This window comes from Astyanax mexicanus, chromosome 21 (assembly GCF_023375975.1).
Source record: "Astyanax mexicanus isolate ESR-SI-001 chromosome 21, AstMex3_surface, whole genome shotgun sequence".
NCBI lineage: Eukaryota > Metazoa > Chordata > Actinopteri > Characiformes > Acestrorhamphidae > Astyanax > Astyanax mexicanus.
The window spans coordinates 26,737,694-27,024,154 of record NC_064428.1 but is presented as its reverse complement, the minus strand read 5'-3'; the positions used below and the strand labels follow the sequence as shown (position 1 = coordinate 27,024,154).

Genomic DNA, 286,461 nt, shown 5'->3' with positions numbered 1-286,461 from the left:
CTTTCTCACGAGTTACAGCAGCTGAATAGAGCTCCCTGTGTGTGTCTGAGAGAGAAGGGGAGGAGTTAAAGAACGGCTGCATGAATGCAGAAGTCTTGTGTCTTCTGGTTTTGACATTATCAACCCGGTGGTTGAGATGACCGTCCAGTGACTCCACTTGTGCCAAAACCTCAGTACATCTGCTAAATCTGTTTCTATCTATAACTGACACTTGTCAGTACTTAACGTAGCTGTTCTTTACATTGTTTTTACATGTAGGATGAATCCACCAATAGAAATGCTCCACAATTTCATATAATACACTTTATTTTTACATTGACACCTATTTAAAAGTTGAGAGGTTTCTCGTTCTCTTGTACAGTTGTGCTTTTGTAGATACAAGTTTTTTTTTGCTGGACATTAATCCTGCACACTCATTGGTTTTTGAAGCTTACATCCTATCTGGTCCCATTAAAGATTTATTAGTGATAGATTGGGCAACCGTGCAGGCCAAAGAATTTTGCAGTATGTTTGAGACATTTTTGGGAAACCCATGCTGTCTGTGGGCGAGGATTATCCTGCTGAAAAATGCCAGTTGGAGGCAATGCCATAAGATGCAAGACTTGGCTACAGGATGACCTCCACATATCGCTGACAATCAGGAAGACCAACTGTCACACTAACAGCTGGGGCTCAAGTGTGTTGCTCAACAGTAATAGCAGGTTTCACTGTTAAACCCACTTCTAAAGTCCATGCTTCTTTGTTGATAACACCACTGCAAACTAAGGTGAGCATTGCTGGCTGATGGACAGCCTAGATGGCAGAAAGTTTTTCGGAATGTCAATCCTGCTTCTTTCAGTCCAGTGATGCATCATGTCTCAATGGCTGTTACTGGGCACATTGTCTTTAGCCCTATCTGGGCGGGATTAGTTTCTCAGGGGAACGTCTGTAAAAAACATTCCACACTTCTACTCAGTGATAAAACACTTGCATTTAGACTGTAATTAAAAAAACAGGAGGACCAGTGAGTGTTTTTGGCTTTCTCGGTCACATGACATTGCGTTCAGTAGCTCCTCCATTTCCACTCGCTGCTGTGTTTACGTAAATCTCCCAAACTGTAATTACGGTGTGTAGCAGTGGACAAATAGCTATTTTAATAAATGTGAGTTGATAAAACTCATAAAAAGTAGGGTAATTTAGCCTGTAATTTTCTCATAGGACATCTAGAATAAACACATACATGGTCGTTCCGGACGGGAATAAAATCACAGAGGACCCTCCATAAAAAAGAAAACTAACCCAGGAACCCCTAAGAAACTAATCTCGTCCAGATAGGGGTTTTGTGTGCCGTAGTGGCATATCCAGCTGTCAACAGTCTCTCACCAAGAGGTACACTATCCAAAAGTAGGCTTAGAGAGATTTTTATATGACCGTGAAGGAGGAAATTTGCTGCAATGCGAGGTGCATTTATTTTTTTGTCAATGAATGTATATCTGTAAACAGTAGTTTATACAGTTTTCTTTTGTACCCACTTCGGAATACCCATGCCTCTTAAACGTTCATAAAAAATATCAGGACTCTTCCCAGTGCACCAATGTATTGTAGTGCATGCAATCAAGTGTGTGAAATGCATGTGTGTTTATGGTATTTGTAGCTTTGTCTGGGGGTTTTTAGTGTGACTCAAGAGGAGGTGCACTCCCTCCCAGACACACACACACACACACACACACACACACCCACGCTATTTATAGTCAGCCACATCATTGTGCCATTAAATCTTCATTAAAGGCAGGGCTTTCAGCCACGGTCTGCAGACATGCTTAATGTGGCTGATTTGTGTGTTCAAGTCAGTTTAAGGGTGAGTGGAGGCAAAGAGTGTTTTAAACTCCCATTAAAGACCCCCACCCAGATACAGTTCTGTTACCACAGTTTATCAAACAATGCTCCACTGTAAGTTTCAGTACTTTTTACTACCGTATTTTTCGCACTATTAGGCTCGCCAGATTACAAGGTACATTATCAATAAAAGTCTGTTTTCTGGTCTATTTTCATACACAAAGCACAATTTATTATAAGCTGCAACACTAGTAAGGAACAGGGGCATCGCTAGTTTATTTTTCTAGCTCAGCTGGTTGGCGAGACCTTTAAAGCTAAGCTAAAAACTGCTAAATGCTGCCTGACAGTGCTACACTGAGGAAAATTGAGTGTTCCAGTCAGCTAGCACCGCAGTTAGCGGCTAATGCTAATGCTTCTCCAGCCTTGTTGCTGGAGAAATACTTAACTGAAACTCCTTTATAATATCACAATAACAACACTTACAAATGGCTAGGGCAGCTCTAGCTCTTATTTGGAGATGAGAATTAAATGTAAGTATTCTAATGGATTTAACTGAGTGTTAGGTGTGTCCACGTTACACCGCATTAATTACATTTCACAATGATTTGGTTTTCTGAGGCTTCTGAGGCATAATGATAAGAGTTTTCTCACCCTCACTACTGTCTACATACTTTTGTACATGTTGGGAAACAGTTGCATTTTAATATGTCAATCATGTTATTGGAAAATAATAAGCATAATTATGTATATTCAGTATTCTACTTTAAGTTGCAGCTTTCAGTTTCATCTTCCTGCCTTCTTTTCCTCTTCCATTTTCTCTAGCATTTTTCTTTCCTCTGTGCCCTTTTTTGTTAGCTGCCGTCGGCCTGAGTGCCCCTCCTTTCTCCTCCACCCGTCTCCTCACATCCACTCATCCTCTTATTCCCCTTACTGCTTTCTGCTCTGTGTCCTCTCTGGCTGCTAAACGGCGACAGCTGCATTGCGATAAGGTGCTGCTGATAGAAAGTGGAGCATTAAACTGACAAGAATTGCTCAAGGAGCCACAGGAAGGTTCACACTGGAGGAGCCCTCTTGTGTATAATCAGGGAAATGCAACAGTTAAGAGTTTAGATTTGGTCTAGTGTGTTTAGGTTAAAAATGTGTTGGAGAGAGTTTAAATATTACTTTGAGAAAATTTGAAAGTTTCAAAACCTTAGCGTCCATCAAATAGTAGACTATTTTTTTACTTTTATATATTAAAAATGTGCCAACACTGGATATCCTTCATTTAGCGTCTCTTATCAGGTCTGGTATCAGTTTACTGGTTTTCAGCTAAAGACAATACAGGCTGTGCAGGGCTAGAATAACATTTGTTCATTTGTTTATCAAAAGACTGGCCTTTCTTTGTTTTTATTTCTTTGTGTAAAACTTATCTAGCTTGTGGCGCAATGCTAAGGTAACTGTATGACTAAAATAGCATTGCTTAGGTAAATTTACAACTAATAGCAAGGCTGAGTAGAATATCCCTACGGAGATAAATTTATGATTAGAATGGCACTGCTGAGGTAAATGTATGACTCGAATGGCACTACTGAGGTAAATGTATGACTAGAATGGCACTACTGAGGTATATAATAATGATTAGAATAGCACTAGTGTGGTAAATTTTTGATTAGAATAGCACTACTGGGGTAAATTCATGATTAAACTAGCAATGCTAAGGTAACTGTATGACTAAAATAGCACTGCTGAGGTAAATTTACAACTAATAGCAATGCTGAGTAGAATATCCCTACGGAGGTATATTTATGATTAGAATGGCACTGCTGAGGTAAATGTATGACTAGAATGGCACTACTGAGGTAAATGTATGACTAGAATAGCACTACTGAGGTAAATGTATGACTAGAATGGAACTACTGAGGTAAATGTATGACTAGAATGGCACTACTGAGGTAAATGTATGACTAGAATGGCACTACTGAGGTTAATGTATGACTAGAATGGCACTACTGAGGTATATTCATGATTAGAATAACACTAATAAGGTAAATGTATGATTTAAAATAGCACTAATGAGGTATATTCATGATTAGAATAACACTAATAAGGTAAATGTATGATTTAAAATAGCACTAATGAGGTAAATGTATGACTAGAATGTCACTACTGAGGTAAATCCATGATTAAACTAGCATTGCTGAGGTAATTTTTTTAATAGAATAGCACTACTGGGGTACATTCATGATTAAACTAGCACTGCTGAGGTAGATGCATTGTGCTTTATTGGTTTGTCTGCTGGGATGTAAACAATTTTAAGTGTTTAATAGCAAAGTCTTGCTTGCATGTGCTGCCTGCCTTCAAAGACAGCAGTTCTCTGATGCCTTAGACATTTTACAGTGCTGCAGTGGAAACACTTTCCTGTGTGCTTTATAAGGCAGCTGTACATCATCTGGGGTTCTGCCAGATGTTGATCCCCATGTGTATGTGCCGTCTGGACTTACGACAGATCCGGCATAAAACAGTCAGCAGGTCAACTACGTCAGCAGTGCTCTTTGAGAGGCGTGCTACTGCTCCTTGTGACATTCTGTTATTTATAAAAATAGTCAAGTATGATGAAAGTATGGAGAACCTGCTAGTATGGAGATGTCAACAGTACTGTGTCTCGAGTGTAATTGTTACTTACTTGTTCGCTACATTATCCTTCCTAACTTCAGCAAACTTTGCACACCAAGAGCTAAATTCCAGAACACTTGGTGCAATCTAAAATTAACAAAGTGACCAGAGATTCAGATAGCTAGGACTAAACTGGTCGGCTGGTGAAGACTCTGGACAGCATCAGAGCTGTATTCGCACTGTAATCAGCTCCAGCCTGGAAGGGCAGTGCTTCAAAGTATCAGAGTATCAGGAATTTGAGATCAGCTTATTTCTGAAGTTGAACAATAAGTAAAGTACCAAGAATTGGCTGCTGCATTTAGGAGGCATGAAAAACAACTTGCTAAACTAATATACAGCTCTGTAAACAAATAAAAAAGAGACCACTTCAGTTTCTGAATCAGTTTCTCTGATTTTGCTATTTATAGGTATTTGTTTGAGAAAAATGAACTTTGTTGTTTTATTCTATAAACTACAGATAACATTTCTCCCAAATTCCAAATAACAATATCGTCATTTAGAGCATTTATGTGCAGAAAATGAGAAATGGCTGAAATAACAAAAAAGATGCAGAGCTTTCAGACCTTAAATAATGCAAAGAAAACAAGTTCATATTCATAAAGTTTTAAGAGTTCAGAAATCAATATTTGGTGGAATAACCCTGTTTTTTAATCTCAGTTTTCATGCATCTTGGCATGTTCTCCTCCACCAGTCTTACACACTGCTTTTGGATAACTGTATGCCACTCCTGGTGCAAAAATTCAAGCAGTTTAACTTGGTTTTAATGTCTTGTGATCATCCACATGATTAAGAGTTTCTTCGATTTTACCAAATTCTTCATCCTCAAATGAGTAGTTGGAAAATTGTTTTACCCAGAAACTAATTGCTAATCAGAAGGAATATAAAAGTTACCAAGAACAATAATGGAATAGAATTTATATTATTATGGTCAATTCATGGTCATATTTGTTGAGCTACGTTTACAGAAGTAGTGTGTATTGCATGTGTAAGGCAACATGCCATGTCTCTGCATGGAGTTGTAGAGTTTCTATAATTTATGTTCTGTGATATCCAAGCTCATTCATCTTGAATATTTTAGATGTTTCTGCAGATTTTGCAGGTTTTATGTGAACAAGCATTGTCCTGTTTCAATAGCGCACCTGTGCAGGTGGTCAGAAAAGGTAGAGCCACTAGTTTCAGGACTTCTTTTACATGATGTTGGGCAATTAAAGTGCCTAAAGGCTAAAAATTAATCCCTACACCATGATACCAGGCCTTCCGGACATGTGACGTGTGACAACTGTTAAACTTGTTTTTGTCATCTCCACCAAGATGGCGAAAAGCGGCATTTATTACAGATGGCGACCCATTGCGAATTTGAGTCACTCCATGGCTGGTTCGTTAGACCTTCCAAAAGTTCCAGAGTGCTCCTTTTCTGGTGTATTCCCAAGAAGCTTTTTGTAGCACCTTTTGTGTTTAAGAGTGTAGACAAGTACTATTAACTGATTTCCATTCTTTTGGAGACCTTAAACCACCTTCTTGCCAAAAGAGTGACGATCTACAATAAGCTTCTGCCTTTCAATGAAACCAGCAAACAGGATAACGAGCCGATAATCCTGGATTAGCGCCTTTTAATCTGACACGCTTGCACTGTTGTGTTGTGTTTATCTCAGACTCCACTATCTGTAACTGTAGCTCGGCGGAGCTCGCTGCCTCAGACCCGTGCAACAGCAGCAGTCTTGCGACACATGGCGCGTGTGTGTGTTGCTGACTCTCTGTGTTCAGGAAGTCGAGAGGGTGGAGCTGTGGTAACCTTCTTCTATCTTTTGGGCTTTGTCTTGCTCCCCAATCAAAACACACTGTAGTTTATCACCTTTTGGACTTTTGGCAATACCGCAATACTTTCACTTCTGTGCTTTTTTTTTTATTTCTTTCCGTGAGCTGGGCGAACGTTTTGTGATTTTGGAATTCGAGGACTATATTGGCACAAGAAAGACATTTTTGACAGAGCAGGGTTTTGAGGGAGGGTGGACGACACCATCATGGCCACAGAGGAGGGCATCGGAGACACCCCTACAGAGAGATGCCCCACGGACATCTTGGGCCAACCAGAACCAGGCAACACTACACCTGGGGTAGGCTTATATAACGCTGGTTATGAATTAGCAATAACAATGTAAAAAAATACAGTGCATATGATTAGTATGATGATTAGTTTATAAGCTTGAATTAATTGTAAATGATATTTTGTGAAGTTTGCACTCACTTGTAGGTTAAAATATATATTTCAGGCTACTTGTAATTGCAGAAAGTTAGAAAATAAAAAAAAAATATGGTTTGCACTGGGAGTGTCAGTGTACATTGTTCTGAGGGCAGAGGTACATAAACATCAGTTCTAGTGTAATAGTCAATAATAAATAGTATTTATGTAGCCTAAATACTATTGCATTGTTCTGAGGGCAGTAATTAATATACTTTTACTACAGTTTTCAATTGTTAAAATCTAAAAAAAGAACTGCTTTTCTGTCCTAGACATGTTAGTGTGTAAGAATATTTAATCACAAGAAACCCCAAAACATGTTGGATAGAGATGAATTCTCACTTTGTCAGTCTGGATTAAGGGCTCAGACAGATATAAGGCCATTTAATTGCTTCATCTCCTTCAGGTTTGTTGTTACCTTGATCTCTTCTCCTACTTAGTCTCTCTCTCTGTTCACTTTCACCAGCATTGTGGTGTGATCATCCTTTCCTCTCTCTCTCTCTCTCTTGTTCTGTCTCTTTCTCTATCTTTTCTTTTTTTTCTGTCCCTGTCACTACTTTGTCTTGCACCAGTAAAAACATCACACATGATACTGATACTATTTGAGGCCTGTGTTGCAGTGATAATAGTTACTCACTGTATGGGCTTAGAAACGCTCTTGAGAGGGGTTATTGGTGTTAAAAGTCTTATATCGCTTTTCTCCATTAGATGCATAAGTCTTACATGTTCAACAAGTATATGAACTCCAGGCTGACCAATCCAAACCTGGCCTGCAGCCGTGTACAACACTGGTTGTTTCCCAAACTGCTGTTAGCCGGTGGAGGTGGACCTCTAATGGTGTAGCAGTTATTGTTGTTGTTACACATTTACACAAACATTCTTTGTGGACAATGACCAAGTGATTTTGTTTGGTAGTGTATGTGTGTGTGTGTGTGTGTGTGTGTTGCATAATATCCAGAAGAGCAATGTGTGTCTGTGTGTGTGTTTTGCTATAGACTGCTCATAGGCATGTGCTTTGCTGACAGGAAATGGGGCAGAGTTTATCTTTCCCTATTTGACAGCCTCTCTTTCTCTCTCGCTCACTCACTTGCGCTCTCTCATTTACTCTCTTACATGCTCTCTCTATCAGAAGTGTATGTTGGGTTGGTCAGTCCGAGCAGTTTCACTGCCCATGAAGTTAGGAACTAAAAAAAAAATCCTAGATAGTGTCCATAACAGTATAAAATAGGGGCAAGTTTTAGCTAAATTAAACTTTTAATAAAATAACTAAACAGACAACTGTTGTTGATTTTGGATTTGGATTATTATCCTGCTGTAGATTCCATCCTGGATCCAGAAATTGCTATCATATACAGTGAATGGTTAAGAACACTGCACTGGCTTGCTATGTATGTATTCGTAACATGTGTTCATTCTCGTGCGCTGAATACTCTCAGTAATAACCAGACACCAACCTCACTATTAACTATTACCATTCATTGCGCTGTCTGCTGTGCTCTGCTGTGCGTGATGATGCCTTGTGCAACATATTAAGAGTACACAGTAACAACGTGGATCGAGAAACGTCCCATTTATGTGATACCCACTATCAAGTCCTGCTCAGCCTCACTCACAAGATAGCACCTCACAACGTATACAGGTGTAATGCGTTCCAAAGCTGCCCCCTCAGGTAGCCCCAGTGATCAATTTACATACTGCCATCTCATGACTTTTGGCATGTCAGTGTGTATTAGCATACACATTTACAATTAATGTAAGTATATTTTAAGGTTATACATTAAATAACTACTATTCTAACTGCATTTTGAAGTAGTGCTTGCATAAAAGTGACTGAGCCCTTAAACAGCTCATTCTGAAAGGGACTAAAACTGGCAAGTATAGAGCTGGTGAGATCTCTTTATGTCAGAGTGTTTTTGCGCAAAGAAATTCATGAACATATTTCGTATAGAACATAGACCTTTTCTAATTTGGGTGAATAGATGTATGTCCCCATTAATACATCACTCTGTGTATCCAGTTTTGTAGTTAAAAAATCGATTCATGGAATAAAATAGTGCTGGGTGTTTATGGCCAAAAAAAATCGTAGATTTCATCACAAAAAATCACATTGTCGATTATAATAGATTTTGTCCCCTATTAAAAATTTAACTACAGATGACAAAGAAATGGTTAAAAACTAGTTGTACCTGTAAAAAAAATAAATAAAAAAAATTCAAAACATTGTTTTCAAACACATGCGTTCATATCACGTGCTGACCTTGTGCACACGGAGAAACTCGCACACTGACGGACACTGGATTATACTTCAGAAAGCGGGTTTGTGACTGAAAATTGAGAAATATTGCCCTAAACAAGACACAAAATAAACCTTAAAGGAGAGATTATTATTGTTTTTCACATTTAATGTCATTCTCACTTGAAAGTGCCGGCACTGCAAATTTTTGAAACTGTAGAATTTATTTCTAGCTAAATATAAGCTGTATCCCACTATTTTGGGTGTGAGTTCAGTCTTCAGACTGAGCGGAATGTTTAGAAAATATGCGCGTGTTCTTCTGTGGGAGGTGCCGGTAACCAAGGTAAGACGGATAAACACTTGAGAAATGACTAGCGTTTTTGGATATTCTAGATTAAAAAGATAAAATGTCTGTGTGTAAAATCACGATTACTTAATTTTAAAAATCGCATTATAACTGCAATTTGAATTAACCAAATTAATATATATTAAAATTTTGTTTAAATAGTGTTTCTCTGGTAGATTTGCCAAGGAAAATAAAAATACTGTGAATTTTTCTTTTGTATTAAGCAGCACAGAGGTTATAAGAATATATAATTAACATTGTACAAGAATACACATATTGCTTTATGCATTTCAGTTTTATGTTTTTTTTTATATTAGCATTACATTGACAAAATTAAATTATATTAGTGATTTAATCAACAAAAAAAATAATGAATTATGATTAATTATAATCATGATTATTTTTTTGTGCAACTAGTACCTTGTATTATTGTGAGGGGACAGTAATAATAGTGTAATGTGGTCACTGGTTAGCATCCCAACCCATCTCAGTATTAGAACAGTAAGTAAAAAATGTGTGTGGTAATGGAGCAGCTGTATCTCACGATCTGTCTTGCTTCTTCTCTTTCATCATGAGTCAGGCCTGCCCTCTTATCCTCCCTTACTGTAAGTGAGTCATGTATTTTGGTCAGGCTACAGCTGCTGTAATGGCATATGGTCTTGTCACACTTTGGCACACTTTTGTTTTTGAGGTGTGCATTTTGTTTGCAGAGATGTGCACATCCTGTAAACTAATGGACGAGTAGTCGTGAAGCCTGGCAACACACTTTGCACGCATGCATACACACCTCTACCTCAAACACTTAGCATATAGTTACTGTTGGATGCTTGTACATCTATCGTTTCAGTGTGGAGGGATTGTGTTTGTGTATGTGTATGTGTGGACTGCCATCATCATGCATTGAGCTTGTTTTACAACAAGTGATGCACCTTTTTGTTATTCGAATCTCCACATCTATCAGAATAATATCAGTGTTGATAGTTATGAGCATCCTGCTAAAACAAAACAGAGAATCTGTAGTACCCCATAGTATTTAGTGCTAGCTGTGTATTTTAAGTGTTAAAATAGCTTAATCATGATGTACAACCTTCAAATGCTCATCTGTATGCACTCTGTAAAAAACATAGTGTATCCAACAAGACAAAAGAAGTTGATATAACTTCATCAACGTGTAGATCAGTGTTTAACCTCACTCTTAAGATAATACAGTGTGGGTGCTTCCAAGCTGTTCCATTTGGTAACACTCCATGATTAGTTTGGATACTGAGCTTGTGCTGCTGTTTAATTTCAGCATTAATTGTTGGCCTTTGAGTGCATTTATTGCTGCTTAAATTAAGGTTGCCTTAAATTGAACCCAGAGGGATTTGACTTGGCTCGGCGCCACCTTAAATTGAGGCCGAACTGAGCTCACAAACTCCCCAATCCAGCTTTGTGTTCTCTCCCCTGGGGGCTTAATACTTAGCTAATAATAGCATTGACTGTTGGTTCGTTAGTTTGTCTCTCGCGCTCACACTGTCTCACACACTCTCTGTGTGCTCAGACACACACAATGTTTAATGTAGTGCTGTGTGTGTGTAAGTCTTCAGACGTTACAACTATTTGCCCATTAGTTAACAGGATGTTACACACCATAGCCAATAGAAACAGGATTTGCAAGTCTTGACTGTGGCCTAAGTGAAAAGCAAACAATATTGTGGTTTATGGTAAAACCTTGCACTTTATGATTTGGCAACATGGCCTAAATTCAAAATTATTTTTCTGTGGTATTTTAGGCATATCTTGCAAATGCATGCACAGCTCTCTCTGTGTGGTTTAGGTCATTGTGTTGTTGCATAACCCAGCATCTCTTCAGCTTAAGGCCATGAACCGCTGCCCTTTAAAATCTTTCGTTAAAAGTTTGGTTCCCTTGATACCAATCCAGTGAATGTGAATGGGTCGCACCCAAAAGGAATCAACCAACAGGAAAAAAACTTTGTAGTTTGTCATGCCAGACTGTCATGGACTCTGGTTGTGGCAGCGGTTCATTTTCTTGCCAGGTTCACAATACACAACTTTTTTTGAGTCGTCAGTCGTTGTGTTCTTTACACTTCGTGACTGGTTGTGCTGTAATCGAGAGTCCTTCAGTTGTTGAGACTTTTACACTGCATGACTGATCAGCAACACAGGGTCACAAATTACACAATTTTTGGAAATCGCTGAATCACCTAGCTGCTCGCCAGAAATACGTTTTGTCACGAGAACTCAGCAAAACTATATATACAGTACAGGCCATAAGTTTGGACATACCATCTCTTTTTCAGTGTGTTTTCTTTATTTTCATGGCTATTAACATTGTAGGTTCTCACTAAAGGCATCAAAACTATGATTGAGAACATGTGGAGTTATGTACTTAACAAAAAGTACTACTAGTTTCTTCAAAATAGCTACCCTATGTTATTAATTTTATCCTTATCAATGTGGCAATCTTCACTTTCCCAAAGGCTATGACCTCTTCTCTCCTCACAGGCAGCTCTGTAAACCACAGACTGTGAGCGATAGTAAGCTTTGTCATGTTGAATTGAGGACACAAGAGCTAAGCATGGAGTTCCACACCCAGTGCTTTCAGCAGTGTTCTCATGGTCCTGGTGCCTGCAGCCAAAACGGCTGTGGAAAATTAGTCATGGATGGGTTGACTTATTGTCTCTTCTCTTAGAATTTTTAATTATTCTAGATGTTAGCATTATCTTTTATTTCTAATATTTTGCCCTGAGCTGATTAAAACAAGCAGAGATGGGCTTATTGTACAGCTTTGTTGTCATTTTACTTGTATAGCACAACCAAATAGTTTTCTTTGCATAAACTAGCTTGCATAAATATTGAAGGTCTTGCTTAAGGGCCCAGTATTGTGGCAGCTTAGCAAGAGTGGGTATTGAACCTACAACCCTGTGATCAGTAAGCCAGAGATTTAATTTGTCAAGTGCTTAAATTGATTCATTTAGAAACGTCTCCTCTTCTGGTGGTTGTTGTGCCAAATCTTGACTCCCCTCCAGGATCTGACTCCCCTTGAGTGGTGTTCTGTTGTTTGTTGTGAAGGAAAACTATGTCTAAATAATTATTCATAAGCAGAAACAACAGGAATTGCAAGTGCAATCTGTTGAGCCTGTACTGCTGCACAGCATGCTTGCACGCAAAGGGGGACCGGACTCTTGCACAACATTTATGCTGGCCGATAAGTTATTTTTATTCCACACTAGTAAGTCACATTCACAGTATAATTTAAGTCACTTTAAGTCAGAAGCAGCAGGTTATAAGCTGGATGTTTGTTGCAGTTGTATGTGAGCTATGCTATACTAAAGGGTCAGAGTGGTCAGTTTCCTATAGGCAGTTTATTATACATAATACCTCATTAACCCCAGTATCTATGATCTGTATCTGTTATGATGAATGGTATTGAAGTCAGGCCAGTTTTGTTTATTCTTCTACACACACAATACAATGAGATAGAACAGCATTGCAGGATACACACTTTGTGTGTGTGTGTGTGTGTGTGTGTGTGTTTTGAAGCTGCATTCAAGGAATCTGTACTGAAAGCAGTTGCAGGAAGAGCCCCTTCTGCACTTGTGTTCACATCCTGTAATACGAGCTGATGAAGTCAGTGTCTCTCTTTCTCCCTGACTAAAACTCACTCTCTCTCTACCTCCCTCTAACTTATTTACCTTTTCTCTCTCTCTCTAACTAAAACTCTCTCTCTATTTCTCTATCGCTTTTTCTATCTATCTAACTCAAATGATCTCTTTCTAACTTCAACTATCTTTTTAACTGTTTAACTCAATCTCTCTTTCTAACTATCTCTCTTAAACTCACTCTCTTTCTTTGTCAATAATACTTTATTACTCTTTGTCTCATTAGTCAGCTTTTTTATTCTTCCCAAATTTCAAATATTTTCCCTTTTACTCTCTCATTCAAACTCTCATTCTCTTTCCTAGTTTTTCTCTGTCATTTGCTCTCTCGCTCAGTGTTGCACTTTTGCTGTCTGTGGCTCTCTTGTCCGTTTATGAGGTTCCACTCCCATCCTCCATCTCTCTCCTACTAAACTGTGTGTTTGATCAGTGCTTATGGAGGAAAGGGAGTGAACGTGAACATTCACATTTGTGCGTGCAAGGTTGTGAAAACAGTGTATGCGAGAAACTCGATGCCGTGTCAGAGTCTACAGTATCTTCTTGTGCACTTAGCCTGTATATGTCTGAACACAAAAGTAAATGTGAGACATAATTCCATATGTATTTGTTTATGAATACAGTAAATTTCTTTACACTAGTAACATATTTTTGTACATTGACACAATATAATTCTGTGCATTAATACAGAATAAGTCATCACCACAGTTTTTGCCAAAATGACAAACCTGTGTTTAAATCCTGAGTCATCTGAATCATGTCTGTTCAGTGCTTCACTTTTTGTCAGTGCTAAACAGAATCACCACCAAAACACCAAACCGCTGGTGTCGACCAGTTGAGCCGAACTTGACAGGAAACAGGAAGTGACCGTGCTGAGGCTCAGCCGGATATCCTGCCCAGTGAGGGCGACCCCGACCATGGTTTTCCCTTCCTTTCTGTCTCTCTCTCTGTCTCTGTCTGTCTGTCTCTGTCTCTTTCTCTTTCTTTCTCCCTCTCTCTTTCGTGCTGCCTCTCTTTCTCTCTATGCCTCGGATCTGGTGGTTAGTGGTTAGTGAGTAGGGCTGGAGTACACAGCATGTGCTGGTCGGGGGAATGGGACCATTGGGATCGCTGGGATTACCTGGACACGCAGGTGGAGTGCCTTCGTTCACGTCGCTTTCTGTGAACATATTACATTTAGCCGTGTGTTCAACCTTCAATTTTTACCTCAGATATAATCCAGGGTGTATTTTAGAGTGCATGATTTTAATGTTAATTATCAAATACGATTTTCTAATGTTTTAATGGTGTATTGTGGCTCTTGTTTACTGCACAACTACATAGAACCCATTGCCATTACATCTGTACTTTATTTTACTACTGATTTCTTTCTGAATACTGTATATTTTATAGTGTACGGCTGTAATGTAAAGTATTTAATATAAATTTTCAATCTTAGACTTATAGACAAATAAGACATGATGGTGTATTATGGCTCTTGTTACTACATAGAACTACATAGAACCCATTAGCATTATGTTTGTACTATATTTGACATCTAAATGCTTTTTTACGACTTATTTACTACAAAACTAACTTTATAGCACCCATTAGCATTATGTTTGTACCACAGCACCTCATATATTATCTTAAATGTGTTTTATTGTGTAGAGTTACAGCGTCATAGTAGGAAGTGAAGTATTTAATCTAACTATTTAGTGTTAGGATTTTACCTCAGCTGATCCTGGATGATTTAATATGACTCCTTTGTACTTCACAACTACATAGAATCCATTAGCATGTCATTTGTAGAATATTTCACCTCAGATATTATCCTAAATGTGTTTTATTGTGTACAGTTATAATTTTACAATAAGTAGTAATTTATTTAGTCCAACTATCTAATGAATCTTACTTTCTATGAATTTTACTTTCCAAAGCTTTGTTTACAATCTAAATGCGCTACTTCATCATAACATTTGTGCTATTTTACCTCAGATATAATCCTAAATGTGATTTAGAGTGTATGATTTTAACAGAAGACTTTTATGACTGTTCTTTACTACACAACTACATAGAACCCATTAGCATTACGTTTGTACCATATTTTACCTCAGATACATTCCTGAATGTGTTTTCTTGTGTAGAATTACACCATTATAGTAAGTAGTAAAGTATTTCATCTAACTTTAATCTGTTGTCATTTTACTTCAGCTGTTCCTAAATGGTTTAATATGACTCTTGTGTACTACACAACTACATAGAACCCATTAGTGTGTCATTTGTAGAAAATTTTACCTCAGATATTATCTGGAGTATCTGTTATCCTGTGTGACGCTAAGTATTTAATACAAGTTCCTAAAGCTAGAATTTTACTTCAAATTATCTTGAATTGTTAATAATAGCTCATGTTTACTATGCAATAATTCATGGTGATTTGTATAACTGTAAAAATACAATAATTTGTATTTTTGCACAAATTTCTGACAAGCAGCAGCCTCCTAAGGCAGTAAATGTGTCATGTAGGTTTGGAATTGACTGTGCCTTTAAAACTCAGCTTTCGGTCTTATCAGAAATCAAGCGGTCATGCTTTTTTTTAACATAGGGATTTAACCTTCTCAGTTCTTCGAAGACGCTCTTTAAGACTTGTTGATTAGGTGCTTTTTAAAGCCTCTTGTTTGTGTGTTTACTTCTGTCTGTAGTTAAGATGATGTAGCTTCCTAGCCTTTAGCTGTTAATATTGCTGAGCTTTAACCCTTTGTTTCCCTTGTTGTAGTTTATCATTTATCAAGTCAAGTTATGTTTTGGTTTTAAGGAAGAGCCTCAGACATGACCAATTCTGTCCACCGTCCTCTTTAGGGCTTTTTTGTGAGATAATTATTTTCAGTTTGATCGTGTTAAACTGGTGTGTAAGGTTCATAGTCTTGTGAAGCTGCCTTACATGCATTTTAAATGACTCTCAGGTACTAGCAGAATTTTTTTCTACCGGTTTCACAGCTAGCTGAGTAAAGCTTGTTTTTTAAGACTTTCATTATGAGTCAGTTCCATTTCAAGCTATTTAAAAGGTGCCATGTTTAGGTGTTAAGAGAAACATTTGACCTGTGAATTGAATTGTGTGAATAGTAAATTATTAGGAAATGAACTGGCTGGATGGCCCTGTGAGAAAAAGGAAATAATTTCTGTCCTTGATAAAGCCAATGATCTTCAGTTTCTTTCGGTTCGTTTCGCTTGCAGTTTTTCTTTCATTTCAGTATTTTCACAATATTTTCTCTACTTTATTGATGTGTCAAAGAATAATGCATTTTCATTGCTGTAGCTTGTGTCAAAGCAGGTTGACCCATTTAGCTAATACAGCTAATACAGCTTATACAGTTTATGCTACCAATGTTTTTTTTTTTGTCCAATAATTATAAATAGCTTAATGATTGCCTTCAGATTACCTCTAGAATCTTCTGTAGATTAGCTTCAACTCAGTATACAGGAATAGACTTTTTTTATATATATTTCTATATATATTTTTTATCACTTATAATGTATGTTACTTTAGTCTATATTTGAGCTTTACACACACAGTTGTTTGAAAGCTTAGAATCAGTATAATTATTTATTAATCTACTTACTTTGTATATTTTACATTTTATAAAATAAATAAACATATCCATAAACAAAGCTGAAAATGTTTCTAAATATAAAAATACAAATAAAATATAAGGGTTTCACCAAAATAAAACATTTTGACTGAAAGCTTAATACCTAATATGGTATAAAACATGTTTTTCAATAGGTTTTAACAATGGATGATATTGTTCTGCACCTTTTTATTTTTAATTGTTTGCTATTTTTGGCCAAACAATTTCAGACAAAATATTTGGTGCATTCATAAAAAATACTGTTAACAGAAAATCACAGTTTATAATTTAGCATTTATTAAATTCTTGTTGCCCCCCCCCCCATGCTTGAAACAATGCTTAAAACCTCTTAGTTCAAAATATTTTGACTGCATGATTGGCTAATATTACTCATTTGACTGATAATAAACAGTGATGTAAATGTGCTGTTTGGTTTTTGTGTTTTTTATATATATTTTATTTCTAATGCTAAGTCTATTTTTTTTGGTTTAGATGCTTTAGTACTAGTTTATATTTCTGATTGTATATTGGTATTATTAGCGTATGTGTTGTGTTTGTCTGTGATAACTTATAAATAAAGTATATTAAAAAAAACCCTAATAAAAGTCAGCCAAAAATTTTTTTTGAAGTTGGAAGTTGGCCTTAAAAAACATTTTAATATACTGTATGAAACAAGTGATTCCAAACTTGTGAACAAAAGTGTTCAGATCTTCATATCTCATTGCTCAAATCTTATCGAATCACTGTCTTTGCACACATTGTCATCACAGAAAGCTTTAATAACCTCTCCTTCTCCACTTTTGTCCACAGAGTGACCCCGGCGGGTTGTCTGTTCTAGAGCAGCTGGGTCTGGACCACAGCTCAGACTTCTCGGACTCAAGTGTTCAGCAGCGGCTGGACGAGCAGCGCGAGCGAATCCGCCGCGAGATCCGCAAGGAGCTGAAGATTAAGGAGGGAGCTGAAAACCTGCGACGTGCCACCACAGACAAACGCAATGCCCAGCAAGTGGATAACCAGCTGCGCAGCTCGAACCGACGCCTCGATTCACTCCATGCCCAGCTACAGGAACTCGACGCCCACATTGTTGTCAAAGGAACAGATGATGCGCGTGGTGAGTCAGTCAGCACATAAATAACTAACAACAAATAGCATATTATTATAATTATTAATATCATTGTGAAGTATTTAGAGTGGGGAAATTTTGCAGTCTCCAAAGCTATCTAGCTTCTTTCACTTTCAGTGACTGCTCTGTATGTTTCAGCTTATCCAGAAAAGCATGTCCTGTAGCGGTGGCTCAAATGTAGATTACATTTTTTCTTCCCAATTTACATGGCCAATTACCCAACCCACTCATTAGGACTCCCTCTATCACTATAAATGCCCCAACACATCAGGAGGGTGAAGACTAACACATGCTTCCTCCGATACATGTGAAGTCAGCCACCGCCTCTTTTCCAGCTGCTGCTGATGCATCAGCTCACAGACACCATGTGCTGTGGATATCACTCTAGGAGTGATGTTGGGAGAGAGCGCCATCTACCCACCCGGAGGGAGCAGGGCCAATTTTGCTTCCTCTGAGCGCCGGCAGCTTGATGCCAAAGCTGCATGAGCGGGGGTTGAAACCTGCGATCTCCTGCTCATAGTGGCAGCGCTTTAGACCACTGGACCACTCGGCACCCCCAAATGTGAATTACATTTTTTTCTTGTTACTTAAAAATGACATAAAATAGATGATTAACAAAAAAAACTAAATGTTAAGCAGTCAATTATTACTTGAATTTTATATCTGTGAGTAATTAGATTGAATTAGATTGAGACTTCAACTTTTTTTATTAAAATGTTCTGAAAGTATAAGACGAGCTCTTGCTCCCTTTTGAGTCACATGAAGAGCAATCATGCCTTTACAAAGTAGCACTAATGCAGTATCGTCCTCTGAAAGATCAACACACTTGGAGGAGAACACTAACTACCAGTTCTTTCCATTAACTAACAGTTGCTTGTGTTTGCCTAGAGAGGCACGGCTATCCAGCTCACTTAATCAAAACATAACCAGTTATGTTTTTGAGATGAAAGAAGGCTGTGGCAACTCCTGAAGACAGGGCCAGCAGCACTTAGACAGTTGCACCACGCAAAAGCTGTAGTGTTAATTTTTTTTATAGTAGGTACATGCATCAAATAATTTATTTATCCGCATTTTAAAAGGGTATATGATGTTTTCAGTGGTTTCCTAGTGAATATGTAGCATAAACTGTACTTGTGCCCAGCAGACTACACTCTGGGTACATGAAATACATTTTGTGTAACAGTGGTTTTGTTTGTGGGCTTTGATGTTGGTTTGTTTGTGTTTTCATGATGAATTTTTTTGTAATGTGGGTGACTTGTTACATTTAGCTACGTCTGATTTGCTTTATGTGTTTGTAGGTTATGTTTTATTTATTATAGAGGACTGTGGGTGTTTTCTGTGGTGAGACGAGCTAAATATAGCAGCATCAGATTCAGACTAAACATCCATTTGGGAGGATCATGTGGTCTCAGCAGTTATGTATCAGTGTTGATTTGCTCACAGCTGGATACCCATCTGGTACACATGAATATTTCAATGGGAGGAGAACGCCTATGTTTGTTGGGTCAGATTTTAATAATGGATGACTGAAATTGTACTCAGTTCTGTGTTTCCATGTTCCCATACTGTAGTGAGTGTTATGCAACTAACCCAGAACGGGCATTTTCTGATTTCCTGAGTCATGATTTGGTCATTCATAAATGTAATCCAAGATACTGACTTCAGATCAGCTTTTTAAGCCAAAGTTAAATCGAATACATTTGTTTTAACCCCTTGCATGTAAGCCTACACTTTGTCGCTTTCAAAATTACATTATTGCCATTTATTAGTGTCAATTCCATAGGTCCCAAAATAGAATCCTATGGGACTTTACGAGATATACTTAAACTAATAGCTACCAAAATACTCCACAATTGATTTTTCATTAGCAATAATAACTGAATAATAAACCTCAGGTTTCATGGGTTAAACTGCCTTGAATAATCTCAAACAGACTTATGTGCTATTTGCTATTTATATGCTAGATAAATATAGTCTAAATTTTTCATTAGCCTAGATGTCAATGCTATTGTATTAGCTAGCATAAGAAAATTGTGCGTTTTTTTTGTATTGTTTTGTTTATCAGTCTGTTGCTTTAAAGTAGGAGGTCCTAACTTTGACCTTTGCCCCTCAGATGATGCTCCACAGTCTCCGGGTGCGGAGAGCCGAGTGTCGGCTCATCAGGACCGCATCGCTGCTCTGGAGAGACAGCTCAACATCGAGCTTAAAGTCAAGCAGGGAGCTGAAAACATGATCCCTATCTACGCTAATGGCTCTACAAAGGTAACATGAAACATTGTCCATCTATAAGTATATATAACGCTTATTATCCAAAACAAAATAACCACCTGCCTACTAAGCTGCTGGTTCTACATGTGCCTCCAAAACTACTCCCACCTGTTTTGAGGTATAAACACCTCTCATAAACACCTTTCAGCTATAGAAACCCTCTATGGCATGGTGTTGCCCTCAGACAACAAACAATTTTAAGTTGTTTTACTGTTAGTTTTTTTCTTTCTTTTAATATGACCACACCATATTTTACAGAATATAAGGCGCACCGGATTATAAGGGGCATTAAGCTACACTAGTAAGGATGCTTCCTCGAAGTGAGCAAGGGTGTTGCCATGGTTCCCGTATAATGGGGAAACTAGGGAACCAAAACATTGTTATAAGTAAATAAAAAATGTATTTTAAAGTTTAACAAGCGCTGGATGTTAATACATACCAGAGGTCTCGATCTAGTGCAGACCAAAAAAACAGTGGGCACAAGCAAGGAACAGAGGATATGTCAGTCATTTTTGACTGAAGCCAATCACACAAACACTTTTTTTCACTATGTCAAAAGTCACCAAAAAAAGGAAATACTTTAGTAAAGATACATAAAAACCTATTAAGGTAAAGTAATGAATTATAGAAATAAAACAGCACAGTAGTTTGTGTACACTTTGAACAGTACAGGGAGCATTTACATAAAAAGTGCAGTTTTTCATTGTTTTCACACTTGTTTTCACAAAAAATGAAAGTCTCCTATTTTTTGATATTTAAAATTTGGTCATGAATTGAATGGAATTGTGAGCAGAGAGCAACGTTACACCCCTAGTAGAGACTGTTACTCCAACAAATGCAGGATAAATTAAAAAAATATTTTAAAACTTGATATTGAATGAGCAGATGTCCAAATGCTTTGTAATTTTTTTTTTCTAAATGGCCTCTTGTGTTTGTGTGTGTGTTTGTGACACAGGACAAAAAGATGTTACAGACAGCCCAGCAGATGCTTCAGGACAGCAAAACCAAGATCGACATCATCCGCATGCAGATCCGGAAAGCAGTGCAGGCCTACGAGCACAACGAGGACATGCAGGGCGAGGGTGTGTGTTGAGTTTTTTTTTTTTTTTTCCCTGTTCTCTTTGTGTGTGTGTGTGTCCCTGTATCACGTTGCATTATTGCTATGAAGTTACACCCGTTGGTAGATGATGATAGTAAACACATTGATTGCTTGCTAAATCGCCGCGCTGGGGGGGGGGTGGGGTGGACGGCTGTAAGTGTATAAGTAGTGTTTCAGTTTGAGCCACACCGCATTACTGCTCTAAGAGTACACTCACTCTATTGATCAGAGTGTGCTAAGCACATCAATATCGAGCTGGACTGTTTATGCGGGCATGCATGCTTGTTGACCTAATGTGACTGGGAAGTGCACTACAAGCACAAACGCACTAAAACACACTCACACTTCCTTGTGACATTGCCATAAACCAAAGAAATAGCTCAACCATATGTAGCTAATGTAGCCAGTAGCCAGTAGCGATCTTTTCAATTATGCCTTATGACATCTTATTCTCTATATATTTTCTCTATATATTCTTGTATTTTATTTTACACAACATTTTTTAGAGATTGTGTGATACAGTCGAAAATTACGATATATATACACTGCTCAAAAAAATAAAGGGAACACTCAAATAACACAATATAACTCCAAAGTAAATCAAACTTCTGTGAAATTAAACTGTCCACTTAGGAAGCAACACTGATTGACAATCAATTTCACCTGCTGTTGTGCAAATGGAATAGACAACAGGTGGAAATTATTGGCAATTAGCAAGACACACTCAATAAAGGAGTGGTTCTGCAGGTGGGGACCACAGACCACGTCTCAGAACCTATGCTGTCTGGCTGATGTTTTGGTCAGTTTTGAATGTTGGTGGTTCTTTCACACTCGTGGTAGCATGAGACGGACTCTACAACCCACACAAGTGGCTCAGGTAGTGCAGCTCATCCAGGATGGCACATCAATGCAAGCTGTGGCAAGAAGGTTTGCTGTGTCTGTCAGCGTAGTGTCTAGAGGCTGGAGGCGCTACCAGGAGACAGGCCAGTACACCAGGAGACGTGGAGGAGGCCGAAGGAGGGCAACAACCGAGCAGCAGGACCGCTACCTCCGCCTTTGTGCAAGAAGGAACAGGAGGAGCACTGCCAGAGCCCTGCAAAATGACCTCCAGCAGGCCACAAATGTGCATGTGTCTGCACAAACGGTTAGAAACCGACTCCATGAGGATGGTATGAGGGCCCGACGTCCACAGATGGGGGTTGTGCTCACAGCCCAACACCGTGCAGGACGCTTGGCATTTGCCAGAGAACACCAGGATTGGCAAATTCGCCACTGGCACCTTGTGCTCTTCACAGATGAAAGCAGGTTCACACTGAGCACATGACAGACGTGACAGAGTCTGGAGACGCCGTGGAGAGCGGTCTGCTGCCTGCAACATCCTTCAGCATGACCGGTTTGGCAGTGGGTCAGTAATGGTGTGGGGTGGCATTTCTTTGGAGGGCCGCACAGCCCTCCATGTGCTCACCAGAGGTAGCCTGACTGCCTTTGGTACCGAGATGAGATCCTCAGACCCCTTGTGAGACCATATGCTGGTGCGGTTGGCCCTGGGTTCCTCCTAATGCAGGACAATGCTAGACCTCATGTGGCTGGAGTGTGTCAGCAGTTCCTGCAAGATGAAGGCATTGAAGCTATTTACTGGCCCGCCCGTTCCCCAGACCTGAATCCGATTGAGCACATCTGGGACATCATGTCTCGCTCCATACACCAACGTCACGTTGCACCACAGACTGTCCAGGAGTTGGCGGATGCTTTAGTCCAGGTCTGGGAGGAGATCCCTCAGGAGACCATCCGCCACCTCATCAGGAGCATGCCCAGGCGTTGTAGGGAGGTCATACAGGCACGTGGAGGCCACACACAATACTGAGCCTCATTTTGACTTGTTTTAAGGACATTACATTAAAGTTGGATCAGCCTGTAGTGTGTTTTTTCACTTTAATTTTGTGTGTGGCTCCAAAGCAAGGCCTCCATTGGTTAATAAATTTTATTTCCATTGATGATTTTTGTGTGATTTTGTTGTCAGCACATTCAACTTTGTACAGAACAAAGTATTCAATGAGAATATTTCATTCATTCAGATCTAGGATGTGTTATTTGAGTGTTCCCTTTATTTTTTTGAGCAGTGTATATATATATAGCATTCAAAAATGAGTTTCTTTGATTTTACCAAATTGAAAACCTCTGGAATATAATCAAGAGGAAGATGGATGATCACAAGCCATCAAACCAAACTGAACTGCTTGAATTGTTGCTCCAGGAGTGACATAAAGTTATCCAAAAGCAGTGAGTAAGACTGGTGGAGGAGAACATGCCAATATGCATTAAAACTGTGGTTAAAAACAGGGTTATTTCACCAAAAATAGATTTTTTGAACTCTTAAATCTTTATGAATATGAACTTGTTTTATTTGCATTATTTGAGGTCTGAAAGCTCTTTATCTTTTTTGGGTATTTCAGCCATTTCTCAGTTTCTGCAGATAAATGCTCTAAATGACAATATTATTACTTGAAATTTTGGAGATATTTTGTCCGTAGTTTATAGAATAAAACAACAGTGTTCATTTTACTCAAACATATACATATAAATAGCAAAATCAGAGGAACTGATTCAGAAACTGAAGTGGTCTCTTTATTTTATTCAGAGCTGTATATAATCATGTTGTTCTCGCTTGATCTAAGAATATTAAGAAATGTAGTTGATATAAATAAGTTATTACAGCTAAAGAAATGTCTTTTGAAAAGCATGTGGAAATCACTTAAACTTCCTGAACAGCACAGCACCAGTCCAGATCCACTGCTGTTCATACACTGCAGAAATCAAATTGAAGCAAAGGCCCCAATATTCCAAAGTGTCAGTCATGCTCCTCGTTCCTTAAAATAAATGAAGCCGCTGAAATAACAGCAAGAGTAAAAAAAAATCAAAGCTAAATGTGCTTTTGAAGAATCAAAAGTATAAATTAATTTAAAATAATTCAGCATGTTCCTGTATAGCTTTAATGTCTTCAATTTTTATATTTACAATGTAAAATAAAATTCAAAAAAAGAAAGAAAACCCATTGAATGAGAAGAGGTGTGTCCAAACCTTTTTTAGTTTTATTGTAAATAGCTAAGCTAGTATATAGTATCCTCATCTCCAAAAGGCACATTTCCACTTCCTCTATGAAAAACTGTTAAATCTAAAGTTTCAGATTACAGACTTTATCCCCAGCACAGCAGCACACCACGTGATGCTACTCCCAGACAGCGTTAGTGTGGGTTATTAGGCAATAGGGGTTGAGTGTGTGGAGTGTGTGTATATGGAGCAGTATTAAAAGCCTGTTGGTGTCTGTAAGCCTGTTAATGTTCTTTACTCCATTACATCACTGACACAGAACAGACACGCCAACGCTGCCTGTTGCCACCTTATACACACACACACACACACACACACACACACATTATAATACACACACCAAAGCACACACATGGTATGATGCCTTATTAGGATATGAAAGCATGTCTTTTCACACAGTCTCATCAATTCATCCTTCCCTTTCCCTTCCGGCTTTGATCTTTTCTTTCCATCCCTATCATTTGTATATATTTAATATTTTATTTGGCATTATTTATATATCTGTTTCTCATATACCCACTTTCCCCTTCACACTCTGTACCTCCAATTTGTCTGTCTCTGTTTATGTCTGTATCTCTCTCTGTCTCCATCACGCTCTATCTCTCTGCATATTTATCTGTATCGCTTTGTGTATTTTTGGGTCTTATATTACATCGTTTTTTTTTTTTGTCTGTCTGTCAATCTCTCTGTATTATCCCAACTGTCTGTCTATCCATATGTACCTCTGTCTGTCACTCTGTCTCTGTCGCTTGTTCTCTGTATGTGTCCCTGTCTCTCAGTCTGATCACTTTGTCTTTTTCTCTTCCTGTCTCTCTTTATGTCACTCTGTCTCTCTCTGCCTGTTTCTCTCTGCCTGTCTCTCACTATGTCACTCTGTCTCTGTCTCTCTCTCTTCGTGTCTCTCTCTTCCTGTCTCTAAGTATGTCACTCTGTCTCTCTCTCTCTCTATTTCTCTGGCTGTCTCACAGTATGTCACTCTGTATCTCCCTCTTTCTGGCTCTCTCTCGGTATGTCATGCTGTCTCTCTCTTCCTGTCTCACAGTATGTCACTCTGCCTCTCTTTTTCTCTCTCTCTCTGCCTGTCTCACAGTATGTCACTCTGTATCTCTCGCTCTCTGCCTGTCTCTCGGTATGTCACACTGTCTCTCTCTGCCTGTCTCTCTCTTCCTGTCTCACAGTATGTCACTCTGTCTCTCTCTCTCTCTGCCTGTCTCACAGTATGTCACTCTGTCTCTCTCTCTCTACCTGTCTCACAGTATGTCACTCTGTCTCTCTCTCTGCCTGTCTCTTGGTATGTCACGCTGTCTCTTTCTGCCTGTCTCTCTTTCTGTCTCACAGTATATCACTCTGTCTTTCTCTCTCTCGGCCTGTCTCTCAGTTTGTCACGCTGTTTTTCTCTGCTTGTCTCTCTGTGTCTGTCCCTCGCGGTGTCTCTTCTCTGTCCCTTCTCTGTGTCTCTGTCTCTCTCTGCCTGTCATTCTGTTTGTCATGCTGTCTCTCTCTCTTTCTCTTTCTCTCTCCCTCTCTCTTTCTCTCTGTATGTTGTTCTGTCTCTGTATCTCTCTGTCTGTCTCTCTGTTTGTCCCTCTCTGTGTCTGTTCCATGTTCCTCTGTCTCTCTGTCTACCTGTCTGTGTTACTGTTTGTACCTTTCTCTCTCTCTCTCTCTCTCTCTCTCTCTCTCTCTCTCTCTCTCTCATGCTCAGTCTCAGCTGTGGTGTAGTGAGGTTAGTAAGCTGCAGTGTTTACAGTAAATGTTGTCTGAAGTCTGTTTCTCAGCAGGATTTCTGGATGAAGGTATTCTAAACACAGTCTAATACAGCTCTGAGTACCTGCAGTGCTCTCTGTGTTTACATACCACAGTGTTACAGGATTCTTCTGATTCCTCCACACTCCCTGATGGTTGAGACTGGGATTAAACAGATGATGTTTAATCAGTTTAAACACACAGTGGTGAAATATTTTGAATGAGGGCGTTATCAAAGACATTTTGATACACATTTCAAAAACCCAAAGAGAAAGCAATGGGTGGACTTGTTTCTTTAGCTGCTTTTGGTTGAACATGCTATTTTTACTGGAGTCTGATTGTCTATAAAAGATTATAAATTTATGCTATTTATATTATAGTATTCGGCTGTTTGTTGTGATGGGTTTGTGAGAGCCCTTTTCCATGCTTATGATGTGTGCTGTTTTTGTGTGTGTGCAGGTAAGCCTGACCCGTGTGGAATGGAGCTGAGGATTGAGGAGCTGAGGCATCATTACCGTGTGGAGCACGCTGTGGCAGAAGGGGCTAAGAATGTACTCAGGCTGCTCGGGGCCACCAAAGTGCAGGACAAGAAGGCCATGTCTGAGGTAACATACAAACTGCCTTTCACACCTAAATATTAGAGCTTGCTGGGTAATTTCCTTTTGTTTATACCACACATTTTTTGTATAAATTCGAAGAATGATAACTATCAGTATCAGCAGATTTTCAGCCAAAATATGCGATCAGCTGATCCTGCATCCTATTCTAGTATACATCAGTGTTATCAGTGAATTTTCTTGTCCTAAAAGCTCAGTTTAGTCATTAGCCAGTGAGTAGAAGGTTTCCTTGATTACCGTTGCCATTTTTGAAGCTCCCCAGTTGACTGACATGATGATCCACCACTTTTTCATTTATGACTTTTCCACACTAGCGGCACATTGACCCTCCTCTGTGCTATGCAATAGGAATATTTCCATTTATATTTTAACCAGAAAGTGAACTAATCATAAACTGTTTGCAACCAAATTGTCACTGCTAAAAACCCTCCTGAAAGGGCTTTATTCCTGTCCTGTGTGCTATTTTTATCCTCCCCTAAACATTGCTAGTCTGGAGCCCTACACCAGTGTTTGGGTTTCAAATTATGCACTGAGCATTATCATTGTTAAACCATGTCAAGTAAAATATACTTCTCAATTATAGAATAAATTGAATTGTATTTTTGTTTATTTACAGATATATTTACTGTTAACGTTGTTGGCATCTACACTTTAATGTTTTTTTACAGAGGTCTTCAGTCCTATAAAGATTTTGTTTTGTTCACAATTTCACTAATTACAGTGTCTCATACATTATTGATTGTTGATATTTATTGTTTTAAGCAGCAGTAGATTAAAATGTAAATATTGCTGTTTCTTTTATTTACCGCCCTGCAGGCTCAGTGTCGTCTGAGTGAATCCTCTCAGAGGTTGGATCTGTTGAGGGATTCTTTAGACCAGCGTCTGGCTGAGCTTCCTGAAGATCACCCCAAAGCCTGTCTGATTAAGGAGGAACTGGTTCTGGCCTCTTCGCCTGCTTTTAGCTCGAGACATGGTGCCCCGTATGTACACAACCAGTACAGCACCCTCTCCAAACCATCACCTCTCACTGGTAACTAGCTGTTTCAGACTTATACTCTGTGCACTCACTTATAACAGAATCTAAGCTTGTTCTCATTTAAGGTATGGTGTAGAAACTTGTTACTTATTGAAGTAAATTAATCGGTGTGTGTTAAATTGATGTATGAGTGTTGTATGGTGTGATGAGCATGTTTTGTGTTATTTATTTATTTATATTTCTGTACACATTTCAGGAACGCTGCAGGTGACGTTGCTAGGCTGTGTGGGAGTGTTGGAGGTGGTTCCAGGTCGTTGCCGGGGCAGCCCGGTCGTGTTGCCGTGCTACAGTCCAGGCGAGGGTCGCTCGTTCATGCGCAGCGGGAAGGGTCTTTACGGGCGCAGTGGCAGCGTGAGCGGAAAGAGCACCCTCAAAACAGATGAACTGTCCAGTGAGTTACGCCCCACTGTGTGTGTGTGTGTGTGTGTGTGTGTGGCAATACAGTGGCTTGCAAAAGTATTCATACTCCTTCTCAAATATCTATGCTAGTCTTTTTTAACTGTAGAAACTTCAGGAAAGATAAATGAAATTTGATGTGTTTTAGGGTAAATTTAAATAGTAAGTCCAGGTTTTTCTCTATGTGCACACAGCGGAGGTGAGTGCTGTGCTGAAGCTGGATAACTCTGTGGTGGGTCAGACAGCATGGAGAACTGTAGGAGAACAAGCCTGGGACCAGACCTTCACTATAGAACTGGAGAGGGTGAGTCTCAATCAATTCTACACACTGCTAATCAATTGAATTTGGACCTTTCAGAATTTGGACCTTTCCATTTCTTGACTTGCTATTTTTTGTTTTATGTACCATATTTTTCGCACTATGAGGTCCTCTTAAAATCCTTTAATTTTCCCAAAAAATGTCAGTGTGCCTTATAACCTGGTGCGCCTTACAAGTCAGGTTGTAAAGCCACTCTGCTAAAGTACAGCTTTCAGTTTAGTTCTCCAGCTTAGAGCCTGGAGCAGTATTAGCATTAGTTGCTAAGTGCTAGATCTTTCACCATTTAGAGGTACATTTTAATTGGCCTGTAGCTTTCTGCTAACCTTGGCTAGCACTGCTGGAGCAGCATTAGCCACTAACCGCGCTAAGTGCTAACTCTTTCGCCGTTCAGAGACTTTAGCCTGCTACCTAATATCGCCCTGGCTTACTGGAACACTCAGGGTTTCTTAGTGTAGCGCTGTCGGATGGCATTAATTAGTACTAACTGTGTTTAGCCGCTAATGCTAATGCTGCTGCATCCAGCCTTAGTGGATATCTGGAAATTAAAGCTTACTGTAAATAAACAGAAGCGCTTTACTCACCCAAATAAAGAGTTTTTAGGAAAGAATTCTATGTAGATTAACATCCAGCACTCGTTTGACTGTTTTTGTAAGAATTTCAGTTTATTTACTTAGCTTAGCTTTACTTAGCTTAGTTAACCCCCCTCCACCACCACCCAGCAGCAAGACCTGCTGAATAAGAAGGAAAACATGGCAACACCCCTGTTCCTTACTAGTGTCGCATAATGCACCTTATAATCCAGTGCACCTTATGTATGAAAAAGATGTTCATTGATAGTGAGCCTTATAGTGCGAAAAATACGGTATGTAGTGAATTTAAACCTGATACTAATTGAGTGGGCCTGCTGCCGCTGCTTGAAAAAAAAATCTTCAAGTTGGAGAAAAAAAAACGCAGTATGACTAAAAATAAACTACTTATTGTTCTGTATAAATGAATTAGCTTTTTCACTTATTCTTATTCTTATTTTTTACATCCGAATAATTGTGGTTGGCAAACCTTCAATTCAGCCCTATTTCTGATTACTTATTACAGGACTGGAAACTAGTTTAAAGCTCCGTATTTGATGACCTATGAGAGATAATCTCTGAACATCTGTATTTATGCTACTACCTCTATAATTTTTCTTTTTTTGAATGGCCTCTCTTTTTAATGGTTCTCTTTGCATGTGTACACTGAGCTTGCTTTTGTGTGTTTGTGTGTGTAGAGCAGAGAGATGGAGATTGCAGTGTACTGGAGGGATTACCGCTCTCTGTGTGCGCTGAAGTTTCTGAAACTGGAGGACTTCCTGGACAACCAGAAGCACAGAGTTCAGTTGGAGCTTGAACCCCAGGGCCTCCTGCTCGCTGAGGTACACATACACACACACTCACATCTTCTGTCGAGCTTATGTTTGTTGGAGAGTGCATTAAATTGTGTGTTTGTGTGAATCTGTTTGTTTCAGGTGACGTTCTTTAACCCCGTCATTGAGAGGGTTCCACGCCTTAAGAGACAGAAGAAAGTCTTCTCTAAACAGCAGGGTAACGCCACAGTGTTTTACACATCTGCAGCCCAGCTGCGCTCATGTCTGAGTGACTGAAAGCAGTCATGTGCCATTAAACGCCCACTCCTGTCTGCAAAGCACTGACTGAACCCCATTTAATCTGGATTTGTTTTATCTGGGAGGTTTAAGGGTAAACAGGTGGAGGAATAAGCTTTTTAAAGTTGCTGAAGTTGAAAATGTTTTGGTTAAGACAGACTTCAAAATCTAGAGATGATTAACACTGTCCCCTGCTGGAAAGTGTTCAGGATGCATCATATTTTTAGGTAAAGAATTGTAATCATTTTTAAAAATGAGAGACATCTGTAAAAAAAATCGCATTGATAAACAAAAACTCCAACCAAATTTCCAACAATGCAAAATATTAACTTTAAAAGAAAGATCTGCACATTGGAGCTTTTTCCATTTGATTAAATTCACTTTAATTTTATTTAGCATATTTGCCATATGGATTATAAGGAGCACTATTAATAAATGTCTATTTTCATACATAAGGCGCACTGGATTATGAGGCGTAAGCAAAAATGTAATTCTTAAAAAAGAGTCAAATGAGGTTTGCATATTAATCTACACAGATTTATCTTCGGTCGTAGCTTGTTTTAACACAGTAAACATTCAGACTACAGTCTGATATACTTACCTCTAAACAGCAAAAGAGCTAGCACTGTGGTTAGCAGCTAATGCTAATACTAATACTGCTCCAGCCTTAGTGCTGGAGAAACTTCACTGAAACTCTTGTATAAAGCTGTACTTCAGTGGAGTGGCTTTACTGCTCCTTAATACCTGACTGGTAAAATTCATACATAAGGTGCACTGTCATTTTTTGTGAAAATAAAATTACTTTAAGTGGCACTTTTTACAACAAATGTCACAAAGCTGCTTTCCAGAGATACAGGTCCAAGACTACAGAGTGAGAACCACAGCTATAGTGGCAGCAGTGGAAAGGAAAAGCTCCCTCATACTAATAGAAAAAACACTTGATAGAACCAAGACTTAGTAAGAGGAACTCATCCTTCTCTGGTCGACCCAAAAACAATAGTACAGAGAGATATTGTGGAGTTATACCAAACATTATACCACACAAGTTACGAGTGTGAGAACGCGATTGGCACAAAAAGACAAGACAAGAGTTACAAAGAAGCCATGAAATAATAATGAGTTTGAGATTAGATTTAAAACGTGACAGATTACATTACATTACAACGATACACAAATTAGTATGAATGTTTAAATAAAGATGCATATCTAAATTTGAAAAAATCTACTAAAGACAAAAACACAATCACACATTTTTTTATACATTTTAAAATGTAATTTCAAATATCCCCAGACAAGTAGTATAGAAGATTCACATTTATATTCCTAATACTTTGTATTTTGTGTGCGCGTGTGTGTACAGGTAAAGCATTCCTGCGCGCACGTCAGATGAATGTGGATATCGGCACGTGGGTGCGGCTCTTAAGAAATGCTATTCCAACCGTCAACAACACCGGAACCTACAGCCCCAGTTCAGCTCACACAATACAGTCTGGGTAAGATACACTTGCACAAATCCAGTGGGAGGGGTCATATATATCTCATAAGTCTCATATGTCTCATATCTCATAAGAGAACATATTGCTGTAATATGTTGACCTTAATTTTTCCTCTTAACCTCTTTGTATATGAATGAATGGGTGGATGGTTTATATATTTTGCGTTTTTTTTTTTTTTTCAGGGAGATCTCTGTGGAGAAGCTTAGCCTGGACTGTGACTCTCCCTTGAGAGTGGACCTCAGGAGAGACGTGACAGATGCACACACTCCGGTGAGAGAATCTATATCTATATAAGAGCATACATATGTAGAATATATATAATGTGCGTGTGTTAACTTGGAGGACGGCTTGGGAACATCTACACATGTATAGATTTTAGGTAAACATTGGTTTTTGTCTCGTGACTTTTGGCATGTCAGTGTAGTTAGCCATAGTGTTTTTTTTTTGTTTTTTTATTGTACAAAAGAATATAACAAAAGGCATATAACAAGTAAGTAAGAAGTAAGTTTGATGGACTAATTGAAAACAGAAGCTACACATGATCTATCTATAGGGTCTGTAGTGTGCTAAAAATAGTAATAAATTATTTGAAAAACATCCTGTATGATCAACTGTTAAGCATGAGGGTGGATGGATTATGCTTTAGGCTTGTTTTGTAGTTAGTGGCATGACTAATGACAAAATTAGTCTTTAATGTGGTGATTTTTTTTTTTTTTGCTTCTTACCATTTCCGTTCTCTTCCTTCCTTCTTTCTCGTTTTTCTTTACTTGGTTTCAGGAACGACAGACCAGCGTTGAGCCTTGCTCTCCCCAGGACTCATCCATACCTCAACGAAACAACAGAACACAGTCACTCAGCAGGTACAAGCAATTACATACACACTCACATTCACACTCACAGTAAATTACTTCTGCGTGTTGCTCTTTATGTTAACTTGTACATTTGTGTGTGTGTGTGTGTGTGTGTTTGTGTATGTCTGTGGATGTACAGTAAACAGAAGAAGACACTCTTGGGGCTGCAGGACTTTAGGTTGATCGCTGTGCTCGGCAGGGGCCATTTTGGAAAGGCAAGCTTTGTCACTGTTTTTTATTGTATTTTATCATTGACTGTTTGTGCACACTTGGAATGTGTGTGTCTGATCATTAACGAATAAAAGCCAGTGTATGCTGTTGTTTTTAAACTACGCTGTAGCTTATGCAGCACAATGCGCCGTAGCCTGAAGCGCATTTTCCCAGAAATGTAGCTTCTAAAAGCTAAAAGTATTGTGACAACGCTGACCAGAACGACTGTGATAGGTCATTGTATTCCTTTCTATACATTTCTGCTGGTGGTATAAACCACAGAACAAATATAAATGCTGAAAATAATGTAGGCTTCTTTCGCAGGCAGGGCTTTGTCTTACATTGTTCTGTCCTTTCTACAGGTGTTGCTGGCAGAGTATAAGAAGTCAGGATCTATGTACGCTATCAAAGCTCTGAAGAAAGGAGATATTGTGGCCAGAGATGAAGTGGAGAGGTCAGTCTGCACACTTTACCTGCATCACTGCACTCACTCTAGTGAATAGGGCCTGAAGCTGCTCCACCTCAGCTGTCCAGGGAGCCATTAGGAGGTGCCTCGCTTAAAGGCCTTTTCAGGGGCGCTTCTGATGAGAGCCAGTTTCATCATAACGTTTTTGATTGTCTTTGTCACTGCATTTGAGTTCTTTAAATGTTTCGGAGTGACTGACCTTTATTTTCTTACAGTATTTTTTCTCTTTATTTAGTTGAGTAGTTCTTGCCATAATAAAGATGAGAACATTACTCAAATAGCACTATTCACTGTATGCTCTCAAACACATTAAGAGGACAAGAAATTCAATTAATTGACTCTTGACAAGATCAGCACAGCTGTGAACTGAAAGCTGAACATTCCATTGGATGACTTTTGTTAAAATCTACAATGCAGATAATTTACCAATAATAAAAAAAAACACTGAATTTAAGATGTGTCTAAACTTTTTACTGGTACAGTGTATGAAATTAGACATGTGGCTCATTGATGTGACTAATTGTTCTAATTTGTCTCTCAGTTTGATGTGTGAAAAGCGGATCTTTGAGACTGTGAACACTTCCCAGCACCCGTTCCTGGTGAATCTGTTTGCGTGTTTCCAGACGCCAGAGCATGTGTGTTTTGTGATGGAGTACACGGCGGGCGGCGACCTCATGATGCACATCCACGCAGACGTCTTCACCGAGCCACGGGCTGTGTATGTAGATTTATGTAGACGCTTTTGGTTTTGGACCAGTATTTTATCTCCTGTGCTTTCCTAATATGTCTAACATGAATATTTTTTTCAATTTTATAAACCAATAATTTCTACTGTGGTTAGAGATTGTAAATGCAATAAACTATACATCAAAAGACAACTTTAGATGTTTAGATTCAATATAATATCAAATAATTTAAAATGCTACATAAGATAATTAAACATTTTTCAGTGTATCTTAAGACTTTTTAATCTTTTTAAAGATCTGTTAAATAATCAATTACTTTATGATTATATGAAACCTGGAAATGCTGTTAAGATCATTTAATACAGTCATTTTTCTGACTTGAAATATGGTTGATGTACCACAGTTCAGTAATGGTGTTTAACTTAATAATAACAACAGTGTGTGTGTGTGTGTTTAGAGAGACAGGGACAGATAATATATTTATTTATTGTTTTTGTGCTGGTTTGCAGGTTCTATGCTGCCTGTGTGGTGCTGGGCCTTCAGTTTTTGCATGACCATAAGATTGTATATCGGTAAGAGATCTCCCAAACATGTTTTATACTCCTAGTGTTGCACTTCTGTTATTACATGTAAGTTCTATTTATATTTATGGCATTTAGCAGATACTTTTTTTAGAGACTTTTTTTCCAAAGATATTTTGATTAGACTCCAAATGTCAGGGTCTATTAAGCAATGACACTCCCAAAAATGAACCACACTCAATCAGGGTGTAAGTAAATATTAACACATTGCAATTTTGTTTTGCAATAATATGGTTTTCAATACTGTATCTATTCTCAAAACCACATAACTGATTATTAATTAATAGTTTGTGACAAGTGTGTTTAAACACAAAGTAATCTATTTTAAGCATTTATTTATTTTATTGTTGATGATTATGGCTTACAGCTAATGAAAACCCAAAAATCGGTGTCTCAGAAAATTAGAATATTATATAAGACCAATTGGCAGTGTGGGCAGTGTGCCAAGTCCTGCTGGAAAATGAAATCTGCATCTCCATAAAAGTTCTTTAATTTGTCCAGAAAACAAAAAGTAGCAGTGTTTTATTTACTGTGTGATACCCTGTTTCTGATTACCTCCCGTCCCCTATGTAGTACACTTTTTTTCTATCTGTTTTTTTCTGCACACTTTTTACAAGATTGAAGAAAACTCACTACAAGCTTAGTTTGAATAATTTAACAGGAGAAACAGAGTAGTTTTGCAATGTTATGTAATTTATTTGTGTTGCATTCGGTTCTTGTGCAATAGCAATAATTCACAATATATACTTCACTAGCTGTGATATATACCGTACATGGCTGCACAACCAAACTGTTGAAACTGTTATTTCTCAGGGACCTGAAATTGGACAATCTGCTACTTGATACAGATGGATATGTGAAAATAGCTGACTTTGGATTGTGTAAAGAAGGTGAGATTTTGAGTTTTCTTGCGATCTTTAAAATCATGAATTTTATAATGGTCATCAAACAAGCTTACTTTTTATTTTTCTCACCCTCTTATCGTAGGTATGGGCTTTGGGGACAGGACAAGTACATTTTGTGGCACTCCAGAGTTTCTGGCTCCAGAGGTTCTCACAGACACGTCCTACACAAGAGCAGTCGACTGGTGGGGACTTGGAGTCCTGATCTACGAGATGCTGGTTGGAGAGGTGTGGTAGTTTAATGATATGGTATTGATTCATAAAAACCCAGTATCTGTCATTAATTAGCCTATTTGTCACTCTAAATATGTAAACCTGTTAGCATCTTTCCCAGCCTAGCCACTGACCTTGCTTAACATTGGTACCATATTATTATCCTTGCTATCACAGTGTTTCTCAGCATCACAGCAAGGCTTCAGGTCTTTTCCAGGCATGGAGTTGTAATATGACACATAAAAGGGCGTTTTACACCTGTAGTTGGTTTCTATGGTCCGGATCAGTTGATTAGAGTTCGTTTACTTGGAGTGTTTTCTCCCTCTGTTTGGTTTAGTTTCACACAGGGACAAACCTAAATGCACCAAAATTCTCACCAATAAACCACGGGAGCACATTGTCTCCTCTGATATGTCAGAGCTGTCTGGTGCGGGAGCATAAAAATTTATATTGTGAGAAGATTCTGTGTTCCAGTGCGTACATCTGTGCAGTGTGAAGCTGCTTTAACACAAAACGCTGATGTGCAGGGCAGATGTATTAAACAGTGCAGTGAACGCTGCACAGGCTGTTCTTGTAAACAGCATATAGCAGCAGAGATGGCATTTGTTCATAGCAGTATATTATCTGGCTAATATATCAGATTAAACTGTGCCTTATCAGCAGTTTAGCTTAATGAATTAGACGTATATTTCAGCCCCACTTTGAAGATATAATATATTTATTATTTGTTGTAATCTTCATCAGAATGTCTCTGTATGTCTTGTTTTCCTTCTGTAAGGAAAATACTGTTCTGTCCATACTTGGCTAGTTTCTCAAAGCTGTTGTTTACTGCTGCTGGCGGTTGCAGATGTGGCTGTTAATACTCACTGTTTAGGTTATTTTGAGGAAACTTGATAATGCAGGCTCGAAAGCAGGCCTGTACAATGTCTGGCCTGTTATAAACAGTAGTTTATATGTTTATAACTAAATCCCTTTTTTCTTTCTCTTTTCCTTTCCTCCTCTGTCTCTTTTCCCCCTAGTCTCCATTCCCAGGGGATGATGAAGAGGAGGTATTTGATAGTATAGTCAACGATGAAGTCCGTTACCCACGATTCCTGTCATCTGAAGCCATTGCCATTATGAGAAGGGTGAGTTTTAGAGCTTTAGTTTTGGGTCTACAGGACTGTTCTGTTCTAAACTGCGCTACTTTTAACAAAAGGTTTGTGAATGTGTGTGAAGGTTAAACCAGTATTTATTATGGAAGCACCATAAAATAGTATTTTCACTATATTGAAGAGAACATCTCATACACAGCTCTGGAAAAAATAGTGACCACTTCGGTTTATGAATAATTTTTTTTGATTTTGCTATTTTAAGGTACTGTATATGTTTGAGTAAAATGAACATTGTTGTTTTATTCTAACTACGGACAACATTTCTCCTAAATTCCAAATAAAAATATTGTCATTTAGAGCATTTATTTGCAGAAAATGAGAAATGGATGAAATAACTAAAATGATGCAGAGCTTTCAGACCTCATATAATGCAAAGAAACAAGTTCATATTTATATTTTTTTTAGAGTTCAGAAATCAGTATTTGGTTTAATGCATTATGGCATGTTCTCCTCCACCAGTCTAACACACTGCTTTTGAATAACTTTATGCCACTCCTGGTGCAAACATTCAAGCATTTCACCTTGGTTTGATGGCTTGTGATCATCCAACTTCCTTTTTAATAAATTCCAAAGGTTTTCAATTAGGTAAAATCAAGGAAAACATCATTAAGTGGTGTCTTATTTTTTCCAGAACTGTATAAATAAAATATTGGTTGTTTTAGAAGGATTGAACAGTTCTTTAAACACTTGTGTGTTGTTTCACAGCTCTTACGGAGGAACCCAGAGAGGCGACTGGGCTCAGGAGAGAAGGATGCAGAAGAGGTTAAGAAGCAGTCTTTCTTCAGGGTAAGGAAAATAAGTTTCCACCTCAGTGTTTCCTCTAGGAAGGTTTTTAAATCAAATTAAATGTAATTAAATTAAGTGTTCAGCATTACTTATCGGGATTGGTAGTTTACGGTCTCTTTAATTGACAATCAATTGGCTGTTTTTCAGCTGAAAGATAAATGCTGTGCAGGGCTAGGATAGTAATGTTAGCTGAGCTTTAACGCTTTAATGCATGTTTTAACAAAGCAGCTTTATAAAGATCAAAAATAAAAAAAAAGTGTGCCTTTGCTTAAGCTTAAAGCTTAAGCTTTAAATTTGTTGAGTGGTCGGCGGTCTAAAGCGCTGACACTATGATCGGGAGATAACTGGTTTAAATCCCAGTAATGAAGCTTGCCATCAGCTGCTGGAGCCCTGAGGAAGCATAATTGGCCTTGCTCTCTCTGGGTGGGTAGATTGTTTACTCTCATCACTTCGAGGGTGATGTTGATCAGCACAAGGCGTCTGTGAGCTGGTGTATCAGAACCGAGTCGCTGCGCTGTCCTCCGAGCGCACTGGGATGCTGCTCGGTAATGCTGCATCAGCAGCAGTTTGAAAAGAGGTGGTGGCTGACTTCAGATGTTTCAGAGGAGGCATGTGCTAGTCTTCAGTCTCAATTAAGAAGAAGAAAAAAGGTTTAAATGTTTATATATGTAGTCTAAGTAACAATGCATATAATGCACAAGTTTTTACATTAAAGGCTTCATAATAATATTGCCAACTTCGAGATCTTAATAAAGCAGTTCTTAATTTGTGGAAAAAGCTCAAGACATGCCTCCTTGTTTCCTGTACTGTCTGACTTGGACTCTGCCACCTAGTACACATTTTTCACTTCATGGTTTCATTATGTTTGCAGACATTTGAGTGAATGTCTGCATATGCATGTCCAAACACATTTGCAGATATGTAGGGACAGCAGTAGAACGGAGCTTTCAATAGGCATAAAATACCAAATTCTCCAGATACCACTACCTTTCAAACCTGAACCATTCACCTCTAAGCAAGTTGTGCAATCTCAATTTTTGCTTTGGAATTGTAAGAGTTTTTGATATAACGCGTCATCGCCATCTTTTACTTTCTTTCAGAATATGGATTGGGAGGCTCTTCTCCTTCGCAAACTCCCTCCCCCCTTCGTTCCTTCCATCGGAGGAAAAGAAGACGTCAGCAACTTTGACGAAGAATTCACGGCGGAAGCTCCTGCCCTCACACCGCCAAGGGAGCCTCGCACGCTCTCGCGCAAAGACCAGGACAGCTTCCGTGACTTCGAATACGTCTCCGACCTCTGTTGAAATTCTCAGAAGGAAGTTGTCAGAGATATCAAAGGTTGTACAGTCCAGGAGTCGTCCAGGGATGTTTATTATCTCTTTGACTGCGATCACGGCGGATCTGCACCATTACCACTACACTGTGACAGTAAAAGTTCGGCCATTGTGGATGGCTTGGTTTTTTTTTTTATGGATGCCAGAATGAAGATTGAAGAGACTACTATAGCTCAGTAAATGTGTGGAGTTTTTGTTTTTACTCTGGGATGGAGAACGGATTACGCTAATGAAGAGAAAATATTTAGAGATGGAGATTATGTGGACTACTCATCAAGAGAGGGGATGTAAAAGGCTGTCTGGCATATTCTCAATATAACGATAATGACACATAGAAATGTGAATTTCAGCTGAGAAAAAAAAAGAAAAACTTCAATGTAGTCTTTCTTATACTGCCTCTTTCTGTCTCTCACTTCTGCCTTTCACGTCAAACAAGTTCATCAGTAGAAGAACGGGACAGCAAGCAGCTGCCATTCTGACCTGGCCCAGTGACACTCGTTTACACACTGTGATTTTGGATTTTGAAAATGCCTTAACTTTATACTCTGTCCCTTTTGAGAATTTTACGTAGAATCTTTTAAGTATGTTAGTCAAAGGAACTGAAAAAAGAAGCCTTGAATGGACAATGATGATGAAGTGATGTGATGATGAATGAATATATATATATATATATATATACATACAGTACGGAGAATCATGAGGTCAAGATTAATACAAGCTAATGCTACGTACACTGCTTATACTGAAAGGTTTCATGTTTGAGAACAACAACAAGAACAACCTGAATATGGAATTGTGCCCACATTTAGGATTAAATGGGTTAAAGAATGACCATTAAAGGTGCTGTATATTATTCTGAAGAACAATTCTTGGTGTTTGAACCAAACTGTTGGTGTGCAAAACAAACAAACAAACTCCTCCCTTCAGGATGTTCAGAAATCTTGCAATCTTTTAAATACCTCACCAACGTTTACACATGCCGATGCCTTTCCCAGTCCTCGGCGCACACTTAAATGGCCCCTAATAATGTCGTGTGGCCCATTTCCCATTTACAAAGTAAGGCACCAAAATGTCAGAATCTTTTCCAACACATAAACAGACCAGGGAGTTAGGGAACTGTGAGGAAACATTCGCTGAATTATTTAAAATGTGTATTGGTGTATTAAAAATCGTATACAGTGCCTTTAATGGTGAGATTCAGTTTAGTACATTGACAGAGCATCTCTGAATATTGTTCTGGATAAGTTTTAAGCAAGTACTAGACACTGATTCAACACTTTTTTAAAGGCAGAGCCCTTCAGTGTTTTTCAACTTCAGCTTAATCTGCTGCATTGTTGACATTAACAGTCATTTTGATGCCTTTCCAGTAACCCTAAAGATCAGCTACAGCACATCTCTTTATGTGTTCGTCAGTAAAATTAGTAAAACGTCTAAAAGATTTTATTCTCTTAATATTATTCTAGCTAGTCAAAATGTGAATTATAGAGTTTTCCCTTCTAAAGTCTCCATTGCTCCACCAGCTGCTTGTATTTAGTAAAACTGAGCCGGATCGTCTTTTAGAGGCTGTACATTTGACATAAAGACGCGTGACATGGCCAGAAGAACTCCAGCGAAAAGCGACCAGACACCCAGTTTTTAGAATGAATATATATTAGGCTTAGGGGGGATGGTTGTTCCAGCGCACTGGTACCATTTAATACAATATTTTACCCCTTCTCCACTCAGAAATGCTTCAGCTTTCAGTTGAGAAACAAAATAATACGGACTGCCACTTTAAGTATTCTGTTACAAGGACACAAAGTCTCATTGATGTGGAGCACCACAATCAGTCTTGCTAAACATGCGTGAGTGAATAAGTTACAAGCCATTAGAGGCATCTACAAAAATGTTGCATCTCCAATATGTCAACTTTACCAGTTCCTAACTGTTCAAAGCTTTTTTTAAGGTAATTTTGTATACATTCATAGTTACGTTTGGAAAACTATATATATTATATCAATATGCAGATACAAGCTTTAGAAAGGCATTTAGATTATTGTTGATGGTGACTATCAAAGTGGTGGATAAAGAATGAATTGAAAACAAACTACTGAAGGATTTATTTTAAGAGTTGGACCTAATTAACTTTAAAAACTACAAGGCTGTGTAATTTCTGACAGAAACTAGGAAAGGAGTATAAATGTTTCAGTTTGTTTTGGTGGAAATTAGTCCCAATATTGTTTTCCTGTTTTAGCATTTTAAGCCCATTTTATTTAATTCTCTACTTTGAAACACTGGATTTTGCAATTTGTCATGAAGGGATTAATTCTGCAAAATAATGAAAAATCATACTTCAATACCACAAAAAATGAATACACTGATAAACATGTAGCACAAACTTTAATATGAACTTTGGCCTCCAAAATCAATGTCTGTTTATTACCCATCTTCGAATCAGAGACGACAACACTGCTTTTATGTGGACAGTAAAACTGTTGTCCGATTTTCCTGTGGTTTGCAGGTCAGTGTTGATGAATTGGTATGACTGTGTCCAGTATACTATTATATTACAATTCATCAGAACTCTGTGTTGAGCTGTATTTATAAAGACTTGTTGATAAGACTGCTGTGTTTGTGTGTGTTATTTTCTTATGTGTGTGAATTTTGGCACCTCTGTCATTTTGGATTTACGTTCCTGAGTAATCTTTTTCCTGGGTAAAGTTTTATATAAAATAATGAAATATCAGTATTGTTAAATGATTGTAAAAAGGCTTACATATCAAAAACAATATGTGGCTTGTATTTAAGGTAGGTAATAAAATATATAGGATAAATGAAGCTCTATACATTTTAAGAGGTTTAAATACTTATACAAATTTGAGCAATATTTGATGTCCAAATTTTAGTCTGTAAAATTGTTTCCATGAACTGACTGGAATCAAATTATTTATTAAAGAAAAATGTCCAACACCAAATGTAAAAGGACTCGTGGATAAAGAAATCACCAAAAAAAAAAACAGAAAATGGGTGGAAAAATAAATAAATAAATCTCCCAAGGAAATTCTCTTGGAAATGGTTAGGATAAGAAAAGGAGAGTTCCTGACAACTAGTGACAAAATTAAACAGAAAACAAATAAAATGAAGAGAAAAATAAATATTGCATGAAAATGGGTGGAAAACAAATATTTTTTGCAACAAAACAAATAAATAGGTGCAAACAAAAAAAGGGTTGGGGAGAAGAAATGAAAAAGAAATAAAAAAGGGTGGAGAAGAAGAATATCTTTGAAAAGTTACTTTATTTCAGTAATTCACTTCAAAATGTAAAACTCATATCATATAGATGTATTACACAGAGAGTGATCTATTTTAAGTGTTTATTTCTTTTATTGTTGATGGTTATGGCTTATAGCTAATAAAAAACCCAAAAGTCAGTATTTTAGAAAATTAGAATATTATATAAGACCAATTGGTACTTTGGCAGTGTGTCCTGCTGGAAAATGAAATCAACATCTCCCTAAGTTGTCAGCATCTGGCACTGCAGAATTTGACCTAGGATCTGGGTATACAGTCGTACACACATTCACATCAGTGCAATTTAGAGTATCCGATTTAGCGTAGGAGGAAACTGGAGTGCCCGGAGGAAACCTACGCGCACACATGGAGAATATGGAAACTACACCCAGATTGTGACTTGACCCCAGAACCCCAGCTCTGGAAGCTGAACGTGCAAACCACTAAGCCACCATGCTGCCCCATAGAAGCTGTATAATAACATAACATATTGTGAAAATATTGTTTTGTGATTATATTGTTCTGTTATAATATCGTATTTTGATATTGTACCGTACCATTATATTGTATCAAGATTATATTACATTGTGATATCGTGTTGTTGTAACATTGTATTGTGATAATATTTTATTTTGATAATATTGTATCGTGATAATGTTGTATTCTTAAGATATCATATTAAGATAATATTGTATAGTAATAATATTGTGTCGTGATAAAATTGTTTAATGCTATTAATATTGTATTGTGATAATAATATTGTATCGTGATATATTGTGATAATATCTAATTGTGATATGAATATCTAATTGTGATATTAATATTGTATCGTGATATATTGTGATAATATCGTATTGTGATATTAATATTGTATCGTGATAACAATATCGTTTCGTGATAAGATTGTATAGGGATAAAATCGTATCGTGATAATAATATCTTATTGTGATAATAATATCGTATCGTGATAATATCGTATCGTGTGGTTCCCTGCTACTGAATCGTTGCACCCTTTACAGCAGTGTGTGTGTTGGTGTGAGTCGGTGTGTGTTGCTGTCCTCCAGCACCGTCGCCAGGGGGGAGTGTATGTGTGTGTGTGCGAGTTTTAGAGCCGGGGCCGCTCGATGGTGCTGCTGAATTTTTCCAAGATGTCGTCGCTGGAACAGAGACTCTCCCGAATCGAGGAGAAACTGAAGCAGGAGAATAAAGAAGCGAGGAGGCGGATCGACCTCAGCATCGACATGAGCCCACAGCGCTCCCGACCCAGGCCGAGTAAGTGTCCGGAGGAGACTGCGGAGCCGCCGTGGTGGAGAGAGAGGCGGAATCGGGGGGAGCAGCGTTAGCTTAACCAGGCTACATAAACAAACACGGAGCTCTGATCAGACTGACAGCTGGTTAAAGACCTGGCAGAGCGCGGGCGCTGAGTAGAGCCTACTGGGTACACATATATAAACCTGTAGGTGAAGAATAATAGCGGAGAATGTCTAATTCGTGGTCATTTCGCTAGCTAACCGAGCTAACTAGCTAAATAACCGTTAGCCAGCCAGCTAAGTGACTGACTGACTGACTGACTGACTGGCTAAATTGATTAGCAGGCCCGCGTCCCAAGCCTCACAATATGACTCCAGCTAGTATCGTTAGGTTAGCTAGCGTTAGCTGGCTAACTGAGGACTTTAGGATAACGTAATATCTGTATAATATTATCAACTCTGAAAATTAATTTTCTGTAAATTCATTTTGAATCATCTGTGTGGCAGCGAATCCGTTTTTCGCTTCAGTTTTCTGACCCTTCTCAAGATAGCCACTAGCTAGCTAACCCCAGCTAACGAGACGCCTGACATAAACCTGGTAACGTTAGCTACCATGCTAATGCTAAAAACGTAACCTAGTAACTAACTAGCGAGAGAGTGCAGTTACTGTAAAAATAGAAGAGTATAAGAGTGCCCAAAAGCTTCTGACTAAATATTGGGGTCAAAAACATTTGGTTTAATGTTGGAGTCCAAAAAACATTCGAATACAAACAACGTTTGGCTGATAGATAGATAGATAGATACATACATACATACATACTTTATTTATCCCAAAGGAAATTTAGGTGATAGATGATATGAAATGATAGAGCTGTGTTCTCAATATTTTGGTTGAATGTTAGAGCCTAAAAGCATTGGCTAAGTGACAAAATGCACATATGTGTAGTTAGTATAGCTGTGTGAACAAGGTATTAGTTAGTTGGGGTCAAAAAACATTTAGCTAAATGTTGGAGTCCCAAGAACATCTGGTTAAATGGTGAAACATATATGCATATGGTATATAGAATTGTGTCTAGAAGCTTTTGGCTCAATTTTGTATAACAAAAACATTTGGTTAAATGTTGGAGTCCAAAAACATATGACTAAATAGTGGAATACAAAACAAAACGTTTGACTGGTAACATTAGAGCCGTGTTCACAATATTTTGGTTGAATGTTGAAGGGTGAAACGCATATGTTTGTTTAATAGAATTGTGTCCAGCAGCTTCTGGCTAAATATTGGGGTCTAAAATCATTTGGGTAAATGGTGAAACACATACTTTTGACTAAATGTTTTAGATCATTAACATTTAGCTGAATTTTGTTAAATGGTGAAACATACATGGGTTTATTTGATAGAATTGTGAGGCAAATTTTTGGTTAAATGTTCAGTAAGTAGAAATGTATCCATAAGCTTTTAGCTATTTATTGCGGCCCAAATGGTTTGTGCAAATGGTGAAATGCAGATATGTTTGATTTGTATAGCTGTGTCAACAAGTTATTGGCTAAATGTTTGGGTGCAAAAACATTTAACTAAATGTTGGGGTCAAAGAACATTTGGTTAAATGAAACCAATATGTTTTGTTAATATAATTATGTCCAGAAGCTTTTGGCTAAATGTTGGAGTTTAAAAACATTTGGTTAAATGTTGGAGTCCAGAAACGTTTGACTAAATAACGAAATACAAAAATGTTTGGCTGGTAGAGATGTGATCACAATATTTTGGTTGAATGTTAAAGCCCAAACGCATTGGCTAAATGGTAAACTGTAGATATGTTTAGTTAGTATTGCTGTGTCGACAAGGTATTGTCTAAATGTTGGGGTGCAAAAACATTTGGCTAAATGTTGGAGTCCACTTCTGATGAATGTATTTAGCTAGCTACCGCAAGTAGCTGTACCTATTGCTGACACAGATGTGCAAATGCACACACGCCACAGTGTGTTTAGTTTGTGTGGAGAACTATTGCCAATGGAATAAGATTCTCTGCAGCAGATAAACATGAACCTATTGGCACCATGCCCAATACCAGGCATTGACAAGAGGGGTGTTAAGCCTCACAGCATTAAACTGTGTGGCAGTGGAAGAACTGTGTTCTCTGGAATAATAATTCTTTATCTAATACTTTTAGCATGAGTTGGGAATGAGGAACAGTGGTAATCATCAAACATGATCAACCCATTAGCCCATTAATGCTTGTGTCACTGATTGCTATCAAAACCTTACAGCAGATCTCCTCCTCCACCTCCAAAATCTAGAAAGAACACTTTCTTCCATGAACAGTAGAGACAGGTCAGTTACTGCAGCAGTAAGTAGTCTTCTAAAAGGCTTTCACACTAATTGCCGGAGCATTGATGTGAGAATTTGATTATGTTTAGCCATCAGAGCAATAGTGAGGTAAGGTGCTGATGTTATATGATCAGTTGCGGATTATTTGATTTATTCTGACAAATCTCAAAGGTGTTGGGTGAATTATAGAGGATCTACAAGCTGTTACGTGCCTGTGTCAGCAATTTGCAAACCTTGACAGTAGCTAAATTCAATAATGTGATACATTTGGGCATAAAGTTTATCTTGGTCTTGGGTAGGTTGTGTAATTATAGATAATATTTGATGTGTCTTCTTAAATGTAATCTGTTCTCTCTCTAAACGCTTTAGTCTGGTGTGTAACCTTCCGTGTGTTTGATATCAGCATTTGTTTACATATTTCTGAACATGGGCATTTGCACAAAGCTGTGCAGAACATTTAGGTCCCTAGGCGCATTATTTAAAAGAAATTTTTTAACAATAACATTTTTGCTGTAAACAAAACAGCTACAGATCACAAAAAAACAGATGCAGGTACTCAAAAATAAATACAGTGAAAATAGCAACTTCTCATAAAAAAAAAAAAATTTGGTCTATATTTTCCTAAGCAAAAAAAAAAAAAAAATCCACACTGGATTGTACTTTCATTTGCTTATGGTTTGTACTTTTAGAGCATAAACTGTCAGCTTCATCACAAATTTACAGATTGGTTTGATAGACATATTAATGAGCGAAATAAGAGATGACTTTTTGTCAGTTTTTTAAATATGCTGTATATAAGCTGAGATTGATTGGGATGCTGGGTGTTTATGGTAAAATGTCTGTTTCCTTTTTAATTCTATATATCCATTCATATTTGCCATGCTAATCCTGTTTTGCCTGTTTTCTGTGATTTAGAATTTGGTTGATGATGTGTTTTTCTTGGCATTCTTTTTGGCTTTTAAAACTCAGGCCCTAAAAAACACCTTTTCAGATGCTGAACTGCGTGTATGAACAAGCTCAGGGTCATGCTAGGTGAGGAGAGAGCTGGAGCAGTTGATCATGTTCTTTCCACAGCTTTGTGGATTTCCCCATATTTTGCTTCCCATTAGACATTTTACTAGAGAGTAACAGTGCACATATTCAGATGCAGCGGCTAGAGTAATGAATTTGAGTCTGATGTTTTTCTATGTTTGTCCAGTGTTAATTTTGAAAGATGGTAAATTTACAAATTTTCAATATTATGCTTCACAGTTCTTAAATTCTTAGATAGTTAACACTGACCAATCAAATTAAGTTAAAAAATGTGCCAGAAACAAATAAGCAATTCACTGTGTGTGTACCAACTTGGCTTGAATGTGTTTTGGAAATTTGTCTAAATAACTTGAACTTCTTAGTAGGAGCTTAAAGCTGGGCAATTTGTGGGCACAAATGGCACCTGGTAAACCCAGTCCAGCACCCTTTTTTTTACCAATTTAAACAGGTGATACATAGTCAGTTTTAGTTAAGTTGAAAAGGGTTTTTGCTAGGAGTATATTGATCTGATACTCAGTATCTGATATAGTCTAATACGGTGCATTTCTTTTAGGCTTTTTTAATTGCATGTGAAGTATAAAAAATAAAAAAAATTAAACAGTCTGGAAATAGGCAGTTGTTTTATTGATTTTTTTTATATAAGTTGTATTGAGTTTGTGACTGTCTGCTCTGTGTGCAGGCTGCTCTTCCCCGATTGGCTAGAAGCAGCACAGTGGCTGTTCTCCTTATTACGTAAATGTTTTGCCTATAGAACCCAAGTGTTAAGCATGTGTTCTAAGTCTACGTGCCAGTATTCTAGACTTTATAGATAGGTAGAATATTTGTGAAAAATATTTTGGGCATGATGTTATTTAGATCAGAGGTTCTCTACCTTTTTGAGCCAGTTGCCTTAGACTGCTGACATTTCATTTTCTTTAAGGATCCTTTCTTTAAAAGGTTTATTTTTGTACCTTTCTAATAATTATTAGTCATATAATGTTTAGAATCTGAATCTGATCTGATCTGAATCTGAATATTTTTTTTTAACCTTATAGTTTTTAATTTAAAGTGCTATTACCACTACAGACTAGTGCCTCACGCTGAAGATGGGCCAGTGGGCAGCTAGAGGTCACTTTGTGGCCAGCAGGTTGAGAAACCCTGCTTTAGTTTGTTATATAAAGCATTAAGAATGCATTTAGATTATTGCTAGGTGATATGACAATTAATGTATATCACAGTATTTTTAAGATTCTGACGGTTCATAGTATTTTTTATTATTTTCTTTTTTTTATTTTTATTTTTTTTGCATGACTGGTCTTTTATATAGTTTTGTGACTTACTCTAGTGTCAGGATTACATATAATATAAAACACAGTTCTCATTTTTCTCCAGGCAGAATGGAGCATTTGATTTCACGTAGCTAAGCTACCGCCACTTCAGTGTGTTATTTTGTTATGCTAACTGGCTAGCTTTAGCTAGCGAGCTGTATCTGCTTCTTTGGAGGTGCTGTTTTACACAGCGCTCTGCAGCACCTCTAGCAGTATGGCGGTATGTGAAAAATGCATACCGGTTTTAATTTCCCCTCGAGTATACCGGATGAGCTGGTATATATAAAACTGAAAATGATTAATCTGATTAATATCAGTATTGTCAGATACTCAAGCTTTCAGTGTAGGCATCGGTTTCAGGCATCATAAAGTGGATGTGTGTCGCCCTTAACTGTTACTGTAGGGTAGTTTTGGAAAGATTATCTCAATATTTTTTGTGAGCAGAGAAAAAGCTGGTCAGTCTTTGTGTTTGTCCCAAAAACACTAGAAGAAACATTGCTGGATATATGTGGTGCAGGTGTGTATGTGTGGGAGTTGACATCTCCTTGTGTGTGTGTGCGTGTGTGTGAGACAATATGTGTGTGTTCCTTCAGTAATGAGCGTGTGTGTTTTTCTCTCCTGTATCTAGTCATCGTGATCCAGCTCAGTCCTGCTCCAGCCCCCTCCCAGCGTGCAGGTACCATTCACTAAATCACCCACTGCCACTGCATCTTCTCCTCTCTCTCTTTCTCACTCTCTTTCTTTCACCTTCTAATTCTGTCTCTCACTTTCTCTCATTTCTCTCATTTTACACATTCCTACATTGTTTTTCTTTCATATCCCAAGCCTCATACCTCATTCTCACACAGTTCCAATCATAGTCCTCTTCTCCTCATACCTCACACCTTGACTTCATCTTTTACTTTCAACCTCATTCTATTACTTCTTACCTTTCCCACAGTACCTCCTCATACCTCATTCTCACCCATTCCCAATTACAGGCTTCTTTCATACCTCACGTTCACCTCACTGGTAGTAAAGACATTGCTGTCCTCCAGCATCATCTTTATTTTTTTTACATATATATATATATATATATATATATATATATATATATATATATATATTTCATATTTTTTCTACTCATCTCTCTCTTTTGCAACTTCTTTCCTTTACTCCATTCTTCTCCCCAAAACCATCTCTTCTTTGGCAATAGCCAAAAATTTTCAGTGGCAGTGCTGTGTGTGTGTGTACGAGTATGACTCTGTGTGTGTGTGTGTGTGTGCAGGTTGGAGAATGTATTTATTAACCCATTCTGATGCGTGGGTGACTTCTGCATGACACAGCTGTAACTGCACGGCTCAGTTGTAAATGCATACATTCACAGACATGTACATTTGGGGTGTTATGATACTATATTATTCTTTAGAGATGATGCATGATAAAACAAATAAATCTGTCAATTCTGTATTGCTTCTCAAAAAACATGAAAATTATTAGATTAGTTTAGATGCAATAATTGGTGGCAGACATTGCTCAGTAGTGGTCAGGGTTTAAAGACAACACACGATCAACCAATGTTGTGCTCATTTTTTAGATCCCACAGTCCTGATTGGATGATAACTTTTTTTTTTCTCAGACGTATATTTTCTCAGACTTATACAGACTAATATATTTCTACATTGTATCAAAATGCTAATTTTTTGTTGCTTACATTCTCACAATATATCACTACATAAAGCTCTAGAAAAAATTAAGAGACTGAATCAGTTTCTCTGATTTTGCTATTTATAGGTATATGTTTGAGTAAAATGAACTTTGTAGTTTTATTCTATAAACTACAGACATTTCTCCCAAATTCAAAATAAAAAATAGTCATTTACTGCATTTATTTGCAAAACATAAGAAATGACTGAAATAACAAAAAATATACAGTGCTTCCAGGCCTCAAATAATGCAAAGAAAACAAGTTCATATTTATAAAGTTTTAAGAGTTCAGAAATCAATATTTGGTGGAATAACCCTGGATTTTAATCACAGTTTTCCTGCATTATGGCATCATGTTCTCCTCCACCAATGATTCCAGTGAAGCCAATGATAAAATGGCTGTGCCACTTGGGGGCCCTCTAAGAAGCCCCTTTTGGTGTTATGATTTATTTATCTTCTAAAAACTAAAATACATATGTAGTACACTTACACAAGCTAACAAACACACACACACAAGCATTTGACAGGGCATTTGAAGCGGTCGGTTTTTGCTGGGTTTGATATAGTCTAGCCTATATTTTTTCTTCTCTGGATTGTTCTGTCTGTTCGTTTTCTGACTTTTGGAATGGCTGGCAGTTTTCAGTGTTCAATGTAAAGTGAATGAGAAAGAGAGAGAGAGAGAAAGTGTGTGTGTGCACGTCCAGCAGGTGTCTCCGCGTTGTGTGTGTGTATGTGGCTCAGTTGCCTGACTGCACTGACTAACCCACACTAACTGATTTTCTTCCACACACAGGTTTTTCAGTCGAGGAACTCCAAACACAGCAATTTCTTATTTTCTTATTTTCTCTTGCACACATTTGTGAGGTTGGCTGTGCAATGCAAGGCCTCCTTTTGGCTTAAATCTAGCAGAAATTACCAAAAGTACACTTGAAATACTAGAAATAAGTGCCATAAAATTGCAAGAAGAAGTGTGCAGGCTTAGTTGCCAGTTTGAGTATGCCTTACAGAAAATGTACAAAAATCCTATTCAGCCTAAGAGACTATCAGAGGGATATCACTAGGTGCCTTTCCTTCTTTGTGTCCAAGAGTTCAAATGAGCATAATTTACCTCAATTTTTTAAGTGTTCTTTCATCACTTAGCACATATTCGCCTGCTAGCTATTATTTAAAGGAGAAATCCAGTGTGAAATGAAATTGAGGTATAGTAAAACATGATAATAAATATAAATTATCAAATAGCCCACTTTTAGCCAATTCTCCCAACAGGCTTACAATGCTAGTGAATAGAAATTGCTATTATTACTCCATTAGCAAGCTTAAAGTAGATCCCCACTTCTTTCTTTTAAAAGTGCTCAGGTAATTTATTGAAAAAGCACATTTCATACACACAATATCTTGAAATCGTTTTCTTTGTGCAGAATCACAGTAAGTTAATTGGCGAACACAAACGAATAGGGAGGATAGAGGAAGAGATTGCAAAATGAATTCTTTGGAAATGCATGAATTCCAGCTGTTGCCCCATAACCCCTACAATGTCTTGTTAAAGGCTAAATAGGATTTTTATCAACGTTCTGTAAAGCCTGTTCTGACTGCCAGCAGTAGCTACAAATAAACACTGGTTACTCTTTTGTGGGTAAAAAATGAAAATGTAAAATAAATACACAGAACTTTCTTTTTTTTTTTTTTTTTGGAAAATTGTTTGCAAGTCTCAATAGAAGCCCTCCACTACTATGTGAGTTTCCTGTGTTCAAATGCATGGTGGGAAATGGCTAACCCTAACTCCAGTGGCTGGTGTTGCACCTCTTCTTTGTGTTCCTTGTGTGCTTTTGCACCTTTGCATGAACAAAATACAGTACAGATCTAGTGTTGATGGGTCTAATACATAATACATGCATACATACATACATATAACAGAATATGAAATACGTCAATTTTAAGGTGTTGATTTTGAAAAATACAAGCTGCAACTACCCTGTCCATAGTTAGTCCTATAGTTACAAAAAGTTATATCAGTTAATAGACCTGTTTCAGACATTGCGAGATGACATGACTCCAAACTATCACTGATCATCAGTAAATTTTGCATTTCATTTGGAAATTAAGGGATCAGAGTCTGGAGGAAGAGTGGAGAGACACACAGTCCAAACTGCTTGAGGTCTAGTGTGAAGTTTCTACAATCAGTGATGGTTTGGAGAGACATGTCATCTGCTGCTGTTGATCCACTGTGTTCTATATCAAGTCTAAAGTCAGTGCTGTGTTTTCCTATAAAATCTTACAGCACTTCATGCTTCACTCTGCTGACAACTGTTATGGAGATGCAGATTTCATTTTCCAGCAGCACTCTGCCCACACTGCCAAAAGTCTCATTTGGTCTTATATAATATTCAAATTTTCTGAGAGACTGATTTTTAGGTTTTTATTAGCTTTAAGCCATAATCATCATAATAAACACTTAAAATATATGAGTTTCACATTTTAAACTGAATTACTAAAATAAGTTTTCAATAATATTAAATTTTTTTGAGATGCACTAAGAACAAGAATTTTATAATAGTAACAGGCCTATAACTTAGTTAAAGGAGCAGTTCCATAGTTTTACAGTTATCCCAAAACAGAAGCTCAGATCTTCAGACGCACAAATGTCTGTCAGTCAGTTTAGGTTTGGGACAAAGAAGAAAATTAGATTAGAAAGTTAGAAAATTTTATTTTATTTGCTCCGAATGTGGAAGCTCCACAACTGACCATTCTCCTAGTGGTGTTTCAGAGAAAAAGGTGCTGTTGATTTTGTGTTTGATTGTCTGTCTGTTTCTGTGTCCACCCCCCCCCCCCCCCCCCCCCCCCTCCTCCCTCTCAGCTTTACAGTTACCGCTGGCCAACGATGGCGGGAGCCGTTCCTCTTCCTCAGAGAGCTCACCCCAGCATCACTCATATCCCAGCAGACCCCGACATATGCTCACGTTGCCCACACCACCATATGGCCTGCCGAAAAGCTTGGAAAAGTATGTTGCACACTCGTACATATAGACTCAAAGCTTTTTAATTTTTATTTTTTTCACACACTAATGATTAATTAAATATTAATTGAGCAAAGTAATATTATTGATTAATGTAATGGATAGTAGAAGGTGTAATAGACCAGGGACAACTCTAACATCTGGATAAATCAAACATCTGTACAGGTAGCCCCCCCATGTGTTTGCATGCGCTGATTTGTATTTGTATTCTTTTCATTTTCACAGTGCTGAAATAGACCAGAAGCTACAGGAAATCATGAAACAGACAGGTTACCTGAAGATTGACGGACAGGTGAGATCCACCAGTCAAAAAAAAAAAAAAAGAATAAAAATCATTCTTTGAATTCTGTTTGAGGAAAATGATTATAACGTTTTGTCTTTCTGTGGAATAAGTGAAGGAATAAGTAAAGTGAACAAGTAGGACTGTGTATTGGCAAGAACTTGGCTATACAATATATATATTACAATACTAGGGATGTGATTTAATACATTGCGATATATTGTGATTCTGTAAGTAAGGTGATATTGAGACTATTAAACCCCTTAACAGGATTTTTGTCAATTATTTTGCCTGACATTACACCACTAAATCTTGAGGATTTCTATTCAAGCATTTACATACAAAGCTTTCATGTTTGATAAGGAACATTACTGAAAAGCATAACTGTAATTGTAATAGAAAATAAAAAATATATATTTTAGTAAGTCTGCTAATGTCAAAATATGATGAATAAAATCATAAAATTGGCTATTTCCTAAACTTCATTTTAAAATCAATATTTTCCTGAATACAAATCAAACAGTACATGTCCTCCAAACCTTTACTTTTATTATGTTTGTCTAGTTTTTAACGTCAATTTTTATTAAGTGGAGTAAAGACTAAACAGGCAGCTTCTCTAATTTTGAAGCTCTCAAATGTTCAGAATGTGAATAAGTTATTTTTCTGCAGACAAAAGGGTTTTGTATCACCTACACCTGTAGGTGTACATGGGTCAAAGCATATTAAGGGGTTAAATTAAATTTTAGAACAAAATAAGTCAAGACTATTACTGCTGTAATTCTAAAAACTGAATAAAAGAAAATTATTTTTTATGCAATTATTACAGAGGGATCTTATCAACAGAGTATGGCTCTGCTATCTAGTTGTCATAATTCAAATACTAAATGAACCACTGAATGATGATGTGCGTGTGTGTGTGTTGTAGCGTTACCCTGCGGAGGTGACAGACTTAATCAGTGAAGGGGAGATTGGCAGTGGCACCTGTGGGCAGGTGTTTAAAGTGCGCTTTAAGAAGACTGGTCATGTCATCGCTGTCAAGGTGAGAGTACACACTGTGAATCTGGATCAGATCAGTATTCAGATTATATATTTGTTTATCTATTTGTTATTGCGGGGATTAATCTGTGTCCATCCTGTACATATGGGAAGATTGAAATAGGGAATTTGATCAGATCTTTAGAGCAGTGAAAAAGACGTTTGTGTGTTTGTGTTTGTGTGTGTGTTTCTGATTGAATTTCTTAATTACTAATTCAATGTGCCTTCTAATAAACGCCAGCACATAATTACTGTCTTCTAATTACACCACTACACCCTGCTAGCAAAGAGTGTGCTTGTAAACAACAAAGTAGTGTTTTTTTACTGAATGTTTTTAATTGTACTGTGTGTTTGTGTTTGTTTGTGTGTTTGTTTGTTTGTGTGTGTGTGTGTGTGTGTGTGTGTGTGTGTTTGTGTGTGTGTGTTTGTGTGTGTGTGTTTGTGTGTGTGTGTGTGTTTGTGTGTGTGTGTTTGTGTGTGTGTGTTTGTGTGTGTGTGTTTGTGTGTGTGTGTGTTTGTTTGTGTGTGTGTTTGTTTGTGTGTGTGTGTGTTTTTGTGTGTGTGTTTTTGTGTGTGTGTTTGTGTGTGTGTGTGTGTGTGTGTGTGTGTGTGTGTGTGTGTGTGTGTACAGCAAATGCGGAGGACGGGTAATAAGGACGAGAATAAGAGGATCCTGATGGATCTGGATGTGGTGTTGAAAAGCCACGACTGCCCATACATCATCCAGTGCTACGGAGCTATAGTCACCAATGTTAGTCCCACTTACTTTATTCTATTCTACTTGTTTCTTTTTGTATATTATTGCCGTCATGCCACAAAAAAGTAAAAAAAAAACAACTTTATTTTCTGTTTAATCTATTATCTCTTTTTTCACATGATTTGAATTTGAGAGTGCTTTACATTGTGTCCACATTTCATGATGACCTATAAAAGTCCTCTGAAATTACTAACAATTAAATCTTTTTACATTCACTTTGAAGATTTTTGTGAAACACCACCTTCTTACTGATCATTTTAAAAATAAATTTTTTGTGCTACAAATCTTGTTGTGTTTTGCTTTACAGACGGATGTGTTCATCGCCATGGAGCTGATGGGAACATGTGCAGAGAAGCTGAAGAAGCGGATCCAGGGGCCCATACCAGAGTGCATCCTGGGGAAAATGACTGTGGCGGTATGCCTTCACTTTTTTCTTATGGAAATTCAGCTGTTGCATACTTTTTATGCTTTATACTTTTGTGATTTTTATTAAAGATAGAATTTGCTATAAGAATTCTCTAATAAGCTGAACCTGGTCTGTATTTTTTAGCTACTACATTGAAATACGGAGCTTGTGCGTTGATGAATTTGCACATTAAATATAGTGTTGTACTTTACTGTATGTGCTTCAATCAAAACTAATGACAGATTCACACTACACGCTTTTAGCCCAGTTTTTTTGGTGATCGCCAAGGAAAATTGGGGTGGCAGATGCCCTGAAAAATTTTGGCATGCTAAATATCTGATTCAGTCAGCGAATGTGAGTCAAGAGCAGTAACTACCTACAGTCAGTGGGATCCGAGAGAAAGAAAGAACCTTGGGTGCAAAACGCATTTTCTGTGTGACCCCCTGTTTCCCCCTTTGTTTCCCTCTGTTATATTGGGGAATTACTGTTAAGAGTCCTCTGTTAATTAGGGTGAATGGAGCTAAAAAAAAAAAAAAGTAATTAATTAAAAGTAATTAACTATTTGTTGTGAGTATTCCTTTAATTTTAGAATGTAGAGTAATGTATTTTTCTAAAAAAGCAAAAAAGTGTGCCTGTATATTTCAGTTTTTCAATGTGCTTGCATTCCTCCTACTGTGAGCTGATTGTTTGGTAATCTGATGCTGGGGTTAAAGCTAGAGCATGTTTAGAAGGTGTATAACTAAAGTTTAAAACTTTATATGTCATATATTTTGAAACATTTGATGTTTTTCTGTGTTGAGACATTAGTAAAAATTATAAATTTTATAAATTGTTTCATATGTTCCATACGTTTAGTGTTAACTTTAAGTGGGTATTCTCCTGTCCAGTTATTCTATAGCATGGCATCTCGTGTGTGCATTTACCAATAGGTTCAAATGAAAGTCGAAGAATGATTATAATATTAATAATCCTCATGCTTACAGATCGTGAAAGCTCTGCTGTATCTGAAAGAGAAGCATGGAGTGATCCACCGAGATGTGAAGCCCTCCAACATTTTGCTGGACGCTAAAGGCCAGATTAAGCTCTGTGATTTCGGCATCAGCGGCCGCCTAGTCGACTCCAAGGCCAAGACTCGCAGTGCTGGCTGTGCTGCTTACATGGCGGTGAGAGTTAACACACCCATCTCACTCTCACTCACACTAACACTTACTCATATGCACACACACACCCCTTTAGGGAAGTTTGGACTTGACAGATGCTGTTATGTGGGCATGTGTTTATCACACACATGGTACAGTAAGACATTCTGTAATTTACTTAAATGCATAATCTTTATTCTGCTGTGTTTCTGTTTTCAGCCTGAGAGAATAGACCCTCCAGACCCCAGTAAGCCAGACTATGACATCAGGGCCGACGTCTGGAGTCTCGGCATTTCTCTGGTGGGTCTTCCGCTTGCCTTGTAATGTTTGGCATTTTACCACAATGTGAAACATTTATTCCTATATGTGTGTGTGTGTGTATATTTTTATTTATATATAAATATATAATATGATATGTGTATATATTTGAATTATCAGTGTAAACATATAGTAGTAAAAGAGTGTAAAATATTATCTTAAAGTTAAAAAAGAGAGGTTTAGTGCACCCTTGGTTGTCCCCTTATCTAACACAGATATAGTTGAGGCTGTTATAAATTTATGCATATTATTTGTAAATCTGAGTAATCATAATAAAATAATTGATTTTTTTGTGTGTTAAAAGTATATTAGAGCTAAATACTCATGAGAAAAAAAAACCCCACTGGATGGCATCTTATCAGTATAGCTATGTCAGCAGTGTCTAAGAAACCACCTTGTTGTTCAGTTCAGATGACCGTGAAAGGCTCCTCTCTGGCAGCTCCAACAGATTAAAGATGAGCACAACAAGTTCTTATCTCAGGTCACCTTGTTCCTCTCCAGGAATTATCAGAAATATCTTCATACGCTAAATTATTTTTTAGGTGTCTTAAAGCCTCTGAGAAGGTGAGAAATTAGTTAAAATGAAGAGATTTATATTTGGGGAAATGGTCCAGCATTTTTGAGACTTTACACTATGTTCAAAAGAAAAGGAAGCAGACAGCTTCAGTGCCACACTCAGGGCTATGTTTTTCTCAAAGGAGACATTAAGACCCAAGTCCTGGCGATTTTTGAGGGAAAAAAAGGATTTTAAGTGCGTCTTATAGTGCAAAAAAACAGTAATAGTATTTCATGATCAATTTACACTCCTTACAACTTTTTCACATTAGTGTTAGTGTGGGGATTGTCTTCAATTCCCCCCTTTCAATAAAAAGCTAAGTCCAACTCTGCTTTATGAATCTAGAGCTTTCAGTATAAGTTCATATATTTTTCAATCATTTTTGTGCTTTTTTTTTTTATTTTTGTTTTTTTATAGGTATTATGGGTTTTATATTATTAATGCATTTATTTCTGTGTTTCTTGTAGGTGGAGCTGGCCACGGGACAGTTTCCTTATAAGAACTGTAAGACAGACTTTGAGGTTTTGACCAAAGTGCTGCAGGAAGACCCTCCTCTTCTGCCTCTCAGCATGGGTTTCTCTTTGGACTTTCAGTCTTTCGTTAAAGACTGGTATATATACATACACATACACTCACACACTCATTGAATACATAAGCTTCTTTTTTATTATTATTCATCATTATTATTATTTTGTTTTTTTTACATTCCTTCTCAAACTACATTTGCATGCCTAGAAAATTGTAACGTTTATCAGACTGGTTATCAAATGTATGTACACTTTAGGGCTGCAACTGATAATTATTTTAGTAGTGGACTAATCTGTCACACTTTAGATGGTGTTTTTTTTAGGAAATCCTAGACTACTCAGATATGTCTCAGATAAGTAAAATACTATCAAAATTAGTATAAATTTTAGCATTGAATTCCAAATACAAATTAAGGTGTTGGCAACTTTTTACAATCAAGGTAGCAGATTGTAACAGTCTTTAAAAGCTGTTTTTTTATTGTTTGCAAAAAACAATAAAAAAACAGATAAGAGAATATAAGGTGACTTATATTGTTTCTTTTTCTTTGCAGTCTCACAAAGGATCACAGAAAAAGGCCAAAATACCACAAGCTGCTTGTAAGTGTCTTTTTCAGTCTTGTATGTCCTGGCTGGACAAACCTCTTGTCCCCAGACCCCCTCTGAACTTGTGTCTGTTTCACAGGAACACAGTTTCATCCGGCGTTACGAGGTGCTGGAGGTGGACGTGGCGGGCTGGTTCCAGACCGTGATGGAGCGCACAGAGTCTCCACGCAGCAGCCAGTGCTATAGCCAACACCAGCTCCACTCACTGTTCAGCAGGTAGCCAGACAGAGAGAGAGAAAGAGAGAGAGAGAGAGAGAGAGAGAGACAGAGAAAGGGAGATGGAAACATGGAGCGATGGATGGAGAGGGAGATCTGTGTGTGTGTGAGGGAGCAGGTGGGGAGAGATAAAGGTGCTAGTTGAAAGTTTAAAGAGAAAAAGACTGAAAGGAAGGGTTGAAGCAAGTGATTTATGGACTAATGGTGATGAATGAGTTAAACGTATGGTGTAAGAGAGAGGTAAAGTTGAGAGCCTGACTGACTGACTGACTGACTGACTGACTGACAGACAGACAGACATAAATGGGCAAGTGTGATAATGGGTATATTTACAACATGCATATGCATATATACATATATTCTTTTTCTTTATCATCCACTGGTCTTATCAGGACGTTAGTTAGTGTTAGCGGTCGCTAGTTTGTGCACATTCATTTTTTGAAGCCACAGCGACAATGGTGTACTACCAATATAAGCTACATAATCTCTAGTCCACTGTATAATTGTAATGTAAAGCCACAGCTATGAGCGTTCACATACTTCAGGCAGTCATACATCACGTTCAAACAGTGTAAGCCATAAGTTGTGTGTGGGGATGTGTGTGTGTGTGTGAGAGAGAGAGTGTATGTGAGAGTTAGTGTGTTGCAGTGTGTAGCCGTCTGTATATATCGGTATACAGATAGTTGCACAGTAGAGTAGTGTGTGTTCATATCGATAGCATGTCAATTAGCACTATTTGTCCTTCGCATCAGATCCTCCATAGCCCCTTACTCAGGGACTGAACAGAGTAGTCGAACAACACTGAGCCAAGTGTGTGTGCATGTGTGTATGTGTAGTACAGGTCTTCTTAGACCTACATTTTAGTATTTGTCAAGTCCAACAACAGTACAAAGAATAGACATCAGAAAAGGATTTTGTTATTTATTATTTTTTTTATGTTTTTTCTTCATGCTAACACACTTTTTTTTTATAGTGCTTACTCTCTTTTTTAGAATTTGAATTGGTTGAAAGATTTCATGTGATTTTTTTTATATATATACTTTCAACCCATTATTTTAGATGCAGCATTGCCAAACATTGAGTGATGTTGGCTGTTGATAAGATAAAATACAAAAAAATTAGCATAGCTTGTAGACTTTATCACCTTTAACATTAACACCACCGCATTTTCCTACACTTTCTAACTAATTATACACTTTAAACTATAAGTACAGACTGATATCCTGTTTGTATCTGTTTCTCTGCATACTTTATTATTTTATCCTCCTATAATCATGCTATTTAATATTCAGTAGTATTTGGGTGGTGGGTCATTTATTGCAACGCAGTGAATAACACGGGCATACATGGTGGTGGTTGTGTGTTAGTTAGTAAGTGTGTGTTCCAATTCTCCAGCAGGGACACTGAGGTGTTTAAAAACTCCAGTAGCACTGCTACTGGACTGTGTCTGATCTACTTATACCAGCACAGCACACACTAAAGCCCAATCCGGGCGGGATTAGTTTTTCTCAGGGGGTTCTGGGGTAATTTTCTATTTTATGCGGGGGTCGTCTGTGATTTTATTCCCGTTCGGAACGACCATGTATGTGTTTTTCTCAGATGTCCTCTGAGAAAGTTACAGGCTAAATTACCTACGTTTTTTCGATGAACTCCATGGTTGTCCGGTAATTTTAGTCCCATCCAGCCTCGCAGAGTTTCATCACGTTTAATAAAATAGATATTTTGAGATCTAGGTAAACACAACACCGAGTGGAAATGGTGGAGCTACTGAATGCGATGTCGTGACTAAGAGAGCCAAAAAACTCACTGTTTCTCCTGTTTTTTCAATTGCAGTCTGGATGCAGGAGTTTTATCATTTGAGTAGAAGTGGGAAATATTTTTCACAGACACCCCCTGACTCACCACCCAAATAATCCTGCTCTGTTGTGGTCTATCTTGTGGGGTCCTGACCATTTGAAGAATGGGTGAAAAATGGGATTATAATAAAGTATTCAGAGAAACTGATACAGGTCTACTCTGTACTCTGGAATAGAACTACAAAGTGCTACAACGTGGTAAAATGAACAGACAGTGTAGGAGGAATAAAGGGGCACTGTTATTGTTTTGGGTAGGCAGTGTTTATAGATGTATAGATGACTCTTTGTAAACACCACAGGAGAGCAATAGGTAAGTGAGTGAGGGAATAGACTTGATAAAGAGAGTCCATGATATTATTAATCAATATTATTTATTGGAAAGAAAAACATCAGATTTAACAATGACCACCTTCTTGGTTGGAGGAAGTAACAGTAAGCGGATTTCTATCACTTTACGCAGAATAAAATCTGAAAAGAAAGGAAGGCATAACAATGAGGAAGAGAACAAACTGATGTGGTACGTTGTTGCTTTAAAACTTCCCGACTCCAGAACCTACAAAACCAATTTGCCATATATTTTATTAATTCATTCGACTTTTCTAGTTCATTCTCACTTCATTCTCCTTCTGCCTGATTTTGTTTTCACACATTACGAGAGTCTTCTTGTGTTCCAGCAAACCAAAGCAATTTTGAGTTTCACTGCTTTATTTGACACAACAGCAAGCGGGTCTGACTGCAGTTATCTCATCAGGCTTTTGTCAGCACTTCACTTCACTTCAAACACACACACACACGTGCTGTTCTTCGCAGATATATACACGTTTGTTTTTCAGAACCAAAGTTGTAGACCTTGAGACTTCACTGCTCCTCAGAGCCAAATCACTGCTAAGCTGAATGAAGAAATGCTGTGATAGTAAAAATGGAGACAGGAAGGAGGAAAAGAATGTAGAGAAAGGAGAAATGGTTCAGGTAGAAAAATAAAACGGGACATGGTACGTTGACGGGAAAGGTCAGGATAGTAGAAAAGCACTGGGAGAGTGAGCGATGAAGGATGCAAAGGAAGTTGGTAGAGGGAATTTAAAAATGGGATGGATGGATGGATAGATGGTGTTGACATTGGAATAGGGCTGTCATGGTCCACTATATAGCAGTAATCGAGCAGTGCAAACAAATATTGTTTTGCCGATTAGGCGCGATTAATCAAGTTCTGGCAATTATTTAGATGCTTAGTCGAACAATGCCAATTAGCCGATTAGTTGAGTAATACTGAATTAATTAAGTACTTGAGCAATAATACCCTCAAGGTTCGTGCTATAAAGTGTAATATTTGCACTGCTGTGCTGTGGTTGTGGTGGTCGAACCTCGAGTCCATTATTTAAAAAGAGTTAAAAAGGACAAGAAAATATGATCAGTTTGGTTATAAAATCTCAGCGAGTTAAAATAGTTCCGTTGCTGCTCTGTTTGTAGCTGCACTGTTTGGCTTGTAAGCGCTGCATGGTTGCTAGGTTACCTGTATGTGAGCTTCGGTTACAGTGCTTTTTGTGACTAGTTTTTGGCCAGGCAGTGTATTGTGATTATTAATTTGGCACTGTTAATTTTGTTAGTTGGGTAATGCTGATCATTTTAATGATTAATTAGGCTACATTTTTACACTTATATTAATGACTAATTGAGTCATATAAATAATGAATATTTGGTGGTAGGTCATGTTATACTGATTATTTTAATTATTAATAATTTAATACAGATAAACTACAGAACTAAAATTGCTCACCAGGTTTTTTTTATTAAATAATGCTATTTAGTTTTTTATACTATTGATTAGTACAAATGATCTTGATGATTAATCAGGTAATCACTTTTGTAACAATGACTAAAAACAGACTCAACAGTAAGATTTCATGTAGGACCTTTTAGGGAAATACTTGTTGAGAAAAAAAAAACTTTACTCAGAAATAAGTAGGTAATTAATTGTGTGTTGTCAAATGTAATGGAGTAATCATGACAGCCCTATCTGGGGTGGGGGGAAAAAGGAATGATAAAGATGAAGTCACATGAGTCACAAAAGGGTAAATTAATGTATGATTAGAAGGGCTGAGTAAGGTTTTTAGTGGAGGCTTTTTGGATTGTTTTAATGCGTTTTTATGCAGGTTAGGACTTTTTTCACCAAGGGGAATTGATCTGCACTGCGCTGTGGCAGGGCGAGCTAGCTGGGCATTGCATTGCAAGGTTTTTAATGGTATCATACCAATGTGCTTTTTTTATTGCTAGGGACAAATTAGATTGCGTTTATTTTTTACTTTCATATTGATAATTATCAAATCTTTTTTTAATTAATTATTATATTTATTTATTATTACTGCTGCTACGTTTGCTTTAGATGCTGCTGTCAATTATTTTGTTCCCCAAAGGACAATGTTTTTTTTTTTTTTTTGTCTTTTTTGTTATTTTACTTTTTTCCAGAAACCAAAAAAACGTGAAAAGCTGCAATGTCTCTACATTAACCAAATACATTTAAGGACAAACACAAAGTTCTGTAAGCAATGAAAGGATCAGGAAAGGAGAGTATGTGTTATTTATATACATATATGTATTTAATGGGCATATGCATAGGTTTATGGTAGAGCAGTCATCACAGCGCTAACCCATTCATGACATCTCACAACTAGCTAAACGCAACAGGCAGAAGAAGTCACAGTCACAGAATAGACACATAGTGGTCATATATATATATATATATATTATGAGCTATATTTTACAACTCACTGCTAGCAGTAGGTTAATAGCTGTAGCTGGTTCTGTCCTGACATTTTTGTATTACGTAATTTTACATAGTTTTTGTGATTTTTTCTCTATTTTATTACAGAATTATAAGCAATCATTAATGTACTTTGTTAGGAGGCATTGTATTTTCTAAATTGTAGAAAAATGTACCATCTGTAATTATATTGTCACAGTAAGATCAAACCTTCATCTTCCTGCAAAGCTTTCTCATTTTAGATGCTCAAAAGTAATTGGACAAATGATCCCAAAATCTATTTCATGGGTTCCATGGGCTATTCACTCATTAACCCATCATCAGTTGAGCAGGTCTGGGGCTGATTCCAGGTGTGGCATTACCATTTTGCAAGCTGTTGCTGTGAACCCATAAGGTTCACCACAGGGTTTAAATCATTAATAGAGAAGACAGATTAGACTTTACTAAAATGGTTCTAAAACAGCATTCTTTGGACAGGTGAAATTAGGATCAATTTGTACCGCGATTTACTTTCTACTTAGATTCAACCAAATGCAGCAAGGTTGGTTGCTCAGGGCTTAACAGTGCAGATGGACATTGACTCAAAACATACTGCGAAAGCAACCCAGGAATTAAAAAAAAAAAAAATCACCAGATCTGAACCTGATTGAGCAGCATTTCACTCGTTTAAGACAAAACTAAAGGCAGAAAAACCCACAAACCAGCAACAACTGAAGACAGCTGGAGCAAAGGCCTAACAAAGCATCGTAATGGAGGAAACCCAGAGTTTTGGGATGTCAGTGGCTTCCAGACTTCAGCCAGTCATTGCCTGCAAAAGGATTCTCAGTTGCATATTAAACTTTTTATTTTAAAACATATTATTAATGGTAAACTTCATTTGTCCGTTTCACTTGAGCCCCTGAAATGACGAGGCTTTGTGGAAAAATGTCTGCTGTTACTAAACATTTCAGAGCTTATTAGTGTTTAACCCCTTGGGCTTATTGCCACTCCTGCTACAAAAATTCAAGCAGTTCAGTTTGGTTTGATGGTTGTGATCATTCATTCTCCTCTGGATTATATTCTAGAGGTTTTCAATTTGGTAAAATTAAAGAAACTCATCCTTTTTAAGTGGTCTCTTATTTTTTTATATATATATTAAGGTTTTGTTTGGACACTGCAGATATATTTGCAGTAAAAGCACTAAATATTGCACCTGGGTTAATCCATAAACCTTGGGACTAACTCACCAGCCATGTGACATGTGATATGATGGTACATATTATTACATAAATGATAAACTGATGTAAAATCTACACACTTGCCCAGAATCTGTAGCTGTGTCAGTTTGTCTGTCAGTCACTTGCTCTTCCTGTCTGTAGACCCATGACCATGAATTTACCCACCAAAGGTGTCAATAATAATGAAACTAAATCATCACTTGCTGTGGATGAAGGCTGATCATGCTGAACATTTTTATGTTGACAGACGTTGATGCCTATTTTCGGCTAGCGAGGTGAAGGGGTGGGGGTGGTTTGGGGTGTTGGGGCTGCTTACTATAGTTTCTATGCTTGTTTCTAAGCTGTCTCTCACACACATATATACACACATTAATATATAGACACACAAAAGTAGGGATTTCAGATCCTTCTAAGCCCTCTGAAACCAAAATGAATGAGAACATTAATCAAAGCTTTCAATGCTATTATTTCTAGGGGTCTCTTAAAAATTTTACCATTTGTCGTGCTGAAGCACACACAAACATTAATACATACATACATGTACACAAAGACACACACACACAGCTTGTAAAATTGAGTGGGAATGATCTTTGTTTTTGACTGTAAAGACACTTTTTTTGTGTATGTATTTATTTTATGATTTTTCAGTTGTATTTAATTCTATTTCCTTTACTTGCTTTACTTCAGTTTAGAAGTTGATGTCAGAGTTCAAAACGTGTGTGTTTGAGAGAGAGAGAGAAGGTTCTATCCTTACACTATTTATGTACCTTTTTTTAACACCAGTAGCAGTACATGACCTCAAACATGGAACATAAAGTACACACAAGAGTAAATACTAGGGATGCACAGAATATTTGGCAACCTTGATTATTCGTCAACTGAAAGAATTCTGGAACTGAAACCAAAAAAACAATGGGAAAAAAACATTCATTGTTTCATTGTTCAGCAAAAGTGAAAAGACTGAATAATTTATAACGAACAAAAACTATTTGGAAGACGCAATCAAATTGCAAACAGTTGGAACAAAAAAATATTAAATTGTTCAGTAAATAAATGTTAATAATTTTTGTATGCAAGACAAAAATTACCCTAAAAACAGTTTGATATTCTGCAAAATGTTGCATTTATTCGGTTTGGGTTTTGGTCAAAAATTTACATTTCTGTACATCCCTAGTAAAGATGGTGTTTGCTGCTGCTGCTTCAATAGACGGAGCATTAGATCTTACGTATGGAACTACATAGGTGTGTGGATGTGTGTGTTTGTGGCAGTGGTGTTACTTTACTTTCTTTTATTCTTTGGGTTTTTTTTTCTTTGGTGCTCAGGCATGTACTCCTCTATTGCAGTATGATGGAAGTTTTTGATTTTTGTTGAATTTGCCCATCTGTAATTAAACCAAATATTCACTATGCAGTCAGTCAGTCACTCAAATTAAGTCAGCTTGCTTTACCACCCCTAAAGTCTCCTGTATATAAACATAACATACCACACATCATCATACAGCGCAACTACAGATAGATCCACACAAGATCAGTCTGTAGATCAAACTTCTCACCTTCATTTTTTATCTGTTTATTTTCTCCTGAAAAGCGAGTGAATGAATTTAATGTGTATATATATATATATTATTTTCTTTTGCCTTCAGCTAGTGGAAAGAAAATTCATAATTTGATAGAAAGAAAAGTGTTTTATTCTTTTCTGTTTTGTTTTTTTGTGTTTGAATGAGCTGGCAAATATTTAAGGATTGTATTGGGTGGGCACGGTTGGGGTGGGATGGGGTGAGTGGGTGGGTAACAGAGTTATACTGGGCTCATACTGGGGGGTTAGTTTGTCCAGTGCTGTAAGTATATCAATTGCATGTTATGATCTCGGATGTAACTGCCATTGATTTTAGACTTGTTGTCGGGAGGGAAACTAGGGCGAGGGGCAGGGCCTAAAACTTTATCTTTATTTATGATATATATATATTCTGTACCTTTTTCTTTTTGAAAAATGTTTGTTTTGAGAAAAAGACACACTTTTGCCTTTTTACATCTCCTTACCTTGTTTTAATCTCTTTTTTTTTGGGGGGGGGGGCGATATTATATTTTTACTTTTATTATTGTTGCTTGATTTCAAGCTGTTTGTATAGGTTCGAGATCTGTCATGTCTTTTGTTGGTAACGTGTCATGCTAGCAGTTTTAAGTGCGGATGGAGTAAAAAAAAAAAAATGAACGTCTTTTATAAGTTTAGGAAACCAAATTATCCCCCCCCCCCTCCTCAGTTTGTCCATTGCAACTTTTTTGTTTTCGTGTCCTTTATGTATCTTTTTGCTCTTTTATTATATTATTACTATTATCTTCAGGGTTAATATCACACCAAATTGTTAAGAGAGAGAGGAGGGGCATAGATTTGTAAAGATTTAAGTCTTTCTTCAGGAACATCTTGTCAAAGGTGTGTCTCTTTTTCTTTTCATTTCACCCTGTAACGTTGATGTTTGTTCTTTATTTTTTTTAAAGAGTCTGTTGACCATGATTTATTTCATCCCGGGTTTAGCTCCTATCATCCGTGTGTAGCTGGCTAGGTTTCACTTTCTTGAGCCGTTATAATGCTGTATAGAGCTAAATGGTTAGAATGTGTCTTTTATTATGTGCAAATGTCATCCTTCATAGCTGCTCTTGCACTGGACTTTTTTTTGTATGATGTGATGAAAACAAGTCCGTTTAAAGCCACCGATTTCCCAGCATTGCCTGGATTGGAATAAGCAGCTCTGTTTTAAATGGGCTAGTCTGCTTTCATGTGTACAATGATCATTTTTGTCTATTTACCTGTAAAAAGAAATTGGTGTCAGTGGTTAGCTTGGAGGCTGTTGGTTTGCTGTTGTTGGCACCTCTGTGACTCCAATCCCAATACTGTAAAATATCACTGAGCGACTTTCACTTTCGTGCCAACAGCAACTGTAATCAGAGCGCTTCATTTTTCTAGTTGAACACTAGAATTGTCTGTCTATTGGGATTAGTTTCATTTGAAGTAATACAAGAAAATAAAGCAAAGTTTAAGTGTCATCATCCAAGCTTTTTTTTTTCTTTACAGCTTGGATTATTTATTTATTTTTTGCCATCTTAAATTACTCAAGAACAAAAAAAACTAAAATCCCAAACTCTTGTTTTATGCAAGACACAACCATAACAGCTTTATTGTAGCTTGTGTGTTTCTTTCCATTATTTAATTTCTACCCCTTTTAGTCTCTTTCAGTTTCCTCAATATTTCAAATGAAATAAATGCCATTATATTGTGAATACCTCAGGATTTTTTTGAGAAAAAGAAAAAAACGTTTAAAAACTTAAAACAAATAAATAAAAAAAAATCTTCCAACCAATGTGTGTGTGTATGTGTGTTCTTTTTATTAAGTTAACAGTGCTGGATGTTTTTACAGTTAATCTTGCAAGAAGAGGTGTGTTTGGCCTCCTGCGCTGAATGTGGATGTTACATATTACCAGTACACACTTGACATCGAGGAGTTTCTCACAAAACTAAAGAATTGGAATAACCGCATTCATCTGGATCCCATTATCAGATCTCACTCAAACTCATCAGACTGGAGTTCAGAGATGGAGAGGACTAAAGAACTTCCCAGCTTCTTCTTTAAGTTGACATTAACTGTTTTAATAAAGGGGCTGCATCTGACCGTGGCATGTTGTCTATTCAGCAAGTTGCCTTTCCAGGTGCCAAATTATGGCTCCCTAAAGAATCAGCCATAAAGATCTGACCAATCGGAGGAGACGTTGTGGGTCAGGTAAAATTGACTGTTCCAGGCTAAATTTGAACATAGAAAATTGGGTATAAAACTTCATTGTTTCATTTATTTTTGTGAAGAAATTGATGTTTTTCCAGTCTTTTGTTTTTCATTTCTGCCTATTGCTAACAGAATTGAAAAAAAGATGAGGGATGATTCATTTTTTTCTTGAAATTATAACTGAGGTGCAGAAAAAAAATAGAAAATTGGAAAACTGGATAAAAACCTATTTTGTAATACACCAGTCAAATAATAAAGAATTAAAATTTTCTATTTTCAAATGTAGCCTTAAATTGTCAGACAATTGAATTGTTAAATGTTACACTGAGCATTGTGCTTGCGTGTTTTTTTGGGGCGCATTTTGGTGCGTTTAGGTTTTTGTCTAAAAACAAAACAAACCGAGAGTGAAAACGCACCAAGTAAATGAACATAAAGTGATTCGCAATATAGAAACCAACTACAGGTTCGAGAACGCCCTTACCTGTTTTGTTTTTTTAGATCAGACTAAAAATGGTGAAAAGAAGTGTAACAGTATGTAGCTCACTTGCTTACAAAAATGTATTATATGTTTAAAAAAACAATGTGGTTGAAATTCTTGAAAATGCTTGAAATCATAATTTTTTACCCAATTCTCAGACCATTCAACCTTTTCTGACTGTTAAACCTAAACTGCGAATTCAATATTCATTTAATTTTAATAACCTAGTCTAGAGCTAGTCTGGCACTGATTTACAGAATCAGTGTTCACTGTTCCATCGCTAACGTGTCAAAACAATGTTGATTGATGTCAGAATTGATTTATTTGTGCACATTGACTGTAAATTGATTCAACATTATGGTTTAGTATGAAAAGTTTGTGTAAATGTTTTAAATAGGTCCTATACCCCATAGTGTGGTCAAAGGGACATTTAAAGAGACGTCCCTAGTCTCCCAGAAGTTGCAGGAGTCTAAAATAAGATAAAATCTCCTGTAATCTAGAACAAGGTTGGGGTCCAGGTCCAGGGGAACCCCCTGAAATACATTTTTGCAATTTAGGAAGTTTGTTTAAATAACTATTATTTGTCGGAAGCCCCTTTCACCTACAAGCTTGAACATGAGTGTATGAGAGCTCAGCCCAACCAATCAATTTTTCTATTATCAACCTGAAAATATGCGTGCAACCAAAAATAACGTTTATTTAATGTTCTTTGCTATCAGGGATTGGTTACCTGGATGTGTACATTATTAAACGGCAACGCATAGGACTGGAGGACAGTCCATTTATTAAAGGCTGTGTTGGAAGTATAACACCATTAGGTGGCGTTATTTACTAAATAAAGTGGAAGCAAGTCTTGTGCTGAAAGCTGAGGAAAGGGTCAGACTTAAAGCTGTTTTTGTTAAATACTTTTAAAGTTGCCAAAAGACTTTTCACACGTCCATGTTCGTTAATGAACATAAGTAGTAGAATTCAGCGATTTCTGTTTGTTTTGTAAACAATGGCTGAGACTAATGCCCGTTTTTTCACAGTGAAAAACGAGTGGTGGCTTCTGTTCAATAGCCATTTTGTTATCCATAAAACATTAAACCAATGATCAGACAATATGCCACTCACATTTTAAAAAGGTGGGAGAACCCTGAACCAAAATGTGAAGCATCCCCCTTCACAATAAAACAATCTAATGAGGCAGAGACTGATAGACACGTATAAAAATAAAATAAATAAATAAAAAGAATAAATCCCTGTACTCTGAAGTGCTTGTTTAACCAATCCCAGATTTAATACTAAAATCTACAAAACCCATGGCCTAGTAACACCGCACACCACACACAAACATGCAATAGTGAAGAGGACGAACTTAGACCTATTTTAGTAGGGTGTATTTTACCAAGCACAATAGATTGAAAACAAAAACACACACACACACCACAGTTGAATATTACTAGAACCACAAAAAAGCTAAATCTAAAAAAAAAAAATCTAACTTAAGTCACAGTAATTTATAAAACCAAAGAATAGAAACAAAACAACTGCCAGGAAAACAAAGTGACAGTAGCAAAAAGGGAAACTACATAGAAAAGAAAATAAACAGCAAAGAAAAGAAAGAAAATAGTACAGAAAACAGTGGCCAACATCTTCAACCTTTAGCCATGTGCAGGTCCTGCCAAAACACACATCATTATTCAAATGTTTTAATTTATTCACATTTATTAAATTAATAAAATACCCTTGATGCCTGGACACATTCTCCTAGCACACGGGGAATGTTTAATAAGGAACATTACTGAAAAGCATAATTATAATAGAAAGTACAGAAAAATAGTCAAGTAAATCTGCAACATTCAAAATATAATGAATACAATCATAGAATTGGCTCTTTTCTGAATTTCATTTTAAATTTCATGGCCTCCAAATCTTTAGTTTTTAGGTTTTCTAGTTTTTACGCCTATTTTCAAACATGCAGAATTTGGGTTGATTCCTGGTACTGATCTGAAATTATTATTTGAAGTAGAGAGAAAACAGGTAGAGTAAGTGTAAAAAAAACTTATTTTACTGCAAAGAATAAGGGGGTTTTGTATCACCTACACCTGTAGCCTGTACGGGTTAAGGCATGAAAAAAAATGTAAACAGTGTTTTTTAATAAGCTTCTTCTGCACTTTTTAATTAATGCCTTGTTTTAAATGTCAGGGCTCTCCGGATTCTAGCAAGGAGGTGTAACTGAACATGTACCTATTTTTTCTTTTTATGTTTGTGTTTATTACATTTATTGAGTCACTTCACTTTTACCCATGTGTATAATTTTTTTTACTTGTAATGTAATGTAATGGTGATTTTGCATTTTGTTTTGGCACACATTCTGCATGTTAGTAAAGCAAAACAATACATTTTGTGGATTGCATTTACATTTTCCCAAGGTAGTGAGTGTTTGCTTTTCAATTTGGCACTAATTCCTCTCTATATAAATCTTGTGCAGGTGTCTCAATGCTTTGACCCATACAGTGTATAATTAATCAATCTATCTTGACTTGCTGTGCAAACTAGCCAATCAACCTGAATTAGACTTGCCCACTGACTTTGATGGATAATTTCAACATAATTAAATATTTGATATATAAAAATGTATAAAATGGAGTTAATGATTTTTAATATTATTACTATTAATCTTACTGAATGATTAGTTGTTTTTATTCGGTTCGTTATGCATGGCAATCATCGCATGATTGTTATAATTATATTATATACTATTGTAATGCGCTACACTGTCAGAATGTAACGTATAAAGCCCTACATGGGCTCGCTCCTGAGTATCTGCAATACGTCATCTATTATGAGTCCCCAAGATTACTTAGATCTCAGGGTACTGGTTTCTTAGCAGTTCCTTAAATTCAGAGGAGCTCTGCAGGAGGAAGAGCTCTCTATTATAAGGCGCCCCAACTCTGGAATAATCTCCCTGAATATTTTCGGGACAATATCAATCTTTCAGTCTAGAGTCTAGACCATAGACTGTGTATAGCTGAACAGAGCATCGTCTCTCAAAAGTGCAGCCACCACAGGTCGGGCGCCCCCTACTGTTCGGTTTCAGAAAGCTGTGTAACCCCACCCATCCCCATAGGTTTCATTGGCAAAACAGACAACTTTCAATCACGTTTTTTTCATACTGTAATTCTACCTCCATTATTTAAATGCAACAGCTAGTGTAACCTCTGCTTATATTGTTAAATTGTTAAATAAAGGGGTGGTGTTTCAGTAGTAGTGGTGCAGTGGACTACTACTGCTTCCAGGACCATCTGCACAGTTCCTGGCGTTTTTTAATGGCAGCCATTCGCCGCTCCTCGCGCTTTGCCTCGGCCGCCTTCTTGCTCCTTGCGCTTGTTTTCTCTGCGCTGTTTTTCCGCAATCTCTTTTTTGTGGCGATCTCCTGCCTCATGCAGCTAGCCTCCCTCAATACTTCCTGTGCAGCTTCAGTCGTTCCTTCGAGGTCCTCAGCTTTCTCTCCTGATCTTCCTTGATTGCCTTCCAGTGCTCCTCACGCTTTGCTTTCTCTGCGCTCTTAATCTCCACACCCTTTTGTGTGGTGACCTGCCGCTTGCAATCAGCTTCCCTCAATATTTTCTGTTGCAGCTTCAGTCGTTCCTTCGAGGTCCTCAGCTTTTTCTCCAGATCTTCCTTGATTGACTTCCAGTGCTCCTCGAGCTTTGCCTTTTCTGCTCTCTTAATCTCCACCATATTTTGTGTGGTGTTCTCCCACTGCATGCATTTAGTCTTCATGGAATATTTCTGTTTCAGCTCCCGTTCCTTCTGTTTGGTGCTCAGCTGCCTTTCGTGCTTTTCCTCAATCACCTTCCAGTGCTCCTTGCGCTTTGCTTTCTCTGAGCTTTTAATCTCCCTGACCTTTGTTGTGACCATCTCCCGCTCTTTCTGTAGTTTCTCCTTGGCATAATCCCTTTGTGACTGGAATTGTTCCTGCAAGATCATCCGCTTTTCCAAAAACACTCTCTGGGTGGCCTCTCGCTCATTTTGTATGTCTGCCAGGACGGTTTCCAGCAACTCCATGGTTTTGTCTCTTTTAGAAAAAGCCTTTTGTTCAATTTCATGGTGGATTTTCTCTTTCACCATGAGGGCCATCCATTTTTCCGCCTCTATGTTGATAATGGCCATTTCTTTACTGAACCATTCCATCAGAGCAGTCTGCTCCTTCTCCAGCATGAGGTCTGTGGCCTGCAAATCCCTTTCAATGTCTAATCGAGCATCCCATCCCGCCTTCCAGACCATGTCTTTGATTATCTTGCATCTTCTTTCCATCTTTTCTTTGTCAGCCTTGAAAGACACCTGAGCCTGCTGCTTGAAGGCCTGCAACTCCTGATCGATCTCGCTGCCTGTCATCTCCCCATTCCGAAGCTTTAAGAGCATATCCTCTTGCAGTTCATAAAATTGTCTTGTGGTTTCCATTTTCCTCCTGTTCAACCACTGGTGGAGTTCATTCAAGGATACCTCAGCTTTTTTTTGCCTCGAAATTAAGGGTACAGTATATTCCACCTTCACCCTGCACCTATGTTTCGCAAAATCTAAATCAAGTTTTTTCCTCTCTGTCTCATAAACTAATATTAAATGCTCTTTGGCCTTTATTAATTCATCAACCTCAACCTGAGCAGCCCGGTAATTCTTACGGAACATGGACTCTACATGTCCCTTTCTCTTTCTATTCTTTGCACAAACTGCCTCATTTGCTCTCACTGCTTCCACAACCTTTAAGTCGCTGGCCAGCTGATTCTTGATCATCTGTCTCTCAGCTGCCAATATCTGAGCCTTTAATTTTCGTTGCATTTTAAAGTAATCTCTCCCTTTGAGCCCTTCTTTTTCCATGCCTCTGCTTGTATGCTGAATCTCACCTGAAACACACCAAGCCTGCAAGGAACGCATGTCTGAAACCTTCTGTTCTGGTATTTCAGAGAGCCTTGCTTCACCAGTATATATACCCTCGGTTGATGACGTCATGACTCCTCGAACGCGCTGCATGCTGCTGCGGCCGATGACGTCATTACGCAACAGCCCGAAACGCGCGGCGTACAAAGAGGCCGCCTTTGTCCCAGTGTTGCCAACTTAGCGACTGTGTCGCTATATTTAGCGACCTTACGGTGGCCGAGAAAGCCCAACGCTGTGCAAATTGAAAAGCAAAAAGCAGAAAATACATCCATCAAAATCACTGCAAATCGAGAAACGCGCTTCAAATACAACCACAACACAACGGAATTTTCCCGGGGGACCTTAAAAGATGCTGTACCATCTAAACTACGTCTTCAGTAGCGTCTCGGACTTCACTGTGTGTACAGAGGACTATAAATGGCAAACAAGCTTCTGAAAAGTAAGTTATGTTTATTACCTGTGATTACCACGGTTGTGTGCATATTATTAAAAGTGTTGCTTCACAAAACGCCGGTGTTCTGTTGTCCTACCTATCGATGCATGCTTCTCTAAGGTACTGCGCATGCGCTGACCAACACAATTTAATTATGTCTCGTTTTTTATTATTTATAATTATCTGTTTTAGGGGGGTTTATGTGCATTAAACAACCTGAACGCACTGTCATTGCACAAAAGTGTAAATGAAAACTAAAAACTACAATTATGTTCATAAATAAATACAAACGCAGTTTGTAATTAGCTATATTTGCCATAACTTTGCCGAGATACAATGATTTATGCAATCCAAATCTAATAACGTACATCTACTGGAATTTCACTGGGTACATGCCCTAAAATAGTGCTTCTTTTGTATTTTTACAGTTAAATATACATTAGGGCAGCACGGTTCGACAAGGTAGGACAATTCGACAGAACACCAGTATAAACTCTTTTTCATTCCTAATAAAACATTCATAGACTACACTTCACTTTAATCCTTAGTACGTGCCCCAAGATTAACCCACACTGTGGGAGTAGAATAGGAGGCATTTCTCTCTTTTGTGTGTAAAACAGTTGCGTCTATCTCTGTGGCTGTGTTAATATACATTTTAGAGTTTAATGACTGATATCCCTGCTGAAAAATCCAGTTTAAGACCAATTCTTGCTGGTGGTCTAAACTGGATGGTCAGGGTGGTTGAAAGCTGATCGTCCAGCCCAAAACATACACTGCTAACCAGCTGTTGACCAGCATAGTATATTTAATATATTTATTTTGATTGTACTTTGCCATGCTGATCTTGCTGGTTGACCAGCAATATATCTACTACAGCTATGATTTCTAAACATTAAATTTATTAATAATTTAGTAAAGAAAATTTTGTATGATTTCCCACTTTTCTAAGAACACCGTGCAGTATGCTTACTGACATATTACATCAAACTTATACACGGCCTTATGTAACTGAACTGTACCAGGAATAATGTTTTACATAAGGTGGGATACTGAAATTTGAATGACTGGTACAATTATATCATTATTATTTATTTATTCATTTATTTATTTTACCTTTATTCACACTAACATAAAACTCCAAAAATTAATACCTTTTGAACAATTGCAAATTATAGAAGGCAAGGTTGGCTAATAGGTGTTCTGTAATTAAATGTATTTTCCTATATCTTTTTCTAGGTCATGTCTTGTCCATTTTGTGGAAATGCTTTGGAGGATATTGGGACATTCTGTCTGTCCTGTGGTGGGAATATTCCATTTTTAAGAAATGTTCAAAATGGTAAGTTTTCTTTGTAACATATGTTTTAATATAATTTCCACATTTTATTGATTGATGTAGTCCAAATTGCTAGCAACCATACGTTTTATCCCCTCACCCAAAATACCTCAGGTGTGGTCAGTGAATATTAGTCTCATTTCTAAACAACAGTACTAATTTCCCATGTAACGGGTATATCAATTTGTGACATATTTCTGTACAAATGTGAAAAGAAAGCTTTCCAACCAGCCCTTATAAATCTGCATAAATCTACACACCTCAGAAATTCAGTCTTATTCTCGCAATCTAATTAACAGGTAAATAGCAATAATTTACACTCTGGAATATTTAAACCAAACGAAAAAATATTAAAACAAATGACAAAATCATTTTATTAAAAAAATACAAGGAAAGTTGAAGTCCCCAGGAATTGTGTCACTTGTGTTATCATATAGCAAAGTCTATCAAATTCAGCGCAATCTAATTTCAACATTTATTTTTTTGTTATCTGAACATTTCTCATGCTCTCATGACATCATACAAATGGTGATCTACTTTATTCTATATACAATATATTATACAGTGAAAAATATAATACAACTAGATTAGAAAATGTATAAAATGTAAAACATTTCATTAAATGTCACTGGTAATAATCTCATTTGTGTTACCTTTTTTGGTTCTTCAGTATTAAAATAAATGCAAGGTCAAATTATGCTGGTCAAATTCTAATGAACTGTTTAATGTAATTAGCAATTACCTCATTCTGATCTTTCAGAACCTGTATCTGAAGACCACCTAGAGGATGAGCTAATTCATAAGTATTTCAAAGTATGACATCATTCTGGAATTGCTGAGAACCTACCACAATATCTTTTTGAGTCAGAACACTTTGAAAAGAAGACTGAAGAGTCTACAACTAAGTAGAAGAAACAACTACACTCCCATTGCGATTGTGCGTGCAGTTATTTCAGAGGAACTAAGGGGCCCAGGTCAGCTTCTAGGCTATAGATCAATGCACCAACTGATGTGGAATTCTTCTTTAAAAGGAGAACTCCGGTGTAAAATGGACTTTTTTGATGCAGTAAAACATGATTAAAAAAAAGTTCTTACCTTTGATGAACAGCACAACTCCGTTCTTCCACAGCGTTCAGAGATCCAGAAATTATAAGTTTGTCCAAACAACCTTCAGACTGGGTGACATTGGGGCATAATTTACCTCAATAAATCACCTTTTCCACCGTTACGCAGCTCAAGGTAGCTATACACTTCCTTGCTAGAATCCGGAGAGCCCTGACATTGTGTGCCTGTATGGGCGGGGCTATGTTTATTTGGGCCAGCAGGGCATTTTGTGGGTGTGTTTTGGGGGTATTAGGGGGACCTACCATCACTGTGCCGTTTAGCCAGTTTAGCCACCTGTGGGTTTATTGGCTGCATTTATCAGCTCGGGTTTCACTCTCCAAGCTCTTGTAAGAGCTGTAAGCAAGCGGTACCCTGTTCAATAAAAGAGCTTTTGCTGAGATCATGCTGCCTGTGGCTTTATCTCCCTGCAGGTCATTACAATATAACAAAATTAGGTTTTTGATTGGCGGGCAACTGAACCATTCACCGTGCAGCAACTAAAAAGCGATAGCAACAGAGTTAAAATGTGTGAGCACAAATAAACTATTGTACAAATATATATGTATGGCTGCATTATATTGTGTGTTGAATGTGGGTGGGTCCAACCAAATAATTCTGAAATGTGAAGGGGACATGCACTTACCCACAGTCACAATGCCCCACCTCACATACTGATTCACATGTTAATAAACTGTGTATCGAGACGTATGACTGGTTACATATGGAGCACACTGGTGTATAGCGGATTATTCGTATACATCTAAAAGGTGCTGGAAAAAGCTTGAAAATTTACCTTGGAAGTGCCTGAAAAGTGCTGGAATTTGACCATGGTAAAAAGCTGTGGACCCTGAGTATAAAACATCATCACAGTTTGGGTATTAATACATTAAGAGGTGAAATAAAATATTTCAGCACTTTTTATTATTTAGTAATTGTTACCTTTACAGTACAGAAATCATCCATTACAGTATAAGTTGCTTCTGATTTAGTACCGCAAAAACATATACATTTAAATCAACATTATTTTCTCCTGTAATCAGTGCAAAAGATGCTAAAGCAACCTCAATGAAAACTTGTACAGTCTGTTGTCCTTGGTTGTATTCCATTGCGTAGACCTTTCTGGTCTTGCTTCCCAGTGGTTAAAAATGTGTTAAAAAAGTAATTGGTAAAATAAATAAATAGAAACCATATTGGCAACCTCTAAAGAATATAAGAAACACAATCGGCAACAATAATGAGATCTGAAAGCAAAGATGCTGTACAGTTCATCTCTTGCCTTTTACAGACTGAGCCAGAAGGTGCACAAATTCTCACTTGCAGTAAGGTCCCAGTGGAGGAGATGGAAGGCCATAAAGCTAAGGTAATTTAATACTGGAACAAGACAAGAGGATCAAGTTACTTCAGCATGGAGGGTCGATGGACATCGGGGGTATGTATGTATTATCCTTCTGTATGGCCATTTTTTACTGTGTGACATCCCTCTTGAACTTGCAAGCAGCACAACAGCTGAAGGCAACACACACACACACACACACACACACACACACACACACACACACACACACACACACACACACACACACATTCAAAGACATTTCTCATTCTGTTAAAAGAAACCTCATTCAGAAGTGCTAATCAGGCAAACGATGTATGAAGGCTTACAGATAGAACTCTATTATTATTTGCTTAATAGCTTTCCGCAATGTTTTAAATATTTTCTTCATTTTTTACATTTTCAAATTCTTACTTCTCCGTACTCCTCTTCTTCTTTAAAATAATTACACTAAGTAACTGTTGGGGAGATTTACACAAAACAAAACAAAAAACAAAACAAAAAAAAAACTGAATTTCTGCATAAAGGTACATCTCGGACCCTGGGTCTCTCCAACAAGAAGGCAGTGAAATGAGTGATACAAAGAACATGTGCTGCCTCTAAATAGAGGGCTTCCAGCTTTTTCAGCAGGATGATGCTCAACCACAAACAGCAAGGGTTTCCCAGGAATGTCTCCACAAGACTGCAACAATTCCTTGGCCTGCCTGGTCAGACTTATTGCCAATTAATGATGCCAGCTTCAGCTGTCTACGAGTGTAGAGCAGGATCTACAGGCCCAGCTGCAACATCTCTGATTACATGTGTTTCAGGATGCCATACAGAACCTGTATACCTCCATGTCCAACCGTACACAGGTACACATCTTGTCTTATCTTGTATCCAGTAAAGAGGCGACCCAACCTGGTAGTAAAGCCAAGCCTCCTTTCAACTGTACACTTTTCCTTTCATTATAATATTGCAATCACTTACATATATTACCGTTACATTCAACGTAAGTATAAATAGCTATTCTGCTCTAACAGCTCCTTCTTGGTTCATTATTAATTTAATTTATTATGTCAATGAGTGTATTTCGCAGAAGACAAAGCGTAGTGCCTTTTACATAACTTGAGACATGAAACATGAAGCAATAAGAACCCCACCCATGATGTTAATATATCTACAAATGGCATCTGTGCAGAAATCTAAACATCAGCTTAGTGTATCTTAGTGCATCTTTAACATTTTAAGATAAATCCGAACCCTACATACTGACTCCTTACAGCTAGGGCTGCTCCTTAATGCTTGCTTTTACACTTTCCACTTCACTCATTCATTCTTTCCCTAGTCCTCACAGTAGATTCATTACACACTACATCAATATATACCTTTCCTGTTATATATTATTTTTCCATCATCTTTCTACATTTTGTTGATAATTCTTACAGTGGTTGAACTTCTGTTATTGATCCTGAACAGATCAAACTCCATGATTTGGAACATCTACAAATCAGATCAGAACCGACAGCAAGCTCTTTCTTATTAGCTTTGAATGGAGTGGGTACTGTATAGTGTGGTGTTTGGTACTAGTGTTCTTATACCGAATTGATCAAACCAGAGTGTATTCTGGGTTTAAGTGGCATGGTGGTTCATTTTTTGCTTCAGTCACTATTTGATGTGTTGTCCCTGTGCCCATATGGGTTGCCTCCAGGTACTTAAGTTTCCTAAAATATGTTAAATGCCCCTCAGTGTTAGAGAGTCAATGAATGAGAGTGTGTGGTATCCTGTAATGGGGTTTTCATTTCTTGCACCCATTGATTCTGGGTGGGCTATGAATCCACAATGGCCCTGACCAGATAGAAGCACATAAGCAAATAATTAATTGGGCACAATAAATTCCCCTCTAGTTGGGAATGTGTGACTGAATAGTAGTGTCTGCTGTCCGTTGAAGAATTGGCAAGGGGTATTTATGCCCTGCAGCCAGTATCTCCAGACTCCAGATCCGGGAAAAAAGAAAAAAAGCTTTGAGGATTCCTTGCCTGTGATCTCATAAAAATCCATATATTTTATTTGAACTATCTATTTTAAATGTGTAAATGGGGTTGTTTGCTACCTTGCCCTGGATTATCCAGGGGTATTCCTGTTTTGAACCAATGTTTCCAGGTAGGCAATAAATCCACCAAGACCCTAACCAGGAAAAAGGGAAAAACTAGGTTTGGGTTTTTGCTTGACTTGGGGACCTACCACATTCCTGACTTGGAAAAAGCTGATAATTGTAAGAAAGATGGACGATTCTGTGATGTGTTGTCTATACTAGTGCATTTTTCGCACAACAGTAGTTTCTTTTACTTGTAGCAGTATCTTTGTATAATATGTCTTTTAATGGGTGAACTAATATTTTCAGGTTATTGAATACATTCCCCATGCCATTCAAAGCTAAAGATGACCTGAAAAAGGACCTGTAAAAGCAACTATTCTATAAATGTGAAGCCTTTCGTCATTAAATACAACGTTCCTGTATTACAGTACACCTCAGAAAGTGTTCACACTACTTAATAGTACTACTCTACATGAATGTAGAAGATTCTGTTGATTCTGTTGCAAGAATTCTCTCACTTAAGAGAGTGCCTCCATTACTAGAAGAAGCTGCACGCTCCCACACACACACATGCATGCACGCACACACACACACATTAACGGACACTTACGGTCCCAACAGTGGTCATGGTGGGTTGCCATACCAAGTGAAACAAGGACATTGCACAGTTTGTGCTGTACTGGCCATCACTGGAAAAACTGGGCATCATTGGCCCTGTGGAATTTCTCTGCAGTCCACTAGAGAAAAAAAAGAAGAAAGCCCCTAAATCCAAATAGAGACACTTCTGAGCATATGGTCATAAATCCCTCAAAAAAAACTTGACCCTCATAGTTGTGAAGCACTCAAGTGGGATTTGTTTCTGAGAGACATTTTGTTCCCCCCCAAAAAATAAGGGTCAAGCTTGCATGTGTCTTGGCATCACAATTTTCTTGGGTTGGTTTTAGTGGCGTTGCTGTATGTTGTGTAGCACAGTTATCTTTGGTTGACCTCTCTTTCTCTTTCTCTCTCTCTTCCTCTTTCTCACTCGCTCTGTCTTTTTCTCTCCATGTTCCTCCATTTCTCCACTTCTGCTCCTCTGCTCCAGAACCGAACATTAGGGCGCTACTTCCCTTTTGCGTGCCTTTTGACGTCTGGATGCACCGCTGGACGCATCACTTTCTGTCAGCAGTCAGACAGCTCGGAGCACGTGTTCGAGTCGCTGGGGTTCTTCCTTCTCTGACGGAGCGATTTGTCCTCATCCTATACACACGAAAAAAAAAGTATTTATGTTGATCACTGTTAAAATGTTTAAACGTTTTGTAATATTGTATTTTTGTTTTGTTTTGTATGTTTGTATTATAAAAGCCTTTGCCCTAAGAAAACCGTTTTTTTTTTCTATCAGATCAGATTTTTCTCAGATTCTTTTCAGTTTTTTACATTATAAATCTGTTTGAACTTTCATTCAGTGATTTTGTCCTGGTTCTCCACATTGTGCAAATCATAGAACCATTTAAAACCAATCTAGATAAAATTTCACAGGGTTAAATGTTGTAAATGAGTAGGAGAGGGTGTCTAAAGCAGTTAAAGGAGCAGTAAGCAAGGATTTGCCCAACCAATAGATATAGTGATTATTTTTTTATGGACCAAACAGAACTTTGCAACCAACAGAACCAGCTAATATTATATAAAACAGGATTTGGTGGTAATCATCTAACTAGCATAAGGCAGGTGTGTGTGTGCGTGGTTATATTTTTTAAGTTCTTACCGCCTGAAAGACGCCGTTAGCCCCCCACTCCCCAGGTGAGTGGTCTTCAGGGTCGTAAGCTTCATCCTCTTCTTCCTCACCTTCTTCCTCCCTCACCGTGTCCATCCCGTCCTCCTCATACTCTGTCAGACCATCTGACTCCTCTGCTACATAAATATACACATTATAACACATACTTAAAATGCCACTCAGGAGGTGTCAAGTAATTGAGTACAAATACCTTGTTACCTTAAATAAACAGACCTTTTGGTTATCTACATTTTCCTTGAGTAATTATATTTCAGACGACTTTTTACTTCTACTTCTTACATTTTAAAAATAGCCTTGTTACATGTTTTTTGATTTCTTTTGATTTGCTGGTTTTCGTTCCGGCTTATCCAGAAAAATCTATTCATCCGGATAGAGTGAATTTGATTGTGGTTAAATGAGAAGTATAAACATATACCATTCCGACACCCTATTGGTTTATGCGGAATCCATCGCACCTGCACGTCAAATCACACACCAGCAAGAACATAGCAGATGTATGTGGCCTTGTATAAAGAAGGGGCACTGGAATAAAGAATGCATAAGAAACTGCATTCTTTATTGTAAATCTCAGCTTGGTTGTAAGGATTTCTGAATTGAAACTTAATTTGCTGAGTGTAAATATCTCAGGAAGTGTTTGGTATTGCACACATGCTCACAATCATTTACACTTTACAGTTGCATGAGCAAAACACAGCAACAGCTAGAATCTGATAGAAAATAAAAAAGTATACATAACTCTATATGCCTGCCATTAAAAGTTTTGTTTATACTGTGAGAAAAGAAATACGTTTGTTTGAAACTTTGTAGACATCATTGCACATATAGTCTTGCACCCTTTACATTATTGTTAAGCAGTAAATCTACTAAAGGTAGGCGGTGGTGGAGATAGTGGTAATGTACTTTTGTGTAAGATATGTAACTGTCATCACTTCACGTGTCAATGATCACCGATATTCAGTTGCATCACGCTATTGTCTAGGTCTAGCTAATATTCAATCAGTAGTAAGTTACTTACCGTCAGCCCCCACATAGCTCTGCACCGGCTCAATCCTGGACACGATCTCAGCCAGGTCAGTGAAATCTGCTCCCGGACAAGTGCAGCTCTGTCACACGAACACAAACAAAAAGGTTATAAAGTCTGTTACCTTATGTAAATAAAGCTCTGGAAAAAAATAAGAGACCACTTCAGTTTCTGAATCGGTTTCTCTGATTTTGCTATTTATGGGTTAATGTTTGAGTAAAATGAACATTGTTGTTTTATTCTAAAAACTACAGACAACATTTCTCCCAAATTTCAAACAAAAATATTCTCATTTAGAGAGATTTATTTGCAGAAAATGAGAATCAGATGATATCAGTGATATCAGAAATCAATATTTGGTGGAATAACTCTGGTTTTTAATCACAGTTTTCATGCATCTTGGCATCATGTTCTCCTCCACCAGTCTTACACACTGCTTTTGGATACCTTAATGTCTTTACTCCTGGTGCAAAAATTCAAGCAGGTCAGTTTGGTTTGATGGCTTGTGAACATCCATCTTCCTCTTGATTATATTCCAGAGTTTTTCAATTTGGTAAAGTAAACAAAAAAAAAACTTAACATTTTTTAAGTGGTCTATTTTTTTTCCCCAGAGCTGTTTATTCATTAAGATCTCCTTCTCAAGTACTGATTCATATCAGCATTTTTAAAATATCAAGCATAACTGAAGAAAAAAAAACATTAAGACATTAAGAGATATAAATTCAGATATCTGATGTCAGTACTCACATCAGTTTTCTTGCTGTCAGTGTAGTCAGCTGAGCGGTGATCCTTCAGCATGTTCTGAATTATATCACCACGGGCCCAGCTAGTGAACAACAGTTTCCCGTGCTGGTAACCCACGTCCTGCACATACAAAACATGACAGTTGTCATCTTGACACTACCCTACCCATTTGTTTGATTTCAGCACAGTTATGTATTATTTGTAATATTAATGTGGGGCTCAAAGAATTGTACTCACATAGATCTCATCGAACTTGCCAAAGTCCATAGTCTTAAAGCGATCAATAGGTGGACGAATGTACTCGCAGTAGGCGCTCTTCTTCACCACTTCCAGCTGCCTTACACAGGACACATAGGCCAGGCGGGACTGGATCTCAGCCATGTCCGGAACCTAACAGAGAAATTATTACTCAGCACCATAAACTAATAATTCGAAAACAATCATGTGGTAGCTGAGGATGACTTCCAATATTCCAATATTCATATTCACGTTGAGAGTTTTCCTGAGGGCTGGATCAGGTTTGCTAGACTGTGGTTACAGCTACACTTTGAACACTTTGCAGATCACAGCAATTAGGTGTTTAAATGTTTTTGTTAGATAATTACTTTCTAACAGTGTGATTTGAGCCATATTAAAAATACCTGTGCACCCTTTAGCCAGGCTGTTGTATTTAGATCTGCTGGAGTGACTGGCTACAGTCTGATAATGTTCACATTCTCTGTATGCCATACATCCAAACAGAACTTATTTTCCATGTCTGCACCTACAGTATTTTTTGAACAAATAACAGCCAAGCTGTCTGGCCTGTCTACATTCCTTGGACTAGTTGGCACCCTCCATTACCAACTATGTTACTTGGGCTCTAATTGCTGTTATCATAAGTAATTATAAGAATCATAAGAATTACTATTAATCATCTTTAGTAATTTCAATAATTTAAAAGTAATTTTGAGGAGGATAAGCCCCCCATGTGAATGCTTGTTTTTGGATTTTTATTTTTTAGGCAAATTTTCTCTAAAGCTGATTAGCAACAATATCTGTTATTAAAGAGCTACACGAATACATTTGAATGAACGTTTTTATATATACACAGCCTGCAGATGTTGTAACTGACTGTAACGGACTAATAACTTGTCCCCCAGGACCCTAGAACTTTACCAGCCTCTGGAGTGGTGGTGGACTGTTCAACCATTTAGAAACAACCACATCAATATGACCTTCAATGAAGAGTCGTCAGAGGAAAACCTTCCCTGGCTTCCTGCTTTTTTCATGTTGTAAGATTAGTGTGTGGGCCTTCTGTAGCTGTTTAAAACAACCCTAATATTAGAGGAAACACTGCAATATTGCTTAAAATAATTCATTTAATATCATGAAATAAATCATATACCATATTTTAGAGACTATAAGGCACATCGTATTATAAGGTAGCAGTTAATTCCATCAAACATCCATCAAACAAGTGCTGGATGTTAATCTTCACAGATTTCTCTTCTGAAAATATAATTTAGGCGAGTAAAGCACTTCTGTTTATTACAGTAAGCTTAGATTTCCAATATTTTAGCGTGTTTATTAGCAGTGCTTAGGCCTAGTAAATGCTGCCAGAGAGCGCTACACTAAGGAACCCTGAGTGCTCCAATAACCCTGGGTGCTATCAGCTAGCAGTTTGTGCCACGTAGCTTAATTTAACACGGTAAACACTCAAACTACAGTCCCATATACTCACCTCTGAACAGTGAAAAATGCTAATACTGCTCCAGCCTCAGTGCTGGAGAAACTAAACTGAAACTCCTGTAAAACGCTGTACTTCAGTGGAGTGGCGCACTGACTTATAAGGCGTACTTGACGATTTCTGGGAAAATTGAAGAATTTTAAATGAGCCATATATTGCGAAAAAATACGGTATGTCATAATGTCACTTATTTCAAAGCCATTTTCAGAAAAATAATTTAGGCTGCCAATGTTTGATGCATTCATACTGTAATGTCTGCTAACTGGAAAACAGTTATTGTGGGATGTTTTTACTACTATATCCTAATGATAACACTTCCTATATTTTCAGCTTGGCTGAAAGCCACTTATTAAATCCAATTCTACATTACATATGGTGTTGACAACAACAATCTGTTCCACCATTTCTCCTTTCCTATAACCGAACCTTTACTTTCTCTGCCCACGGATTAATCCGCTTCCACAGCAACCACCAGCCGGACAGGCTATCACCGTAATTACACAGATCAGTCTCATCCTGGCTTCCCACATCAATGGCGATGACCGTTTTGGCACCTATGTTCCGGGCAATGTCCGCTGAGGGGCAACATGATAATTGCAAGAGAAGACATAGCACACAAACACACACACATACAAACACACACATCCAGGGAGGAACAGGAAAAAGCAAACTTTTTCGTTATTATTTCATCATAGAATTGCAGTTTTTCACTTTTTTTTCAAGCCACTAACTACCACCAGGAAGCTGCAAACAGTTGAGGTAAGCTTAAGCTCTAATTTAGCAGAATTACTTTACGTCTACTTTTACACCAATTTACCAGGCTGTCACTGTTGATTATAACAGTTGAGTAATCTACAGATTATTTAGGTTATTAAATAATTGAGTAATCTTTCAGATAAATACAACCCCAATTCCAGAAAACAGTTGGGACGATGTGTAAAGTGTACATAACTGTAAATAAAATATAGTAAGAATTTCTAAGCCCATGCATTGATTTTGAGTACAGAATCAGTACAGCATGTTTTTAAAGCAGTGCTGCAAAGATCACCAGCATCTAATACTAAGTGTCAGACTTGCCCCTTGTGCACAGGGAGTTATCCAGATTCTATGAGTATTTTGATAATATTATGTTCTTCAGATGGTGGGATATCTAGAGTCTTTCCATTTTTAGTTTGAGGAACATTTTCTGAAATTGTTTTACAAGCTCTGTCCATTTTTACGTCTGGCAGATTTTAAAAGTCTAAAATGTTCTTTTTATACCCAGTCATGTAAGTTAGTTGCAACTTATTTTTTATTCATGCCACTTACTTTTCCAGATTTTTTTCTTTTAGAAATGTTAATGTTTTTCTTTTTCTTTCAGCATTTGATATGTGTTCTATGATCGATTATGAATAAAACGTGGGTAATTTAACATTTGAAAATCATCGCAGCTTGGGTTTATTTCTATTTATCATTTACTTTCTTTTGAATCTTCTGAATTGGGGTTGATAAAAACAAATCATGCAAAACACATTGTAAAGAAAAAAAATATTTTCACAGATTCCCAAGAACCCTTTTAGTTAAAAAATGCATTAAAACAAATTTATCTATGAAAGCAGGCAAATTGTTTTCTCATCATTGCTGATTTATTATGAAACTAAATTAATGTTATTGATGTTTAATCAAGTAACTGTGATAGCCCCAAAATTACTATACAACTCCAGGTGCACAGCTTACTGGTGGGTTTGTTTCTAGAGAGCCAACAGACTGGGAGAAGTCATATTTTTCACATTTGCATTCTCTATCAAATTCATGGTACATTCAGGCTCAGTCATAGTCTTTTCCCTAATTCAGTTTGATTAGAGTTTAATTCACATACTTTAAAAACATTTATCTGAGTAATACATTTTGCTAGTAAAAACACCACGTTACTTTACTCCAGATTGCCCCAGCATCCATTATAGAGATAAGATCACCAGGTTATATCAGTTATATTTTCATTTTTATGAAAGTCAAATTTAATGCTTTTTAAGACCTTTTAAAAACCTTAATAAATATAATTTAAGGCCCAAAAATGTAGTCATAACTTCTTAATTAGAAAAAAATTATTATATTGAAAATAAAACTTAATGTTTCCCATTTATCAATTTTCTTTATCAATAATGTTAGCATGTAGCTAACTGCTCACTGCTTATGTAAGCTAGCTCTCCGATAACCCTAGTTTCTCCCCGGTAATGTAGCTAACCTGCCGCTAACGTTAGTATGTTAGCTACCTCGCCGCTAATGTTAACTCCGCTAACTTTAGTTCTCTCCTGTTAACATTAGCTAACTCTCCGCTAATGTTAGCTAGCTCTACGCCAACCTTAGTTCTCTACCCAATAACATTAGCTAGCTCAATGCTAATGTTAGCTAGCTCTATGCTAACCTTAGTCCTCTCCTCAATAACATTAGCTAGCTCAACGCTAATGTTAGCTAGCTCTATGCTAACCTTAGTTCTCTCCCCAATAACATTAGCTAGCTCGAGGCTAATGTTAACTTTAATAACCTTAGTTCTCTCCCTAATAACATTAGCTAACTCTCCACTAATGTTAGCCAGCTCTACGCTAACCTAAGTTCTCTCCCCAATAACTCGCCGCTAATGTTATGTTAGAATGTGCTTTTCCACAAGCATTAAACACACCATTTAAAAATTTAATACCTACAGCAAATTTACAGTAAATGTAAGACAATTTCAGACCTTAATTATCAAGATTTAAGACATTTTTAGACTTTTTAACCCTGATTTATGTTACAATCTCAACATCAGCTATCTGCCTTCTATATTTCTCTCTCTTCATTTCAAATTAAAAGCCCTCTGAAGTTTAGTAATTGAGATTTTACAATGTCTCAACATTATTGAACACTGATTTATCAAGCCAGCTGTTAACATGTTGATAACTATTAATAATACTTGACTCTCATTAGGGGAGCTTTGGAGATGTTTAAATTAACACAGTGATGCAAAATCCCTTCTTTTGTATGAATGTTTTTGTATTTATTTCAATATCAGTGTTTTACTGAGCAAATGTACACTTACTGCACAGATTTTTTTTTCATTCAAATTTATATATAGGATATGGATACTGTATGATTGAATAATAAGTAAATATGCTTTTCCCAGTCAATGACTCTTTCATGCACAACATACGTTTGACTTTCTCTGTGGCTGCTGAGACTTTGAGAACATCTGAATGTTACAATAATTTGCTAAGTTTAATTTTAAATAAAGAACCTTCTGGTTTGTTTGCACACTGCCATAATGTAAGATTCATAATTCAGCACTTATCAAGTATTGTAACATGCAGAGTTCTGTCTTAACATGCTTAAAGACCAAAATGTTCCTTAATTAGCAAAGAAATACATTATCACTGTCACACAAAAAACTTGTATCTCCAATTCTCAACTTTCCTGGAGAAGGAAAAAAGTCAATGTATTTTTTTATATTTACAAAAGTCATTTGCATTGGTGCACTGATTATCAAGTCTGGACACAATGTGAATAGCCATAATCAAATCAGGCCAAAAAGTTTAAAATAAAAAACAGAGTTAAGATAAAAAGGAGATAAAAAGTTTTTGTGTTCCAGTAAGAATACAGTCCAGTCTGTCATATAACATTGTACTGTCTGGTTATATTATCTTACATTTTGCAACAAAAAAAATATTTTTAAGTGGCATTAAAGCTTTGCCTGTTTAGAAATTGTGTGGAGATTACCAAATAGAATTAGATTACCAGAGAATGAGTTTAAAGATAATCTCAACTAATCTTATTCCAACATCACTCTAATCACCACATAATGAAATGGATTATCCTTTTTGCTACATCCAATAAATTATATGACAAACTGGATACAATATAAAATGTGAAATAATAAATTAAATAAATAAACTGAAACATTTCCACAAACAGAAGGGAAAAACCCTACTTACCCACAGTCAGGTAATGGCACAGTTTCCCCAAATTACTGAAGCACAAAGATCTACTCTGTCTGACATTTACTTCTGAGTCTCAGTTATTGTTAGAGAAAAACATGGTGTTGTTTTATATTAAATATTTTTAATATAAAAATTGTGTCGCAATAATTCGAAAACTTTGGATGATATCACATTCGTGTTTACAAATTAAATAGATATTCCCTTTTGATTCAAATTGTAGGAAAAATGTATAATTCTTTGTTGTTTTGTGGAATAGAAAACACCCTTTACACTGTTGTCGTAATTTTGTAATTTGTTGCAAGTTCAATAAGACTATACACAATGTAATTCAAATTAGTTAACTAATCTGCATAGCTTTGTGACTAATAATTATATAATTACACATAAAGAGCAACATCAATGACCTGCTGACCTCCCTCCTCTGCTTAGAGCAGAGTTATATTAGTGTGAGGTTTGGGAGTCTCAAATGGACACAGGCCGAGTGGAAAAAAAAAGAAATTACCTAAATAACCTAAGAAATATGACCTACACTATTTATTGTACAGTGAAACAGAATGATAAGAATATATATAATAGCATTTTTTTCAAAATTAATTCGGTGTTACTCTTTAGATTACATTATTATTGTATTATAAACTAAATGTCCTGCAAAACAACAATAACTCCAGAGTTTGCATGATCTTCATGCTAAACAGTATTTTGCGGAAACTGTGCACAGTCCTTTTTACAACCCACAACTCAACAGTTCAGTTGACCACCCCATTTCTTTCCTCTGGCTCCGCCCACCCCCAGAGGCTGTCTGTGTCTGAGGCCTCCTGGTAAGGGGGGCTCTACTTGCCTGGTAGGTTGTTGATGTATCCGCCGTCCATGAGCAGGTTGCCATCTTTGGGGTCGCAGAGGGGCGGCAGGTACCCGGATAGGGTCATGCTCGCCCGCACATAGCGCCACAGAGAGCCTGCCACACGGGGGAGGGAGGGAGGAATACCACCTCTTAATAACGGCTACAGAGTTGCTATGAAAACGTCTGGGCAAAGTGCCAGCAACGCGGGTTAGTGGCACACGGGCCAGCGAGGAGGAAAACGCGATGATGGTCACCCCGTGGATGGCGTGTGGAAGGCTGGAGTGTGTCTGACCATTGATGAATGTGTGTGTATGCATGTGTGTGTGTGTGTGTGTGTGTGAGAGACAAAGAGAAGATGCCAGAGGTAAAGTTAACTCTATGTTGTGAGAAAGACTCAAAAGCACTGGCTTTGTTAAACACTCTCATATGGAACTCACAAATGTGTTGGTTATGTATGTTTATATATTCCTTATAGATCCTTCTTTCAATTTAGATATATTAGAGCTTGACTGATATACTATTTAGCCAATAAAAAGGTCTATGGTACTTTTTGTTTCTTGTGTGCAGTCTTAAAACTGCCAGGGAGAGCTGGTCTATAAAAAGAGAAAAAACCTGACCCAACAGAGACGTCAGGACTCCTGCTCAGACCAACCCAGCACCTCCATTTCCTGTTCTTTTTGTTACATTTTATCATTTATCTTTGGGCAAAGCAGAGGGAAAGTGTAATTTTTTTACTACCGTATTTTCTGCACTATGAGGCACAATGAATTATATGGCACACTATCAATGAACGTCTATTTTCTGGTCTATTTTCATACATAAGGCCCACTGGATTATAAGGGGCATTATGCGAACACTAGTAAGGAACAGAGCTGTCGCCAGGTATTGCTGGGTGGCGAAACCTGTAAAGCTAAGATAAGTAAACAAAACTATATATATTTTAAAGTCAAACAAGCGCTGGATGTTAATCTACACAGATTTCTTTCCTGAAAACTGTTTATTTGGGTGAGTAAAGTGCTTCTGTTTATGTATAGTAAGCTTAGATTTCCAGATTTCCACTATGGCTGGGTGCAGCAGCATTAAAATGAGGAGCTGACCGCTAGTGCTAGTGCCGACGAGAGCAGCGCTGCACTGAGGAACCCTAAGTGTTCCAGTAAGCCACGGTGCTATTAACTAGCGGCTCCGGCTGCATAACCTGAGATTCAAACTGCTTCAGTGTTTTAGTCTTTCATAAATTACATTACAAACTGAGGAAAAACTTTAAGAAGACAATATATGCAGATCTCTTGGCTTCTAAGCTCCTTAAAATGATCAGTGGTAATACAGACAAAAATATATCAGTCAGGACCTAAATGACATGGTCAAATTGAATGATTCTGCTAGATCTGAACAGAACATAGCCACAGAGGAACAGTACAGCCATATTTGCTATTTCTGACAGAAGATAATCTATAATACAACAATGATCTTCTAACATCTCCAGAGGTTTAAAGAGGTTTAAAGAGCCAGAGCTTTTGAAGACAACCTCAGTGAACATGTCGGGTTCAGCCAGCCAGTCCAAGCCTGCAGTACCAAGTGCAACCAGCAGGGGGCAGGAGAGGTGTGGCAGGAACATGGTTTGGAAGGAGAGAGGGGGCATCACAGAGAAAGAGAATAACAGTGACAGGTGTGATCAGTGCATGATCATGAGTGAATACAGGGCAAATTAAATGCCACATGTCTGAAATGCATCTGTTAGATAGCCATATTCAATTGAGGAGACATTAGATTAACTCTATGATTAACATAATATCTTGGTTTCTGCTGTAATTTGAAAGGATCCAGAATGCAATGTCAAAAAGCACACGAAGATATAAGCGTAAAACAAAAGAAAGGCTACATTCAAACAAGCAAACAACAAACAAACGTAGTTACAAGGAACAGGAGACTTGAGCTGTCCATGCAAAGAAGGACAAGAAGGGCGACGACAAGACAAGGACTCATAATTGTCAGTGGAAGATCAAAAATGCAGTCTTTACCAAATATGGAAAAGGTGAACAAATCAACAAAGAATTACACAGCCAGGTTTAAACGACTGCACAAAGCTGTAGGTTGAAACTGACATGTGAGACCACTTTGAAAACATCTGACCTGGTGCACTGACCACTGACCATGTGGAAAATGCAGTGGAAAAAGAAGAGACATGAGTGGTATGGCTTGAGGTGTGATCTCCTACTGTGACAAAGTCAAAATTAACTTTTAAAAGCCACACTGACTTATTTAAACTGTTAAACATGATTGGATCATTAAAACCACATGTCTGATATTGTGTATGTTCCTCTCATGCCATCAAACAGTTCTGAACCATTAAGGCATGGGTTTCAAAAGCCCCAGCCAGTGGCAGTAACTTCCTCATCTACAGTAGCTCTTTAGTGGGAACACCCCAATTGGGTGTCCATGACCCTAATTATGGATATGTAAACTGACTAGGGATGAACAATGATAAAAATGATAGTGCTACTTTTAAATCAATTACTTTAAGCTTATTTTTATTTATTTTCATTAGTTTTAAAGTTATATTGATATACTTGGGTGTGTATACCGGGCATTGGCATTAGCATTGGCAGATATATACAGGTAAAGTAGGATATCGGCATTGGCCCAGAATTCATGAACTGCAAAGTGTTACCTTAGGGGACGATTTAAGGGGAATATCCACAGTTCTCAAAGTTGTGAGGTGTTACCTTGTAAGTGAGACTAAGCACTGGTAACATGCTGAATTATCTAGATTTAAGTGAACTCACTTCAAAATGGGAGTATAAGATTCCTCGATGTACAGTGTTACATATACAACATAACAGGCATTACCAACCACAGTGGACAAAGCAGTGGTGGTAAGGATTGTGTCCATATGTGGCATCTGGCTAGAATTGTCCATACAGATAGACAAGTGACTCTGGCAGGATTCACATCCACATATCCCACAGGCCAGCATAGCCTTCTTTAACTTTCATAAAACATGTTCTTGAAGTGAGGCCTCTATGGATCGATCGATGGATCAATGAGCCTTGGGTGTCCATGACTCTTGACACCAGTTGTCTTTCATTGAGCCATTTTTGGTACTAGTAATCAGTGCATACCAGGAACTCGCCACATGACCTGCCTAAGGTTTTGGAGCTGCTCTGACCCAGCTGTCACAACATGGCTCCTGTCAATGTGGCTCAGCTCTTCAGGAACTGATGACATTTATGGCTGATTGGTGTATCAATCCACAACAATATATGCTAGCTCTTCTCAAAGTCTCTGCAGCTACAGGCTAGTTGTAAATACGTATACATACGTATACATGCAAAGATATACAAATCTGTACACTAAGCAATGTAATAGGGCCATGCGGTTCCATATTATACACACAAGGAAAGCATACTGTAGCTAACATTCAGAAACAGGCACTAGAATCTAGAGAGAGAACAGACAAGAAAATAACTAAATTTAAAATTTGTGCTTAAAGAATAGTTCGACCAAAAGTGTTAATCTTCACAAACAATAAATGAAACCAAGCAGCTGCTACATAAATGCTACACTAATTGATAGCTGTTGGCCTTCATTCATCAGTAGCCGTTAACATATTTGGTCCAACACTTCAAAGCCATATAAGAACAGCACTGTCACTCCCTTCTACTCCGTCTCACATTGGACACTTCATTCCTTCCTTCCAACCCATGGGATTCCAATGTCCGACTGGTCAGTAATATGTTAATATAAAAACATTAACAGGGATTTGAAAGAATGGGGAGGTTGTGGGTTGTCTTTTGGTTTCTTTGGGCTTCTCACTTTGAAGAAGCTAGTCATAGGGGTGGGGTTTGGAGGGGGGGTTTCTGACCTGGGACATTGTTTACATAGCAACCATCCACGAGGAGGTGGCCATCCTTGGGGTCGCAGAGAGGAGGTAAATAAGGGGTGTAGGAGGCACTGGCTCTAACATAGCGCCACACACAGCCTGGCAAAAATGAAGATGGAGAGGGAATCAAAAACGGACAGGACAAAGGAGAGAGAGAGAGAGAGAGAGAGAGAGAGAGACAGAGAGAGAGAAAAAGAGCGAGAGACAGAAAAATATAGATAGGGATGGGTACACTGCACAGAAAGGAAGTGAGAAAATAAGTCTAGAAGAAACAGATTGTGTAGAGAAAAAAGGATGAAAAAACAAGAGGCAAATGACTGAGAATGGAAGAAAAAAGAGAAGAAAGAGGAGAAGAATCTCTACAGAACCCCAAAAGGAGGAGAAATTTTACATGACACTTCACTTACAGAATAAAAGAATAAAACAATATATAAAATAATACTATTAAAGCTTTCTGTCACAAATTTACTAATGATTACTAATGAAATCTAACTACATTGTGATTTCTTTCAATAATAGTTAGAAATTTCTTGGACTATAACTGAATTAAAAACAACTGAAAACTATTATAATAATAATCTGAATTATGTTTTTGCTGTACATGTGGAGAGATAGCCGTTAGCACACAGCAATGGTTAGAGATGACAATGCCAGGCTCAAGAGCAGTACAGCAAAGAAAAGGGGGAAGAAGAAAAAAGACAAAGGTTGAGAGACAGAGAGAGAGAAAGAAAAAGACAGAGAGCAAATCTGCAGGCCATTTAAACAAAGTGATCAAAATATAAAACAGAAATATGAGTAATATTAAAAATGCTGCAGTCTAGAAACATACATCTTGTTAAAATAGTGAATAATAAGGTAATGTTTTCTAAGCTATATCAGCCCTACCTGCTCTACCTGAAAACATTATTTTAGTTTGATATTATCTGGCTTATTTAAAATGAAATTCCACCATTTTTATTAATGTCAGCATAATTAGATGGTTAAGTCTTTAAGGAACATCATAACCACCTGGAAATCATCCGTGGTCTCAATCAAATTTCTGTAATTAATGTTGGACCTTATTACCCTCATTGAGAGTGTGATGCCAATTATCTTTGTTCAGCTATCTTCATCTGTCGGACCTTAATCCATTCATTGAGAGGGTGATGCCAATTATATCCAATGTGTGGCACTGTCGTACATTTTAAGTTAAAGTAAGAACAAAAATGATCACATTTTACATTCATTACACATTCTAAACATTATACTTTTGTTGAATGAGGCAACAAACTGTAACTCTGTGGTAAATTCTGACAAGTATGCTTGGCTTCTCAGTTTAATTGGACACTAATATTAGTTTACCGTAAACCCTCCACAAATTACATATTTTTCTGTTTTTTATTTATTACAGTAAACAGGATTTGGTACCACTTTAAAATAAGGCTACCTTTATAAAGGGTTTATAAATGGTTTACTATTAGTTTATTAATGGTTACTAATTAGGTTGTAAATGCCTTAAAAATCATTAATTATCAGTTATAACACATACATAGAAAGGGCAACAATGACCTGTTGTTTGCCAAATAGTGAACCCACAGCCATCTATACTGTTGCCCTTTCTACATATGTGTTATAACTGGTTTTTAATGATTTTTTAAGGTATTTACAACCTAATTAGTAGATATTAATAAACTAATTGTAAACCATTTATAAATCCTTTATAAAGGTAGTCTTATTTTAAAGTGGTAACCAGGATTTTACTATCTTGTTGTCTATTTTTAAAAACAAGTTGTATTGTATTTTTATTCTATTAAACGTCTTGGACTTGACTTCACTTGGCATCGGTCTTGACAGGTCTTGTGGAGATTTGGACTCGAGACTGAGTTCAATGCGTCTGTCTGAGGTAACATTTATTAGAAACCAAAACTAAACCTTCAATAATCGCTGTTATTAACAGCACAGTGTTCTGCTTAGGGGCTACAGCCTCAATTGTAATTGTAGCAAAGCCACTAATTCTTTGTCACATTTTGTCACTTAGTGCACTTCATACAGTAGCGTTTACAGACCCGTCCCAAATCACTCCCTACACTCTAAACTGCCCCTCAAAATGTACTTTCTGGTAATGTCAACAACATGCAGTACTATAGAGCAAGAAACCTACAGGCCATTTTTATAATAAATTAAAGTTAATGTAAAATATAAATTGCTTTTTTTTTATATTCTTTTTATTTTTATAAGATTATCTGGTCTTTGTCTTGGTTTTGGCAACTCGACTACTAAAAGCATTGGTCCTGACTCGGACTTGACTACTAAAAGTTTTGGTCTTGATTTGGACTCCACTTGTAAAACATTTGGTCGTGACTCGGACTCAACATACTGAAAGTCCTGGTCTTGATTGGATTAGACTACTAAAAGTCTTGTTCTTGGATCAGACTCGACTACTAACACATTAAATCACTGACTCGGACTTAACAACAAAAATTCTTGGTCTTGGCTCGACTTAACTACTTAAGGTCTTGGTCTTGTTTCGGACTTGAATACTTAAAAGTCTTAGTCTTGACTTGGACACGAATACTAAATGTCTTTGTCTTGATTCGGACTCAAGTACTAAAAGACTTGGCCTTCTAAAAGTTTGGGCTCCAATTTTCATTTATTTCAATACATTTTCAGCAAAAAGCTTAATTATCTAGTCCACACCATGCTTCATCATTGCACCCTGAAATCTGAACATGTACAGATTTTGTCACACTAAATTATTCAAAATTACTTTGTTCACATCTCAAATCTTGCATTATTTATGCATTGATAAATTGGTGGAATGACCTTTTAATATACCAAGACTAGGCTTATCTGGTTTGGGTCTTTGGGTTCTGATTAGGAAAGAATGTTACAATAACTATAGTACAACAGCTGTACTATGAACATCCTGTGAAAACATATGAGAGCAACTTGACCGTGCGAAATCTTGCTGTGGAGACTGTTCATTCATGATTCAAAGTACAGCAACCTGTGATATCATCTCCTTGGTCATGGGTCAACATTAGAGCAGTGTGAGCAAAGCAAAGCAGACTACAAGAAACTACGAGAGCGGGAGCAAGGGGCGGGGGGGTTGTTAAAATGGGACATTTAACTAGAAAAGCACAGAGTAATAATCTTCTGGGTCCTACTATGGGGATAGGGGCATATTCTGGTACACATCTCTACCAGCTAAACAAATTAGAAGTTCTAGAGAAGCTCTAATGCCACCTCTAAGTGTAGTGAAAATGATGGCTATCTAACAGATAACAGTTTAAATCTACATGTTCTGAAAATCTAGCCTTGAACATACAGTGTATGATGCATAGAAATGAATAACAAAACAGAAAATGGGTCATATGGATGAATAAGATGAATGAAAAAGTGAGTGGACATAAATATGAATGAGAACTTAGCACACTGAAGCACACTGAGACAGAATGAAATGAAGGAAGTGATACTTGAGGAAAACAAGAATGAAAAAAGGAGGGAAGGAAGAAGAGAAAAGACTGGAGGACGTTGAGAAGCTGCAGACGTTCAGATAATTAGTCATGCCAAGTGCAGTCCCACAAGCCAATCAGATGAACCAGGGTGAATGATTGACCATGTCCAATCCCAAAATCCAGTTTTTGATTGAGTAAAACAGTGAAATACTATTGAAATGATTTAAAAATTAAGAGAGCAGAATCAATCAATTAAAATTTGAACTTAAAAATTTGGGAATGTGGCAGTGGTCAATCATTGAAGAGCTATTCAGCAGTTAGTGACTACAATCAATACAACCAAGCAGTATAGTTAAGCCTGTCACAGTAATTACTTTATACACTTATAATACAACATATGGATATGAATATGACCATTTATAATACATTATATGGATATTACCTCAATCATTTTTCTGACCTCGATATTGCCCATTATGTTTTTGAAATTAGAAACGGGCAACTTGTAGTTCTATAAATACAGACTCTAGTTCTGTATCTGTTTCCATATCTGCATACTTCTATAATAATATAAGCACTGCAGTGTGTAATAATGACGTGGTGGTAGTGTGCTTTTAGTGTGTGTTGTGCTGGTGGAATGAGTGATTCAGACACAGCGCATCAGAGCTGCTGGTTTTCTTAAACACCTCAGTTTCCCTGCTGTCAATGTTAATGTGACTGTAGTGCTGAGAACGAATGACCTACAACCCAAACAATAGCTTCTCTGGGGGGCTTTAACTATTGAAGAACAGGGTGAAAGAAAGATAAAAAATATAGATATATTATTATCATAGAACTACAAAGTGCTTCTATATAATCAGTAAGGCAATGAGGTCATAATATTCTGACTGAATTGTTTATTTGTATTATATTAGTAATATATTAGTATATTAAAACAGTACTGTTTATCACAATTATGCTTGGAACAATATAAAGTGTATACTAAATAGTTACTGTGACAGGCCTAAATGTAGTATTGACTTTTTCTGTTAAGATGGACGGTTAGACAAGCAAGATGGAATGACCATTCTTCAGATTTCACAGTGTAAGAGCGTAACCCATTCAGCACACTAAATCCAACCCCTTAACTACAAGTAATACATTGCTGATACAAAACATGCAGCATTAACCTGTTCCCTTAAATATATTAAATGTTTTAATTTAAAGGAGAAATCCAGTGTGAAATGGACTTGAGGGTCAATGAAACATGATAGTAAGTACAAACTTCTGTTTCGAATAGCCCACCTCCATTCACCCCCAGCATTCCCAAATACAGCACTTTTAGCTGATGCTACGGTGGGCGAGAAAGCCCAGCGCAGTGCAAATTGAAAAGCGCTGCAAAAGCACAAAACACATCCATCAAAATTACAACACAGGCGCAGCAAATAGAAAAACGCGCTGCAAATACAACCACAACCCAACGGAAGTGAGTCACAACACAACGGAATTTTCCCGGGGGACCTTAAAAGATGCTGTATTAGCTGTATACAAAGAACAATAAGTGGCAAACAAGCTTCTGAAAAGTAAGTTATGTTTATTACCTGTGATTGCCACGGTTGTGTGCATATTATTAAAAGTTCTGCTTCACAAAACGCCTTGTTTGCCACTTATTGTCCTTTGTACACATAGTGAAGTCCGAGACGTTACTGAAGACGCAGCTTAGCTGGTACAGCATCTTTTAAGGTCCCCCGGGAAAATTCCGTTGTGTTGTGACTCACTTCCGTTGTGTTGTGGTTGTATTTGCAGCGCGTTTTTCTATTTGCTGCGCCTGTGTTGTAATTTTGATGGATGTGTTTTGTGCTTTTGCAGCGCTTTTCAATTTGCACTGCGTTGGGCTTTCTAGGCCACCGTATGATGCTCCCAATAGGCTTACAATGCAAGTGATAGGGGCATAGTGTACCTTAAAATGAGGCATTGAGAACTTTGAGAGTGCACATATTAAAACACTGTTTATACACACACTACCTTTAGGCCCTGCCATCTTAAAATTAACTCACAATAAGTTGACTGACGAGCATGAACGAGTAAAAATAGGAAATGAATTCCATGGAAATGCATGGGCAAATCTATACCCCTATCACTAGCACTGTAAGCCTGTAGGGAGCATTAGCTAAAGGCGCTGTATTCAGAACGCTGGGGGTGAACGGAGATGGACTATTCGAAACAAAGGTTTGTACTTGTTATCATGTTTTACTACACCCCAAGTCCATTTCACACCAAAGTTCTCCTTTAACATGCAGTGATAACCATACCATAACATCATAAATGTATTAATATAAAAAAAAAACTCATTAGCTAATATCTATCAATTTTAAATAATATCACAGTCATAATTAGAAAATAATTACATACAGTTAATTAGTTTAATCAATAAACAGACTTCATTGACAAATTAATTGCATTAATAGGATATTTTAACATAAATTTGCAGTCATCAAAAATGCAACAAAGGAAGCTGAGGAATCTAAAATTGTGTGTGTGTATTTAAATTGGTTTCAATTATCCAAGCTTACGTTTGTACTTTATTGTTGTAATACTCAGTATGTTCTAACATAGAGCCTTTGTGGTTTTTTTAAGTCTCTTTGCATATTAATAAATTAATGCTTTTAAACTAATCCATAATCAACGTAAAGTAAAGCAAAGTGGGCTAAATTAAGCTGACTTACCATCTTTGTGCACCCGCATTGCAGATGCTGTGATGTCAGTGGTCACATTGAAATAAGGCAACCATAAATCCTACAAAATCAAACAATATCACATTTTAACATCAGAAACATTGAAAACCAGAAAGATATTAATTAGAAACTTTTCACTCATACACATCTGTTTAATCTCACCTCTGCTTGCTTATCCTCAAATACATTGGAAATGCTGGTGTTGAAGGCGGAGCCAGAGAACATAGAGGTAATGGGATAAGTTAGATCCAGGACTGTTTTGAACACGGAATTCATTGCCTGAGGAAGCAGGAAAATATGAATTTATACTAAAACAAAAACATCATACAAGTCTTAGTGCTTTTAGTTTATCAAGACTAATCTTTATTGAGCCTTATACTGTCATGAGAAAAAATCTAGGCACAACTGGTCAAGTAAATCAAAGTTTTAATTTGCAAAGTTTTTAAATTTAAATGTTAAATTTATCTCTATTTCTCCCAATTTAGCTAGGCCAATTGTCCCACCTGCTCAGCTTCTACCCAGCTGAATAAACCACAATTACAGGTGATGCCCGCACCGTGACTCCCTCAGCTCACAGATGCATTGTGCTGATCAACATCACACTAGGAGTGATGTGGGGAGAAAGAGCGCCATCTACACATCCAGAGAGAGCAATGCCAGTTGTGCTCTCTCAGGGCTCAGGCAGCTAATGGCAAGCTGCATGACCAGGATTTAAACCCGTATACTGAAACTGTATTTATGCTTTACAATGACCACACCTGGATAAGAAATTCCTTAAATTATTTGTGGAAACCATTTGCCTTAAGATTTTTAAGTAATGTTTACTTTTTGTTGAGAACTTTTTAGATTAAAAACGTTAAGATTTACATTTTTTGTCATCAATTGTTTTGCATTATAATTCGACTTTATGTATGAATGTTATGGTCAGTAGAATAACACAGTATTCATATACATTTCATTTAAGTAAAACACAGATATGAAACACTCAGAGTAAATAAGATGGAGGAAGAAACTGCTATAGAGTGAACAATATAGCATATAGCCTTTTGCCCAAAAAAGGGGAAAATGGACTCGACAACTACCTTCGACCACTCTCTCGCTCGCTGCTTCACCCGAACTGCACTTCTCTCCTCTGCATAGAGTGCACCAATGAAAGAGCCGATAGATGTTCCTCCTACCAAGTCGATGGGAATTCCTGCCTCCTCCATGGCTTTGATCACACCAACATGTGAGCAGCCCCTACATGAACAGGAATGGTTAGCAATGACGTACCATGATATACCAATGTGCTCAAATGCTCAAAATATTTAAAGAAGATCTATCTTGTGTGCTTTTGACTAATATTTTAGTATAAGTAAAACAAAGTCATAATATTCACAATTATCACAAACACATAATTTGAACACATTTACAAAAAATACATTTTTGACCATTATTTACAATGGTTTTATGGTAAATACAGTCAAAACATGTCCCAGGATATAATTTTTTGCATTGTCCCAAGTTAGAAATGTTTTTTTTTATCCCGCTTTTCAGCTATGCCGATTATCCCACCCACTCAGCTGCACAACTCTCATCACTACCAATGCCCCAATACCAGGAGGGTAAAGACAAGCATATGCCTCCTCTGATGCATGTGAAGTCAGCCACTGCCTCTTTTCAAACTGCTGCTGGTGTAGCATTTTACCATCAGAGGTAAAAAAAAGCAGCTACTCAGCTTCGTATATCAAAGCTAACAGCTGTGCTGACTGACATTACTGTAGAAGTGATGTGGGGAGAGAGCACCATCTACCCACTCTGAGAGAGCAAGGCCAATTGTGCTCTCTCAGACTCCGGCTGCTGATGGCACTCTGCATATCTGGTATTTAAACAACTTGGAGCCAGGTTAGCATTATTAGCAATGCCAGTTGGTAACAAAGCACTATGCAATATGTTGCACTCAAACAGAAAATTGCTTTTAAACACCATAGAAACATGTCTACAGATGTGGGTTTGTGAGGCTCTCCTGATTTTTTGAGTAGGAAAATCCACCCCATGAGTTAATTTTCCTTCTCAGAACTCGGTAATTCCGACATCCGGGTTCAAACAGAATACAGTTCTAGCCTGCAAACTTAGATAACTTAGTTAAGTGAAACGGGTTCAGACTGATATCCATCTTCAGTCAAACATCACTCACCTGGCTCCTCCCCCTCCTAGCACCAGGGCAATGGTGTTTCCTGTTAGGACTCGAGCCAAACGGGAGAAATCACTATGTCTGTCTGCAGTCTTCTCAAACACCTTCTCGTAGACCTCCCTCTGAAATACACACAAACTGCTTGTAAGTATTGAATATTTGCAAATTTCATTACAATTTCAGTGTAATTTGGCATCAACTTCACAACAGTATAGATTTATTCTTAAAACCATCACATTTGAGAGTACAGAAAACATTAGAACATTAGAAGAGGAATTACACTACTTTAAAACACAAAAAAAATAGTTTGACTTCATACATTTCTAATGGGTAATTTCTTTATTTATCCACATATAAAACAAAAAGGTTTGGACAAGGGCACTACCAGTCTGGTAGGGCTGCGGCGAGAGAAGACTCTGCGGGGGCATCTGAGGTGGAGGTGACCGGAGCACCAGCTACGCATATTCAACCACTCCACAGTTCTCGAGGGTCCTGGTCCATCTTCACGGTGCAGCAGAACCAGCTGCTTCAGTGCCCGCACTGCTGTGTTCTCCAACATCTGTTCCAACTGTGAACGAGCGCAACATTACAGCCATTATCTGCCCTTTGCTTACGCCCACTGGTTCTTTGGCCTGCACTAGATTGCGACCTCTTGTGTTCAAACAATGCAACTGCATAATTTGTCAAAAACAGAACATGAAATTGTATGTTCAAACAATAGCTGCTCTGTGGGGCCCTAACCATTGAAGAACAGGGTGAAAGAAGGATCAAAAAATATATTATTATTATTATAGAACTACAAAGTGCTTTTATATAATCACTAAGGCAATGAGGTCATAATATTCTGACTGGATTGTTTATTCTCATTATATTAGTGATGTAAATTACACTAATGATCTTAAAACAGTACTGTTTATCACAGTTATGTCAGGAACAATATATAGTATATACTAAATAGTTACTGTGACAGGCCTAAATGTAGTATTGACTTTTTCAATACCCAGTTTCTTTGGCTAGCACTAGATTGTGACCTCTTGTGTTTAAACATTGCAACTGCATAATATGTCAAAAACAGAACATGAAATTGTATGTTCAATTTTTTTAATCACGATGCATCGTGCAACAATGCTTCATTACATTCCTAATAGCCACATATGGCAGCATTCTGCACTATACTGTCTGTGTATTTTGCCGACTACATACACACAAACATACCTGGCCAAGAGTGGGCTCCTGGTCACCGAGGCCAACGATCAGAATGCAGTCTGCCTGCCTAATGCAGCGCTGCGTCCAAGGGGTCATACTGTTGTCGGTCTGGTACAGAACTATTCGATTGATGTCCTCCTGCTGGGCCAGCCAGCCAGATAACCTGTACTCATGGATGCTGAGAAACACAGACACACGGTTACAGCAAAACAGATGAATGATTTAAGTCTGTCATCAAAGACCTCTTTTACCCAACTGATCATTTAATTCCTAATCCTATCATCATCATTCTTACCTGTCTAAGGCTGAAGCTCCAAGTCTCTCTCTGATAATGTCACTTGTTAAAAGCAGGGTAGGACCTAAAATCAGACAGAAATTTATTACATATTAAACTACACAACAGCTGTTTATTGTTGATTTTGTATAGATTCTTAACCAATATAGAACATATACTACATGACTGGGCCTGATACACTACTGAGACCACTTCAGTTTCTTTGATTTTGCTATTTATAGGCATATGTTTGAGTAAAATAAACATTGTTGTTTTATTCTATAAACTACGGACAATATTTCTCCCAAATTCAAAATAAACATATTGTCATTTACAGCATTTATTTGCAGAAAATGAGAAATGGCTGAAATAACTAAAAAGCTGCAGAGCTTTCAGACCTTAAATAATACAAAGAAAACAAGTTTATATTCTTTACTCTTCCTCTTGATTATATTCCAGAGGTTTTCAATTTGGTAAAATCAAAGAAACTTGTAATTTTAAGTGGTCTCTTAATTTTTTCCAGAGCTGTGTATTACTACTATACGTTTAATTTGAAAGTTTTAACATTAATATTTTAGGTATTTAAATTAGGTCTTACCTATGGCGCTGAGGGCGTGGCTAAGCTCCAGGTTAAAGGCATTGATTGGCACTTCATCACAAACAGGAAGCACAGCAACAGTAGAGAGATTACTGGCGGGGTTGGTTACATCAGTGCTGGACGCCACGGTAGGCAAACCCAGAGCTGAGCCTGAAGAACAAGCATTTAGAAACAAGATGTTTGTGATGATTAAGATTTGTTAAGCATTACTTTTGTGTACTATATATAATATAAAAATCACAGGTTAAAGCTTCTCTTTTCACATCGTGACTTACTTGAGAAAGGTCCACGGGTCTGCTGAAGATTTCCTAGAATCTTCTGGCCCAACAAATGTATCAATCGAGTAACAACCTACACACACACACACACACACACACACACATACATACAAATGAATAAACATACATCAATCCACAGCTAAATCAGATTATATTAGTAATTCTTAATTTAACCTCTAATCTCTGTGTGAATGTGACCAAGATACCTGAGGATAGCGTCTCTTAATGTTGTTTAGTGTTCCCTCTGGGAGCTTCACCAGTTCCGTGTCTCGGACTGCGTGCACTGTAGTTGCCCGGGGTTGCCTGGTCAGTGCTTCCACCTGAATGACAGATGTGAAATATATTTAATTAAATTAACAGAAATAAACAGAATACATTTAAGCCTTTTAAATCAATATAGTTTTTTATTTATCCTAGAAATCCTGGAAGATGATGAATAATGGGTCTAAACTGAATATAAAATGTTTCGTCAACAGAACTCACCACACCAATCAGATCTCCACGTCCATACTCCCCAACAAGCTCCTTTTTCCCATTGGCCTTCCGAATGACCGAACGCAAACGGCCGTTGAGTACAATGTAGGTACAATCTGACTGATCGTCCTGCCTAAAAAAAAAGCAAGTAAATTCAAAATTACTTAAAACTAAAGTATGAAAGTGTACTGACACCATTTCTGACCAACAAATTCAGCAGCTTTAAAGGGCAAGCACTGCTGATGCAAATCTTGTATAATCTGCAATAATACTGAAAAATGGGACACTTATTCTGAATCAGCAGGAACATGAGCCTATAGTCACCAAAGGCTCATTGGGTAAAAAAGCTCCCTAGCAGAGGCATCAAATAATGAAGTACAAATACTTTGTTAACTTACTCAAGTAGAAATGTTGGTTATCTTATGTAGAATTTTTCATGTATCTCCTTTCTAATCCATACATTTTTAAGTCCCTACTAAGCTTATTTAATATATCTGCATTGCATTAAATGCATTCATTTATGCAACTGAATTTATTATTCATATATGCAACTGAAACATGGAGCCTAGTGCATCCCAAATGTATCAACATTAACATTTTAATATAACATTAAAGTTATTACAGCCTTTAGAAAAATGTGTTTTTGGGAGGGGGGGGGGGTAGTAGTTAAGAATCTATACATTAAAGCTTTTGTCTTTAATGTATTTTTCCCCCTTACATTACTTTTACTTTTATACTTTAGATAGTTTTTACTTTTTACTGAGTAAAAAGGTTGAGTGGATACTTCAACTTCTACAGAAGTATTTTTAAACTCCAAGTAATAAAAAATAAATACTTTTGACACTATTGTAAACCTCTCAGTAAACCTATCAGTGTGAAGCTTCATCCGATACCATTTAAGATAAGTCGAGTGACATCTTTGATCAAGAAGGAAGTCTTCCATGTGGAGACATTACAATTTTACTTGAAATCAAGGGCTTTAATACTTTTAAAAGGTATTTGTATGTATAGTTTATACAGTATGGGCAGTGACTGCAGCAATAGTCTTTACAACAGACTTTACCATTACTGGTAGTCTTCATTAATATTTATTCAAGGTAGTACCACCTGCTACTTGAAGTATATTCAGTGGTATCCAGCAGAAACACCATTACTGAAGTACCTATACAAAGCTCGTCCAGCCTCCACAGCCATCCAGTCTATAGCAAAGTCCATCTGCCTTACGAATGGCGACATGCGGATGGCCACGGTGTGAGCTGCACTTAGGACCACACTGGGCTGCTCCCGCATGATCCTACAGATAAAGCAGATGAGTGCAACAATTCCATTAATAATTTCTGGCCAAATGCAAAAACAAACTTGCTGTATTTGTGGAAACGTTCACTAACACAACTTCTGCTATAAGCTGGACTCACTCATAGAAGTCAGACTTGGAGATTTTGAGAAAGGTGCAGTCTCGAACAGCTCGGATAGTGAAAATGAGGGGCTCGCCCGTCAGCACTGCCAGCTGACCAACCATCTCACCCGGCTGTGTCACAAACAGGCACACGTCCTCCTGTTTATCGATCATACGCTGATACACATGCAGGCAGCCTGAGAGCACGAAATGCAGACTCACGTCCTGACAGAAGGAGAAGAAAAGTTCATGTATAAAATGGATTTATTTCCTGGACTCATCAGGACAACAAAGTATTTACAGCCACTCAACATCTGAGTGGAAGGTTTGGATGAAAAGCGGTGAGAAATCATTCATCAAATTGTTGTTGTTGTTAGTAGTAGTGGTGGTAGTAGTAGTAGTATACAAATACAAAAATATTATATTGTTTTTTTATTGGTGATGATGTAAAAAGGATTAAAAAGAGAAAAAATCTTGTTTTTTTTTTTTGTTTTTTTTTTAAGATGTATAGAGAGACTTGAGGGAGAGGAGTACCTGGTCTCCTTGTCTGGCAAGAACAGCTCCAGCCTTGGCATGATGAAGGGTCACTCGCCCATTCAGCAGCGCAGGGTCCTGGTAAATGATATAAATGAATTAATAAAGAAGTACTGTGCAAACTTTTAAAACTTTAAAAAGTTAAAACTTTTTTTTTGTTTTAATGTAATTGAAAAAACACTTGCCTACTCACTAAATACGAAAAAGGCTAAAATCAAGAGAACTGGCTCTACTGTCCAGGGAAGACTTTCATCTATATTTTGGATAATTGCTAATAATGGCTAACAGCTAACTGCCAATTCTAACTGTTTTCTTAGCTGTATTATTAGCTAAAGTTTGATAACAGATGGATGGCTGGTTAGACTAGTAGATTCGATTCACTCGAGTCTTTAGTTCTTAAACACAGAACACTGGACTGTAGCTATCGGCTCAGCACTAGCTAAGAGCAGAAATCAGCAGTAGGCATGGCACATAGTAGGCCTGATGCTAATTGTTTTTCAAGCTAAATAAATAACAGATTTTTGATATTAGAATCATGTGAAAGCAAGTAATAGGTGTTAATTTGACAACCCTACTCAAAAGCCATTGCAATAAATATTGTATTATTTATGAGAACTAGTATAGGCAGTGTGTTGTTACTACTTATACTATGTGAATTTGTACAAAAGTACACAACATCACACACACACCACACACACACACACACAAACATAGCGTGTACCTCAATTCTCATGAGTTTGAGGATTTCTTTCTGTGCTTCCTCAAAGAGGGTGGCGTTTGGTCGTCCTGGCAACGGACCGTAAATGTTTTCTTGGCCTGACTCCTCTTCTGGGTACAGATAAACACCTGATGGCACGTCATCCACTGTCACTTTCCTCTCCCTTTGGTCCTGAGACTGAAAGAAATGCACATAGGTAGTATTAAGCTTTACAATACTTCCTCGCAGAAAGCTTGCATCTCCAAAATGTCTGACAGCCCTTTACAGAAGTAGGAAAAAATATCTAAACTCAGTCATTTTGGAGCATTTCTATTGGCCTTAGTGTTATTGTCAAAAGGTGAAAATGAAGAAATTATGAAATATAAATGCATGTTTGTGTGTGTAAATGTAAGGATATGTATCTGTGTGTGTGTGTGTGTGTGTGTGTGTGTCTAACCCGTGTAAATATGGGCGGTGTTGGTGTTCCATCCTCTGCAGACACAGAAATGCGACCCCTCTCATATGCCATGTCGAAATCTGAACGCAAGCCCTTTTGCATGCCTGCAAAAAACACACAGGCACACACACACACAGACACATACACACATTTGCAAACCAAAGTCTTACATCAGCCCTGCAGTTTGAGATCAAATACATCATACAAACATTTAAATCAATTTACCATTTATTTACTAAAGTCATCCTGATACTGTATAAAGAACAACTACAACATTTTAAAAATATAAAACGGAGATTTGCGTGACGGCAAAGGATTTTTATTTTCATGCACTTTGCACTATTAAAAAAATGTTTTAAAAGATCACTTTGTGCAATTATCAGGGGAAAAACAGAGAAATGTGGACAATGTAGCAATAGATAAGATACACAGAGGAAAAATAAACAGAGAATATGTGTATACCTAAAAGCGAGAGAGAAAGAGCGCGCGCGCGCGCGAGAGAGAGAGAGAGAGAGAGAGAGAGAGAGAGAGAGAGAGAGAGAGAGAAAGAGAGAGAAAGAGCGAGAGAGACTGATCTTTGAATAGAACGTTAAACTGAGGTCAACTCTTATCTGTTTATTGATTTGCTTTGCATGTTCAGATGTGATTCAGTGACCACAGCAGCCAAGAACTTTCTCATTATCTGTTTTCAGAATATGAAGCCTGGAAAGGTGCAGGTCTACCACAAACTACTGCTACAGCTGCACTGCAGTCTACAAATAGAGTGTGTTTCTGTATTTCAATTATTTCTGCTCACTGCTTCATTTTAAACAATACATAAGCTATTGTACGTATAATAATAATTAGTTGTGTCAATCGATAAAAAAATGTAATCGGATTAATCATAACAAAATTCTATTCTAAAATTACTAATCAAGCTTAAGGGAATTCAATAAACAGTAAGTGACACCATAATATTGCAAAATTAACATTTTCCCCAGGCTCTGTATACTTCGTCATGTGATTAACTGCACAAGTTAATAGTGACAACACTAAAAGTAATACTCTATCAGCCAGCAAGTGTCACAGCTTATAAATGTTTTTGTACCAACTAATTTTTTTCAGTTTTTGTTTAGGGAATTGGATGCCACAAAGTAAATACATGCATTAATAACAAGGGGTGCCCACAAACATTTTGACATCCAGTGTTACTTACCAGCGATGTCCACAGGCATTGAGATGGCCCTGCTGAGGGTGGGAATGGTGCTGCCACCTTCTTTCCCATGATCTCCTGTAGCACAAAACCAGGTAACTTAACGATTTATTCAAATTTACACTTATGGAAGAAAAGCTTTCAAATAAATCTGGAGAAATATCAGTCAGAATACATGAATACATAGATAACTACTGCTATAGGGAAGTAGGTCATCTAGATGCAAAAGACCACACGCTGTCTATATTTTACCCTGTTTTAGTGTGTAGCCCACTCTGTCCTTACAACTAACTTAAAGTTACCCGAACTTTGCCCTGAACAGAACATATTTTGAGAATTACAAACCCCTCTATTGCTCTCTGTGCAGAAGCTTAATATGCTTTTATAAAAGGACTGAACACTGGTGAGTGTTCTGTTAAAAGGTACAGGTAAAAGTTTAATAATGCTACTACTCAAAAAAGACGACACAATGACTGTGATAAGTCTATAGTCTATAAAACCGCTATTTAATAAAGTGTATAATTAGTGCCTTCAGAACTATTTATAGCCAGATATCAAAGTAATCATGTAAGATTTCAGGAATTAGCAGTTAATTATCCAGCACCATTATACATCACTATATAATATGTGTTTTGCTGCACATATTATATAGTGATGTATAATGGTGCTGTTGAATAATCTTAAATATAGCAGACTTTTTATGTGTTTTTTATATTAAATACAGACAGTAAGGACAAAAGTATAGACATAATTCGTACTTTAAAAAAGTGCCTTTTTTATTTAAAGACACTCTCTCCCCTGCTTGCACCTCTCAGTTTCTCCACTCTGCATGTGTTCTTGAGTCTTACCGCTGGATTCTCGAACAGCAGCTTCTCGTTGGTCCTCGGGAACAGTGAGGCTACTGAATCGCTTGCTGTGTCTTACAGGGCTGGTGCGGGTGGTGTGAGGAGAAAGAGGGGGCAGTCGGAGTGGTTGCATCTCCTGGACAAGGGACAAAAACATCAAGTTATACTTTACAGTGGGTGCAAATTGATATATAGGTTTATATTTTATACCAAATGTTGTAAACAGGAGATTAAACAGCCAACATCAGAACCACATTCTGAAAAATATATATGAAAAGGTTTAGGGTTTTTACAAAGTATAAAGCTACTTGTGCAATTATTATTATTTCTTGTGATTATTATCATTATTGTTTCTGTCTCTTGAACTATTTCTAAAACTTGTCCTAATCTTTATCTTTCTCTTTCTCTCCCCTCTCTGTCCTGAGATGCCTTTCTCGGTATGTCCATTAGTGGTTCCAGTTCCTGTGCTCTTGTAACAGGTATGTACCGAGATGCATGGCCTTCCTGCCTAGGCGTGTTAATTTGTGGTTCCAGTGTTCCGGAATCAGGCCTGTCTCACTACTCAGCAGAGTTTTACACAACCATTCTAATCCCCCTTTTATTTCCTTTCTTTCTGCTATCTATCTCTTTTGCATGTATTGACATGCCCTGTTCCTGATGTTCCCCTCTGCTGACAGCATTTTTTGGAGATTTCAATTTCCAGCAGGACTTGGCACACTGCCCACACTGCCAAAAGTACCAATTGGTCTCATATTATATTTTAATTTTCTGAGACACTGATTTTTGGGCTTTTGTTGGCTGTGAGCCATAATCATGAACAATAAAATCTTAAAATGTGTAATACATCTATATAACATATGAGTTTAACATTTTAAACTGAATTGCTGAAATAAGGTTACTTGATATTGATATACCAATTTTGTGAGATGCAACTGTATATATCCTGATAGGTTCCTTTAAGGGTCTTTGTGTGTTTGTGTCTGTGTCTTTGTGTTTCTTACATGACTAAAAAGCTCGTTAGTGAGTCCTAGGTAGTTGTGGAGGGCCAGAACTGTCACCCTCTGCAGTCTCACCATGATAATCTACAGATATTAAAGAATGCAAGAAAAAATGTTAACATTATACACATATAAATGAAATGCCCAACATTTAAAAATGAAACAAATCTACATTACACTCTCACTTCTTACCTGCACCACACGCACTAAGCTCTCTGGGTATTTCTCAAAGATGGATAGAAAAGCCTCAACAGGCAGGCGGAGGACTGTGGACACCTCTGCAGCTCTGGCAGACACTGTCCTGTATGGCCTCTGATGACCCTGAATGCCACACACAAAGCCATTCATAATTGTTTTACATTCTACATGATTTCATAGTCATAGTTTTAAAATTTCAATATGAAGTTTTAGGTTTTTAATGGTCAAACTGTATTTTCAGTGAACTATGGAGTATGGACTATAGACATCAAATACTCTTGTGCCCTCTTGCGACAGAGATGTAAAACAGGCCAATTCTAAAACACCACAACTGTTATGTAACAATTTTGACAGAATATGGGGTTGTTGATACTAGAGAGCAGCATATCACCACAACAGCCTGCTATTTATAAGGAAAAAAAAAGGAAACGCATCACTCGACAATGTAAAAGCCAGTGTGAGCAAATGGGGATTCATGCTAGACTAAAAGCTAATGCTAGTCAGCTTTCAGAATTGAAAGCACTGACAAGTACTGGAAAGTACTGGAATAATTTGTGGCTTAACTTAAGATACATCTGCATGCAAGTGTAAATAAAATACAAAACATTGAAGGAGGGGTGGAATTAAAGACATAAAAGGTGATGACTCAGCTAAGGGCCATTTTAAACCTAGAAGCAGACATGGAGCTTAGTTTGCTGCATGTGATGTGCACAATATCAGCAAATGAGGTCATCAGTCCAATAAGGAATGGCCAGACAGGAAGTGGGTGTAACTCACCGTGATGACATCAAGAATACTCAACAGACTATGAACGGAATCCCCTGGGTAAACTTCTTTCACCACGCCGTCCTTGCCATCCTGCAAAGATAGAGAGTCCGTGATTTCTCAATACTGAGATTAGAAATAATGCAATCAAAAGAGTGAAAATCCTAATCTGGCACTGCAGGAGGTTAAAAAGTTCACACATATAAATCACTCAAGATAACAAAGCACAGCTTTATCAATGAGCAGTTATAAACCATTCATAGCTGTGGCTACAGGTTCAGATGCACCGTTAATCATTAACGCACACACTCACCAGTGCAGTAAGGCACAGCTCCAGCTTGCCATCCTGAACAACATAAATGCTGCTGTCAGGCTGTCCAGGTCTAAAGACGTACTCTCCCTGCTGGAACTGCAGGAACACCATGTGTTTACACAGCTCCAGGAATAAAGGCTTCTCAAAGTGACCCAAAACACTACACACACACACACAGAGACACACACACACACAATAGAAAAAGGAATTTGCATTTGCACTGTTAAACAATGGAGAACAAAGCTCATCTGTTTTGACAACATTTGCTCTGAAAAGCACTATATATAATAAAATTGAATTTAATGTTTCTAGAGAGTTTTAATGATGGGTATCACATCTAATGACTTTTGCCCCCAGTTGATGGATCGCATATAAACCAATAGGGTGTCGGAATGGAATATGTTTATACTTTTTATCCAACCACAATCAGATTCACTCATCAGGATGGAGAGATTTTATCTGGATAGGGGTTTTTTTTTGAACGATGAGAAGCCAGAATGAAAACAAGCTGAAATTAAACAGGAGTAACTGGGCTATTTTTAAAATGTAAGGAGAAGAAAGTTCAGATAATTGTGTAAAAATTTAAGGAGGGGACGTAAAAAGTCAGCATAACAATATTTACTCCTTAATTTTTTTTACTTAAGTAAGGTAATAAAGTATTTGTACTTCATTATTTAATGCCTCTGGAAAGAGACTTCAACATAGAGAGGCTAGATTGATTTGAACTGACTGAAAGGCTACAGTGGCTACAAGCTAGACGCAGATGAGCTCCAGCAGCAGGCAGCCTCGTAAGGTTTCACATAGTGTTCTTAATTAAGAGTTTAGTGAGTGTAATCACACTGAGTATGCAGGAAGGTTTCTGCTGCATCAGTATGTGATTATCTCCCAAGAAATCCAGATACCCAAAAGTAGCAGTATATATAGCAGTATATATAGCAGTAATTATTGTACTCATTCAAAAGTTTTATTACTTATGGATGAGATTTATTACTTTAGTCCCTGTTTTAGTAGACTGCCCTCCCTGCAAAAGGAGATCATATCAATGTTCAAAGAGAAAAACAACTATAAACACAATGACCAATTACTGATGACTGAGAGAACAAAATGTTCAGCTGTAACTAAAACAACTTACCGCACATTTTTCAGCATGTAGAGCACCTCCGAGGGCAGGTGTGAATTGGCCACGTCGAATTCAGTGAGGTCGGCCTCCAGTACTGAGGGAGGAGGTTCCTTCATCTGAAGAGTGGGTACCTCTTTCTTAAAGCGTAAGATCCTGGAAGAAAATATATATATATTTTGTTTTTTGTTTTGTTTTTTTTACTCTTAATGAACAAAAAAATCCCAGCAGATACTGCCCTAATTACCACATTTCATTAATGTTTATGTCCGATATTTTATGCTTTTTCTATATTTTTAATGTATGTATTGCTTGAACAGCAACAATATCAACAATGGCTTGATAATTCTGATAACTGTTATAATTGTAGACATTTTAGACACATATTTTCTAACTACATACTTTTTGGCAATGTTCAGCATCTTCTGCTTCTTCTTTAGTCTTGGACGTGAGGATGAGGAGGAAGAGGTTCCAACTAAAGATGATGTGGACTGAGACACCTTCCTCATTATCTTCCTGCCATAAAATAAAACTTTGTCTCTTTTGCGGAAGCGATATTTAGGGGCTTCTTGAGCTGCGAGGTCTGTGAATTCAAAAGCAGAAAAGTTCAAATATTAGCGGATAACATCCCAGAATTTATACTAGTTAATGCTACATTTTTTACAAGGTTTTAGATACTGACTCCGGAGCTGGATCCTCCGCAGGACAAAGAAAATGAGGATGGCGATGAGGATGATGACGATACCAGCGCCGAGCACTATTCCCACCATCTAAGAGAGAGACAGATACAGACAAAAACATTAGATGTAGATTCCTGAGATTATATGTAGGTTCTTCTTCATTAGCTAATTTATTAGAATGTATCTTAAATGTACCATTCACAGAAAGCGAAAGGAGTTTTACTGTGGTGTTTCTTGGAATTATTATTTTTTGGTGAATTCAGGTGCTCAGAGTGGTCCAGCGGACTAAAGCTCTGCCATTATGATTGAAAATCACTGGTTTTTAATCCCGGTCATGCAGCTGGCCATCACCTGCTGGAGTCTGAGAGATCATAATTGGCCTAGCTCTCTCTGGGTGGCTAGATGGCACTTTCTCCTCACATCCCTCTCAAGGTGCGCTTTCCTCCAAGCACACTTGGAGTCGGTGTCAGTGTCAGAAGTGTCATAACAGTAGGGACAAGTGATATTGCATATCCTTTAACATCAATGGGATAAATCATATTTTACTTTTGTATTTTACACCTCAATAAAACATTGAGAAGACACTTTGGGGTAAAATTCAAACACCAAATACAAAATAATAATAATAATAATGTGCCTGAGCTAAGTTGCAATATTCCATTAATCAAAACCTCTGAAATTATAATGTGCTAGAAATTATGTGTGTGCCTTATGTATGAATTGTACAAGTCAGGTTGTAAGGAGCAGTAAAGCCACTCAGCTTTGCAGCGTTTTACAGGAGTTTCAGTTAAGTTCTCCAATAGTATTAACATTAGCCACACTAAGCTAGCTCTTTCGCTGTTAAGAGGTGAGTTATTTCGGCCTGAAGCCTGCTGCTAGCACTGCTAGAGCAGCATAAGTATTATCTGCTAACCACGCTAGCTCTTTCACCGGTCAGAGGTAAGTATTATCAGCCTGTAGCCTGCTGCTAACCCAGGCAAGCACTGCTGGAGCAGCATTATCATTACCCACTAACAGTAATAAGCGCTAGCTCTTTCGCCATTTAAAAGCGAGTATATCGGACTGTAGCCTGCTGCTAACCCGGGCTAGCACTGCTGGACCAGCATTGGCATTAGCCACTAACCATGCTATGCGCTTGCTCGAACAAGCTATGTGTACTTATCGAACAAGCTGTGTGTACTTAAATTCCACCAAAAACAAATCAACATGTTTAGAGTTATTTATGAATGAGAACTGAAAAGGCATACTGCAATACTACAGTAACCTACAGTGGATTTTATTAGCCTGACACATCTCTGCCAATCAGTAGAGCTTGGGTTAACACCTTATGCAATTAAATATAGATGACTCAAATGTGCTCTACTAAACATTTAAGCAGAAGTTACAGGGTTAACAGTAAACAAATAGCAAATAAATAGTAAATAAGAACTTGTGACCTTGCACATAATGACTGTAAGCAGATTGTGTTAGTGGTGAAGAATAGGGGACAGTGCACAGAGCAGTAATTAGTGAAAAGTTGTATTGCACTGCACTGCACATAGTAAATAGCACACCTGTCTAAAAAAAGGGTGGAGCTAGGTCAGTGCCCACTATAACTTGTACCAATCAAGAAACTGCACAGTCTGTACATTCTTGTCTCTTGAAGTAACTGTAACTGTGCATGGTGTATTTTCTTACCATGCTGGTCTGAAGCTGGTCCTCCACAAAGGTTTTTAACTGTCCAAATCGCTCCTGCTAAAATAAAGAAACAAAACGAGAAAGAGAACGAGACAACAGAGTTTAACAGAGCCAACCATCACAGCCTACACCCAGAATACTGCTTCATCATCATGCTTACTGTATATTACACAGGGAAAATCTGTTCACGTTCATTATACAACCTCAATCCCTCTTTCAGATATTCCCACACTCTCATTCTTCTCAAGCTCCCACTCTCTCATTCCCTTCCTTACTTTCCTCTGTTAAATACCAAATAAATATGAAACACGCTAAAACAAGCCCAACATGAACAATTCAGCTATAGTCCAGTTTAGCCGTGAAATAATGAAAGTAATAAAAGCACAAAGCACATACACTAAACACAGCATCTATCAGCACAATGTGAATACAAAGGGGAACTGAGTGGAGAAAGAAAGACAGAGCAAGCTCTCATTACCTGAATTTCAAAACCAACTTCTGTAAATAACAATGGGAAAAATAAATGACTAGGCTGGATTTTTTAGAACAAAGAAAAGAAAGATAATGATCATGTGCCCTCATAATAAGCACTCTCTGTAGATTCTTTTGGGAAACTGGGCCCTGAGTAATTTTAGCTTTAAATATGTATGTCTATGTAACCTAATGAAATGTTCAGTTCTAAAAAGTTACATTAAAATTTGGTTGCCAATTTTGATTCTTTAAACACATATGCTTTTAAATATAAAATAGCACAGATGTATTACTTACTAACTACTAAAAACACGCATAATTTTCTCTTCACAATGATTACTGAAAAAAAAGTTTTACCAGCAATATAATAAGAACAGTTCCTGTTTTTTTTTATCTTTTTAAATAGAAAGGTTTTTGGGTACACTGTAGAATGTTTTTCCCCAATATATTTTACAATGAATTTGAATCTATTTTCTTTCGAAAACTGTATTCAAATACCAAGAAATAAAATGTGTCACGTGATCTCACTAGATTCACTATATTATATTATTAATCCTAGATTCCTCTAGAATCCAAGATCGGTTTCTCTGTGATCACGATATATATAATATGAAGCATTATACTGTAAGAGGAAGTGTTCTCAAATCAGTAAAGCATTCTCAAATCAGACATAAATCCACATGTATTATTTAGATCACGTTACCTCCCCCAGCCAATCAGCTCTGAGTATCCTCCACTCATGAGTGAAAGATAAATAAAGCAATCAACTGCTTCATCACAGTGCTGATAAAAGAAAAGGATTGACTGGGGGAAGGATAATTGGAGAACATCTGTTAGTATTGACGAATGATCATTTGGTAAAGACAAAGCTGACAGCTGGTCACAAATAGGACAGGATGAGGATGGGTATGGGGGTGGGGTTGCAGGAGAAAGGATGTAAAAAGACTTGTGGGTGCATTACTCATTTAAAAACTTAAGTCTACCGAACAAATCTGTAAATGTGTTAATCTGAGGCCTAGTTTAACATAAACCATCAAATCCAGCTTTCATGTTCAGTTTTTTGGCCAACTGCACACCATATTTAGTCTCCAAGCACATGTATCCTAGAGTTCCTAAAGTGGATATTAAACCTTATCTGCATTTGCTTAAGCAGAATTATTTGAAATTAAAATAAAATCAATTTGTTTTATAGCAGTAACTGTGTAACTGTAATTATTAGAGATGAGCCTGATCCGATTCATTATCAGGTCCAATATTGACATAGTTAACGTATCAGATATCGGCCAAACAAGTTGGCTGGAAGTATGTTGTATTGTACGATTTAGTCAGTTTAATCAGCATCTGCTTACATTTTACATGAAGGGAAGTTATGCTTAGAAAGTTACTCCAGCCTGTAAATATAATAATAGTGAGAATAGTAAAAAAAAATAATAATAATAATAATGTGGATAATCTATCACTGGTGTCTATCACTAGTGTATCTGAACAAGAGTTTAAAAGATTGTGCCTCTGCTGGTGCATTTTGTCCAAAACAAAACACAATAAATTCTGTCTATCATAAGATTATCTTTGAATACTGTCATATAATATTTTGATATATTGCTCAGCTCTATCAGTGCGTGATAACATACACCAAGGGCGGTGGCTTTTATACTACTCATATCAATTAAGAAAAATATTGTGATATAAATTATGGCCATATCGCCCAGCACTGGACGAGACAATATAATATACTTTACATTTATTATCACTACGTTGTCGTGGAAAATATAATACACACAGAAAGGTGCTTTTCTTTTCTATTTGTCTGTTTTAATCAATCTAGCTATTTGGTAATGTAATGTGATCTGGCAGATGTTCATTTCAGGCATCGGTTGGCACACAATAGTAGTTTGCTTTCTCCCAAAAACGCTGTATTATGATCCAAGAGAAATGCAAAGCCATGCAGGAACAGAGGGGGTTTATTAATGAGGATATTTAAATATAGTCAATGACAAAGGGGGATCGAATTACAGGAGTTAATAGAACAAGGGCCAATGGCTTTGTGACATGAGTGTGTATTGCGATATAAAGTGAAGTATGCTTAATATGGTACTGAGATGGTGCAAGATGTGAGATTATGATGATTACGATGGTGTTGAGAGCAGCAGAACATCTATCTAATAATTTCTTGATCTGCCATTGCCTGATCTCACTTTGTATTTGATATCCTTTGTGTGATGATCATGCTTTATATAAAAGGGTATATTTGCATATAATATCTCTTTTGCATAGGACATCAGTACTACAAATGCTAATATTGTAATAATTACAGCATAATAAATTATACATTGTTCAATACTGATATTTATTTATGTGTGTGTTTGTGTTAGGGGGTCAGGTTAGAAGGTCAGTGGTGGTGAGGGGGGGTAAGGGGGCATGCTTACCTCTGGTGTTTCAGGGGACTCTGGTCCCGAAGTGCTCTGTCCCATTCTAACAGCGGCACCTGACACGGCTGGTCCATTAACAAATAGTGCTGCAACACATAGCAAGGCAGTGGGCATCATGCAACATGCAAGGGCACACGGGTCAGCAGCACACACTCAAGCGATTATTAAGTGGTTATTGATGCCAACAACGTCTTAATATCATACATTATTAAATAAAGCAACTTCTCTATACACTGTGTGAGCATAACTCACAATAAGCAGAACATTAGAAATGATTTTTGGCTAACTTTAAAGTCTATTGATAGCAAAACTTTTTTTTGCGGTCAGCAAGAGCTGGACAGATCATTTAATTCTTGCAAGAGGACAGGACATCAATTTGACTACTTCATGGCAATCCTGACTTCACTCACAACCTTAGAACCTCAATAAAGTCAGTGTAGAAATCTCCAGTGCTGAATATTTTCAGTATGTGTGACCCAAACGTGCATGTTTGTAGAATGTGTAAAACTAATGTGTCTTGTAAAGTAAGAACATAAATAAAAGCCTTTTTTAACATCTCTAATTGGATAACCCTCTCAAGGGTACATCACTTAGAGCTTTATCCAGTACTTCTTTGATCAAGGATATTACAACTCCCCATTAAGCCAAATGGTATGGTCAAATACAGAGTGCATTAAAAACAGACACAACGCCACACTGACACACCCTCCCCCACTGAAAATAAATATCATTATCTCTAAAATCTGTAGCTGCACGCACATGTGCACAAGCACACACCCACGCATGATTTTGATCCCTGTTATGCCTTCTTGATCTGGGTAATGCAGTACACTGATAATTTAGCCTTTATCCCCACATCTTTTTTATTTTCTTCATCATGCTGTTCCTGAAACTCATTTATTTCCCTTCTTTTTTACTCTGTGATTAACAGTGCTTCCCATCAAGCACATATTGGCGTGGGGGTCTGATTACAATCCAGTGGATTACAGTAATAACTGTAGACTAGCAGGGCATTAGACTACATGCAGCACTATATAGGACATTATATAGATTATATACAGAGTTAAAGGACTACAACAAAATAAAACATGATATGAATAAAGACCTGCAACAGATCACCAACCACTGAACAAGGATTTTGTTTTTTAACATTTTAAAAAATCAGAACTACCCATCACTTCACTGGACTCCCAGACAGCATGGCTCTTTTTGGGTGGGTATGCCCTACCCTAGTTGTACCCCAATGGCCCTAAAATAATATCAGAGTATTTTTGAGATAAAATTTATTGCCGATATTATTGCATATGATACGATATGACACACCTATAATACCATGTATTTAATGAATGCTTTGAATATCATGTGGGTTGCTATGCACAACTCTTATCTAGGTGTGTGTGAATGTATGGACAGAGGGAGAGAGACATTTCATAGACATTTCTTAATCAGGGCTGTGATATCATTGTCTTAATTGGCTCCCAGAATGTTAAGCCCGGTTTAGAACTGTCTGCAACACATAAACTTTAAAAGGCCTACTACTGTTAAGCAATAATTTCACTACAAATTTGGCTCAGCTACAAATACAGATCCAAACTTTTCTGTTTTACAAGTTAATATTTGACACACATATTAAAAAAGGGTCAATTTGAGAAAAAAAAGATAAACCTTGTTTGTAACTCCACAGTTAAATCATGTCTGTTAGAACCCTGTCTCCTGTCTAAATGATCCCTTGAACTCATTCATTTGTTTTAAAAAAAGCCAAAGAAAGGGGGTTGGCTTGGAAAGCTCTGACACAAGAGACTTTGCTTGGCCACTAACGGACACCTCCCAGTAGCCATTGTCTGCTTCTAACAATAAGCTCAGTGTGTAACTTTAGCGTCAGACTGTGGGAAACTGTAAATGCACCCCATCCATCACCCTCCACACCAAAACACAGACACAGACGCACTAATGATGTACCAATCTATAAGCAGACCTCCAGTAGCAGAATCCTGCTAAGATTTTGTAAGCTCTATTAGGATCAGTTGAGTATGGGTACATAACAGGAGAATAGAGAATATCTGTAAAGTATTGAAGATAATCATTGTGAAAAACTATACATCCAAATGTGTGAAAAATGCAGTACAATACAGAACTTCAATAGACAGAACATTGATTAAAAAATTTAAAGCGCTTGAATTCATTATTATAAATATCATTATTTTTTGTGTTTGGGATGGGGGCCCATTTGAATTGTAGCCTATAACCGTAATCCGCCACTGCTAGCTACAGCTTTGGAAAAAAAACATTATAAGTTTCTTTGATTTTACCAAATTGAAAACCTCTGGAATATAATCAAGAGGAAGATGAATGACCACAAGCCATCAAACCAAGCTGAACTGCATGAATTTTTGCACCAGAAGTGGCATAAATTTATCCAAAAGCAATGTGTAAGACTGGTGGAGGAGAACATGCCAAGATGCATGAAAACTGTGATTACAAATCAGGGTTATTCCACCAAATATTGATTTTTGAACTCTTAAAACTTCATAATAAGTGAAAGTGTTTTCTTTGCATTATTTGACCTCTGAAAGCTCTGCATCTTTAGTTATTTCAGATATTTCTCATTTTCTGCAAATAAATGCTCTAAATGACATTATTTTAAATTGGAATTTGGGAGAAATGTTGTCTGTAGTTTATAGAATACAACAGCAATGTTAATTTTACTCAATCATACACCTATAAATAGCAAAGTCGGTGAAACCGATTCAGAAACTGAAGTGGTCTCTTATTTTTTTCCAGAGCTGTATATCCAGACACTTTAGAAGCCTAGCAGGAAAATAGTGCTGAATGCTGGGTAAAAAGATCCCATGACAGTCGAATAAATAAGCTTTTCTCACACTTCTAGGACACAGCCGAGCAGGACAAGTTCCCCATCATCATACCTCACCAGGGTTTCAGCACTGCTAACCCACAATTAGCCCCACATCCTGCCCTGCTGATGCTGCGCTAGTGGCGCAAGAGTGCTGTCCTACTGGACCGAGCTAGCTAGCCTGTTAGCTACAGCTAAGCTAGCTTACTCCATAGAGGAGGGGTTTAGCTAACGACAAGTGCTGTAAACACCAGAACATCAAACAGTCGTTTTACTACGGAAACAGTGCAGTTTTCAAGACGCTGGTTAAAAACAGGAGGAAACATCAGCAGCACTGGGACTCTATTGGGCTCGTGTTATTAGCTGTAGTTAGCTATCGGTTAATTACAGCTCTAGTTAACGACTCTCAGCCTGAACTCCCACAGTTTCAGGTTTATGAAAAACCCTAGCTGGAAAGGTTCACAGAGAAAACAGAGCATTAGAAGCCGCTGTTCATTTGTAAGTCTATAGTCTCTGTAGGTGGAGTAAACACGGCGCTGTCTGTCCTCTGTATAAAGTGACCGTTGGTCCGCAGTGACGCTGCCGCCGCCGCTGCTGCTGCTGCTGCGCTGTCAGCTCGGCGGATGGGGCACATATTAGCTAAACTCTGCCGCTCTAAAACACTGTCCCCCCGCTTAAACCTCCCAAAACACACCGCAAACACACTACAGACGTGGAACAGTGTAAACGCGGCGCGGTCCGGTAACCCACGGTTCAGAATAAAGGCGCCCCGAGTTGTTTACCTGTATCTCGCCGCTCGCCTCCTCTTCTGTCAAACTGCACCCACACCGGAAACGTCCACACGCGATCTCCCGCCCAACTGCGAGAAACGGCCAATCAGCGACGGGAGCTCAAGACAGACGTAGCCAATCAGCGCCGACCGCCGGCATTAATCAAACCAATCACTGTCATTGACTCAGACCTAAGCACCGCCTCTCTCACTGTTGCAAACCTATGCAGTTTAAAAGCCGACCTTGTACCTTATCTGATTCTGTATTCTGTATGTTTGAAATAAACGTTTCTCACTTTATACACTTAGTATTAAGATAAAAAAAAACAGATCAATAAATATATAGATTTAAAAAAATAGAGTTATACATTTTGTGAAATCTATTTGATCTGAAAACTATATAATTTTTTTTTTACTAATAAATATAAAAAAGTTTCGAGTTTGCCTTTGGTATCTCCAAGTGTTCTAATGGCATCGAAAAGTATTCTTTTGGACATCTTCAAGTGTCATTTTGGGCATCTCCAAGTGTCCTTTTAGGTATCTGCAAGTGTCCTTTTGGGCATCTCCAAGTGTCCGTTTGGGCATCTACAAGTGTCCACTTAAGCATCTCCAAGTGTCCTTTTGGGTATCTACGGTGTCCCTTTGAACATCTTCAAGTGTCATTTTGGGCATCTCCAAGTGTCCTTTTAGGTATCTGCAAGTGTCCTTTTGGGCATCTCCAAGTGTCCGTTTGGGCATCTACAAGTGTCCACTTAAGCATCTCCAAGTGTCCTTTTGGGTATCTACGGTGTCCCTTTAAACACCTCCAAGTGTCCTTTTTGGGTATATCCAAATGTCCTTTTGGGCATCTCCAAGCGTCCTTTTGGGCATCTCCAAGTGTCATTTTGGGCATCTCCAAGTGTCATTTTGGGCATCTCCAAGTGTCCGTTTGTGCATCTCCAAGTGTCCTTTTGGGCATCTCCAAGTGTCCTTTTGGGTATCTCCAAGTGTCCTTTTGGGTATCTACAGTGTCCCTTTGAGCATTTCCAGGTGTCCTTTTGGGTATCTCCAAATGTCATTTTGGGCATCTCCAAGTGTAGTTTTGGGCGTCTCCAAGTGTCCTTTTGAACATCTATAAAGTGTCTTTTGGGTATCTCTAAGTGTCCCTTTGGACACCTCAAGGTGTCCTTTTGGGCATCTCCAAGTGTAATTTTGGGCGTCTCCAAGTGTCCTTTTGGGCATCTCCAAGTGTAATTTTGGGCATCTCCAAGTGTAATTTTGGGCGCCTGCAAGTGTCCTTTTGGGCATCTCCAAGTGTCCTTTTGGCATCTCCAAGTGTCCTTTTGGGCATCTCCAAGTGTCCTTTTGGCATCTCCAAGTGTCCTTTTGGGCATCTCCAAGTGTCCTTTTGGCATCTCCAAGTGTCCTTTTGGGCATCTCCAAGTGTCCTTTTGGGCATCTCCAAGTGTAATTTTGGGCATCTCCAAGTGTCCTTTTGGGCATCTCCAAGTGTCTTTTTGGGTATCTCCAAGTTTCCTTTTGGGTATCTCCAAGTGTACCTTTGGCATTTCCAAGTGTCCTTTTGGGCATCTCCAAGTGTCCTAATGGGCATCTCCAAGTGTCCTTTTGGCATCTCCAAGTGTCCTTTTGGGCATCTCCAAGTGTAATTTTGGGCATCTCCAAGTGTAATTTTGGGCGCCTCCAAGTGTCCTTTTGGGCATCTCCAAGTGTCCTTTTGGCATCTCCAAGTGTCCTTTTGGCATCTCCAGGTGTCCTTTTGGGCATCTCCAAGTGTCCTTTTGGGCATCTCCAAGTGTCCTTTTGGCATCTCCAAGTGTCCTTTTGGGCATCTCTAAGTGTCTTTTTGGGCATCTCCAAGTGTCCTTTTGGGCATCTCCAAGTGTTCTTTTGGGCATCTCCAAGTGTCCTATTGGGCATCTCCAAGTGTCCTTTTGGGCATCTCCAAGTGTCTTTTTGGGTATCTCCAAATGTCCTTTTGGGCATCTCCAACTGTCTTTTTGGGTCTCTCCAAGTGTCCTTTTGGGTATCTCCAAGTGTCCCGTTGGCATTTCCAAGTGTCCTATTGGGTATCTCCAAATGTCCCTTTGGCATCTCCAAGTATCCTTTTGGGCATCTCCAAGTGTCCTTTTGGGCATCTCCAAGTGTCCTTTTGTATATCTCCAAGTGTCCTTTTGTATATCTCCAAGTGTCCTTTTGGGCATCTTCAAGTGTCCAATTGTATATCTCCAAGTGTCCCTTTGGCATCTTCAAGTGTCTTTTGGGGTATCTCCAAGTGTCCTTTTGGGCATGTCTAAATTTCCTTTTGGGCATCTCCATGTGTCCTATTGGCATCTCCAAATGTCCTATTGGGCATCTCCAAGTGTCCTTTTGGGCATCTCCAAGTGTCCTTTTGGGCATCTCCAAGTGTCCTTTTGGGCATCTCTAAGTGTCTTTTTGGGTATCACCAAGTGTCCTTTTGGGTATCTCCAAGTGTCCCTTTGGCATCTCCAAGTGTCCTTTTGGCATCTCCAGGTGTCCTTTCGGGCATCTCCAAGTGTCCTTTTGGCATCTCCAAGTGTCCTTTTGGACATCTCCAAGTATCCTTTTTGGGCATCTCCAAGTGTCCAATTGTATATTTCCAAGTGTCCCTTTGGCATCTTCAAGTGTTTTTTGGGGTATCACCAAGTGTCCTTTTGGACATCTCTAAATTTCCTTTTGGGCATCTCCAAGTGTCCTATTGGCATCTCCAAATGTCCTATTGGGCACCTGCAAATGTAGGATATTTGGAAAGCCTGATTCAAAATATCAGAAGACAGTTTGGAGTTATTAGGGGTGATTATAAATCGTATTTTTTTTTCATTGCTCACTTATTATTACTTTTATTATTATCATTTACGCATTTGTAATACTCAGACAAATAATGGCAAAGGGTTTCTGGTTGTTTAATTCACCAAAGAAGAAAAGAATTACCATAAAAAATAATAAATAAAAAATGTTTCCACGCATGGGCACTGGCGTTGAGAAGCACATCTCGATGGGTTGCACAATTCGACAGAGCACCGCCCGCTGCACCGTCGCAGGTGCTCTGCTGAACCACATTTGTCAGGTCTCATATTAATAAGACTCATTCATAATGGTGATGTATATATATTTTATTAAATAAATATATAGTAATAGCAAATATGTGTACTTTTAAAGTAACACTGTCTGTTACAATTAATAATTAATATATAGCAATTATTGTGTAAATTGTACTTGCATTTCATTGTTATTTTTTAAACAGTAGGCTATTGTTGTCGGTTCATGTTGTAGTGATGATTACAATATAAATAGCCTAAATAATACATTAGTAACGTATTTTGGCATAATATTTTAAAGATTGAGAATTTTGCACGATTCCTGCTGGGGAAGTCTGGCCGAACACGTCTGGAGACACCTTAAGACCACGGTGGTTCAACCGACATAGTTCAGACTTATGTTGTACCAACAAAGTACGATGGTTTCGGGAAACAATCGTACTTCAGATGTTAGTTAGTTTAACGATGCATCGTACCACGTTAGTTCAATGCTAGGCTCCGTCGTTGTACGGGAAACGCACCCCCGCCGGTTGAGTGAACAGTTGGCTGTATAGGAGAAACGAAAAAATCTTAATGCATCATGTGAAGTTAGTGAAGTTAAGATGTTGCGTTTCTGCTTATTTATAAGTTTTGTTTAGTAAACACAAAAACAATGACTTGCTCAACAGGAATATTGTAGTCCTTCTAACACGAAAAAAAAATGTACGTTGGCTAATTATTCTGCATTGTTTTGTATTTTATGAATAAACACCATATTTACAGAAAAAGACGATGCTCAAACCACGAGTAGACATTCAGAATCATTAACTATTTAAACAGTCAATCTAACAGCATACAGCACTGACAAACAAACAAAAAATAATAATAAAATAAAAAACATTTTTGGTCATTTTAAGTAGCACAAGAGAAAAACAAGCAGCGAACAAACATTAAAATAATCAATCATTCAATCAATCAATCAACCTATATTTTAACTCGGGAATACATTGAGAGTGACCCTCATTTACAATGCAGCCGAGCATTTACAGTATCAAAGGGATTGAAAACATTAGATAAGAAATAAAAATAGGAAATATTGTAATAATAAAAAAGATTCATTTAATATAGATGAATAAAAATGTACATATAAAAAATATGAAAATCTAAATAAAATGACAATAAAAAATTAACACGTAAAAAGTAAAGAATTTATCAATTTAAAATAGAATAATAGTCAAAGTAAATGACAAAATAATATGATAATACATAAATGTAAGTAAAACGAGGGATAAGAAATGATAAAATGTATGATAATTAACTAAATCATAAGAAACAAAATAAAAAAAATAATGAACAAAAATAAATAAATAAAAAATAAGACCATAAAAAATTAAATAATGAGAGAAACATTCACAGGCTTTAGGATAATGATTAGAAACTAAAGTTTTAAAATGGTTCAGTGATCCCAGCAAGCCGAGATTCAGCGTTTCCTGTAAAGAATTCCAGCTTGCTGCTGTGCCAGTAAACTCTTAGAAGCTCCAAGGGTCCATCCATTGTTCAGAATTTGGCATCTGGCACCTCATAAGCATTTTGTACACTTTTCGGCAACTGGTGCATAAGTATGCATTTCATGCTTTTACGCATCTTGTGCGTAAATACGCATCTCGTGCGCTTTTACGCATTCGGTGCGTAATTACGCATCATGTGCGCTTTTATGCATCTTGTGCATAGTTAAGCATTGTGCGTGGTTATGCATTTACTGCGCTTTTACGCATCTTGACTTGTAGCGTTTGGCTTTTATCGTGTGCTTAATTAATGCACTGTGCACAATACAAGGGGAAAAATGAATTACACTCAAAAGAGTTATTTTTTAATATTTATGTACTGTAATGTACACACTTCACAACCCACGTGGCTACTGGTGTGAACAGCCCTAGATTACCTATTCAATCATCCTTTTTATTCATATTTATCGCATGTAAAATAAAGAAAACATAACGAAAAAAAAATAGTAAACGTAAATTATAAAGTAAAATGATAAGAGTAATAAGAAATGGTAAAAAGAATGATAATGAACTATGATCATAAGAATCAAAATAAAAAATAACTAAATTAATAAAAAAATTAAGAACAATGAAACAATAAAATACTAAGAGAAACTTTAAAACAGCCACAGGCTTTCTGATAATGATTAGAAACTGAGCTTTAGAGTTTCCTGTTCCCTAAAGACCAACCAACTCTATCATATAGTACAAATATAAGTAAAAATAATAATAAAACAAAAAAAAGTAAGGTTTAATTTAAAAGAAATCAAAATAAGAAGAAGTTAATATAAAAATGAAAGCGGCATGCACAGCTCTAATAAACCATACTTTAAATCAGGAGGCCAAACAGCGTCTCGCTTTATGATTAGCGAGTCTCTGGCGGCCTCAGGAGGCGCATCTAGGTACTAAGAAGAAGCATACTATTAAAGGTCGTTATGCCTGTGGAAACACGGTCGAACGAACACATTCAGGTACTTTAATGTGCACAAAGACAATGAATGCAATGAAACGTTGAGCACATAATTATATACATATTTAACGAACATTTATTTAAAAAATGTTTTGCAAATGTGCAACATTAACAGTGTTAACATATAGCAGCACTATCAGCTACAGAACTTTACACACATTATGTAACTATACAAAAATGCATTTGTATGTTTCTTCCTCAGTTCTGTGTTTTTGTGTTTAGTGAGAAAAAGCTGGCCTGTTTTTGGGCTTGGGCAAGTGCATTAAAGTCAGGCTGCATATCTGATGTGGAAATGCGGAGGACAGCACACAAGTGATCAAATCTGTTTATGAACAACTAAATATAGATTCTTTTCTAAGTTTAGTATCCCATTACTCCAAAATTGTACAGTAATTTTTTTTTGTGTGTAATTATGCATCTTTTAGGCCTTTACGCATCTTGTGCGCTTTTACGCATCTCATAGGTACACTTAAACTAAACGTTTAAAATGGTTCAGTGATCCGCGCGAGCTGCGCTAGAAGCTCCAAGGGTCCATCCATTGTTCAGAGTAATGTAATTTATCAACAAGGGAAATGTAGTCAAGTGTTTGTTTTTTCTTGTCGTTTATGTATGGACTTTGACATCTGGCATCTCATAAGCATTTTGTGCACTTTTAGGCATCTCTTGCATAAGTATGCATTTCATGCACTTTTACGCAGCTCGTGCGTAATCACGCAGCTCGTGCGTAATTACGCATCATGTGCGCTTTTACGCATATTGTGCGTAATTACGCATCACGTGCGTAAATACGCATCACGTGCACTTACGCATCTTGTGAGCAATTACACATTTCCTGCGCTTTTACGCATCATGGCTTTTAGCATCTTGTGCGTAATTTATGCACTGTACAGTACAAGGGCGAAACATTAATTACACTTAAACATAAGATAACTCTTTTCATGTTTATATACTGTAACATACACACTTCATAACCCACAGCACTACTGGTGTGAAAAGCCCTACATGACCTAATCACCCCTAAAACACAGAGATGCATCAGTTTAACTGTGTTGAATACAACAATTCTAATGATCATAGATCACATTCACATTCACACACACACACCTACTGTTAAGTCTACATTTAGGGGGCTCTTCTAACAAAAATCAACAATATAAATATGAACCAGTGCTCTTTGGACTGCAGTGACAGCATCTTCGTCCACTGGACCAACCAGAGCCACTTAAACACAGATTTTAACTACTGCTGTTGGTATTTCAATTTTAGTTAAAACCATGAGAATGCACTTATATAAGGTCAACATAGTAATTAAGGATACTTTTGGGTGCATTAGAAAAAAACTACAGGAACAAAGCACAGCTGGTATGACAATATGTACTGCTATTATGTGGGGTATACCTGGACATGTGCCAGTCGATTTAGGATCTAGTGGACAAAACAATGGACGAATCAACAGATGGATGAATAAATTTCTCACAGACATTATTATAATAAAAACCATCATAATCAGTTTTGGAGATCTTCTGATCCAGTTGTCCTCAATCATAATACACTGCCTGGCCAAAAAAAAAAAGTCACACTATTCATTTCGTTAAACCGCCTTTAGCCTTGATTGCAACACGTATACACTGTGCCATTGTTTCTTTAAGCTTCTGCAATGTTACAAGATTTATTTCAATACAGTGTTGCATTAATCTTTTAACCAAGATCTTGCAGCATTGGTGATGGTAGAGTCTGACTGCTGCACAAAGCCTTCTCCATCCTGCACATCCCAAAGATAAGGTTAAGATCTGGACTCTGCGGTGAACAATCCATGTGTGAAAATGATGATCTCATGCTCCCTGAATCACTCTTTCACAATTCCAGTACCATGAATCCTGACATTGTCATCTTGAAATATGGCCGTGTCATCAGGGAAGAAAAAAATCCATTGATGGAATAACCTGGTCTATATTCAGTATATTCAGGTAGTCAGCTGACCTCATTCTTTCAGCATATACTGTTGCTGAATCTAGACCTGACCAACTGCAGAAACCCCAGACCATTTCCTTGGTTAAATCCAGGTGGAAACTTTTTTTGCTACTTTTCCTGCTTCCAACACATTAAGAACATACTGCTCCCTCATTGTCCAACATGTGATCCCACCCAGTGACAAGTGCCACTGTAACTAGTATAGTTTCTAGGAAAAATGCTATTCACTTCACCTTTAAGTGGTTTTAATGGCATAGCCTATTGGCGTATGCAACTCCACTGTTAGCAACTGGCTACATCAGCATAAAGTAAGAGAAACCAGATAAAAAAGTTAGAAGAGTCCAAAGAAATAAAGCCATGATATAGTGGTTACAGAATGTACATGTTTATTAAAGGACATTACAGGTCAGCGATAGGCTTGTGTGGCCAGTACGGGTATTTAACCTTATCCAGCTTGGTTTCTGGGAATGTGGCGTGCAGGTCCTCGATAGTCATCTGATCGAATGGGATCATGTTATTGAACTTCTCCAGCTTAAATACAAAAGAGAACAAGTATTTGTGGTCATTACAGGACAATATAACATGCACCAAACAAGTACTGCTTGCAGATTAAGTCCATATTCCAGAACATTGTAAAAATGACTAGGACCTAGATTATCAGAAAAGCACAGTAGCCACCTTAAAATCCAATATTAAATGTTAAATAAATGTTTCCAGTGTAGACATTTAATTTCCTAGACATATATGTTGTCAATATGCACAACTATACTGTTATCCATGTTAATGTAATCATCATCATGGTCAATTTCTGCACCATGTAGGTAAGTAGTCCTTCAGTTTTCAAAAAAGACGACTGCGTTTCAACTCCAGATTGTTCAATCTGATGTATGCAGATTTTTGATCAGGTGCAAGGTTCTCATATAAACTTCATTAAATTCCAATTTTTCCTCATTAAGATGGGGAATGTGGAGCATTCACCATTAAAACTTAACCCACACCAGAATCAATATTTCTTTATTGATTCTGGCGTTACAAAAGTAAGAAAAACAATAAACAGCCTTCATCATACCTCTTTCTCGTAACTTGCAACGCGGGCCTTGGATGCCTCAATGTAGGCAAGAGCACTTTTGTTCTAAACAAAAGGACAAGCAGGAGAAAAAGAAACATAAGGATGGGGTGCATGTGTGCACACAGTTCATATGCAATTTTGCATATGCAAATAATTTTAACATCTAAAAAACAATACTAATCCTGTACAACAAGCTTAAAGAAATATGAAAGTATACTTTACTTACTGCCTCTGCTTCCTGTGCATTGATGGCACTGGTCCGAGTGTCGACTGGCTCGGGAACCTTCAGAGCACTGAACTGCAACATAAACAAAGACATAGGTAAATGTATTATCATTTGTATGGAAAAAAATATTGTAATCAGCTGAGTTACTGGGTTTTAATGGAGCAAATAAACACTAGTTTATTCCACACTCAACAGTTAGAAAAGAGGAAATGTTGAAGCAGTTGTGTGTTTGTGTGCATGACCACATGAGTAAGAGAGAGAACATTAATAAATATCACCATTATTAAAAGGTAATCTACCTTCTGAACTTAACAGTAAGCATGGCTGCATCATCACTAAATGAAACTAACATGTCACCAGGCTTAGTCAATTTTGTAATTTGTGTTACAAAAAATGTACGGGTTAAAGTTTTTTAATTAACTGCAGACATTAACACTTTAATATTGACAGCAATACTTTGTGTGCATTGATCTTCATATTTATGGCAAGCACTGGTATCTAGAGCAGCTTTAAATCATGTTATACAGTATTAAGACATTAGGAGTCTTGCCCAAGGACTCCTAACGAGTGTAGCATCGTGTGTATGGGTAGCATCGTCAGGCCAGAAAAAAATTAAACACTAGTCTGCCACTATGCTCATGATGCTTGCTGTTAGGACATGACGTTATAAGTTATAGTTCTGCTTTTTGTCAGGATTGTAGGAGCCAAAACATTAAGACTACGATTTGCATATTTTGTGTGTATATAAATAGTTAATTAACTAGATAAGAAATGTATATATGTGTATATTGCAGTTACGCAGTAATAAGTTATCATAAGTGCTTTTGTACTGTTTATAAGACCCAAATTGTTTACATTTACACCATTTGTTAATATGCAGAAAATAGGTGTACTGTAGCTTTAAGAGAGACGGCTCTGGGACTTTTTCTTATCGTGTTTGCGTTTTAAAGTTTTAGTTTTGTTTGTTTTCATCACTTGTACAGCCTGGAATAAACAGCAGTTGTTTTTTGTTCATTTTACACGGAGTCCTGTGGAAGTTTTTTGGTAAGACGCAGACAGGAGTAAAGAAGTTGCTTCAGCCACTAAATGCATAATAGATACTATTTTAAAGAGAGGTATTTTTTTCTCGACTGGTGCTCTTTTTTTACATTAAACACACTTAAAGCAGAGTGATACTTAAAAAGAATCAGTCAGACTGCCAAGATAAGGCAAGATAATGAATCTAGGCAAACCTTCCAAGCTCAAAACTTACTGGAACCATTAGTGCATTTTACTCAGCAGTAAATCTCACCTTCTTCTCAAACTCATCCACCATGCCTGCTTTGGCCACCACACTCCTGTAGTAGGCCCAATCAATGGGAGCAGGAGTTTCAGGCAGAGAAGCTAACCTGCAAAAATAACAGTAACTGTAAAAAAATGTATGGTATTCCTTGGTATAATGGTGATCCCAAGTGTGAGTTAAAGGATGGATTATAAATGTACATATTTCTGCACTGATGCATGATCAACATTTATCATACTTGGCAGAGATTCCATCACTCCTTGTCTTCAGGGAGTTGAACATGCCCTTCTGGTTTGGTGGGACACGTTCAGCGAATGCTAGCCAATCAATGGCCTTCAGGGCAGCACGACGACCAGCCATTCTGCAAAGCAAAAGTAAAACAAAAACATCTAGTGTGTTAGTAAGTCTGGCACCACATTTATTCCACGGTTCTTCAAAAGCAGCTTTATGTTAGAATATTTTTTGCAAAATGCTAATCTTCTAATCTTCTACTCAATATATTTACATTTATGCTTAACTGTATTGCTACTGTAATGCTATTTCCACCGGGATCAATAAAGTATAATCTGTCTGTCTGTCAATCGATCTATCTGAGCTGGTCAATATAGTCAACGTCTCTGTTAATTAAACACAATTCTAATATAGATACAAACAATGCCCTGTATGCATACAGTGAATGTCTATACCTGCAAACGTCTGAGAAAACTTTGTAGTTAATATCAGTAAGAGATGCAGTGAACAGTGCATTGAAATTAGTAGGGATGAACAATGATATTGAAATAATACCAGTAAAGACCAATAACTGCTTTATTTATATATATTTTTTAAATCATCTGCAGATGTCTAGACATTTCAAACCGATGCTTGCTGACATTTATTGTATGCTGGAAAAGGACCAATCTATGGTCCGGCTACTACAATTGGCCGACACTGGCTGGGCTACATCACCCTTTGGAGTGAGAAAGGCCAATTGTGCTCTCTCAGGGGTCCAGCAGATGATGGCAAGCTGCATGACCAGGATTCAAACCAGGAATTTCCTGATCACAGTGGCAGAGTTAGCCCGCTGGACCACTCAAAGCCCCTGACATTCAACACTTTTCTTTATTTAATTTATTTTCTACACTGTAATTAATAATACATTTATAATAAAGAAGTGAAAGCTACTGGTGGACATATATGAAATTAAATAGTAAACGAAAAAATATATTTTCCATAATTCCCTGACCTAAACCTGATCAACTAAGACAGTGATTTGGGATGAGCAGGAGCTATACAGTGTGAAGGAAAAGCAGTAACTATTGAATCTCTGAGAAAACAACTCCAGGTAACTTTACCTCATGAAAACAATGAGAAAATACAAAGTGTGTGCAGATCTCTCCTCAAAGCTTATTGTGGTACTTTTAAGAATCTAAAGTTTACAAAACAATTGTGTGTTCCTATATCGTTGTAATGTGCTTACATTATAAATACCATAAAATGAAGAAAACACATTGAAAGAGAAGAGGTTTGTCCAAACTTTTGATTGGTGCTGTATATATGTAATATATAAACATGTGGATTGATACAGAATTATTGTCTAAATCTTAGTAATCAATAAATCAACTCATTCCTAATTTAGTTGTGCCTAAATAAGCAATTAATAAACAGTTCAGCCTAGCCACTTAAATATCTGGATTAAACTACAGGTTTCAGTGAAATAAAATAATCTACAATGTTGGTAGCTAAGCTAGTTTAAAGTTTTACTAAATGTGTTTAACTGGGAAACAATACAGCCCCCTTAATGTAGCTAGAGGGTTTGCCCTGCTATAGGCTTATAAACATAACCACAACCGCTTATTACACGGCATTTAAACAATTAAAACTCTTGAGGGTGGTGTCCCTTACGTAAAGATGTATTTTTAATGTAATAACAGTCAATATAATACAGAATATCGCAGGTCACACTGGACTTCTGTTAAGGCAAGGTCAGAGAACGCTCATGAACCAGCTAAGCTAACTAACAAGCGACCATTAGCGCAGCTTCTAAACACAAAACTTAGCAAATAACACTATTAAATTATGCTTTCCTCATATGTGTATTGAGGTATTTACATTCACATCTGTTTTAATAACCTTTTACTTCTCCTATTTAAAAGCAATATCTGCCATAAACTTACCTCCTCTCCTGTACGAGGTTAGCTAGCTAAAGCTGTCAGCGTGAGGACGGAACCGCCAATGTCTGATTAAGGGCACGACTTTTTCCAAAATAAAAGCCCTCACAGTCCGAGTCAGCAGTTTGGACACACCTCTTCTCATTCAATGTTTGTGTTTTCTCCCTTTTTATGATTTTTCACATAATAAATATAATATTAAATTCAATATTAAATCTATACAGACACACTTGTAGAATTATTTTGTAAACAAAAATATGTTTTTTTACTTTATATTTTTCTAAGTAGCACATTTATCTTTGAGGACAGATCTGCACACTCATGGTATTTTAATCTCAGTGTCTTCATGAGGTAGAGTCACCTGGAATAGTTTTCTCAGCGTCTTGAGAGAGTTCCTACTTTTCCTTCACGCTGTGAAGCTCCAGCCCATCCAAAATGTAATAATTGAACGTATTTTTAATTCGTATTTTATTTCATACTGAATTCTAGCTAAAATGGCAAGTCCCCCAGAGAATCTGTAGAATGAAGAATATCCACTTAGAAATCTTTTTTCCAATGTTTTTAGACCACCCGAGCGAGTCCAAAATGAATGGGGTTATATAGCGCAACTGAGAAAAATAAACATTTTATTATAAATTATAAATGTTTAAGAATTGTTATACAAATGAATTACTAATTTTCTTAACACAAAACAATATAATTATTTTGAATACACACGTTTTAAAAACTTACTTCAAACTCCAGTTTGCTCATCAAACAGTCAGTCAGCGCAAAGTAGCATTAATGCTAGCGCCTTCACCACATAAAACCTGTTTGATGTGATAAAACGGATGGATATGTGTACGTTTTCTTGACGATTTTTGCAAAGTAATTTATTCTTCTTTGCGAAATTAAATTATTTTTTTGGCCAAGCAGTAGGTTCCTATTTTTAATTTGTGGTTTTAGCCGTTTAGCTTCATTAACTCCTATTCATTTGGGAATCTCTCGCGGGCTCCCTCTATCACTTAACAGTGGATGGGTTCACCATGAACTGGTGTTCTATCAAATTTTGCTACCCTCGTGTATTTTTAAACGAAAAAAAAAATGCGTTCGGTAAAATATTTTGAAAGCCTGACTCAATATATCAGAACAGAACAGAATTACCATTAAAAAAAAGAAAATAAATGTGGCTCCACGCATGCGCACTGGTGTGGAGAAGCACTTTTCGATGGGTAGCGCAACCCGACAGAACACCGGATCTGATCTCACCACAACGCATGTGCTGACACCGGATACAAAAAAAAACCTTAGGACTCTTAGCGTAGCATGGGAACTTAGGACAGAATGAGGTGAAGTTATTGCTTTTTAAACGCTGAATATTTCAAACAAACAGAGAAAAGGATTAAATATAGGACTACAATGGCTCTGAGGACTTTTTCGAGAGAGTCAATGAGGAGGCTAACGTTGCTTCCATCTAACTTGCCTTTTCTGCTGATTCCCAGGCTTAGCTCTACTTTAAAAACATATCTTGAGGATTTCTGCAAACCAGGGGTCATTCTCAAGTCTCCCTCTACTGACATTTTCCAAAACCTGGCTCTGGAGGACTGGATACACCAGCATATTGATGTACAGACTCGAAGAGTGCTGCTTCTGTGGAGAAATGATTCAGCTGTGGTTATTGGTAGGCACCAAAACCCTTGGCAGGAGTGCAACCTGCCCATGATGAGAAAACTTGGGATACCACTGGCTCGACGTAGAAGTGGTGGTGGGACTGTTTATCATGATTTGGGCAACATAAACCTGACTTTCTTTACATCCAAGAAGAACTATGACCGCCGCAGGAACTTAGGGGTTGTTACTGGTGCTCTGAAGGACTTGAGGCCAGATCTGGATGTCGTTGCCACAGATAGATTCGACATTGTCCTAAATGGTGATTATAAAATCTCAGGAACTGCTGCAAAGTTGGGCAGGACAGCTGCATACCATCACTGCACTCTATTGTGCTCCTCCAACAGGCCCCTGCTTTCCTTGGTGCTCCAGAGCAACTGCAAAGGCATCAAAAGCAATGCCACCCCTAGTGTACCATCCCCTGTCAAAAACCTCATGGATGAAGATCCGTCTTTGGAGGCCACTGACATCATGGAAGCCATTGCCTCTCGCTACAATGCAGAATTTGGCTTTGATGGCCCCATCATAACCGTGGATCCCAGTGTGGAGGACCTGATGCCTGGCATTCATGACATGGCAGCTGAACTAAAGACCTGGGAGTGGGTTTACGGCAGGACACCCAAGTTCAGCATCTGCACATCTTTCACAGTCGAAGGTGCAAATGTTGCACTGGATATGGACATCAAGAATGGTGTGGTAGAAAAGTGTGCCATGGACGTACCCCAACAATGGCTGCTCCCAGAGGTTGGGCAGCAGCTTTGCTCAGCACTCACCAGTGTCCGGTTCTGTCCAAGTGAGGCTGCGGCAGTTGTGGCCGCCCTCATGAGGACGAGCTCGCAAGATCCTGACCTTGCAAGAAAGACTCGCCGTCTGTATGAAAGTGTTGTGGCAGTAATATGAATAAAGCTTTTATATCTGTTCATCTTTTGTGATGTTGGTTTAATTGATGTTGATTGTATTGTCAAAATACTGTTAAGGTCTATAGTGAGTGTAAATCTGTGGCTAAGAAGCACATTGTAATTATTTAATTATTATTATGTAATTATTTGTAAAATACATGTCCAATTATTAATACTGAATTCATGTTTTCACTTACTTTTTCTAGCCTGCACTGTGGATTTTTTCTGATTGTGGTCAATAAAAGACATGCACAGTACAGCTTAGTTAGAGAATAGAACCTGAGAATAGGTAGCAAGTATGGTGGGACAATATGGTGAAACTGTCATACCACTATATAATACCCAACACACACTATTGATTTCATTTGTCCCCAAATGTTGCTAAATGAGAGTTGACAAATCTGAGCTTTGATCTCAGAACTGTGTTTGTTGTCAACATGACATTGCAATTGCAAAAAGCATTGTAATTAATGTTTTTTTTTTTGGAGCAAAATCACACACACACACACACACACACATTGCATTGCTTTATTAGGTATTGCTGCTTATTTGTAAACTACTATATTTGTGAAAGCATCACAAGAAAGATCTAGGTCTTCTGTTGAGTATCATTTTGAACTTGAAGACAAACAGGTAGTGCCTGATTGTGAACTAGATGTCACTGTGTTGAATGATGATTGGAACATCTCACAAAATAAAATATTTTTCCAAATAATTTGATTTGATCTCCCAAAAGCCCACTTTAAACATCACTAGTGATTTTTTCCATGGGAAATGCTATCCCCATTATAGAATTGTGAGCCTGTTGGGAGCATCGACTAAAAGTTCTGTAATTCAGAATGCTGGGTGTGAATGGAGGTAGGCTATTTGACAAACGTTTTACTCGTTATCATGTTTCGGTACACCCCAGTCCATTTCACATTCAGATTTTTACTTTAAGCCTTGTCTTTGAGTTTTTTGTTTTTTTTTTTTACCTGGAAAACCAAAAGTGCCCTAAAGTGTCAGTTTATAGAGGTTTATAGAGGTTTACAGCTTTATAGAGGCTTCTCAGACAGGAATTATTGTCCCTAATTGTAGCCTATATTTTTCTTCGCAGACTGGCTACAAAGGAATCCCCATTCATAAAGCTGTGTAGCCCAAGACTAGGTCTAATTAACCCCTGCCTCGAAAACTATAAGCATATGGATGTGGTAGACTGGAGGGAACAGCAAACCTGTCGTTGTGGGGTGTTGCGCAATTGGTTGCGTCCCTACAACCCATACGGATGGGGTGTATCTCTGCACGATTTAGTGAATAATCTTTACATTACACCAATCACAGGCTGTTGTCTTGTTGTGATACATCAAGATAACTAAAAATAAAAGTTTTCTCTCAGTTCTTGATTTATTAAAGCTTTTTAAAAAACGTATTAATCGCATTTTTATATAATCAATGTGGTCAATGCACATGGTTTAACGATCTGCGAAAGCGTCTTTTCAAGGCGCGCATGCGCAGTGATGCCACAGCGGACCATATGCGCTAAGCAGTGACTTACAGCACACGGCAACGAGGGGAGATACTGCTACAGCACACACATACACACCATGGGAAAGAAACAGAAAAATAAAGGAGACGATGGGTACAGTAACGTTTATCATCATTTAGCTGAGGTTAAATCACCGCGTTGACGAAGTTACAGCCTTTTATCTGCTAACATAAGCTTGTGTACGAGATTTGCATCTAGCTAGCTAAGTTAGCTTAGCATCCCAGGCTAGGCCTGCCAGCCCTTTTCAGTTATCTAGCCTAAGCTAAGCTAATATAGCTAACAGCCTGCTTTTACTGGGATCCTCAAATCGTTTTCATCCATTTTTTGGATTCTGTTTCCACACGAAGCCAGAGGTTTCCTCCATTTCTTTGTTAAGTTGCTGAGAATTGTGCAAATTTGTGTTTTGTAAGAAAAGCCCCGTTTTTAACAAAATAAACGATTCGCTTGTGTTAGTTAGCTCTAGCCAGCCTCTAAATGTAAGCCTTATCAGTGAGGATCCAGCCTGCTGCTTCCTTTAGTCAGCTAGTTTTAGTGGTTCGCTAGCTAGTTAACTAACTAATTGGGGGCTTTAATCTATTTTCATGTTAAAATACAACTTAAATAACATTGCAGGCGAGAGAATTCGTCAGCCAAAGCTGTCGACAGCTGTCATTTCACCTTTCTCTAATAGGAGTCGTGAGCTCTGAGCCATTGAAACCCCCCGCATTGTCTCTCCTGTGAGGCTGCTCTTGTATGGGGCACTGCTGGCCTTTGTCCACTGTAGTGCCTTTTAACATCTCTGGGGTCAGCGAGGTTAAAAAGTCCTAGTTTTGTATTTGCAGTCTTTATGGGCTTTAATGTAGCGTGGAGGATTTAATAAACAAAAATCTGGGATTATCTATTAAATATGATGGTGGCTGCCTGAAGGAAAACACCTGAATCTCTTGTTCAGTTGATTAGTTTAAGTTTAAAGCTCCCTTAAAAGTGTTGATTCAGTTTTTTTCTGCTTTTATGAGCTTTGATTTAGTGTGGAGGAATTATGTTGGGTTTTCTGTTAAACATGGTGATTGTTGGCCTGTGTCTCTAATTTAGTGGAATAGTTTGGGTTCAAAAGTCCCCTATCCCAAAACTGCAGTTCTTTTTTAACATCTCAGTGGTCTGGGAGGTAAACACACAAAAATTTTGTATTAATTCTGTTTTCTGGCCTTTATGGGTTTTGATGTAGTGTGGAGGAGTTGTAAAACAGAATCTGGGATTATCTTTTAAACATGATGATTGACTTGTAGGAAACCACCTTAATCTTTTATTCAGTTGAATAGTTCATGTTTACTGCTGTAGTGCCTTTGGACAATTTTAAGGTTAATAAGGTAACACAAACTTTGGTTCAGAAAAATAGTCTTACTTCTCTTTTTCTGACATATATCTGTTAAACATGGTGGTGGTTGCCCAGTAAATATTTTTCATTTAAAATGAAGGGGTTAAATGTCTCCCTTTTAAGGGCCTTTTAACATCTTTGGGTTCATTAAGTTTCTCTGCTGTGGATCCTTATGGCTGAAAATAGTAGTCTCACTTGTTAATTTCCAGATTTAGAAGGTCTGCTTAATTAGGGAAATCAGAAAACTGTGCTGAAAATAAAACTAGGCTTTTCTGTTAAACATGGTGAAGGTTGCACAGAAAGAATTTTACTTCAGGATCTCTCCTTCAGTTGAACAGTTTAGGGTTAAAATTGTTCAGTGCATTCAAGGGCTGCATAATTTTGGGGGAAAAAGGACATTGTGGTATTTTGTTGTTTTGCAATATATAACTCAAAATTAAAATGTACTGATATTTTCATCAGAAGTCCATGATGCTACATTATTTGCCTTGCACATGTGACAATTGCCCACACAATATGTGCATTGCACTGGTTTACCATGTGTTGACCACCTGAACGTTGGTTCAGGAAGATGCCATGTTTAGGTATGCACTCTAAAGATTGAACTTGGCTGACATATGTTTCTGTTGGCAAGTCTTTAATGTTAACTCATATATAATTCTTGACTTTGGTAAACACTATAGCGAAACAGTGATAGTGCTGGAAGTGAAGGGTTACTATAATGATGGCACTTGGCATTTAGATTTAAAAGACTGATCCTAGATCACCACCGTTGTTGTCTGGCGCTGAGCAGATAAAGTGAGTGCATGGCTGTTTGGTGTGGGCAGGAGGGAGCTGGATAAGTTGATTAAGTGTCTGAGGAGCTGCACGGTTCACTGTGCACTGTTTGTGGAGGAGGTGGTGGTGAACTGAAGTGTTGATGCACTGTGGCTATCAAAAGTCATTTATGCTTTTGCATTAGTCAACATTTAGAGAAATCGTCTCGGCCATGAAACATGCCTATACAGTGTTCATATCTGTACATATACGACATTGGGAAAAAATGAAGAGACTGCTTCAGTTTCTCTGATTTTCTATGTATAGGTATATGTTTGAGAAAACTGAACATTGTTTTATTCTATAACTACGTGAACCACATTTTTCCAATGTTCCAAATAAAAATACTGCAATTTAGAGCATTTATTTTCAGAAAATTAGAAATGGCTATAATAACAAAAAAGATGCAGAGCTTTCAGACTTCAAATTATGCATATAAAAAAAGTTCATATTCATAAAGTTTTAATTGTTCAGAAATCAGTATTGGGTGGAATAACCTTGCTTTTTAATCACAGTTTCCATGCATCTTGACATGTTCTCCTCCTCTCATCTTGAAATGTTATGCCGCTCCTGGTGCAAAAATTCAAGCAGTTCAGCTTGGTTTGATGGCTTGTGACCATCCATCTTCCTCTTAATTATATTCCAGAAGTTTTCAATTTGGTAAAATCAAAGAAACTCATCATTTTTAAGTGGTCTCTATTTTTTTCCAGAGCTGCATATTGCAAAAAGACTGTATATTACAATGTCAGATTTTTCCGTTATCGTGCAGCCCTTTGTGCAACCCTACTCTTTATTGCATGATCCATAAAGCCACATGTTCAAACCCTGCTAGGACAGTGTCTGAGGTCAGTTATGAATTTCTATGCGTGTCCTTTAGCTGGTCAGTGTGAGTTTCATCACCCAGTCTCTGTGTTTGCTGAGGGCAGTCCTGTCCTGTCTTGTGATGTGCATTATTCGAAGTGGTGCTTTCCACTGCTGATGCAACAGTTTGCAAGGAGTTCCCTAAGCTACTGTATATAAGGACCAGGCGGTTCTTTTCCTTATGACTCTGAGTGTTCCTGCAGGTAAGGGCCTGTGGACCATCGCTGTTAGTAGCTGTACATTTAGAACCAGCTCAAACTCTGATGTTTGCTTACAGTAATTTTATTTTGTAATATAATGTTTTTTGTGCATGAGGAAATAATTGTTGTGGTTGCTGAGATTGGTGGAGAATGGTAGTAGAGTGAGTGGCAGTGCCACTTTTGTTCTTTGATAAGTTTACTAGGTTTAGAGCTGGGCAGTGTATCAATATTTTATTGTATCCTGATAAGTTTGTTGAAGATATGTTTTTTTAGAGAGCACTCACCCAACCGACCTATTTCATTACAGAAAAAGTCTTTAAATATTGTGAGATTATTTGCATTGTGTCAACATACAAGGGCTGTATTGTTAATATCAATATCAGAATTCTATTATAATGCTGGAACTATCATATTATTCAGCCCTAAATAATTGGATAGACTTCCAGGTGTTGGGATGGCAGATGTTGTGTTTTTCCATGCAAGCATTCACATGGCGTTGTTTGATTGTATACTTGATTATGAAGTCAGTGCTAAAGTATTTTTATTTGCATTGTTCAATATGTTCAAATTCCACAAATTGTGAAACTGTGTATGTGTGTATTGGGTAATTAATTTAATTATTAATTAAAATATGATAAGTGTTCTGCAGAGGATCTGTACATCATTTTTTTTATTTAACTAAACCAGGGTGTCCAAACTTTTGCACTTGTCTGTTCTCAGTGGTCATATTTCTTAAACATGTATATTTTCATGATAAAAATTAGATAGATAAATAATGGTAAAATAACTATGGAAAAGCATTTTAAGAATAAATATGATTTTGACGTATTGTTTAAAAAAAAAAAGATAGAACTTTTTTAGGCCTGGGTACAGTATTCAGATGTTCTAGCTCAGCCAGTATCAGTCACATTTTTGCAGATTATGAAAACACTCTTCACAATTTGGTACGATCTTTGTTTTTTAATATCATGTTTTGTTTTTACCTGTTTTATTTGTTTAGTGCCAAAGACGACGGCATCGACATTGATGCCCTTGCAGCTGAGATTGAGGGAGCTGGCGCCTCCAAGGAACAGGGCAAAGGAAAGGGCAAAAAGAAGAAAGGAGGGAAGAAAGAGGACTATGAGTGAGTCTTTTACAGTTGCTTGTTCTCTTTTTGTTTGCATTCAGGATTATACTTACTGATTTTGCTTTTGGTGAAAAGTTGATGTGGTGTGCAGTTGACTGATAAGTGTACTGTTTTGCAGTGAGGATGACATCCTGAAAGAACTGGAGGAATTATCACTTGAAAACCAAGGTGGAAAAGGAAAAGAGCCACCTAAGGTGAGCCACAGTGACATGATGTACCCATTACATGCAGTTAAAAATCTAAAATGTCTGATATGCAAAAGTAGTCAGCCCCCTTTAACTCTGAAATCCCTAAATAAAATCCAGTGCAATCAGTTACCTTCAGAAAGCACTTAATTATTTAATATAGTCCAGCTGTGTTTAATTCCCATGCCCACTGTGAAACATGGTGGTGGCATCATCGTACCATGGGGATGCTTTTCTTTAGCAGGGACAGGGAAGCTGGTTACAGTTGAAAGAGTTGAAATACAGGGCAATCCTAAAAGAAACCTTTTCAAGGTGGCAAAAGCCCTTCCAGCATGACAATGACCCTAAACACAGCCAGAGCTACAATGGAATGGTTTAGGTCAGAGAATATTCATGAGTTAGAAATGCCCAATCAAAGTTCTGACCTAAGTCTCATTGGGCTTCTGTGGCTGATCTTAAGCCAGTTTGCAAAGAAGAATGGGTAAAAAACTCAGTCTGTAGATGACCACAGCTGGTAGAGACAAACCCCCAAAAGACTTGCAGCTGTAATTGCAGTGAAAGTATTAATATAGTGGGGCTGAGTACTTTTTCAGATTTTTATTTGATTTAAATATTTTAAATCATGTATCCTTTTAATTCCACTTCACAACTGTGGTACTTTTTGTTGGTATATCTCTAAGAATCTCAATAAAATCCATTTAGGTTTGTGGTTGTAAGGTGACGAGATGTGACAAAGTACAAGGGGCATGAATACTTAAGACAATAGGCCACAATTGATTAAATCTGTTTGTGATGGCTTTTAAATAGATGAAGTTAAGTCCATATGTCTTTTCCCAGCTCTAACCACAATGGGGCAGTGTAGGTTTAAACTTTTACTTCAGTAAATGCTTAATGAATGCTCTCCTAGCTCAGTTAATCAATGGAAATATATAAAAATAACCTGATTAATTTCTATTCTTATTTAAATGCTTTTTAATAACTCATCTTCCATCTTCTGTTCATAGAAATCCGATTCTATAGAGGAACCGGAACCCCAGCCTGCGCTGACAAAAGCCGAGAAAAAGAAGGCCAAAAAGGGCAAGCGCGTTAGCCCAGAGGATGAGGATGGTGAAGAAGATCAGACTAAGGGTGACATGGAAAATGAAAGCCAGGCAAAGGGCAAGAAGGCGGTGGCGGCTCCCGCTGCTGCTCCTGCTGCTTCCGACTCTGAGGACGAAGGCTCGCAATCAAGACAGAAAGCCAAGGCTGGAAAGACAGGAGGCAAAAAGGGAGCGTCCGACTCTGAGGACGACAATGAAGGTAAAGGTGCGAAAAAGGGAGGCAGAGGCGCAGCCGAAGAAAGCGATCAGTCAGACGACGACTCCCAAGCCACCCGCAAGCAGAAGAAGAAAGGAAAAGCAAAGGCGAAGGTCGAAAGTGACAACGAGGAAGAGGGAGAAGATGAAGGCACCTTCAAGATAAAGACGGCAGCGCAGAAGAAAGCAGAGAAGAAGGAGAGGGACCGGAAGAAGAAGGAGGAGGAGAGGGCAAAGTTGAGAGCCAAGAAGGAGAAAGAGGAGGAGTTGGCCAAGAAGGATGTGGCTAAGAAAGAGGTGACCAAGGGTCCTGCAGCTCCGCCCACGGAAACCAAACAGGTGGAGGCAGCTGCGCCTGAAGAACCAGAGGGAGCTGAAGATGGTATGTAATAAACTTTGTTCTGGTTCTGGATCCATAATTGTGTTCTAAAGCCTGGTTCTGTAATGTTCCAGTTTTGTCTTTGCATGTACACACAGATTAAACTGAGGAGGGTTCTGCTCTTTAGCTGAGGGGGTATAGGGTAGGTGTAGGCCTGTCACAGTAACTATGTTATGGAGTTCTCATATAAAAATATACATTTTTGTCCAATTCTCCCATTAACAGGACTCATCCATAGGGCTGCAACCAATGACTATTTAAGTAGTCGACTAATTTACCAAATATTTGTTTGATTAGTCACAATTATATTTTGTCTCACCCTCCATTTGTGTTTCCTACTGTTGAGGACAGTTTAGGCCCCAAAGACCAATTTTGCAGCATATTTGGATAGTTTGACGTACGTATAGTAAACAAAAAATTACCAAGTGTATTACTGAAAACATTCACACAGGCTGAATGTTATTGTCAGAAGATTCTAGGATATAATTACTCTTTAATATATGTTACTATATATATTATAGATTTATATATATATATATATATATATATATATATATATATTTACTCTTTTTTTTTTTTCCTCAACATCAACAATTTTTTTAATAGTTGCCATTATTACACCAACTAATCGTTGCAGCCCTACTCATCCAATATGCTGACTTTACTTTAAAAAGAGTGGTTTAGTTGTAAATATGATTTATTTACTAAGGGTATTTAAATATATATATATATATATATATATATATGTTTAATCTAGATTAAAAGCTATTTTTTCTTTAAACCTGCGTAATTGCATTATTATGCTATTATATTATCAGTATATTAGTGCTGATATGTTCATTGCAATTATTATTTCTGGGGCAGAATATCATCTGTTGTCATTAAATCTAGGCAGGGGCACTTCAGGATCAGTAAATTTGTATGAAAAGTATGTACTTTTGCATACAACTTTTTTTTGTGCCATGTTTCACTTTTAGGGCTGGGAATCACAGGGCATCTCAGGATTTGACATCACAATACATTGTTGTTATTATTATTATTATTATTATTATTAGTCTCAAGACTTATTACTTGAATGTGCTATTAAATATTTTGGATTTTTTATGAAAGATGATCATTTTTACCTGAAATGCATTTTGCTTTTTGTAGATGATGATGGGGACAAGAAGAAGAAAGACAAGAAGAAGAAAAAGGGAGAGAAGGAAGAGAAAGAAAAGAAGAAGGGCCCTAGCAAAGCCACTGTGAAGGCCATGCAGGAGGCTCTGGCCCGGATGAAGGAGGAGGAAGAGCGGGCCAAAAGAGAGGAAGAGGAGAGGGAGAGGCGCCTGGCAGAGCTGGAAGCACAGAGACTAGAGCAGGTCAGTTAAGTTCTAACCCCACATTATCTCACTTTTAAACAGATATGATGAGATATGATGAGGATTATGGACACCATTCCATCTAATTTTCAAAAATGATGATTATGGCATTTGTACTGCCAATACTGCATTACGGTGGCAGAAAAACAGCAGAACAAGTGGGGGAGGTCCATAAAATAATGCCAGAAATAAAAAAGAGAAAATGACCTTCGTTTTCAGAGAATATCTCTATTTTATAATGACTATTATAGTTTATTGCAATTGTTTCTGGGACTATATATCAATTACACTAAGATTATCATGACTGGCCTTGACACGTGGCAGTACATTTATTTTATTTTTTTTAGTGAAGATGCCAATTTGCTTTCTTTCCTCAAGGAACGTTTGGAAGCAGAGCGGAAGGAGAAGAAGAAGCAAAAGGACAAGGAAAGGAAGGAGAGGATGAAGAAGGAGGGCAAGCTGCTCACCAAGGCACAGAAAGAGTCTCGAGCCAGAGCGGAGGCCACACTGCGTGCACTGCAGGCCCAGGGTGAGAAAAAGAGAGCAAGGCAAAAGCAGCAGTGTCCAGCCCTGTCCTGCTGGACACTACAGCTGGATATTGTAGGTCTTATAATGTAGATTGTTTTCTGCACTCTGAGACACGACTCAGTGGATAACACCCCTGCCTGCTTTTGAGTTACCACATTCACATGTGGGAGACTGGGGTTCAATTCCCAGTCTGGGTGACTGTGCTGTGATACACCAATAAGAGTCCTTGGGCAAGACTTCTAACACTACATTGGCCCAACTCTGTAATAGGAACAAACATGTTAGTCACTCTGAATAAGAGCATCAAATAATAATAAGATCCAAAAGCCATAAACATAATGTAAATGTCTCAATACATTTATCAATATAGTGTGTCAATTCTGATTGTGTATATAATGCCTCTGTTTAGGTGTTGAAGTGCCATCCAAAGACTCAATGCCAAAGAAAAGGCCTATTTACTCCGACAAGAGGAAAAAGAAGCCAGCAGCACAAACTCCTGAAGGTATGTGTAAACTTCTAGACTGCTGTGAAACAATTATAATATGCTGTGGATGCTTCCTGTTATGGAATACAGACTTTAATTTGTTGTTTTCACATTTACCCCCTTAATCAGAAACCTCAGAAGTGACATCGCCCACATCAGAGGTGGCTGAGCCAATCATGACGAAGATGGAAGTGGATGCTCCCAAAGATGAGCCAGGTAAAATTATATACAAGCATTATCACAGAAATCCACAGTACAAAGTAGAATTTATTTGTGTAAACAAACAAATGCTAATGCTAAGCTACAGCTCTGGTGTTGGGCCTGTCACTACTGCTGAAAAAAAATCCTGCTGGAAACACTGTAGTAAACAATATGCACAAATTGGTAATAATAAACTACTAGTGTGCACAGACTGTGCTTCCCTTACTGGTTCACAAGCAAGTAGTCTATGTTGTGCATTATTAGATATTTTAATATACAACTCAATTTGGTTTTACCAAATTGAAAACCTCTGGAATAAAATTGAGAGAAAACTGGTTGATCACAAGTCGTCAAACCAAACTGAACTGCTTTAATTTTTGCACCAGGAGTAAAGGCATAAAGTTATCTAAAATCAGTGTGTAAGACTGGTGGAGGAGAACATGCCAAAATGCATTAAAACTGTGATTAAAAACCAGGGTTATTCCACTTCTGAGCTTGAAAGCTCTGCATCGTTTTTGCTATTTCAGCCATTTCTCATTTTCTGCAAATAAATGCTCTAAATGACAATATTTTTATCTGGAATTTGGGAGAAATGTTGTTAGAATAAAACAACAATGTCATCAACAATGTCATCATTTTACTTAAACATATACCTAAAAATAGCAAAATCAGAGAAACTTATTCAGAAACTGCTTTTGTTTCTAAGTTATTTTTATTTTTATGGTATTAAAACCTTTTGTTTTTACAGCGGCTGAACCGAGTGCTGAGGCTGCAGATTTGGATGACTGGGAGGCCATGGCTAGTGATGAGGAGAGGGGTAAGACTATGCCTAGATTAATAAACACTGACACATACAAATGAGTCTCATATGGAACTCTGTTCTGTTATTTTTGTTTAATTGTACGTTTCTTTCTGTCGGCTATAGAGCTAAAGAAGGTCCATATCGAAGTAAAGGAGACAAAGGCCTCTCAGCCAGCCCACAAATCCTCCGCTCCTGCCAAGCAGGAGAACGGCAGCGAAGACGAGGAGGAGGACGAGGAGGATGAAGAAGATGAGGATGAAGAAGATGAGGAAGAGGGTGAGGAGGAGAGTGAAGAGGAGGAGGAGGAGGAGAAGGAGACCCAAACAGCAAAGACGAAAAGTAAAAAGGAGGTGAGCTCGGAGTCCAGCAGCGAGAGCGACTCAGACGACGAACGCACCAAAGAGGAGAGGCTCTACGACAAGGCCAAGAGACGGATAGAGGTACGTGCTTGTGCACACATCCATACAGTTAATGTAATGTGAATGCTATGTTTGTTTATGACAAATTCTCATTCTCTGCACTTGAAATGCATTACCGTGTGCATTTAATTAAATCAGCAGTCCTTGAAAGCAGTGGTATTCCTAAATGGGAATGAGAAAGTGGGGAAATTATGGATGTCCCCTTTTCAAAGAATCGGAAAGGGGTGGAAGTGATCCAGGTCACTTCTATAAGTGGTGTACTATTCGTGCAGCGTGTGTGGGTGTGAGCTGTGCTTGGGAGCTGGTGCTGGTAGGCAAAAAAAAGCAGAAGTTTGGCTCTCCAAACCATCACTGAGCATCAGTAAATTTTGCTTTTTATTTGTAAATCATGAGACCAGAGCCTGGAAGAAGAGTGGAGAGGAACACAGTCCAAGCTGCTTGAGGTCTAGTTTGAAGTTTTCACAATCAGTGATGGTTTGGAGAGACATGTCATCTGCTGGTGTTGGTCCACTGTGTTCTATCAAGTCCAAAGTCAGTGCAGTTTTGTTTTCCTACAAAATCTTATAGCACTTCATGCTTCCCTCTGCTGACAACTTTTATGGAGATGCAGATTTCATTTTCCAGCAGGAGTTGGCACACTGCCCACACTACCAAAAGTGTGTTGTTCAATTTGTCTATTTATGTCTTTTTTTTTTTGCAGAAACGCAGACAGGAGAACCTGAAGAACATCAACTTGGACAAGTTGAGAGCTCCTGTGGTGTGTGTGCTGGGGCATGTAGACACAGGAAAGACCAAGATCCTGGATAAGGTGTGTGTTTTTGTGTGTTTGTGTGTGGTGTATACTGCATATAATAACTCCAGTCATTTGGTAATTGGTCAGTTTGGTAATTGCTTGTTTTTTCGTCTGCAGCTCCGACACACACATGTACAAGATGGTGAGGCAGGTGGGATCACTCAGCAGATTGGTGCTACCAATGTTCCACTGGACACCATTGTTGAGCAGACTAAGATGGTGAAAAACGTGAGTATCTTATTAAGTATTTAAACCACTAAGATAGACTCTAAAATAGAATTTATAGTTTTATCATAGTAGAGTAGAGAATTATCGTAGTAGACAGGAACATGTCTGTTGAGATATATTTATACCTTCTACCTAAGTTCTCCAAATGCTGTTTGATTTACTAAAACAAATGATTTGCGCTACACTAAAGTAAGTGATGTTTTGATTCAGTTTGACAGAGAAACTATAAAGATTCCGGGAATGCTGATCATTGACACACCAGGACACGAGTCCTTCGGGTAAGCTCCAACCAACCTGCTGTGGAACGTATACCTACTGACTGTTGACATTACATAAATTTAATATTTATCTTATTTTATCTGTGTGGTACGTTCAATCTGTTAAAAAGTTTTATCCTCCAAATCTGCCCACTGCCATTCTCCAGTCCCATTTCCACGCTCAGGGTTGCCAGGTAAAGACAGCAACACGCAAACAGTGTACTGCAGCCATGTAAATAGGCGGACTAGCTATTTTTCTCTGCTGAACACTAATCACTGAGCTTCAGTGAGGTTGCTAAGGTTGCATAGCTGGGTAATTTGCCACAAATTCTGGTGTAGTATAGACCGGCATTTTGGACATTTAAAACTTTTATGTATATATTCACTGATTAGCACTGATGTTGCTTGACACTTTGTGTCAAATCTGGCAACCTGAGTGAGCCTTGCATCTGGAGAGGAGCGGATAGGACAGAAAACTCCTGTAGCTGCTAATTTATTACGGATTGTTCCTTTAATAATACTCTGTTATTTACAACTTTTTCTTATTTTATCCTGACTTTTTTTTTTTTTTACAGGAATCTGAGGAACAGAGGAAGCTCCCTGTGTGACATTGCGATTCTGGTGGTGGACATCATGCACGGCCTGGAGCCTCAGACTATTGAATCCATCAATCTGCTAAAAGAGAAGAAGTGCCCCTTCATTGTAGCCCTAAACAAGGTACGTCTACCTCTCTTCCACTGTGGTCTGACCGGGGTGGAGAGTATGGCAAAAAGGAGAGCATCACAAATCCTGATTATGATATTTTTGTAATAGTATGTCTCTTGCCTGGCTCTTTTTCCTTTTATTCATCTTCCCATCTCTTTTCCTCTCTTGCTCTCAGATTGACCGTCTCTATGACTGGAAGAAAGGGCCCGAGACAGATGTGGTGGCCACTTTGAAGAAGCAGAAGAAGAACACTAAGGATGAGTTTGATGAGCGAGCCAAAGCTATCATTGTAGAGTTTGCTCAGCAGGTCTGTTCACACTCTTGTAGCCTGATACCCAGATTTTGGCAAAAATAATAGTGTATAAAAGTAAAGTAATGGGCCTGATAGTAAAATTGATTGATTAATCGAATAGAACTTGATCTGTTATTTGTTTGTAGAAACAACCATGATTCCATAGTTGCTCACATTTTATACTGGATGCCTGCAACCATAAATTGTCAGTTTAATATTGTACTCCACTACAATAGGTGTGGGAATCTGTAGGCAGTTCTGGAATGAAATTATAAAACAATTATCGATGCATCTTGATGCACCTTTTTATTCTATAGAGGATTTCTTCTTCCTCATTGCATGATTACTTGCTACTTTTAAAATAAAGTAAGTATCTGTAAAGATCCATAAGCAGTCCTGCAAATAATAAAAAAAAGCATTTCAATACTTCAATTAATCAAAATTTTAATACAAATAATAATTTTTAACTGGTTACCCAATTTTACACATTCCCATTCGCAGAATGGGTACATGTTGCAGGTCTGAATCGATTTTGCTATTTGTTAGTCGATTCAGAATCCTTCACGTCTGAATCGAGAATCTAGATGCATCTTAAAGCCCTTTCCGGATGAAATTAATTTCTCAGGGGGTCCTGGGGTAATTTTCTCTTTTACTGGGGTCCTGTGCGATTTTATTTCCGTCTGGAATGACCATGTATGTGTTTTTCTCAGACGTCCTCTGAACAAATTACAGGCTAAATTACCTACTGTTTGTCTCTGGTAATTTTAATCCCGTCCGGATTCACATCTCTGAATTTCGTCTTCTTGCATTTAATACAATAGCTATTTGTCCGCTGCCACACACCATAATTACACTTTAAGCGTGTTTCCACGGAGATCCACGTAAACACAGCGAGTGGAAATGGAGGAGCTACTGAACGCCAAAAAAACTCACTGGTCCTCTTGTTTTTTCAATTACAGTCCGGATGCAAGAGTTTCATCACTGAGTAGAAGTGTGAAATATTTTTCTCAGATGTCCCTCTAAAAAACTAATCCCATCCCGAAAAGGCTTAAGAATCCAAAATTTTCCCCATCCCTACACTACAATCATTTCAAGCGATTGCCTTATTAGTAAAATTATTTGATAAATCGAATTAAAATTGGGTAGTCCTATACCACGTCACACTTGAATAGCAGCAGCCATATTATTTTCAGAATGACTTATCCTTTTTTTTTTCCCCGCAGGGTTTGAACGCTGCTCTTTTCTATGAAAATAAGGACCAACGAACCTTCGTATCTTTGGTGCCCACTTCTGCCCATTCAGGTGATGGCATGGGTAACCTAATTGCTCTTCTGGTTGATCTTACCCAGACCATGCTGGCCCGTAGGCTAGCCCACTGTGACGAGCTCCGCGCACAAGTCATGGAGGTGAGGTCAAAGTCATGCTAGGGTTTATGTAAGCTTATTCAATTGTGGCTAATTTAAAGCACCACTCGGTTTGTCATGTTATGATTTTGTTATAGTGGTTAATTCAGTACCAAATTCAATCATTAATAATCTTCTTTCTTCACATTCTTTTTAGGTGAAGGCTCTGCCTGGTATGGGCACTACGATAGATGTGATCTTGATTAATGGTCGTCTGCGTGAAGGTGAGACCATCATAGTTCCAGGCGTGGAGGGACCCATAGTCACCCAGATCAGAGGACTGCTGCTACCCCCTCCGCTTAAAGAGCTCCGAGTCAAGGTCTGTACAGATGTTTCTGTTCGAGTCCTTTACTGTACATGCTGAACATTGATTTAGTCCCAAGTGCACTTTAAGAAGAAAATAATTGAGTACAAGCCTTGAGTTTGTGGATTTTATTGCTGTTTGTGCAGAGTATGAAACACTATTTAAACAAATACAGATGAAGTGGTTGCAAAGTCACAGGTGTATTTTCCTCATTTTTAAATAGTGTGCGCCCAGGCTGTTAGAGCTGCTTCTGCCATGTTTTAAAGAAACTGATTAATTAAATTGTAGATCTGTAAATACATGAAAAAATATCTGTACAGGTCTGTTAATAGATGAAAAAAAGATATATTAGTCATGTTAGACCATGTTGATGTTTAATGGTCCACAAATAGGCATGTTCTTCTTGAAAATTACACTTTCTGACAGTAGGGGGAGCCGAAAAACAAAATATATCAGTTGTTGTATAATGCAGTTTAAACATTTTATGTTCTATTGGGAGTTCAGTTTATGATATACATGTTATGACTAAAGGGTGACATTTAAATACATGTTCTAAATACTTTTTTTTGCAGAATCAGTACGAGAAGCATAAGGAGGTGTGTACCTCTCAGGGAGTGAAGATTCTTGGAAAGGATCTGGAGAAGACATTAGCAGGCCTGCCGCTACTGGTGGCCCACAAAGAGGATGAAGTCCCTGTACTGAGGGTGAGCCTGTCCTCTTAACTTTGGACCCAGTACCAGTTCTAATTGTGCTTTTATCTCCCTTTCCTTGATTAATTGGCTATGGCCTTTCATCCACACACTTGTCTCTTTTACCTTTTTTCAGGGTTTCTTTTTCTGACCTACTTTCGATAAATCACTTCTTTTCTCTCTTGTTTTCACACTTTTGCGGTCTCTTCTTTCTCTCTCTTTTTCCTCTCTTTTTTTCCCCTCACTTTCTCTTCACTGTTCATTGTAAGTTCAGAACATTTTTAGGTGGTCTGGGGTTGCTAGCATGTCCCACTTCACACTGTTCCATACAATAATCGTACCGTAATCAAGTTTTCTTGTGTGTGTGTGTTGGTATGTGTGTAGGACGAACTGGTCAGGGAGCTTAAACAGACGCTGAATGCGATTAAACTGGAGGAGAAGGGTGTGTATGTGCAGGCCTCAACCCTGGGTTCCCTGGAAGCTCTGCTAGAGTTCTTGCGCACATCCAAAGTGCCTGTAAGTATCTGCACAAACACCCACTCAATACCTCATATACAACTCTGCTGAATTTAAGCCTGTGTTTATTGCTCATTCTGAAGAAGCAAAAAAAGTAGTAATATGAGTCTTGTGTTTCTTTAATGGGTTGGAACTAGGGTTGTCACGATACCAAAATTTTGACTTCGATACCGATACCAACTGTAGTATCACGATTCTCGATACCAAAACGATACTTGGAAGAAAAAAAAAACAATAAAAATATCTGAACATAAAATGTTTATTTTTGACTGAACTGGATTGAACACTGAACAATAGGTGCAAACGTTTTTATTCTAAAATTAAACATTTGAACAAAAAACAAGTTTCGTTATTATAACCTTAACTATAACATAATTATCTACTTCCACTTCCTAAAAACTAAAACTAAAACCAGAGGTAATGGTAGCCTGACTATGTGAACCTGACGGGCGGGCAGAAGTTAAGTTCTGAATAAGGAAAATAAAGAGACAGAAGAACATTACAATGTTATGTTCATTTTAACACTCACTGCTCCGTTTTATTAATCAACCGTTTACCGTTTTTAACAAGCAGTCGCTAGTAAATCTTAGTAAAGCTACAGACAGAGTGTATCTTGACTAACTCCACTAACCTGTCGACTTCTCAGCTCTTTGTAGAGATCAGGGTGCTTGTCTGCTATTATGTTAAATAACACTGTAACATAGAAGCATAGAACTATTATTTAATTAAAATGATTTTTAAGAACAGCTATACACAGTGCTGCAGGTCAAACGCGGAGGCGTTCACGTGCGAGAGAGAGAGAGAGAGAGAGACACAGAGAGAGAGACACAGCGAGAGTGAGAGAGAGAGAGATTTGCGTGTTCTGATGTGAGTTACTCACAGGTAAAGGTTCTCTTTTATCGCCTCGTGCTCATATTCTAGTCCCACACAAGTCTGCAGCTCCCTCAGTGTTTTCTGTCGTATTTTGCGGCTGGCGCGAGCGCTTACAACTAACACCGCGGACCGTGAGGTGCCGCCGCGCTTGTGCCGAATCCGCTACTGAATCCGACTCCCGATTCGCGGACAGAATCGGCACAACACCCCCCCCCCCCCCCCCCCCCCCCCCGCTGTACAACTGCGGGAGTGAAAACAGCGCTAATAAATAAAGTAGTTTAGTTTCACTTTCAGTTTTCGTTATTTTCGTTATTTTATTTAAAAATAAAAATATAAATAAAAAACAGATGCCTACATCTCAGACTATTTTCCCACACTTCACTCCTCGCGCCCGTTTTGTCCACAAGTCGCGGACGAGAGACATCTGTTATTTTAGCCGTCGCCATTCTACACTCGCTGCTGCTCTGCTGGCTTGCGCGTGAATCGATTCATTTGTTCAGAACACTAAGTTTATCTGAATCCTGCCACACCGACTGCTGCGGTGTGAATCAGTTTTCTTATGAACTGAATCAAATCGCGCCTACTAATTTGACTCATTTGAAGCTAGTGACTGGGCTATATACAGTATCGAAAGCATCGAACGCTAAAGAACCGAATCGTTTGTGATGACGTAGTATCGAAAAAGAATCGAACCTTCGGTACACCGTGCAACTCTAGTTGGAACTAGACCGGTTAGTAATTAAGTAATTTATTGATTTATCGTACAATATTTTGACATCAACTCGATCATTTTTGCTGATCTTGATAGTGTCTTTTAGGGTTGTCAGGTCTGCCTTTTAAAACGGGGGTTCTATTTTATGTGTTGTATTTATTTAGAATATTTAAAAATGTTAAATTCTCCAGATATTCTAAATAATTAAATGTTCATTGTAAAGTTAAGTAAACTTTTCCTAAAATGTGATTTAAACATTCGCAATATATGATCTCGCTTACAGTATCGAAAAATATTGTGATTAATACAAAATCAGCTCTGTATCATGATGTATTGTCTAATATTTGCCCTTTAATCAATTACATCAATTAAATGGTCTTAAAATTAAAAGAGACACAATTATTTATGGGACAAAATATTGTTCAAACTAAATTAGTTGTTGTGACTGGGCTAGTTGAAATAAAAAGGAAAATTTGTATCTCCTAATTTGCTGTATGTTCTCTTTTCTTTTAGTATTCTGGCATTAATATCGGCCCTGTCCATAAGAAAGACGTCATGAAGGCATCTACCATGCTGGAGCACGACCAACAGTATGTACTGGTTTACATCCCAGCTAATGCTCTCTCACCATCACTACGTACTTGCTTTCAACTGTGTCTAACCCTCTCCGTCCCTCCCTCCCTTTCTCTCTCTCTCTCTCTCTCTCTCTCTCTCTGCAGGTATGCTGTGATTCTTGCGTTTGATGTCAAAATTGAGAGAGAGTCTCAGGAGATGGCTGACAGTCTGGGCGTTCGGATCTTCAGTGCTGAGATCATTTATCATCTGTTCGATGCCTTCACCAAATACAGAGAGGACTACAAGAAGCAGAAACAGGACGAGTTCAAGTATGAAAACTGTTAATTTATTTTTCAATTTCTGCAAAAATCTAGGCAAAAATAACTTTAGAAGTTCCGCAATACTTTCCTACATAAAATGTAGAAAACTTTGGTCCATTTTTAAATATGATTCATACAGCTCTGGGGAAAAAAAGAGACCACTTCAGTTTCTGAATCACTACAGACAACATTTCTCCCAAATTCCAAATAAAAATATTGTCATTTAGAGCATTTATTTACAGAAAATGGCTGAAATAACAAAAAAGATGCATAGATGCAAGTTCATATTTATAAAGTTTTAGGAGTTCAGAAATCAATATTTGGTGGAATAACCCTGGTTTTAAATCACAGTTTTCATGCATCTTGGCATGTTCTACTCCACCAGTCTTACACACTGCTTTTGGATAACTTTATGCCACTCCTGGTGCAAAAATCTAAGCAGTTCAGCTTGGTTTGTTAGCTTGTGATCATCCATCTTCCACTTGAATATGTTCCAGAGGTTTTCAATTTGGTGAGCAACCACATTTTTTGAAAGTGAGACTAATGTGCCATCATCTCTTTATCTCTCTTTTAGGCACATAGCAGTGTTTCCCTGTAAGCTGCGTATCCTGCCTCAGTTCATCTTTAATTCCAGAGACCCCATTGTTATGGGCGTGACTGTAGAGGCTGGAGTACTGAAGACTGGCACCCCACTGTGTGTGCCCAGCAAAGGGGTAAGAATTTACTATTTTATATAATAACGGGCTTTATCTTGGATCACTTGACCTGTATTCTGGTTGAACAGTGTTGCAGGCTAGCAGTCCTGGTGTTGGACAGATAGATGTCTTGATAATCTATAAGCCTACTCTATAAGACTATTGGGCCACACCCACACAGCTATGATGTAGATTCTTAAAGGAGAACTCCGGTGTGAAATGTACTTGGGGTTTAATGGAACATGATAATGAGTACAAACTTTTGTCAGATAGCCCGCCTCCATTCACCCCAAGCTTTCTAAAGTGCAGAACTTGTAGCCATGCCTCCCTCCAGGCTTTCAGTGCTATGCTAGCGATAGGGGCATAGCTTTTCCCATGCAAAAAAAAAACACTTTTTTTTTTTTTTTTTTTTACACCATTAACAAGCTCAAAGAAGCTCAACACTTCATCAGTAGATTTATAAAGGGGCCCTGATATTTAAAAGGAAGCACTGATAACTTTAAAAGGGACACAGGTCTTTTATTAAAAACACTAATTATACACACAGTACTTTAAGGTAGTTCTCCAGGAGCCACCATCTTGAAATTATGACGTGTCAAGTCATGACAATTCAACTAATAAGCACAAGTGAATAGATAGGATAGAGAGGAACAGACTGCAAAAATAATTCAGTGGAAATGCGAACTCTATTTCACACCAGATTTCTCCTTTAATAGAAGTATGTACATATATTGACACATTTTGATGCTCTTGTATTTGTAACTTCCTTTTCTCTCTTAGTTTGTAGACATTGGCATTGTGACCAGTATCGAGGTCAACCATAAACCTGTGGACACAGCTAAGAAGGGCCAGGAGATCTGCATTAAGATCGAGCCTATTCCTGGAGAGTCGCCCAAGATGTATGGCCGACACTTTGAGGCGGTTGATATCATAGTTAGCAAGGTAAGGAAATTGAAAATTAGAACTTGAAATAAACTGTATAAACACTAGAGTTTGAAACATTTCTGTTAAGATTTAACTGCATTCAGTTACAAGAGCAATGAGGATAGATATTGGATAAAACCAAGCCCACCTCTTCCCCAACTGAGTCCTTTATCTGTTCCCAAAGACAATTCTAGCTAGACAGTGCCAGATCATAACCACCGTCTAATGTGGGTGGTAATGCTGTCTTCTATGGCATCCAGTGTTTAGCCTCACTCACAAGATAACACCTCACAATTTATACAGGTGTTGGACTTGCCAAATAATCTCCTAAAGTAACACTAAAATAAAGTGAATTTGACTTTTATTTTACGTATTGTGGATTGAATACAATTTGATTAACAGTAGACAAAAGGTCCCCTGGAGGACCTGTTGCATCAAGAGACCTTTTTCAATATCTGAATGCAGCAGAAGAGATTAAGATGCTGTTTGTTGTTCAACTCATCTCCCTGGTTCTTTTCACAGATAACTCGTGCATCAATCGACGCCCTGAAGAACTGGTTCCGAGATGAAATGCAGAAGTCGGACTGGCAGCTGATCATGGAGCTGAAGAAGACTTTTGAAATCATCTGAGAGCGCACAGTGACTTCTTAACTGACCTACGAGCGGAGACGACCACACACACACACACACAAAACCAACCATACTATGCGCACTCCTGAGTTCATCTGTGGTCAAGGAGTCCTCTAAGTGTTGCTACTAGTTTCTTACAAATGATACGAACGTTTCTTTTTCCACAAACCTGCGGGAGGAAACGTGTGGAGGTGTGCAAGGTCAAGCACACGCCCTTCTCCCTTTCCCCTCCATCTCCCTGGGAGTGGTGGAGAGCACAAAAAAAGAGAAAAAAAGCATAAAAAAGTGAAAAAGATGAAAGTGTTTTTCTGTGAGAAACTGAACTATTACCACTGTTTTAACAGTGACCTGTTAGACAAAAAAAAGGTTAGAGAAACATTTACACACTATTCCAAACGTGCCTGTTCTTTCTGATCAATCAGTTTCCCTCAATTTACAGCTGCTGCTTCGAACGGACATCCCTGCAAACTCCAGGCTGGAGCTGTGCTGTGTTGGAGCAGTTCATCCACAAGTGCTAATGTGGCTAATAGTAAATAATAAAGTTCATAAGCACCAGTAATTAAGGTTTGAGTGATGCTAGAGGTGGCTCGTTTTGACTGTAATTATTAGCAACATTAGCACCAAGAAAGACATAATTCATACACACATGGTGATCTGGCTAACTAATGTGTAAATGAAAAATCAAGGAGAACCCTTAAGAGCATGGTTTTGTTTGAATAATGCTAACTGGCTTCTGTTGGCAGTAATTTTTAGCAGCATTAGCATTAAGTGAAAGAGAATGTGTCCAACCATTTAAATCCTGCCAACTCTAAATTAAGAATAAAGGGAACCCCTTAGCATGGTCTTGTTTGAGTCATGCTAACAGGATTCTATTGACAGTAAATAATAGCAGCATTAACTTTAAGTGAGAAGTAATTTCTCCAAACATGCTAATCTGGCTAACTAAACATGAAAGTTAAGGGGAACCTTGTAGCATGGTGTTGTTTGAGTAATGCTAACTGGTTTTGTTGGCTATAATTTTAGCAACATTAGCATCAATCAATAAATAATTGATACAGACAATTGAATTTGACTAAGTTCTGTATTAATGAAAAGTAAGGAGAACCCTCAGAATGATCTGGCTTGTGTAATGCTAACTGGCTCCTGTTGGCTGTAATTTAAGCCACGTTAGCATTTAATGAGAAGACCATGTTTTTCCAAACATGCTAATCTGGCTAATTGTAAATGAAAGTTAAGGAGAACCCTTTAGCATTGTCTTGTTTGAGTAATGCTAACTGGCTTCTGTTGGCTTTAATTTGAGCAATGTTAGCATCGAGTGAGGAACAGTTTATTTGTACATTTTAATCTGGCTTTAATTAAGTATTTGGGAACCTTTTTTGAACAACGCTAAGCAGCTCCTCTTAACTACATTTATTAATAATCTAAGCAACAGTTTGTGTAGTTTGTCTAAAATGCTGTGTTAATGTAAACCACGAAAGTCTAACTGTCTGGTTTCTTTTTCATTATGATTATTAGCAACATTAGCATGCTCGGATGAAGTATTCCTTTGAAATGTATTGCCAGGCTATTTTCCAGGCTTTGTTCTAGCCTGGTCAGTGTGTGAAACGCACTGGGCAGGGGGGGCTACGCCAAAACTATGGGATGTAGCAGAGAGAAAACACAACAGAAAGTGTGAGGTTTAGCTTGTTGAGTTTAGCTGGGCTCTAAAAAAAATGTCTGAAAAATAAACTTAACCATGTCAGTGTTTCTTTTTTTTTTCCCCTCATTGATATTTTCCTCCTTGGCCCTGGAATGCAGGTCTTTTATCCTCCTTTTTGAAGTACATCTATGTAAGTCGGTATCATGAGTCCTTTGCCACAGCTCTCTTGAATCTGCCTTGTGCCTGTTGTTGTCTTTGCCTAGTGAGAGAAATTGTGCGCAAGCTGGGTTAAAGGCATCCCTTGACTTAAATGGAGATTTCAAATCAGAATCAATAAAGAGATGGCATATTTATAGACATGTTTGTATTTGGAAATTGTATTTGGTATTTGTTCATAATTCATAACATTGCATAAGCTTTGGATAGGATATTGTTACTTGCTTGCTGCATGTACTTTACCTAGCCCAATTGTTCCAGAAACAACATAGTTTAAGTTGCTCTACCATTAAAAATAGGGGTACAGTGTGCTTTGATGTTTTGGGGAACCTAGCCTATATAAGACTTTGAAAACATGCAGTGATTTTTGTAAACTTTCCAATGATTGAGAGTTAGAATAATACCAGAGTAATTGAACTTTTGTAATATGTACAAATATCAAAGACTGGAAATGTTTGATATATTTTTTTCAATTGTACTATCCATGAATTTAAGTGTATTTATTTATTTTTCCCCCACATATTTTTTTTTAGATCTAGCTTGTAATTCACTCTTACATTTAGCAAGCTTAAGATTCCACACAAGTGGGCACTGTTATTGCTCCAATAGCTTTTGCTGCTTCGTAAGAGTGGTGCTTTGCAACAGTGACACTGTGTTGTACACTTCTTATTAAAGCATCCACCATGATTTATCTCAGTGTGAAATAAAACTGCCTGTCACTGTGCTAGTTTAAATTATGTGTAGGGCTTGTTCCACTAATTAGTCATTACACAGAAATTATATTCCTCATCTGTGTTGTAAAAGGCCTTAAAAATAGGAAGGACACTTGTCCGTAATCTATGTTTGGAGTAATTTTGAGGTCACAAGTGGGGCATTGTTCTAGGGCCTCAGTTTCCCCACATGTTTTGCACACAAACAGTATGAGGAAAACAACATGAAAATTGCAAAAAATGTTATGTACTTGTAAATTGTACACTGATTGGTTAATTAAATAATTCTTCCCCATGTAATATTTTAATCAAATTTATATAGTTATATACATTATACAGTATGTTGTTAATTGTACTACATAAGCTTGTTGAAGTATTAGGGAACAAATTGCACTGCTTGCTGTGTCTGCTGTAACTATGCATATCCAGCAGGAGGTGTAATAAAAATTTCACATAGGAAAGATCATGAACAGTTAAATAAGTGTTTCTGCACATAATTTGCACTGGTTTATGATTACCAAACTTCACACAGACACAAGTCATAGGATAGCAGTCTGCAAATTTATCATAAAGTGTTACCTCATATGATGGCTTGGGAAAGCCCACACATGTATAACTTGTGAGGTTTTATCTTGTGAGTGAGACTACCCAGCTGGCACACAACCAATTTTCAATGTTGAAATGTGGTTGAAATATGACTAAAGTAATGTATGTTGTTTCAATGTTGAATCAACATTTAATGTTCAATGGTTGTGCTAACGTTGAAATTTTAGCGTTGAATCAACATTATGTCCTCAACCTTCTGCCTTTTGAATCAGCATTTTACATTTAATCACCATATAATTTATAAAAACGGTTGAATGGAGGAATGAAAAAGTGTTTTACTTCTATTTGCAGTAACTGCTTTTTAATTTAACACCATGTTCTTGTTCTAATAGTTTTACTGTTTTAGTGTTTTTGAGATCAGATGTTGAATCAGATTGGTAGTGGTGGGTAACTTTCGTTATACTCAGATTTACTGCAGTGATGTAAGTTTATTGTTAACACTTTGTTAACCAAAGGCTTTTCTAATTTTAGTAAGCTATGGTTTATTACAGATTGAACATTTGACGTTGAAACAACGTTGCTAAATCAACGTTGATCCAACCATAACATCTATGTTGATTCGACGTTTATTCAACATTGAAATGCCAGCTGGGTAATCTCTAGGGGCCTTCTGAACTATGGAATAACTCAGTAACCCACATTAGATATTGTAATTTAAAGGGCAGCAAAACTATCCTAAGATATTATAATACAAAAGAATCTAGTCTGTCGGGTGTAAACCACTGCATGTATATACTAGTGTGTCTAAAATAAATAGAATATCATTGAAAAGTTAGTTTATTTCAGTAATTCCATTTAAAAGGTGAAACTCTCTCTCTCTCTCTCTCTCTCTCTCTCTCTCTCTCTATATATATATATATATATATATTGTATAGATGTAGTACACACAGAGTGGTCTATTTTAAGCATTTTTTTTCTTATGGCTTACAACCGAAAATCAGTGCAGGGCAGTGTGTTAAGTCCTGTTGGAAAATGAAATACGCATCTTCATAAAAGTTGTCAACAGAGGGAAGCGTGAAGGGCTGGGAAAAAACTGCACCGACTTTGGACTTAATATATAACACAGTGGACCAACACCAGCAGATGACATAGCTCTCCAAACCATTACTGATTGTGGAAACTTCACACTAGACCTTAAGCAGCTTGGACTGTGTGTCTCTTTACTCTTACTCCAAATAAAATGTAAAATTTACTGATGATTAACGATGGTTTGGAGAGACACGTCATCTGCTGGTGTTGATCCACTGTGTTATATCAAGTCCAAAGTCAGTGCAGTGTTTTGCTGGACAAATCTTATAGCACTTCAATGCTTCCCTTTGCTGACAACTTTTATGGAGATGCAGATTTCATTTTCCAGCAGGACTTGGCCCACTGCCCACACTGCCAAAAGTACCAGTGGGGCTTATATAATATCTGAATTTTCTGAGACACTGATTTTTGGGTTTTCATTGGCTGTAAGACAGTAATCTACAATAAAATAAATAAAGGTTCAAAATAGATCACTGTGTGTGTAATACACCTATATAATATGAGTTTCACATACACATTTGTGTTGTTGATTAGAAGAGGGATAGAACAGTAGAGCAGAGTGAGGATGGGGGTGGGGGATACTGTGTTTGTGTGTGTGTGTGTGTGTGTGTGGGGGGGGGGGGTTGGGGGGGGGCTGACATCCTGCCAAAGGGGGCAAAAGAAGTGGAGAAGGAAACCAGAGCTGCTACACAAATGTAGGCAAATCGTCAGCTGCAGGCAGGCGGGCAGCACAGCAGCAGCAGGACAGGAGAAGGAGGGATCACCATATCCTTATATATTATCCACCAGCCCCAGCGTAGCCCCAGCGTGAGGCCAGGAGGGGAGAAAGGGAGGATATATCTATGGTTCCGAGCGGTCGAGGTTCACTTTAGCCGGTCAGGACATAACGAGGGTGGCCATGAACTCGGCCGAGCAGACGGTGACATGGCTCATCACGCTGGGAGTACTGGAATCGCCCAAAAAGACCGTGTCAGACCCGGAGGGCTTCCTGCAGACCAGCCTGAGGGACGGTGTGGTGCTCTGCAGGCTGCTGGACAGGCTGAAGCCTGGATTAAACTTCATGGTGAGAAAGAAAAAATACAAAATATACACACTGTAGGTTATGTACTGAAAATTATTTACATTTTATTATAGTTTACCTAATTCAAATGCATATACAGCTAATACACTTGTTATTGTGATGTTTATTATAGGCGATGATAATTTTAATACAGTGTACAATATACATTGAAATCATGCTAATTCAGGTATGTACACACACTTTTGTTCGGTTCGGTTGAGTTCATTAGAGATGGGACACACACACAGCTGCTGGTGTTGCCGCTGCCTGTTTTTGGGTCACACTCACTCACACACACGTTTGTATTTCTGTCTTCGTGGGCGCCTAGAAAGCTAGTTTAAGCTAATGCTGACGTTAAACCTACTCCAAACTTAAACTGTGAGTAAAGTAAGCTATCAAATACTGTCAATACTATGTTCCCCTTTCAGTGTCCACCACATACAATCACATTTACGTACTGTTTTATTATTTACTACCCTCGTTCCCGCGTCACCGCTACGTTCGAGTCCCTGTGAAGCGATAAATACACGTGAGCGGACACACACGCGCCAGCCTCATTGTCCTGTCAGGCGTAGCGCACGCGCGGTGTTTAGTTACAGCAGCAGCAGCGCGATCAAACCGTCTGTCTACTATATTCACTTCAGCCACTTTAGACACTTCAGCCAATGACTGCACTGTGTAGCATAAACTTAAAAACTAAACTAGGTGCAAATTACTTTAATATGGCGTTTTAGGTTAATTAGGCCAAATGTAGAAAGTGTAATCAAAGATTAATAGACATTTGAACTGATTAAGAAGCCAAATTCAATTTATGCATTAAAATATAAAATATGCTTCACATTTAATAGAGGTGTCTGCTCTACATGGTTGGGTTGATGTTTTATGAGCTCCATCCCTACAAGCAGGCAACCACTGACATTGAGAAAAGGAGAGAAGGAATCCCTTCAGATTTAAAGGCACAGTGCACCTTTTCTGTGGGAGTTTAATATTTGTTTTTTCACATAGGGTGCTTTTACACCTACCTTGTTTGGTCTGGGCTTTCAAATCAAAATAGCAGTTGTGCAAGGTGCTGCAAAACATGTTCTGGAAAAGTGGTCTCGGTCTGGGTCAACTGAACCATGGTCCAACTTTTCTGTAGTGTAGTTTTTTTTTTTTAGATCATCAGCTTTTAAACAACACAGAAGGAAAAATAACCAATGTTATGCCGAAAATATGACTCCTATACCTACTGTAACTGTAACACGGAAAGGCAATTTGCTTAACGGACGTCATGATCCAGAAAAGGTACTAGTTTAAATGCTGCTTACTAAAATGAACCACAATAGCCCTATTCAGACTCTTGCATGATAAAACTCTTGTATCCGGACTGCAATAAAAAAAAACAAAACAGGAGGACCAGTGAGTTTTTTCGGCTTTCTCGGTCACATGACATTGCGTTCAGTAGCTCCTCAGTTTCCACTCGCTGGATCTCTGGGGAACCGCACGCCCATAGCGTAATTACGGTGTGTGGTAGTTGACAAATACCGGTAGCTATTTTATTAAACCCAAGGTTACGAAACTCAGACCCGCTAAGAAAATAATCCCGTCCAGATAGGGCTAGTGTAACAAACACATCTTATTCCAGACACTGACTCAGATTCTCAGTTATGAAAACACCCAATGAATCATTTAAAAGACACACGTTTTTAAGACAGTGAAACAGCAAATTGCTAGTTCTAAGATCAAACCAAGCTTAATGTAAGAGGTTTAAATTGCCATGTGTTCAAACCTACACTTTTAGCCTGGTTAAACCAGATTCTGGTTTGTTCTCACCCAAATTTGTAATAAGTCTAGCTTGGATTTTATACACCTAGGCTGTGTAGTGTAATATTGTTGGATTTGTATTTCTTTAGTTGGGAATAGTGTTGAGGTTGAGTTGTTTTAGCAAGATGGCCTACTTTTAGATGCTCGGCTTAGGCAAAGTGCTCAGTAATAATGGATGGGTGTTGGCTGATACTCATGGGTTCAGTACTGAAGTCAGTACCGCATAGGAAAAAGTGGCATTATGCCATCTGTAGTTGGTAGCAATATTGAAAAAGATGAAGCCAGAAAAAAGTGCTTTAGTGTGGCTTAGATTCAAGAAAAACTGAAGGCTGTGACTGAATAAATATTTCAAAGTTTTTCTTCAGTGGAGCAGGGAGTGCTCTTTCCTTCGACAGCTCCAGCAAGACCTCGGTGTAACAACTTGTTCACAGGTCACACCCATCTGCACTAATGTTCACTCTTCAAGTAATGCCTGAATGAACACATGCAGTGCAATGAGAGAAAGTGAAAGCTGCAGAGACTGAAGATGGCTTTAAGACTAGGGAGAAGTTAAAATAGTTCAATTAATAATTCAAATGGCTACAAAATGAATACATTTCGTTAACGTCTACATTTTGCCACAATGAAGTGTATTTGGTGCATTTTACTAAACAGCACCAAGCTGAAAAATACCATTACAAAATAAGTAATGAATCTATTTAACTTTCTTAAAATGTGACCTGATGATGACCTAATGTCAAATCAACAGCAAAATATATGTTTAATATGAATTCAAATTTTACTGTTGGCTATAGATATTACAAAGATCACTATAGTAGGTCATTCCTGCCATCTAAGCAAAAACAAAAATTCAGTAAATTGCTATCTCATTATTAGGAGATAATAAGTTATTTTTTTAGATGTTTTCTCATTGTTTTGAGATAATAAGTCGTTATTTTAAGATACTATGATATTTTGGGATACTAAGTTGTTATTTGTAAATAGAAAGTCATTATTTTGAGATACTAGATTGTTATTTTGGGATACTAAGTCTTATTTTGAGAAGCTTGTTATTTTGAGACACTAAGTCATTTTAAGATGGTATCTCATTATTTTGAAATACTAAGTTGTTATTTTGAGATACTAAGTCGTTAATTTGAGAAGCCAAACAGCAGACTGCACACACCTTGTCAGGTGAGAGAACAATGTTTGTAGGCACTGATACCTCTAAAACCTGTTAGCTGGCTTTAGCTCTGCGGTCTTCCCCAAGAAATCTGTTAGGAAGCTAATAAGAGGGCATTTCTTTAAAAGCAGGATTTCTCAGAGAGCTTAATTTAGGTTAAGCCCAAAGTGAGGACTGCTGAGGGAGGACCATCACCTCTCAGACTACTGAACAGCCTTTTGGTCTTAGGTTATCTGGATAAGTGAGGTAGGAAATCCCTCACAGGCCAGGCAGCTAGCTAAAAGCTTACAGATAAATCTCATTTAAGACTTCATTGAAGTTAAGTGGGGGATATTTAAAGCTGTGGGCCTGTTGAGTTGGGAGCCCATTGGAGGCACTTCAGCCATTAGTAAACAAAGCATAGCCGCTTCCACTCAGCGCCTAGCGACCTCGCCTGGCGTCACTTCCGCTTTCCCTGCGCTGCTGCTGCCGTGCCTGAGGATGGCTGGGTTTCTCAGCTCGCTGTGCTCGCTCAGTTCGCTGGGGAGATGATGTTACTCGCCCTTTATGAAGGTGGACAGTCCAGTTTGAATGTGAGAAGCGGAAAACTTACTTTAAACCGCGCGGTCTGCACTTTTCCCGCAGGTCTTCCAGGAGCCGAGGACGGACAGCGAGTGCCTGAGCAACATCAGGGAGTTCCTGAAGGGCTGCTGCGCTTCTTTCCGAGTGGAGGTGAGTGCTTTCTAAAAGGATAAAGTTGAGCCTGGATAACTTTTACTGCTTATTAATGTGCTAGTTATCAATTCCCTCATGTTTAAGCGCTCACTCTGCTGTAGTTCCCTCAGTTAGGCGGGTTATTTTGGGCTGGCAGCAGCGAGGCGAAACGGGGTCGCCAGACTGCGCCTCAGCGGGAGCTGGAAGTGAGGCTGGATTAATCCGTGAATCACAGAAACAAATCACGACTTGTGTGTGAGATTGTGTGATTTTTCACAGCACTGCTGGTGCTTACACGCGTTTAAAGTGGTCAAAAGTTGAGTTTAATATCCAGGTTAAGTTTTGTGTGGGATGTTGTGTCAGTGTTGTTAATGTTAATGTCATATTTATAGAGATAAAGTTGATGTATTTGTGTAACTTATTAGTGTTTACTAGATAGCTCAGGTTAACTAGCTGTTGACTAACTATCATCAGTGGTTCATGCTGATCCTGCTTCATTTAGCTTATTTTAGGAATAATGATGATGATCTTAACCTTCATCTTAACCTCTTAACTTTAACCTTAAGTCTTTTTTAGAATTAACTCCTTATTAACTCAAAATAAGGAAGAAAAAGTCACCAGTCAGTTTATTCTTTAAGTCAAAAAATATGTGACATTTGCTTGATTTTAGTCTAACTTTACTCATTTTGAGTCTTTGTGATTGGTTATTCTAAAAAATCTTACAAAGAAAAAAATGCTTACCCCATGGGCAGATTATTTTGCTTACTATAAGCATCTCAATGTACATATATTTAAGCTCTTTAAGCTCTATATCTTATTTTTTCTGCTAAGAATTGTTGTCTTACTAAGCATTGCAAGTGTAAGCTTATTTTGTTTATTTTAGGAATAAGGATCTTAACACCTTATTTTAAGCGATTTTAACTTATAATATGAACAAAAAGTCACCAGTTAATTAATTTTTGTCCAAATTTATGACCCAAAATCTGTTTGCTTGATTTTACATAAATAGCTAGCTAGTCTTCAGTGTTGTGGCTCCTAATAGTTTTGACATTATTAGGTCTTTTTTTGCCTAGATGGCTAGTTTTGTAACATCTTTAGTTTGCCATTGTACATAAGCTAGTTAAATCTCCCAAGCTTGCTATAAAACATTTTAGTTGGAAACCTAGTGGTTAGGTGGGTAGAAAATATTGATGTATTAAAGTATCATGATATTTTGTTTTGCAATACTGTATTGATTTTCAAAAAATCAGTATGAATATTGAATTATTATCACTTTGCTTACAGTATGGCAAAATATAGTGATAAGGGGCTCTGCAAAAAACAAAACTTTAGCCAGTACAATTATCCAATTTTAAGGCACTGTATCTTATTTTTGTCTTACTATGCATTGTAAGTGTATGATTATTTTGCTTATTTTAGGAATAATGATCTTAACCAGTCTTAATAAGGACAAAGTCACCAGTCAATTGATTCTGGTCTTTGTGTCCCAATTTAAGTCATAAAAATCTGTGATCTTGCTTGATTTCAGTCTTATTGATCCTTTTTTATCCAGAATTCACACTGAAGCCACAATCTAATCAATACAAGCAAACACACTACATAACCACAATGTATTGTACCTGTAATACAATACAAAACAATAAGATAAAAAGAATAGATACACAGTGAATAATTTTGTGTGGTTGTCAGATTGGCTTTAAAAATCTCACATCACTTGTTTAGATTTGACTGATTTAAATTGATGTTAGAAAATGTATGTTTTATAAGATTTAATCAGTTCTATCCCTAAGGGGACATAGTTCTTGATTATTACTCCACATCATTCCGTTGCCAAGAATGTTAAGGTTTAGGGTGGACCGCCTAATGACTTGAAGGCATCTCAACAACATCATATGACAGGCCACACTTCTCTAAGGCTCTGAAGTTTCTTGGAAACTTTTTAAAAGGCAGCCTACTAGAAAACTAGCCTAGCTGCTTACTCATGGAAGCACTGACTGACTACCGTTAAGCACTGCTGTGAAGAGGCATGTGTGTCCAGTTCTGTAGTCCCACTGGCTTTGTCCATAGCTCTGGCCCACAGTCAACCTCAGACAAGCCCTCCATTGTAGCAAATAGAGCAGCAAGGCTGAATAGGCCTATCTTGCAGCTCATTAATGACTTTGGGGAAGGCACACTTCAGCCCAGTGAGAGACTCTTTAGTAAAGGAGGAGAAAACCCAAAGAAAGTAAAACAGGGTCTTAATGTTTTGGGTGAAAATAAAGGTTAGTCTGTAGCACTGTACACATCCTTGACCATTGTTAGATTGTCATATTGTCATGCAGCTGCTAAAGGAGCTTGTATAAATCTATTTGTTGCCTATACTTTTATTCTACTTTTTGCTTGCATTTTTTTCATAATGGAACAGGCATAGGGCTGAGGTATACAGGAAGTTGTGCCTATAGGGGGGAAGTACCTCAGCTACACAGGAATGAGGAAAGGAAGACCTGCCAGTGAGTAGTGTAAACAATGGCTTAAGAGATCCACTGATGATCAGTTAAGGCAGTGTTAAAAGAAAACAAACTTTATCAGCTGCTGATTATCTTGTTTTTGGTTAAGATGCCTTCAGGCTTGCTTTATAACATGTACCTAGAAGCTGAAGCATGCCATTGGATCACCTTACCCTACAGCTACATCCACATCCGTATCCTAATAGGGTTAAAAAATGAGATTTCTGTCCACACATAGCGCTTTTCCACCAAAAGATCTCTGGTTCTTGAATAGTTTTCATTCAGGCTTCTTAGAACTGAGGTGCTTTTCTGTAAACCAGCCCCAGTTTTAGTGGAACTGTCAAAATGTCACAGAGGGCGTTGCACAGCGACGGTGAACACAGTTCTTGCCAAAGAACCTAGTATTTTTCTGGTTCCTGCTGCAAAGGAATGTTCCTGGTTCCAAAACCTACTTTTGTTGGTGGAAACATGGTTGGTTTAATATTAAGTTTGTGAACCAGAACAGTGCCGGTTCCACATAAGAGGGACAACATTGCAAGAATTCTATTCTTGTATGGGCTGATAGAACCTTATAAACCGAGTCATCAAAACACCACAATAAAAATGTAATCCCAAATTACAAGATACTCCCTTAATAGTATGATACACAAATCATGAAATTGAAGATTCTAGAGATAGAACATTATTTACATTTATGCATATGTCAATCTATCTGAAATCTTGAGCCATCTTTGAGTAGAATTTGTAGTTTTGTGACTTATAGAGTTTACTAGATAGGCTGTTAGGAGGTATTTAAGATGCAGCGAGAAACATGACTGCCTTTCCACACGAAAACACAGAAAACAGACTTTTCAAAAATCTCCACCTTTGTGTCGAAAGGAGGCCAAAACACTATGAATGTTATGTTTAAAAATATCTGGATGGTGTAAGAATGTATGGATGTACATAGACAGATACTTGTGGACATGGTATCTAAATTTGGTCTGCAACTACATAAATAGTTTTTCCTGGTTAGAATAGTCGATTCCTTATTATTTTGATTGAGTTAATAATGATGACAAAAAGGGCTGTTGTCAGTCTGTATCAAACTAAATATCATTGCCAAAATGTCTTTAGGCTATGAGTCTTAATCATATTTGCACTTTTGCAGATAACTATGCTTCTTTAACTTTAAACTTTAAACTGGATGCAGCTTGTTCAGAAATGTATGTTTATACTGTCCTGCCTTAAGTGTGTTGGGTCACAAGGTCAAAAGGAGGTCAGAGGGGGGAAAAAACGGTGTCCAGTAAATACCTGGATCCTACTGGACTAGCAAGTCTCTCAGCATTAACAACCCTGATATGTGGTCAGTTGAATTCAGCCACACAGTTTAGACAATAACACGGCTCACTTCTTCAGCTGATGGCATTTTTATTGTATTTGCTAAACTAAAACAAAGCTGAATGGCAGACAATGCACTGTTTTTATCTCTTTACTATAGTTTAACATTACATTTAGCAGTTCCTCATCAAGCTGAGGGTTCCTCATATTTGTGCTATGAATGTTCTGTAGATAGCATCACTGCAATTACTTCTACACATCACACATTGAACCTTTTACAGTGATGCTAAAGTAAAGTGTTACAAGATTCCAAACCAAAACCCTGGAACCGTGGATACTTTAGTATTTAAAAAATCTGTTGGACCATATCATTACACATTACATTACAGTACTAGAATTACTACCAAAAGAATAGGACTCTCTTGGGTAGGGAGTTTATGAACAATAATTTGTTATTTTGCATTTTTTAATTATTTTACATTCATATCATGCCTGTTACAATTTATTTTCCTATATATTTGTTGAGTTTAAGCAGAGAGCTGAGCTTATCTAGCCAGATGGCTGGGTCAGGGCTCTGAAGGACCGCCAGAGCAGCAGGGTGTCTACAATCTACAAAGCTAGACACACATTCTGAATCCTCACAGTTTATCACAGGACAAGAGAGCAGAGGTTAAAGATGAGCGTGAGTGTTTCTTTGAGTCTGTGAGGGCACTCAAATCAGTGAATCACATTACGTTTATTTAATTGTACCACATTTTCTATACTGGTAGTGGTATATTCAGAGTGAGAGAGTCAGCATTTTAGTCTTGCTTACCTAAGCATAAAGCATACTGTACATTTATTTAATGTTATTAATATTAGCAGTAAGGAATATAAGTCAGGCTGCCTCCTAGTGTGGGTGTAGGTGAAAGTCTTAAACAGTCATATATAACGATTGTTTGTTTTCTTTTTACACATTAAATCATATGGAATTAATATGTTTGTGAAGTGTAATGAATAACAAAGATGTTATGACACCCTGGTATTTATTGTAGCTTAAAATGTGTAAAATTAGAATGAGGAGCAGCACATCAGCTGCAAATGATTAAACCATAAATAGAGACATTTCTGGGGGAGCCTGTCTTACTTGTAACCTCAAAACATTCGTTTGGCTTGCTCTTGATGGTTCAAATGAGTGTATCCCCATGGCTCTCTAAGGCCTTCAGTAGATGCAGGTCAGTCTAGGATAGGATTATTTAAAGTCAGTCTTTCCCCTGTTTGAAAAGTCATGTGATTTTAGTGCAATAACTGGTGTCAAACATTTGCTGTCAAAACAAACACCAGGGCAATACTAATGTTTTCAGAGAAAAGGACAGGGATGCTGGTGCTTTAAAACCATCACTTGCGTGTGATCACTCAGGTTTGTGGATAGTGAAGTGGATGGATGCCAGTGTTTTAGGGTGTGCTCATGTCTATGTTACCTTCTGGCTCTTTCCTTTTAGTTATGGTCAGATATCAAAGTTGCTAGTCACGTTTTGGACTTCATGTTCCTTCCTCGCATTAACATGCGTCCAGGATGATTTGCTTGTTTTGACCTATGATTGCTTAGGATCGAATTTACAGTTTTTACAGGTTTTGCAGCTCAAATCGAGATGAGGCACATAGTTTTGCTTGTTCACCAGCTACGAGTGTCGTCTTTATCTAATGGCTATTGTCTATTGTTTATTGTTGTGTGGATGGTGGATGGTGTGGTTTTTATGTATGCTTCAGCAGTGAAGTGGTTTAAATGGGCGGTGCTTTGCCATTTACACAATAATATTAATAAACATAATAATGATATAATATGATCATATGTGTCTCTGACCCCCTCAAACGGGGTTTAAATGATCAGATTATGATTTATTCTTAAGGGCTTCTCACTCACTCTGTTTACACTCAGATTGGTCACCAAAAGTGACCAAACGCAACAGATTACATATTTTGTTACTAACTAATATCACATTTTCAAATGTAAATGTCTTCTTAAATTCTATGTTCAGCTTTTTTTCTCATTTTGAAGCAGTAGAGAAAGCTAGGAACAGGAGCCATACACACAGGAAGCAGAGATATGGACAAAAATAATCGCTGACTGATTAAATAAACTACCAAAATAATTGTTAGCGACTTTAATGTAACTAACATCATTCTTCTTAACACCATTACTATGATTATATTAGTACACATGACCAACACAGACTTATATGTGGTGGTACAGTGACATTTAACCAGTGGTAACCAATACACTCCCTCTGCATGTGCCTTTACCTTTCCGCTGTTGTGGAAAGGCTTCCTGCATAGACTCTCCATGCCTGGTCATATTGCACTCATGCAAAGTTAATGGTGTTTGTCTCATGGGTGTGTTTGAGTGAGAGCAGCGTATTCATGGCTGTACTGTAGCATTGGGTGTTGGGATGGAGTGTGCGTGGTGGCGCTGTATGAATGGCTGCCTCTGTTCAGCTCTTTGCATGCCGCTGCTATGTTTGCATATGCTATATGCTGGGGTCTGTTTACATTGCTCCGCATCGTTCCTGTGCAGTTACTGACTGAAGATATGGTTACATGTTAAAGCTCACAGTTCATGTCATTGTTCTTGGTATTTAGCAATATTTCTTATGTTGAATGCTACTTTAGGCTGAACACATGCATAGATTTACATATGCAGTGTTTAGTCCACATTGTGAGGGGTGTCAGCTCAGCTCCACAGTCTGTAAATGATGGTCCAGTTGCAGAACGTATCAGACTATTTAATGTTTTCATGTGGTCAGTTTCACCAGTTTTCAGTATCGCCAGTACTTTAAGAACCCAGTTGCTTGTTTGATAGAAAAAACATAATTAAACCTATTTAATTTTATGCGTGCAGCAAACTTTAAATAAAATTACTGTTTAAGAGTTTACTGTAGAAGATTTAAAATCTGGCGCCACTACTGTATTGTATTTTTGTCAGAATTAGGGTTAGGTGGTACTCACTTATTTCATCCCTCTATACAGTCTCAAACTTAGCGAAATACACAGAATGGCCAGGGGCAGGGAGTAACATTAACAGTGCAAATAGCTCAGACTGTCCCCATATAAATCAAGAGAGAGAAGCTGGTTATTTGAAGTGACAGTGAATATTGGAGAAAATGTTATTTTACAGAGCATGCTACAAAGTACTGAAAAAACATGCATGATTTTATTGAGGATCCTGTTGTTTGCTCTTTTATCTCTCCTGCTCTCTTCACTTTTACCTCTGCATTTCTTTGCTTTAACAATGCATAAATGTGATTGAGATTCTGATTTCTGTACGCAGTAGCTTTTTTATCAGTGCATTTAGCAGCACCATGGTTGCTCAGGTAACCGGCAGAAGCTATTATACCCAGAAAAAACTCCCGGGACCTACCAGGCCACTCTGATTTTATAAAAAATATGCACTGCCTGGCCAAAAAAAAGTCGGTTTAGGAACAGTATGTGCTGAAAGAATGAGGTCAGCTGACTACCTGAATATACTGAATATAGACCAGGTTATTCCATCAATGCATATTCCAAGATGATAATGGTAGGATTCATGGGACTGGAATTGTGAAAGAGTGGTTCAGGGAGCATGAGATCATCATTTTCACATGGATTGTTCACCACAGAGTCCAGATCTTAACCTCATTGAGAATCTTTGGGATGTGCTGGAGAAGACTTTGTGCAGCAGCCGGATTCTACCATCATCAATGCTGCAAGATCTTGGTGAATAATTAATGCAATACTGGATTTAAATAAATCTTGTAACATTGAGAAGCTTATCAAAACAATGCCACAGTGAATGCATGCAGCAATCAAAGCTAAAGGCAGTCCAACCAAAATATTAGAGTGTGTGACTTTTTTTTTTTTTTTGGTAGCTTTGCAGAAATGGTAGCAGAAGCACATTGGTGTCATTTATTATAATATGCTGCCCTCTTCATACTTCATACACTTGTAGAAAATTAGGTAAAATTAACTAAAAAAGAGCGACTACTGTTAGACACACAAAAAGCAGAATCTGAAGTTTTTTTTCCATGGATTTTCTTCTGCATCGTCAAGTTAGGCATTGCTTAGTGACGTTAGCTTGACAACAGATCCACAGAGTATCAGGCAGTTCAGTGCACCTGACTCGCTAACTGCTGAGCTTACTGATACAATAGTTAATGATACTCCAGTCTGAGAGAGCAAAGTTGAGCTACATTTGACAGGTTGATATGTTGTGTTTTGGACTTGTGGTCAGCCATCTAAGGTCAAAAATAGGTAAACTAGCAGCTTCAAGACCACATCACATACTACATCTCAGCAAACTAAGGTTTAAATCACTCATTTTAGAAGATAAAGCCTCACATCTATCATAGTTTCGCATGATAGTAACATGCATTTGTTAAGTACCATTAAGTAACCTAATTTTTTGAGTGCTGCCTTTAAAACAGATAAAACAGATCTGTTTTAGATTACAACTGGATGCAATTTGTGGCAAGTTTGTGAGTATTTGGGATGCAGCTGACTGATGCTAACTGAAATCCATAACCTCCCATTAGTTGTTAGCTACATTAGCCCTCTGACTCCTGTGTAGAACTAAACAATCAGACCTCAGGCACTGAACATGTTGTGACTGATCGACTACATTTAGGGAGAGAGGGTAATTGAGTACATTTTTTTGGCTCAGCAGTTTCTATAAGGGAAGAATATATGCTATGTTATGAAAGCTTATTTTCCTCTTCAGGTGAAATCTTGTTTATAGAAGAAGCTTCTGGCAGAGGCAGAGACATGAGGCCGATCCACACACTGATCCAGATTCTAGTCCACAGCTTGTGCTGAACCATTAACCTAACAGCTTCAAATAACTGGCTGTTACTTTGAGTAAATGTTGTTTTTATGGAGTTATTTTAGTGTAGAAACACCTAAGAGCGAGAAAGTTAGATGTAATGTGAGTAAAGCCGGCATGCTAAGGCTCCATATACAATTTAACCAGTGTAATCAGTATCTGCAGAGGTTTCACGTGAAGTAGGAGTATGCTAATGAATCTTGAAAGCTCAGAGTTAGTGATATTGGGTGTTTCAGGTTGAATAAAATGTTTTGTTTGAAGATATTGTAGTCTGAAAATGCATCAGGGGGGTGGGGATATGGCTGAAATATAATTGACCTAATAAAACATATTTAGAGACTTCATGTGAGAGTAACAGAGAAGATTTTCTTTGATTATTTCCACAATCTCACTAAACTTCCAGCAGAAACCCTCAAGGCTAAAAGGATCACAGGGAAGTAGCTCAGTTTTATTTAACTCAAAGACCACATGCTGTCTTTAGTGAAAAATGTTAAATTGTATAGCCAGTTGATGAAATATGGTGTCATATCATCCACCACTAATTATCACATCAGGGTTCTAAATTTACACTGTTCTCATTTCTCGTGATATATCTACTAGAGACAGATTATATCTGTACAGTATCATTTATTAGGGCCCGAGCACCGAAGGCGCAGGCGAAGCCTGCACCGGAGGTGCAAAGCCCTATTGTTTTTGATCCGTTTATTATTATTATTATTATTAGGGCCCGAGCACCGAAGGCGCAGGCGAAGCCTGCACCGGAGGTGCAAAGCCCTATTGTTTTTGGTCCGTTTATTAGGGCCCGAGCACCGAAGGCGCAGGCGAAGCCTGCACCGGAGGTGCAAAGCCCTATTGTTTTTGGTCCGTTTATTATTAGGGCCCGAGCACCGAAGGCGCAGGCGAAGCCTGCACCGGAGGTGCAAAGCCCTATTGTTTTTGGTCCGTTTATTATTATTAGGGCCCGAGCACCGAAGGCGCAGGCGAAGCCTGCACCGGAGGTGCAAAGCCCTATTGTTTTTGGTCCGTTTATTATTATTATTATTATTATTATTCTGCCTCTTTGCGTCCATTTTTGAGGCATTTCCGATACTCGAAAACTCACGCATTTTGGCACAGACCTCAAGCTCGGCGAAAATTTTAAAGTTCCATAGAGGCTGGACTTTGGCGTTGTTCAGGAGCTCTATAGCGCCCCCAAACGTCGGCAGTGGCCAGGATGAAGTTTGTCCAACGTGCACCAACTTTGGTACGCTCATTGACCTCCTCATAAACAACAAGAATCACTAGGTTTTATTTGACTCCGCCCAACAGGAAGTCGGCCATTTTGACAGGAAGTTGCAAAATAAAAAGTTTCCCGCTGGGTTTCGGAGGGGTTAGGATGTTTGAAAACTCCTAAAATTTTACAGAGCTATTTGGCTTAGGCCAAACTTTGACCTTGAGTTGGAATTTCGTAAATTCGTGTTTCCTCAGCTCTCTAGCGCCACCTATTTTATATCACATTTATAAAAAGCTCTCAGCCTCTTGATAATTGGCAGATTCAATAAGTCTTTGAAATGATTTAGGAATATTTCGTCATTTTTCTCATGTGTAGTTAGATGACTCTACAGCGCCCCCTATTTTATTTAGGCCATTAAATTAGCTGTAGCTGTCTCAAAATTTCTCCAATATTCTCGATTTTTGGCAACAACATAGAAAGTATCATCCCGCACATATTACCCATTGGCTGGTATTAGCTCCGCCCAACAGGAAGTCGGCCATTTTGAAATTTGTGGAATTTTTACACATTTTTCACGAACTCATTCAAACTCCTCCTAGAGTCTTTGTCAGATTATCTCTAAATTGGGCGTGGGTAGGCTCCAGACATACGTGGTGATAAATTGCGAAGGAATAGTCGATAGCTGAAACGATGACGTAATGGCAGGCAATTAATTTAATGGAGAAGCAACACTAAACAAAAGTGAAACCATGACACGGTCATAACACAGATGATTGAAAATTCATGAAACTTGGCAAAAACACAAGAGACATCATAAGACACGTTTTTAGTATTGGTAAGACTGACTCCGCCCAACAGGAAGTCGGCCATTTTGAAAAAAGTGTGTTTTACACACATTTTTTGCATACTTTGTCGAACTCCTCCTAGGGAATTTGTTGAATATTCTTGATATTTGTCTGTAATAAACTGCTAACATACTTGATTGTAAATTGCGAAGGAATAGTCGATATCTTAAACGAGGACGAAATGGCGGACAGTTGAATTGCTTGAGATGCCCCGTTAAAACAGGAAGTGAATACATTCTGGTGTTAGTAGGTGTTTGAGGAGGTTAAAAAGGTTGAAAACTCTCGAAAATTTACAGGCCTGCTTGAATTAAGCAGTACTGTCATCTGAAATTAAAATTTCTTGTATACGTATTTCATTGGCTCTATAGCGCCACCTAGGTTTCAATGCATATTTGACATTATGGGAATGCTCAAAAGCTCTTGAAAATTGACAGATTGCATAAGACCTAAAAACACTTTACAAATATTTTGACAATTTTTTCATGTATAGCTAGCAGACTCTACAGCGCCCCCTAATTTGTAAGGTTAATAAATTAGCTGTGGATGTGTCAAAATTTGTCTAATCTTCTCAAATTTTGGTAGGATCGTAGATAGTATGACCCTGCACATATTTGCAATTGGCTTGTATTAGCTCCGCCCAACAGGAAGTCGGCCATATTGGAATTTGTAATATTTTTACAAATTTTTCACAAACTAATTTAAACTGCTCCTAAAGTCTTTGTCAGATTACCTCTTGTTTCGCTGTAAATGAACAACAGACATATTTGATGATAATTGCCAAAGGATTAGTTGATCGGTAAAACGGTGACCCAATGGCGAGCAATTGAGTCACTAGAGACGCAACACTAAACCAAAGTGAAACCATGACATGGTCAGAAAACAGATTATTGAAAATTCATGAAACTTGGCAAAAACACAAAAGACATCATTACACACATTTTCAGCATTGGTAGGACTGACTCCGCCCAACAGGAAGTCGGCCATTTTGAAATATCTGCATTTTACACACATTTTTTGTGTACATTGTCAAACTACTCCTAGCAAATTTGATGAATTCTCTTGGTATTTGGTAAAAATAAACATTGAACATATCTGATGATAAATTGTGAAGGAATAGTCGATATCTCAAACGAGGACGAAATGGCAGATGGTTGAATTTTTGAGATCCCACATCAAAACAGGAGGTGAAAACCTAGGTAATGCCAGGTGTTTTGAGGAGGTTATAACGGAGAAAAACTCACAAAATTTGACCAGCCTGCTTATCCAAGGCTGTTGTTTGATGTAGAATTAGAATTTCAAATACATGTATTTTAACAGCGCCATAGCGCCACCTGTATTTTAAATGGATATTTCACATGTTTAACAGGATAGAAAACTCTTGAAAATTGGCACACTCAATAAGACCTCAAAATTACTTTTACCGGTTTCTCGGTTTGGCCCGGTACGATTTGCGCTGTTGTGCGAGGGCCCTACGTCCCCCTGTGACAGGGGGACAACTCGTTATTATTATTATTATTATTACGCTTCTTGACCCTTTCGCTCATTTTTGAGGCATTTCTGATATGGTAAAACTCACGTATTTTGGCACAGGCCTCAAACTTGGTGAAAATGTAAAAGTTCCATAGAGCATTGACATGGGCGTGGTTCAGGAGCTCCATAGCGCCCCCAAACGTCGGCATTGGCTGGGATGAAGTTTGTCCAATGTGCACCAACTTTGGTACGCTCATTGACCTCCTCATAAAGAACAAGAATCACTTGGTTTTATTTGACTCCGCCCAACAGGAAGTCGGCCATTTTGACAGGAAGTTGCAAAATAAAAAGTTTCCCGCTGGGTTTCGGAGTGGTTAGGATGTTTGAAAACTCCTAAAATTTTACAGAGTTATTTGGCTTAGGCCAAACTTTCACCGTAAATTAAAATTTTGTATATTCGTGTTTCATCAGCTCTCTAGCGCCACCTATTTCGTATGACATTTTTGGAAAGCGCTCAGCCTCTTGATAATTGGCAGATTCAATAAGGCCTCGAAGTGACTTAGATATATATTGTCATTTTTGTGGTGTGTAGCTAGATGACTCTACAGCGCCCCCTATTTGGTTCGGCTAATAAATTAGCCGTGGCCTTCTCAAAAATTCTCAGATATTCTCGATTTTTGACAGAAACATAGACAATATGATTCTGCACATATTAGCAATCGGAATGCATTAGCTCCGCCCAACAGGAAGTCGGCCATTTTGGAATTTGTGGAATTTTTACATATTTTTCACAAACTCATTCGAACTCCTCCTAGAGTCTTTGTCAGATTACCTCTAAATTGTCAGTGGATAGTCCCCAGACATACATGGTGATAAATTGCGAAGGAATAGTCGATAGCTGAAACGATGACGTAATGGCAGGCAATTAATTTAATGGAGACGCAACACTAGACCAAAGTGAAACCATGACACAGTCATAAAACAGATTATTGAAAAATCATGAAACTTGGTAAAAACACAAGAGACATCATAAGACACGTTTTTAGTATTGGAATGATTGACTCCGCCCAACAGGAAGTCGGCCATTTTGAAATATGTGCATTTTACACACATTTTTTGCATACTTTGTCGAACTCCTCCTAGGGAATTTGTTGAATACTCTTGATATTTGTCAGTAATAAACTACTAACACACCTGATGATAAATTGCGAAGGAATAGTCGATATCTTAAACGAGGACGAAATGGCGGACAGTTGAATTGCTTGAGATGCCCCGTTAAAACAGGAAGTGAATACATTCTGGTGTTGGTAGGTGTTTGAGGAGGTTTAAAAGGATGAAAACTCTCAAAAATTTACAGGCCTGCTTGATTTAAGCAGTACTTTGATCTGAAATTAAAATTTCATATATACGTATTTCATTGGCTCTATAGCGCCACCTAGGTTTCAATGCATATTTGACATTACGGGAATGCTCAAAACCTCTTGAAAATTGACAGATTGCATAAGACCTAAAAACACTTTACAAATATTTTGACAATTTTTTCATGTATAGCTAGCGGACTCTACAGCGCCCCCTAATTGGTTCGTTTAATAAATTAGCTGTGGATGTGTCAAAATTTGTCTAATCTTCTCAAATTTTGGTAGGATCGTAGATAGTATGACCCTGCACATATTTGCAATTGGCTTGTATTAGCTCCGCCCCACAGGAAGTCGGCCATATTGGAATTTGTAATATTTTTACACATTTTTCACAAACTCATTTAAACTGCTCCTAAAGTCTTTGTCAGATTACCTCTTATTTCGCTGTAAATGAACAACAGACATATTTGATGATAATTTCCAAAGGATTAGTTGATCGGTAAAACGGTGACCCAATGGCGAGCAATTGAGTCACTAGAGACGCAACACTAAACCAAAGTGAAACCATGACACGGTCAGAAAACAGATTATTGAAAATTCATGAAACTTGGCAAAAACACAAAAGACATCATTACACACATTTTCAGCATTGGTAGGACTGACTCCGCCCAACAGGAAGTCGGCCATTTTGAAATATCTGCATTTTACACACATTTTTTGTGTACATTGTCAAACTACTCCTAGCAAATTTGATGAATTCTCTTGGTATTTGGTAAAAATAAACATTGAACATATCTGATGATAAATTGTGAAGGAATAGTCGATATCTCAAACGAGGACGAAATGGCAGATGGTTGAATTTTTGAGATCCCACATCAAAACAGGAGGTGAAAACCTAGGTAATGCCAGGTGTTTTGAGGAGGTTATAACGGAGAAAAACTCACAAAATTTGACCGGCCTGCTTACCTAAGGCTGTTGTTTGATGTAGAATTAGAATTTCAAATACATGTATTTTAACAGCGCCATAGCGCCACCTGTATTTTAAATGGATATTTCACATGTTTAACAGGATAGAAAACTCTTGAAAATTGGCACACTCAATAAGACCTCAAAATTACTTTTACCGGTTTCTCGGTTTGGCCCGGTACGATTTGCGCTGTTGTGCGAGGGCCCTACGTCCCCCTGTGACAGGGGGACAACTCGTTATTATTATTATTATTATTCTGCCTCTTTGCGTCCATTTTTGAGGCATTTCCGATACTCGAAAACTCACGCATTTTGGCACAGGCCTCAAGCTCGGCGAAAATTTTAAAGTTCCATAGAGGCTGGACTTTGGCGTTGTTCAGGAGCTCTATAGCGCCCCCAAACGTCGGCAGTGGCCGGGATGAAGTTTGTCCAACGTGCACCAACTTTGGTACGCTCATTGACCTCCTCATAAACAACAAGAATCACTAGGTTTTATTTGACTCTGCCCAACAGGAAGTCGGCCATTTTGACAGGAAGTTGCAAAATAAAAAGTTTCCCGCTGGGTTTCGGAGTGGTTAGGATGTTTGAAAACTCCTAAAATTTTACAGAGCTATTTGGCCTTGGCCATACTTTGACCGTAAGTTGGAATTTCGTAAATTCGTCTTTCATCAGCTCTCTAGCGCCACCTATTTTATATCATATTTATGAAAAGCTCTCAGCCTCTTGATGATTGGCAGATTCAATAAGTCTTTGAAATGATTTAGGAATATTTTGTCGTTTTTCTCATGTGTAGCTAGAGGACTCTACAGCGCCCCCTATTTTGTTTAGGCCATTAAATTAGCTGTAGCTGTCTCAAAATTTCTCCAATATTCTCGATTTTTGGCAACAACATAGAAACTATCATCCCGCACATATTACCCTTTGGCTTGTACTAGCTCCGCCCAACAGGAAGTCGGCCATTTTGAAATTTGTGGAATTTTTACACATTTTTCACGAACTCATTCAAACTCCTCCTAGAGTCTTTGTCATATTACCTCTAAATTTGGTATGGATAGGCTCCAGACATACATGGTGATAAATTGCGAAGGAATAGTCGATAGCTGAAACGATGACGTAATGGCGGACAATTAATTTAATGGAGACGCAACACTAGACCAAAGTGAAACCATGACACAGTCATAAAACAGATTATTGAAAAATCATGAAACTTGGTAAAAACACAAGAGACATCATAAGACACGTTTTTAGTATTGGAATGATTGACTCCGCCCAACAGGAAGTCGGCCATTTTGAAATATGTGCATTTTACACACATTTTTTGCATACTTTGTCGAACTCCTCCTAGGGAATTTGTTGAATACTCTTGATATTTGTGAGTAATAAACTACTAACACACCTGATGATAAATTGTGAAGGAATAGTCGATATCTTAAACGAGGACGAAATGGCGGACAGTTGAATTGCTTGAGATGCCCCGTTTAAACAGGAAGTGAATACATTCTGGTGTTAGTAGGTGTTTGAGGAGGTTAAAAAGGTTAAAAACTCTAAAAAATTTACAGGCCTGTTTGATTTAAGCAGTACTTTGATCTGAAATAAAAATTTCATACATACGTATTTCATTGGCTCTATAGCGCCACCTAGGCTTCAATGCATATTTGACACTACGGGAATGCTCAAAACCTCTTGAAAATTGACAGATTGCATAAGACCTAAAAACACTTTACAAATATTTTGACAATTTTTTCATGTATAGCTAGCGGACTCTACAGCGCCCCCTAATTGGTTCGTTTAATAAATTAGCTGTGGATGTGTCAAAATTTGTCTAATCTTCTCAAATTTTGGTAGGATCGTAGATAGTATGACCCTGCACATATTTGCATTTGGCGTGTATTAGCTCCGCCCAACAGGAAGTCGGCCATATTGGAATTTGTAATATTTTTACAAATTTTTCACAAACTAATTTAAACTGCTCCTAAAGTCTTTGTCAGATTACCTCTTATTTCGCTGTAAATGAACAACAGACATATTTGATGATAATTGCCAAAGGATTAGTTGATCGGTAAAACGGTGACCCAATGGCGAGCAATTGAGTCACTAGAGACGCAACACTAAACCAAAGTGAAACCATGACATGGTCAGAAAACAGATTATTGAAAATTCATGAAACTTGGCAAAAACACAAAAGACATCATTACACACATTTTCAGCATTGGTAGGACTGACTCCGCCCAACAGGAAGTCGGCCATTTTGAAATATCTGCATTTTACACACATTTTTTGTGTACATTGTCAAACTACTCCTAGCAAATTTGATGAATTATCTTGCTATTTGGTAAAAATAAACATTGAACATATCTGATGATAAATTGTGAAGGAATAGTCGATATCTCAAACGAGGACGAAATGGCAGATGGTTGAATTTTTGAGATCCCACATCAAAACAGGAGGTGAAAACCTTGGTAATGCCAGGTGTTTTGAGGAGGTTATAACGGAGAAAAACTCACAAAATTTGACCAGCCTGCTTATCTAAGGCTGTTGTTTGATGTAGAATTAGAATTTCAAATACATGTATTTTAACAGCGCCATAGCGCCACCTGTATTTTAAATGGATATTTCACATGTTTAACAGGATAGAAAACTCTTGAAAATTGGCACACTCAATAAGACCTCAAAATTACTTTTACCGGTTTCTCGGTTTGGCCCGGTACGATTTGCGCTGTTGTGCGAGGGCCCTACGTCCCCCTGCGACAGGGGGACAACTCGTTATTAGGGCCCGAGCACCGAAGGCGCAGGCGAAGCCTGCACCGGAGGTGCAAAGCCCTATTGTTTTTGGTCCGTTTATTAGGGCCCGAGCACCGAAGGCGCAGGCGAAGCCTGCACCGGAGGTGCAAAGCCCTATTGTTTTTGGTCCGTTTATTATTATTATTATTATTATTATTATTACGCTTCTTGTCCCTTTCGCTCATTTTTGAGGCATTTCCGATACTCGAAAACTCATACAAATTGGCATAGGCCTCAAACTCGGCGAAAATTTTAAATTTCCATAGAGGCTGGACTTTGGCGTGGTTCAGGAGCTCTATAGCGCCCCCAAACGTCGGCAGTGGCTGGGATGAAGTTTGTCCAATGTACACCAACTTTGGTACGCTCATTGACCTCCTCATAAATAACAAGGATCACTTGGTTTTATTTGACTCCGCCCAACAGGAAGTCGGCCATTTTGACAGGAAGTTGCAAAATAAAAAGTTTCCCGCTAAGTTTCGGAAGGGTTAAGATGTTTGAAAACTCCTAAAATTTTACAGAGCTATTTGGCTTAGACGAAACTTTGACCTTAAGTTGGAATTTCGTAAATTCGTGTTTCATCAGCTCCCTAGCGCCACCTATTTTATATCACATTTATAAAAAGCTCTCAGCCTCTTGATGATTGGCAGATTAAATAAGGCCTCGAAGTGACTTAGATATATATTGACATTTTTGTCGTGTGTAGCTAGATGACTCTACAGCGCCCCCTATTTGGTTCGGCTAATAAATTAGCCGTGGCCTTCTCAAAAATTCTCAGATATTCTCGATTTTTGACAGAAACATAGACAATATGATTCTGCACATATTAGCAATCGGAATGCATTAGCTCCGCCCAACAGGAAGTCGGCCATTTTGGAATTTGTGGAATTTTTACATATTTTTCAAAAACTCATTCGAACTCCTCCTAGAGTCTTTGTCAGATTACCTCTAAATTGTCAGTGGATAGTCCCCAGACATACATGGTGATAAATTGCGAAGGAATAGTCGATAGCTGAAACGATGACGTAATGGCAGGCAATTAATTTAATGGAGACGCAACACTAGACCAAAGTGAAACCATGACACGGTCAGAACACACATGATTGAAAATTCATGAAACTTTCCAAAAACACAACAGACATCATAAGACACGTTTTTAGTATTGGTAAGACTGACTCCGCCCAACAGGAAGTCGGCCATTTTGAAAAAAGTGCATTTTACACACATTTTTTGCATACTTTGTCAAACTCCTCCTAGGGAATTCGTTGAATACTCTTGATATTTGTCAGCAATAAACTACTAACAGACCTGATGATAAATTGCGAAGGAATAGTCGATATCTTAAACGAGGACGAAATGGCGGACAGTTGAGTTGCTGGAGATACCCCATTAAAACAGGAAGTGAATACATTCTGGTGTTGGTAGGTGTTTGAGGAGGTTAAAAAGTATGAAAACTCACAAAACTTTACAGGCCTGCTTGATTTACGTGGTTCTTTGGTCTGAAATTGAAATTTCATATATACGCATTTCATTGGCTCTATAGCGCCACCTAGGTTGCAATGAATATGTGACATTACGGGAATGCTCAAAAACTCTTGAAAATTGTCAGATTGCGTAGGACCTAAAAACACTTTACAAATATTGTGAAATATTTTTCATATGTAGCTAGCGGACTCTACAGCGCCCCCTAATTTGTTCAGTTAATAAATTAGCTCTGGATGTGTCAAAATTGATCTAATCTTCTCCAATTTTGGTAGGTATGTAGATACTGTAACACTGCACAAATTTGCAATTGGCTTGTATTAGCTCCGCCCAACAGGAAGTCAGCCATATTGGAATTTGTGAAATTTTTACATATTTTTCACAAACTCATTTAAGCTGCTTCTTAAGTCTTAGGTAGATTACCTTTTAATTAGCTGTGAATGAACATCAGACACAGTTGATGAAAATTGCCAAAGGAATAGTTGATTGCTAAAACGGTGACGTAATGGCGAGCAATTGATTCACTAGAGACGCAACACTAAACCAAAGTGAAACAATGACACGGTCAGAACACAGATGATTAAAAATTCATGAAACTTGGCAAAAACACAAGAGACATCATTAGACACGTTGTCAGTATTGGTAGGACTGACTCCGCCCAACAGGAAGTCGGCCATTTTGAAACATCTGCATTTTACACACATTCTTTGCGTATGTTGTCAAACTACTCCTAGAAAATTTAATGAATTCTCTTGGTATTTGGTAAAAATAAACATGGAACATATCTGATGATAAATTGTGAAGGAATAATCGATATCTCAAACGAGGAGGAAATGGCAGACGGTTGAATTTTTGAGATGACACATCAAAACAGGTGGTTGACACCTAGGTAATGCTAGGTGTTTTGAGGAAGTTATAACAGAGAAAAGCTCACAAAATTTGACCGGCCTGCTTATCTGAGGCTGTTCTTTGATGTATGATTAAAATTTATAATACATGTCCTTTCACAGCTCTATACCGCCACCTACATTTTAAATGAATATTTGACAGGATAGAAAACTGTTGAAAATTGCTACACTTAATAAGCCCCTAAAATTACTTGCACCGGTTTCTCGGTCTGGCCCGGTACGATTTGCGCTGTTGTGCGAGGGCCCTACGTCCCCCTGTGACAGGGGGACAACTCGTTATTATTATTATTATTATTATTCTGCCTCTTTGCGTCCATTTTTGAGGCATTTCCGATACTCGAAAACTCACGCATTTTGGCACAGACCTCAAGCTCGGCGAAAATTTTAAAGTTCCATAGAGGCTGGACTTTGGCGTTGTTCAGGAGCTCTATAGCGCCCCCAAACGTCGGCAGTGGCCGGGATGAAGTTTGTCCAACGTGCACCAACTTTGGTACGCTCATTGACCTCCTCATAAACAACAAGAATCACTAGGTTTTATTTGACTCCGCCCAACAGGAAGTCGGCCATTTTGACAGGAAGTTGCAAAATAAAAAGTTTCCCGCTGGGTTTCGGAGGGGTTAGGATGTTTGAAAACTCCTAAAATTTTACAGAGCTATTGGGGTTAGGCCATACTTTGACCGTAAGTTGGAATTTCGTAAATTCGTCTTTCATCAGCTCTCTAGCGCCACCTATTTTATATCATATTTATGAAAAGCTCTCAGCCTCTTGATAATTGGCAAATTCAATAAGTATTTGAAATGATTTAGGAATATTTTGTCGCTTTTCTCATGTGTAGCTAGAGAACTCTACAGCGCCCCCTATTTTGTTTAGGCCATTAAATTAGCTGTAGCTGTCTCAAAATTTCTCCAATATTCTCGATTTTTGGCAACAACATAGAAACTATCATCCCACACATATTACCCATTGGCTTGTACTAGCTCTGCCCAACAGGAAGTCGGCCATTTTGAAATTTGTGGAATTTTTACACATTTTTCACGAACTCATTCAAACTCCTCCTAGAGTCTTTGTCATGTTACCTCTAAATTTGGTGTGGATAGGCCACAGACATACATGGTGATAAATTGCGAAGGAATAGTCGATAGCTGAAACGATGACGTAATGGCGGACAATTAATTTAATGGAGACGCAACAGTAGACCCAAGTGAAACCATGACACGGTCATAAAACAGATGATTGAAAAATCATGAAACTTGGTAAAAACACAAGAGACATCATAAGACACGTTTTTAGTATTGGAATGATTGACTCCGCCCAACAGGAAGTCGGCCATTTTGAAATATGTGCATTTTACACACATTTTTTGCATACTTTGTCGAACTCCTCCTAGGGAATTTGTTGAATACTCTTGATATTTGTCAGCAAAAAACTACTACCATCCGTGATGATAAATTGCGAAGGAATAGTCGATATCTTAAACGAGGACGAAATGGCGGACAGTTGAACTGCTTGAGATGCCCCATTAAAACAGGAAATGAATACATTCTGGTGTTAGTAGGTGTTTGAGGAGGTTAAAAAGGTTGAAAACTCTCGAAAATTTACAGGCCTGCTTGAACTAAGCAGTCCTTTCATCTGAAATTAAAATTTCTTGTATACGTATTTCATTGGCTCTATAGCGCCACCTAGGTTTCAACGCATATTTGACATTACGGGAATGCTCAAAACCTCTTGAAAATTGACAGATTGCATAAGACCTAAAAACACTTTACAAATATTTTGACAATTTTTTCATGTATAGCTAGCAGACTCTACAGCGCCCCCTAATTCGTTTGTTTAATAAATTAGCTGTGGATGTGTCAAAATTTGTCTAATCTTCTCAAATTTTGGTAGGATCGTAGATAGTATGACCCTGCACATATTTGCAATTGGCTTGTATTAGCTCCAACCAACAGGAAGTCGGCCATATTGGAATTTGTAATATTTTTACAAATTTTTCACAAACTAATTTAAACTGCTCCTAAAGTCTTTGTCAGATTACCTCTTATTTCGCTGTAAATGAACAACAGACATATTTGATGATAATTGCCAAAGGATTAGTTGATCGGTAAAACGGTGACCCAATGGCGAGCAATTGAGTCACTAGAGACGCAACACTAAACCAAAGTGAAACCATGACATGGTCAGAAAACAGATTATTGAAAATTCATGAAACTTGGCAAAAACACAAAAGACATCATTACACACATTTTCAGCATTGGTAGGACTGACTACGCCCAACAGGAAGTCGGCCATTTTGAAATATCTGCATTTTACACACATTTTTTGTGTACATTGTCAAACTACTCCTAGCAAATTTGATGAATTCTCTTGGTATTTAGTAAAAATAAACATTGAACATATCTGATGATAAATTGTGAAGGAATAGTCGATATCTCAAACGAGGACGAAATGGCAGATGGTTGAATTTTTGAGATCCCACATCAAAACAGGAGGTGAAAACCTAGGTAATGCCAGGTGTTTTGAGGAGGTTATAACTGAGAAAAACTCACAAAATTTGACCAGCCTGCTTATCTAAGGCTGTTGTTTGATGTAGAATTAGAATTTCAAATACATGTATTTTAACAGCGCCATAGCGCCACCTGTATTTTAAATGGATATTTCACATGTTTAACAGGATAGAAAACTCTTGAAAATTGGCACACTCAATAAGACCTCAAAATTACTTTTACCGGATTCTCGGTTTGGCCCGGTACGATTTGCGCTGTTGTGCGAGGGCCCTACGTCCCCCTGTGACAGGGGGACAACTCGTTATTATTATTATTATTATTCTGCCTCTTTGCGTCCATTTTTGAGGCATTTCCGATACTCGAAAACTCACGCATTTTGGCACAGGCCTCAAGCTCGGCGAAAATTTTAAAGTTCCATAGAGGCTGGACTTTGGCGTTGTTCAGGAGCTCTATAGCGCCCCCAAACGTCGGCAGTGGCCGGGATGAAGTTTGTCCAACGTGCACCAACTTTGGTACGCTCATTGACCTCCTCATAAACAACAAGAATCACTAGAATTTATTTGACTCCGCCCAACAGGAAGTCGGCCATTTTGACAGGAAGTTGCAAAATAAAAAGTTTCCCGCTGGGTTTCGGAGGGGTTAAGATGTTTGAAAACTCCTAAAATTTTACAGAGCTATTTAGCTTAGGCCAAACTTTGACCTTCAGTTGGAATTTCGTAAATTCGTGTTTCATCAGCTCTCTAGCGCCACCTATTTTATATCACATTTATGAAAAGCTCTCAGCCTCTTGATAATTGGCAGATTCAATAAGTCTTTGAAATGATTTAGAAATATTTTGTCGTTTTTCTCATGTGTAGCTAGATGACTCTACAGCGCCCCCTATTTTATTTAGGCCATTAAATTAGCTGTAGCTGTCTCAAAATTTCTCCAATATTCTCGATTTTTGGCAACAACATAGAAAGTATCATCCCGCACATATTACTCATCGGCTGGTATTAGCTCCGCCCAACAGGAAGTCGGCCATTTTGAAATTTGTGGAATTTTTACACATTTTTCACGAACTCATTCAAACTCCTCCTAGAGTCTTTGTCAGATTATCTCTAAATTGGGCGTGGGTAGGCTCCAGACATACATGGTGATAAATTGCGAAGGAATAGTCGATAGCTGAAACGATGATGTAATGGCAGGCAATTAATTTAATGGAGACGCAACACTAAACAAAAGTGAAACCATGACACGGTCATAACACAGATGATTGAAAATTCATGAAACTTGGCAAAAACACAAGAGACATCATAAGACACGTTTTTCGTATTGGTAAGACTGAATCCGCCCAACAGGAAGTCGGCCATTTTGAAATAAGTGCATTTTACACACATTTTTTGCATACTTTGTCGAACTCCTCCTAGGGAATTTGTTGAATACTCTTGATATTTTTCAGTAATAAACTACTAACACACCTGATGATAAATTGCGAAGGAATAGTCGATATCTTAAACGGTGACGAAATGGCGGACAGTTGAGTTGCTGGAGATACCTCATTAAAACAGGAAGTGAATACATTCTGGTGTTGGTAGGTGTTTGAGGAGGTTAAAAAGGTTGAAAACTCTCGAAACTTTACAGGCCTGCTTGATTTAAGTGGTACTTGGATCAAAAATTCAAATTTCATATATACGTATTTCATTGGCTCTATAGCGCCACCTAGGTTTCAATGCATATTTGACATTACGGGAATGCTCAAAAACTCTTGAAAATTGTCAGATTCTATAAGACCGTAAAACATTTTACAAATATTGTGATAATTTTTTCATGTGTAGCTAGCTGACTCTAGAGCGCCCCCTAATTTGTACGGTTAATAAATTAGCTGTGGATGTGTCAAAATTTGTCTAATCTTCTCAAATTTTGGTAGGAGCGTAGATACTTTGACTCTGCACATATTTGCAATTGGCTTGTATTAGCTCTGCCCAACAAGAAGTCGGCCATATTGGAATTTGTAATATTTTTACACTTTTTTCACAAACTCATTTAAACTGCTTCTAAAGTCTTTGTCAGATTACCTCTAAATTAGCTGTGAATGAACATCAGACACAGTTGATGAAAATCGCCAAAGGAATAGTTGATCGCTAAAACGGTGACGTAATGGCAGTCAATTGATTGACTAAAGACGCAACACTAAACCAAAGTGAAACCATGACACGGTCAGAACATAGATGATTGAAAATTCCTGAAACTTGGCAAAAACACAAGAGACATCATTAGACACGTTTTCAGTATTGGTAGGACTGACTCCGCCCAACAGGAAGTCGGCCATTTTGAAACATCTGCATTTTACATACATTTTTTGTGTATGTTGTCAAACTACTCCTAGAAATTTTGTTGAATTCTCTTGGTATTTGGTAAAAATAAACATTGAACATATTTGATGATAAATTATGAAGAAATAGTCGATATCTCAGACGAGGAGGAAATGGCAGACTGTTGAATTATTGAGATGCCACATCAAAACCGTAGGTTGACACCTAGGTAATGCTAGGTGTTTTGAGGAGGTTATAAGAGATAAAAGCTCACAAAATTTGACCGGCCTGCTTATCTGAGGCTGTTGTTTGATCTAGAATTAGAATTTTAAATACATGTGTTTTAACAGCGGTATAGCGCCACCTGTATTTTAATTGGATATTTCACATGTTTATTTGGATAGAAAACTCTTGAAAATTGGCACACTCAATTAAGACCTCAAAATTACTTTCACCGGTTTCTCGGTTTGGCCCGGTACGATTTGCGCTGTTATGCGAGGGCCCTACGTCCCCCTGTGACAGGGGGACAACTCGTTAGGGCCCGAGCACCGAAGGCGCAGGCGAAGCCTGCACCGGAGGTGCAAAGCCCTATTGTTTTTGGTCCGTTTATTATTATTATTAGGGCCCGAGCACCGAAGGCGCAGGCGAAGCCTGCACCGGAGGTGCAAAGCCCTATTGTTTTTGGTCCGTTTATTATTATTATTATTATTCTGCCTCTTTGCGTCCATTTTTGAGGCATTTCCGATACTCGAAAACTCACGCATTTTGGCACAGACCTCAAGCTCGGCGAAAATTTTAAAGTTCCATAGAGTCTGGACTTTGGCGTTGTTCAGGAGCTCTATAGCGCCCCCAAACGTCGGCAGTGGCCGGGATGAAGTTTGTCCAACGTGCACCAACTTTGGTACGCTCATTGACCTCCTCATAAACAACAAGAATCACTAGGTTTTATTTGACTCCGCCCAGCAGGAAGTCGGCCATTTTGACAGGAAGTTGCAAAATAAAAAGTTTCCCGCTGGGTTTCGGAGGGGTTAAGATGCTTGAAAACTCCTAAAATTTTACAGAGCTATTTAGCTTAGGCCAAACTTTGACCTTCAGTTGGAATTTCGTAAATTCGTGTTTCATCAGCTCTCTAGCGCCACCTATTTTATATCACATTTATAAAAAGCTCTCAGCCTCTTGATAATTGGCAGATTCAATAAGTCTTTGAAATGATTTAGAAATATTTTGTCGTTTTTCTCATGTGTAGCTAGATGACTCTACAGCGCCCCCTATTTTATTTAGCCCATTAAATTAGCTGTAGCTGTCTCAAAATTTCTCCAATATTCTCGATTTTTGGCAACAACATAGAGAGTATCATCCCGCACATATTACCCATTGGCTGGTATTAGCTCCGCCCAACAGTAAGTCGGCCATTTTGAAATTTGTGGAATTTTTACACATTTTTCACGAACTCATTCAAACTCCTCCTAGAGTCTTTGTCAGATTATCTCTAAATTGGGCGTGGGTAGGCTCCAGACATACGTGGTGATAAATTGCGAAGGAATAGTCGATAGCTGAAACGATGACGTAATGGCAGGCAATTAATTTAATGGAGAAGCAACACTAAACAAAAGTGAAACCATGACACGGTCATAACACAGATGATTGAAAATTCATGAAACTTGGCAAAAACACAAGAGACATCATAAGACACGTTTTTAGTATTGGTAAGACTGACTCCGCCCAACAGGAAGTCGGCCATTTTGAAAAAAGTGTGTTTTACACACATTTTTTGCATACTTTGTCGAACTCCTCCTAGGGAATTTGTTGAATACTCTTGATATTTGTCTGTAATAAACTGCTAACATACTTGATTGTAAATTGCGAAGGAATAGTCGATATCTTAAACGAGGACGAAATGGCGGACAGTTGAATTGCTTGAGATACCCCGTTAAAACAGGAAGTAAATACATTCTGGTGTTAGTAGGTGTTTGAGGAGGTTAAAAAGGTTGAAAACTCTCGAAAATTTACAGGCCTGCTTGATTTAAGCAGTAGTTTGATCTGAAATTAAAATTTCATATATACGTATTTCATTGGCTCTATAGCGCCACCTAGGTTTCAATGCATATTTGACATTACGGGAATGCTCAAAACCTCTTGAAAATTGACAGATTGCATAAGACCTAAAAACACTTTACAAATATTTTGACATTTTTTTCATGTATAGCTAGCGGACTCTACAGCGCCCCCTAATTTGTTCATTTAATAAATTAGCTGTGGATGTGTCAAAATTTGTCTAATCTTCTCAAATTTTGGTAGGAGTGTAGATAGTATGACCCTGCACATATTTGCAATTGGCTTGTATTAGCTCCGCCCAACAGGAAGTCGGCCATATTGGAATTTGTAATATTTTTACACATTTTTCACAAACTCATTTAAACTGCTCCTAAAGTCTTTGTCAGATTACCTCTTATTTCGCTGTAAATGAACAACAGACATATTTGATGATAACTGCCAAAGGATTAGTTGATCGGTAAAACGGTGACCCAATGGCGAGCAATTGATTCACTAGAGACGCAACACTAAACCAAAGTGAAACCATGACACGGTCAGAAAATAGATTTTTGAAAATTCATGAAACTTGGCAAAAACACAAAAGACATCATTACACACATTTTCAGCATTGGTAGGACTGACTCCGCCCAACAGGAAGTCGGCCATTTTGAAATATCTGCATTTTACACACATTTTTTGTGTACATTGTCAAACTACTCCTAGCAAATTTGATGAATTCTCTTGGTATTTGGTAAAAATAAACATTGAACATATCTGATGATAAATTGTGAAGGAATAGTCGATATCTCAAACGAGGACGAAATGGCAGATGGTTGAATTTTTGAGATCCCACATCAAAACAGGAGGTGAAAACCTAGGTAATGCCAGGTGTTTTGAGGAGGTTATAACGGAGAAAAACTCACAAAATTTGACCGGCCTGCTTATCTAAGGCTGTTGTTTGATGTAGAATTAAAATTTCAAATACATGTTTTTTAACAGCGCCATAGCGCCACCTGTATTTTAAATGGATATTTCACGTGTTTAACAGGATAGAAAACTCTTGAAAATTGGCACACTCAATAAGACCTCAAAATTACTTTTACCGGTTTCTCGGTTTGGCCCGGTACGATTTGCGCTGTTGTGCGAGGGCCCTACGTCCCCCTGTGACAGGGGGACAACTCGTTATTATTATTATTATTATTATTATTATTCTGCCTCTTTGCGTCCATTTTTGAGGCATTTCCGATACTCGAAAACTCACGCATTTTGGCACAGGCCTCAAACTCGGCGAAAATTGTAAAGTTCCATAGAGGCTGGACTTTGGCGTGGTTCAGGAGCTCTATAGCGCCACCAAACATCGGCATTGGCCGAGATGAAGTTTGTCCAACGTGCACCAACTTTGGTACGCTCATTGACCTCCTCATAAACAACAAGAATCACTTGGTTTTATTTGACTCCGCCCAACAGGAAGTCGGCCATTTTGACAGGAAGTTGCGAAATAAAAAGTTTCCCGCTGAGTTTCGGAGGGGTTAAGATGTTTGAAATCTCCTAAAATTTTACAGAGCTATTTGGCTTAGGCCAAACTTTGACCTTAAGTTGGAATTTCGTAAATTCGTGTTTCATCAGCTCTCTAGCGCCACCTATTTTATATCACATTTATAAAAAGCTCTCAGCCTCTTGATAATTGGCAGATTCAATAAGTCTTTGAAATGATTTAGAAATATTTTGTCGTTTTTCTCATGTGTAGCTAGATGACTCTACAGCGCCCCCTATTTTATTTAGGCCATTAAATTAGCTGTAGCTGTCTCAAAATTTCTCCAATATTCTCGATTTTTGGCAACAACATAGAAAGTATCATCCCGCACATATTACCCATTGACTGGTATTAGCTCCGCCCAACAGGAAGTCGGCCATTTTGAAATTTGTGGAATTTTTACACATTTTTCACGAACTCATTCAAACTCCTCCTAGAGTCTTTGTCAGATTATCTCTAAATTGGGCGTGGGTAGGCTCCAGACAAACATGGTGATAAATTGCGAAGGAATAGTCGATAGCTGAAACGATGATGTAATGGCAGGCAATTAATTTAATGGAGACGCAACACTAAACAAAAGTGAAACCATGACACGGTCATAACACAGATGATTGAAAATTCATGAAACTTGGCAAAAACACAAGAGACATCATAAGACACGTTTTTAGTATTCGTAAGACTGAATCCGCCCAACAGGAAGTCGGCCATTTTGAAATAAGTGCATTTTACACACATTTTTTGCATACTTTGTCAAACTCCTCCTAGGGAATTTGTTGAATACTCTTGATATTTGTCAGTAATAAACTACTAACACACCTGATGATAAATTGCGAAGGAATAGTCGATATCTTAAACGGCGACGAAATGGCGGACAGTTGAGTTGCTGGAGATACCTCATTAAAACAGGAAGTGAATACATTCTGGTGTTGGTAGGTGTTTGAGGAGGTTAAAAAGGTTGAAAACTCTCGAAACTTTACAGGCCTGCTTGATTTAAGTGGTACTTGGATCAAAAATTCAAATTTCATATATACGTATTTCATTGGCTCTATAGCGCCACCTAGGTTTCAATGCATATTTGACATTACGGGAATGCTCAAAAACTCTTGAAAATTGTCAGATTCTATAAGACCTTAAAACACTTTACAAATATTGTGATAATTTTTTCATGTATAGCTAGCAGACTCTACAGCGCCCCCTAATTCGTTTGTTTAATAAATTAGCTGTGGATGTGTCAAAATTTGTCTAATCTTCTCAAATTTTGGTAGGATCGTAGATAGTATGACCCTGCACATATTTGCAATTGGCTTGTATTAGCTCCGCCCAACAGGAAGTCGGCCATATTGGAATGTGTAATATTTTTACAAATTTTTCACAAACTAATTTAAACTGCTCCTAAAGTCTTTGTCAGATTACCTCTTATTTCGCTGTAAATGAACAACAGACATATTTGATGATAATTGCCAAAGGATTAGTTGATCGGTAAAACGGTGACCCAATGGCGAGCAATTGAGTCACTAGAGACGCAACACTAAACCAAAGTGAAACCATGACATGGTCAGAAAACAGATTATTGAAAATTCATGAAACTTGGCAAAAACACAAAAGACATCATTACACACATTTTCAGCATTGGTAGGACTGACTCCGCCCAACAGGAAGTCGGCCATTTTGAAATATCTGCATTTTACACACATTTTTTGTGTACATTGTCAAACTACTCCTAGCAAATTTGATGAATTCTCTTGGTATTTGGTAAAAATAAACATTGAACATATCTGATGATAAATTGTGAAGGAATAGTCGATATCTCAAACGAGGACGAAATGGCAGATGGTTGAATTTTTGAGATCCCACATCAAAACAGGAGGTCAAAACCTAGGTAATGCCAGGTGTTTTGAGGAGGTTATAACGGAGAAAAACTCACAAAATTTGACCAGCCTGCTTATCTAAGGCTGTTGTTTGATGTAGAATTAGAATTTCAAATACATGTATTTTAACAGCGCCATAGCGCCACCTGTATTTTAAATGGATATTTCACATGTTTAACAGGATAGAAAACTCTTGAAAATTGGCACGCTCAATAAGACCTCAAAATTACTTTTACCGGTTTCTCGGTTTGGCCCGGTACGATTTGCGCTGTTGTGCGAGGGCCCTACGTCCCCCTGTGACAGGGGGACAACTCGTTATTATTATTATTAGGGCCCGAGCACCGAAGGCGCAGGCGAAGCCTGCACCGGAGGTGCAAAGCCCTATTGTTTTTGGTCCGTTTATTATTATTATTATTATTATTATTATTCTGCCTCTTTGCGTCCATTTTTGAGGCATTTCCGATACTCGAAAACTCACGCATTTTGGCACAGACCTCAAGCTCGGCGAAAATTTTAAAGTTCCATAGAGGCTGGACTTTGGCGTTGTTCAGGAGCTCTATAGCGCCCCCAAACGTCGGCAGTGGCCGGGATGAAGTTTGTCCAACGTGCACCAACTTTGGTACGCTCATTGACCTCCTCATAAACAACAAGAATCACTAGGTTTTATTTGACTCCGCCCAACAGGAAGTCGGCCATTTTGACAGGAAGTTGCAAAATAAAAAGTTTCCCGCTGGGTTTCGGAGGGATTAGGATGTTTAAAAACTCCTAAAACTTTACAGAGCTATTTGGCTTAGGCCATACTTTGACCGTAAGTTGGAATTTCGTAAATTCGTCTTTCATCAGCTCTCTAGCGCCACCTATTTTATATCATATTTATGAAAAGCTCTCAGCCTCTTGATAATTGGCAGATTCAATAAGTCTTTGAAATGATTTAGGAATATTTTGTCGTTTTTCTCATGTGTAGCTAGAGGACTCTACAGCGCCCCCTATTTTGTTTAGGCCATTAAATTAGCTGTAGCTGTCTCAAAATTTCTCCAATATTCTCGATTTTTGGCAACAACATAGAAACTATCATCCCGCACATATTACCCATTGGCTTGTACTAGCTCTGCCCAACAGGAAGTCGGCCATTTTGAAATTTGTGGAATTTTTACACATTTTTCACGAACTCATTCAAACTCCTCCTAGAGTCTTTGTCAGATTATCTCTAAATTGGGCGTGGGTAGGCTCCAGACATACGTGGTGATAAATTGCGAAGGAATAGTCGATAGCTGAAACGATAACGTAATGGCAGGCAATTAATTTAATGGAGAAGCAACACTAAACAAAAGTGAAACCATGACACGGTCATAACACAGATGATTGAAAATTCATGAAACTTGGCAAAAACACAAGAGACATCATAAGACACGTTTTTAGTATTGGTAAGACTGACTCCGCCCAACAGGAAGTCGGCCATTTTGAAAAAAGTGTGTTTTACACACATTTTTTGCATACTTTGTCGAACTCCTCCTAGGGAATTTGTTGAATACTCTTGATATTTGTCTGTAATAAACTGCTAACATACTTAATTGTAAATTGCGAAGGAATAGTCGATATCTTAAACGAGGACGAAATGGCGGACAGTTGAATTGCTTGAGATGCCCCGTTAAAACAGGAAGTGAATACATTCTGGTGTTAGTAGGTGTTTGAGGAGGTTAAAAAGGTTGAAAACTCTCGAAAATTTACAGGCCTGCTTGATTTAAGCAGTAGTTTAATCTGAAATTAAAATTTCTTGTATACGTATTTCATTGGCTCTATAGCGCCACCTAGGTTTCAATGCATATTTGACATTACGGGAATGCTCAAAACCTCTTGAAAATTGACAGATTGCATAAGACCTAAAAACACTTTACAAATATTTTGACAATTTTTTCATGTATAGCTAGCGGACTCTACAGCGCCCCCTAATTTGTTCATTTAATAAATTAGCTGTGGATGTGTCAAAATTTGTCTAATCTTCTCAAATTTTGGTAGGATCGTAGATAGTATGACCCTGCACATATTTGCAATTGGCTTGTATTAGCTCCGCCCAACAGGAAGTCGGCCATATTGGAATTTGTAATATTTTTACACATTTTTCACAAACTCATTTAAACTGCTCCTAAAGTCTTTGTCAGATTACCTCTTGTTTCGCTGTAAATGAACAACAGACATATTTGATGATAACTGCCAAAGGATTAGTTGATCGGTAAAACGGTGACCCAATGGCGAGCAATTGAGTCACTAGAGACGCAACACTAAACCAAAGTGAAACCATGACATGGTCAGAAAACAGATTATTGAAAATTCATGAAACTTGGCAAAAACACAAAAGACATCATTACACACATTTTCAGCATTGGTAGGACTGACTCCGCCCAACAGGAAGTCGGCCATTTTGAAATATCTGCATTTTACACACATTTTTTGTGTACATTGTCAAACTACTCCTAGCAAATTTGATGAATTCTCTTGGTATTTGGTAAAAATAAACATTGAACATATCTGATGATAAATTGTGAAGGAATAGTCGATATCTCAAACGAGGACGAAATGGCAGATGGTTGAATTTTTGAGATCCCACATCAAAACAGGAGGTGAAAACCTAGGTAATGCCAGGTGTTTTGAGGAGGTTATAACGGAGAAAAACTCACAAAATTTGACCAGCCTGCTTATCTAAGGCTGTTGTTTGATGTAGAATTAGAATTTCATATACATGTATTTTAACAGCGCCATAGCGCCACCTGTATTTTAAATGGATATTTCACATGTTTAACAGGATAGAAAACTCTTGAAAATTGGCACACTCAATAAGACCTCAAAATTACTTTTACCGGATTCTCGGTTTGGCCCGGTACGATTTGCGCTGTTGTGCGAGGGCCCTACGTCCCCCTGTGACAGGGGGACAACTCGTTATTATTATTATTATTATTCTGCCTCTTTGCGTCCATTTTTGAGGCATTTCCGATACTCGAAAACTCACGCATTTTGGCACAGGCCTCAAGCTCGGCGAAAATTTTAAAGTTCCATAGAGGCTGGACTAAGGCGTGGTTCAGGAGCTCTATAGCGCCCCCAAACGTAGGCAGTGGCTGGGATGAAGTTTGTCCAATGTACACCAACTTTGGTACGCTCATTGACCTCCTCATAAAGAACAAGGATCAATTTGATTTATTTGACTCCGCCCAACAGGAAGTCGGCCATTTTGACAGGAAGTTGCAAAATAAAAAGTTTCCCGCTGGGTTTCGGAGGGGTTAAGATGTTTGAAAACTCCTAAAATTTTACAGAGCTATTTAGCTTAGGCCAAACTTTGACCTTCAGTTGGAATTTCGTAAATTCGTGTTTCATCAGCTCTCTAGCGCCACCTATTTTATATCACATTTATAAAAAGCTCTAAGCCTCTTGATAATTGGCAGATTCAATAAGTCTTTGAAATGATTTAGAAATATTTTGTCGTTTTTCTCATGTGTAGCTAGATGACTCTACAGCGCCCCCTATTTTATTTAGGCCATTAAATTAGCTGTAGCTGTCTCAAAATTTCTCCAATATTCTCGATTTTTGGCAACAACATAGAGAGTATCATCCCGCACATATTACCCATTGGCTGGTATTAGCTCCGCCCAACAGGAAGTCGGCCATTTTGAAATTTGTGGAATTTTTACACATTTTTCACGAACTCATTCAAACTCCTCCTAGAGTCTTTGTCAGATTATCTCTAAATTGGGCGTGGGTAGGCTCCAGACATACGTGGTGATAAATTGCGAAGGAATAGTCGATAGCTGAAACGATGACGTAATGGCAGGCAATTAATTTAATGGAGAAGCAACACTAAACAAAAGTGAAACCATGACACGGTCATAACACAGATGATTGAAAATTCATGAAACTTGGCAAAAACACAAGAGACATCATAAGACACGTTTTTAGTATTGGTAAGACTGACTCCGCCCAACAGGAAGTCGGCCATTTTGAAAAAAGTGTGTTTTACACACATTTTTTGCATACTTTGTCGAACTCCTCCTAGGGAATTTGTTGAATATTCTTGATATTTGTCTGTAATAAACTGCTAACATACTTGATTGTAAATTGCGAAGGAATAGTCGATATCTTAAACGAGGACGAAATGGCGGACAGTTGAATTGCTTGAGATGCCCCGTTAAAACAGGAAGTGAATACATTCTGGTGTTAGTAGGTGTTTGAGGAGGTTAAAAAGGTTGAAAACTCTCGAAAATTTACAGGCCTGCTTGAATTAAGCAGTACTGTCATCTGAAATTAAAATTTCTTGTATACGTATTTCATTGGCTCTATAGCGCCACCTAGGTTTCAATGCATATTTGACATTATGGGAATGCTCAAAACCTCTTGAAAATTGACAGATTGCATAAGACCTAAAAACACTTTACAAATATTTTGACAATTTTTTCATGTATAGCTAGCAGACTCTACAGCGCCCCCTAATTTGTAAGGTTAATAAATTAGCTGTGGATGTGTCAAAATTTGTCTAATCTTCTCAAATTTTGGTAGGATCGTAGATAGTATGACCCTGCACATATTTGCAATTGGCTTGTATTAGCTCCGCCCAACAGGAAGTCGGCCATATTGGAATTTGTAATATTTTTACAAATTTTTCACAAACTAATTTAAACTGCTCCTAAAGTCTTTGTCAGATTACCTCTTGTTTCGCTGTAAATGAACAACAGACATATTTGATGATAATTGCCAAAGGATTAGTTGATCGGTAAAATGGTGACCCAATGGCGAGCAATTGAGTCACTAGAGACGCAACACTAAACCAAAGTGAAACCATGACATGGTCAGAAAACAGATTATTGAAAATTCATGAAACTTGGCAAAAACACAAAAGACATCATTACACACATTTTCAGCATTGGTAGGACTGACTCTGCCCAACAGGAAGTCGGCCATTTTGAAATATCTGCATTTTACACACATTTTTTGTGTACATTGTCAAACTACTCCTAGCAAATTTGATGAATTCTCTTGGTATTTGGTAAAAATAAACATTGAACATATCTGATGATAAATTGTGAAGGAATAGTCGATATCTCAAACGAGGACGAAATGGCAGATGGTTGAATTTTTGAGATCCCACATCAAAACAGGAGGTGAAAACCTAGGTAATGCCAGGTGTTTTGAGGAGGTTATAACGGAGAAAAACTCACAAAATTTGACCAGCCTGCTTATCCAAGGCTGTTGTTTGATGTAGAATTAGAATTTCAAATACATGTATTTTAACAGCGCCATAGCGCCACCTGTATTTTAAATGGATATTTCACATGTTTAACAGGATAGAAAACTCTTGAAAATTGGCACACTCAATAAGACCTCAAAATTACTTTTACCGGTTTCTCGGTTTGGCCCGGTACGATTTGCGCTGTTGTGCGAGGGCCCTACGTCCCCCTGTGACAGGGGGACAACTCGTTTTACTTAAATTCCTGGATATATGGAGATATTTGGAGTGCATTATTAGTATCATGACATCCTGGATCATTTACCTCTGTTATAATCTTATGAACATTCTATTTTTTTTTTTAAATCTCAGCATATTCTGTGCAATAATATAATTTATTTTTTTGTTGCAGTAGAGTGTTTGTTTTTGAGATATTATTTCCTATGTTTTCAATGTTTTGTCATATAGCCAAGAGTATTGTTATTGCAAAAATACCATGCAATATCCTGATTAATATTTTAGGGCCATATCTATGGCGTCACATCATTGTCAAAAGTCGGGCGCAAAAATACCAGGTGTAAAAAAATTTACCAGCGGTTTTTAACAGTTTGCGTGTGTAAATTAACTTCTCGCGACCGCAAATGTGAAGCTCACGAGCAAAAAAAGGGAATTTTTCTCCTCTCGGGTGTTTATGTTCCTCTCGAATTCATAGCTCTCCTCGCGCTATGCAAATTATCTGCAGCTTTTGTTTTTGCTCGAACGAGGCTTTTGCGCTCAAGTTTTGAAAGAGGTGGTTTTGACATGTTGGGGGCGGGGTCAGGATCGAATCCCTTAGCCAATGCTATTGGCTGATATCTCCAGGGTTTGTGACGGACCGCCTACCCCCAAGAGCCTAAGGAGGGTGGAGAAATAAGGACGGCAGAGTTAGCTAACTGGCTATGCTACAATCCAAACAGCCCGCTCTCCCGCGCTGTTAGCCTCAGTTTAGTGCCCGGAGTGACCGGCTCTCGTTCAGCTTCAGACGCTAAACGAGAGCCAGTCTCTCAGCGCGGGAGAGCGGGCTGTTTGGATGTTAGCCTAGCTAGTTAGCTAACTCTGCCGTCCTTTTTTCTCCGCCCTCCTTAGTCTCTTGGAGGTAGGCGGTTCGTCACAAACCCTGGAGATATCAGCCAATAGCGTTCACTGATCCTGACCCCGCCCCCAACCTGTCAAAACTACCTCTTTCAAAACTCGAGTGCAAAAGCCTCGCTCGAGCAGAAACAAAAGCCGCAGGTAATTTGCACAGCACGCGAGGAGAACTGTGAATACAAGAGGAAAATAAAACACCCGAGAGGAGAAAAATGAAGCTAGAGAGCAACTTTCTGTTTAGCGCAAATACAATTACCATTTTTTTTGCTCTCGAGCTCCACATTTGCGCTCGCAAGAAGTTAATTTACAAACGCAAAATGTTAAAACCCGCTGGTTATTTTTTTTTTACCTGGTATTTTTGCGCCCCCGGCTTTTGACATTAATGTGACGCTATACGTATCGCCCACTCCTAGTATCGTCTACTATAAATAAAGTTATTGAGAAGCATTTAAAATCAGCATATTTGTGTATATTTTTGCTCCTTTAATAAAGCATGATGTGTGCTTTATTTCAACCTTATGATGTGACCTTAATCAAATCAAATCACGTTTATTTGTATAGCGCTTTTTGCAACTAATGTCACAAAGCAGCTTTACAGGGCAGCGAATCAGACAAAACACTGAATATAAAATACAAAACCTCCGCTAAGCGAGAAGGCAAGGAAAAAGTACCTCAAAGCTGGAGAAAGAAAAAGCCTTGGGACCATCCTCCAACTGGTCAGATAACTCAAAACAAAGGTTAAAAAGTCATTAATCACAACACAAATATTAGGAAATATAATATAAACAAATGATGATGTTACATTATTTAGAAAATAAAAAAAACTTAATATGAAATGTAATCTTGTATTAAAATGTGTATCACTATTGGTAGTTGTGTGTTGCAGTTTGTTCAGAACTAAAAAACTAAAAAAATCTTGTGGGTTTTCACTTTTCTCTGATTTGTTTGTTAGAAGAATAGAAGGCGGTTTGAAGGAGGTCAGTTTGAAACTGTTTTTCCCCCTCTTTTTTGTGTTTAGACGTTTGAACCTGATGACCTGTTCCAGGGCCAGAACTTCACCAAGGTTCTGAATTGTTTGGTAGCACTCAACAAAGCAACTGCAGGTAAGGTATGCAAGTTTGAGTAGGTTTTTTAATATTTTTTTTTTACAAAAGAAAATGAATGTAAAGTATATATTCAACTCAGAGTAGTTGAGTCATGTTTGGAAATATATATATATATATATATATATATTTCCAAACATGACTCAACTACTCTGAGTTGAATATATACATTACATTCATACTGAGATCTTAGATGAGTTTAGTCTGAGCTTATTTTTTATTGGTTTTTGGTACAATCTGTTTGCATATTGCGTTTTTCAGACTGTGAGTTTCCAGAGTAGTTTTAACAACTAATTAATAAGAATAGATTCAAAACTTTTTTTTTTTTTGTTGCCTTTGTGTGTCTGTGTGTAGATATTGGTGACTCTGTATGTTTGCGGCAGTCCTCCTGTCTGCGGATCAAGTCTTTTGATTCCCTCAATACTCAGGCCTCCCACCGAAGAACATCAAGAACACTGCACAACCAGTACCGCAGTCTGGTGAGTACTTGAATTAGTAGCATGCTAAAGTACTGTAAAAGTACTGAGAAATTTACCCTAGCCATATCAGTACCAAATCAATTTCAATTCAAAGGATCAAATTCTGCTTCTGTGTCGGGTCTAAAACCAGTTTCAGCACAACCACTTTCTAGTAAAGATAGTAAATTATTTGGGTGGGTTTTCCAAAAACCTACAGCTCCTATTGAAGATTGTGTAGTTCTGTAATTACAGACTTATTTCTGTGTCTGTTTCTCTGTATTCTTTCTAATTATCTTCCTTTCACATAATATATACACATCAGCTCACAGACACATTGTGCTGCGGACATTACCCTTTGGAGTGATGAGGGATGAGAACGCCATCTACCCCCCCAGGGGGAGCAAGGCCAATTGTGCTCTCTCAGGGCTCTGGTAGCCGATGGCAAGTACAAGATCTTCGGCGATCTCCTGATCATAGTGGCAGCGCTTAGCCCTCTAGACCACTCCGAGCCAAGCACACATGTTTTGATAAAAATAAAGATATTTGACACAATGTATTGAAAACGTAGGTTGCGACCTATATCATACAATATATCGACATATCAATATTTTGTCCCACCCCTACCACAGATCAGAAATTATTATTTGGGTGATGGGTCTTTCTTAGCACTGCACTGACATGAATAAAAAAACTCTATAAATGTCTCTCTCTTCTCTTTCTCTCTGTGTGTCTCATTTATTCTTTGTCTCTCTCGCTCTCTCTTTTTCTCTCTTGTTCTCTCTCTCTCTCTCTCTCTCTCTCTCTCATACACATGCATAGCAGGACATGTCGGACAACAGTTCGGCTCAGTTGCTGGTGAAGGCACGGTTTAATTTCCAGCAGAACAACGAGGACGAATTATGCTTCAACAAGGGTGACATCATCCAGGTGACGCGGCAGGAAGATGGCGGCTGGTGGGAAGGGACGTTTAACGGCAGGACCGGCTGGTTCCCTAGCAACTATGTCAAGGAGGTCAAAGGAAGTGGTGAGTCTCTTGGCTTGAGCCAAAATATTAACACTTCCATGTGATCACTGAGTTCAACTGACTGTTTTCAAACCTCTGTTTACGTGTTGTGCACTACATTCCACAGTGGCTAATGGCTATTAAAAATTATGTAGTAAACGCAACCTGATATAAATTTATCAACACCTCTTTTTCTCTCCCCCTCAGATTCCCTTTACATATACTTAAAAAAATAATAAAATATTAACCCCATAAGGTAGTGTCAAATTGCCATGCTATTTGAAAGATATATGTTACCAGGAACAATACATTATTTCAACATAAGGACTGATGTTTATTGATTTATTATATCACAGTTAGTTCCGACCATGCAATTTGATTGGCTCAGAGGCATTCTATGATCGCCGTTAACAGCCGGTAATGCACTGTAACTGAAGGTAACATACAGGTAACCTATAAACAATGCAGCGCTTACAAACCAAACAGCGCAGCTACAAACAAAGCAGCAATGGAACTATTTTAACTTGCGGAGTGTTTATAACCAAACAGATTGTATTCTATTAACAGCGTTAATGGACCTGTGGTATAATCCCAATAATATCTCTCAAAAGATCTTCGGTACATACAGAAGTAGTGTGCAAAGCAACATGCCAGATGTTTCGGGAAGAAGTTAGTAGAGGTAGAGGAAGCACAGGTTCCTAATATAGTCGTGCAATAATACTTCCCATGCTGCTTAAACATTCTCACACATGTCCTTGCAAATTTTATGGTAGGGGTGATATCATGTTAATATCATGTCCAATAGCATCCCATATGTTTTCTATCAGAAAATGAGACAAGATTATGACATAGCATCTGTGTCTGCAGTGCAAGCTGTGTAGGTTGCAGCGGTATGTGGACATGTATTGTCCTATTGAAAGAACCCACCAGCGTGTGTATTCACTACTAATTTTTCACCTGTGAGTCCCAGCATTTCCTGATTGGCTCATTAAAGGCTAGAAGATGGTTATGAGAGCTTTTACTTCATGCAGTTTAAAATCTGTCAGTCTGACACTGGTGAGATATGGCAGGGTGTGCTGGAACCCCACTTGAAGTGGCTTTTATGAGTCATGCAGTGTAAAGCTCCCTCTGAGCGAGGAATTGTGCATTAAAAGGGCGATTAAAGCTTAAATAGATTAAAGCTTCCGCGGCAAGAGAGGCAGAGTCAGTGTAAAGCCTAGAGTGGCTCTGAGCTGTCATAAACCGGAGTGCTCAAATAGATAGAGGCTTATATAAAGGATATGACTACAGTCATGCAGGGCTTATAAATAGAAATTCTTTATTAGAATATTAAGGAAGATCTGTGATAGCAAAATTACTTTTATTTTTTCTGGTATGTCTGTAAATAGCTCATACTAGATAGTGCTCTACTGGGTAGTGCCCCACCCCACAGGGGCTTGGTATTCAATACAATCATACATTTACTTTAACCACACTAAGGTTTGGTTTCGGGGACAGGATTTTAATTTCCTTTCAATGGAAAACCTCCATTCGAAATGCTGTTTAGTCCTATGCAAGTCTTAAACCCTGTCTAGGAAACTGATTTTCTATGGATTAACTAGCAAAAGCATGTATTTCGATACTGAAGTAGATAGACAGACTATAGATGGCATATCTTCACAATGAAATACTACAGTGAAGTATCTACTTATGCTCACATACAAATTTATTGCACTCTGTCCACACCTGCTCAGTTGAATGGGGAATCTTCCCGATGACATCACAGCCTGCGCACCCCAGCTCAATCAGGAAGGAAACCCCATCCACAAACAAAGGCAGGAAGTGCCGCAGCCAGCAAGCACTATTTCCCTCCTGCTTAATATGGCACGGCTCTGTCTGACACTCTGCTGTCTTTGTTCAGACATATTTGTGGAATTCGGTCCCCCCTACATGTTAGAAAGGGGACTGAAAATAGGAAGCTTACCATGGAGCAAATACATGCTTGAAGTAAACAGATACAAAAAAGAATTTATATGCAGTAATATTAAAATGTCTGGACTGTTTTGGCTGAACTACACTTTTATTTTAAAACTGAGAATAGTAAACACAGTCTCAGTTGCTATACACAATATATAATAAACCGGTCTTCTTTCTTTCATTAGCAAGCTAAGCCTGAAGCATGTCACCAGTTGTGCATAGGAACTTTTATATAAAACCTATTTCAAGCACAAAGCAAACCCTCACGTGTTCATGTGCCTTCCAGACCGATAAATCTCTTTGAGAGAACTGTTCATATGCTGGTAAGATAAATCTTGACGGTTCACATTCATTCACAAATGTAAGTGACCTGTATCTGTGTGAAATGTGAACAAATCTGTCCCTGAAATGCTGGCTCAAATGTGCACATTGATACGTGTATAAATGACCCCTTTTTCACCAACAACAAAAACGTCATTTAAGAGACAACTCGTAGCTTTATAGAGGGAAATGGATGAGTTAGCAGCTCATATGTGGAGCATCTTTTGCTGGATTGGAGATTAAACAGCTGGTCTGAGGTACATGCTCAGGTCGAGGAAGTGAAAAAAGGCCAGGTGGTTTGTTTTTGCTGTTTTTGCAGCTTTAGCTGCACAGCTGCACCAAGAGATGTGTGGGTACAAGAGAGAAGCAAGTAGTCATGACGTTTCATATTTTGCCTGTTGCAGGAATCACAAACCTGGCTGGCTGGTAAGCAACTAGTGGGAGGGATATTTTGAAAAGTGTTGTTTGACTTTCCTGCATTGCCCATTATAGAATTTAAGGGTCTCTCACACAGTACGTCATTGCATTCAGTTCATAATAAGTGATTATGAACAATTGATTGGTTTGCTTGCCTTGTTGCAACGGGCCTGGTGGCATTACAGTGTAGTTTTTTGTGTATATTGTGCGTTATAGCGACACATCTTTACTTCTTAAACTTGGAAGTTTTTAAATGAGGCCACATCTAAATTATTTACTGAAATAATGACTTTTTTTTTATTTATTTAGCATTTCTGGACCCAGCCTCAGTATAAAAGTCCAAATTCTGCTCCAATTCCAGCCCGAGTAGTGATCCCTGTAGCCACGTTTTCATGAAACTTTCAGAATGTTCTGTTTTATCTTTCATGTCCTCCCGCCTTCCCAAGGAAATTTCCCTTCCACATGAAACATTTCATAATGTACCCCCACAGTGTTTTAAACAAGCACACCAGCTAGTGTTTTCTCCGGTACCTTTTGGATATTTGAGCTGGAAGAGAGGCATGCTGGGTGATGGACCCCTGTGAACTGAGCTACCCTGCTGTCTAATGTTCTTTCTCTTCATCTTGCCCTTCAGGACAAGCTTACATATAATATTTAATATAATAGAAGCAAAATAAGTCCAGATGCTGGATGGAGTATGTGACCTATTTTCTTATATTTCTCTCTCTCTCTCTCTCTCTCTCTCTCTCTTTCTCTCTCTCTTTCTTTCTCTCTCTCTCTCTCTCTCTCTCTCTTTCTCTCTGCTTTGCAGACAAGCCCATCTCCCCCAAGTCTGGGACGCAGAAGAGTCCGCCCAAAGGCTTTGAGACTAATGCTGTTACCAAGACCTACTATAACCTGGTAAGAGCGCCGAGTGTGGTGTTACGGTGAAATGGGCAGACCGCAAATTAGGTCACCATGGGATATGATGGGCAAATTATACAGCTCTTGCTGTAGTTTTAGACACGCTTGTGGGACTGGTTGAGCTGTACATCCATCCATCCTTCCCTGTAGACATTAGTTACTTCCTCAAATGCAGGAGAAACCAGTGTAAGTTCCCTCAATTTAGCTTGAAAGCCAAAATATATAAGTATATGTAAACAATAGCATACAGTACCTGTCAAAAGTTTGGACACATCTTCTCATTCAGCCCCCCCATTTACATTGTAATTGAATACTGTATTCATTCTGGCTATGAAGGAACACATAAGGAATGATATAGTAATTTAAGTGTTAAACCAACCAAAACACTCAGTGAAGCAATTTGGTGGCTTGTATCAGGTGTGCTGTTAACTTGTGGTTTCTGAAGTTGGTAAAGCTGTTTAAAAATCAGTGTTATAAAATATAGTAATAAATTAAAAATTAATCTAGTATTTACTTTTTATTATTAGAACCAGTTTCTGATTAATATTGTGTATATTTGAATATTTTGATGCTATATTTTTAGAAGCCATTCTTCAAAAATTCTTCATGTAGGGGTGTTCCATATTGTATTGTGCGTTACAATATCGCCAACATTTTTGAACATCATAAACGATAATATACCTTGAAATATCGTGCCAATATCATTAATCATCACATCAGGGTACTATTTTTTTTTTGCTGTTTTTAGTAAAAGGAAAATTGACATTGTTCTGAATTTTTATTATATATTTACTAGAGGCAGATTATATCTGTTCAGTATCATTTAATTAATCATGGATATATGGAGAGAGATGAAGTGCATTATTATTATTATCATGACATTCTGGATCATTGATTTTGTTACAAATCTGATGAAAATTCTTGTATTTTTTATTTTTTTTATATGTCAGTTAGGGGTGTGCCATATCATATTGTATGCAAGAATAGATGTTGCAGTAGTGTATTCTTGAAATATAATTGTTTTTTCTTATTCAGTGTTTTGTCATATTCCCAAGAATATAATTTGTGCAAAAATACCATGCAATATCATTATTATTTTAGGGCCATATCGCCTGCCCCTAAATTCAAGGCATCCAAATGCCGGCATAGAATGCAGACATGTTTTTGTATGTGTCGCATAAATTTTTGAGAACGCACATATGCATGCAGTATATGTGAAGCATTCATGATTTGTGCTTGCAGGTCTAGTTAACATCAAGAAATTCTTATTACATTACACATTTAAAGCTTTAATTTAGATTTAGACAGTCAGATTGAGTTTGAGTGTGTCCACAAATGTGCAGTTAATCTGACTTCGGCAAAGCATCCAGAAAAAGAGTGCTTGCATGGCGTTTTCTCCAATAGAATTGCACTGTTTTTGTTTATCCGAGCTACATGCTTAATGACTGAGCTCTGTGTGTGTGTGTGTGTGTCTGTGTGTGTGTGTGTGTGTCTCTGAATGAGTTTATAAGTTCATGGCCTACTGCTCTATTGAACTCCCTTCACTCCAGGATAAGCTGTTGGTGTTCTCGGGGGTTTTATATATGAGATAGTGACTAAGGTTGAAATAATGTATTATTCTGATTATAGAAAAACTCTGGATTGTTTTATATAAGTGTAAATCAGATATGAATAGTATGCACATTTCCTCATGTCCCATGTGTGGCTGATTTTTAATTGCTTTGTCTGAGAGCGGTGTGCTAATGTAGGTCATTGTTTCCGTCTCACTGACCGTTAGGACAGCTGTGCCTGGGGCCTGTGGATGTCTGGCTTTGTATTGTGAGTGTATGTGTGTTAGATGAGTCAGGTTTTGTGCCTTTAGTTATACTAGTCGATAGTGACTGTCCATCCTCTGACCTGACTGCAGTACTGAGCAAATTTTGGTCTAATTGGCCAAAGATATTAACACAATATGTAATACATTCAGTATATTGAATTTATCAAATATTTTTCTTAGTGTTTATAACATAATTTACACATGTATTGTTTTTACGAAAACAATCATGTTACGTTAATTTTATTATAAAATGTTTTAAACGTTTTTGTAACCAAACTGAGGTCTGAATATTCGTAACCAACTCTTCTGAACATTTGTAACCAGTTACATTTCTAAGCAATTGTTATGAGTATTTGTGACTAGACGCTATGAGCATTTGTAACCAGACGGTATGGACAGGTGTAACTGACCATTCTAAATATTGTTTCCAATACTTGTAAGCATTTCTAAACTAAATGCTTATTAGTATTTGAAACCACCAGTTAGGAGTATTTGTAACAAGTTAAAAGAGTTACCATTAGTCATAAGCATTTTGTCACTGTAAAAAGAGTTTATTTCAGGTCATTTAAAAATATTTTTATTGGTCCATTAATCAAGAAATTTCGGCACAGTGTAAGGGACAGTTTGTCTGTTTAAATTATCTAGTAAACTAAACATTGACAAAAATAAAGATACTTGTTTTTCATTGGACAGCAATGATTTGCAACCAACCTTGTGAATATTTGTAACCAACAGTTAAAAGTATTAAAGGGATAGTTCGGTATTTTTGACATGAGTCTGTATGGCATCATCATAACCAGTGTCGTGCATCCACACTGACTTACCCCCCACAGCGTCCTGTGAGCCGAGTTCTTGTCCAGTTTAGGTCAAAGCGAAAGTAGTCCGGCATGTTTGCTGGGGTCAGGAAAATAACTCCTTTTTCTTCCCAAAGCAGTACGTGTTCAAAAGAGTGATTTATTTACATCACAAAAAACTAACCCTGCAAAAGTCACGCCTCGTAAATCACTTGGGTCCTACTTTCTCTCGTTCCATATCAATGCGCGCAGCGCTGCAACCTGACAGCTAGCCTACGTGTTTGGGTCGCTTTGTTTACTTCTCGCCTCGAGAACATGTCTGACTACGAGAGTGACGAGGAAAACATTGATCACCGCTCAGAGCCACGGGGATATCTTTATGAACCCGAGTATACAGATGTTGAACTTCGCCAAATGGAATTAGATCGGGCAGAAAGAGAGAGGGTGGACAGAGAAGTGGTGGAAGATGAAACTGGAGCCACTGCTGGAGCTGCGATACCCAGGGTGGCCGACAAATCCTGGTGCACTTGTTTCAAGTGCGAAATAATGCAGACCGAGGTGGAATGCTACTGTTGCCACGAGTGGGACTTAGTTATGCCCGAGATGCAAGACCTATCATTTGATGAGGATGTCAGCGGGGCAGCTGCTTGCATCACAAACAACAGTGACTTCCCTGCACTCCTGAATGCTGGTGTGTTGAGAACTTTTTTACGCTATGAGCGAATGCTGTAGAGAACATTGGTAGGCTACAGTTTTATTTACCTGGGGTGCAGGGACAGCAGATTTCTTCAGAATCCGTTTCTTCATCTGTCGTTGTCCAGGACATGTGGATAAAAAGTCATCATCGCTGAAGTGCGCACTGCAAACACGAAGCTTTTTTATTTTTTCCACTTTTGTGTCCACATGGATGCCCAGCGCTAGTACCCAAAGTTTCCTCAGAGCAACATCAGTCACAGGAAAACGATGAAAACTCTGCGGAGAATCAGCCACATCTTTGTTGCTACAGCCTGGATAGTCACAAGTCCGCACCATTTTAACACACACACACACACCTAGCTATATATATATATATATATGTGTGTTTACAAAGCTTATAAAAGCCAATAGACTTCTCCCTAAAGTTAGCTCGTTTGCGTTGCTAGTCTGAACACAGCTGCTAAGCACTGCCAAAACACAGAACAAGTTGACGCGTGCGCAGCTCGCTGTCAGAATGACGCGCACTGATACGAAATGAGAGAAAGTAGGACCCAAGTGATTTACGAGGCGTGACTTTTGCAGGGTTAGTTTTTTGTGATGTAAATAAATCACTCTTTTGAACACGTACTGCTTTGGGAAGAAAAAGGAGTTATTTTCCTGACCCCAGCAAACATGCCGGACTACTTTCGCTTTGACCTAAACTGGACAAGAACTCGGCTCACAGGACGCTGTGGGGGGTAAGTCAGTGTGGATGCACGACACTGGTTATGATGATGCCATACAGACTCATGTCAAAAATACCGAACTATCCCTTTAATAACCAACTGGTTGTGTGAGCATTTGTAACATCTTTCTGAGAATGAAAAACCATCCGTTGTGAGCATTTGTAACCAATCGTTATGAGAACTCATAACCAACTGGTATGAGCATTTGTAACAACTTTTTGTATTTGTTTTTTCCTGTTTACATCTTACAGCTGTAAACATAAATATTATTTGTAAATGAAGTGAGTAGTAGGGCTGTGTTCTGCACAAGGTCATTCCTGATGCTCTCACATCTCTGCTACTGTTCTTTGAGGATGAATGGGCTTTAAAGAAAATACATTAAAGCCTGAAATACTGAAAGCAGCTTATCTATCCCCAGTCTGCCTTTCTTCTAATGTGGGTCTTACAGAAGTTGGAGAAGGCAGAATTGAGACTTTTTCCAGTGTAATTGACCTGATTCTGTCATCCCTCCCTCTCTCTCTTTCTCGGTTAAGGAAAAGACGATGGTTCTCTTCTCCATGTTGTAATTGCTTTAGAGGTAATGGCCTCTGTGGACCCTGTCTGTAATTGAACTGTCAGTCAGGACAGAGACAGAGACGAAGCTTGGCCTGACATTAGTTTGGTTGACGCATGCATACATTATATGGGCAAACATATTGGGACACCATCTTTTGTTTCTTCTGAAATTAGTGGTATTATTAAGAAATAGTGCTGGGTGGTCTTTTGCTTAGCAGGAAATTAAAACTGGTATGCATTTTTTACATACCACCATACCGCTAGAGGCACTGCATCTGAGTTCTGTGTAAAACAGCACCACTGAAGAATCATAGTGGTGCAGCTTGCTGGCTAACGCTAACCAATTAGCAAAATAGCAAAATGAGAACAGCACTTTATTTTAGGAGCTCCTGTTGCTGTTCCTTGCAATATGAGCGAGTAAAATAGAAAAACAACAGCAAACAGCAACTATTCAAGCAGAAAGAGATGGATGGAATTGATCCACAGCTCCGAAAAATTGTTATTGCTATAGTTTGGGGGGGGGGAATATAGTATTAAACTAAAAATGTATATGACAATCGGCTTATGTTTGTGCTCTAGAGATTTCTATTATATTGGCAGTTCTTCTCTACAGGTACTATACAAGCTGTGTAAATGCATTAGCACCTCTGTAGCAGCAGTAGGTGAAGCTTGCTTAGTTAAATGATTGATTAGAAGGGGTGTCCACAAACATTTGGACATATTGTGTGCACATTTGTAGAGATCTTGTTTCTGTTTCTGTTTTGAGACACTAGATATTAGAATACCGTTTCAAGGATTAGATTACATTTAGCCATTAGAGCATGGGGGTCAGGTACTGTTCTATTCTGGTGGTTTGGTATTAAGCATCGTAACTGTAGACACATGTCTGCCAGCTCCATAGCATTTCATTCGAAAGGCAATGCTGTGAAAATTATACAGCCTACTACTAAACATCTAAACTGACCTCTCGTTGTTTGTCTTCTACAGGTGGTCCAGAACATTTTGCAGACTGAGACTGAATACTGTAAAGAGCTGCAGACTCTTCTCTCCACGTACCTCAGACTACTGCAGCCCACAGACCGGTAAAGCTAAAATGCATTTGAGATCATTAGCTAGATCAGTTGGCACTAGAAATGCACCACATATTTGGTAACTAGAATTGTTCAGCTGAAATTGAATAATTGTTTATACTGAACAATTGCTTGTTTAATTTAACAGGTCTAGTATATTGTTTGGTGAGAGAAAGTATTTTTTTGTTTACTAAAATTCTGCCTTTTTTGTTACTCTTACATGTGATTTGAGTAGCACTACTTAGGTCTATTTTTGACTGAAATAGCACTACTGACATGAATTGCACCGTTGAGGTAAATTTGTGACTAAATTGTGCTCCTGAGGTAAATTTCTTACTAAAGTTGCACAGCTAAGGTAGCTAATTAGTTTGTTGCTATCTAGTGTGTTTGTTGGTGTGTCTTCTGGGATAAAAAATGTTCACTACATAAATATATAAAATAATATATATTTTTTATTATTATAAACATTGAATTTTGCCTTAGTATGATTGCTCCCCACATCACATTGGTGGTTCTTTTGTTGTTTGAAGTATCCACTATGTAGTAGGAGCTACATATATTATGTAATATTCACATTGGCATAATATCCTAGTAAATCTAAAAAAAAAAAAAAAATAGAACATAATTGTAAGGTTACTTTATTGCAGTAATTCAGTTAAAAATGAGAAACTCATTGTATAAATGTATTACACACACTGATCTATTTTTAGCGTTTATTTCTTTTTATTGTGGCTTACAGCCAATGAAAACCCAAAAATCAGTGTCTCAGAAAATTTGTATATCAAGACCATTTGGTACTTATGGCAGTGTGCCAAGTCCTGCTGGAAAATGAAATCCGCATCTCTATAGAAGTTGTCAGCAGAGGGAAGCATGAAGTGATGTAAGTTTTCCTGGTTGGAGCTGCACTGACTTGAGACTTGATATAACACAGTGGACCATCACCAGCAGATGACATGACTCTTCAAACCATCACTGATCATCAGTAAATGTTACATTCCATTTGGAAATTAAGGGAGCAGAGTCTGGAGGAAGAGTGGAGAGACACACAGTCCAAACTGCTTGAGGTCTAGTGTGAAGTTTCTACAATCAGTGATGCTTCCCTCTGCTGACAACTTTTATGGGGATGCGGATCCCTAACCACTGATTTTTAGGGGTTGTATTGGATATAAGCCAATACAACAATAATAGACATTAATGCTTAAAATAAATCACTCTGTGTAATACATCTATATAATATGAGTTTCACATTTTCAACTGAATTACTGAAATAAAGTAACTTTTTTCACTATTTTTTTGCACTAATATATATGTGAATACAGTGCTTACTGTCGTTCTCTGTGTATCTCTTTCTCAGGCTGACTGTGGCTGACATCGCTCACATTCTGGGAAATCTAGAGGAGATCAGCTCTTTCCAGCAGACATTGGTCCAGTCATTGGAGGAATGCACCAAGTAAGACTTCCCGTAACTTACTCTGCTGCTGTAGCAACAGTGTTGCAGCTGCTTTCGCAGTGAAGATGCAAGAACTACTGTTGATCCGCGTTGTTAATCACTTTTAATTAACTGTGGTTATTTTAAGTATCTGAATTACATCAATTATCATTTTATTGAGGCAAAGCAACTTGGAATTGACTAATTATTTCATGGGTGTGTGCATCACAGAAGTTTAACCCATTTCCTGTCTAGGTATGTCCTACTGAATTCACTGAAAGGCTTAGTTTTCATAATTGACTGTAAATGAGAGTTGTGAAGTAACAATGCACAATGTTTCTTTTTGATTAACATTATTTTGATCTTATTGTGCTTTAGTATGAAAGGCTTGGAAGAAACATTTGATTATACCAATAAATTAATGGCACCATCTAGTGGTGGCTGATTTTCATAGCAATTACTTTATTACTGCTTTTCTCTTCACCTGTCAGACCTCTAATTCTTCTCTACACTGCTGAAACGGAGACTTAGCCCAGAGTTAAGCTGAGTTAAAGGTGCTCTTGCCATGTGGGTTCGCTAGACAGAGATCTCTACCTGTCTACATGTTGTGTCCAATTTCCAAGGGTCTTTTGAATGTGTTGGAAACTAGGGGTGGGTATCGTCACTGATTTCCCAGTTCGATTCGATTCAAAATTGATTAATTTAGTTAAATTTTAGTTACAATAAAAATTGTAGTTTAAATATAAATGTTGTAATTATACAAGTAGCACTTAAACTTTCATTATTAAAGTATTAGTGTTTATATTATATGGACTTAACACAACAGTTACATTCGGCTTTTAATATCATTTAATGTAGTTAATTGCTACACCAATCTTCACATCTCTATACATTATTACATATATTCTTATTTATTTCTGAATAAAAGTGTGAAATTTACCCAGACCCACTAGTTCAGATGTGATAATATAATAAGCACAGTGATAACACGTGTAAATTCTATAAAAAATGTAAAAGCCTCTAGATCACCCCAGCCAGAGAGCGGTGCTTGCGTGGATGGTCTCGCGAGATAAACAGGGAAAATGGGCTATTTCTAAAGATCGGGTCATTCAAATGAATATTGATTTAAATCGAAGAATCAATTTTTTTAAGCACACCCCTATTGGAAACAGAGCTCCCCGCTCTTTGATTTCTTCTGTAATTTATCTAAAGAAGAGACTTACACTTTTGTATTTTTGATGAAATGTTTATTTCTGTATACGTCAAACTTGCATGAGGTTTAAAATAGCTTTAATGTTCCTAAACTGACAGAAGTAGAATACACCACTAACCAGGTCGTTCAAAGAGATCTAACAGGTTTTTCTCTTTATGTGTTCGAATGATTAGACTTCCAGAGAACCAGCAGAGGGTGGGAGGATTCTTTCTGTCTCTGATGACGCAGATGAAGAGCCTTTATGTGGCCTACTGCTCCAACCATCCACATGCTGTCAGTGTACTCACACAACACAGGTAAATACAGATGTGCATATGTTATTAATGATAAAGATAATGGATTATGTGTACTACAGTATGATATGTGCGTATGTCTTGTGGCAGGGGTTTAATTTGTATTTAAAATGTGGAAAGTCAGTGTTAAGTGCTAAGCTTAGTTTGATCGATAGATCACTGGTTCAAATCCTGGTCATGCAGCTTGCCATCAGCTGCCGGAGCCCTGATAGAGCACAACTGGTCTTGCTCTCTCTGGGTGGGTAGATGGTGCTCTTTCCACTTATCACTCCTAGGGTGATGTCAGTCAGCACAAGGCATCTGTAAGCTGATGTATTGGAACCGATTCCCTGCACTTTCCTCTGAGTGCGCTGTGATGATAATCGGTAGTTCAAAAAGAGGTGGTGGCTGACTTCACATGTATCGGAGGAGACATGTGCTAGTCTTCACCCTGTTTGTGTTGTGGCATCACTAGTGATGGGGGGGGGGGGGGATATACAACCGAGTAGCAGCTGAATTGTCTAGCTAAATTGGGAGAAAAATGGGAGACAAAAAATGTGGGAAGTCCAACTTTGTGGTGTGTGTGTGTGTGTGTGTGTGTGTGTGTGTAGTGAGGAGCTGGGCGAGTTCATGGAGAGTAAAGGTGCGAGTGTTCCTGGTATTCTCACCCTCACCACCAACCTGAGTAAGCCCTTCATGAGACTGGACAAGTACCCCACGCTGCTCCAGGAGCTGGATAGACATATGGAGGTACTGCTCTGTGTTTTTAAGATTGAAATAAGTCTTAAAATCTGAATATTATGACTTTCAAGATTTATTTTTCTTTCTATGCTATTTAACCTTCTCCGTTCTCTCATTAGGATTGCCACCCAGATCGCCCAGACATTCAGAAAAGCCTGCCGACCTTCAAGAACCTCTCTGTAAGTCTCCTTGTGCTGATTTGAGGTTCATTTAATCAGAAGAAAAGGTAAAGCATGTACTAGGACTAAGGTGCTGCTACTATGGTCGGGAGATTGCCCGTTCATGCAGCTTGCCAACAGCTGCCAGAGCCCTGAGAGAGCACAATTGACCTTGCTCTCTCTGGGTGGGTAGATGGCGCCCTCATCCCTTCAAAGGGTAATGTTGATCAGCACAAGGCATCTGCGCTGTGATGCTACTCAGCAATGCTGCATCAACAGCAGTTCAAAAAGTGGTGGCTGATTTCACATGTATTGGAGAAGACATGTCATGGTCTTCACCCTCCTGGTGTTGGGCATCACTAGTGATAGGAGGAGTCCAAATGAGTGGATTGGGTAATTGGCCTTGTGAATTGGGGAAGAAATGGGATTAAAAATATAATAATGAAATAAATAAATAAAAAGATGAGGCAGAGCTATTATTTTACTCACAAGTTAGGGGTCCCTATATTTGGTCATTTGGATATCTTGATAGCATTGATTTCATACAGAGTTACATACAGATGTTTTGTTAAAAAACTCTCATTAAAGCTGCCACACTTAATACAGGGTAAAAGGAGAATAATATCTAGAAAAGGAAAGTTCGATAACAAACTTTATGTTGGGTTGGAAAAGCTTACTTATAACATTTAAGCTTTAAACAGTTTATGAAAATTATGTTTAAATGGCCATTCTAAATGTAGTGTTATCCTAATTTCACTGTTACTTTAAATAATGATTAAATTGGTGTAGAGTCTAAAAACATTTGGCTAAATAGTGGAATTCAAATAAGTCTGGATAAAAAAAAGCAATGATCTTGAAATGATCAATGAAAGTTTCCAAAATTTCAAAACATAAGTTCTACGAGTATACCAACTTTCACAGGTCTAGCTAAAAAACTCTTTGGAAAATCTGTAGAGCTTTTTGAAATTTTTGGCAAAAGTTTTCAGACAGTTTTGAATTGACCCCTATGGGAAAAATCTGAGGCAAAAAATGTCCGTATTGCTCCAAAAAGCACAAGCAACCTTATCAGGTATAGGTCCTTAAGTCCTGCAAATGTTTGTGATTCTACTATAAAAGCTGTGGGATGATAAGTTATTATGTTTTGTGGTGAGAATAATAAGAGTGGAAGATTACAAAGAAAAGATAATAAAGTGTGCAGAGGAACATATATAGGACTACAGACTGTAATTATACAATTACAAAGTGCCCCTATATGATCTGTGGAGCTGAAAAATGGACAGTGAGTGTAGAAATGTAGTATGTTTGTCATTATATTAATCTTGTGGGTGGAGCTATGTGTGATTCGCTGTGTTATACCGTATCCAAGTATCTGTAATAAGGCAAAATCTAAGTGACAATGACATGCCGACATCCCACCCCTATAGTTTGTATTGTGCAGTGAGTGTATTAAGCCCTTTTGGACTGTGTTCAGTTTATGCGCCTGCAAAATCCTCCCTTTGGCACAAGTACATAAATCCCTCTGTTCTCTCTGTCTGTATTGTTCTCAGTCTGTCTGTCACAGTTCAGCTCAGCCTCCCGCCTCCCCTCTCTGAACACCTCTTATCATCCTGCTACAGAGAATAGACTGTTGGAGAGAGAAAGGCTGAGACTGAGGGAGAGAAAGTGGACAGGGCGCAGCGTTTCATTAGCACCGGCCGCACACATCCCGCCTTTTGTCCTTGTTTTTGTGTTCGTCCCCCACGTTCCCTCTGTCTTTGTGCCGCGGCCTTATTGTCGGAGAGGAGCTGCTGGAATATTGGAGTTCAGAGGCTTTTGTCTTGTCCGTGCGGCTTCACAGTGATAGTTGGGCAAAATACCCCTGCCAGACTTAGGCAAAGAGGATTGTGGGACGTGGAATACAAATCAGAGAGAGAGAGGGAGACAATGCAGTGAAAAGCTGTGGGAGGGCATGCAGTGTATTCTATAGATTCTGTACAATGCCATACTAAAGTGTGACACTACAGTTTAAAAGTGTAAAGTCAGGGTTTCCAATGTTGTGAAACTAGTTTTGTTGCAAAAAAAAATAGAATACACCCTATTCCAAATTATTATGCAAGTGATATTTTTCTCAGATTTTCCCAAATGATCAATGCAAATAAAGTGGCAGTCCGTAGTATCTTGTTTCTAAACTGAAAGTTAAAGCATTTCTGAGTGGAGAAGTGACAAAATATTGTGTTTTATTGGTACCAGTGTGCTGGAATGACCATCCCTGCTAAGCCTAATATATTAATTCTAAAAACTTGGGTGTTGTGACTCCTTTTGCAAGAGTTATTCTGACCACGTCACATGTCTTTATGTACTTATGTCACATGTGCAGCCTCGAACAGAGAATCTGGCTCAGTTTTACTGAACACGAGTGGCTGGTGGACCCTTTTAGAAGGGGAAACTCAGAGCTCTGTAGCTCATTTACTTATAGTAAAAAACAAAGAAAAGAAGTGAAATTTCTGACTGAGTGCGCTCTCTCTTTCTGACTGAACATAACCTGGAATCGGATTCATCAGCTCTGAAAGGAGACCACATCACACACGCATCACACCCACCCACCCGCTCGGTGCAATTACCCGTTCTCACCAGAGAGAGCCCTAAATCCCAAAACATACCGACATCAGTTTTATCTGAGAAAAATATTACTTGCATAATAAAATGGGATGAATTAGGACAGAGACTGTAAGTCAGGCCTTCTTATCCAACAATCTGTGTTTGGAAGAATGGTCTATAGATTAAGAATGGGATGTTTCATATACTCATAGTTCATATGCATGAGAAGAGATATGAGTGAATACATTTGGAAGTGTAGTGTATTATTAAAAATCCTGTACGTGTCCCCATACTTTTGTATATTTAATCTAAACTGGATGACTCCGCTTAACCTATATTTGCATATATATATTTATTTGCTTTTATTAAATATATAATTATCCCAGTTAATTCTGGCAAATGACCCCTTTATGTACTGTATGTTTGTGTTTGAATCCAGGCTCAGTGTCAGGAAGTGAGGAAGAGGAAGGAGCTGGAGCTACAAATTTTGACAGATCCAGTGCGTAACTGGGAGGGAGAAGGCATCAAGACTCTAGGCTCCGTCATCTACATGTCTCAAGTCCTCTTGCAGAACCATGGAAGTGAGGTGAGCAAAGCTCTCAAATCATATGAGATATGTGCTGTCTGTGCTGGGATAAAATGTGATTATTTCCAAGCTTGATTTAGATTTGCGATTTCTACATTTGACACATTGCAATATGTTGCAGTATATTTCATTTAACTGCTAAGAATGTCTCACTAAGTCTCTGTTTTATTTGACTGAATTTGTCCTATTTTTTTTTTTATTATTATTAAAAAATACAGTAAATGAAATCTTTTAAAAGAAAGGTTCTTTATGTTGTAGCACTATTTCCTTTGAGTGTTAACAGTAGATCACATGTCTCCATCTGGCAGTCTGACAGATAGAGTCTGGGTTTGGCTGTTTCCAGGACAGAAATACTTATCATACTGCACTCTGCCATGTGTAAAGTTTGTTGTTGTTCTTTCTGTTAGAGCACAATTTTCTTTAAGCACAATTAAATAAGTAATACATATAATATACCACCATGGTATACTTTTGTGTATGCCACATTTAATGTAATGTAAATTTTAATTTAAGCCAGAAACAGTAGTTCACACATCTCCATCTGGCAGTTCGATAGATTCTAGAGTCTGGATTTGGCGGTTTCCAGGAAAATGGTACTTGCGCTGTGCCGTGTGTAAAGTTTGGTAGAGGGGGGATTATGGTCGTTTTTAAGGAGTTGGGCTCGGGCTCTCTATGTGGAGGTAGACTTCAAATGACAATCAAACATGCAAAGTAATTTGACTAGCTGTTCCTTGACAGGGGTGAAGATGCTGTTTACAGCAGCTTATATTGCTAGGTGAGCATAATGGTAAACATAATTTTGTCAGAATATTAGAAGCCTGGTTTTATGTGTTTTGTATTTTGGGTAAGATATAACTGTATAATGTATTTTTTCCCTTTTCTTCTCTTCTCAGGAGAAGAACGAGCGTTACCTTCTGCTCTTCCCTCATGTGTTACTTGTGCTCTCCGCCAGCCCCCGAATGAGCTGCTTTATCTATCAGGTACTGGACAGTGGGCAGGATTCCCTTAGCAGATAATTCTTATGATACTTATGACGCATTGTGTTTTGTATTACTTGTTTGGACTGATGTTGACTTAATGGTATTTGTCCTATAGACTTTTAAGAATTTAATATGCAGTGATAAGCCAGTCATTGAAGACATTAGGAACATGAACATGTGTGTGAATGTGTTGCAACAGGAATTTATGGTTTAATGGTTTTGGTCTTTAGGGGAAGCTTCCTCTAACAGGAATGATGGTAACCAAATGTGAAGACGCAAGGAATACTTTTGAAATATCTGGTAAGTGATTTAATTGTCCCTAACCACTATTAGCATGAGTCTCTTGTCTGTTTGCATGGGCAGTTCTAGCCAGACACTGTCAGTCATGATCATTATCACCCACTGCACTGTCCACTGTGGGTGAAAATGCCTTCTATGCCTTAAATCCTAGATATTCAGGAATTTTGCATTCTCACACTATCAGACCTCACTCAAAGTTTGATAATTCGCCTCACTCACCAGATATCCCCTCAAAACTTACACAGATATTGGTGATCCCAAGCTGCCCACTGAAGTAACACCTCATAATCAATTTACATACTGCTGTCACATGACTCATGACATGTCAGTGTATATACTGTAAATGTATACACTGATATAATTATGATTTAACCTGAACTAAATAGTGTGTGTGTGTGTGTGTGTGTGTGTGTTTATGCTCCTCCAGGGACTATGATTGACAGGATCCAGGTCATATGTAACAACCAGCAGGATCTACTGGAGTGGGTGGAGCATCTTACCCGGCAGACCAAACGCACATCATCCTGTACATCCAGTTTAAAACCACAGTCCGTGCCATGTCATACGGTCAGTACAAAATGGAATGCACTGTGAACTTAAATGTAAAGCTAATTTCATAAAGATTTTTTTTTTTTTTTTTCCATTAAAAATGAGTCCAAATGACATAATAAATAGGCATGCTCCTGTACCTATACCCTCCAGTTTCAGGGTAGAATCTCTTGTATAGCATGTGGATAAAAGGTTTAAAATATGAAAAATATATTGTTTTATTTCTCTTCCAGCTCCCCTCTCACCCAGTCACACCGTCCAGACACTCGGAGAGTCGAGGAACCAGCGGCACACCAGCCTACCACACACTTCCACATCCCTCCTCACACGGCACCCCACACAGCACTATGATGTGGGGTCCTCTGGAGCCCCCCAAAACTCAAAAACCTTGGAGTCTCAGTTGCCTTAGACCAGCACCTCCTCTCAAACCCTCAGCTGCTTTGTCCTATAAAGAGGTTTGGATGTTTTTCAGTGGTTAATCTCTATTGATGATGTGTTTTGCACAGTTTGTCAAAAGTTTTAGGAAGCGTAGAAGGATCACAGCAGTTATTAACCTTAATATGTTGAATGCTTATACCCTTTTAGCTTTTCCATGATATAATGTAGAGATAATTATTTTCACACCAAAACTTTTGCATTTGTATCTTCTATCACTTTACGCAGGATCTAAGCAAAAGCCCCAAGAGTATGAAGAAGCTTTTACACAAACGTAAACCTGAGAGGAAGCCCTCAGAGGAAGAATTTGCTGTGAGAAAAAGTATGTGCTGTTTCTTGTTTGCTAAACTATTCTGTAGTTAAAATTTAAACTACTTTTTAATCTAAAAGAAGAACTATGTTCTCTGGAATGATGGTGCTCTCTCCAGAGACTACACTGACACTGTAGTCGATGAAAGAAGTTTACCAGTTAAGCCAGCAAAAGCAGATGACTTGATTTCAAAAGATTTTTAGAACCATGTGGCCCAGTACTTTTGCCTATATAGTGTAAAAGTGACTAAAAACACTGCTGACAAAGTATAATTATAGATCAAAATTTTCACACTTAAAATCCTTTAATTTTCCCAAAAATCATCAGTGTATCTTATGTATGAATTTCACCAGTCAGGTTGTGAGGAGCAGGAAAGCCACTTCTCTGAAGTACAGTCTTATACAAGAGTTTCAGTTTAGTTCTCCAGCAGTATTATCATTAGCTGCTAACTGTGCTAATTGATAGCTCTTTGGCAATTCAAAGGTGAGTATAATTAGCCTGTAACCTCCTGCTAACCCTGGCTAGCACTGCTGGAGCAGCATTAGCTTCTAATCACAGCACAAGCTCTTTTGAAGTTTAGAGGCATGTACTTCAGACTGTAGCCTGCGCGTATAAAACAAGCTAGGTTGGACGAACCACTAGCTAATATCGCCCTGGCATACCAGAACACTCAGGGTTCCCTAGTCTAGCTCTGTTGGGTAGCATTAGCCGCTAACAGCTAGGGGTTAGTCGCTAATGTTAAAGCTCCAGCCTTAGTGGAAATATGGAAATCTAAGCTTACTGTAAATAAAGCGCTTTAGGAGAGAAAGCTGTGCTTGTTTGACTTGTCGGACTCATCTGAATGTTTTTTATCTCAAGAATTACATTTATGTTTACTTAGTGTAGCTCAGTGGGCTGAATTAGATGAAAAACTTGGTTACTCCCCTCGTCCTACTACTAGTTACTAGTGTCGCATAAGATGCGCTTTACAATCCTGTGCGCCTTATGTATGAAAATAGACCAGAAAATAGACGTTTATTGATGGTGCGCCTTATAATACGCTGCGCCTTATAGTTAAAAAAAATACAGTAACAATCACCTCACGTTCATGCTACTTTTCTTATTCAGTGTTTTTGCCAAATTTCCCATTTCTCTTAAGGTACTGCAGCCCTGGAAGAGGATGCACAGATTCTGAAAGTAATCGAGGCATACTGCACGAGTGCTAAGACACGACAAACCCTCAACTCAAGTAAGAACATTTGAACTAGAGGCATTTAGTTTGTTTTGACTGATTTAAGCTCAAGATTTTGGAGTTTGTTTTTATGATTTAAAGTTCTCAGCACTATAATAATGCCTGGTATTATTAGTCAGCACCCCCTGGACCCTGGTCCTAGTGTTACTGAAGCTGGCCACTGCTACTACTGACCAAAGAGTAGTTTAATTCAATTCAGTTTTATTTATATAGTCCTTTTTTAGAACAAGACAAGTAATACGAAGCAATAGTGACAAGGACAAATTCCCTCAGACAGAGAGGAAGAAACCTTCAGAGCAACCAAAATAATGTAAAGTGATGTGGAAATGCTACCATTTTTCAAACTATACCCATTATTAAAATGTATTCTTCATTTGATTTGACACTAGAGTCTTTTCTTTCTTATTTGGTTAACAGTTAAAACGTCATTATATTGATTAGAGAGAGAAGGATAAGCACTTGTTGCTCTCTAGCTAGATGGTATATTTCTTAATAGTTGTGAAGAGTTGGACCCAAATCCTACCAGCTGAGTAAAAGTGCAGGTGACTTGATTTAAATAGCTCTAATTGTGGGTGGCATTTGGCATAGATGGAATTACAGCCAGACTCTCAGCAGTAGTGAAGCCTTCAGAGTCTCTGGAGCCGTGCAGTTCTTTTTAAAATGGGCACAAATCTCTCGTATGGGTTTGGCTATGAATGTGATTATGCTGACAGTAGGGAGCTGGAACTTGTTGATCTCGCTTAACTTAGAAGATGATGTCCTTGCCCTCACTAGCCTCATCATTAGACTTGACATTTTATATAATTCCTGCTGCTGTTAGAGCAATTTACACAGAACTTCTAGAGCTGGCTGTACTGAACAAGTTCTTGGAAGTAGAAATGTACTGATGCCTTTTTGAGTGATTACTCTTTTTTTTTTATGAGTCAGCTGCTGATGGCCTGGAGACAGTTAGAAATATGACTGAACAGTCATCATACTCCCTGTAATCTTGGCAGATAGTTAAAATGTAAAAAACGTAATTTAATCAGAATGATAGTTTTGCTTTTTTATTTCGATTACTTTTTGAGTGGCGCTTTTTGAGTGATGATCTCATGTTTTCTGTTTGTGCATAGTCTTGAGGAGCATGTAGTTTATCAAGCATCAGACTTAAAGGAGAACTCCAGTGTGAAATGGACTTTGGGTGTACTAAAACGTGATAAAAAGTACTTATTCTTACCTACTTACCTACTGACCTTTGTTGAATAGCCCACCTCTGTTTTACCGCAGCTTTCTAAGAGCCAGTTTTCTTGCGCCTGCAAATAAATGGCTTTTTCTACTGTTTTTCAGACTCAAAGTATCTTCACACCTCATTGGTAGAATCTGAAGAGCTCTGATATTTCAAACGATGCATTTAGAAGTTTAAAACTGCACAAGAAGTTTGTTAAAAAAAACACTATTTACATCCCATAGCGTAGGTAAATTTAAGTCAACCATTGGGCACGAAACAATAAGTATTATAGTTGAGCAGATTGCAAAATGAATTTCTTGGAAATGCATGAATTCAAGCTGCTGCTAAAACATCTGGTTATTAGAATGCAAAGAACCAACAACAAATTACATAAACATTGCTCAAAATGTTTTACTATTAGTGCTCGACGTTTGAATTATTATGACTTAAATTTAAGAAGGCAGTGATTGGAGATTTACCTACGCTATAGGATGTAAACAGTCTCTTTTAATAAACTTCTTGTATAGTTTTAAAGTTCTAAACGCCTTGTTTTAAATGTCAGGGCTCTCCAGATTCTACCAATGAAGTGTGGAGTTACTTTGAGCCTGAATAACTGTGTAAAAAGCCATTTATCTGCAGGCGCAAGGCATGCCCCATCTTACTCATTCTAAAGCCTGTTTGGGCAAAGTGCACAAAATGCTGGATCTCAGAAAGCTGCAGGAGAGCGGTGGAGGGCTATTCAACATAAGTTAGTACTTTTTGTCACATTTTAATACACCCCAAGTCCATTTTACACTGGAGTTCTCCTTTAATAAACTTCTTAGAATGTAGATGTTGGTGTCTTCACCACTAGAGGGCATGCACTGAGCAAGCTCCGTCAGTGTTGCTTCATTCTGCAATTTTCCTTTCATTGATTCTACATTAACTTTAATTTCTCTTTAGGCACTAGCAAAAAAAAGCTGCAGTGGGCCAGATTCATTAAGCTCTATAGATCCATAAATTTCTCCATAAATTTTTTTTTTTTTTTCTTCACATGCTTGTGTGTTGTTGTGTGTTGAAGGGCCATAATATCGTACAAAAATGTCAATAAAGGAAGCAGAGGTGCTTTTTATTTAAACAGAAAAAATAAGGAGTTTAAAATATGTTTAAAATTTTAAGTCAGTAATCCAGTCAAAATGTTTACAAGCACTTGGGTAATCAGATAATGTGAAAACTCTGGTGTATGTGGTTCATATATATATATCATCATCTTCAACGGTGCCTACACACAGTGTTTCACTGGTCGTCTTGCCACTTATGTAAGTGTAGCTTAATAAATATTCAATATGTTCTTGATAGATAGCTTACTTGAAGAAAAAATAGGCATGAAATAAAGCAGCAGCTGGTGGGTTGGTTGCTTGATGGGTAGCTTGCTAGATTAGCCAGCTTGCATGCTAACCAGCCACTCCGATACCCGTCTTTTTGGCCTCAAATGCACCAACAGGAGAGCACATTTTACTTTAGTGCGCTTTATGAATCTGGCCCAGTGCCACACTTACTAAAAGCCCATTGACTAAAGCTGCTGTCTTCAAACACTCTAAAATATGTCTTCAGATGTTATTAAACCTGTTTTAACAACTCACTCTTTCTTGTCTCCCCCTTTCCTCATTTCCTTCGCTCTCCTTACTTCCTGTCCTCCACAATTTCTTCTAATTTTACAAATCCTTCAATGACCTTTTTATCCATTATTTTATGTCACTTAAATTCCAACTATTTTACCCTTTTGTTGTCGGTTAATTTTACCTGCCTTCCGAATCCTACCCTTCTGTTGTTCATCTGGTTGGTTTGACCCACCTCCCAAAAAAAAAAAAAAACTAGCATGGCAAGGCACTGATTTGATGCATAATCATGTGCTGGCTGACGTTGACCAATCGTGCGTGGAGGCTGTGGGTTGCCGTACCAGCATGTTGCGCCTTGAACCCTCATCCGACCAATCGGAAGACTCGGACTATGACAGTATATGGACTGCCCATAGTTACAGAATGGGTTCCATCTCTCGTAAGGGCTGCTGCTCATATACATTTCCTCAGAGCTAGATCATGTGACCCCGCTTTCTTCTTTTTGGTTTTCCCATTGTAGTGGCTGCCTCGTTTAATGGTGGGTGATATGGCAATAGTGTAGCTTCATTATACTGTCTTATAAAATACATATTTATAAGACCAAATATACATTTGGTTGGAAGTTTACATACACAAATCATCATGGACATGAATGTCAGGGCAGTAATACATAAAAAATATGAAAAATACATACAGCACACTTAATACACATCACTGACAAAGAGATTATCGCACCTGGATTGTCGCAAACCTCAGCATGGACTTGGTCTCAGGAGATCGCTGGTTCGAATCCTGTTTATGTAGCTTGCAATCGGCTACCGGAGCCCCGAGAGAGAGCAATCGTTCCTGCTCTCTGTGGATGGGTAGAAGCGCTCTCCCCCCACATCACCCCAAAAGCTTATGTCGCTCAGCACAAGACGTCTGTGAGCCGATGTATCAGAACCGAGTCGCTGCGCTGGCTGACTTCACATGTATCAGAGGAGGCTTGTGCCTGTCTTCACCCTTCTGGTGTTGGGGTATCGCTAGTGATGGGGAAAGTCCTGAGTAGGTTGGGTAATTGGCCATGAAAATTGCGGAAAAAATGGGGAAAATAATTTATATAAAATGATTTAAAAGACTATTAAACTACTTTTGCGTAGTGAGAGACTGCAGACATTTTAAACAGTTCAAAGAAATCATTAAACGCCCAATATTGCTCAGTCATTCATGCAAACATGATGTAAATCATGAATTTATGTACACTTTAACCCCAAATGTATGTTGATTGTTGGATGAAAGCACATGATGGATACCTCTAAAAAATACCTCAATTCAAATACCTCATACTTGTTAATGAAGCATACTGGAGGTACTTATTTTGTACTCAGAAAAAGCTACGGTATTTTGGAAAATGAATCATAATAATGAGAACATATTGTCATATTGCCCAGCTGTGTATTACCCAAAGTGTTATTCTTTCCTTTATTTCTGTGAGTTTTGTGTGTAGATTTGACTGTAAAGTTTGTTTTTATTGTATTGATTAGTTAAAACCTGTTGCCAGTACATCTTCCCAGTACATGCCAGTACTTTTTTCTATTATTATTTTTCTTTTTTGGGTAGCTGTTTTAGTGGCTGTGGATAGTTTTTTTTTGTCCTGTTGTACTGTTGTGGCCCCGTTTTTTGTGTGATTTTTCTTTTTTATATGTTGAACCTTTTGAGCATGTGTCAGTCTTGGTTGGTGGGTATGAATGAACATTTGATATTGAATGGTAATTGTCTGTTTTATTTTATTTAATCTCATATAAAATTGATAAAAAGAAAATTACTTCAAGTTTGACTTGAAAGACATGTTTTCTAGTTTGTCATTCACTGTAAGAATTATCATTATTTGCATGATTATGTCTAGAACTGATGAACACAGGTACCCTTGTTTTTATTCTGAAAGTTTCTTTCACTTTCCTCTGCAATGAAACACCTGTGAGTGAAACAGTTACTCAGCCTCAGTCAATAGTCAGTTCACTGTTTCCATTAAACTTAAATATTTCTTTTTATATATCGTCTGGTGCAGGTTCAAGAAAGGAGTCAGGTCCTCATATGCTTTTCCCTGAAGAGGAGAAGATCATTGTGGAAGAGACAAAGAGCAATGGGCAGACAGTGATTGAAGAAAGGTTTTAATTGAATGAATAACAAATAAAAAATATATTCAAATATGGTTTTGTTGTCTTAATATTTTATAATTGTAATTTTTTTCTGCGATAGGAGTCTGGTGGACACGGTTTATGCACTGAGGGATGAAGTTCAGGAACTCAAACAGGTATCGTGTCATTGTTTTTTAGTATTGTTATTTGAGATCTTTGTTGTTTATATTTAAAGCCAGTGTGATACCTAGTACTTGTATCACACTGGCTTTAAATATAGTAGTGCAGACATCATAAACATATCATACTAAACAGTGAAATGTACCATATCTAAAAGGCACATTAGCACTGATCTGTCATTAACTGTTGGAGAGTCATCCAGCACAGAATATCAGTCCTAAATTGCTTAAGGCTCCCAACTCTGGTTCAGACAGCAAAACTTGCCTTATCTAACCAGTATGGTGTCCTGAACCTCTCGTCAAGTATCATCAGGTAATTAGAAGTAACTAAAATTTGCTGATTTCCAATTTAATTCCAGTATTTTTTTGCACTGTAAAGTGCACTGGATTATATGGCGCACTACCAAGAAACTTCTATTTTCATACATAATGCACACCGGATTATAAGGCACATTATGTGACACTAGTAATTCAGCCTGTAAGCTAAACTAAGTTAACTAAACAAAACTGGATATTAATCTACACAGATTTCTCTCCTAAAAGCTGTTTGTTTGGGTGAGTAAACCGCTTGTTTATTTACAGTAAATGTAGATTTCCTTGTTTTCAATAAGGCTGAGTGCAGCAGCATTAGCATAAGCGACTAAGTGCTAGTAAATGTCGCCGGACAGAGCTACACTGAGGAACCTTGAGTGTTCTGGTAAGGCGGGGCGATATTAACTGGCGGTTCTTGTTTTAACATGGTAAATGCGCAGGCTACAGTCTGATATACACAGCAAAAAAGCAAGCGCTTATCGCGGTTGGTGGTTAATGCCAATTTAAGTATGTGTGCAATATATATTTACATTATAGTGCGAAAAATACTGTAAGCTAATACTAATGCTGCTCCAGCAGTGCTAGGGTTAGCAGCAGTCTACAGTCCAATATACTCTCGTCTGAACAGCAAAAGAGCTAGCTTTCAGCGCGGTTTGTGATTAATGCCAATTTAAGTATGTGCGAAATATATACTTAAATTATAGTGCGAAAAATACGGTAAGTCACAATTTAATCTCATAGCAGCCGTTTAGAGTCAACTCACAGTCTCACAAATATATCGGCAGATTCAGGTATAAATGTCCTTTAAGTCATATTTAAGTCATCTTGTTTTGTTTGTGTCTCCAGGACAACAAGAGGATGAAGAGAACTCTAGAAGAGGAGCAGAAGGCGAGAAAAGAGCTGGAGAAGATAGTCAGGAGAGTATTAAAGAGCATGAACGACCCGTCTTGGGATGAGACCAATTTATAAAGTGGGTCAGTGATGTTAAGCCAGCATGCATGCGGTCCATGCTTGGCACTGGAACGAGAGAACACTGAACACTGTACGATGAAAAAACTGCATCCTGTAATGCAGCATTAATGCATCATGTGTGATAGAGCTGAAGAATCAGGCCTGACTTTCGACCAAACAACCCTTTGTTTTGAGCTGAGCCTGCAGTTGAAGATAATAAGAGATGCTTAAATGACCGAACTGGACCAGATCTTTCCTTTTCCTGTCACTGGATTAAAGCCTGCTTTGGACTCTATTTTAAGACGTTTGCCAGTGCCAAATTTGCTGGTCTTTGCCAAATGAAAAATTAACCTCTGAATTTTAAGTATAAATCGAGGAACAGCTATTGGAATAAGTGGCCAAAAAAACTTTAGGTTATGCCTTAAATGTATTTCTTCTGGACACATTTAACAAGAAATATACTAATATATAATTATTGGTAAGTATGAAAATAATTCTTCCTGAGAGAAGATTGTTATATACTGTTTTTGGTGTTGCTAGTGTTGCTAATACTTTTTTCTTTCTGTATTTCCACTGAAAGTGTCTCCAGCATGTACCTTAAAAAAACTAAATCAAGCTGATGTCACATGGTTCCCAGTTTGACTCTGATTTTGACTGGGAGTCTCAGGGATTACTAAGAAAATTGGTAGCCACAGCACTGCCTGGGTCCTTCACTAATGCAAGTCTTTCAGTTTAGATTGGATTTTATTTTGGACTTGGTTCTGTGCTAAACCGAGTCTTTCACTTTAGCCTGGGTTCTGTTCTTAAAAGAGAGTCTTTCAGTTTAGCCCAGGTCTTTTACTAAAGATAATCTTTCAGTTTACCCTAAAGGATTTTTTTAAAACCAATCTTTAGGGTTAGCCTGGGTACTTTCCTAAGGCAAGTCTTTCAGTTTAGCCTGGGTCCTTCACTAAAGTGAGTCTTTAGTTTAACCCGAGTCATTTACTAAAGGCAATCTTTAGGGTTAGCTTGGGTCTTTTACTAAAGCATGTCTTTCAGTTTAGCCTGGGTCCTTTACTAAAGTGAGTCTTTCAGTTTAACCTGAGTCATTTACTAAAGGCAATCTTTAGGGTTAGCCTGGGTCCTTCACTAAAGTGAGTCTTTCAGTTTATTCTGGGTTCTTTACTGAAGCCATCCAATCTTTCAGTTTAGCCTGGGTCCCTCACTAAATCAGGTCTGTCAGTTTAGCCTGGATTCTTCACTAAATCAGGTCTTTCAGTTTAGCCTGGGTCCTTTGCTAAAGTGAGTCTTTTGGTTTAGCCTGGGTCCCTCACTAAATCTGTTCTTTCAGTTTAGCCTGGGTCCCTCACTAAAACAGGTCTTTCAGTTTAGCCTGGGTCCCTCACTAAATCAGGTCTTTCAGTTTAGCCTGGGTCCCTCACTAAAACAGGTCTTTCAGTTTAGCCTGGGTCCCTCACTAAAACAGGTCTTTCAGTTTAGCCTGGGTCCCTCACTAAAACAGGTCTTTCAGTTTAGCCTGGGTCCATCACTAAAACAGGTCTTTCAGTTTAGCCTGGGTCCATCACTAAATCAAGTATTTCAGTTTAGCCTGGATTCTTCACTAAAGCGAGTCTTTAGTTTAGCCTGTGTCCCTCACTAAAACAGGTCTTTCAATTTAGCCTGGGTCCCACACTAAAACAGGTCTTTCAGTTTAGCCTGGGTCCATCACTAAATCAAGTATTTCAGTTTAGCCTGGATTCTTCACTAAAGCGAGTCTTTAGTTTAGCCTGTGTCCTTTGCTAAAGTGAGTCTTTCAGTTTAACCTGGGTCCCTCAATGAATCTGGTCTTTCAGTTTAGCCTGGGTCCTTCGCTAAAGTGAGTCTTTCAGTTTAGCCTGGATTCTTCACTAAAGCGAGTCTTTAGTTTAGCCTGGGTCTTTTGCTAAAGTGAGTCTTTCGGTTTAGCCTGGGTCCTTCACTAAATCAAGCCTTAGCCTGGGTTCTGTGCTTATGTAATTCTTTAATTCTAGCCTGGGTTCTTTAATACAGACAATCGTTTAGTTGAGACATTCTTAGAATCCATTCCCAACACAGTAAACCAGTCAAAAACTTACTTCCAGCAAGAAAACACAGCAATACAGTACTGGAAACAATCAAGGGCTGTTTGTCAGCTTTTGTTTTTATTTTTTAATTACCTCGTTTACTTCTTTTCCTGTCTTAATTCAGTCAGGTTTTACCATTGAGACACCAGGCAGATGTTGACTCATTTTACTGTTTATACTGTTTTTTTCTTTTAAATTTGTTCTAATTCCACTAATGAATTTGTACAGAAACTAATTTCTAGCCTCTATTCCAAAAGATCAGCAGGAATGTGCCTTTTTTTGGAAACAGTTTCCAGAAATTTCTTGGCATTTTTCACTGCATTTGTAAGGAAATGACATATGCAACAGATCGTTTGAATATGCAGTGCTACTAAACTGACAACTCAAGAATCTTCCATGTTGTCTGTCTAATTTATGTATTTAAATGAAATGAAAAAGCCGTCTAATGCAAAAAGCCTCTACGCTGGTTTTATTCCGTCGTCTGCATGGGTACCATTTCCTACTCTCTTTTTTATGTTCATCTGTTTCTTCTATTTCTATTCTGTCTCTGTTCTATTGCTGTCTTTTCATGTGTTCATTCTCTTTCTCTCACACTCTTCTCTAATCTGTTTGAGTGTGTTGATGTATGTAGATTAAACAAAATAAAACCTTGCTTATTCATTATTTATCCTGGAAGTGGTGGAACAGTATCTTTTTTGCCAGCGATGGAAACAAATGTTAATTAACGTTTATTCAAATTACACAACCCAAAGTGTTTCCACTGTGACCTCACTCAAAAGACCTTTTGATGCACCTTTATTTTTAAAGGTGTGAAAACGTCAAAAGATTTTGCTGAGGATAAGAAAATCATATGAAGACCAAGACCAAAACCAAGTCCCAAAACCTTCAGTTTTTTAAATATTCTTAATGTTTGTTGTGTAAATAATAGTTATCCGTTTGTCCAGTAAGATCCAAAAATCATTGTTAATTAGTGATTTCTAGTACTATTTTAAGAGCACAAATGGCCAACAAAAGTAATATGTAAATCTAATGCCGACCTGTAGAATTGTTTTAATGGTTTGTGAAAAGTGGTAGAAAATTCTGCAATTATATTTTTGTTCTATTTAAAATGTATATCTCATTTTCTACCCAATTTACAAGGCCAATTACCAAGCCACATCATTAGTGATGCCCAGAACACCAGAAGGGGGAAGACTAGCACATGCCTCCTCCGATACATGTAAAATCAGACACCACTTCTTTTTCAACTGCAGCTGATGCATCATTACAGAGTAGCATCACAGTGTGTTCGGAGGAAAGCGCAGCGACTCGGTTCCGATACACCAGCTCACAGAGTCAGCTCTTTGGAGTGATGAGGGGAAAAGCACCATCTACCCACCCAAAAAGAGCATGGCCAGTTGTGCTCTCTCAGGGCTCCGGCAGCTGATCGTAAGCTACATGAACAGGATTCGAACAAGCAATCTTCCTATCATAGTGGCAGCGCTTTAGACCGCTGGACAAAAAAAAAAAATGTCCCAGAATTATGCAATTCTGAGATGTAATTGCACAAATTCAGCAAGTTGTGAAATTCTGAGATTTATTTACATGAATTCAGCAAATTATGGAATTTTGAGATGTAGTTACACAAATGCTACAAGTTGTGGAATTTCAATATATAATTATGAAAATGCCACAATTTGTTTTAAAAATTAAATTACACAAGTCCAATAAACTAAGCAAAAGTAGTAAAATTGGGCAATTTTGAATTCTAAGACGTATCTACCCAAAATTTAACAAGTTTAATAATTCTGAGATGTAATGAAACAAGTTGTAAATTTTAAGATGTGGGAATCTGATTTGCAATTACACAAGAAAAGGAAGCTCTGGAATTCTGAGATGTAATTATATAAATACAGCGTAAGAGTATTCCAAAAATATATTTACAAAAGCACACAAATTGGGGAAATCTGAGACTATTTAAATGCAGAGATTTTAGGAATTCTGAGATGTATTGTTTAAACTAAAAGTTGTGGAATTCTGATACATAATTAACAAATGTAATAAGATGCAACTATAACTTTTTTTTTATAAGATTAGTAGAATAAATAGTCCCATATTTTGAAGGTGTTTATTTAAAATGTAGTTATAATATCACCACTATATTAACTTTCTCCAGAACAACAGTAACACTAGAAGTTTGCAGAACAAATGGAAAATGAGGGAAACCATTTATGAAAAATTAAATGCATGAGGAACTTTACGTGTCAAGTTATCAAACACATCAATCGCAAACCTCATGTACACGCAATGTCCGCGTTTTACAGCGTGTGTTTTCAGTGTAGCGCAGTGATGTTGGATCATCACAGATGGCGTTAGAGCTGATGTGGAATCAGCAGAGCTGCCCTGAGCTGTTTCTGAATGGGGCTTAGGCCTCCCCTGGTGTGCATGTGTTCCAAACCCGCGTCGCATGAACCTTCTCGCTCTGCCCAGGAATACTGGCTTGGCGTGAGCCCTGAACCGCTTCCTGTTAATTCCTCTATTGTTGCCACCCTGCCCACGCTTTCCTGCCCATTGTGTGCGGGTAATCCAGGTTTGGGCTGGGGACAGCGATGGAGGTGGAAACTGTTGAGCCAAAATGGGGGTTTGCATGTGGATCCCAATCATGAAGGACACAAAACACACACATACTCTCGCACGGTAACTGGCTGGCTGGAGAATGCAGGCGGATGTTAGTGGTGTGTTTGTGCATTAGTGTGCCAGCTCATGTTGGGTTGGACTGATACTGATCACATGAGCAGAACCAATTTTAGTGAATATATATATTTAATTTAGATCCAAGAAAAAAAACATTTCTTTTGAGGTAACAAGAGTGTTGCAAGTATGTGCATTTGTGTAATTCCATATTGTGTAATTACATATACTTTGTATAGTATTTATGTCTTCAACACAAGCTCTTGAGATGGCAGCAGTATGTGGACGAGTATTTTCATGTTGGAATAGTGAAGAAAAGGTAGTGCCACAGTTTGCAGGACCTTATTAGCGTAATTTTGGGCTGTCAAAGTGCTAGCAACAAAGACAAAAAGAGGATGTGAGATGTGTTACAACAAACTGTTGATCTTGACACTCACCATGGTGCCTCCATACAAGGATTCATTGGTCATCTCCACCAATACAAAAGTAACATGCTACCATTCAGAGTCAATCCATGACAGTCAGGTATAACGCTATTGCAGTCTTCGATTGCAGTCACGATGTTGTCTTACTGTACATTCACACCGAACGCGATAAAATCGCTCTGTGTCGCCTGTCCAACAGGCGATGAGTCGCTTGGGGGCGTGTCTCACTCAGAACGAGCTGTCGATGGTGGGCGTTTTCCTAACAGCACGTACAGAAACAAGGGTTCAGCCTATCTACACAATTCCTAAACCATAAACAGTCGTACAGACGTTTCACAAACAATAAATCTTTATATATTTTATAACTATTATTAAGTACAATTATTTAACAAAAATATTTCATATTACAATAAATGGGTTTACTTTAATATAATACATTATTTTCCTTAATGTAGTAAATCATTCTCTTAATATATATTATATAATATAAATATATTTGTCCATAATTTAAAATATTGTTAACTTAATGTAATAAATAATTCCTTGGATGTAATTAATATGTTTACTTAAATATATTAAATAATCCTCTTGATTTAATAAACAGTCTTTCTCTTAATTTAATAAATAATTCCCTCAGTTTTAATAAATCTTTCTGTAAAATGTAATAAATAATTCCCTCAGTTTGAATAAATCTTTCTGTAAAATGTAATAAATAATTCCCTCAGTTTGAATAAATCGTTGCGTTACATGTATTAAATACTTTCTTCAGTTGTAATAAATCGTAATGTTAACTTTAATAAATAATTCCCTTTGTTTCAATAAAAGGTTCTGTTAATTAAAAAAATCTTCCCTTAGTTGTCATAAATCTGTTAATTTAATAAATAATTTCCTCAGTTTTAGTATATAGTTTTCTATTAAATAAAGTACTTCTGTAAGGATAGTACTATACTGGGGTAGCTGCTGGTGTAGTGGAGTATTTCACCTCAGATCAGCTCAGTTCAGTTCTGTTCTCTCCGTTTTGCTGGCTGAATAAATCTTCAGTAGGAACCGAAAATCAGAGCAGCGATTTCAGGCCGAACATATGAGAATCTGTTTTTGATTGGTAGTCGCCGCCGCGCGTTGCTGCTCATTTGCATAAAGTTAAGTTCTGGTCAACTCTCTCGCGTCACTCAAACCGCCCGCTTCGCATTGCGTCGCTGCCTGTCGCCCAGTGTCGCTCGCTCTCATTGAAAATGAATGACTTCCGGCTGCTTTGTCGCTCGCGTCGCGTTCGGTGTGGACGCACGGTTAAGGGCTGTCGTCATAATGGTCTGTGTGCACTTACTCTCTTTGTTATGCTGCCATCTGCCAATGGTGCTGGCACTAACATGATTATGATTCATGGAGGCCATCACTGTTTGCTGAATGTCCCCAACCATGTGAGTTGTGTCACATTCTCTTGTGTGTTCCCTCTCCATGGTACACTATATTGCCAAAAGTATTTGCTTGCCTGCCTTGTGTTTGGTGGTGTAAAGTGTGGCCATGAAGTTCTGTTCCATGAAATCTACTGTTCTTAAGCCAATCTGAAGACCACATGAAATTTGGAAGGCAACTTCTGTGCCTCAGCATCCTCTGACGTTGCTGTCGTTCCCAGTTGCTTCCACTGTGTTAGAATATCACTGACAGTTGTCTATGGAATATTTAGTAGTGAGGAAATTTTCACGCTAGACTTGTTGCACATGTGCTGCGTCCTATAACTTTCCCACGCTGGAATTTACTGATCTCCTGAGAGAGCGTCCCATTCTTTCACTAATGTCTGTAGAATAGTGTTCATGTTTGGGTGCTTGGTTTTATTGACACACTTGTGGTCATTGAAGTGATTGGAAAACCAGAGTTCAATTATTTGGATGGGTGAATATGGACTTTTGGCAACATATTTTATATACATATTCAAATATTTGTGTGTTACATATCAGAATTCCATGTATTGGAACTTGATAACACACATTCTAAGTCACTGAATGCAGGTGAGACTGTTAATGTGATTGTGGTGCATTATGCTGCCAACTGATCTAGACTTGGAGAGATACTGTCCACGTTAAACTGCCCAGTTTCGTAATGACGCAGAATGAGCTGGTCACTCTGTACTCAGAGCTGGTACGGCTGTATGGCTGCAAAGTCGAAAGCCTCTGTAAAGTCTCTGTATTGAATCTATCAAAGCAGGTTTTGCTGTTGTTGTTTCTCTGACAGCCTCAATTCTTTGTAAGAATTAATTCCGTAAGATTCGTCTGCATTTATGACTTGTTTATTTGTTTTTGAATTGCTCGTATTGTCTGTGCTGCTGGATCTGGATTCTTTTCACGCAGGTGTGTAGAGTGTGTGTGTGTGTATGAGAGAATGTGTAAAATGTGAGAATTGTTTGTGTTTTTTGTCCTCATACTGCTCCCTCCACCTCCTCCCTATTATAACAAACAATGAGCAGAAATCAAAAGATTCTAAAGACACGCGATCCTCAGGGATAGCAAGGCATTGTGGGAGATTTTAATCGCTGGCCGAGGCCCATGCAGAAAAAGGCAGGTTGTTCTTTTTTGTATGGGCGCTGAGGCGACAGTGACATTTGGGAAGAGAATGACGTTCTGAAGGCATTAACATGAGGACAAAGCCTCCGGCAGCCGAGGAAAACAAGAAAGAGAGAGAAAATGTTAGCTGTCACTTAATTGGGCACTGGCTTAGGTGGCATCTGCTACAGGTAGAGTATGTGTGCATGTGTGTGTGTGTGTGTATGTGTGCATGTGTGTGTGTATGTGTGTGTGGGTGTCTCTCTGTATCTGTGCTTTGTGAAGGATCGTGATGAATTGACATCAGTGCCCACAGATAGATGGAAACGTGGATCTGCTCACTTCATGGGTCTGTATTAATATATTAGTGCATCTCAGAAAATTAGAATATCATTGAAAAGTAATTTTATTTCAGTAATTCAGTTTAAAATGTGGAACTCATATATATTATTTAGATGTACTACACACAGAGGGATCTATTTTAAGTGTTTATTTCTTTTACTGTTAATGATTATGGCTTACCACCAAAGAAATGTAAAGAAAGTCCTGCTGGAAAATGAAATCTGCATCTCCATAAACATTGTCAGCAGAGGGAAGCAGGACTTTTTAGACTTAATAAAACACAGTGGATCAACACCAGCAGATGACATGACTCTCCAAACCATCACTGATTATCAGTACATTTTTAATTTCATTTGGAAATCAAGGGAGCAGAGTCTGGAGGAAGAGTGGAGAGACACACAGTTCAAACTGCTTGAGGTCTAGTGTGAAGTTTCCACAATCAGTGATGATTTGGAGAGACATGTCATCTGCTGGTGTGGGTCCACTGTCATTGAAAATTTGATGTGCCCATTAATGTCTAATATGCTGGCAACAAAAGTGAGTATACCCCTACGTATAAATGTCCAAATTGTGCCCAAAGTATCAATATTTTGTGTGGCCACCATTTTTTTCCAGCACTTCCTTAACTTTTTTGGGCATGAAAATCACTAGAGCTTCACAGGTTGCCACTGAAATCCTCTTTCACTCCTTCATGACAACATCACAGAGCTGGTGAATGTTAGAGATCTTGCACTCCTCTCAGTTTGAGGATGCCCCACAGATGCTCAATAGATGCCCCCAGTCCAGCACCTTTACCATCAGTTTCTCTAGTAAGGCAGTGGTTGTCTTGAATGTGTGTTTGGCATTGTAATTGTGGTGGAATCATGCTCTGCTTCAGTGTGTCACAGTACATGTTGGCATTCATGGTTCCCTCATTGAACTGTAGCCGGCAGCACTCATGCAGCCCCAACCATGACACTCCCACCACCATGCTTGATGGTAGGCAGGACACACTTGTCTTTGTACTCCTTGTCTGGTTGCCGCCACACACAATTGACACCATCTGGAACTTGGAGGCAAGGAAAAACTCCCTCAGAGCTGGAGGAGGAAGAAACCTTGGGAGGACCAAGGCTCACATATAGGGGGGGACCATCCTACCACTGGTCGGACAACTTTTAAATTAATGTTAAAAAGTAATTATACATCCCAACAGGCCTTATATATTCAGGTGTATAGCAACACCAACAATAGAAGCATTTAGAGTTCATATAAACTTTGATGTAATTGGTAGTGAAGAGTGAGCAACTTGTCCGAGACATGTTGCAAGAACTGGATGATGGGCAGTTGATCTGTGGTGGGGGCATGGATGAGGAAGACTGACTTCCAGAAACTTCTATCATACTGGTCGGACAGGGGACAGGAGAGCCTGAGGGTCCAACATCCACCGGTATCGGATCTGAGAGGTCTAATCTTCCTTCTGATTATCACTGCAATCACTGCAAAACACTTCCTTCGGGGGGAACAATTTTTGCAAATTGTTTTAAAGGTTTTAAAAGTTGAGTTTTAAAGGGAAAGCAACTTAATTCTATACACTTGCAATAGTAGTATGGGTAATTGAGGACCATGGAGGCACCCATTGAAGCTCACTGGTCTTCACTCACTATGAGTTCTGTTTAATATTTTTTTGAAGTGGATAAGTAGGTGCAGACAGCACAGACTGGTCTGGTATCAGAAAAGCCTAGTTGTATCTTCCAGGTTCTGCACAGACATGGAAGAAGAGAGCAGGCTCTAGATCAGTAGGTCACATCAAAGAGGAATGATTTCTTTATTCTATTCACTAGAGTGGTCCAAGCTGGTTTGAGGAATAGATAGATTGGTTCCTATTCATAAAGAAAGAGAATGAAGCACAACAATCAATTCTCTCTCTCTCTCTCTCTCTCTCTCTCTCACTCTCTTGCTCTCTCACTCATATGCACCTGATGGTTAGGGATGTATATCCCCCTGCCTTTATTACAGTGACAAGTCAATTTCATTCTTTTCTTCTTTTATGGACGCTGACTGGCCCTCATTGACTCACAATGGGCAGGATATAATTTTGCAGATGTTGGTGAAAAGCTCAAATGTCAGCTTTCCTTTCACATGGCCCATCCTGCCTTTGCCCACCGATGAATAATGTATCAGTCACCTTTGTCTCCAGTTCAATATTCGCCCATATATACAAAGGAGCGTAGAGAAAAAAACTACCAAAAAAAGAGGGTCTTAATTTATCTGCAGGAGCCGCAGAGGTACGAACCAAGTCTTGGACAGCTCCCTTAACAAGGGCACGAAGACGAAAAGTATGAGTATAGTAGACCTGCAGGAGAAGAAGGACACAAAGGAAACTTCTGTCTCACTGGTGTCCTCGGAGCTGAATGGGCTGTTATTAAGGCCAGAGGTCAAGTAAAAGAACGTGGACAAGAATTGTCTGGTATAGACCAGTCTCCACCTGTATTACTGTAGGTGTTGTTGTTTTTTTTGAAGAAGAAGAAACCTTAAAAATTGCTCTTATTAAACAGAATTCAATGTCCTTCAGCTGGTCAAACTCTATAGATTTGTTAATTCATTGTCACTTATTGTAAAAAAAAAAAAAAAAAAGTTACATCTAGACCGAATCCACACACAGAAATAAAACTAGATTTGTTTGACTTTGTCTGACGTGTGAATGATTCATGATTCAAGTTGGATGGAGGACAAAAACTGGTGGTTTGTCATGGAGGTAGCGATCTTGGACAGGGATGCTATAGCTGGTGAGCTATCGTGTTCTTTATGTAGATATATTGGGTAAGACCACTTGCCATTGTACTGCCAATTAATTGGCAAGATTGGGTGAGGCCACTGCTGAGACACCAAGGTAGATGTTGGATGAGGCCTTTACCCTTTTTGTTCTTTCAATGGTATCAAAAGGTAGAGATGCTGGACATGGATAGGAGCTGGTGGTCTTCCACTGAGGTGGTGATGCTTAACAAGTCCAATAGACAAATGCCTTGTTAAAAAAGGTCAACAGGAATGTCCCATACTGGTTTGAGCTGACAACTTTGGTGAGCAGAAAAGCATTTCACAATATACAACACATACTATCTGGATAAGGAAGTGGATAAGCTATAACACCAGAAAACCATATCTGGTTCCACAACTGTCTGCCAAGAACAGAAAGCTAAGGCTGCAGTGGGCATAGGCTTAGATAGAACCGTTAGAGACTGGAGAAATGTATCCTGGTCTGATGAATTTTGATATTTGCTGATCATTTCATGGGTAGAAGTTGGAATTTGGTGAAAACTGCTTGAATTTATGAACCTAACACGACTTGTTCCTTGCCACTGTGGCAAGTAGAGGCCTCTAGTGGAAGACTCCAGTAACACACATTGCACAGTGCATAGGCCATAGACTGTATATAAGTAGTGACAGCACATCAGGGGTTCGACAAGGGTTAAAAAGTGAAGCCACTACGTTCTTTACGCCCTCTGGTGGCTGGCTCCAATACAACTTTTAACCCCGCCTATTTCCATTCAACTAAATAAGAGAGATGGCGGAATCTTTTATCTAATATTACACATCCAGGATTTTTTGTTGGAAGTTAGGTTCTGTACATTCTGCAAGCCCCCCTCCTGTGTTAATAACCCCAGTGTTTTTCTTTACAGTTAATACATTTTATAGGAGTTATAACGTGATATTTAAAGGGGTGTGGTGATGTGGTGATTGACAGGTCACCTGAGAGCATGTACGTGCACCGCCACTGTGGCTTATGCCCGGATCAGACTACACGATTTTAGCCAGATTTTGACCTGATTTTGTCGGTGCCGACACATTACGTGCGTCGGACCCGAATTTCATTGTCGCGAGCGACAAAGGTCTTTGCAGTGTAACACAGTCAAAGATCAGTAATTTGACACAAGCGACGCTGTTGGAGCAAATTGTTTGTATTTTATCACCTAGTTTGACATGCTCCTCGACGTGCTGCCGGACTCTGACCAATAGGAAGACAGAGCGTTCTGCGGCGCACAGATATAAACACGGGAAAAGAAAGCGGCACCATGCTCCTGCAGTTCTCTGGAACAGAGAAACAGAAGAATAATCTATTAATAATCTATTTCATCCCTGAGATATTCTGTTTACATTCACTGAAACCTAAGTAGCTACATCTTTACCTTACCTTAAGTTCTCTCTGGAGTACACGAAGCATGTAATGTCCATTTGGGTCACCCAGGAACGAGCCCACAGTCGCTTCCCCCCCCCTTTTTTTTTCAGCACAAAAGCGCTTCCATCACGCAAATAGCTTCTGTAGCCGTGATTCTGACATAGTGAACATTGTGAGGGACAAAAATGTTGTGTAGTCTGAGCTTGGCATTAGTCGCAAAGCTCACAGTCAGATCTTTCTGACATTCGGATTTTACTGTTAAAAATTACATTTCTGAAGTAAAGCAATGGCTTGTTTAGCAGGTAACTGTTGTAACAGAGCCTCAGGGAAACGTTCTCTGCAGTTTTTTTCGGTAAGTAAATAATTTCCCTTCATCAATTAATTAATATTCATGTTCTTCTCCCTAATTTTAGTATCTGGGTTAGGTTTTTAACCTAGCATTATGTACTTAACGCTTAACTTAACGCTAAGTTAAGTAAGTTGTTTGGTGAAAATGACGGTGAAACGCAAAGAGTAAGTGAGGGGGAGGGCGGGGTTTTGGGTCATACGGCCCCACCCCCAACTCTGCCGCACCAGTTCTGGCTCCAATTTGCCTCTACTGCGCAAGCGCACGCAAGATGGCAGCTTTTATTTCGGCCATATTTTGGCTTCAAAGCGCCGTAATGAGAGTGAATGGGGACGTCCTGTCTGTACTTATAAACAATCTATGGCATAGTAACTGTTACGTTCACAACACAGTCGGTTGTTTACGCGAATGCACAGCCAAACAGCAAGAATATCTTTATGCTTATTTCACAATGTGTAATGTATTTTTACAAGATTTAGGCAGGTGAGCTTTTCATGTGTCCCCTTTAGTCTCTCCCTACCTGTTACTCACCGGAGTGCATTCACTTTTAATGCACTGTTTCATAATCACTCTACGTGAGCCTGAACAGAGCGAGAGAAAGAGAGAGAGAGGGAGAAAGAAAGAAAGAGAGGGAATGGACTGCATTGTGCTCCACTGAAAGCCATAGAGACCTGGCTGCCATCGATAGCCTTGTATCCCAATGACGCAGACTCACAGTGGACCCTTAACAAAAGCCAGCGGCAGCTGCGTAATTGTAACGCTCCGAAGCCATCAAGGTGTCTTTTTCCTTTTTTTTCCTCCACCACTCTGGATCAATCAGGTGCAGACACCCCCCTCCATGTCCAGCCGGGCAAACTCCTGGCCCTTCTATACACACTTTAACACACTCCCCTACCGCTCACACTCTCTCCCCTTTAAACTGTGTCGACTACGCCAAGCTCCATTTATTCAGCAGCTGGCCATCATTTAAATTTGACTCATATTGTGAGGCTACTGTGAGGCTGCAAGCACTTCTCAGTATCCCTCTCTCACTCTTTCTTTCTCTCTCTCTCTCTCTTTTTCTCCCCATGCTTTTCTGTCTCTTGCTTTCAATGTTGTTTCTCTTCTTGTCTTTCTGGCTTTCTTGTGGTTCTCGTTCTACCTTTGTTTCTTTCTCTTCATCACTCTTTTTCTTTCTCTTTCTATCTCTCTCTTTGGCTACGTTCACATAACAATTACATCTATTCTGTTTTTTTTTTGCTAGATTGGATTAGATTTTTGGACGACAGCACTTAGGGCATGCATTCAGGTAAAAAAAAAAAAAAAAAAAAAACAGACAAAAATCCAATTCAAATCACATTTATGTTCGCCTACCCACAAAAAGCATATGTATCCAATCTAGAACCACATATAAAAGTAAATCAAGTCTGTGTAATATTCTTTTTTGTGATCATTTTTTTATTTATTTATTTTTATCCACATTACCAGCAATAATGTACATTACAATATTGAAGAACAAAAAAGATGAGGGTGATTGTGTATGCCACCCTCGAACTCCCTCCCACCTCCCCAAGGCACCCCACCCCAATGGCCAGTTAATAAAAACAATGTGATAGTATTCAGAAATTGAACTAAAAGTTCAGAGCAATGCCATAAACATCTCAGCAGCATTTTCCCAAGCCAGTAGTGTCTTTTCCTTAGCGCCATGAATGCGGGCGGTAACAAAGTTCCAGGTTGATAACGTTAATGCTGAAGTCTGTGTAATATTCTAACAAAAAATCTGGTTTGAGTCACTTCAGCCTGTGTAAACAGCTTTATGGTGTTTTAGTTCCAGTGCCAATCACTTCCATGGCCACAGGTTTATCAATTAAAGCAAGCACCTGTGCAACAAGTCCAGTTCTGAAATTTCCTCACTACTAAAGATTCCACAGCCAACTGTCAGTGATATTCTTACAAAGTGGAAGCGACTGGGAATGAAAGCAATTCACTCTGTCAGAGTCACTACATCACTACAGACCTCCAAACTTCATGTCGCTTCAGTTTAACTCAAGAACAGTAGAGCGTAGAGAGATTCATGGAATGGGTTTCCTTGGCCAAGCAGCTCCATCTAAGCTTTATATCACTATATTTAACACAGGCAGGATGATACTTTTGGTAATTCACACTTTACAACATTTACACTTTTCTGGTCAGGACCTTCAGACCTTTTAGTTTGATACAAGCCAAAATAGCCGGTGCCACAAAGTACAGTTATCCAGACCAATTTGGACCAAATATGTAAAGTTGAGACTGGATAGCAACACTCATTAATCAATACAAGAGGAAAAATATTTAGTGTTGTGCCAAAAAATCAGACCATCCTTTGGTAGAATATAAAAACAGGTTCTGCTCATTCTGTTGTGTGATTAACATGCACTTACAGAAAGACAGATTTTGACAAGGAGACAAAATCCAGCATAACACCCAAGAACATGCCACTGTCTGCTGCAAGTCCAATCAGTGTCAAGAAAACTTTACTTTCAATGTTTTTCCCCATCTTTTATTACTCTCTTCATCTCCCACCCTCCTTTTCCTCTCTTACTCCAAATGCTTCTCTCTTTCTTTTCATCTTTCTCTCTCACTCCTCCCTATCATTCTCTCTCATCACTTTATCCCTTGTTCTCCTCTCCACTAGTTGCTCTCCCTCTCTTTTACTATCTCTTTATCTTTTTATCTCTCTCATTTACTGTCCATTCTTCCTTACAATGTTTCTTTCCATCTATTGCTCTTTTCCTCCCTCTCTCTTCTCTCTATCCCTCTCCACCACTTGATTTATTTTTTCTACCTCTTTTGCTCTTTCCTTTATTTCTTCTTCTTCTTTCTATCCATTTCTCATTTACTGTTCATGCTCCTTTCTTGTTTACAAAGTTTCTTTCCATCTATTGCTCTCCCCCTCCCTCTCTTTTCTCTCTATTTCTCTCCCCCTCTCCTCTTTCTCTCTATCTGTCCATCTCTCATTCACTGTCCATGCTCCTTTCTTGCTTTCAATGTTTCTTTCCAACAACTGCTCTTGTCCTCCCTCTCTTTTATCTCTAGTTCTCTCTCTCCCTCTTCTCTTTCTCTCTGCCTTTACTCTCTAGCCCTCCCTTTCCCTCTCTCTTCTCTCTATCCTTCTCTAACACTTGATTTCTTTTTCTTTACCTCTTTTCCTCTGTAGTTCTTTTATTCTTTTTTCTATCCACCTTTCTCATTTACTGCTCATGTTCCTTTCTTAATTACAATGTTTCTTTCCAACTATTGCTCTCATCCTCCCTCTCTTTTCTCTTCATTCCTCTCTCTCTCCCTCTCCTCTTTACTCCTCTTTCTGTCTCTCTCTTATCTCTGTATCCTTCTCTTACACTTGATTTCTTTTTCTTTTTCTCTAACTTTTTTGCTCTTTCCTTCTTTTCTTCTTCTTTTTATTTCTATCCATCTTTCTCATTCACTGTTCATGCTTCTTTCTTGCTCACAATGTTTCTTTTCCACGATTGCTCTCGTCCTCCATCTCTTTATTCTCTCTCCCTCTCTCTCTTTTCTCTGTATTCCTTTTCTCTCTCTCTCTCTGTCTCTCTCTCTCTCTCTCTCTCTCTCTCTCTCTCTCTCTCTCTCTCTCTCTCGCTCTCTCTCCCCTCCTGTGTCTGCACTAGCCTGTCATTAATTTCTAGCCTCTGCAGGTTGTATAAAGAGAGAGATGAAAGGGAAGAAAGGTGTGGAGCTGTACACTCTCTTTAACAGCAGCTCTGTTTATTGGGCAAAATAGCAGAGCAATATTTTTTTGTCAGCGGTTTACTCTAAAAAGCCTTTTCGTCCGCTCGCGTATTGAAAGGAAAGCAATAAAGGGCCTTTCAATAGGCATGAATAAAAAAGACAGAGAGAAAGAGAGAGAGAGAGAGAAAAGAAAGAGAAAATAGAAAAGAGCCTTCGGGGGGTTGGCCAAAGGGCCGCTATTCTTCGGCTGGTAATCAAATTGAAGCTGAAATGAAATGGAGGTTTCTTATGAAAATGGCCTTTGTTGACGGGGCAGGCTGGTAATTCATAAACAATGCACCGGCCCTTTTGTAACGGGTAATAATATATTCATGCTCTTGGAAGGCGAAGTGCTGGGGGGGGGGGGGGGGATGGAGGGGGATGAACAGTAGCAGGGCTGGAGTACAGTGGATAAAAGGCTACAGAGGTTGGCTGACTCGATCATCTCTCACACTGTCTCTCTGTCTCTCTCTTTCTCTCTACTCCAGTTCTCCATCTTTTCCTCTCTCCCTCTGTCCTCTTTCTGTCTACTGTATCTCTGTATCTCTTTCTCGCTAACTCTCCACACTTTCTTTCTATTTCTCACAAAATTTTTACTTTCATTCTCTCATTTTTTTCTTGCACATTCTTTCTCACTTTCTCACCAGTTCTATACTGTCTCTACAGTCTCTCTCTCTTTTTCACCAGTTTTCTTCTCTTTCACTGTCTCTCATTAATTCCCTATTGTGTCTCTGTCTCTTTCTCACTGATTCTCTACTGTATCTCTTTCTTGCTAATTCTCAAAATTCTCCCGCTTTCTCACTAATTCTCCAGTCTTTCTTTCTATTTCAGCGCACATTTTTGACTGTCATTCTCTTCTTTTTTTCTTGCATATTCGTTATTGTCTTTCTCTCTTTCTCACTAATTCTCCACTTTATCAACCGTCTCTCTAATTCTCTGCTGTCTCTTCCGTCTCTCTCTCTCTCTTTCTCACTGATTCTCTGCTGTCTCAACAGTCTCTCTCTCTTTCTCACTGATTCTCTGCTGTCTATTCAGTCTCTTTCTCTCTTTCTCACTAATTCTCTGCTGTCTCTACAGTTTCCCTCTCTTTCTCACTAATTCCCTGCTGTTTCTACAGTCTCTCTCTCTTTCTCACTGATTCTCTGCTGTCTATTCAGTCTCTTTCTCTCTTTCGCACTAATTCTCTGCTGTCTCTATAGTCTCTCTCTCTTTCGCACTAATTCTCTGCTGTCTCTACAGTCTCTCTCTCTTTCTCACTAATTCTCTGCTGTCTCTATAGTCTCTCTCTCTTTCTCACTAATTCTCTGCTGTCTCTACAGTCTCTCTCTCTTTCTCACTAATTCTCTGCTGTCTCTACAGTCTCTCTTTATCTCACCAATTATCTTTTCTTTTACTGTCTTTCTCATAAATGCTCAATTGTGTCTTTTTTTCTCACTGATTCTATACTGTATCTCTTTTTCCGCTATTTTTCCACTGTCTCTATCTAAGTAATTCCTTACAGTCTTTTTCTCGCTAATTCTCCACTATCTCTCTCTTCGTCAGTAATTCTGCACTCTCTCTCTATCTTGCTAATACTTCCCTGTTTCTACTCTCTTTCTTTCTCGCTAATTCTCCAGTGTCTCTACCGTCTCTCTTTCTATCTCAGTAATTCCCTACAGTCTCTTTCTCGCTAATTATCCACTGTCTCTCTTTGTCACTATTTCTCCACTGTCTCGCTCTTTCTCACTAATTCTCCAATGTCTTGCTCTGTGTCTCACAAATTCTCCACACTCTCTTGCTCACTAATTGTCCATTGTCTCTCCCTTTCTCACCAAATCTTCACTCTAACTGCTCTCACTGCTTACTGTCTCTTTCTTTCTTCCTTTTTTACTGTTTTTCTTTCTGTTAATTCTATCCTTGTACTTTCTCATTTCCTCTGTCCTCTTTCTCTCTTTTCTTGCTAATTTTCCACATTATATTTTGTTCATACTTCACTGCCTCACTCACCTTCTCTCTCTTACACCTGTTTTCTTATCTCTCCTTCTCTCACTTCTTACTATTTATCCACTCTCTTTTTCAATCTCTTGCTTTTCTTTCTTCTTTTTAATTTTTTGCTAATTTTCCAATGTCTTATACCCTCTTAAACTCTCTCCTTGTCCTTCCCATCTCTCGTTCACTCTTTTCTCTTCTTTTCTTTCTCTCTCTCTTCCAGCTCCTCCACGTGAAGTTAAAGCCACTGACTGATGCGAGATACTAGAAGAAGAAGCGCTAGGGAACGGAAAGAAAGACGAGAGGGAGGAGGGAGGGGGCTAGGAGAGAGCAAGAGAGAGAGAGAGAGGGAGGGAAGGAGGGGAGGAATGACAGAAGGAGGCAGCGGCGTCTCACATGGACAAGACAGCAGCAGAAGCTGTCAAGCTAGAGGCAGAGGAACTCTCTCTCTGTCATTTCTCTCTCTCTTTTTCTCTCTTTCTTTTCTATGCCTTTCTCTCACCATCCTATCACATATACATGTGCACACACTTGCTGTGACTTGCTGGGGATCGTGCTTCTAATGACCAAAGAGGACTAAACTGACAGAGATCTAAAGAAGAAGATCTTTTAAGAGCAGGAAAGAAGACCTCATGGACTTTACTGACACCACAAGTAAGGAGAGATGTGTTGGACGTATGAAAATAATGAAGAAGAAGTGGAAAAGGACAGACAGAAGAAAGCCAGAAGAAGACTGCAGGAGGTCAGTATATAAGCTCTGTTACTCTCACAGCTGTCTGACATTCATGGCTGCATCAAACTTACTGACCTTTGCTGTTGTAGTCCACTTGTACAGGACAGTGGGAGAAAACATCATCATACATTACATTACAATACAGTATAATTAGACCTGTCACAATAATTACATTATCATCATCATACAATATATGGACATTACCTTAATTATTTTTACTGTTTTTTTTTTAGTTAAAAAAAACCTGTAAAAAAAAAAAACCTAACAAACAAACTTTAGTTCAGTTTAATCATGTTATGTATGTATGTATTTCCACATCAGTGGTATATTTCTTAAAATAGCTTTTAGCTGGATCAGGTGTGATATTAAACAGAAGCTTTACACTTTAAATAACATTTTGTATTTTTTTTATCTAAAATTTGTATCATCACACTGAAAAAAGGGTCCTACAAACCCTTTTTCTACATTTGTTACGTTAAAAGTTAAAAACAGTGTTCTACTATTTTAATATTCAAAAAGTAAAAAAGTTATTTAACCTTTAACAGTAGTAGAACCGTGTCGGTGACACATACAACCTAGCTAGCTACATCAAAAAAGCTAATTCAATGAACCATTCATGTATTTAGTACACTATTTGAGTTTTTACAGTTCAATATTCTGCTATAGAACTATTGCATTTATAAAGAGCCCTTAAAAAACCCTTTATAAACGTGTTAATGTGTTGAGTTTAGTTTAAAAGAACTACAAACAAGTTGTACCCAGATTGTATAATCCGAATGGCAACTTTACAGGAGAGGGGAAAGAAAAACTTCTTGACATTTAATAAAAAAATTTAAGCAATTTTGATACATTTACCATCAAATTTTATTCATTTATTTTATTTTTTTTGCATGAGAGCAATCATATACAGTATAGCCATTGTCTTTATCAAAAAAAAACTCTGAAAAATCACATTTTATTGGAAGCAGATGAGTAGTTCTACAGAATCTTCTCTAAATTTACTGATTTTTAACTTTTCCCAGAAACTTATGAACAAGTAAAATTGAAAACAGTTGTAAGAGTTATAGAACCTAGTTTTAAAGCTGTATAGATTTTTGCACTTTCACATCATGTAGAGCTTCTTTAAACTTTTAAAACGATCTTCCTACTGGTGTGCCACATTAACAAAATTTATCAAATAAACGATGAACTGAAATGTTCTTTAAAGGCATTATTTTCTGCAATTACTTTCACACCTTTATTTTTTATTTTAAGTGAGCAACCAGAGCCAACTTTATGCAACTAACACAAGTGCTACAGCTACAGAACATGTAGAACAAGTGCATGCAACACCTTTAGAAGACCTTTAGTTGCTCAAGTATCTAATAACTTGATCATTCATAAACCTCAAAACCTCAATCTTGATCAAGGTTGCCAAAAGAAACCCCTAAAACCATCTCCAAGGAAACAACATTCTAAACTTTGATTTATTGGACAGCAATTGCAATGTCAGGTAATGTAAAGTAAACCATTTCCTCTGTTCTCTTTTTCCGTGACATATCTACGAGGTGCAGATCATATCTACCAATAGTATATTTCTCTGGAAACACTCACTGTCAATATCTTGACCTGTTGGATCATTAAAATTTCACAAGAGAAACCTGGAGAAATATTTGTCTTATCTACTTCATGCCGTGTTACGACAGATATTATGAATGCTATTAAAATAATAACTTATCCTGCTGTCCTTAGAGTAACTGTCTCATTTAACTGTCTCAACTGTTGCATTCAGTGACGAGCGATAGTGAGTTTAGGATGATGTATGATCACCACCCACCTCATAATCCCCCAATCACCTCAACTCCCTAACATATTGTATGTATTGGAAGGAGTACCATGATTCTGGGTGATTGCATGATTCTTTGCAAATTTACCTGCAAAACTAAATTGTGAATGACACAATAGACCTGTTCAACTTTACTTATAGATCTATGTAGATATAGATGTATTGGGGTTCCCTCAGCACAAAGCTGGAATTTGCGCTAGGTTTTATGCAGGTTAACTGCAAAGCCAACTTTCCTAGATTGAACTCTGGTTTGCGTTCACACTAAATTAATTGCTGTTAATATCCCAGGTAAAAGTGCAAAAGGTTAAAAGTGGCTTAAAGGAATATTATGCAACATTTTACCAGATAATTACACTTTTAAAGTCTATTTGATGCTATAACTGCCACATCAGGCTTGGCACACTGCTGTCTGCACTATATAGCTTTGATAAAGTGACAGAAACCATGATTTGTGTAGAACCGTGTAGTAGCAAATCCTGTAATATTACTTTTACGCCTCAGTCTGCGTGCTTCCTCCACTGTCAGTGGTAATTCTGTACCTGTATCAGCTTGTCCAGAAATGCATGTGAAAAGCATGTCCTTTAGAGGTGTCTCAACGTGTGAATTACATTTTTTTCCAAATGATTGGGAAGCAAAAAGCTTTTTTAAACATACCAAAATTGCCATGAAGTGATTTATGAAAAAAAAAAGTGTTACGTGATTTAATTTTTTTTTTAGTTTAATCTATTCTTAGTTCAGTTCACGTCTAAGCACGGATAAAAGTATCCGTAAAAGTATATTGTCCAAGGGTATCAATTGTAACTTGCAGTGATTAGACTAAAAATTATTAGAGAAATGCATGTGAAAAGCCTGTCCTTTAGATGTATCTCAAAGCATGAATTACACTTCCTGACTCTAGGAGGAGCCAGAGTGCAAGAAATACAGATTCTCACATAAAGCTGCTTAAAAGGTAGCAAAGCACCGTTCATTAAAGAAACAAATGGATAAAAGCATTTTAGACTCAAGACTAGAGTCTAGTCTCTGAAAAAATACTGGAGCTTTCTCTTATCTATTTTCAGTTTTGTTTTACTCAGCTTGCCCAGAAATGCATGTGAAAAGCATGCTCATAAAAGATGGCTCATAATGCACATTGCATTTTCTGATTCTAGAGCCCCAGACTCAGGAGCCAGAATCACCAACTCTTAAAGGGGCAATAAACTCCCAGATTTTTGTTGACTTCACCCTCAGCTTAAACATGAAAAAAGCTAAAAAATGGGAGGGGTAGTTTGTGAGGGGAACTGGGTGATGTGTGGGTTTAGAGGGAGGAAGAGCTGATTGGCTGAGCTTTAGCAGCAGCAGTGTGCCTCTAATAGCGTTGAGAGGCAGATCTGCATATTGTGATGCATCTGTGTACCAAAGTACAGGGACATATGATCCACGCCAATAACACAGCTGAACCTGAGAGGGCGCTGCAGAGGCGGAAATTACCACTATAAAAGCATTTTTTAAAGGTTAGGAAATGTTTTAAAAAAAAGTAAGCAGGATTGTTTGGTAGGTATGTTTCATTACTTCAAAGAAACATATTACAGCTATTAATGGTTTAGGGTTTAACTACTGTGTTTTTTTTCTTTAAAAATAATTTGTAATGTTTTAATTTGTAATGTAATTTGTAACCCTTTTTTTAGTTTATTCACTTCTAATCACAGAAAAACGCATTTGAAATATTGTTTAAGGCGATTGATTGTGACCTACTGAGACTGGGGGGTACCTCAAAAGGAACCATCAAAATGTCCTACTGTGGCTTCGCACCTAAGAGACATTTTTAATAATTGTAATCTTAATTTTAACATAATTTTGATCTGCATAATTTGTGACTATAACTGTAAACAATCCAACTCTGTACATTTTCTCCAGAACTACATTAAAGCTTATACATGTGGAGTACAACTATGGCCAAGTCACCAATGACCAGCGTCTTCCTCAGTCAGCCAGTCGATGAAGAGCAGGGTCTTTAGAGGCGGTCCCTCCTAACGGCTGCATGCTATATTGACTCTCTCTGGCACAGACAGGCCTTGTGAAGATGCTGAGAGAGAGAGAGAAAGGGATATTGATTTCAGGTCCTTTCCAATGCCTCTCTTTCTTCTCTCTTCTAATAGGATCAGCGATTGTAAGGTGGTACCGGGGAGTGGGCATGCAGAGAATATAATAAAGCAGACAGAAAAGAGGGAGAGCAAGAGAGAGAGGATGGAAGAATGAAAAGAGAGGGAGAAAAAGGGAGCAGGGATGAGCGCGGGGGAAAGCGGCTTAGGGAGGTAATCTCTTACCGAGAGAGGGAGAGAGAGAGGGAGAAAGAGGAAGAAAAGTGAGAGAAGTGAAAGAGAGAAAGTGTTTTATTTGCACTTTCTTTTCTCCCACCTACATCAGCCAAACCTTGGCCTGGAGTGCATCAGAACATCAGCTTTGACTAAATCCACAGCATATTGTAGAGCAAGAGGTTTTCACTTTATATTATATTAACTTACAATAGCCTCAAACTGTTGCATAGAAACACTGTATAGTGTCCCAGGGTCAGTATCAATATAGCATACCTTTTGTGTGCACAGTATAGATGTTTAAATGTCATACAAACTCTGTTTAACAATACATCTTTCAAGAGTTACTTCACTTTAAAGAACTTTTTTTACATTCTATACAGTTCATTTTAGTGTGAAGGGGTGGAGCTTTTTGCAATGTTAAATAAAACTTCTTAAAATGAAAGAATTCAGAGCTTTCAATTATTCATTTAACTATTTTCATAGAAGCATTACGCTACAATGCCTGGCCATTAATAAAAAAGTCTCCACCTGGATTTAACTGGGTAAATGATGTTTGGTTGATGCTGCAGTTGGTCTGCAGGTCTAGGTTCAGCAACAGTATGTGCTAAAAAAAGAATGAGGTCAGCTGACCTCAATAACTGAATATAGACCAGGTTATTCCTTCAATGAATTTTTTCTTTCCTGATGGCACGAGCATATTCCAAGATGACAATGCCAGGATTCATGGTGCTGGAATTGTGAAAGAGTGATTTAGGGAGCATGAGATCATCATTTTCACACATGGATTGTTCACCACAGAGTCCAGACCTTAACCCCATTGAGAATTAATTTCACTGTAATATTTCTTATATTTTCTGCACACTGAGCAAAGGTTAGGGTACCACATGCACCAGTTCTTGCATAATTCTGGAAGTGCAGTGTATGGGTCAGCATTAGTCTCTAGTGGTGGTTATTTTGCTCATGCAATACCTATCAAGTTTTGGACTTAAAGCCATCCCACTAGCGTTCCCACTAGAGGTTCAGTATCCCTTACATTTTAAGACAGGTTTACAAGATATCTAAAATAACCACATGTGAACCACTTACAAACTACAATTAGATGATTAGAATCTAATAGGTCTTCCTTTGTTGACACTGACCGTCCTCTGCGCTCTGCAAAACCAGCAACCTGATTGGCTGTTTCTCCTTAAAGGCGGGACTTTCTCCTTAAACCAGCACCACGATTGGTTAAGAGACACACAGCGGTCAGTGGTCTGTCTCCTCAATAATAAAGTTTATTAAATTTTATTATAATACGGGAAATGTATGGAAAAATACTAATACGGGAGGACGGCGGGAAAGAGAAGTAAAATACGGTAGTTTCCCGGCCAAAACGGGAGACTTGACAGGTATAGCTCATGCTGGTTGAGTAGTGTGGTCTTGCTGGTCGACCAGCTTGGTCGTGCTGGTCTTTGAGTTTGAGACTCCCAATCACTATTGAACCATGGCATCATTGTGCCATCTCCTGATAATAGAATTATGGTGTGCCTAGTGCTGTCTGCGACCCACTTTTGAGTGCCAACCCACCAGTTGTGAATCGCTGGATTAGAACATTACTGAAATAGGACTATTCACTGTATACCAACTCTACCTCACAACTTTACATCTGATGGTGTCAAACACTTTAAGAGGAAAGAAATTAAAGTAATGAACTTATTAAGAAATTCTGCACAACTGAGCACATCTAGCAGTGGACCAACACCAGCAGATGACATGTCTCTCCAAACCATCACTGATTGGTGGAAACTTCACACTAGACCTCAAGCAGTTTGGACTGTGCGTCTCTCCACTATTCCTCCAGACTCTGATCTCTTGATTTACAAATGAAATGTAAAATTTTACTGATGACCAGTGATGGTTTGGATAGACATGTCATCTGCTGGTGTTGATCCTCTGCAGGGGTGTAGCAGCAAATTCTGGGCCCTGTACACTCTCAATGTCAGTGGACCCCTATCCATACCAGTACACAAGGAACATGAGCAAAAAAAAGAAATAAATCAGGATTTTTTCATGGGCCCCTCTTCCTACTCGGGCCCTGGATAGTCAGGTCCGCTTTTCCCCCACTACCACGCCCATGTAGAGTGCTACAGACAAGCAGCTCTGCAGCCCAGAAGGTTGATGAACAAACTTGCAGAACAGTAGATCTCAAAGCAAGATGAACGGAGACAAAATAAACACACAGCTCAAGTGGGTTCGAAAACGGGTGGACAACGAAAACGGTTGCAAAACAGAAACAGGTGGAAAACGAAAACGGGTGGGAAACGAGCGGAGAATGAAAATGGGTGGAAAATGAAAATAGGTGGAAAACGAAAATAGGTGGAAAATGAAAACGGGCGAAAACTGAAAACTGGCGGAAAATTAAAACGGGTGGAAAACGAGAACGGGTGGGAGACAAAAACGAGTGTAAAGCGAAAACGGGTGGAAACGGAGATTACGCAAAGCGAGGAAGACAACAGGCAGGGTAAACAAAGGCTATCCTGGGAAGTGAGACAAACACACTGTAGAGAAGCACGAGGGAGGAGGAGCCAGGGAGAGAGGAGCAGGGGCGTAGCAGCTAATTCTGGGTCCTGTACACTCTCAATGTCAGTGGGACCCTATCCATACCAGTACACAAGAAACATGAGAGAAAAAAATCTGTATTTTTATGGGCCCCTCTCCGTACTCGGGCCCTGGGTAGTTAGGTCCACTTTTCCCTCCAATACCACGCCCATGTTCACTGTGTTATATTAAGTCCAAAAAGTCAGTGCAGTGTTTTTCCGGAAAATCTTACAGCATTTCATGCTTCCCTCTGGTGACAATTGTTATAGAGATGCGGATTTCATTTTCCAGCAGGACTTGGCACACTGCCCACACTGCCACAAGTACGAATTGGCCTTCATAATATTTTACTTTTCTGAGACACTAATTTAAAATAAGCTGTAAGTCATAATCATAGAGATCACTCTATGTTTAATACATCTATATAATATATGTGTTTCACATTTTGAACTAATTTACTGAAATAAGGTAACGTTTAGATGCATATCATAGCATTAAAACCCATAACTAAAATGTTGCAGTAATATTAGTAATCTGTAAATTAAAAAAATAATAATTTGAATACAATTTTAGAATGAGGAAAACACTTCAGTACAGGAGGTCTGGGGCAGATCTTTAAACCCCACAGTTTAATGTCACTCTGCTGACCTCTAGAGGCAACAGCTGGTATCGCCCTCCAGCACTGAACCCTGAATACACCAGTAGAGCGAGATTAAGTTGGCTTGTTTTAGAGCATTTGATGGACTGCTTAAATATGATTATTTTTTTCGTATTTAGACATTTAAAAAATGTTAAACAGTTTTGACCGATGTTTTTTTTATATATTTTTTTTTTCTGTGGAGAATTTGGAGATTTTGTGCTGTTTTAGAGACACTTCAGCAGTACGACCACCAGGTGGCAGTGTTGCCTTACAAATTAACCTATATTCCCTACAAACAATACTTTTCTTTCAAATGAATGGACACAGCAGCTTTAATTCATAAATACTTGTGTTACTTTAAATCTGAATGTTCTGATGCCTGTCACTTACTAAAAAGGGCTATCATATCCAAAATGAGTCCAAAAAGAGAACTTTATAGCTCTGAAAAGACCACTTCAGTTTCTAAATCAGTTTCTTTGTATTTGCTATTTATAGGTTTATGTTTAAGTAAAATGAACATTGTTGTTTTATTCTATAAACCACGGACAACATTTCTCCCAAATTCCAAATAAAAATATTGTCATTTAGAGCAGAAAATGAGAAATGGCTGAAATAACAAAAAAGATGCAGAGCTTTCAGACCTTAAATAATGCAAATAAAACAATCATATTCATAAAGTTTTAAGAGTTCAGAAATCAATATTTAGTGGAATAACCCTGGTTTTTAATCAGTTTTTATGCATCTTGGCATGTTCTCCTCCACCAGTCTTACACACTGCTTTTGGATAACTTCAAAGCAAAATTCAAGCAGTTCAGTTTGGTTTGATGGCTTGTGATCATCCATCTTCCTCTAGATTATATTCCAGAGGTTTTTTAATTTGGTATATCAAAGAAACTCATAATTTTTAGGTGGTCTCTTATTTTTTTCCAGCGCTGTATTTGAAAATTCCATTCAGAGGGTAATTGTCATTTTCCTGATAAATTTCATTGCTTTTCTAAACATGTTGTGTATATTCACAGTGCAAATTTCACAATTTTCATTATGCAGTATGAGGTTAATATAATCCGAGACTAGACCTTATCCTTTAGTGTTTCTCAAACCTGCTTCTGGAGTCCTGTTGCTACTGTCCTCCACATTTTAGTGCTTTTTCTGCTATAACACTCCCACTTTTACTCAAAAATGTGCGGTTAATGAACTGATTGGTTGGACTAGGTGTGTTGGGAACAGGGAAAACACGATCCTCTATGGAATTTTTAACAGTACTCTCGATTCCAACACTAGAGACTTCTTTTGGCACATTTTATGCATCACTGTCAGTAAGTTGTGGAAAACTCGGTGCAAGATGACCATAAATCAGATACAAATTCCTGCAAATGTAATTTTTAATCAAATAATTTTTGAAGGACTATGGACTCTAAAATAAACAACAAATATCCTTGGACACTTTAAAATGTTTAACTAGATGTTCTTTAATTGGAAATAATTGTTTTAATGTAAAATTGAATATTTGATGGTGAGTATACTTTGTGTAATGATATGACGGTTGTGATGAAAAATGAAAACTTTATTAATAAAGTTTATCTAAAAAGGGAAAACACTGAAAACACTAAAAAGTGGATCCAGCAGAGGGCGCCCACGTTTCATCAGAAATCCCCCACTTAAATATATATCTCTGAAAAATGCAAATGTGTTGCTTGTTTCTTGAACCTCATGCTGTGTGAATGTGATGCACAACATTTCTGTGCACTCATGATCATCCTCTGATCTTAAAAAACAAGCAGGCATGATTCCATTATTTTACATACATGGTCTCGGCTTGGTTTTCTAGCATGTAGTATTTATATGTACAGTGTAGTGGTGAATATATCAAAGCAACACATGTAGATAATAATTGTAGGTCAATATGAGTGTTAATTCAATTTTTTATTTTTGATTTCTCTCAGAAATGTTGAAAACTGTGTGTAAACAGGTTTTCAGCATTTATGTCTGTGTGTTTTAATGCCTTAGTTCTACAGTCTCAAACTATACTCCTCTGAAAGAGATAAAATAAATGAAACTGTATAAAATTAGAAATGAAAATTGGATAAAATAATGATTCTATGAATATTAAGAGGATCTCAGCAAGTAGAAACTGTCTGTTTTATTGGAGGAGATCTACTTCATCATATGTGAACTGCTACAGGTCTGAATATATTTTTAGTGGTGTTCCTATGTATAGTGGTGAATATATCAAAGCAGCAAATGTAGGAAATATTTGTTAATAAGTGTTGCTGATAAGACTGTAAAATCACAGTGATATTTTAGTGATATTTTATTTTAAGAGTTAAATAAGGTCCAAAATGTAAAATTCAAGTTTTCATTCATTGCCTAAATGTATTTTTTTGCTCCTGCAAGCTGCAGTAATTAATTTACTCAAGAATCAATATGAATGTAATTTTTTCCTCAGAAATGCTGGAAACTGTGTGTAAACAAGTTTTCAGTTTTATATCTGTGTGCTTATTGCTTCTGATTACCACCAAGTACTGCAGTCTGAAGTTATACTTTTCTAAATGAGGGAAAATAAATGAAACTGTATAAAAAATAGAAATACAAATTGGATAAAATAACGATTCTACGACTATTAAGTTGATCTCAGCAAGTAGAAACTGTCTGAGATTTACTTCATCATATTATACCTTCTACAGGTCTGAATATATTTTTGTGTTATTATGTATAGTGGTGAATACATCAAAGCAACAAATGTAGGATATATGTTTAAGTGTTTGTAAAAAGACTGTAGGATCATATCTTACAGTTGTTGTGTTGGTTGATAGGTTTTACTGAGTGATATTTGATTAATTGATTTAATGAAAAATGAAAGTGAGGCTTGAAGTGAGTTTTTTTTTATTTAGATTTTCCTCAGAAATGCTGAAAACTGTCTGTGTGTAAACAGGTTTCCAGCATTTATGTCTGTGTTTTTAAGTCGTTTTGCTTCTGTTTAACACCTTTAAACAATTCTGCATTCTAAAATTATACTTCTCAGTAACTGTATCAAAACTATAAATGAAACTTGGATAAAATAAGGATACGCTAACTATTAAGATAATCTCAGCAAGTAGAAACCATATTATACCTTCTACAGGTATGTATGTACATATGTATATGTTTTTGTGTTTCTATAACATTACCAAAATGTTAGATAAAACCTAACAATAATCATGTATGAAGTTAATGAATAGGTTCTCCATTAAAGAGAACATTATCATTTTAGTTCCCCATTATGTTCTAAAAAAACATTTAACATTGTGTTAACTTAAGCAGAATAGTTTCAGAATGTTATAGGGTGGTAAATACCTAAAATATTAAAATATCAACATAGGCACAATATACAGCTTTTAAGAGACCACTTAAAACTGATGAGATATATAATCAAGAGAGAAATGGATGATCACAAGCCATCAAACCAAACTGAACTGCTTGAATTTTTGCAGCAGGAGTGCAGGCATAAAGTTATCCAAAAGCAGTGTGTAAGACTGGTGGAGGAGAACATGCCAAGATGCATAAAAACTGTGAAATTAAAAAAATGGGTTACTCCACCAAATATATTTCTGAACTCATAAACTCATAAAACTTTATGAATATGAACTTGTTTTCTTTGCATTATTTGAGGTCTGAAAGCTCTGCATCTTTTTTGTAATTTGATAATTTCTCATTTTCTGCAAATAAATGCTCTAAATAACAATATTTTTATTTGGAATATTTGCAATGTTCATTTTACTCAAACATATACCTATAAATAGCAAAATCAGAGAAACTGATTCAGAAACTGAAGTGTTTTTTTCCAGAGCTGTAGTACTAAAAAAATGGTAAAATGATGGTAAAATGATGGTAAATGGTAAAAATTCCACCAAAGCATAGACTGATTTGCCTTTAACCAGCCAAATGACTCTTAAAGCACTGAAAATGCTCTTTGTGATTTTACAAAAAAAAAACTCTTTCTCTAGACTGTAAATTTGTATTTTTTTTATAAACTACCTGAACTACTTTTTAAAAAATGTTCTGTATAGAACCACTAATAAAACTATAGGAAAACCAATTTGCCTCTGACCAGTCAAAGCCAAAATCATTTAAATATTCACATGGTTCTTTTGTGTCATTTCTTCCATATAGAACCTTTACCTTTATTATACAGTAGCCCTTTTTTGTTTTCTGAGACTCAAAAGCTTGTCAGGGTTCTCAAGGTTGTCTGTGTGAGTGTGTGTGTGTGTGTGTGTGTGTGTGTGTGTTCTGAACAAATGTGTCGTTTTAAATCTGCATTTAAAATGATGTTTACCTGAGCCAACCTTAAAGTACGCCTCAAGGCCACCGTCTGCTGACATAATCACAGATTAATCTCCCAATTTCACAGCTTAAAGGGGCTTAATGTGAATCTGTCTGTACGAGCCAGTGTCTTCAGCAAAGCGTCAGCTGTTCATCAAGACTTCAGATCATTTTATTTATATGACAGATATCCATAAATCCACAGCTCTGGAAAAAATAAAATACCACTTAAAAATTATGAGATTCTTTGATTTTACCAAATTGAAAACCTCTGGAATATAATCAAGAGGAAGATGGATGATCACAAGCTAGTTTGAATTTGAATTGTTGCACCAGGAGTGGCGTAAAGTTATTCAAAATCAGTGTGTAAGACTGGTGGAGGAGAACATGTCTAGGTTCATTAAAACTGTGATTAAAAAACAGGGTTATTCCATCAAATATTGATTTCTGAACTCTTAAAACCTTTTATTTAATTCAGCCATTTCTCATTTTCTGCAAATAAATGCTCTAAATGACAATATTTTTATTTGGAATTTGGGAGAAATGTTGTCTGTAGTTTATAGAATAAAAAATAATACATAGCAAAATTAGAGAAACTGATTCAGAAACTGAAGTGGTCTCTTATTTTTTTCCAGAGCTGTATGTGGTAAGGGTGTAATTATTACTGCATTGTAAAAATACAATAAAAACACAAAATAAATACATTTAATGGCAAAAAATAGACAAAACCATAAAGAAAAGAGGATTTTTTTTCTTTTTTCCCCCTCTCTGCCGTTGGGGGCGGGGAGTAGGCAATGCAAATCTCATATAGATGAGAGCTTTGTCTCTCCAGTGGTAAAGCTCTCAGTCCACTCCTCCTCTTTTTGAGCTGTCTCTCCAGAAGCGCGTGTTGGTCGGCTGTATTATTTTGTTTACAGCGTGTTATTTCGCTGTCATAGCGCGACAGCAAGTTGCCAACAAATGTGACAGAATAAGATTATCCCGAGGCCTCCCGAGTTCTCCTAATGGAGCTTCAGAGCTTCAGAGTCTCTACAGCACAGATAATACAGAGAAACGTATGGATGGACTGCAGATTACTGCAGTCAGTAATTAAAGAGCATGCTATTACTCTTCGTTTTGTTTTAGCGTGAATTCCCCATAAGCTCTGTATCTGCTAAAGAAAGTAAGTAGATAGATAGATAGATAGATAGATAGATAGATAGATAGATTAAGATATTAATCGCAAATTAATCTCCCAATTTCACAGCTTAAAGGGGCTTAATGTGAATCTGTCTGTACGAGCCAGTGTCTTCAGCAAAGCGTCAGCTGTTCATCAAGACTTCAGATCATTTTATTTATGTGACAGATATCCATAAATCCACAGCTCTGGAAAAAAATAAAATACCACTTAAAAATGATGAGTTTCTTTGATTTTACCAAATTGAAAACCTCTGGAATATAATCAAGAGGAAGATGGATGATCACAAGCCTGTTTAGATTACCTACACTAAGGTGCAGGTAGTTTAGAAGGTAGGTAGGAAGGAAGGAAGACAGAAAGAAAGAAAGGTAGGTAGGTAGGAAGAAAGGAAGGAAGGTATGTAGGTAGGAACAAAAAATGTAAGGAAAGTAGGTAGGTAGGAAGGAAGAAAAAAGAAAGAAAGGAAGATAGATAGATAGATAGATAGATAGATAGATAGATGGATAGATGGACCAGTAAACAAGGAATACACACAAGAAACAGAGAAAAAATACATAAATAAATAATATAAAATACACAATAATTGCATATAATTATTGCACATAGTCTGGTTTTAAGTAGTTTTTTAGCTTACTAGCTTACTAGCTTATTCTGATTTATAACGATGGTATATCTATGTTATAAATATGTAATTAACTCTACTAATATATTACAATAATGTTATAAATCCTTTACTGGATTCCATACTATATCTAAAAACAAATACATACAAACAAATATACTATAAAACCAAAAATAACTTGGTACTTTTTTACATTGTAAATTTAATATTGAAGACATTTAAGCTCAACAGGAACACATTTCTATTTGAGGGCAGATCTGCACACTCTATAATCACATAACAATCATAGAAATATCCCTAACTAGAGCATTCTGAGGAAATGTCTGTGTGAGGGAAATATTTCAAATATATTAAATATATTACACATTTTTATATTGGTTGTTCAACACTGATTTTCTGTCTTAGATTGACTTATCATTAAGTGTTATAACAGTGCTATAAACATGCCAAATCCAATCCCAAACAGTGACAGTAGTATTAAATTTAAATAAACCTGCATAAGAAAACAAGACTGCAGTAACATATATGCATTACTGTATACACTCTTCAAAATAAACATGGTCTAAAGGGTTTATTTAACCCTTTTAGATCCGAATGATCTTTAAAGACAAAAAAAAAACGAGTTAAAAGAGATTCTAGTGGACGGGTCTTTAAAGAAACATTAGTTGGAATGAAATGAATCCCATTGTTAAGATTCTTTAACAAATCCAAAGAACATTAATATTATTAATTAAACCTATTTACAATGATTAAAAATATGTGGCCAATGAAAAATCCCCATTTTTGTTGTTTTTTAGATTTTTTTAAAATAATAATTTCAACTAGCAACTCGCAAATTCTCCAAAAGGACCTGAAATCAACTCTTTTTACACTAACATCCATAAAACTTTGACCTGGTTTTACCTCTTTTCTGTAAACGTTGTCAACAGATATTTTTTTATTATATATATATATATATATATATATATATATATATATATATTTATATTTATAAATGCCATTATATATTAAATGCCATGGCTATATATTTACAATACAGGGGGCTAATGACAGCATTTTTTTATTTAAATAATTAATTTATTACATTGTTGATTGATAAAGTATTTATTTTGTTTAATACATAATTCATGTATAACTCATAAACTGATCAGAAAACTAAAACACAAACACTGATCTAATAAATAATTATAATTTTGTTACAGTAAATAATTACTGTCAACAGTCCACAGTTAAAATATATATTTAGTTTAGAGATGTAAACAGTATTAAATAGCTGAGTATATTATTATACATGTTTACAGTGCAGAGGCCTGAGGTAAATAGCATTTTTTGTTATTGTTATTGTTATTATCATCGTCATCATAGAGATTTAAGTAAAAATGCTAAAAGAGTTGAAGTGTGGCTTTAATTAAGATAATTAAGCATGGCCTTCACTGCCCTAAATTACCTGTTCTTAATGAACATGTGTGTGTGTGTTCATATATGTGTGTGCCTGAAAGAGAAAGAGAGAGAGAGAGAGAGAGAAAGAGAGAAAGAGAGAGAGAGAGAGAAAAAGAGAGAGAGAGGGAAAATGTGTCAGAGAGCATAAAATAACCCTCTTTCAGCAGCACAAGAGCGCTATAAATTCTTTGTTCCCCCTAAAACCCCGTTCACAAACAGTCCCCAGCGATTTTGATAGGCTAATGGAAAAATGGGCGGCCTTTTGTAATTGGCCATCATAAATCTGAAGAGGCCGTGGCGGAGATACAAAGCGCCTTTAATTCCGTCCTTTTTCTCACCCGCGTCCCTGGCCATAGATCTCCACTCCACAATGGAGGACGAAGGCTGCGATATACACGTTACAGCCAGAGACGCGTGGCCGTTAGCCTCCTCGCATTGATTTCCCTCCACCGCTCTTACAGGCCGCGAGAGGGGGAAACGCGGCGCTGCAATAACGCCCGTCCTTCTCTTATCTAGATCAGCCTGGCGATGGCTCGATGCCTCTGACAGATGGACATTAACTCTTCCTTTTTTAAGCTGGACGCTGGCGATTAGCTTGATAGCGCTATCGATGAGGGCAGCTCTAGGTAGCTGGTGGGTGGGGGGTTGATTATGGATAGGAAGCAGAGGAAGATCACACTGCTGAGTGGTTAGATGGAGTGATAATAATCATGTTATGTTGGGTGAAAGTGTCTGATGGTGGAGCTACAAGGCCTTGTTTGTGTGGTTGAGTGCAGAAGTGTTTGGCTATAGCTTTTATTTTAACATTTTTTTTTTGTTTTTTTTTTTAGTAAATGAGGATGATTGTTGATATCAGAATCATATCATCAGTATCTCAGTATCAGTCTCCAGGTTTTTAACTGATACAGTATTTTACTCTAATAGATATTTGTTGCCATGAAAGCTAAAAAGCACTGCATTGCCTGTAAGAATCTCTTGTCTGTTGGTATGGACAATTCTAACCAGATGTCGCCAGTCACTATACCATCATTCATTGCTACTCTGTAAAACCTGTTTAATAGTTATAAACTCAAACGATTTGAGGAAATGATATTTCTCGTCAAGCTTAAACCTGTCTCGCGGGGAAAAAAAACAGTAGGTGAGCTCTGCGGTATTGTGTGAGCTCCACAGTGCTCTTACTGTCCCAAATATTCACAACCCTTAATACTGTAAGTAAATTGTACATGTGACTGTTTTATAGGCAGTTGTAGGTGCAGCTCTGTACTGTATTTAAAAAAAATGTTCTGTCTCTGTTTGCACTTCAAGCATAGTCTTGATATGACTGGTTATAGTTATGCATAGTTAAATTAAAAGAGATTTAGCAGAAAAAAACACAAACCATAGACTTAATATGACTGGTTGTGGTTAGCACTTATTGTTTGCACTATATAATATTATATATATTATTATATATTTTTCTTACTCTTATTACTATTTCTTATAGAATCAATGTGTGAGAGAAACCAGTCTTTTAAGTTTGCGTTATATGATTTTGTCAAATAAAACTCATTTTTCATTTTTGACGTTTTCTTAAAAATTTTATTTTTAACCCAGTATCGTGTCTCGTCTCGTCTCGTGATATTAGTGTCTCATCACACCCCTACTTAAACCATTTAAGTTTAATAACTCAAACAATTGAGCATAAAATATTTTTTTAGGCGAGTGTGAATAATGCGCATAATCATTGTTAGATAGAATTAAGTAAATCAAGTGACTTGTATTAATCCATGTTGATCTGAGAGGCCAATGTTGGCTTTTCCATGTGTGTTGTAATTTCCTATTAATGTTTTAAAGTATTTACAACCTGATTAATAACCACTAACGAACTCCTTTATAAACTATTTATAAACCTTTATAAAGAAGCCTTATTTTAAAGTGATACTGTGTTTTTCTTTTAATGATGAGGTTTAAAAGAATCTGCATATAATGTACATTGTTTGATGTTGTCTCTTAAGCTGCAATGTAAGTTTTTTTAGCTGTTAAACATGTTTTTTTAACAGAAACATAAGTGATTCTTCTTTTTTACGTACTGTATTTAAGAATGTGTCGGATGACGTCACTGTCCACAAAAAAAAGAATCTTCAAAACAGCAGCTTTACAGGAGACAGATAAACTTCCTAACTTTTGTTGGAAGTCAAGAAAAGTAAAGATAATTTCTATGAGTTCATTCATCAAGACATTTTGGCACAGTTTTCTGTGCGTTCAGATTATGTGGGGATGCCTGATTTTCATTGGACTGCGACAATATACATTTCATGATGAGATAAAAGCAGAATGGCGAATGGCGGGTGTTGGGGTTCATCTTCAGCGGTGAATCCACATCTTGGTGAAGACAACCAACGAATATGTGTGTGTAGGGACCGTGGTCAGCGCTAAGATCAATGGTTTGTTATGGCATGTCACATGCCCAGAAGTCCTGGAGTCACTTTGATAGCCCAGTGTTACATTAAAAAGATCCTGCAACCAGTGGCCATACCTTTTCTGAATGCACACACTGTACGCTTTTTTAACAGGACAATACTAGTCCACATACTGCTGCCAGAGCTTGTTTTGAAGACACAGATACTATATTGTGGACAGTTGCATCACCAGACCTTTTCCTGAATAAAAAATGCCCTCCATTCCCACAGCAAATTCTGCCAGAACTGTGCGAGAATATTCAAGCTGTCGTGTTGCGTGGCCACACATGCTAAATGAACAGTGTTGCCCATATCAGTCAAGAATTTGAATCATTTATGGTTTCTGGTAGCTTCAATCTTCATTTTTGATGGTGAGTGCATTTAGGAGCTGATTTTTATCGCTCCTCTACTGTTGAAAGTAAAGCACAGTCAAAAACTGCCATGTGTTAATCAATAAATACCTAAAGATTGCCTGTGAAAATGACCTTGACAGTCTAGCTTGACAGATTTTTGAACAATACCCCTTCAAACAGCACATCCATCCAATTCTGATGTATGAAAAGAGCCACATTTACCTCAGAGGTGTAAGCTTAATCTCTACTTATACTGTACTGTACTGAACTCGCATAGATACCCAAGCACTTACAACTAAACCACAGCAAACCCTCCCTCACCCAGCAAAACAAACACCAACACAACAACAACCCCCTCATCCCCTCCTCCATCACCACCACCACCACCACCACCAGCAGCAGAAATCACATCCAAAAAACAAGCGGCATCCAACACGTCGCACCACCACTGGACATCGAACCAGTACCGATATTAGCGTTGTTAGCGTAGCACCCCTGCAGCATTCAGGCGAGTCCTCATCGTCCTCTTCAGTGATAAGCAGAGGCTATCGACAGCTCTCGTGACGAGTGGGAGATACTCAGATTTCACCCCACCTCAGGAGAGATCAATGGTAGTTTGTGTAGAGTTGGATAATTGCGGCTGTTAGCCAGAAGTGGCAGTTCCTGCAAGTGACTCTCCATATACTGTGGCAGTTGTCTGTTATCATGGGGGACTAGCGTCCAGCTAAGGTTGATGGTTTGGAAGCTGGGCGAAGGCATTGAGTTTATGTACAGTTCGTTAAAATAAAGGCACCGGAAATTTCGTATAGATGCCACTGCCATACAAAACCACTTTTGGCTTTCTTGTGAACTTTTAAGGGCTTGTTCTTTTGTTATTTGCAAGTTTTCAGAGTGGATTTGCCTTTGGTGCTCTTCTTAAACCTTTTTTAACCTTTGTTTGTCCTGCTGTGACTTAAATGACACGACAAAATCCAAATTAATTGTCTAAAGCATCTAGATTGAGAAATATCTGTACAAATCCAATTGTAATAACATTTTAAACCACCTCCAAATGGCTATGTTCAGTCTGCAGCCAAATCAGATTTGTGTCTGATCTCAAATCAGATCTGTGGACATGACTAGATGACTGTCTACATTGTTATGTCCAAGTTCTCAGATCAGATTTGCATGTCCAGATTTCACAAACCCATTCGCAAGAACCTTTGGAGGAAGTTGTTCTTTGTTGTGTTGTGAGTAAAGCAAAAGATACACAATAAAATCAGTTTTGAGCGTCCACAGCATTCAGATTGAGAAGTATTTGTACAAATGTGTACAAATCACATGGCTATGTCGTATGTTTTGTTTCTGATCTCAAATCAGATCTGTTGGGATGACTAAATGACCCTCTGCGCTGTTATTTCCAAGTGATCAGATTGGATTTGTTTGTCCAGACATCACAAATGTATGTGCATGTGTTACTGTTGTAACATGGCTATTTTTCGATTCCAGGCAAATCGGATTTGTTTCTGATCACAAATCAGAACTGTTGAGATGACTAAATGACTGTCCACACTGTTATTTCCAACTGATCAGATCGGATTGGCTTGTCCAGGCATCACAAACATGTTGTTGTGGTAACAAGGTCAGTGTCAGTAACAAACTTTAGGCGCTATTCTTGGTCCCCCATGCTTTTATCACTCAAAAGATACATTGAAATCCGATTTGAGAATCCAACCTGAGACACATCTGTACAAATCTGATTATAATCACATATCAAAACACATTCTAATCTCTAAATGTTCAGACTGCAGGCAAATCTGATTTGTATCTAATCTCGAATCAAATCTGTTGAGATGACTAAATGACTCTCCATACTATTATTTCCAAGCGATGCGATCAGATTTGTTTGCCTAGAAATCACAGATGCATCTTCATGGTTGACTGTAGTAACAAGGTCAAGGTCAGTAAATAATCTTCTTGGTGCTCCATATGGACCCCCACACTTCTGTTACTCTGCGTTTGATTAGGTTGTTGTTTGTTACGTTGTAAGTGGTGCGAACAATCTGACTGTAATTACATGTTAACCTTCCTCAGAAATGGATTACATGTGGTTTCTGGCTGTCCAGACTATCAAACATCAATCTGGATAAATTCTAGATATACCAAAATATACCAGATTTGACCAGACAGTCTGAACATGGACTTTGAAGCTCAACATAATTTGAAGGTTCCATCTCCTTTCTTCATTGAGGAACATTCATTTTTAGTCAAGAGTCAAGTGTGCGTTCATAAAGGGATTAAGACTGAAGAAGAAGAAGAAGAAGAAATGGAGACCCACTATAAGGACAAAAGTATTGGGACACCTCCATTTAAAAACATATTTAATCTCTCAGACATTTGAGTCCTGAACGAATCATACAGTTAGTCATCTGATCTGTCATGGCTTATTCAGTCTTTCCATCTTGATATTTTTTGTAGTTTTTTTTATTAGTGTTTTTTATTATTTGTTTTTATGTTTTCCCTCATGTTAAGTTGAGTGTTATTTTAACTAGTTATGTTTGTTTTTTTAAATGTTCCATAAAAATAAAGATAGATGAATCTACTTCTCAGAGTATGCTTGGTTGCCTTAGGGTCTTGTAAGTGCAGTATGTAAGTAAATCAGTTAAATGTGCTTACTAGGTGATATTGTGTGTGAGAAGGGAACTTTTCAGCAATTAAACAGGAAAAAGGAAATAAATGGAAATAACCAAATCAGTAATCCTTGTGGTAACGTCTACAAGGAATCAGGAAACGAGCTGAATTGATTGAATTGAGTTGATTGGCAGGATTCCTCCAGCTGTCTCCTCAAAAGAATGTTAAAAAAGTGTGTGTATATATATATTTGAATGTGTGTTCCGCAATTCACGTTCACGTGAAAGCGCTTCTGTGCTCTATCTGACATCCTTTTGATCCTGCGTGTAAATGGCTCCAGATTACCAGAGTGCCAAATCCAAATTACCAGCCTATCGTCTTTAGACAATACCAGCGGAAATCGAATCGGGCGAACTGTTTTCATATCTCGCCACCGCTCAGGTGGGATAGCACCAACGATTTGTACGTCTTAGACTTGTTTCTTTCACTTGTTTACCTGCTCGAAATAGATAAATAATAAATAAGTAAGTAAATAAATTAATAAATAATAAATAAATAAAAGCTCTTCCCGGCCCTCCCCCTCCCCCACCCCCACATCCCCGTCTCATTCAGCCCACCCAATTTAAAAAAAAAAAAAACACAGCATCTCAGCCTTGCAAGTATTGCTTATCATATTAATTAAAATCTGGTTGACACAATGGGCGCCGGCAGCTGCGGAGGAAAGCGAGGGAAATTAACAAACGTTTGATTTGTTGTATTGTGGATGTGACACGTATTATACAGGTCAGGGTAAAACAAAGAGCAAAAGCCCAAATATGCTAATGGGAATCTGGCAACCCAGGGCTAGTGGCACAAACATGAAGGCTTAGGCTAAATATCTTATTATTTGTCGTTACTAGTAACGCCACCGCACAAACTGAGAACTGGGGGGGGTGGGGGGCTGATTTTAGGTAGGGGGGGGTGGTGTTGAGAGAGACCGTTCACCGCTCGCCGCTTGCTGCCAGTTCTCGTTTAAAAATGACAAGCCGAGGCGCGAGTGTCGAGTGTACGTTGGTTCATATTTATTTACATAAAAAATTGGCTGCTAACGGTAATTAATTAGCGACTATTTATGCTACACCAGCGTGCGCTCTCACTGATAGCAGAATTCACTTCTGTGTGCCTTACAGATGTGACTGGGTAAAACATACACAACATACACAGCAACAAAAGAGTCTGGAACACCATTTACACTCCTTATAAAGGGATTTGTTGAGGGTTCTAGCTTGCTGGAACCCTACTGACTACAGCATCTTTAGACCATTATGTTGCAACATTTAGCCATAAAAATAGATCTTTGAGTTCTTGTGGTTCTACTGTATCTATACTATACAATACAAAAAATAATAGGCAGGTGTCCCAATGCAAAAGTATTTTTACTAGATTTCGCAGCATTTCTGTGAATATCTGATTGCTTTCGTTGACAAAATCATTAGGGAAGTCAGGGTGTTGTTGAATGATCAACACCCCTCATTCCTAACTGCCAAGTCCTATTGTATTGGAACTGTAACTGAATTTGTTCATTAGAAGCAGTACTATGCATATATAAGAGCAGTTTCCCTGGGACTGGGAACTAAGCCTAGTCTTGAACTGCACATTCTGAATGAAGATGTTTATTTTAATCTCTATGCAAAGGCTGTGGGTAATTGTTCTTTTTGTTTTAATATAATTTCTTTCTAATTTTCCTCATTTTCTTCCAATTTAGAATTAGGCCAATTGTCTCACCCATTCAGCTGGTCTTCAGTATATCCCACTATCACTAGTGATGCCACAATACCAGGATGGTGAAGACTAGCACATGCCTCCTCCGATACATGTGAAGTGCAGCATTGCCGAGTAGCATCATAGTGCACTCGGAGGAAAGCGCAGCAACTCGGTTCTGAAACATCAGCTCACAGACGCCTTGTGCTGATTGACCCTATGGGTGGTGAGTGGAAAGAGTGCCATCTACTCACCCAGAGAGAGCAAGGCCAATCGTGCTCTCTCAGGGCTCCGGCAGCTGATGGCAAGCTGCATGACTGGGATTCAAACCAACAATCTCCCGATCATAGCGGCAGCGCTTTAGACTGCTGGGCCACTCGGCACCCAGTAAATGGTTCATTTTAAATCAGTTCATTTTTTCAGTACTGTGTATAGCAGAATTATTTTGTCAAGTGTGCAGAAAAAATGTTCCTCGTTGGTTGTTGGCTTCAACATATGACAGTATGGTATAAGATTTCTTGTACTAAATTCACCTCCCCAGTGCCAAAAGCACACATACAGCCCCAGACCATGATGCGACCACCATCATGCTTGACAGTAAGCAAGGGACAGTTTTCTTGGCACTCATCACCAGGACAAAGTTCTTTTTTACTAAAATACATTTATTCACACAATCCTTTACACACATCACATACAAACTGGTTCTATTTTATTGAAAATACATACATTGCCTGCACTCTATGTTGTATTTGAAAGGGATTGTTTGACTCCTAACAAAAGTTAACACTTCTGAAAGTATATTAAACCACTTGATGCTACCACCACCAAGCTTGACTGTAAGCAAAGGACAATTTTCTTGATATTTCTCATTAGGATGCCACCAGACATGCAGGATATATTTTGAGCTGTCATAATTCCAACAACACAATCTGGTAAAATCTGGATAAAACTGTATAGAACTGTTATTAAGGCGGTACCCTCAAGTGTATATCTTCAGTATCTTTGTTTAAGGGACATTTATGTACTATATTAATTTGCATTTGTTTTTTACCACTTTTAAGGGAAATGATTGGACCATAAGGATCATATTGAGGTTATATTTAAGGGTACATTTACATTGATGAACAAAATGTTTTTTTTTTGTCCGACCTTGGATGCATGTGAATGCATTTTCTTTATTAAGGAACCCTTTAAAGACCTGTCAGTGTTGCTTTAGTGAAAGAGAGGGCATCATATCAAATGTCTTTTTTACTTACTGCTTTTGGAGAGAAAATCAGAGAAAAAAGCTGAAAGAAGAGGAAAGTGAGGGAGAAAATTAGGTAATGGGTGGCAGTAGACTGTAAATGTCTGCTGTTGTGATAGTTTATCTGAAGCAGAGGTGGTGAGAAGTCAACCGTTAGGCTGACGCACCGTGACAGGACATTATGTAGATTTGTCTCGGGTGGCGGAGGCCTGAATCGCGGGGTTAGTGGAGGTTAGGTGGGTCAGGCTGAGAGAGGGACGCAGTTGCCCTGAACACACAACCTTACACTCCTAGGGGCAGCAGAAGATGGAAGGTTGTGGAATATTAGGCAGTGTTCTTTATTTTGCCTCTGAGGGTCAGGCACAATCTCGCGCTGCGCAGGAGCAGCATCTTTACAGGTAGCGCCGCAAAATAATACGAGGAAAATTGAGGTAAAATATGAAATTTGCCTATTATTAGTAAGATCTAAGTGCTGATAAGGTTGCTGAAGGTGTTCTTGTGATTTTACCCCTAATTGTGTATTTTAGGGAATTAACCCCCAGAAGTCACAGCAATAACAAAAGCATTCATTATGGCTCGACTCGGAGATCACTGAAACAAGCCAAGGAATTCTGGGGAAAGTGTAGGCAATAAACTTTATTACATTCATTAAAAAAAAAATGAAAATGCTGACTCGATCCTGTGGATATAGAATTCAAACCAAACATAACTATCATATATTGCACAGTTTTTACACATATTTTATAGCATTTTGATTATGTAAACATTGTATACAATTATTTGAATGGATCATGGGCTGTGTAAAAATCGGGTTTAATATAGAACTACCTTCTTACCTACCTACCTACCTTCCTTCCTTCCTTTTTTCTACCTACCTACCTAACTTCCTTTTTTACTACCTACATTTCCTTTTTCCTTCCTTTCTTCCTTTTTCCTCCCTACCTACTTACCGTCCTTCCTTTTTCCCTACCTATATACCTACCTACCTACCTACCTACCTTCCCTTTTCCTTCCTACCTACTTTCCTTCCTTCCTTTTTTCTACCTAGCTACCTACCTACCTTTTTTTACTACCTACCTTTCCCTTTTCCTTCCTTCCTTCCTTCCTTCCTTTTTCCTTCCTACCTACTTACCGTCCTTCCTTTTTCCCTACCTATATACCTACCTACCTACCTTCCCTTTTTCTTCTTACCTACATACCTACCTACCTCTTTTTTTCTATCTACCTATCTATCTATCTTCCTTTCTTCCTTTTTTTTACCTACCTTCATTATTTTTACCATTATCTCTTCCTACCTAAGTATCTACCTATCTACCTATGTACCTTCCTTTTTTTCTTTCTAGTTACCTACCCACTCACCTACCTATCTATCTACCTACCTACCTTCCTTACATTTGTTTTACATCTACATTGGAGGACAGCAACAGTATCTATTAAAATCTAGGATAGATTACAGAAAATATTTACAAGTCTGAAAATGCCTTTCAAGGCTAAACAAAACAACTATTTACTTATTTATGAAAGTTTAGGAGAATAAAAAGGCTAAAAGATAGGCTAACACTAAGCTAACTGGAGAAGTAGAAGCAGCAACCAGAATAAACCACCACTATCTGTGGCTATCCATGCTGTGAATTGTTACACACAGCATTGTGGGTAAGTGAGCATTCTCTTCAGCTAGCTAACCTCACACCACACAGAGAGGACTGAGAGGACTGCAATAGTATCTGGTAAAATCTGGGATTAATTACAGACAACAATTACAATTCTTTACAGTGCTAAGCTACTGTGGGATATGTTAGGCTAGTGTAAGAAATATGCTTTAAAATGTTTTTATAATCAAGAACTTTACTATAATTAATACTAATCAAGCTAATGAAATATAATCAACTGCATTACTATAAGAGTGTGATACTGTGGTAGGCAACAGGGTGTGACATAAAGCTTGAGGCCAGCCAAAGGAAAGTGGATGACATGTTACTGGCAGAGCGGAGGAAGGCAGCTGAGACAGTTCTCTATAATACTTCTCTGTCTTAACAATCAGTTACTTGCAAAATTTGGCCGTTAGCTTGTAGGCCCCAAAACCGTTGGGAGGCAAAGAGGATTGAGTCCTACTGTATGCGTAAGAAAGATTTTGACAGACAAACTTCTGATCAAGACCAGCCAACACCAGTTTTTGGGGAACTGACCAAGGTGCCTTCCTCCGTGAGCTTGAGGTGGGGTTTGTCTATAAATGCTCATGTCTGTGAAATAATCTTGGAACTTCTTCTCTTGAACTCCTTGTGAGTGGAAGTCGTTCCCAGAGCTCTGTTTTAATAAATTGTTATTTTGCTGAAGATCAAGTATCCTGTCTCTCTATGACTTATCTCTACTTCGGGCTTCCATCAAAAGAATCCAGGGGAACGCACTGGAGACGGCGCAGAGGGTAGTGCGGTTTTCCCAACACTAGGCTATATCACTCCTGTAACCTGTAACAGTGCTGTGAACCAGGCAATAAAAGCTGAGCTCACATTTTGTAGAACATGATTCATTCTGAGGCAAAATAACAATGTGGAAATGGGCTTGTAAAAAGCATCTCTGAGTGGTCCAGTGGGCTGCCACTATGATCAGGAGATTGCTAGTTCGAATCCTGTTCATGTAGCTTGCCATTGGCCATGGCCAAGGCGTTAGTGAGCTGATGTATCGGAACAGAGTTGCTGTGTTTTCCTCCGAGCGTGCTGTGATGCTACTTGGCAATGCTGCATTACCATCATCACTAGGGATACGAGAGTCCTTAATGAGTGGGCTGGGTAATTAGCCGTGTAAAATGGGAAAATAAAATCTGAGCATTTTTCACCCCAAACCACCCCAAGTCACGTACTGTACATACGCACATTAAACAATAGCTTAATCTGTTCAGTAAATGCATTTTATAGCACAGCTAAAGAACTTGTTCCTACAGATCATTGTAAGTAAAGTTTTATATTCTGTATATCGAATTATGTCCAACCTCTAAACCATGATTCACACTACAACTAAGCAAGCGGATGATTCACATTGAAATAGCTGATCCTAACCCAGCACTTAGCAGCAGGTAAATGGTCCCACATTTATGATGTCATGCTGACTAATGATGATGAAATGAGCGATGGAGGGATGGTGACAGAGGAAGAGAGGGGAAGAGGGCAAGTGACAGTGAGCGATGCGGTCTGTAATTACAAGTCTATCAAGAGGCGACGAGAGAGCAGGCAAGTGCTGGGAGGAACCATCGACACCCTGCATATTTGCCCGGGGCACAAATTACCATGACCCCCATAGAAAAAAAGGACAGTTTAATGACTTCAAATGTAACCCTGCAAACTGCACGGCAATTAAGGGGCCTGATGGCTTCTCAGGCAGTTCATATAATGTGTAGCCCACCTCAAGGCATATGAAGCAGAAAGCAGCGTGAAAAAAAACATACTATACCAATGTGCCACGCCAACATACAGGATAGGATAGCTCTAAACTCAGAAGTAGTTCAAGTCAATTTGATACTAAACATTGACTGGACAGCCAAGTTATGGAAAACTGAACTGCACATGCTTATGAGTTTAAAGTACGTAAACACTCTAAAAAAGCAAAATATAATATTTAATATATATATATAGCTAAAAGCTAAAGCAGTTGTTGCTGGGTTAGCTTTTAGCATTGTTTTCCAACTTGCCTCGTTTTCAAGAGTCTTTTGAAAGAGTCAAAGAGTCTTTTAAAGGTGAAGGTGTGTCTGTGTTTTTTTCTAGTTATTATAATGAAAGTGTGTATAATGTGCTGTGTGTAAGTGTGTAAATGCTACAGTAGAAAGAGTGGGTAACACCAGCTGTACCAAAACTACAGAGAAAGACTTTGTAAATTGTATTTCCAGAGCGCAGTTTATTTTTACTGCAACTTTAACGAATTATTTTTAGTAAAATTTGAGGCCCTGGCAGTTTACTACAAAATTTTGCACGCTGGATTTTGTACCTATTTCTAAAACTATTATAATTATTTCTTATGTTAGCTAATCAGTTCTCAATTTGCCATCTAGTCTAGTTAATGAACGTGAAACTGTACGTCTGTAACACTTCATGGCCTTATTTTTTCTCTGTAGGAGAACTCCTATGGGTTTATTTGACCTGCTCAAATGATACCGGGATCTTTTAACATGTTAGCGACATTTCCAGATGTTTGTTGCTAGCTTCGTCTTTCCACATCCTCCTCAGCGGTCGCTGGGGGTTCGGTAAAATAAAAAGAAAACAGTGCAGCATTAATCCCGCTGGTGGAATTGTAATTAATTTCCAGCTCTGCAGGTGCCTCACGAATGTGAAGAAAGGCGCCGCCATGGTCGCGTCAAACCCATTCCGTTCCTTCATCCTCCCAGCTGAAGTTGACGTTTTATAGGCTTTTACAAACAGCAAATAGAAAGTACAGTATATGCTGCGGCGGTGGCGGGGGGTTGTTGGGAACGGAAAGAGAATGAAAGGCCCTCTAACTAATTCAACACCTCCAGGGCTAGCTCTACTTATTCTCGCTGTGCATCTTTTCTAGCCATCACGTACAATAGAGCGAGAAAGGCACCTATCCTACAGATAATGGTATGTAATCGCCTATGTGTTGTTATTGAATGGCGACACGCATGGCATAATCACCGGGCTGGGAGGCAGCGGGTGTTTGCAGTGGATGTTGGCGGTAGATTGTTGTTGACGTACGTGTGTGTGAGTGTTTGTGTATATGGACGCATATCGGTTGGAAAGGACACTTTCCACAATTAGACTCTCTGTAATAAGTGTGTCCTGTCCTGGGATGACTACTAACCTTCCTGCTGCTGCTGTTGTTGTGTACGTCTGTCTCTCTGCGTCTGGTCAATGTACTCCAGCCTGAACAGAGTCTACTTTCTATTTCTTTGTCGTTAAGGCTGAGTTTCTGTTGTGCAACATTTTTTATGAAAAGTTTTCGTGATTGTAGGAGATTCTGCAGGGTCAATGCCACGATCAGCATTGAGAGTCGCTCTCTGCAATTCAAAAAAAGTCTCTCATTGGTCTCTTAGTTTAGATTTACTTTAGAGAGTCTCAAATAAACTCATCATTAAAGAAAAATAGCATTTGCAGCCATAGTTGCACCCAAAATAAAGTGACAGATTGTAGTGCTATTTGGACAGAAGATAAAATGTACTATCAGGAACAATACATTATTAAAGGTCTCCTTCTGTTAAAATCCACTTTTTCTTGTTTTTTTTGTGAAATACAATAGGTCTTTTTAAGTTGTATACGCATGCTGTACATGAAACTCTTCCTCAACCTCCATTGTCTGCAGAAAAAAAATGTTTAGAAAAACAAGTCGATCAGAAAAAGCACTGTGTCTACACTAACCTTCGTGAATTCATGGCCTCGCCCACCTTGAGTAGCGCTAGGAACAGCATAACCAGCTTGTTCCTGTGTTATTTGTGCAAATATCACATCTGTGTTGTATATATGCTTTGCCCAGTAATTCAGAGCTAAGGAACAAATGGAATTTCTCTATGGAACACCACCAGTGAAATACAATTAAGATTTAAATAGGATCTTCAGTGGATTTTGTGTTTTACAGAGACTCTTAGACTAGGTCAGTGGCTGAACTGCAATTAGCAGGACATAACGCATGTTGTTAAGTAACATATGACATTGCATAGACTGTTAGTAGTGTAAAAATGTCTTTATTGTAAAATGTTTCTAACTGTTGTCCGTATCTCACATCTCACACTCTCACACATAGCATATTTAAAAGGCTCACTCATTTCATCATTAATTAATTCATTTTAAAATTTTACAGTGGGCGGTCACAAGCCAAGCTAGTCGAGGCTATGAATCCTAATTTAAAGGTCACCTTCCGCGAAAATCCGATTTTTCTTGTTTTTTGTGGAATACAGTAGGTCTCTCCGAGTTGAATGTGTACACCTGCACATTAAACTGTTTTGCAGCCCCCATTGTCTGCAGGAGCTAAGCAAAGAAACCCCCCCTCCCCCCCTCCGAAAAACGGGTGAATTTTGAATTATCTTTCTGCCTACGTAGGCAGAAACTCACAGACCAGCCCACCTTGGCTCGAGAAACTCCCAGAGGCGGAGCTGAAGCGACGCAACATCACCGCTCATCAGTTAGGAGGTGGGAGGCAGTGAGCGGCAGAGCGGTGGAGGGGCGTCGCAGTGCTCCTAGCCAATCAGAGGAGAGATATTTGCATGCTGTTTGCATGTATGAATATTCATGAGCAAAGCTGGAATCCGGTCATTTTGGACACACCCCTAAAACAGTCCAATAAAAAAGAGCTATACAGAGACTCCTGAGCACTTTTTTTTTTACAAAAACGGCTCACATGTCATTCATTCATACTAGAGACCACAACTAGACATTTTAAAATGAAAGAAAAAACGACGGAAGGTGAGCTTTAAGGGTTGACATGAGTCCGAAATAAAAGTTGAGATTGCAGCTGTGTATTAAAACAAACCATTGATATTAACACTGAACATGATGCCTCCATTCACATACTTTTGGGGTTGTCTCCCCCAGACAAAACAGGACTGTTCACTGAGTTACACAATGACTGCCCACCAAGTTTCAGTCCTGTCAGTTTAAAGCCTAAACGTTGATGCTGTATGGAAAGTGAAACAACTTTTAATTTCTGGAAAGTTGTGCTGGCATTTATTAACATTCCTTGATCCACAGGGTCATACAGTATGTGTGTTTTCTATACATCATAGAAGGCAGGCATTACCACCCTCAGTGGACAGCCCAGCACAGTGTCTGTGTCAGTGGCAGGTTGCAATTGTCCATTGCTCATCAGAAATCACATCCATTGCAGGCAGATTTAATGCAGGAGATCCTGCACATATCCTGCAGGTCATTGCAGTATTCCCTTAGCTTCCATGGCAAAAGTCATGGGACACGATACTAGTTCTAAACCGTCTTGAATGTAAGCCGAATATAAAATAAATCAAAAGTGAAACTATTTTAAAGTAACTACAGCATATAACATAATTACTTCAAAAAACTTTTGTATCTGATTAATCAGTAATAACTCTAAGGCTCTCTTAACTAAAACTAAAAACTTTGATGTGGCACAAAAAGTTCATCCCTCCCTCTCTCTCTTTTTCTCTCTCCTGCTCTCTCTCTCTCTCTCTCTCTCCAAAATCCTCTTTTCCTAACTGTCATCAACCCCCCCCCCAAACAGGCAGATGATAAATGACTTCCAGGCGCCAGATTTCCATTCAAAGCCCCCCCCATCTCCCTCCATGTGTCACATTTAACCCACGTTTACTGAAATCAATTATCCAGCTATCACTGGGGCAGGTGCTCCGGGGAGGAGGAGGCTTCCATCCCTCCATCCTCTTTTCAATTAGGAGGTAAATAATCAGCGTTCAGAGGGAGGGATGAGTCTTTCTCTCGTTCTGTCTCTCCCCAGGGCCCTCTTTACGTCTATCTGCGCCGCGGCTGCAGGGCTAAAGACTCAATATGGCGCGTAATGGCCGTGGCAGTTGCTTAATAGACAGTCGCCTTCCTGTGCTGAACTGGGCTCAGTGTTTTCACTGGGAGCTGAACTGGTCTGGGTGAAGCTGAGCTGGTCCTGGAACAGTGGCGGCTCCTCACCATCTGCTGCTGGTGTTTGTTTTGTCAGTGTTCAATATTTACCAAGCAACCAGCAGCCCTTTGGGGGGCATGAAAGTGGCACAGTGCCAGAATGGGGGTAGAGAGGTGTGTGTGTGTGTCTGTGTGTGTGTGAGAGTGTGTATATGGGTGAAGGGAGGGAGGGGTTAAAATGATGTGAATGTGTAGGAGGGGGTGTGATAACGCCTGGAGGGATTGTGCGTGTTCATATGTGTGTGTGTACATGTGTGTGTTTGTTCTTGTGTGTGTGTGTACATGTGTGTGTGTAAGTGTGTGTGTGTGTGTGTACATGTGTGTGTGTGTATGGCCTGTTTTGAGGTGCATTTCATCAGGCTAATTAATTTACAAGCACCTGTTTAATCATGGGAGCTGCCAGAGGGAGAGAGAGGGCAAACACACACACACACACACACACACACACACACACACACACACACACACACACACACACACACACACACACACACACACACACACACGGTGATGATTAGAACTGATGATTTTATCTCATGTCCTCACACACCCTGTTTCTAGCTTCTAGTTTCTGAATTACATTTTCAAATTTGTTAAATAATTTAATGGAGTCCTAAACATACAGTATGTTGCAACATTAAATGTATAAAATTATGAAGAATGTGGTACAATTTCAGAAACAAAGTCAAACAGGAATATATTCCAAAATATGGCAGCAAAAAAAATCAGAAACAAAACTAATTCAGAAACATGAGAAATATGCAAGCAAAAACAAAACAAAAAAACAACAGTAAATTTAGTAATATGGGAAATATGCAAGTGAAAAAACAACAACAGTAAATTTAGAAACATGGCAGTAAAAACAAAAACAGCAATTAATGTCATGTTAATGTAGCAGCTAATTTAGAAAATCAAAATCTGAAACACACAGCAAATTCAGAAACCTGATAGTGAATTTTAAAACATGGCAATTACTAAATGGCAGCTATTTCAGAAAATCAGTTGTGAATTCATAAATGGTGCAACAAAATTACCAACACAGCAAATTCAGAAACACACAGCTAATTCAGAAAAAGTGGTTGTTAATTACAAAAATACAAAAGCAACAAATTCATACAAAATGGCAGCTGATTCACAAAAGTGGCTGTTAATCCAGAATAGCAGCAGCAAATTCAGAAACACCAAATTAAATACTAAAAATTGGTATGTAAATTCATGTAAACAGCAGTAAATTATATTGCAGCAAATTTAGATATTCGTCAGCAAATTTATAAATGGCAACATATTTAAAAAAGCTACTTTAGAAACATGGAAATACAACAAGTTTAGAAACATGGCAGTGTCACAAAACAATCCCAAAAATGTCAAAAAATGGCAGCTATTTCAGAAAATCAGATGTGAATTCAGAAAGGTGGCAGTAATCTCAACAACACAGCAAATGAAAAAAAACAGACAGCTAATAACAAAAAGCATTAGCGGTAGCGCGGTTAGCGGCTAATGCTAATACTACTTAAGAACTAAACTGAAACTCCTGTATAATGCTGTACTTTAGCAGAGTGGCTTTACTGTTTCTTACAACCTGACCGGTAAAATTCATACATAAAAGGCACTGGATTAAAAGACACAGTGGCGATTTTTGGGAAAATTAAAGGATTTTAAGTGTGCCTTATAGTGCTAAAATATGGTAATCTGTAAGTGAAGGGGCAGCTAGTCTGAGGCAGCTAGTCTGAGGCAGGTAGCAGTAACTGGATGGTGTGAAGCTGGTATGAAACGCAGGAGATACTGACGGTTAAACTTCCATCAAGAGAAATTGTAAAATAAATCTGACAATAATGCTTCATGAAAAAGTACTTTAGATTATATATTACAGATTAGAACTAATGATTTGATCGCTGATCGCTCCACATCTAAGCACTTATTAACACACACACACTCACACACACACACACACACACACACAAACACTAAAACTAGCAGTTATATTGTTTCTGACAAGCAGTTATATTGTTGCTGGATATTTCCAGATTGATGTGTAATTTTCCATTTGGCTGGTGTAAGTGTGTGTGTGTGTGTGAGTGTGTGTGTGTGAGTGTGTGTCTGCAGCAGAAGCTCTATTGGCCGGCACCACTCTACTGATTACGGCAGACTGAATGCTGGAAAATGCCAGCGCCAACACTGCCACTGATGCTATCACACAAACACACACAGCTGCTGAACTGTGTGTACGAGTGTACACACGAGAGAGAGAGAGAGAGAGAGAGAGAGAAAGAGAGAGAGAGGGAGAGAGAGAGACATTGAGAAGGAAATTTTCTTTAGCTTTTAGAGAAAAGGAACCCATGATTACAGATGGTTTTAGCCCAAGTCTCTCTTTCTCAAACACACGTGATGTATTACATTATCAGTTCTGAGAGTGCTGCTGGTTTCTCTGCAGTAACCTTCTATCAAAATGTAACGACTTTTACCCACCTTAAGAACATCAACAATACTCATGACGTTACCACACACCAGTGGGGGTAATTATAGCACGAGTGCTTAGCCTCAAGACACAACTAGGAAAAAATAGTTGTAGGCCTTGGGGCCTAAACACACGACCTTTGTAGTCTAGTGGTGCAAAATGTGAATCTGCAACCCAGAGTGTTGCAGGTTTAAATCCCATGGTTTACTTGTACTCCTTGTACTCCTGGTACTTCTGTACTTCTTGTGCTCATGGGTTGCCAGTTCACACCTCGTACCACTAGACAACAAGTCTTGTAGTCTAGTGGTCAAAGGGATCAAATCCCATTGCTTACTTGTACTCATTTTACTCCTGGTTTGTGATTTTACATCTTATACCACTGGACAAGTCTTGTAGTCTAGTGGTATGAGATGTGAGTCCACAACCCAGAAGGTTGTTGGTTCAAGATCCACTGTTTACTTGTATTCCTCATACTCCTGTACTCATTGTAGTCCTGGGAAGCTTGTTCACATTTCGAACCACTAGACAACAGGTTTTGTAGTCTAGTGGTGCAAAATGTGAATCTGCAACCCAGAAGGTGGTGGGTTCAAGATCCACTGTTTAGTTGTCTTCCTCATACCTCTGCACTCCTTGGAGTCCCGGGTTGCTGGTTCACATCTTGTATTATTAGACAACAAGTCTTGTGGTCTAGTGGTACAAGATGTGAATCTGCAACCCAGAAGTTTATGGGTTCAAGGCCCATGGTTCACTTGTAATTCTGGCACTCCTGTACTTCCTGTACTTCCGGGTTGCTGGTTCACATCTTGAATCACTAGACAACAAATCTTGTAGTCTTGTAGTATGAAATGTTAATCTACAATCCACAAGGCTGTGGGTTCAAGATCCAATGTTTACTTGTATTCCTCATACTCCAGTATTTCTTGTAGTCCTGGGATGCTTATTCACATTTCATACCACTAGACAACAAGTTTTGTAGTCTTGTAGTACAAAATGTGAATCTGCCACCCAGAAGGTTGTGGGTTCAAATCCCATGGTTTACTTGTACTTCAGGTATTTCTGTACTTTTTGTACTCATGGGTTGCTGGTTCACATCTTGTATTGTAGTCTAGTGGGACTAGATGTGAATTTGCAACCCAGATGTTTTTGGGTTCAAGGCCCATGGTTCACTTATACCCCTGGCACTCCTGGGTTGCAGGATCACATCTCGAACCACTAGACAACAAGTCTTGTAGTCTAATGATATGAGATGTGAATTTGCAACTCAGAGGGTTGTGGGTTCAAGATCCACTGTTTACTCGTACCTCATACTCCTGTACTCCTGGGTTGCAGGATCACATCTCATACCACTAGACAACAAGTCTTGTCGTACAATGAGGAAATAGTTTAAATGTAATTTTCTGGACACACCGTTGCTCTAAGTTGCCAGCACTGTCAGATTCTGTAGTGTAAGAGTGTGCTAATTGTTTGTAGCTTGTTTGCGTGTGCTAACCTGCTGTAGAGAGAGGCAGATGTAAGCATATATTTACCCTGTACTTCAGTGATCCAGAGCTGTCTCATTTTTGTGTTTGCCTCTCTCGCACTAGCACCTGGCAGGGTGATGGTGAGTAGCGGTGAATTTAGAGTGTCTGGAGAGAGAGGAACATGACTAATCCAAACACTTTCAATATTTACTTGCTCTCATGCTAATCCATAGACCTCCAGAGAATTCTCTCTATTGACTTCTCTTATCCACAGATAAAGTGGAATAATC

At 38.1% G+C, this 286,461-nt stretch overlaps 7 protein-coding genes across 32 annotated transcripts in view; 5 read left to right on the top strand and 2 right to left on the bottom strand.

The window, feature by feature from the left end:
• Positions 1-41,181, top strand: part of pkn1a (protein kinase N1a) — a 66,633-nt gene extending 25,452 nt beyond the window's left edge. For 2 of the 4 annotated variants that reach the window (XM_015606852.3, XM_049469746.1), the window contains 21 exons: positions 17,363-17,663; positions 19,789-19,937; positions 20,899-21,025; positions 26,356-26,501; positions 27,330-27,543; positions 27,746-27,940; positions 28,140-28,249; positions 29,529-29,672; positions 29,766-29,841; positions 31,261-31,393; positions 31,579-31,666; positions 32,174-32,256; positions 32,387-32,462; positions 32,820-32,911; positions 33,465-33,641; positions 34,119-34,181; positions 35,004-35,080; positions 35,178-35,320; positions 36,325-36,432; positions 37,165-37,245; positions 38,346-41,181. In XM_015606852.3, the coding sequence (XP_015462338.3) occupies positions 17,363-17,663; positions 19,789-19,937; positions 20,899-21,025; positions 26,356-26,501; positions 27,330-27,543; positions 27,746-27,940; positions 28,140-28,249; positions 29,529-29,672; positions 29,766-29,841; positions 31,261-31,393; positions 31,579-31,666; positions 32,174-32,256; positions 32,387-32,462; positions 32,820-32,911; positions 33,465-33,641; positions 34,119-34,181; positions 35,004-35,080; positions 35,178-35,320; positions 36,325-36,432; positions 37,165-37,245; positions 38,346-38,549 (2,787 nt within the window). In that variant the 3' untranslated portion in view covers positions 38,550-41,181. Of the gene's footprint in view, positions 1-6,210; positions 6,585-13,868; positions 14,077-17,362; positions 17,664-19,788; positions 19,938-20,898; positions 21,026-26,355; positions 26,502-27,329; positions 27,544-27,745; positions 27,941-28,139; positions 28,250-29,528; positions 29,673-29,765; positions 29,842-31,260; positions 31,394-31,578; positions 31,667-32,173; positions 32,257-32,386; positions 32,463-32,819; positions 32,912-33,464; positions 33,642-34,118; positions 34,182-35,003; positions 35,081-35,177; positions 35,321-36,324; positions 36,433-37,164; positions 37,246-38,345 lie in introns of those variants that run through there. The other 2 variants (XM_007253116.4, XM_007253117.4) reach the window with 2 other exon arrangements.
• Positions 41,182-42,920: 1,739 nt separating this feature from the next.
• Positions 42,921-67,488, top strand: map2k7 (mitogen-activated protein kinase kinase 7). 2 transcript variants are annotated; one of them, XM_022674693.2, is made up of 12 exons: positions 42,921-43,121; positions 48,393-48,440; positions 52,305-52,449; positions 52,690-52,756; positions 53,670-53,783; positions 54,411-54,530; positions 54,844-54,951; positions 55,926-56,105; positions 56,301-56,381; positions 57,423-57,565; positions 58,034-58,079; positions 58,165-67,488. In XM_022674693.2, the coding sequence occupies exons 1-12, from the start codon at positions 42,974-42,976 to the stop codon at positions 58,303-58,305; spliced, it is 1,341 nt and encodes a 446-aa protein (XP_022530414.1). In that variant the 5' UTR covers positions 42,921-42,973; the 3' UTR covers positions 58,306-67,488. The 2 variants fall into 2 exon arrangements, with proteins under 2 accessions (XP_022530414.1, XP_022530415.1); XM_022674694.2 differs by lacking the exon at positions 48,393-48,440 and having other exon boundaries at positions 42,922-43,121.
• Positions 67,489-77,075: 9,587 nt separating this feature from the next.
• pnpla6 (patatin-like phospholipase domain containing 6) lies at positions 77,076-122,148 on the bottom strand. Of its 5 annotated transcripts, none has more exons than XM_022674696.2 (35): positions 122,082-122,148; positions 118,446-118,534; positions 115,549-115,605; positions 113,874-113,961; positions 113,594-113,774; positions 113,207-113,347; positions 112,075-112,234; positions 111,774-111,854; positions 110,991-111,119; positions 110,802-110,882; positions 109,804-109,936; positions 108,959-109,033; positions 107,764-107,867; positions 107,331-107,504; positions 106,610-106,687; positions 106,095-106,300; positions 105,842-105,973; positions 104,689-104,812; positions 104,412-104,525; positions 104,203-104,278; positions 103,928-104,077; positions 103,351-103,414; positions 103,065-103,233; positions 102,235-102,417; positions 101,853-101,971; positions 100,759-100,915; positions 99,839-99,955; positions 99,668-99,737; positions 93,508-93,624; positions 85,281-85,429; positions 83,363-83,515; positions 83,129-83,245; positions 82,376-82,463; positions 81,331-81,476; positions 77,076-80,825 (listed from the first exon to the last, which is right to left on the bottom strand). In XM_022674696.2, exons 2-35 carry the CDS (start codon positions 118,488-118,490, stop codon positions 80,748-80,750), a joined length of 4,056 nt encoding a protein of 1,351 aa, XP_022530417.2. In that variant the 5' UTR covers positions 118,491-118,534; positions 122,082-122,148; the 3' UTR covers positions 77,076-80,747. The 5 variants fall into 5 exon arrangements, with proteins under 5 accessions (XP_022530417.2, XP_022530416.2, XP_022530419.2 ...); XM_022674695.2 differs by lacking the exon at positions 93,508-93,624 and adding an exon at positions 89,643-89,759; XM_022674698.2 differs by lacking the exon at positions 93,508-93,624 and adding an exon at positions 89,643-89,759 and having other exon boundaries at positions 81,331-81,473.
• A 7,803-nt stretch (positions 122,149-129,951) lies between these two features.
• On the bottom strand, positions 129,952-134,430 carry LOC103037520 (ATP synthase subunit d, mitochondrial). The gene is made up of 6 exons (XM_007253115.4): positions 134,322-134,430; positions 132,404-132,526; positions 132,175-132,271; positions 130,884-130,955; positions 130,658-130,720; positions 129,952-130,119 (listed from the first exon to the last, which is right to left on the bottom strand). The coding sequence occupies exons 2-6, from the start codon at positions 132,523-132,525 to the stop codon at positions 129,988-129,990; spliced, it is 486 nt and encodes a 161-aa protein (XP_007253177.1). The 5' UTR covers position 132,526; positions 134,322-134,430; the 3' UTR covers positions 129,952-129,987.
• Positions 134,431-135,233: 803 nt separating this feature from the next.
• Positions 135,234-136,882, top strand: lipt1 (lipoyltransferase 1). Its single transcript, XM_007253114.4, has one exon. The coding sequence runs from the start codon at positions 135,714-135,716 to the stop codon at positions 136,860-136,862; it is 1,149 nt and encodes a 382-aa protein (XP_007253176.3). The 5' UTR covers positions 135,234-135,713; the 3' UTR covers positions 136,863-136,882.
• A 1,481-nt stretch (positions 136,883-138,363) lies between these two features.
• eif5b (eukaryotic translation initiation factor 5B) lies at positions 138,364-160,286 on the top strand. The gene is made up of 24 exons (XM_007253113.4): positions 138,364-138,479; positions 142,618-142,740; positions 142,862-142,937; positions 143,933-144,605; positions 145,752-145,960; positions 146,339-146,489; positions 146,898-146,990; positions 147,102-147,188; positions 147,922-147,990; positions 148,099-148,415; positions 149,095-149,202; positions 149,305-149,415; positions 149,626-149,693; positions 150,248-150,389; positions 150,553-150,684; positions 151,893-152,075; positions 152,230-152,391; positions 152,949-153,080; positions 153,450-153,581; positions 155,680-155,756; positions 155,886-156,050; positions 156,616-156,754; positions 157,517-157,678; positions 158,183-160,286. Exons 1-24 carry the CDS (start codon positions 138,445-138,447, stop codon positions 158,288-158,290), a joined length of 3,654 nt encoding a protein of 1,217 aa, XP_007253175.2. The 5' UTR covers positions 138,364-138,444; the 3' UTR covers positions 158,291-160,286.
• A 2,862-nt stretch (positions 160,287-163,148) lies between these two features.
• Positions 163,149-235,157, top strand: arhgef7b (Rho guanine nucleotide exchange factor (GEF) 7b). 18 transcript variants are annotated; one of them, XR_007427993.1, is made up of 25 exons: positions 163,149-163,553; positions 167,140-167,226; positions 204,458-204,542; positions 204,897-205,021; positions 205,820-206,024; positions 209,509-209,597; positions 215,174-215,268; positions 216,611-216,706; positions 218,072-218,194; positions 218,782-218,920; positions 219,031-219,090; positions 222,086-222,232; positions 223,126-223,212; positions 223,443-223,512; positions 223,940-224,079; positions 224,295-224,516; positions 224,725-224,818; positions 225,945-226,034; positions 229,102-229,281; positions 230,890-230,989; positions 231,081-231,135; positions 232,297-233,430; positions 233,759-233,794; positions 233,939-233,974; positions 234,082-235,157. XR_007427993.1 is itself a non-coding variant. In XM_022674701.2 (22 exons), the coding sequence occupies exons 1-22, from the start codon at positions 163,389-163,391 to the stop codon at positions 232,417-232,419; spliced, it is 2,574 nt and encodes an 857-aa protein (XP_022530422.1). In that variant the 5' UTR covers positions 163,149-163,388; the 3' UTR covers positions 232,420-233,026. The 18 variants fall into 18 exon arrangements, 3 of the variants coding, with proteins under 3 accessions (XP_022530422.1, XP_022530424.1, XP_022530423.1); XR_007427992.1 differs by having other exon boundaries at positions 233,903-233,974; XR_007427988.1 differs by having other exon boundaries at positions 233,759-233,830.
• The last annotated feature ends 51,304 nt before the right edge of the window (positions 235,158-286,461 follow it).

Excerpts from the sequence above, each read along its gene's own strand:
- arhgef7b (XM_022674701.2), top strand. The coding sequence starts at position 163,389 with ATGAACTCGGCCGAGCAGACGGTGACATGGCTCATCACGCTGGGAGTA. Across the intron at positions 209,598-215,173 it reads CCAAGACCTACTATAACCTG|GTGGTCCAGAACATTTTGCA; the intron begins GTAAGAGCGCCG and ends TGTCTTCTACAG. Across the intron at positions 218,195-218,781 it reads AGTGTACTCACACAACACAG|TGAGGAGCTGGGCGAGTTCA; the intron begins GTAAATACAGAT and ends GTGTGTGTGTAG.
- map2k7 (XM_022674693.2), top strand. The coding sequence starts at position 42,974 with ATGGTGCTGCTGAATTTTTCCAAGATGTCGTCGCTGGAACAGAGACTC. Across the intron at positions 54,531-54,843 it reads ACGGAGCTATAGTCACCAAT|ACGGATGTGTTCATCGCCAT; the intron begins GTTAGTCCCACT and ends TTTGCTTTACAG. Across the intron at positions 54,952-55,925 it reads TGGGGAAAATGACTGTGGCG|ATCGTGAAAGCTCTGCTGTA; the intron begins GTATGCCTTCAC and ends TCATGCTTACAG.
- eif5b (XM_007253113.4), top strand. The coding sequence starts at position 138,445 with ATGGGAAAGAAACAGAAAAATAAAGGAGACGATGG. Across the intron at positions 150,390-150,552 it reads TCATTGTAGCCCTAAACAAG|ATTGACCGTCTCTATGACTG; the intron begins GTACGTCTACCT and ends TCTTGCTCTCAG. Across the intron at positions 156,755-157,516 it reads TGTGTGTGCCCAGCAAAGGG|TTTGTAGACATTGGCATTGT; the intron begins GTAAGAATTTAC and ends TTTCTCTCTTAG.
- lipt1 (XM_007253114.4), top strand. The coding sequence starts at position 135,714 with ATGGCTCTGAGGACTTTTTCGAGAGAGTCAATGAGGAGGCTAACGTTG.
- LOC103037520 (XM_007253115.4), bottom strand. The coding sequence starts at position 132,525 with ATGGCTGGTCGTCGTGCTGCCCTGAAGGCCATTGATTGGCTAGCATTC. Across the intron at positions 130,956-132,174 it reads TGGATGAGTTTGAGAAGAAG|TTCAGTGCTCTGAAGGTTCC; the intron begins GTGAGATTTACT and ends TTTATGTTGCAG. Across the intron at positions 130,120-130,657 it reads TTGCAAGTTACGAGAAAGAG|CTGGAGAAGTTCAATAACAT; the intron begins GTATGATGAAGG and ends TTTGTATTTAAG.
- pnpla6 (XM_022674696.2), bottom strand. The coding sequence starts at position 118,490 with ATGGGACAGAGCACTTCGGGACCAGAGTCCCCTGAAACACCAGAG. Across the intron at positions 110,883-110,990 it reads GCTTAGTGCGTGTGGTGCAG|ATTATCATGGTGAGACTGCA; the intron begins GTAAGAAGTGAG and ends TAATATCTGTAG. Across the intron at positions 80,826-81,330 it reads CTAACGGCGTCTTTCAGGCG|GATGAGGACAAATCGCTCCG; the intron begins GTAAGAACTTAA and ends TCGTGTGTATAG.